Source organism: Muntiacus reevesi, chromosome 8, assembly GCF_963930625.1.
Source record: "Muntiacus reevesi chromosome 8, mMunRee1.1, whole genome shotgun sequence".
Lineage (NCBI taxonomy): Eukaryota > Metazoa > Chordata > Mammalia > Artiodactyla > Cervidae > Muntiacus > Muntiacus reevesi.
Window position 1 is genome coordinate 7,605,271 of NC_089256.1, and position 288,358 is coordinate 7,893,628.

Genomic DNA, 288,358 nt, shown 5'->3' on the forward strand with positions numbered 1-288,358 from the left:
CCTCAGTCTCAGACTTCGCAGTCTTAATGATGACATTTGTTTAGAAATGTATTGTGTGCCTAGTTCAGCAGAGGATACAATCGCATAGACCTCCCTGAGCTGACCTGTGTGGCATATTAATAATTTTAAGAGTTTATTTAAGCAAAAATCAATTCAGATGGGGCTGTACCAAACCAGAAGCGGTTTAAGATGGCTCTGCAGGTGGGAGCCGGGAAAGACTTTCATGTCAAGTGCAGAAGTGAAGAAAGGACATTGATTTGTGATCACTGAAAGCCTGGTTGGCTGTTTCTGATTCATTGTCCTTAGCATTGTCAGGTTGCTGAGGCATTTGCGGTCTTGGATTTTGGTTTGCTTATGTGGGTGCCACGGCACTGGAGTCACCTAAATATAACAGACTCCTCATTTGATTAACACCTTGGTGGTCTTTTCCTACCCCAGACTGTTTCATTTGTAAGTCAGCTGTTTCAACAATGCTTGCATGCATGCATGCTAAGTCGCTTCAGTCCTGTCCAACTCTGCGCCACCCTATGGACTGTAGCCCACCGGACTCCTCTGTCCATGGGATTCTCCAGGCAAGAGTACTGGAGGGGGTTGCCATTCCCTCCTCCAGGGGATCTTCCCAAGCCAGGGATCAAACCCGCATCTCCTGCATTGGTAGGTGGATTCTTTACCGCTGAGATACCTGGGAAGCCCATTAATTCCTTAAAGTATGACAGTACAAACATAGGGTCCAATAGGGTCTGTGCTGCTGGTTTGGTTCATAATCATGGCGCTTTGGGTGAGAGCTGGGAACATTCTGCCAGGAAAGGGCCATGAAGGAACTGAATTACTGACAATTAGTTGAGATCGTGGGTGTGTAGGAGGGACCCCAGGTGTTGCCTGGGTATTGAACTTGTAGAAAAACCTCAGGTGACTCTGCTCCCGTCTTTGACTTGATTGGAGGGCAGTATCCCAGGGGCTCCTGGGTTTAGCAGAGGGCTTAGTGCATAGCAAGGGCCCAATACTTTGTTCTTGAAAATACTTTTACATTTTATATATGTAGGGAAACCAAAACCCCGTGCAGTTATCTGACCAAGATCATGAAGGTTGTTTCCAGTTGACTCGTTGACTTTCTACCACAGCCCTTGCTTCTCCATCAGCCACGGAACGTCATTCATTCACAGAGTATGTATTCGGTCTTCCTCGTCTAAAGGGCAAGAAGCTGTGGGTACAATGGAGGTCCTCCCTATCCTTGGAATCACTGACCATCTAGTGAGGAAGATGCAATACATACATAAACTATGTGCTGTACTTACTAAGTGATTTGAATGGACTGGCTTTCAGCTCTTCCTAACATGAACACAGCTGACTCTCTGAAAAGCCAAGTAACAAACCCAGAAGCAAAGAGAGGGGGCCAGAGTGTGAGGTCTGCACCCACCACCCATTCAGCATGCTGCCGACTCCCAGCTGTTTCCTCGTTCCCCTCTGAGGGGGCCAGAGACTCCTGCTAGGGGGATTAGCTTTGCAAAACCTTTCCTTCAGCAAGTTCACGTTTGCTTGTTTTTTTCAAGTTCATGTTATAAAGCCTCCTTTTAACAGGATTCGTCGTACAGTCCCGTTTTGGGAGTCACCTGCGAGACCTGTCGCCCTGATGTGGCTTCAGCATCTTGTCAGCAGGGCAGCTTTCCTGGGCCACAGTCCCCACGTGTTCATCCGACCCAGAAAGTCTGACCCCCTGAGCCCTGTGGCTCTGCCTGGGCGCCCACTCCCCTCCTGCCTGGCCCCTCCTTCCCATGTCCACTGCAGGGTCACCGGGAGCTCCCACCAGCCTGGGGCAGGCTGTCCGTTCTGTCCTTGGGAGGCTTCCGTGGTGTCAAGTGGATGAAACAAGAGGTACCTGTGGGCCTCCCTCGTGTCTCACAGCCGCCAGGCCTCACCTATTGCCCTTGTTTATCCAGATAGGCCCAGGGGTGCTCAAGGCCTGCAGGATCTCCTGGTTCTCATCCCATCCCAGCACTACCCACAGGCGAGTCGCTAAGCGACCCTGTGCCGGCTGCACAGAGAGGCTGCTCGTTCACATGCCCCTCCGGCGTACGGGGCTCTCTTGGGCGGGCGTCTCCCAGGATATGGAGCTCCCCTGGGCCGGCACCCAGCTGCCCACGGGGCTCCAGTGGGCAGGCCCCTTCCAGAGGCGGGGACTCACCTGGGCAGCTCACGGGGCTCTTCTGGGCAGGCCCCTCCCAGGGCCCGGGGCCTGGGGCCCTCCTGGGTGGGCACCCCGGCCTGGGTGGGCTCAGAGGGACCGTGCCCAGAGCCCTTCTGCAGAGACCCCTAGTTGGTCAGCGCCAGCCCTAGGCAGCTCAGAGCAGGGCCCGAACTGAGAAGCAGCAGCTCCCGGCAGGTCTGTGACCCTGCGCTTCACTCTGGGCAGCCTCCCTCCGCCGGCTCTTCCAGAGGCTTTCACTGCCCTGGGGCACCAGGCCTCTGTCTCCACCCAGCCCCTTCCTCTCTTGACTCCTGGGATTCTCTGGCGAGGAGTGGGTATTCTGGAAGTTGCCTCCCACTTGTGGGCCAGGTAAAATGATTAGAAAACAAGCCAGAGCTGCAGCCCATGTTCATCCTGACCCTCAGAAACCCACACTCATTCCTTGGAGGAGGCCAGCACAGCAAAACCCATTTTCTGCAACCGTTAGCCCCTGATGGGTGAGAGTTGGCCAACTCGGGCAGCCTGACTGGACCGGCCAGCCCTGCCCAGGTGCGCCTCCCCAGGGCTGTGAACACTGCCTCCAAGGCAGCAAGAGCACCTCTGGGGGACTTCAAGCCGTACTTGCTGCCCCATCAGCCGTGGATGGGGTGGTGAGGGACCGTGACTGTGAGTGTGGCCTGTCTGAGAGGGCCTCTCAGGAGTTGCCCGGCTGCCACCTGCCAAGGAAGAGGATGTATCACCTGCACCTGCTGCTGGAAGTTCTCGACAGACAGAGGTGGGGAAAGAAAAAAGGCGGTGGGGGCGGGGGCCAAGGAAGGAGTGGTAGCCCAGACAGGTAAATGGAAAATTTCCAGGAGAACACCCAGGCCAGGACCATCCGTGTGGCCTGCGATTCAGCATGCGAGCTGTCACTGGTGTTGCTCCAAGCCCTTTTTCCTGCAGCCTTTAAGGTCCTTGCACATATTCGGGTGTTTTACCAGAAAGGGGGGATAAACTTCAGGAGCCACTAATTCGGGGGTCAGGTAATGTTTACTCAGGGATGCCTCCACAGAGTGCACTAGCTTTCCAATGAGGACGTTCTCTGTGGGGGGCTGCTGGCCGACGTGGGAGAAAGTACCAGACCTCTGACCAACTGCAGAATTCTTCTCCTCAGCATAGCAAGTATCCCAATTGGGTTTTCATCTGTGTAACTGCCTGCTTATTCTTCTAAAAAAATATTCATGCTGCACCAGGTCTTAGTTGTGGCATGCGGGATCTTTAATTGTGGCATGCAAACTCTTAGTGGTGGCATATGGGATCCAGTTCCCCAACCAGGGATTGAACAGGGTCCCCCTCATTGAGAACGTGGAGTCTCAGCTACTGGACCACCAGGGAAGTCCTGCCTGCTGCTTAATTAGTGATCTGAATGGTGACGCTGAAGGTTCTCGACCAGGAGACTGAAATGCTTCCAGAAGTCTATAGGGCAGGGTCTGTGTATGTGGCTATCCTGTGGTTTTTATGACAAGTGACAACAAGCTGGGGTTTTTAAAACAAAAGGAATTCATCCTCCCCCAGCTCTGGAGACCAGACATCTGAATCAAGGTGTGGGCAGGGCTGTGCTTTCTCAGGAGGCTCCAGGGGATGTTCCTTCTAGCCTCTACCAGATTCTGGGGGCTCTGGGCATCTCCGGACTTGTGGTGACCTCCCTCCCAACTCCATCTTCTTGTGGCTTCTCTCTCGGGCTCTCCTCTTCCGTCTCATATAAGGACACTGTCATTGGCTTTGGGCCACCCTCATCCAGGATGACCTCTTCTCAGCTTCTTCACTAAGTCTGCAATGACCCTTTGTTTCAGGTAAGGTCCCTTCATATGTTCTGGGGGACACACCTTTTGGGGCCACCATTCAACCCACTGCCTTTGTAATAAAAGAACCCTTGCACGTTAGGAGATGACTGAGGTCTGTATAAACTGGCATGGCAGCAGCCATGTAGGTGGGGCTCTGGGGAGAATAAGGACCCTGGAGACATGACAGGGTGCCAAGGCCTTGTGGGGTGAGTGGTCAGGCTACTTCCCAGCTCACCTGTGATTTTTTCACTTTGATGGTGGTGCAGTGTTGGCCTTGCTACTGGGCTTTGTTTGTTTTTAAGTGGTTGGATTATCAGTCTTTCTGCGTGGCTTTTCGATTTTTGACATATTTGAAAAAACCTTCCCTATTCTGATAAGATAAAAATTGTTATCCCTTGAGTTCTTCTATAATTGTTACGTTCTTAGTTTTTGGTTTCACATCTTTGAGCTGGAGGTCGAGCTGGAGTGTGTGAGTGTGTGTATGTGTGTGTGTGTGTGTGTGTGTGTGAATCACGTGTGAGATAGGAGACTTTTTTCCTAGACAATTACCTAATTTTCTCAATACCAGTCAGTGAAAGATCCCTCTTTACCCAACTATCTGCAATATTAATCTTTTACTAAAATCATGTATGTTTGGGGGTTTACATATGACGTTTTTATTGTTTTGTTTGTCTGAGAATCCATGAATCTAGATGGAGTTCAAAGACAGAATCAGCTTTATTTTTATTTTTGTTCATCTGAGAATCCATGTATCACAGCAATTCCAAAGCACATGTCTTTTCACACTGTGAGATCTTTGAGTCAGGAGACATCTAATAGGTCATAGATTAATTGGTTTGATATCAGAGAGTGAGTTTCCTCTAGCTGCTGGTGTCCTTTCTTAGGTTCCCTTAGCTGTTCAGAGTTCTCTGTGGTTCCATACAAATGTCAGGATTGCTGTTTGGTCTCTGTGAAAAATGCCATTGGAATTCTGTTAAGAATTGCATTGAATGTGTATATTCTTTTGGGTGGAATGGACATTTTAGCACTACTGATTCTTTTTCGTCCACAAACACAGGATATCATTCCATTTATTTGCATCCTCAATTTCTTCATCAACGTCAATATTTTCAGTGTGCAGGTATTTCAAGTCCTTGGTTAAATTTATTCCTTGGTATTTTGTTCTTTTTGATGCAGTTGCAAACTGATTTTCTTTCTCTTTCTGACGGTTTGTTATTGGTGTTTAGAAACACAGTTGATTTTTGTGTGTTGATTTGGTAACTTTACTGAATTCATATATTAGTTCTAATAGTTTGTTGTTGGAATAATGCAGAAAATTCAAAATGTTAGAGTTCACTCTTTCTATCACACCCTGGTCATCTGCAATATGGAAGACACAGTGCCTCCTCATATAACCTTCTCACAGTTCCTGTCAGTTACATGTGGACTCCTAGGAGAGTGGTGATGTTTCTTTGTGTGAACTGGAAGTGGGTAAAGCTTGGACTTTGTAGAGAAATGTTTTCCCCTATACCATGATGTTTTCTGTGTTTTCTGGTGTAGTACTTACATGGGGTTTTGGAATGTTACTGACTTTCCAATAATTTCAAACATAAAACTTGCATTAGCAAAAGAAAGTACTTTTATCTGCATGATTTACTTATTTTTAATGTGATTACAAATTCTTTATAAGACGTGTTTAGCAAATATTTTTCTCCCACTCTGAGGCTTATCTTTTGGTTTTTGAATTTGGTATCCCTAAGTAAAAATTTTTAGTTGTACAGTACATGTTATTAATTCCCCCCTCCATTTTCTGTGTGGGCTTTTCATGCTGTACATTAAAAGTCAAAGCTCCTAACCTATGTGACCAAACCCATGGCCATGTTTATTTTCTTCTATGTTTTCTTCTATAATGTTTATATTTTTAAATATGTCTGTGGACAATTTTGAGTGATTTTACATGTGAGTTGTAAAGTTTGTATGTACGTTCATTTCATTGTGTATGGTTTCTAATTGTTCTAGAACTCTTTGAGAAGTCGTGGGATATTGGCCTCCAACCCTTTGAATTCCCAAAATATAATAGATTCATCAGGACTGCCAGCAGGGATCTTGGCCTCCATGAAACTGTTGAGTGGGTGAGGCCTGCATTTCACAACTGACCAGCAGAGGGCGATAAGCCTGCCTCTCTTAGGCAGGACCTGCCTGACCTGCCCCCAGATTTGGCTCTGTGCACAGCAGACAGGAGGGCTTCCCAGGGGGCGCTAGTGGTAAAAAAAAAAAAACCCACCTGTCGATGCAGGAAACCTAAGAGAGGGAGTTCGCTTCTTGGGCCGGGAAGATCCCCTGGAGGAGGAAATGACAACCCACTCCAGTGTTCTTGCCTTGAGAATCCTGTGGACAGAGGAGCCTGGTGGGCTACAGTCCATGGGGTTGCAAAGAGTCAGACACAACTGAGATGACTTAGCACAGATGACAGGGCATACCAGGGATTTGGTTTCAGGACAATTCAGAGCTGGAACTACATTTAGTGGATCTCAGTTTCCTCAGGACCTGCTGTAAGGTTATGCTATGCCACGGGAGAAAAAGTGATGAAAAATTGGGGAGAACCTCCTGTGTGTGGCTGACTGCTGGGGGTCTGTCATCAGAGGACTCGGCAAAGGAAGGGCTTGATGTGCATAGCTGTGTGTTTAGTTTTGTGTGCGAAGCAGATGATGTGCAGTGTCCTTTAGCTTGTGGTGTTCCATTTTCCAAGCAATTTATTAAGGGACATATCCTTAGGGTGTGAGAGTTGGACCATAAAGCAAGCTGAGTGCTGAAGAATTGATATTTTTCAATTGTGGTGCTGGAGAGGACTCTGGAGAGTCCCTTGGACTGCAAGAGATCAAACTAGTCAATCCTAAAGGAAATCAACCCTGAATATTCATTGGAAGGACTGATATTGAAGCTCCAAAACTTTGGCCATCTGATGGAAGACCTAACTCACTGGAAAAGACCCTGATGCTGGGAAGGATTGAAGGCAAAAAGGGAAGGGGGCAGCAGAGAATGAGATGGTTAGACAGCATCACTGACTCAATGGACACGAGTTTGACCGAATTCCAGTAAGCCTGGCGAGCGGCAGTCCACGGAGTCGTGGACTTAGTGACCAACAGCGTCCTTTGGCTACTCTATGTCCTTTATGTGGCGGCTTTGTCATAAATTAACTGACCACGTATTGTGGGTTTATTCCTGGGCACTCTGGCCCGGGCATCTCTTGTTCCATTTCTACACTTATTTCTGTAGCTTCAGAGTATGAAGTCAAGGACAGAGTTTCCTCCAGCTGTGGTCTCCTTAGTCAGGCTCCCCTTTTCTGTTTGGGGTCCTCTGTGTTCCATATGAACCTTACATGATTCAGCCCAATCTCCAACTGCCTCCCATGCCTGTGAGCCTTCTCTCAGCCAGAGCAATCTGAAAAAGCCAAGTCCATCATGTCACTCCACTGCTCAAAACCCTCCCTCATTGCAGGATCTTACCAGTCCCTCTTACTCATTTTGTTCTGGCCGCACTCATCTCCTTGCTGTTTTTGAGGTGGGAGGATCTTTCCTTACATTTCTGTAAAGACTCCCTTTCCTCATCTTCCTCAGATCTTGGTTCAAATGTAACCTTTCTAGTGAGGGCTTGCTGGAGAATCTTAGTATTCTAAGTTTATTCTAAGCTTATTCTAAACTTAGAACAAACGTAAGTTTATTTTTTAAATATTTACTCATTTACTTATTTGGCTGTGCTGGGTCTTCGTTTTGGCACATGGGATCTTTGATCTTCATTGCGGCGTGTGGGGTCTTTCCTTGAGGGATGCAATCTCTTAGTGGGAGCATGTGGGATCTAGTTCTCTGAGCAGGGGTTGAACCCGTGTCCCTTGCATTGGGAAAGCAGAGTTTTAGCCACAAGACCACTAAGGAAGCCCCTAATTTTAAACTGTATCCCAGCCCTTCTAGTCCCATACACAGCACTGTCTCCCTTCCCTGCTTTACTTTGCTCCATAATACTTCTCACCATCTGACACATTTTACCTCTTCGTCTAATCTGCCTTCTCTCCTCAGAATGCAAGCTGCAAGGAGGCAATGGTTGTGGCTGTATTCTTACCTGACACCAACTTCTGATGTAGAGTTTAAGAGACTGGGGATCAGGATTTGGAATTCATGTTAGCCCATATTGCAGTTTCCCAAACTTAAAAAATGCCCCATGTTAACATAAATATCGCAGGCTCCATACTGCAAAGGGCCTCTGGATGAAAACTGTGGTCTCACCTATGCGTTTGTATGGGTCAAGATTTTGTTGAGATTTTTTTATATTCAGTATTCTTATTTATTCAGCAGCAGCTTATTGACCATCTACCATATGTAAGACACTGTTTCCTTTGCAGAGTTGAATGACAAGGGACTCTAGAAAAGAGAGTAAACACCATTAACAATACTGCAAGTCAGAATATGATGAGTCTCATGTGGGTGGTAAAAAGTATTATGTGAGTCCAGAGAAGGAATTAATTATGCTCAGCTGATTCAGGATTATAAAAGTCTTGATAGAAGACATAATATTTGACATTAAAAATATTTGACATGGGCTTTGATGGATAAGAAAGGCAATGGACCTTAAACATATTGACATGGGCCTTAAAGGATGAGAATGGCAAGTAAATGAGGAATAACATGAACAAAGGCATGGGGAAATGAAAGCATATGTATTCTGGAAAGAGCAAGAAGTACAGCTAAGCTGATCCATGGGGTCTCTGTGGTGCTACAGTCATCAGTAAAGTTGGAAGGATAGTTTGGGACAAGAATATAAAAGGCTTTGCATATATAACTAAACCAATAATTTGGGCTTCATTTCCTAGGTGTTCAACCATCACTTACTGTGCTCACTCAGTCACGTCTGATTCTTTGAGACACCATGGACTGCAGCCCACCAGGTTCCTCTGTCCATGGGATTTCCCAGGCAAGAATACTGGAGTGGGTTGCCATTTCCTCTTCCAGGGGATCTTCCTGACTCAGGGATCGAACCCATGTATCCTGCATTTGAGGGTAGATTCTTTACTATCTGAGTCACCAGGGAAACCCATCACTTACTGGATGAACATAAAATAAATAAAAGGAGGAGCATTCTTTCTTTTGGTAAAGGGGACTGAAATGATATGAGCGGTGCTTTAGAAAGATTGATCTGGAAACTAGGTATATGATGGGTTGGAAGGGCAGTTTGGTAATTGGTGGAGAAATCAGGGGAGGGCATTCAAGGCAGAAGCAACAACATGAACACACTGTAGAGAAAGAAACTAATAGTATATATTTACAAGATTAATCAATCCAATTTGAACATGAGGAGTTAACAGAAAATGAAGTTGGATAGGTGTTGAGATTTTTCTGTAGTATTAACTACAAAAAAGGTGTTTGCACTTGCAAGTGTACAAATTTTATTGACTATGCCTTTTCAAACTATGTCTGAGCCCTCTATCTCCTCAGGGAGATTCTGACATGCCTCTTGAAGCATCCCTCAGCCCACCCTGATCCCTCAGTCCGCCCTGCGCCAAGTCTGTCTAAAATGATGGGTGCTTTTTTAACAGTGCAGTGTGGCCTTCTCAGTTCTGGGTGGAGTTGAGAATATGTGTTAAATTTGGAAAATAATGTTGTCTACTCTAGACAGAACTTTTTTTGATGAGCAACAACTCCCATGTATCTAAGACCATGTCAAAAAGTAGATCAATACAAAGAAAGCACAAAGACTTTGATAGAATGAAATAAAGAGAATTTGACACAACGCAGAAAACTAAATGAATCCAAATAGGGCTTTAAGTAGGTTACACCTTCTCTGCTGTTAATGTAATACCTAGACATAAGCTTAAAACACGGCAGCAAATGGCTCACCGAACTAACATGTCACATGGCAAAATGACACGCCAAAGAGTGAGACTTTCAGCCACAAGAGACTAAACCTCAGGTGAGGATGTGAGTGAGGCATGAAGACCCACGGTCTCTGGACATGGGTCAGTTTATTTCTACAGTACGTCATGTACACCTAAGGCAGGTGTTCTCTGAAGACCACACTGGCCACTGAGACTCAGGCTAGTGGGGAAACTCACACCGGGACTGCAACAGGAGGGGACTCTGCTTGGCCTCAGGGGCTCTTATCTTGGAATCATGAAACTTGAAAAGGGGAACCCACCAAAAATATGGTCTCCTCTACCTGAAGAACTAGCTTGGTTCATGAATAAAACTTGCACAGAACCTCTTGATGTTTCTATTCTAACGTCGTTGAGTTCAACAGTGTCCTTGCCAATTTTTCTAAGGTCTGTTCTAATACATGGGCTCACATGCGAGTCTGGTATTTCAACAAAAATAAGATGCTTAGGAGATTCAGAACCCTAATCCTTCATCTTTACCAGCCTTCAATTCCTCTGGCGTTGCAGGGGCTAGGTCTTATCAAGGTCTGTTTAGAAATAATAAGAGGCTGCTGAGGGTAGTAATGGGGAAGATCCTGACTCCTTTCACGGGGGGCACAAGTCAGCTCTAAACTGTGGACTCAGATGCGTGGAATACACTCCCACACACTGGACATGCACGGCTCTCGGGAATGACAGGTCCTGCATAGTACCTGTACTTGGCAGGTCCTCAAGACAAGTCTGCTGAAGGAATAAACAAGGACCTCGGTCCAAACAACCAGCCCAGATAAATGCCGCAGATTTCTGCACCCTTATGGCTTGCTCTTCTGTTATTGGGACTCCTCACTTGCCATTCCCTTCCTAATAGGTGAGTTACGGTCATTCTAAATGAGCAGAAATTCTCACATCAGTGAGAAAGTGACGTCACACAGAGAGTGAACAGGCTTCTTGTAATTTATTTGTTATTTCCAAGCGACAGCTACAAAAGTTTTTAATTTTTATAATACTCTTGATAAGAAAATAAAATTTAAATAAAAATACATTCTCAACAATACAACATGGTTACACAAATTCACTACATTAAGTTTTGATAACTTACATTTTCCAACTGGACACTGTAAAAACCAATATTTACTAGCAACATATTAATTTCCAAGTTAATAAAAATGGAAGCAGATAATATCAATTGAGACTGGTAATTTAACTCTAGAATGAGTCCTGTAGTTTTCACATACTGTAAGGACACATAAAAGGCTTTGTAGCTTTTTGTCTTTACAGGATGTACCGTTAAAACAAATTAAAGGTGCTTTTACTTAAAATGACATCTGTCTTCTAAAACCTGGCATGAATAAGCCTTTCTGAAAACTGAATGAAATTAGGCTTCAGAAACAGAAACAAAAGCTACATCATTCATCACCCCCTTTTTTTTTGTACAATAAGCAAAGCCTTGTTTTGACACTTAAATCATTACCCGTGATATTATAAACATATTTCTTTGGCAAAGAAAATAGTTCAATTTGATAAATTATATTCCTGGGAGTGAAAAAATGTTGCTATTGCCCATTATCATATTAAATGAACATTAAAAAACAAAGCTAAACAAAGAAACAACAACAACAACAAAACAAGTGACACACCACAGTAATTTCAAATGATGGAAATGGTAAACTAAGAACCAAATTGGCGTTTATGGCAAGAGTTTCTCTGTATCTTTCTTCCTCGGGGTTTTCAGGGCTTTGGGGTAGAGTGAGCTGCCATGTATTTTTCCAAGTTTGGAAAAGGGAGAGAAAGCAGATCAGGGAGTAAAAATCAAAGTACTCGTAAGCAACAGTGGAGGAACGACGCCCTTGGAAGCAAGTGAAAGTACCTCGGTTATCTTTGGGTCCCACTGACATGGTCTCTTATTTCAGAAGACTTTCAAAGAAAATTTCATTTCACATTACTTCTTCTTAGGCTGTGCCAAGGTGGTTAATTCCAGTCAAACTGGCTGTTTAAGAGTGAAGAAAAGAACTAGTAACTGAATTCTTTTCAAATTCTGAGTTACATATTCAGACAGCCTTGGTCCCCTTGAGAACACTGTGATCTTTAAAAACAGTCATAACTTGGCATTATGTTACCAAGGGCTGATACTAGAATGTCAGAATATAAGTCAAGGAGCCACTAGAGAGCAGCGAGCGGAGCCTGGCAGAGCTCACCTGGCCTTTCCAGGCAGCCGGCAGAGACTCTGGGAAGGAAATTTCAACCTGAATAAAATTCAACAGTGAGAAACGGACTAAACGGTAAAATTCTGTCACACTGATCAATCAGTGGAGTTTATGGAATCTACAAGCTCATAAAATTTAAAAGACTTTTTCAAACTTGTCTTTAAAATGGGCCAGGAATAACTTAATGCAGACTAGGACTGATCCTTAAATAAAACTGATTTTTACAAGTCCTTAAGAGAAATACATTGCTTAGTTATAATCATTTATGGAACTTTAATTGTTTGCCAATGGTCTTTAAAAATAATTACCCAGTAACATTATAATTTAAAAACAATTACTCACCAATAACATAATTGGCAAAGTGTATCTTGAAATATAGCTTATGCTCAGGGAAACAAAAAAGCACTACTAGCTAGACTTACATTAATAAGTCACAGTTTTTAACAGAAACATGTAAAATACTCCAAGGTTCAAAGTACCACATTTAGAAAATGTTTTGGATTTAAAAACACATAATAAGAGTACCATGGTTTTTAATACTGACGAAGCACAGTGTATCCCTCTTAACTTCAAGGTGGCAACTTGCTTCGATTGCTTATTTACAGTTATGATTTTTAGGATAAAGGTAAATCATTAGGGAAAAACAGGATTCAAACAGTTGCTTGCCCAATTCCATTTGGCTAGCAGGCAATAAGGAAACAGCAGTGAAATATAAACATTTTCAAGAAAGCATTATTTCTAGACTTAAACACTGATCATTCAACTGATCATAAAGGTTAGATACCATGGAGTATCTGAAGTATAATCTGGGGTCGCCCAGATGAGTAAAGTGCGCCGAGTGACTGTCCTCGAGTTGGATCTCACCCTCACGTGGGGAGGAGGGCATCCCATGGTGGTGGCCCTTACAATAATGGAGTAACGAGTGAAGTCGAGTGATTGTACCACCACCTGTCCCCATTGTTTACTTCCTCTTCTTTTTCAGAAGTGAAGTCCTTAGAAGTCACAACAAACCTGAACTCTTAAATCAAAAATATGAGTACCTGATGTTTAAATGGTGAAAAAAAATTAGTGGTCTGGTTTTATTTCATCTGCCATCACTCATCCCACATGAAAACAAGATGCAGACAACAGTACATGTTCCCTGATTTCTCCTGTCTGAGCTCTGTTTGCATCTCTAAATAGGTAAAAGGGTCCACCAACTTTCAAGAATGCTGTGGTAGTTTTCTAAAGTTTGTCACTGTCCCTAATGTAACCTGTAATGACCGATGGACCAAAGGAAATCTTTTCTGTTTTGTTTTTTTTGAAGAGGAAAGGTCTAGATGAACTAAACGGAAAGCTCTGAATAGTCATGGATTGAAATTTTCTAGTAAAACACAATGTTGGCAGTATAGAGCAGGCACTAATGGTAGTGAAAAGTCCACAGAACATGGAGTGTTACAAGAAAAGATGATTTCTTGCTATGGAGGAGTTCTCCTTTTGTTATAAAGCTTCTTTAGGAAGAGTCTTTCTATTAAAAAGAAGTTGCAGAAACATGGCTTTCGACACATAAGATATGAAGCGAATCCTGGGTTTTAAATTCTCTAGTGAAACATCACACCAGAATTTCCAAACAGTTAGTTTCAATTATTAAATATTAAATACAATGTGAATGCAGATGACAGTGAAGCCGATGTTCATTCTTAAATACTATGAACAAAATACACGATGAATTGAGAAACTCCAATAAAAATATTTTCCAGTTCTTCTGAGTCAATTGGCCAAACTCTAAAATATTTTCCCGATTGGATTTTCCCTAGAAAACAATAAAAATAATTTTTCAAATGTTGAAAAAAATTGTAAAAAGTAACAAATATCTCATAGTATCCAGTGTCTGTAATTCTCTCCTGACAATCTCTCATGCCAAGTCCTATTTCACTGATTTAGCAAGCTTTTAGTAAGTAAATGTCAGGCACTATTTTAGAAACTATGGACACAGAGGTGAAGAAAAATGACAAAACCCCTGGCCCTGTGGAGCCTATATTCTGGTACAGATAAAATAAGATAAACAAATAAAATATTTAGCACAAGAAAGAGTGGTAGGTTTTAAGACAGAAAAATATAATTGGAAGGGGTATAGTGTGTGTGGGTATGGGGGGGGAGAATACTATTTAGGAAGGATGCCAAGCACTGGCTAGAACCTCATATGGAAACCTGCCATGGCTCCAAGAAAACTGGATTATTTTACTGTTGGAAGAGAACAAAATATACTAACGTAGAAAAGACAGTTACAGGATGCTTACAATAACCTTTTTAATGTACTGAGCCTTCCATCTAGGCAGAACACAAATACCTGTCAAACTGATTTTCATTGTTTATAAAACACAATTAAAATGATCAATCCACGTAAGTTAAAAAAAATACTTAAAATGGTTGGGGCCAAGATTCAAAGCCCCCTTATTAATCAGCTCTATGGCTCCCCTGATAGCTCAGTTGGTAAAGAATCTGCCTGCAATGTGGGAGAGCTGGGTTCAATCCCTGGGTTGGGAAAATCCCCTAGAGAAGAGAAAGGCAACCCACTCCAGTATTCTGGCCTGGAGAATTCCTTGGACTGTATAGTCCATGGGGTTGCAAAGAGTCAGATATGACTGAGCAATTAAAAAAAAAAAATGACCTTGGGCAAGGCACTTAACTTCCCTGGGCCTTAGCTTCTCTGGCTGTGAAATGGGAGTGTAACTGTGTTGGGCTGGTGTGAGGATCAATGAGAGGGTGTGCATCGTGGTAAACATTTATCTGCTGATCCAAGAACCACCCCTTCCTATCTACCTCTGTGCAAACAGAAGCCTGATTCTAGTGCAGGTGCTGTGCAGCCCCCACGGTTCAGGGGAACCTAGGGTAACTTTAGACAAAGTTGCTTTCCTTTTGAGGAAGAAACAGCTCTTTCTGCCTCTAGACACTATATTATAAACGTGAACTATTGCAGCCCAGCTGTGACCATAGGGGCAGCAGCCTCAGGAAGACAGAAATCATCTTGTTGAACGTGGCTGAGTGGCTGGATCGCCCTTGATGATAGAGTTGAGCTGAACTAGCTAAATGTAGAAATCGGGACTTTTAACTTGTGAGATTAAACATTTTCCTATTATTTAAGCCATTGGGATTTTCTGTTACTTGCTGTACAAAAAATCTAACTGATGGAATGTAAAGTACTTTGTACAGTGTCTAGTGGTAAGGAGGAACGTCCTTAATAAATATTAACTGTTGTTGCTGTTTCTATCAGTGTCCATCTGCCTCTGAGATGGATCCAAAGCATCAATTATAAAATACTTCTAGCACTTTCAAAGCTAACTTTTTTGGAATTAGGATGTAAAAAGGTACTGAGACAGATAAAGAAGAGGATCAGTAAAAATCAAAATAAGAAACTACTAAGTATTCAATTCAATGATTAAATTGAAATATAACATTGAAAATGAAGATAAAAGTACTGCCCCAACACAATGAAATGATGCTCGAATTGAAAAAGATCCCTGCAGGAGTGACTCAGAAGATTCCTGCACAAGAGAAAGGTTCTAAGTTGGTCTTGAGAGATGAAGGTAGGCAGGAGACCTGCACTTCAGGTGTGAGTAGAGGGTAGCAGAGGAAAGCTCAAACTATATTCAAAAATGTCTAAAGTATCTTAACAGTACTTACTTGCTGCCGTATTTTGCACTACTTGATCTTTTCTTCCTATACTTTTCATGAGGTTCATCTAGCTTCTCTATGACACTTTTTATTTGTTGAATTGTCTTGAAGGTTGTTACAGAATCCTCGATTACAAAGTTGGAATAGTCATCAGGCTCTTTCTGTGGTCCTTGATAGACTGCTATAGTTCCACAAGCCTCTACAAGAAGAAATGAAATCTCTGATCAGACAACTAAATCCATCAAGGATAATCTGTAATATAAATAAGAACTTTTCAAGATGGGCTCAAGCTGGGAAAAGCTCCCTTGGAAATGCATAGACAACCAAAATCCATGCATTTTATTAATTATGATAATTACATTTATGCAACAACAATACTTTTACTTAAAGAACTCCCTTTGGGAGTTTGTCAGCTTCCATCAGGTAACATTTTGATAAATCTATGAGTATCTTTTGACTTTAAAGTAATGCCACAGCAACACTTCAGGGACTGGTAGCAAAGGATCACGGTTATATGAAAGAATTTAAATATACAATTACCTTCCATTTTCTGCAGCTTAAGTAAACTGAGGGTAAAAAGGGAGTAAATTCTTTCTGTTTCTCTGTCTTCATCAATATCTATTTGGATGTCTGCAGGGACACCTCTATGTAAAAATGAAATAAAAGACGTTGGAAAAATATCATTTTGTTAACATGCTAAAGACTTCTGATGGTTTGAGACTGAAAACAGAAACACAGAATTTTGTAAAAGGAACCTTAGGAATCTAGTCTACCTTGATAATAACACAGAATGAGATCCTTAGGTTCGGTCATTATGTGACTATACTCAAAAGGAAGATGATTTTAAAGTGTAATCATTTTCATTACCTATGCTTCATCATATTACTTTATAAGTCTGTAAAGCTACCATGGCTGTTCCACACAATTAGAACAAGAATGCTAGGCCCTTCTTCCTCAATACCTTGCTCAAGTTTGCATATCTATTTAAACACTGCCCTCCTTTTTTTGACTTGTGAAACCACAATTTATTAAGAACATTTTCATCACCCCAAAAGAATCTCTGTATTCATTAAGTACTCCCCACTGCCCTCTCCCTCTAATCCTTCACAACTGCTAATCTACTCTGTCTCGATAAATTTACCTATTCTGGATACTTCATGTAAGTGTTACCCTAAAGTACATGGCCTTTGTGTCGGACTTCTTTTAGCATGTTTTTCTGGCTTCTTTTCAGCATGTTTCCAAGGTGCATCCATGCATGTATCAGGACATCATTCCGTTTTACGGATGAATAATATTCCATTGTATGAATACAGCACATTTAAGACACTGCCTTTTTAATCAAAAAGAAACTTACGCAGTACATGGCTTGCAGCCGAGTGCATTTTCACTGGTCTCCAGACAGCATAGCCAGCTTCCGTTTAGATATGCGGAAGGGTGGTAAGAGCTGAGTCTGTTCTGATTGCATCGGCTCACCCTGCAGAGCACCTCTATCCATTCATTAGCTTCTACACAATTATTTGCCTGGACATAGAGTGGTTTCTCCGTGTGTATCACTTGGAACATCTTAACAGACAATTAAGACAAAAAGTTAGTCTAAAAATCAAACACAGTGCAAAACACAAAAAGGTACATAACAGAAATATAGTTTGCATGGCTAGGTAACTGTAGCTCAGGTATACCATAAATTGTCATGTCCCCAGGACTGTTTGAGTTACATGGTACTAAACAGTATACAGAATATAATTTTTAGAAACCACACAAGTCCTGGGGAAGGGGCTTTCATACAAATAGGAATAAAGGGAGAGAATTTCAGATAGAGGAAAACCTATGGGTAGAGAGAGCAGTGGGAAAATAGAAACAAGGAAATCATTTTGGCTACTTGAGTGCACTGGTATCTATTGGTATGTACTGAAGGGCAGCAGAGGATTAGGCTGCATGGACAGGCTATATTCTGTTCACGTCTATATTCTGAAGGTCAAGCTGAAAAATCTGATAAAACTTAAGTATTGAGAGAAGTTGTTTAGTCACTCAGTTGTTTCCGACTCTTGTGACCCCATGGACTGCAGCCCACCAGGCTCCTCTGTCCATGGGATTTCTCAGGCAAGGATACTGGAGGTGGTTGCCATTCCCTTTTCCAGGGGATCTTCCCAACCCAGGGATCGAACCTGCATCTACGGCACTGGCAGGCGAATTCTTTACCACTGAGCACATTGAGTAAAGAATTCTTAACTGAAAAAAGTACCTTTCACTTAATAGGTGAGGTGGACTATACAAAGCATCAACAGTGATGGACAATTTTAAACAGAGTTCCAGCTACCAATGATAAGATATTAATAATTAAAAACAAACACTAAATCTCTTTTAAAATTTTCAGCTAATATATGCAGTTTAAAAAACTTTAAATTGTATAACTTACATTTTTCTTGTTGAAAGAGCTCTCTTCCAGTTTTTCCACTGCAAGAATGTTTTTCACTGGAATTGTGTAAATTGCATCTTTGCCTAAATTATAAAAGAATATAAAATTAAAATAACTTTCATCAGGATAAAGCGAAAGGTTAACTCTATATGGTTTAAGATCATTCTCTTGACAGTGGGTGTGTAAGTAACCTACAGATTTCCAAATGGTGCATAATAAATGGTGCATAATAAATGTTTTATGGACCAAATGAATTTTCATTGTTTTCCACGACGTGACTTCCCCTTTATTTAATTAAAATTAAAACATTTTCTTTGGACTGCAAGGAGATCCAACCAGTCCATCCTAAAAGAGATCAGTCCTGGGTGTTCATTGGAAGGACTGATGCCGAAGCTGAAACTCCAGTACTTTGGCCACCTCATGTGAAGAGTTGACTCATTGGAAAAGACCCTGATGCTGGGAGGGATTGGGGGCAGGAGGAGAAGGGGACGACAGAGGATGAGATGGCTGGATGGCATCACCGACTCGACAGGCACGAGTTTGAGTAAACTCCGGGAGTTGGTGATGGACAGGGAGGCCTTGTGGCATGCTGCGATTCATGGGGTTGCAAAGAGTCGGACACGACTGAGCGACTGAACTGAAAACATTTTCATGGAAAAATTAGGGAATAAATTTGATCTCTGTAGAAAATAAAAATTTATTGTATTTTGTAACATTAATTATATGGGGACTGAAAAAATACGTAATTAACAATAAAGGCCTACTCAAAACCTGCTGAGACATGGAATTTTCTTTCATGGAGTTATTACTTTTACAAAGAATCTGACTGTACCTAAGTGGATTTTTCTGCTTCTCCAATCTAATATTTAATTAAGGCACTAACCCTCAAAACAATTATTTGAAACTGAAAAATTGTTCATTTATATTGCATACTGTCTGGTCAGCTGACTAGAGCTACCAAATTTACTTTAAGAGGTACAGGGAATGAAAATAAAAATTTTATTTGATAGAGTGAATCATTAACCTAACTTAAGAATTTGGAAATTTGTTTGCTAAAGGGGCTCCATAATAGCATGAGGCTACGATGCATTTCAACTTAAAATTTACTTGAATAAACTTCATTCATATAGTCATAGAACTAAGTAAATATAATCATGAACTTTTCTGGTCATTTACATTATAAAATGTGGTTCTTAGAAAATGAAAGCTTTGCTTCCCTCCTCCCAACAAACTTCAGTTTAATGACTTGGGGGCTGAAGTGCTGAAGGTGAAGATCTTTTAAAATATTCATGGATTAATGTACAGCTTTTGGGTTAAAGACACTAAAAATGTTTTCTTTATTGAACAGAAAGATTAACAAAGAATACTTGCTAGCTTAGTTCCTGCTGTAAAATCTAAAATCTAAAATCTATCACATATTCAAGCAGATATGTGATATACATTTTAAAGTCACTTAATTTAGCTATCACGTTTATCCTATACCAGACACTGTCTTAACCACTTGATATAGAGCAGCGAATAAAACATATAAGGCCCCTAATGAAGTCTGCATTTAGGTCTGGAAAGACTGATGAAGGACAAATATTAGGTAGAGATAAATGCAATAAAGATAGCAACATAAAGTGAAGTGACAGGAAGTAATTGGGAAGTTACTTTAAGTCGGGCAGTTAGGGAAAACTTTTCTGAGGAAACGACATTTAAATTCAACAATTACAAATTATATATACATGGGAAAATAGGAAAAGACTATCAGCGGTCTCCTGGAAGCAGACAAGATCAAATTTATGAAGGGGTGAGGGGAGGCGAGGAGGGAGGAAACTCAAAGAAGCCACAGCCTGAGCCACATGGAGGAAAAGACACATTTGCAAAAGGAGGGCTGGTCAGAAGAGCTTCAAGCCAGAGTCACTGGACACAGGGAGCTGGGGGGTGAGGGGGGAGCATACTTAGATGTCTATCAGGATGACTATGTGGTAAGCTGCACTTGGAGCAGCTGAGTCAATTAGGTCCTCACATACTGCCCCCCTCAACCCACTTGTACTAAGCAGCAGTCCATAGAAGCACAGTCCCAGGTTGAAGCAGTGAAAATGCATACTGGCTGGAAAGCGGGACAGCCACAGGCTGCTGACAGTGCCCAGGCCAGGGGACGAGCACCAGCACCCCTGCCCGTCAGCAGCTCATCCTGTCCCTCCCTCAAAACCACTGGCCATGAGCTACTGGACCCTCAGGCAGGTGAGTGCACTGTAACACAAAAATGAGCAAACTGCCAAAAGAACCACTAAACAGATGAGGAAAATCAGCACTCTGAAGGAAACACGTACAACAGAGAGAATAACATCGGAGGAGATCAGGGGTGTAACAAATGAGGGGGCAGAGGAGACATGCCTTTGGATACGGACCTACATGGGGCACCACAGAGAGTCCAGAGAATTTAAAAATTGTGCAGGAAGTAGATTTTGTAGATTTTCAACAACTCTTTAGATTTGCTGAATACACAAAGCACGCTCATATCCTAGAATTGCTGTGTTTGTTCATTTCTGGACAAATTATATCACAGCATACAGAGAGAAAATGCATTGTTCCCAGGCACACATGATGTTATTTATTATTAGAGTTAACTGAAATTAACTGAAGTTGCTAATGTTAACTTGAATGAATTGTAAAGTGAATTAGTAAAATAGAAGATTGTACTGAGGACTCTCCATATATACAGTACAAAAGGACAAAGAAACAAAGTAAAGACATTAACAGCCATGATGGATGAATTTAGAAGTTTTCAGATCAGCTTTAAGAAGCATTCCAGAAACAACTGAGTTGTTCAGAAGAAAATGACCAATGAAAATGTCCAAGAATAAAGAGAAATCTTTAGACTGAAAGGACCCATCATGTGCTGATGAAAGAATGAAAGTGTAGGAAGAAAGAAAGGTAATACTCAGACACTGGGCAGTAGAATATTAAGAGCTTGAAGGTTAAAGAAAGTCCAGAGGGTTTCCAAGGAGAAGAATCAAGACTAAGAATTACATCAAAATCCTTACCACCAACAATGGAAACTAGTAAATCATGGAGAAATATCTTAAAAATCTTATAGGAAATGACTTTAAATCCAGTCTAACTTATCATTCAAGTGTATGGGTAAGATACTTTTTCTAATATGTAAGAACTCTGAAAATTTATCAGCCCTAAAGCTATATGGAATAATTCCTTGAGGACATAACTCCTGCAAAATAAGTAAGAATCCAGGAAAAAGACAAGTATGTTGATATAAGAAACAGTGTTGGGCAAAGACATCAGAAAAACTGACAAGAATGGTTAGAAAAGGGCTTCTCAGGTGGCACTAGTGGTAAACAACCTGCCTGTCAATGCAGGAGATGTAAGAGACACGGGTTCAATCCCTGGGTTGGGAATATTCCTTGGAGGAGGGCATGGCAACCCACTCCAGTATTCTTGCCATGGACCGAAGAGCCTGGTTGCAAATTCCATGGACAGCATGGTCCACAGGGTTTTTGCAAAGAGTTGGATACGACTGAAGCAACTTAGCATACATGCATGGTTAGAAAAAAATGATGAAAACATAAAAAGGTAAAAGAAACAGAACCTAGTACTAAAATTTAAGATGACTTCATTAGATAGTGTGAGGAAAAATAAATTTGAAAGCATGCTATGTTCCTTCTCAGGTTGAATGGAGATGGTGATTAACTCCAGACAATTAAGATGAACATGTAAATTTAAACCTATCTGTTAACAATTTAAAAGTAAAAACAAAATGCCCAAATTCTCTCACTAGATAAGACAGAGTGAATATATGTGGGACTGATTATTCCAATAAAAATGCAGGAAAAAAAAACAATCCCAATGAAAAGAAGAGCTTAATAAACAGAAAATACAAAACAAAATATTGGTTACAGTAATCACAATAAATGTGAGGGTATTAAGTTTCCTATTAAATGCCAAATCCAGTTTTATTTAAAAATCATCATCACCTTCTCAAAAAGTTAAACATAAAGTTAGTTACTATATGACTCACTGATTTCACTCCTAGATACAGACCCAAGAGAAGTGAAAATATATGTCCACACAAAAACGTGTATGTGGATGTTTACAGCAGCATTGTTCATAATAATAAAAAACTGGAAACAATTTAAAAGTACATCAACTGATAAACTGGTAAAATCTGGAGTATATCCAATGAAGTAATATTCAGCCATAAAGTACTGACTCATGCCATATCACAGATGAACTTTGAAAATATCATGCTAAGTGAAAGAAGGCAGTCACAAAAGGCTGCATGCTAGTATGCGCCAAGTCGCTTCAGTCATGTCTGACTCTGTATGCCTCTACCCACCAGGCTCCTCTGTCCACGGGATTCTCCAGGCAAGAATACTAGAGTGGGTTGCCATGCCCTCCTCCAGGGGATCTTTCCAACCCAGGGATCTAACCCACGTCTCTTACGTCTCCTGCGTTGGCAGAAAAGTTCTTTACCACTAAGGAGATGGGAAAGTCCAAAACCTTGGAAGCCCAAAAGGTTACTCTTTAAGTTCATTTACATGAAATGTCCAGAACAGGCAAATCCACAGAGACAAAAAGCAGATTTGTGTTTGCCAGGGGCTGGGAGAAGGAAGGACAGGGCAGTGACTGTTAATGGGTACAGGTTTTCTTTCTGGGGGGTGAAAATGTTCTGTAACCAGTGATGACTGCATAACTTTGTGAATATACGAAAATGAATTGTATACTTTCAATAGGTGAATTTTATGGCATGTGAATTCTATTTCCATTAAAAAAAAAATTACTACCCCAAGAAAAACAGAAGTCCAGCTAAGTCCTAAGGAACACAGCTGAAATAAAGTAACTGTGAATCTTTTTTTTGATAGTAGTATACTGAGGTTGAGTACTTCTATTCCTCAGAAAAAAAGTACAAGACTGGAAAAATTATTAAAAACAACCACTTCAGGGTGCTGGAAAATAACCAAACGCAAGTAAAAATCTGAGAAGTGTTTATCCATGAACAACTGCTATAGCATAGGTTAAAAACTGTGGATTTACTGTCTTCCAAGGAGGGGGTATTTCCGTAACTCCTCAGTTCAGTGAAAACTCACAGCTTTACTGGCTGAAGGTTACAGATTCAGCCTAAGGGTGAGATTTTAGAAACAATAGAGCTATAGAAAGGCTGAGATCATAAACACACCACATCCCTGGCTGACTGCTAAAGATGCCTGTATGTGGATCATCCCAGAGTCTGGCAAAAGTGGAAAGCTTGGGAAGACTTGTGAATTTGCTATGCCTTTGAATGTGTTCCGATTCAAAAATAGCACCGGTGATAAAAGGTAAAATACTTACTGACTTCAGGCATTTGAGCTCTATGTTCAAATCACTGGCTGACCACTAAGCTCAGAAAGCTCAGGTGAGACCCCTAGGGAGGCAGCTATGATTAGGGAATAAAACAAAATCTGAGTAAAGACAATAGCAGTTATACAGTGAGAGGGAGAGGATGAGAGACAGACAGACACACACACAAAACAGACACTGCAGTTTGAATCTAGAGAAGCCTTCAGAAGAACAAACAGAATCCAGACACACTATAGTTTATTACAAGCAACGCTCAGTTTTTAAACAAAAAAATTAGATGTGAAAAACAGAAAAGTGTGACCCATACTTGGGAAAGAAAGTAGCCAACAACCTGAGTCTGAGTGGGCTCAAATGCTGAATTTATTCTATTAGCAGGCAAAGCCATTATTATAAATGTTTAAATAATTTAAGGAAAATATGTTAATGAAGACTGAACAAATGTGGACTTTAAACAGAAGAACAGAAACTATAAAAAGAATCAAATTTTAGAGCTGAAAAGCACAATAAATGGAATGACAAATTCATCACATTTAGCTAAAAAGACTTGAGATGGTAAATAAATCAATGAATGTAAATAGAAATTATCCAAGCTAAAGAACAAAGATAAAGAATGAAGACAAATGAAGGGAGTCTCACAGAGACCTGTAACAGTCTCAAGCATGCCTGGATAAGTATAACCTGAGTCCTACGAAGGAGAGAAAATGGACAGAAATAAGTAAAAAAATTTTTTAGGCGGTGAAAACCTGCAGCTTATAGTTTAAAGAAACTCAAATCCCAACAACCTACTAAAAAGTTTCAACTGCCAAGCAATACATTTTATGCCTATTATTAGAACAAAAAAGAAAGGAGGAGCAATATGGAAGGGGAAATATGGAAAAGTCTTACCTTAATGAAGTTCAATTTATTTTAAAAAATGTTCAGTGCATTTAATAGCCTAAGAAATCATTGCATACTCCATGGTTGCAAAGATATTCTCTTACGCTTTCACTGATCCTCTTATCTTGAATTAAATTTTGTGTGTACTATGACATAAGATGAAGCTCACTTTCTGTGCTTACCCAGTTGTTCCTACAGCATTTGTTGAAAATACATTTCTTTCCCAATTGAACTGTCTTGACACTTCTGTCAAAACTAAATTGACCATATGTGTGTATGTCTTTCTGGACTCTTGCCTGTCTGTTCACCTCTAGCTTTTATGTCAAAATCTCAGACTTTTTGTTCATTTTTTTCAACACTGCTTCAGCCATTGTAAGTCCTCTGTTCCCCCAGTGACATCAATTTTAGAATCAATTTGTCAATTTTTACCAAAAAAACTTGTGATTTGCAGTGGGACTGTGTTAAAATCAAGATGAATTGGAGAAGTGAGTTCTTAAAAAATATCGAACCTTCAAATCCACAAACATGACATATTAAAGAAAAAAATACTCCAGAGCCCTGTGTATCAAAATGTGTGCTCAGTCCCTAAGTTGTGTCCAACTCTTTCATGACCCCATGGACTGTAGCCCACCAGACTCCTCTCTGTCCATGGGATTCTGCAGGCAAGAATATTGGAGAGGGTTGCCATTTCCTCCTCCAGGGGATCTTCCTGACCCAGGGATCGAACCTGCATGTCCTGCATTGGCAGGCGGATTCTTTACCACTGAGACATCTGGGAAGCCCCGTTTGTCAAGATGGGAGCAGGTAAAAACCAAGCATTGAGATTTATGTTTAAAACATCAAGAAAACTTCTTTTATATTGTCCATAGATTATATGAGCTAGAACACAGACAGCATATGGAAGTTGTGTAGGCTCTACATACATATCTGTGTATAAAAGGTCATCCCCAAGTAGACAAGATTTAATCAAGTTTGGAAAACACATATGGGATTTCAGAGATGAATTTGTTCATCATATACTATTAGTAAGCTTGGTGGAAATTTTAGAAAGTGGTTCTTAATTCAGAAAACAGCATATCTGGAAGACATGGTGTTCTCTGAAGAATACCATTTATTACAAATTAATAAATGCCTTAATGATAGTAGTAAAAACATGGTCCTCACCGACTGAGGATCGTAAAAGACTAAGGTGAAAGACATAAAAGTAATGACCACACAGCGTGACAGAAGCTATCACTAATATGCTAAAGAAATATAGTAAGAGAATATCCAACTGAGGTAGCTAGAGCTTTATGAAAATGACTTCCATAAAGAGCTGACATTTGATCTGAGGCTTCAAGGACAACAAATAACACAGGTAAGGAAGGAAAGAAAGAGATTTCTGGACAGAGCAAATGCAAAAGCATGAATGTAAAAGAGCACAAATGAAAGGAACTTCAAGAGTCAACCTGGCAAAGCGACATATGAACAATGCAAAAGATGAGGCTGCACCGATGAGATGGGAAAAGGCTGCAACATGGACACCATTTGATTACAACACAGAACTAGAAGAACTACCTGTAGAAGATGACCGCATCACAGTAGAGCAATATAAAACCATAACCACAGGCACACAGATCCTTAAAAACTGTCACAGTAATCACGGTGATAGCTGGGTGAATGCCCTATGATATGCATTTACCACATGCTAGTTTTGGGATGTTGAAGATTAGTTGCTTACTATTACTAAGTGGGCATCAAAATTTAACTTTTTTGAGAAAAACCCTTAAAACTGAGAAAATTCTAATTATTTTTCTAGTAAATTGGAAAAAGAATCTTATTATTTGATTCTAAGTGACAGAAATACTTCATTCAGAATACTAGTGTCCAGTAGGAGCAAACAGTGGAAGACTCAATGATTTAAAGCTATATTACAGAATATCTGGGAGGCACTCTTTGAAACACCAAAGTCATAAAGTGTAATAAGAAACTACCTAACTAGAAGTCTTAGCTATGCAGAAAAATGCAAGGAACCAGGAAGTAAGCAACACATTTGATGAGCAACCAAAGGGAGAATCCAAAGCCTATGTATTTTATTCACAGAGGAAAGTCCTGAAATGTTCAATCAAAGTCTTTTAATCATATGCATAATTTTAATAAACACAGTACCTATATCCTTACTCACAGTATATTAGCAGTAAAAATGGAATTGGGGGTATTAGATGGGAGTGAGATGTTACATTACCATTCACTGACAGCACAAGAAATTTAAGGTGACAGCTTGAACATAAAGGGGATAATGAAAAACTGTATAAAGCAAACACAGGAACACAAAAAAGCACAGCAGTCCAAGGCATGTAGCTGGGAAGTAAACAGCTGCACACATCCATAAGCAGCCCTGAAAACACCACTAAATCAGAGTACTAAATGATAATCAATACTATCAATAAGAGCCCCAAGTCATCTAGAAAATGTTAACTTACGTTCAATGAACTCTTTTTTAGAAGGCAGGGAGGCATGTAATACATTTTGGAAAAATCCAACAAAACAGTTAAAAACAAAAAGCATGGGTGCTTAAAACTGTAGGCTTTGGCAAATAATCTCGAAACTTCATGTAACAGAGCTCATTCCACCAATGCCATTCCAACATGTTAAACTTCTTAAGGCCTGAAAATAATGGAACTTCTAATGTGTCTATTCTATAGCTTAGACCAATCTAATCATTCTACAGAATTTTATCCTCATATGATCACTGGATAGAACAGAAGTTCCTGAGAACTGTGCACTGGCCTCTGGAATTATGAACTTCCTGAAATTATATGTGAGACTTTGAGTCTCTGTGTGTACGTGCACTTTTTTCTAGAGGAAAAGAGTCCGAAACTATCATCTGATTCCTAGTCTTAAAGCAAAGAAAACTTCAGGATATTGGTTTAGATTAGAAAATACTTTAAATGAGGAGAAAATAGCCAATTTATTCATAGAGAATGACTAACTTATAAAAACATAATCAGCATAGTATGCCAGCTATTATTAAAATGTTACTATATATGTGAGAGCATTTATATAGTATTCAACATAAACTATAACCACTAAAACTTTAAGAAACATGTGCAGCTTAAAGAATGCTGTCTGAGAATGCAGGGATGCAGCCTGTTGATCTTTAGTCATTAGAATATTCATATTCCACAACAAAATATCTAGGTGCCTAAAAATATAGTGCATCTGGCTTCATATGTCTTACTACTGTATTTGGACATATTCGGTCACTCTGGCTAAAGATTCTAAGGAATTATGAAGCAAAATTTCTTTTCACTTTCCTCCTTAACAATCTCCACTGAAGCACCCATACTTAACTGAAATGACATTCTCTTGAAAGTATCTTATGTCTGGTGTTTGTTTTATCATTTCAGAATTTATATCAGGCACTCTTTACCTAACAGATTTGACAGATTAACCAAGACTCCATTTCCTCTGTGAAACATTCTGAGTGATGCTCATGCAACACCAAATCCTTGTGGCTGCTAGGGTTCTACTAAGCTTGTACCCTTTGATTTCCACTGGTTAGGCTGTTTTGATTACAGTCTGCTAGGTTTGTTCCCAGACTTATTTATCCATTCTTCCATGCTGTAATTATAATCTACTTAACATTATGTAAAGTGACATGGTAAGTAAGTGACACAGTAAGTGTCACACAGGAAGTGACACCAAGAGGCATATATTTATCTGAAAATCAGGCACTCTGAAAAGCTTTTCAAAAAAGGAGACCAGCACTCACACAAATCAAGTTGATTTATATGGCTGTGAGACAGTGGCCAAAGCTTAGAGTAACTATCGTGACTCTAAAAGGACTCTATAATTGGATTACATTTCAAGTATTTATTAATAATTTCCAGCTTCACTTTGGAGAAATCAACCAAGAAAAGATCTTAGCTCTCTGTCAAAAGGCTGATAAACAAACATATAACTACTTAAGCTATGCATGCATCTTTTGTTGTTGTTGTTTTAAAGTGATTCTTGCTTTAACTGACCTTTTTGGCTAAGTGACGCTTTGGGTCCTGATCACTTCAAATAGAAGGGATTTTACTGTATGTTACCTATGATCAAGATACTAAATTCTTGCCAAGATATCAAGAGGCTAGTGGCCTTCTATGGATAATGCTTTACCCCAAAGGAATAAATTCAAGAGGCAGAGATGATAAGCATTATGTCAGTCCACTGAGGGACAAACTTTGCCTCTCTGAAACTCTCAAATCACACTATAGGAAGATGGCTTTCTTTACCCAGAAAAACAAGTTGTGCCTTTTCAGGAGGCAAATTACTAGAATTTTCATCTTAAGAGTTAGCCAGGCTAATATAAATGAAGGAATGTTTTAACTGAATAGGAAACACCATCTATGGTATAACTGTGGGAATTTCTGGCAAACTACTGAAACACTCATTTATTAGAAACTGATTCTCACCAATCTGATTCTGGAAGTTAAAGAAACCGCTAAGTTCTAAAATATCTAACTGTTGTTCCTTATATACTAATTAAAAAAAAAAAAAACGGATTTACCATGGATTCTTAGAAAACAGAGCATACTGTAGGAACATCATTTTTAGTTAACACAAGACAGTCAATGTAAGAGAAAAAAATGTTATTTACATGGTATCACTAGTCACATATTTACTATATTTTTAGTGTGTATGCATCACTGTGAGAAAGCATAAACTATGAACGTTAGTAAAAAGGTTCACTAGTCACATTAAGCAGCGGAAAAAGATATCTTCACTGGGAACCAGGAACAGACCTCGCAAAAGAGCGTAAACACAACTACCTGGCTGCTTGTGGTAGGTGAGCTCTCTGCTTGTTAAGCAGAACCACCGTTTCTTGAAGTTCTTTTTTCCAATCCGCGTTCTTCCCTGAGCCCTTTTATACATCTCACTGCCAAAACAACAGATGTAAAACATTTAGCTACAAATGTTAAGAGTTAATCCAAAACAACAAAAAAAATGGGCACAGTCATTTCCTCTTTTAATTTTATTTATTTTTCCTCTTTTAATTTTAAATGACATGAACAGTTATCAAAGACTGTATTAAATATATGAAACGTCTTTGCCATCTATAACTGCTACATTTATTTTGGCCATACTAAGGGAATAAAATCTTCAAATAATTTAATATTTACAACTGTACTACCCAGAACTAAAAAGGCCAAATGAGTAATTTTCCCCTTTAACTTCCAATGAAAACACTAACACTGAACAATGCTGTTACTTTTTTTCAAAGTGCTCTAACACCCACAGTCTCACTATTTTTGAAAACAACTCTCGCACTGTATGGAAAGTCATGTCCATATGGCATGAAGTTAATAGGATAGTGAGGGTGAATTACCTGACTGATGTCATGGGCAGTTTTAGCACAGAACAAAACCCCTTCTTCTTCACTTCTGCACCCATGCTCTCTGTACTTACTTGCTGTCTATACTGAAATACGACTTTAATATCTAATTTCATTAAATTACCCTTCTTTCAGGTGCACAGGCTCACTTGTACCACTGGATTCTTTCGTTTCAGTAGATGAAATTTCATCCAAGAACTAAACGAAGAAAGGGGCAAATGTTACACTTTGTGATAAGGTACATCATAAATTCAGTTTATCAGTGTCACAGATAGATAATATAGTGAAGTTCTTCATTAAGGAACAAAGCAAAACACATTATTTAATTGTAGAGGAAGTCCCCAAAATACATACAACAGGTATTCTAAAAAGCTTATCCTTAAAGTTACTTAAAACCCAGAATATGTGTCCCTATAGAAAAAACTCAACCCACAATCCCTTAACTGCAACTCTGAAACCTATAAAGTTCTGAGTACACAGACCTTTTTGCTTCTGATTTATAGTAAACTCACTTACAGTAACTTAATGTGAACTGGGGAAAGGCTATTTAAAGCCTGTATTTATTCTGCTCAGGGTGGATATTCACTCATATGCTATGTAAACATTCATGTGTTTGATTATGGGATGTTATCTTGTGACCCCCTATAATATATAGCATATACCTATTATCTTTCAAAACTCTGAAAAACTGAATTCTGAAATACTTCTGTTCCCAAAGATTTTTGATACAGGTTGTGAACCTATATTGTGGGTCAGGGAATCAAACCATCAAACTATAGAGTTCAGCAGGCCAAATTCAACTGGTTTTTGTAAGGCCCACAAGTTAAGAACATTTTTATCTTTCTGGCTTACTTCACTCTGTATGATGGGCTTCAGTTTCATCCATCTCATTAGAACTGATTCAAATGAATTCTTTTTAACGGCTGAGTAATATTCCATGGTGTATATGTACCACAGCTGCTGATGGGCATCTAGGTTGCTTCCATGTCCTGGCTATTATAAACAGTGCTGCGATGAACATTGGGGTGCACGTGTCTCTTTCAGATCTGCTTTCCTCGGTGTGTATGCCCAGAAGTGGGATTGCTGGGGCATATGGCAGTTCTAGTTCCAGTTTTTTAAGAAATCTCCACACTGTTCTCCATAACGGCTGTACTAGTTTGCATTCCCACCAACAGTGTAAGAGGGTTCCCTTTTCTCCACACCCTCTCCAGCATTTATTGCTTGTAGACTTTTGGATAGCAGCCATCCTGACTGGCGTGTAATGGTACCTCATTGTGGTTTTGATTTGCATTTCTCTGATAATGAGTGATGTTGAGCATCTTTTCATGTGTTTGTTAGCCATGTGTATGACTTCTTTGGAGAAATGTCTGTTTAGATCTTTGGCTCATTTTTTGATTGGGTCATTTATTTTTCTGGAATTGAGCTTCAGGAGTTGCTTGTATATTTTTGAGATTAATCCTTTGTCTGTTGCTTCGTTTGCTATTATTTTCTTGCATTCTGAAGGCTATCTTTTCACCTTGTTTATAGTTTCCTTTGTTGTGCAAAAGCTTTTAAGTTTAATTAGGTCCCATTTGTTTATTTTTGCTTTTATTTCCAATATTCTGGGAGGTGGGTCATAGAGGATCCTGCTGTGATTTATGTCGGAGAGTGTTTTGCCTATGTTCTCCTCTAGGAGTTTTATAGTTTCTGGTCTTACATTTAGATCTTTAATCCAATACAGTATACTAACACATATATATGGAATTTAGAAAGATGGTAAAAATGATAACCCTATATGCAAAACAGAAAAAGAGACACAGATGTACAGAACAGACTTTTGGACTCTGTGGGAGAAGGTGAGGGTGGGATGTTTCGAGAGAACAGCATCGAACCATGTATATTATCTAGGGTGAAATGGATGCATGAGACAAGTGCTCGGGCCTAGTGTACTGGGAAGACCCAGAGGAATTGGGTGGAGAGGGAAGTGGGAGAGGGGATCAGGATGGGGAATACATGTAAATCCATGACTGATTCATGTCAATGTATGACAAAAAACCACTACAATACTGTAAAGTAATTAGCCTTCAACTAATAAAAATAAATGGAAAAAAAAGAACATTTTTAAAATTTTTAAAGGGTTGTAAAATCATAGAAAAATATGCAGCAGTGCCTTTACATGGCCATCAGTCTGAAGTATTTACTCACTGGCCCTTTCAGAAAAGTTTGCTGACTTTTATTATACATAATTGACTTCAGCCCTCAGAGCTAATATTTCAGTTATGACTAAAGTATAATTTGGGTTCTCTGGAATAACCTGGAAATCTAATAACCATTTAGAAACCTCCTATGGAAAATGTGAGAATATGATGGCTCAAGAAAATCTGGAATACCCAAATCCAGCAATGGCAAACCACCCAATGATGAGCATTCAGCTTCATGAATATGTTACCTCAACTGGTCAAGAGATTCCTGACGTGTGGCCTTCTTTTTATAGGAGAGGAAATTTCAGGGTTCACGGACAATTCCTGTTCTTAGAAAAGACTCCTATATTGCCCCATAAGTGAACTATTTGTTTAGTCCTTGTTTTTTCCTTTATGTTTCTCTGTGTTGTCCCGCTTAGGGTTTAAAACAAAAACAAAGTACATTCCGGTAAGGATGACAGTGAATAATCCAAGGTAGAATTTGTGGGCACAGTCATTTTCCCCTAAGGCTGGCTACAGATTGCCCATGAGAATCTCCATTTATGGTATTTTCCAGTATAATGTTTACTTCAAGTTCAATGGAAGAAAACTTAGTAAGTGAAAGAACAAGGACAAAGTTTCTTTTGAATCTTATGTGGGTGACAAAGAACAAGTATTCAAGGGAACTAAAGAAGTGTCCTGTTACATCTTCAGTTCTCACAAATGGACCATCCACTAATGGAGTGAGAAAGAATTACTTGAATATTTTATTTCTTAGTGTTTGCCTGTGGGCAATAATTTTCTTATTTGACATTATTTAAAGTTATTAAATTTATTATTTATTTGTTATACTCTTAAGGAATATGAGGTAAACCTAGTTATATAAAGCGAAAGGAAACATAATAATTAAGATGGACTCTAGGCAGGGTGAATATAGGCCTCAATTTGCTCAGGGCCATTCTGTTTACAACTTTGGTCCTGGCATAATCAAAGTACTTCTTTTTATTCTTGAAAACTTTGTAGGTTTGGACACAAAATTATATGGTCAACCTGTTTATAGACCTATTCTGGTATTCCTCCTAGACTTTGTGGAAATTAAGTATAGGATTCAGAGTTATAAACTATTCTCTTCTGGAGCAGTGACCAATGTCACTAGTGAGCGCACTACTAATTAAATGAAAAATTGGGTTTCATAAGCTTTTGCAATTCCTAGTGCTGTACATATCTAGATTTAGCCAGTAAATAATAAAGAAAATTCATATGTTAAGGCAAAATATCCTATAGAAATCTGACAGAGGAGATGTATCACAGTGATAGTTCATGGGAACTTGAGTGGTTGATTGAGAGCAGATCAGGGGCAGACTAAATTCCTGGCACCCTTAAATACTTTCTCCACTGACATTACCCACTACATATATTCTGATGATTGTATCAGGAAAAAGAAATCAGATGCTGCCAGAGCCTAGGTCATGGAAATGGAAAAATAGCCCCTAAACAAAAGACAGTACATTATAATCTTGCCAACAGAAGTCTGCCTACACCGTCTCACAACTGTTTCAACAATGTCCTAAAAATGAAAAAGGCAGCTTGTTCTTTGCATATTCTTTTTTGAATGTTTTTTAGTGTGTGTTTTTTTTAAGGGGACATGTGAGTTATTTTTTTAAACATTGTTTTAATTGTTTACTTATTTTCCTTTTTGGATGTGCTGGGTCTTTACTGTGGCATGTGTGCTCTCTTTGGTTGTGGTGTGTGGCCTTCCCGAGGCAGTGACTCCTCTTGTGGCGGAGAACAGGCTCCAGGCACATGGGCGTTAGTAGCTACAGCACGCAGAAAAGCAGTCATGGCTTGTGGGCTATAGGGCGTGCAGGCGTCAGGAGTCGTGTCATGTGAGCTCAGTTGTTCCGCAGCACATGGAATTTTCCCAGACCAGGGATTGAACTTGTGTCCCCTACACTGGGAGGCGGATTCTCACCCACTGTACCACTCTGCATATTCTTTTCAAAGACTTCTTCCTCAAAAGCATTCAATCACTGCTTAAATTTTTTTTTTTTTTGGTTGAACTTACATTGTTATTCTAAATGAAAAAGTTCCAACTGGCTTTAATTTTTTAAATTGATCATCTTCATTGATGAGTCCTTGTAAGAATTTTTAAAGTGCACACACAAAAATACAAACAAAATGTGCTCTTCAACAAAACATACTCTTGACAGTCACCAGTGAACTACACTACAGAACTTGAATGCAATCTTTAAAATCTGACCTCTTTAGTTTGGATTCATTAAGTGAGAATTGTGAAAAAGAAGACAGTACTTTCTTCAAGCTAAGCTTAGATATACTTCAAAATAACTTTTCTTTACAAATTTTTAGGGTTTTATAACAATGCCATATTTTGTTTGGGATGACTCAGAACTAAAGACTCAAGAAACTAAAAATCTTCTCAAAACATTCTCAGCTTCTAAGTATAGCAATGGTTTGTTGTAGGCCTTTTCTTAGGATATCATATACTGAAGGCTTTCATACATATTAAATTAACTTTCCTCAGGTTACTAACCACAAGCCTATACTGTATATGAGATATTCAATAATTTATATATTTTTTCCCGTGTCAATTAAGTGCCCACTTTATACCAGGTACCATTAAGCCTTTCTCCCTAGACCAGAGATCCTCAATCAGAGGCAATTTTGTTCCTCAGGGGACTTTTGGCAGTGCTTACAGACAGACATTTTTAGTTGTAAAGACCGGGACTATGCTACTTGCATCTAATAGTAGAGGCCAGGCTGCTAAACACTTTATAATGCACAAAAAAGCCCCTCACAGTCAGGAATTACCCAACCAAATTGTCAACAGTGCTGCTGTTAATAAATCTTAACTCTAGATATTTATAATTTGTGTTACTAAAAACACTGGCAATAGTAGCTGTTGCTAAAATTTAGGTATTTCCATAGCTAGAAAACCAGTTATGTATGGAGGGAGAAAGGCAGAAAAAGATAGTCTTTTTATATTTGACAGATAGTTTAAATGTATTTTTCTAAACTGGGGATTGATTCCTAGGAACAATATAAAATGCTATTTCCCTAATGCTATTTAATAAGAAGTTAATATTTCCAGAGTAAAACAATCATTACCTTTTTAACTGCCATAATATATCCTTCTTCTTGAAACATTTTGAAAAATTCACACATGAATGTCTCTTTGAAACTTGACTAAAAAAAAAAAAACACACACACACAGAATTTATATATGTTAAGTAGAGAACTAAGAATACAGAATATAATGGGCTGTATTTTTAAGTTTAGGATTAGGGCCTAAAGGGGTTCAATCATATATTTCAAGAGAGTTATAGGGTTTGGAGCTGAAGATTTCTCTCAAGAGCTGCCGGATGATTATGGCACAAAAAGATAAAGACAAGATTCTTACATTTGTTAACTAGATTCTTTACCCCATCTTAGACACATTAGTTTAAACGAAACTGTCTTCTTTAACAGGTGACTAAGACAAGATGTTTAAAAGCCAACTATCCCATCTCTATCTCTATGTATATATAGTTTTTTGATTTTGCTTTGTTTTTAATTTGGAAGGGAGTGAGCAGTGAGGGAGCAGGGATCATAGGGTTTAACAACATTTACAAGTGTGAACACAAAGCAATACAAAGTAATACTCACCTTGCTTTTGGACAGACTCCCCCAGCTTCCCAAAGTCTGAATAGTTTTTGAGATGAGAGTTAATGTTCTGATTGTCTGTGGATCCTAAAGAACACAGAAAAGACAAAAAAAGTCTTGTTAGATTTTCAAGGAATAGAATTTGTGTAAAAAGTAGAACAGAGTGAATGGGCTACATTGCTCTAAAACAGTGACTCAAAAATGTTCATTCAAACCAGTTAAAACATAGCAAAAGATGGGCACAACTCACTGGACTAAGGAATTAAAAGACTAAAGAAGTCATATGTAATTGACAATCCCTCCTGAAGTAAATATATCTAATGACATGTTACTTTTGAAAATCATAATTTAATTAATATTATTTTTTAGGGAGGGGTACAGTATGGTTTTTCCAGCGGTCATGTATGGATGTGAGAGCTGGACTGTGAAGCAAGCTGAGCACCGAAAAACTTATGCTTATGAACTGTGGTGTTGGAGAAGACTCTTGAGAGTCCCTTGGACTGCAAGGAGATCCAGCCAGTCCATCCTAAAGGAGATCAGTCCTGAGTGTTCATTGGAAGGACTGATGCTGAAGCTGAAACTTCAGTACTTTGGCCACCTCATGCGAAGAGTTGACTCATTGGAAAAGACCCTGATGCTGGGAGGGACTGGGGGCAGGAGGAGAAGGGGACGACAGAGGATGAGATGGTTGGATGGCATCACTGACTCAAAGGACATGAGTGTGAGTAAACTCTGGGAGTTGGTGATAGACAGGGAGGCCTGGCGTGCTGCGATTCATGGGGTTGCAGAGTCGGACACAACTGAGCGACTGAACTGAACTGAACTGTATGGTAGATGGGACTACCTAAAAAAATTGTATTTACTTTTGGAATGTCAATGGCATCTACTTCTTTCTACTTTATGACTTAAAATGGTAATTTCCAAATTTTTTGTACTCAACCCACTTGTAAGCATATTCAATAATCTTATGGCTTCTGCAATCAATTGTTTTCACTACAGAAGCAAAGACCTAACTTCAGCTTAGGAAATGAGAAATCATTCAGTTCATGTAGGATTTTAGCAGAAAGTAACTATTTGAGTCTACAATCCAAGGTGTTTTTCAGGGCTGTCTGTAGAAAGAAGTAAATATAAATAAAACTGACCAAATAGTGTTCTCTAACAAATCTTTGCTGCTTTTTTTTTTTAAATTGAGGTATAATTTACATACTGTGAAATGAACAAATTTTAAATGTATATAGTCTGATGAGTTTTCACCCATCCATATATTTTGTATAACTAATTCATTTATCACTATATAAAACATCTTTTTTGTTCTGGAGATTCAGATAAACAATATCTGCCATCAAGACATATTCAAGAAAATTTAGATACAGAAATGCTTTAGTAAACTAAAGTGATTGACATTCCTTAATATTTTAGTATCATCACACTGAAAATAGACAGTGACTGTGAAGTGAAGAGATGGCTAAGGATGTAAGGCAATTCTGAAAAAGAAGGAATATCTGAGATATGATAGTTATGACACACTTATGAAACAGTTACACACCTTAATTATGGTTATTCAGAAAAGGTTTTAGCTACAACATCCGGGATTCCATTGTATCTATAAAAGGTCCCTCCAATTCTCTGCTTTTGAAGAATATATAATTCTCAACAATCTGCTAACAAGCTGAATTTGAAGTGAATTTCAACAAGACTTCCTGCTCAAGTTTGGGTAAAACTGCATTCATCTACTTATTCCTTAATCTTTTTCAATTGGATTTTCTTCTTTTCTCCTCTACTATAATTGGCTTCTCAAAATTCAAAGAACTTCTAAATGGCAGTTCTCCTCTTCAATCACTCTGTAACTTTCATTACTGGTCCTGACAATGTCATCACTCTCAGGTCACCCGGATTATTCCTTGCTCTCATTTTCTATAGTATGAACTGTCTGTACTGCTCAGCTGGTACTAATCAGGTGCTAGATTTATGTTTGCAGTTTTAGACTGTGTCTTATGTGTTTGCCTTATTTCCCCAATTAGAAGGAAAGGTTCATTTAAAAACAAGCAAAGTTATATGACAGTATGAAGCAGTCCTTCCGGCATACTGATTGGAAAGGTGACCTAAAATACAGAGTCTGTGATTAGAAGGATTTTACTGCAACCCATCTGTTACAGGGATGTGCAAATTCAAGCCTGAATACAAGGCAAGGTCACAAGTTCAGAGGTAGGAGTTCTGTTTATGTCCAGAATGATATCACGCTTTCGCTGCTCCAGAGCTCTGTACAGCTTCAGTAACAGAGCCACAGAAAAGACAGCCCTATAACGAAAGGACACTGGTCCACTGCAGCTACTCACAGATCATTTGTTCTTTGACAAGAAAAGGTGTGTTACTACCACAGCAGTGTGGTTTTTACTCAATTCTCAAGTTAAATGAGTGGCCAATGTGTAGTTGCGAAGAGGAGAGGTGGCCTTCAGAGTCAAGTTTAACTACAAAACCTATGTGTCTCCCCTACACTGTATTAGCAAGTTTCCTTAGGGGAAGGTGTGTCTTCCTCATCAATGCCTCTCCAGGGCTGAGCAGAGTATTGAATATACTGCAGGTGTTCACACACCTGACTGCTAAGAGGCAGTAAGGAACAGAAGTGAGCTCATAGTCTGGGAGGACTGAGTGGGTCAGAACTCTCATTTAATCCAGTTCAAACTGAGCGAGATCAAATCGTTAATATTTTAATTGTATGACACTAAAGAAGTTCTTGAATTGCGATTTTCTTATCTATAAAGGGGGCTTTCCTTGTGACTCAGCTGGTAAAAAATCCACCTGCAATGTGGGAGACCTAGGTTCGATCCCTGGGTTGGGAAGATCCCCTGGAGAAGGGAAAAGCTACTCACTCTAGTATTCTGGCCTGGAGAATTCCATGGACTGTATAGTCCATGGAGTCGCAAAGAGTCAAACATGACTAAGCAACTTTCACTTTATCTATAAATGAAGATTATAACAGAACCTACCTCATAAGGTTACTGGGAGAACTAAGTTAGAACATGTAAAGTACTTAGATCAAGGCATAGTGCAAAGCAAGCACTAAATAAATATTGGCTTTTATTATTACTACTTGCTACAAAAATCGGCAAAAAACCAATTAGATAAGATTATTAAATGTTTGGAATATAAAAGGCTACAGACTTAGCAAAAATATACTGTATGAGAAGGAAAAAGAAACAGCAAAAATAAGGAGTTTTAAATGTTAAGGATGGGGAACCTGGCGTGCTGCAATCCATGGGTCTGCAAAGAGCTGGACACGACTTAGCGACTAAACAACAACAAAATGTTAAGAAACATGTCAATCTACATGTTTCTGAATCTAGTGTAGATTCAGATTTAAGTAAATATGACTTTAGAACAAAAAGACTATAAGCCTTAAGTTTTAAATCTCATACATTTATAATATCTCAGGTGAATAAAAAGTAAATATGGAGACACCAAATTACATTCCCATGAAAGTTTCTATACCTTTCAGAAATGAGCCTCCTCAAAAATGCCTGTGAGATTTAAAGATAGCTGCAAGATTAAACCTACAACTAATGAAAGAAAAAAAAAGACAACCCTGTTGTAAAGAAATTTACAAATGTACACAACAGCAGAGGGAAAAGATGATGAACTCTCTTCCTACCCATCACCAAGCTGCAACCAGTACAAACATTTTATTACTCACTTGTATCTTTTAACAACAAAAATAATGGGACTTTCAGCCTTTTCTGAAAGAATGAAATGGCTAAGGAAAATAACCGGTTAAATTTAAGTACTGGTTATAAGAAAACACAGCCAAGTGCAACTGGCCTGTTATTTGTCTTTTCTTATTTTAATAAACAAAAATGGAACAAAGCTTTGAAAAGAACAACACTTACTGGATGATGAGGTCGCAAATGAAAAGTATGAGGTGATACTACTGCTACAGCAAAGAAACGAAGAAATACAAAGCTGCTCACTGCAGAATACTGAACATGAGGGTCATCTGCAGGAAAAAAATGGTGAAATGTCATGCACAAAACACTGAATTACAAAACGAAGATGACAAAAAGTATCGGAAAAAAGCATGCAAACTTAATAGGAGATAAATATAACCTGGCTAGTAAGAATTGAGTTGATGAAATGATAGTAATGGTTATGACCAAATTAAAGGGAAAAAATCCTATGACTAAAAAAATGAAACCTGAAAAAAAATAGTAAGAAATAACAAAGAAAATGAAAGGCAAAGCTGCTAGGTTGTGAGAAATACTTTAATTTGGAAAAATACCTCTTTCCTCATCTGTAAGAAGAGACTCCTGAAATTACAACAACAAAAATAAAAGTAGTATCTAATATTATCCAGTGGTAATACTGAATCCCCTAAGACTAGGACAGGAGATTGTTTTCAGTTTCAGGATATTGTTTCAGTTCTCCCTCAGAAATCTTGGTAATATCAAAGGTTGTATAACAAAAACAATTAGAAATCTTTACTTGTAAAAATCTGCCAATATGACCTATAAAAATGCAGATGAGCTGAAGACAACTTGTGGCTTTGATCACTCAGCTACAGCTTTTCTTTCAGACTGGAGTCAACACTTAACATAACAATCAATAAGATGGCAGAGAAGCAGGTGGTGAGGGAAACAATGTCTGCATTTGGTTTGAGTAACTCTTCTGAGCAACTCAGCGCGTAGCCACCAAGTCATTTACTGTGTAGTTCTTTATATAATAATATACTAATATACTTTATGGGCTTCCCTGGTGGCTCATTGGTAAAGAATTCACTTGCAATGCAGGAGACCTGGGTTTGATCCCTGGGTTGGGAAGATATCCCCTGAAGGAGGGCATGGCAACCCACTCCAGTACTCATGCCAGGAGAATCCCCAAGGACAGAGGAGCCTGGTGGGCTGCAGTCCATGGGGTCACAAAGAGTTGGACATGACTGAGTGACTAAGTACAATATACTTTATAGTAATATAATAACGTTTGCTTCAGTGACTGCTTCCTCCTCGCTCCCCACCCATCTTTCCAGGATAGTTAAGTACAAATGAGAAAATAATGCAAATACTTTATGAGAACAAAATTATCACTACTGGGGTCTACAGAGAATATGAAGACACATTAATATTTCAGGCCAACAAAGAGACAGTTAAGGAAATAAATTTATATTTATTAAAAAAATCATAAAATGTATTTTAGATTATCCATATAAACAAGAATTAAACAGCTAATGCACATTGAAGGTTAAAATCCCTGGGTAGACTACAGTGATTAGTAACACACTGGAGTGGGTTGGGCCCAGGTTTGAGACCCAGCATGACTGCCGGCCATGTCACAGGCCATTTGGCAAATCACTTGACTTCCCTAAACCTACATTTCATTAACTGATGAAGGAGAACATACCTGCCTCATGTGGTGGTGTGCAGGTGAGAGAGAGGAGCTAATTCAGGCTAGCTCTGTCCTGCTCACTAAGCCCTCAATAAGGTTATTATGGTCTAAAGCTCACTATTTAAAAATAAAATCTCAGCACTTCAGCCTTCTATATTTTAATGTCTCTGTCCCCCTCGCCCCCGATATTTGTTACAAAGTCTGGGTTTAGTATGCTTATTTCAAGTCAACTGTTTACAGCCTCACTGTAATTAGCAAAGACATCTAGGGCTGAATTTATCTACCTGTTAGGTAAAGAATTCAGGCTCACTTTAGCTTTAGATAATTTAGTGGAGGGGCAGATAACTGCAAATACCTGTGTGCACATGCACACTTGAAAAATATGATAAAGTAGCAAAATCTCTTCAGATGGTTACAGAAATAAACTTACAGTTTCACATAGCTGGGTAAGATAAGTCTTATCTGCCTTATCTCCTTTACCCTCCCCCCATTACAAGCAGATCAGGAAAGAGCCATAGTAAATAAGTTTATTTACTTATCAGAGATGCATATAAACAGAATAATTCCAAGTATTGACAACCAGAGGTAGCAACTATTAATTTTATGAAATGTTTCTAAGCAAAGCTTGGACACAGATGCTCTTGCAAAATTAAAGCAGGCCAGTTATTGATATATGTACCTCAAAATTCTAGGTATATTGCAACAGAGATGTTTCTAATGTCTAAAGTCATTTCTGTAAAACCCCTCACCAATAAAACCTTAGCATTCTCAAACTGTCAAATCTAGTCAGTTGTATGGAAGTAAAAATTCTCACTATTTTGAATGCATACAAGTGGAAAATACAGCTGGCACAAATGACAAAGGTGTTTTTATTTATCATATTTAATAGTCTTACAAGCACCCAGTATAAATGTTTACTTATATAATATGTAGTTTGAAATCTCTGCCTTTCTTAAAAACAGTGGTGATTTTGATTGGCATGTAAAAAGTTGCCATTAAATCATACATCTCATTAATAAGCTAGAACTATTTTTAATAACAAAAAAGACTGTACTTTAAACCTTAAACCTTTTACATAAACCAAATACATAAGTCTACAGAAAATCATACAGTAAAAGGAAGGGCATATTTTAGTAAAACAAGGCACTTACTAGGAAATCTTTGAGTAGCCATTTGCCTTAGAGAATAGAAGATATCACACATTACAGTGGGGCAGCTCATACTTGATTTGACAATTGTACTGAACAACTTGTCTACATAGTAGCGCAGATTCTCCTGCAGGGTTTAAAAAGGTGAAAATTAAGATTTTGACTTTTACACATCTTCAATACCCTTTATGGAAAAAAATGCAGTGAAAATGACATATACTAGTCTATTTAGTATTCTAAAGCTTTGCTTCCCTTCTCTAAATTCATTCATTGAAAAGACAATTTGCATCCTGACCTCATTTAATAACTTAGATTTAGACTAGTTAGATACAAGAGGTGAATGTATAGAAGAAAATTCACAGGAAGCAACAGAGAATAAAACGATACAAACAGAAATCAGGGAAAGAGCATTCTGAAAACTAGACAAAGGGAATGCTGCTAACAGTATGGGTATCATGTAAGTAAAAGCACTGCTTCCCTCCAAACAGCATTACTACAACGCAAGTGAGAGATAGACACACCATTAAGACCAATTTTAACACAGTTATAAAGATAGCAACGGCTTACCTTATTATTTTCTACATTATCTCCCTCTTTCAATTTAATAGGGTCAATTTCACAGGATTTTGAGGATTCACATATCTGGAAAATAGTTAAATTTTCATTTAATGCTCTTTTCTAATTAATTTGGAAAAATAAAAAATTCAGAGTGGCCAAAAAGTTTTTTTGGGTTTTCAATTAACAGCATAAGAAAACTTTCCAGCAAACCCAATAACTATTATTTTTCTGATCATACAAATTAATTATAAAAATTTAAACTGTAATCAAGTTTAAAACCCTCTTCCAGAGATAATATATACACCTAAAGAACTATATCAAAAAAACTTGCACATATTTGAAACTCTAGCTACAATAAATCCTGTAAGGAATAAATAATTATGTAGAGTACATTATAATGTGCATTCAATTAAAAATACATTAAAGGAAAAGTATATCATTTATTTTACTTTAGTGTTCAGCCTTATGTTTTCAGTAATGTATGAATGGATATGTCATTCATACCACCAGATCACTTGATGGAAGAGACACTATAATAATGACAAAATATTATTATCTGAGGCATATTCTGTACCTCATCTAGAATAGGTTTTAATGTTACTTTCAGGTAGTGCCCTCCCACTATTTTCATCATCTCATCCAGACATCGGGTAGCCAAGGAGTTTCCTCTAAAAATTGTGTTTGCATCTCTGAAATACAAACAGAAATAAGGTAAAACCAAGTGCAATAAACAAAGGCTGTAAAATCAATAACAAGGATTTGACTTTGATCATGTATACAATTTTAGTAATTTTTACCAACCATTTAAAAGTTTGCTACTCTAAGGATTTTCACACCTAGGAAAATCCCTTAACAAAAATATAAAAAAACAAGCTAAGAAGAAAAGCAACCTGTATTTGAACGACAAAAGTAGTGTGTGTCTCTAAAACAAGTGTTAGACTTGATAGGAACAGGAAGCCATCTGATTGCTTTTAATATCACATGTGCATATCAGGGTGATATATATATAATGGATAAGGGGAAAAAAACCTTCCATCCTGGTGTTTTATTTGTGACACGTGAACCATTACAACAACAAAGCAAAGCTTAGGAACAGGCAATTTTGACACTAAGTGGAAAAAAAAATCATTAATTGTTAACTTTACTGTTGGCGGACACTGCTTGTTAACTTAAAGAACTGCCTTTTATTACTTGCTATGTAGTCCTTTTAGACCTCTCTACAGAAAGGTTGGTCAATATAAAAGAACTGAGATTGTGAAAAATTTTGTTAAATTAAGGCCCAATTTCAGTGGTGCATAATTAACACTTTAACAAAAGAAAACTCTTACTGTGTTTCCTTCAAGTCTAATTCCGCCACTGCAGCGGCAAAAGGAACAAGTTTATCATGGTGGAGCAGCAGTCGTACAAGGGGCAAAACAGCATCATTTTTATCTCGACATATTTCACCCAAAATGTAAGCAGCTGAGGCAGATATTGGCTAGAATACAGAAAGATGAAAAACAAGCACAAATCAGAGAAGCATGATTAAATGTTCAATCACTATCCATTAAAAAGTAATTCAAATATGCTCATTAACTATAATAATCATATAGAATAATATTTAATTTTTAAACTTTTTTTAAAAAACCTTTTTATTTTGTATTGGGGTATAGCTGATTAACAAACAATGTTGTGATAGTGACAGGGGAATAGCAAAGGGACTCAGCCATACACATACATGTATCCATTCTCCCTCAAACTCCTCTCCCATCCAGGCTGGCACATAACATTGACCAAAATAATTTTCTAACTTTTTATCAGAGACAAAATTGGGAGCAGATATTGGTATAGAGTACTCTGGTTCAAATAAAACACACATAAACACACATACACATAGAGTATGTGCGTGTATATCTAGACACACATATCAGTTCAGTTCAGTTGCTCAGTTGTGTCCGACTCTGCAACCCCATGGACTGCAGCACACCAGGCCTCCCTGTCTATTACCAACTCCCGGAGTATACCCCAACTCATGTCCATTGAGTCGGTGATGCCATTCAACTATCTCATCCTCTGTCGTCCTGTTCTCCTCCTGCCTTCAATCAACTGACTCAATGAGTCAGTTCTTTGTAAAAGGTGGCCAAAGTATTGGAGTTTCAGTCCAATATAGTCCTTCCAATGAATACCCAGGACTGATCTCCTTTAGGATGGACTGGTTGGATCTCCCTGTTGTCCAAGGGACTCTCGAGAGTCTTCTCCAATACCACAGTTCAAAAGCATTGATTCTTTGGTGCTCAGCTTGCTTTATACATAGTCCAATTCTCATATCCATACAAGACTACTGGAAAAACCATACCTTTGAATAGATGGACCTTTGTTGGCAAAGTAATATCTCTGCTTTTTAATATGCTATCTAGGTTGGTCATAACTTTCCTTCCAAGGAGCAAGCATCTTTTAATATCATGGCTGTAGTCACCATCTGCAGTGATTTTGGAGCCTCCAAAAAATAAAGTCAGCCACTGTTTCCACTGTTTCCCCATCTATTTGCCATTAAGTGATGGGAACAGATGCCATGATCTTAGTTTTCTTAATGTTGACCTTTAAGCCAACTTTTTCACTCTCCTCTTTCACTTTCATCAAGAGGCTTTTTTTTAAGTTCTTCTTCACTTTCTGCTGGAAGGGTGGTGTCATCTGCATATCTGAGGTTATTGATATTTCTCCCGGCAATCTTGATTCCAGCTTGTGCTTCTTCCAGCCCAGCGTTTCTCATGATGTACTCTGCATATAAGTTAAATAAGCAGGGTGACAATATACAGCCTTGACATACTTCTTTTCCTACTTGGAACCAGTCTGTTGTTCCATGTCCAGTTCTAACTGTTGCTTCCTGACCTGCATACAGATTTCTCAAGAGGCAGGACAGGTGGTCTGGTATTCCCAACACTTACAAGAATTTTCCACAGCTTATTGTGATCCACACAGTCAAAGGCTTTGGCATAGTCAATAAACCAGAAGTAGATGTTTTTCTGGAACTCTCTTGCTTTTTCAATGATCCAGGGGATGTGGACAATTTGATCTCTGGTTCCTCTGCCTTTTCTAAAACCAGCTTGAACACCTGAAAGTTCATGGTTCATGTACTGTTGAAGCCTGGCTTGGAGAATTTTGAGCATTACTTTACTATCGTGTGAGATGAGTGCTATTGTGTGGTCGTTGGAACATTCTCTGGCATTGCCTTTCTTTGGGACTGGAATGAAAACTGACCCTTTTCCAGTCCTGCAGCCACTGCTGAGTTTTCCAAATTTGCTGGCATATTGAGTGCAGCACTTTCACAGCATCATCTATTAGGATTTAAAACAGCTCAACTGGAATTCCATCACCTGCACTAGCTTTGTTCGTAGTGATGCTTCCTAAGGCCCACTTGACTTCACATTCCTGGATGTCTGGCTCTAGATGAGTGATCATGCCATCATGATTATCTGGGTCATGAAGATCTTTTTTGTACAGTTCTTCTGTGTATTCTTGCCACCTCTTCTTAATATCTTCTGCTTCTGTTAGGTCCATACCATTTCTGTCCTTTATTGAGCCCATCTTTGCATGAAATGTTCCCTTGGTATCTCTAATTTTCTTGAAGAGATCTCTAATCCTTCCCATTCTATTGTTTTCCTCTATTTCTTTGCACTGATTGCTGAAGAAGGCTTTCTTATCTCACATATATATAGTTTTAATGAAATTTGATACTCTGAAATCTTTTCTTCATCATTTATAGAATTATTTTAGCCTTTTCATATTGGGCTTCACAGGAGGCTCAGCTGGTAAAGAATCTGCCTGCAATGTGGGAGACCTGGGTTTGTTCCCTGGTTTGGGAAGATCCCCTGGAGAATGGAATGGCTACCCACTCCAGTAATCTGGCCTGGAGAATTCCATGACCTCCCTATAGTCAAGTCCATGGGGTCACAAAGAGTTGGACACAACTGAGCGACTTTTACTTGACTATTAAGTAACACACAAGATTTTTAAAGTACCTGAACATCTGGTGATTTTAGCAGCAGTGTTTTCAAAGGACCATAGTACTCTGAAGGAAGCACATAGTCTTCTGTATAACATATATTTAAACGAAGGGACCCCAGGTCATCAGCTTTAGATGACTTGTTTCCATTGTCTCTTGGTTGTAGCAAGTACCTAAAGTAAAAGTACAATCAATTCTATGCAATGATAATGTGCATCAAAGCTAATGAGATAATTAAACAGCTAAGCTATAAAAAAAATTTTTTAAGTCAATATTTAATGTTAGGATTATTCATTAAGTAGCAGAGTATTAATTTTCAGAGGCTAAGTAGTGGCTGTGAAGAATACTAAAAATAGATTTTTATCCAGGAAACAAAAAAAGAATAGATAATACAAAAGTCAAGATCTCAAAAGGACTAAGAGTTTGATTAGCCTGCAGGTTAGGAAAAAAATTATAAAAGATTTAAAATCCAATTATTATCAAAAATAACTTTTTACTAACTAAATTTAAGAAAGATACATTTGGTTAAAATAGATAAGACAAACTATAAGAAGATGTAAGTGATCTCATTTTAAAGTGAATCCTATATTGTAAAAATTTGAACTTATTTTTTAAGAGTAAGTGGTTGGAGGTTTATAAAAAGTTTTTTATATTATTAAAGGATTAGCACTGCAACTATACTGAAAATGATTTCAGCTGCAAAAATCGGATTCATATGAATTTGTAGGACCAAAATGAGAAATCTAAGTTAATTTTAAAGACTGTCATGGAAATTTAAAAATTATACAAAAGTAAGAAGAGCAGAATACTGAACTTCCATGTACTCATCATCTAACATTACTGGTTATCAGTTCAAAGCCATTATTGTTTTAACCACATCTCTCCTCACTCCTCTCATCCCATTTATACATTATTTTAAAGCAATGTACAGGTGTTTTCTAATTTCATCTATAAATATTTCAGTATATGTAACTATATATATTAAAAACTTCTCAAATTTACCATTATCCAGTCAGTATTCAAATTCTCCCAAACTTACTGAACCGTTTTCTATAGTCTATTCAAATCCAAGTTCACAGATTGTAATTGGTTGATGTATTCAAACAATTAAAAAATCAGATAATTTATTTATAGAATTTTCCAGCCTTGGGACTATGTTAACTCTATCTCCATAGTATTATTTAACATATTCTTCTGTCTCCTCTTATTTCCTGTATACTGGAGTATACTGGATACTGGAGTATAACTAGGGGCTTGGTTAGATTGAGATTTGATATTCTGGTAGGAATACATTAATAGTATTGTGTATCTACACCAGGAGGCACTAATGTCACTGTTTTCTCCTTTTTGTGATATTTGCAATTATTGATGATCACTGCCAAGAGTCACTAATTTGCACAGGTTTCAAAATGATAACTATAATTCTATCATTCCTCCTTCAATCTTTAGCCAGAATGCTTTTAATAAAGAAGTCAGTAGTTCTGATATTTACTTCTGACATCTACCACTTATGTCCTCCCCTAATACACTAACTTGATTAAAAATAGAAGAGAGGTTTCAACAGAATACTAACTTTGAGAAAGATATGATAAAGATAAATGAGAACTAAAGAATTAACCAAGCAACATTTAAAAGATGAAGGAATGGTAATATAAGGAGAAGAAATTATATAGAAATTATAGCACTACCTACAAAAAAGGAATTCCTGTCTCAGAAAACCAAGCTTCAGAACTTCTACTCTCTGATTTGAGAAATAATGGTGTAAATAATTTGCCTATGGAAATAACTGGAAATAAGCCTGTTAGCAAAGATGACTCTGAAGTACCTCTAAGGGAAGTCTAGGTGGCCAATCCCCAGTCATCCTGACGTGGGCACCACTCTGGTCAATTTCCCACAGTGTGGTATGCATGTGTATATACACACACTACACACTGTAGTGTGGTATGTTCTGCACCTCTGAAAAGTGAGACACCTAGTTCAATCAGCACACCTAGAAGTGAATCCAAATCACAATGACGGAGCAGAGGCTAATATATTTAAAATAGGAGACCAATTACTAAATTTATGGAAAGAAATACGGCTGACACTCAAACAACATGGGTTTGAACTACACAATTCCTGGAATCAATCCCCCATGAATACAGAGACAAGACTGTAAGTAAGACTATATTGCAGTCGAGTGGCAAAGATACCTGTACTTTTTTGTGACTGATATATTTTATTATGGAAATGTTAATTCACAAAAGTAGGGAAAAGAATGATACTATTAGGAAGCAACACCCTCACCATCAACCCCATGCATTTATCACCTGGCTTAACTAGTATCACCATTTCCCACAGTGTTTCATCTAAATCTTTCCTTTCAACTAATACATTAAAAAAAATTTTTTTTTCATTTATTTTTATTAGTTAGAGGCTAATTACAATATTGTAGTGGTTTCAAGTAATACATTTTTTACCTGTTAATATATAGTTTTTTATGTTTGGTCAATACATTTTTTTACCTACTGGCAAGCTATTTGGAAAGCCAAATTATCTATCAGAAGGTGTATTGTGGTGAGTACAGGGACATAACACAGAGATTTATGGACTCTTAATCTCGCAGCTAAGACAACTTTGCCAAGGAAAGAACAATGCTTCTAGAACAGATTGCTCTTACCCCATGACTAGGCCTGAATGGGCAGTACTCACCCATGTCTGCCTCTTTGGGAGCCTTTTTTACTGTTCTAGATTAACTGCCCCTTCTATTCTAACTCCTGTTTTCCATATATGGTAGAATAAGATTACTTGTATTACAGTTAAAACCTGGTTCTGCCTCCCAGGGACTACACTTACCCACCCTAAACAATATCCCCACACTCTAGTCAGGTTTACAGACTCTGTTTTAGTTTGTTCTTTAGAAATTATCCTCAGAGTGTATTATTCCCTTATCTCCAAATTACTGGGAGAAGGAATGCCTTATTCCTCTGGTATTCTCATAAAACTACAAAATATCCGCAAAATAGGTCTACAGTCCTAACATGACACATTCTTTGCAGAGGGGTTCAGGCAGTGATATGCCAATTATTGACTTTTATGTATACACTGTTTTAGGGTGCTCAGGAACTCCAGAAGGGTTCTCTCCGGCCACTCTTTTTCAACTTGTCTCCTTGGGTTTCTTCGGCAGGAATGGGAAATTCCTATGGACAAAGTATTTCATCCATATCTACTGGAACAAAATATGGAGTTGCAAAATTGTCCCACCCATTCCTTGAAAAGATCTTTTTTTTTTAAATTTTTAATGAGAAGGGATCCCTCACTTGATTTTTTTTCAATAATATTAAAAGGGACACTCAAATATTTGCTGACAACTTAAAACAGACAATATTTCTGAGTCTTAAACATATTCAACAGCATTTAGGTGAAAAGTACTAACTTACTATAGTACACTGGTTAAGAGCACAAACTTTTGGTGTCAAAAGAATTTGGTCCAAATTCCAGCTCTGCAACCTTGGGCAAATTGCTCAATCTCTCTGTGCTTGTTTCCTTATCTGTTACATATGGGGTAAAAATAGTATCTAAATGACTAATCCTTATAAAAACCCTAAGGAGGTTATATAAGCGGAGCACTGAGAACAGTGCTTTGCACACAGTAAATGTGATTTATAAAACATTTATATACATATAACTGTTACCACTTAAAATATATTAAATAACTAAAGATGAAAAGTTATTTATATAATTATGTAAATGTGATTAGTTGTTTTAAAATATTGTTACAAAAAGCTCAATTTCGACCAGTTTTAAAATATTGTTACAAAAAGCTCAATTTCGACCATCTGAAGGATCCCTTGTGAATTAACCAATCTTGTATGAATCAGAGCTAAAGAGAAAAACCTCAAGATTTGTTACATCGAAGGTATCTGGTGTGTCTAAGGTCTAGGGATACAAAAAAAACTCAAGTATATTTTTCTTCAGTTTTTAAATGAACTCTCAGTTAGAAAGAATAAGGAACAGGAATTAAAAAGAAGTTATTAACTGAAAAGGGCACTCAGTTGCTCACATTTTTTTTTTTTTTTCAATTTATAGTTAGGCATAAAAGCAATTCTAATGATCTCAAGAGTCAGCCTCTTAAAAGAAAAAAAAAAGTCAGCATTTGAAAGTTTTAACAAGGTCTGTATAATTAAAATTGAGGTATGCAGACAAAGACTACCATTATTTGTGAATAATGCTGCCTAAGCTGGAAAATAACTGTTCAGAGGCAGCTTTTCCAATACTTGAATGTCACTTCTGGTTCCAGAAAGATAATCAGTGTCAATGGATTTTTACCAAAGACAGGTTCCAAAACTAGCAAATGAGAAAACCAATTCATCTTAAGTAAATATTAACCCAGTTTTAAATTTGTAGGAAGTGCTTATGTTGAAAAAAACCCCTCCGCCATGTGCTTTATTTCTATTCGAATTTTACTTTCAAAATTAAAAAATTGTAACATGAAAAGATCTTTGCATCAATTTTCTTTCTTTTTTTTTTTTTTTTAATTTTTCAGTGGGTTTTGTCATACATTGATATGAATCAGCCATAGAGTTACACGTATTCCCCATCCCGATCCCCCCTCCCACCTCCCTCTCCACCCGATTCCTCTGGGTCTTCCCAGCCCACCAGGCCCGAGCACTTGACTCATGCATCCCACCTGGGCTGGTGATCTGTTTCACCATAGATAATATACATGCTGTTCTTTCGAAACATCCCACCCTCACCTTCTCCCACAGAGTTCAAAAGTCTGTTCTGTACTTCTGTGTCTCTTTTTCTGTTTTGCATATAGGGTTATCATTACCATCTTTCTAAATTCCATATATATGTGTTAGTATGCTGTAATGTTCTTTATCTTTCTGGCTTACTTCACTCTGTATAATGGGCTCCAGTTTCATCCATCTCATTAGAACTGATTCAAATGAATTCTTTTTAACGGCTGAGTAATATTCCATGGTGTATATGTACCACATCTTCCTTATCCATTTGTCTGCTGATGGGCATCTAGGTTGCTTCCATGTCCTGGCTATTATAAACAGTGCTGCGATGAACACTGGGGTGCACGTGTCTCTTTCAGATCTGGATTCCTCAGTGTGTACGCCCAGAAGTGGTATTACTGGATCAATTTTCTTAATGTTTATTTTGGATCATCTAGGAGGAAATTATTGTACCAATATGTACAATCACACAAAGGTTTTGCACATATTAAGTTCTCTGACACCAGGTTACTGGTAAAATAAGACAGAACTATATTAGCCCTAAGGTTCTCTTCATTTATACCATTCCAAACCAGTGGAATACTGCTACCAAAGGAAAAAAAAAGATGCAAAAATTCTCTATGTATTGATGCAGAATAATGGTGATGACAGCAGCAATAACTATAATGATGAGTGTGAGAGATACCCATGGTCACAGCACTTATTTTATGTGAAACCAATTCATCCTCTAATGTTGGGAGGCAGGTATTAAGTGTACCATCCCCATTCCATAGCCAAAGAAAATAAAGGCATTCAGGTGGAACACCTGGTGTCTGGGATTACCCAGGTAGTTAATGACAGAGATGGGATTTGAACCACGGTAGTCTGGTTCTAGAGTCCATACTCTTAACCACTATAAGAAGTCAACAAACACTTAATGAAGTTCTACCAAACTGCTAAGTGAAAAAAAGGTATAGAACATGATACAACATGTGTTCATTCATGCAAAGAAGAGGAAAGATGGACATATCCATATTTGCCTATATTTACAGAAAATATTTCCAGGAACTCAAAACAGGGTTGCCTCAGAAAGGGTTAGCTGTGGGACAGGGGCAGGAGATAAGACCTTTATCTTCTGAACTGTGAACCATGTGAATGAGTTCTGTTATTTACATATGTGAAAGTTAAAACTAGCTAATAGCGACACTAACGAGCTAATCCTAACACTTTAACAGAAGTTTCCAAATAAAGAATACACACCATCACTAAGGAACTGAGTAGTTAACAAAGAAAATGGAAAATAACTGAATCATGTCACAATTTGAGAACAAAATTGGAACCACAAGAGATCAGTTTTCAGGGGACATCCCTGGTGGTCCAGTGGCTAAGACTCCATGTTCCCAATGCAGGAGGCCTGGGTTCCATACCTGGTCAGGGAACTAGAACCCACATGTCACAACCAAGATCCAGCCAAATAAATAAAAATAATTTAAAAAAATTTTTTAATCAGTTTTCAGGAAAAGACTCTAATAGTAAATGTTAAATAGAAATAATGTGGAAAGGGAAAGCAAACGAATATTTCTCAAATAATAGAATTCTATTACTGGTAATTATTCTCTTTCCTACTATTAAGATTAGAAAAAATATGCTTGAAATCCCAAAGGTAAAGCTTTTCTTGAGTTTTCATTTAGTCACTAACAACCCCACAAGGGGACGCTGCAGTTCTACAGCTGACAGAGGAGAATGTGTTTTAATTTGACTTAAAAGGAAATTGCATTCACATTTTTATATTTCCTCATGTATGGGGAAGTGTAAATGAATGAGCAGGATGTTTCTATTTCATGCTGTATAAATTTTAACACATACTTCTGGCAGGTTACCTTTAACATATTACTGGCAAAAAATAAATCTATAGAAATAAAATTAATTTGTTAGTGCTCATACATCCTGACTTGGTAGTTCGACAAACTGTTGCCAAATCTGGAGGGCCTGTTTGGAGAATCTTATTTAAAATACAGGCTATAATGGCACATTTCAAGTTCACTTGGAGGGGCCTTGGGAGGCACAACAATTTACATGTTATTTTGTACCAAGTAGCAAGCTATGGACTTCCCCAGTGGCTCAGTGGTTAAATCTGCAATGCAGGAGCCACAGAATCCCTAGGTCAGGAGATCCCCTGGAGGAGGGCATGGCAACCCACTCTAGTATTTTTGCCTGGAGAATCCCATGGACAGAGGAGCCTGGTGGGCTACAGTCCACAGGGTTGCACAGAGTTGGACACGAATGAAGCAACTTGTCACGCATGCACGCATTGTGTTATCACTTTAAAGACAATGAACTGAGTTCAGAAATTTTCATTTAAAAAATGTTTGCTGACTTTATGTAAGGTGGAAGAAGTCTGGCAGGAGGGAATGACAAGCCTCAAATGTTAATCAAAAAAAAATGACCAAGTTCCCCGCCCCCCCCCCCCATGGACACAGTTTGGAGAAGGAGATGGCAACCCACTCCAGTGTTCTTGCCTGGAGAATCCCAGGGATGGGGTCGCACAGAGTCAGACACGACTGAAGTGACTTAGCAGTAGTAGCAGCATGGACACATTTTGGAAGTTACAGCATATAAAACGCCATCATAAAGACTAATCTTAGATCTGCATTAGCAAGAGGTAAAAAATAAAATAAAAATTTTGAGACTACACAGACCAAAGTGAAGAATGCCTGATGGCACTCAGGAGAGGCAGGATCCTGCAGACAAATGAACTGCTGCCCACAGTAAGAAACATCGGAACACTTGGTTTCAAGTCCTCTTCCAGGCAGCTGAAACTGAGCACTAAAAAGGAGACTTACAGGGCAAATGAGAAAGGTGTGCTGTTTTATACTCAGCTGAAACCCAAGTTTAGCATGAGGGCTACTGGGCAGTCTACTGGAGGGGAGAGGACATACGCGCTTTTACGTGCTCTAGACAGGAAAACAACCAATAGTTTCACACTGATCTTGCCAAGGAAACCAACATCAGCTTAATGTCTGAACATTAATGTGAATTTAATGTCATTATAAGAAGTCAAGAAAAAGTTTAATATTGTAGCCAATACTGAGCCACCAGAACCTCTGAAAAGTTCATTAACTGAATCAGCTCAACATCTAGATCCCAGACATTAAGATAATAACACCAGAGTCACTCACAGTACATTTCAATAGGGTTTGGGGAAGAAAAATTACTGGTGAGATTTCATAACAGCTGAATCTCTACAATAAACCCTTTGCTTTCAAACATTCACAATTCCCATGCCTGTTAGTAAAGTTTCCAAACTACAGATGTTGATCTGTGATCAAACTTTCTCTCACAAGAGCAACTCTTACGTAATGTTCGAAAGGTTCTACATTTTTTCTTCAGAGTTAAGATTAAGTTTTTGAACAGGAAAATATTCCAGACAAGTCAGTTCTTTTATCTCAGTACCAGAGGGCAAGTCATAAAACAACAAAAAAAAATTGTACTTGTATTTCTGCAACAATAAATTATTGGCCAAATCAGTGTTAATGACTTTGGGCTTATCCATTCAAAACTTAAAATATGGGAGGCAGGAGCGGGGATCGGGACGGGGGACACATGTAAATCCATGGTTGATTCATGTCAATGTATGGCAAAAACCACTACAATACTGTAAAGTAATTAGCCTCCAACTAATAAAAATAAATGGAAAAAAATAAATTAATTAAAAAAAATTTTAAAATATGCTTAAAAGAACCATTTATTTGCATAGACAGTGCATGAAAGGGGTTGACCTACTGTGTAGTTCACTACAGTGTCTGTCTTCTTACCAGGCTTGATGAGAGGCATCATTTCTTAATACATTCACAGGAACCTTAATCTCACCAAGGAAAACATCTTGGACCAGGTTTCCATTGTTCCACAAGTCGATCCTGAAAATTTAAAAATTGGCTTGATTTTTTGCAAACAATGTGTAAGAGAACAAACATGACCAAACAGCTTCAAACTACTACATTTGTATTATAGCATTAATTTAAGGTTCTGAGTACTTCTGCCATAAGCATCTTTGCCACAGACATCTTTCCCTCAAGCATTTTTGCCACAAACATTTTCACCACATAACTAACTGGTTATAAGGCAATTCTGTTATAAAAAAGGTAAAATAAATAAATAAAAGAGAGACATTAAAAAAGACACAAACATAGAAAATAAAATTAAAATGACTTCATTGCAAAATACAAAATTTTAACACATTCAAAATGTATATAAATTCATGGCAATAATTCACGAATAACTGATTTTATTTTGTGGGCTGTACCTAAACACTTGTCTTCTAAGTCTTTTGTTCACAGTATTTGACACATTGTTTTTGTTTTTGCTTATTTGTCTCATTTGGCATTACACTTTTCTGCTAAAATTTTTTCCTTCGTTAAGAGAGGTATCTATTTCCAAACATGAGGATGCGTATTTGCTCCTGAGCTTTATACTGCATTGGGAAAGCCATCCACACTGTTGTTCGTTCCTGGCATAGTGTCCCATGTCTATTGACAGATGTTTCAAAGTTCTATGGGAAATGTGGGTTTAACCCTATGCCTCTGAGGCCCTCACATTCTCCTCCAATGTGGTGTGTTTCAAAATAAGAAACCAACTCCCGGGGCAAATCAGTGTCACCTGTCTGATCAATAAAGCTATCAATTATATCGATAACCAGAAGAAACACTAATGCAGTTCAACCAGTTGAAACCAAACTGTCAACCAGTTATTTTAATTTTCACAGCAAAGTTGACTTATCACCAATTAGTTATGTGGTGAAAATGTTTGTGGCAAAGATGTTTATGGTAAAGGTGCTTACGGCAAAGATGCTTATGGTGAAAGTACCAGACAAGTCATTTCACATGCTTAAAAATAAGAGACAGATGTTAGCACTGTCATACACCTCACTAGCTAAACTAAGAAAGCAGAATACTGCCGTAGTTTCACTTAAAAGTACAGAATGTAACTATCTTAAATAGTTTAAAAGAAAGTACTTAAGTTTCTTAGTTCCAAAATCTAGGTTTTATTTTAACCTGTAAAAATAAGAACTACAGAATTACATTTTTGAATTTGAGAAAAGAAACCAACACAAGACTACAGTTTCTTTCTCAAAACCAGTTAATATGTAAAGACAGGTGATTTTAAAAAATACATTACCTGATCATTCCAAACATGTGATTAATACACCCTTCAGATGAACACACTGTTAACACCACACCTATACATGCATTTACAAAACTTTCACCTCCCAAACAGCATAGATATTTAAGACCTAAGAAATAGCACAAACTTCAAACACATGCACCTGTTGGGTTATCTTACAAGACTTCTTACCTCACTGAAATTTCTGTTAGACAGCAGATATGTTAAGAAGAATAAAAAAATTATTTCTAAATTGGCTAGTATATAATTACTTTTCTATATATTCTTTGCATCCATTATGCTATGATTTAAATAGCAATTAAATTTGGGAAAAACTAAAAATATAAATAGGTAAAAATAAAATGGGTAAAAATTAGCTCATTTTTAAAATAAATACTCCTTGACTACTCCTGCAAAGAAATCAGATTTTGAGAAGATAATTTGGATTTAAACTAGAAGATAATTTAAATTTAAATGCACGTTCCTCTAAGTTTCACTGATGAGCTTGCTAAAGAGAATTCTGTTAAGCCTGAGTCACCTTTTTCAGTTAAATTTAGGATTTCTCTTTTGGCACAGAAAACAGCAATTCTGTAAAATCCAAGACACATACCTAATTTCCAGCTTTTCAATGTCCTCCTCTTCTACCTGGAACTGGGACTTTCTGGTGTAACTACTGGACCTCGTCACCTATAAACAAAAAATTTTAGTAAAAAAATTTTTATAATATCGTTTTCCTACACAAACTTTAAAAAACCATCCCTAAAGTGTTTGTGTTTATTATAAACAGAAGAAAATGCCTATGGAATATCTGACCCCGAATCTAAATACACAAACAGCTATGGAAGTAGCAGAGAGAGGTAAAGATAAGGTGGTAAATAAAACATCAAAATCAACTTTACCTCCACACCCCTCCTTACAGACTCAATATGTAGGAACACTGGGTTCTCTGGCTCATACGTATCTGTTGGTGACTCAGAGTAAAAGTGTTCTATTTCAGTGAAGCTGCATAAGCTAGGAACTGTTTGAAGACTTTCCCACATTTCTCAAGATAACAATGCCACCCTCACACTTCCTTCTCACATTTTTACTGAAAACATCAAGGCCATTGGCAGGAACTTCCTCAACTATTGTCCACCTGAACATGTCCATTCCCACAGAGGCCTGTTTACTGGATGACTTTTCTCATCCTTTTCTGAATCAAGAGGGTGAGATGATCCTCCTCTTTTCTGAGACAGCTCCACCTCCACATGGTATGCAGTAAACACGCAGTCAGCATTCGATCTATTTTAATTGCAGCTTTCTTGACCAGACTGTTCACCTCATTCAAGTCTAAAAAATATTCTCCCTTTAAATTATGGTCTTCCTATCTCTTTCCTTTCACAGACAAGTATCTCAAAACTGTTACCCATCCTTACAGCTTCCGCTTCCTCACCACCCACTCACTACAGTAACTCCTTATAATCTGGCTTCCTCATAGATCACCCTCCTAAAACCCCTCTCTTAATCATCAAGTCTGATGATGAAATTCTGAGTTTTCACCTTCCATGACCCCTTTATCTGAATGAGTGACCATACAAACATCCTCCATTTTCCCAGAGATATTCTTTTCTCTTGAGTTTACCCAGCACAATCCTGGCTACCTTCTGCTCTCCTTGCTTCTACCTCTGCCACTACTTCTTCCTCAGAACATACAAACATGGGTTTTCTCCAGGGTTTTATATCTTATTTTGCTCTAAGCTACACAGGGCTGTACAGTTAACGAAGTGCTTTCATATTCATTATCTCCTGTGTTCATCAGAACAGTGCTCTGAGGCAGGCTGGGCTAGATTTATTATCCTCATCTTGAAAATGAGGAAGCTCAAGTAAAGAAATTAAGAAACACGTTCAAACTCAAATATTTAATATGTGGCAGAACTTAGCTCGTTCACTTCTCTTCTTTCTTGCATACCTCTATGCCCTTGGCTTGCTTTTTTGACTCACTGTAAGCAATTCTTGATTCTTTATCTACAGTAATCACCCATCTTAGTCATGAACTTCTTATGGGAGGATTTTACATGTCAGAGCTCAAGCTCATTATGCCCCACACTGAACCACTTGTTTTCCTTCTTAACTTTTCCAGATTTGAAATCATGAGGACAACATCTGACTCCTCCTTTTATCTTTTCTTCTGTAACCAATTTGTTATCTTGCCATTTGTAGTTTCTCATCTTTCTCTTCCGCCCTGTTTCCATATTACTCTCTTGAGTCAGACCCTTCCCCCGCTTTTGCTTTTTCCTTTTTTAAAAAAAAAAAAACACCTAGACTGCAAGTCTCTTGATCTCTGTTCTCTCTCGCAGCCATCTGGCCCACAGATCATGGTTAACTCTTCTCAAAATACTTCATTACTCTTGTTACCTCTGGACTCAACAATATCCAATGTCCAATACTCCAACCTGCTCTCAAGGCCTTTCATTAGTTGGTCCTACTTTATCTTGCTAAGCTTAACTCCCTTTATTCCCTTTCAGTCAAATCACTACCTGCTGCTCTTTGGACATAACTTTCTGTTTCTATGTCTTTGTTCAAAAGATTCCATTTTTAATACTCTTTTCCTCTGGCTTAGCTCAGTGGCAGCAGAGCTCCCCAGCATCTACTACTGCATTTTACTGCTGCATGTCTGCATGCGTGTGCAAGCTTTGGGACTCTTACTGTAGCTACAGGACAGAGACTGAACTTTTATCTTTATAATCAACTCAACAAAAGGGCCCTTCGAATGAATGTTTTGAGGCTTGATATGCATGTTTGCATATACCAAACAGGTCAGGTCTTGACTTTCAAAGGACCATCTGCTTGTTGCTACAAGTTGCCCCTTCTTGGATTTTCTTCAGGCTAGATGTAATAGCCATTTTTAAATACAGAACAATTGAATTAAGTAAGTCCTTGGCTGGGAAATGAAAAAATCTCACACTGGTACATTTTCTTTTGTTTTTCTTTCTTCCTTGCTTCCACCCCCACAATTCTTCCTACTTCAATTCTGGCATTTCTTTAACTGTGTTCCTTTATTAAAAGCATAGTAATCAGGCATGGCTAGATGTGCCCTCATTCTCTTCACTTCAAAATATCAAAAAAACAAAAAAAAAAAACATTTAAAAAAAAGGAAAAGCACAAAATGTAATTTAAAAAAAAAAAAAAAAACACTTTCCTACATGCTATTTTCAACAATTGCAACATATCCTATGGGTAGAACACAATTTTTTAGAATAGAGCTTAATTATTTTTGTTTTTTCCTGTAGCTTTCTAATATGAAAAAGGATTTATTTAACAATGCTCCATAGGAAGGAACTTCAAAGCACTGTATTTTGGGCAACTTCAAGGCAATTGAAGTTCTCTATGAAAATAAGCACGTGTCCTTAGAGTGATTTAGCTAAAAAGAGGTTAATAACAAGGCCTTAATCATGTTGTACTTTAATATCTCAAAGCGTTTTCACATTTGAACCTCATAAAAACTCTATGACTTAGGTTGGGATGCTACTGTTCTCTCTTACAAAATTATCCTTTCACAGGAAATTTGAGTCTCTCATGTAGTGATCTGTCCAAACTCAACTGGGACTAGAACCCAGATCTAACAAGTGGATATTGTACTTATTTCACTAATGGCTTTCGAGTAGTATTCTGCCAAAGAGTCCTGGGGGGCTGGATAAGGTGGGGTTCTGTGAGAAGGGGGGTGTGATACCAAGGCTGACTGATGAATGAGTGTCGTCCTAGACCTCCCCCTCTTCAAATTAATCAAAGCTCTGCCAGTGCAGAGGCTCTGCACTAGGCCTCCACTGTGTCACACCATTGACCCACAGTTTTCAGGAAAGAAATGCTTAGTTGTATTAACATTTAAATAAAACAAAAAGTTACCTCAAAATAAAAGATTTCATTAAACTGCGGATTGCTTGTTTTCTTCTTTACTTTTGTCTTCTTTTGGTCATTCCTGTTCCAATGTGGTAGAGTTTTACCTTGTAGAACTTAACAGTACACAATTATAAAACATGCTATTTCCAACCAGGGAGCCAGGCCTCTTTCTGTTTAACTGTTAGGATGATTCAGGGAAAGCAGTAGCTTTAACTATTACTTGGGGGAAAAAACTGACATGTCTCTAAAAACTCAAATCAAAGAACACACAAATTTTGTATATATGATATATGCCAAGATTTTATTATTCCATGGCTATATTACATGGACTGTCAGGTGTCCTTCAGGGGTTTTTAAGTAACACATTCTATTATTTAAGGAACTCAAAATAAATGGTAGAAGGAAGACAATGAGATTCAAATACCTTATTCTATGTTGAAAAATACCCCAGGAACACATTTAACTCAGTTTACTTCTTGGACTTTGGCTACAATGTGGCTTTTTAAAAAAAACTTTTTACTTTGAAATAATTAGAGATGCAGAGGAGGTTGCAAAGAAATGCACAGGGAAGTCCCATGGAGCCTTTCACCAGCTCCCAACAGTAATATCCTCCACAACCACAGCACAGTATCAAAACCAACAGTGACTTTTTAAAACAAATTCATATGCTAAACAGTTTCTTTCTATACATTACTAAGTATTTACACTAAAGAATCTATTGGGTACTGATTATAAACAAGAAGAAAAACCAAGAACAATTCCGCTAAACACTTGAAACACGTAGAACTAAGTCCCTTTGACAGCATGAATGTTATAAGACTGAGTATCTGCTTTTAAATTTAAAACCATCTATACTAATAATAGGATACTACTGCTTGAGAACCCAGTAAGTACCAGGCATGGTGCTTTACATACCATAGGGACAAACACATTTTCCAAAGTGACTAACTGGTTATTTTCTTAAAAATAAGATACATAGTGAGCTTGGGGGAGGGAAGAAACAGTACATGTCTGTGTGTGTATATATATGTTTCTGTGTGGCACTATTATGCTCTTTGTTTCTTGATTCTAAGCGTTCAAGTTGTAGACAAATTTCAACTAGTCAGGCTCTGAAAGAAACCATAATGAAATTATAAAATAGAAAATACTAAAAATTGCTATGGATTTTCCATAAATTATCGTAAGTAATTTAAATCAATGATACAGTGTGCTTCACCATGTTCTGGTACTTTAGCAGTTTATCTGCAGCTTGGAATTCTCTCTGAACAGCACAGATGGCACAAGAAGGAAAGGTATTTTTAGCCCTGAGTTGCTTTCTAGATAAAAATATTGAAACTTCCTTGCTATTTTGAGCTAACATTTCTTAAAACAGGATTCTACCTGCAATAAAATCTAAGACATTTGAAAATAGGAAGGCTGATGATGAAAGAAGATCAAGTTCATGTTTTAAAGTACATTTTAAATACTATAAAACAGAGGTTGCTCCCCACAGCCTAAGAGTCTGGCAGATTTGAAATGGCACTTGTTTTCCTTCATAAAAGAAGAGTTGGCTATTTGCAAGTATATAATAGAACTGAAGATTTTTCTTTCAAAAAGCAATCATTAGTCTATATCATAAATAGATATTTAATATGTTCTCTCAGAACCTTAGTTTTGTAATTTTTAAACTTAAAAATCTAATACTAATTCAATAAACATTACCTGGAAGGGCCCACTAGAGAAACTGTTGCATAAGGGTCACAGCTTTGTCCATTTATGAGAGGCAACCCATGGCATGCCTTGACACTAAGGAAGAATAAGGAAAAATTAACATTATTATACTGAAGTTAAACAACATGAAACATTAGCTTTAAATACAAGTTAATAAAGTCAAAGGGTTAAAACTGTTTTCCACATGTCTGAAGTTGTATGCCTATATACCACCTACCCCAAACATATGTATGCACGCACTTATTTTTTTTTAGATATTTTTTGTAGTATATGTGCTTTACAATGTTGTGTTCGTTTCTGCTGTACAACAATATGAATCGGCTGTATGTATACATATATTCCCTCCCCCGTGAACCTACCAGCCTCCCAGCTACCACCCCTCTAGGTCATCACAAAGCACTGAGCTGAGCTCCCTGTACTCATTTACTTATGCTATACTTCCAAAATAGGACTAGACTACCAAGTAACATTTAGCACACAAAGCATATCCAACAAGGTACATGCTGTGGTTTGCTAGTACATTAAAATGACTGTGGCTTCTAAAAAGGAAAAGAAAGGGGTGTGAACCTTAAAGGAGAAACTACAAACCAAGTCAAATCTGTAGCATCATATCCTCTGCTAAAGCATGAATGAGAAACAAGGAAACAACTGTGGTTTCCACTTAAAATCTGATTCATAAATAAAGAGCAAGCCACATACAGTCCTGCAGCCTTTTATTCTAACTCTCAGCAACAGCTCCTGCCTCATTCTGTAGAAAATGTTTTAGACCATAAAAACCAAGATCTCATCTACCCCATGGATAATGGTCACTGGTATTTACAAAGAACACTGAATCTGACTTAATGACCTGCTCCTCAAATTTTCTCTTTACTGAGGTTCACAAATTCAGTTGACCATATAAGGGTGTACATTTCCCAGTTCCTACAAGAAACTCATGAGTGTTGGTGAAAAGCATTCTTGGTTGAAAGATGTGAGCTACTGAATGACATTCTAATTTCTCTCTACAACCCACAGATCATATATGTGGGTGAAGTGCAAATGGTATGCTGCCGAGTAAAGAAAGAAATGATAATATGACTCATTTCTATTAAATTGGGTATCAAAAATCAAATTTAAAAAATTTCTGAAACTAACTGAAGAAAAGTACAGACCAAGACAACAATTCTGGTTATTAATGTCAGGCTTGGGTACAGTCAAATTTTCCCACTGTACATAGATAGTGTTTGAAATGTACACTTCTTAGGCTAAATCTCAAAATGATACCTGACTTTTATATAATATTTGCAGTTTACTATTTATTTTCACAGAATGCACCTAATTCCCACAATTGCTTTTGAGAAAGGTATAATCATGTCATTTTAAAGAAGAAAGTAAGGCTAAAAAATTTATGTAAGAAAATAACAAAATAATGCTAAAGAGGTAATAAAACTTGTAAGAAGTGGGCTGAGACACAACTTCTACTTTCTTAACTCCATTTCTAAACTTCAAAGTCCTCCTATATTCCCACTGTGCTGGAATATACTGTATTTGGTTGGCCACAAAGTTCATTCGGGTTTTTCTGTAACATACTACGGAAAAACCCAAATGAACTTTGGGGCAACCCTTACTTTCTTCATAATACCAAATTTATCTGATGTAAACATTAATTACGAGAAATCTTAATTATAAAAAGTCACTATAATTTTATGAGGTATGAAAACAATGACAAAATGCTTTTCAGTACAGATTTCTATAAGAATACTCACAAATCAAAAAAACACTCATAACCCAAAAGCAAGAGTCTATAAAAACCATCAGAAGTACTCTTATATAATTTTAAAATATAAGTATAAAAATTAGGTTTTCTGACAAACTAGTAGTATTAAATACAGGTTATTTTATTTGCTACATGTATTATGAAATATTTTCCTAACTAACTACTCTTCTAATTGGTAAATCAAACAACTTCACATTGTAAACCATGAATGAGCTAAAAATGAAAGTTAAAATAATCTTACTACACCAAATTATCTTGTATTTTATTTATATATGACATATAAAGCATTAGATAATGACACATTTTCTAGAAATTACAAAGGAAAATAAGTTTAGTCCAAACTTGTTTATAATACAGAATGATTTGATTCTTTGCCTAGGATTTTTTTTTAAACTAAAAGACAAACATTAACTTCTACATATATTAAGAAGAGGTGGCAAGAATACACAGAAAAACTATACAAAAAAGATCTTCACAACCCAGATAATCATGATGGTGTGACCACCAACCTAGAGCCAGACATTCTGGAATGCGAAGTCAAGTGGGCCTTAAGAAGCATCACTATAAACAAAGCTAGTGGAGGTGATGAAAGTCCAGTTGAGCTGTTTCAAATCCTAAAAGATGATGCTGTGAAAGTGCTGCACTCAATATGCCAGCAAATTTGGAAAACTCAGCAGTGGCCACAGGACTGGAAAAGGTCAGTTTTCATTCCAATCCCAAAGAAAGGCAATGCCAGAGAATGTTCCAACGACCACACAATAGCACTCATCTCACACGATAGTAAAGTAATGCTCAAAATTCTCCAAGCCAGGCTTCAACAGTACGTGAACCATGAACTTTCAGGTGTTCAAGCTGGTTTTAGAAAAGGCAGAGGAACCAGAGATCAAATTGTCCACATCCCCTGGATCATTGAAAAAGCAAGAGAGTTCCAGAAAAACATCTACTTCTGCTCTGCTTTATTGACTACGCCAAAGCCTTTGACTATGTGAACTACAACAAACTGGAAAATTCTTCAAGTGATGGGAATAACAGACCACCTGGCCTGCCCCTTGAGAAATCTGTGTGCAGGTCAGGAAGCAACAGTTAGAACTGGACATGGAACAACAGACTGGTTCCAAATCAGGAAAGGAGTACATCAAGGCTGTATACTGTCACTCTGCTTATTTAACTTATATGCAGAGTACCTCATACAAAATTATGGGCTGGATGAAGCACATGCTGGAATCAAGACTGCTGGGAGAAATATCAATAACCTCAGATGTGCAGATGATACCACCTTTATGGCAGAAAGTGAAGAAAAACTAAAGATCCTCTTAATGAAAGTGAAAGAAGAGAGTGAAAAAGCTGGCTTAAAACTCAACATTCAGCAAACTAAGATCATGGCATCCAGTCCCATCACTTCATGGCAAATGATGGGGAAACAGTGAGAGACTTTATTTTGGGGGGCTCCAAAATCACTGCAGATGGTGATTGCAGCCACGAAATTAAAAGATGCTTACTCCGTGGAAGAAAAACTATGACCAACTTAGACAGCATATTAAAAACCAGAGACATTACTTTGCCAACAAAGATCTGTCTAGTCAAAGCTATGGCTTTTCCAGTAGTCATGTATGAATGTGAGAGCTGGACGATAAAGAAAGCTGAGGGCAGAAGAATTGATGCTTTTGAATTGTGGTGTTGGAGAAGACTCTTGAGAGTCCCTTGGACTGCAAGGAGATCCAACCAGTCCATCCTAAAGGAAATCAGTTTGGAGATTCCTTAAAAAAACTGGAAACAGAACTGCCATATGACCCAGTAATCCCACTCCTAGGCATACACACTGAAGAAACCAGATCTGAAAGAGACACGTGCACCCCAATGTTCATCGCAGCACTGTTTATAATAGCCAGGACATGGAAGCAACCTAGATGCCCATCAGCAGACAAATGGATAAGGAAGATGTGGTACATATACACTATGGAATATTACGCAGCCATTAAAAAGAATTCATTTGAATCAGTTCTAATGAGATGGATGAAACTGGAGCCCATTATACAGAGTGAAGTAAGCCAGAAAGATAAAGAACATTACAGCATACTAACACATATATATGGAATTTAGAAAGATGGTAACGATAACCCTATATGCAAAACAGAAAAAGAGACACAGAAGTACAGAACAGACTTTTGAACTCTGTGGGAGAAGGTGAGGGTGGGATGTTTCGAAAGAACAGCATGTATATTATCTATGGTGAAACAGATCACCAGCCCAGGTGGGATGCATGAGACAAGTGCTCGGGCCTGGTGGGCTGGGAAGACCCAGAGGAATCGGGTGGAGAGGGAGGTGGGAGGGGGGATCAGGATGGGGAATACATGTAAATCCATGGCTGATTCATGTCAATGTATGGCAAAAACCACTACAATACTGTAAAGTAATTAGCCTCCAACTAATAAAAATAAATGGAAAAAAAATTTAAAAATAAAATTTAAAAAAGAAAGAAAAAAAAACTACAGACTAATACCTTTCATGTAGAGAAGCAAAAATCCTTAACAAAATTTCAGCAAATCAAAGCCAGCAATATGCAACAATATTAACAGGACCAAGTGGATGCGATTTAACATTCAAAAATCAGTCAACAAAATTCACCATTTTAACAGATGAAAACAAAAAATAAGTGTTACGATCATCTGAATACCCATCTCTGATAAAAATTCTCAGCAAACTAGAAACAAAGGGAGAACTTTCTCAACCTGACGACAGATAGCTAACACTGTACTTGGTTGTAAAAAATTGAAAAATTATCCCCTAAGATAAGTAATAAGACAACAATGTTTGTTCTCACAACTTCTACTCAACACTGTACTGGAGTTTCTGGTGAGTACAATAAAGGAAGAAACAGACTGAAAAGGAAGAAGTAAAGTCATCTATTCACAGATGACGTAACTGTCTGTGAACAACACTGAATGGAATCTATTTTTAAAAAGCTAGTAGAACTAAGAAGTGAATGTAAAAAGGTTGCAGAATATAAAACAATTTTTTAAATTTCCATATACTAGCAACAACCATATATTCAATTTGTCTCAATTTTCTCTCCTAAAGTTCTTTACCTCAGTTTGTTTCTCTAAAATAAAAATTACTGCCTGGACCTCAAGTCACTTTCCACCTATCTAATTTTTCTGTTTTCTCTCCCAATTTCTTGACCTCCTATTCACTCCTTCCCCTACTGAAATCCATTTTTTTCTGTTTTTCATTCCATGGAAACTCTCCTCATTAAGGTCCCTTGAGTGTCAAATGCTATGCCTATTTTTCAGGGGTTTTCTCACTGGATTTCTTGGCGGCATGCAATATTCCTGATCACTCTCTCCTTGAAACTCTCTTCTCTCTTGGTTTCCTTCAACGTGACTTCCTTTGTAACACCTATCTGTATCATTCAGGTTTTTCGCACATGTTTTTCTAATTCTAACTGCTGGAAAAAACTGAAAGTGTTAATTGCTCAGTCGTGTCTGACTCTCTGTTACCCCATGAACTGCAGCCTGTCAGGCTTCTCTGTCTATGAGATTTCCCAGGCAAGAATACTGCAGTGAGTTGCCATTCCTTTCTCAAGATGATGGAGATCATCTCGACCCAGGGATTGAACCCAGGTCTCCTGCACTGGCATTGGCAAGTGGATTCTTTACCATCTGAACCACCAGGGAAGCCCTCTACTGCTGGATTTGCTAGCAACTGCTCTCTTTATGCTACATAACCTCCCTTAAGCCTACTACAATCTATCATATCTATTCTTATAGCCACAACTACTATCAACCATACACTTGTATATGAGATCTCACCACAGAGTTAAAGATTTCTGTATCTGAATGTCTGATGGAAATCCCTACAAAGATGTTCAAGAGTGGTTAAAACTCAACTCACTACCATTGATTAAAGCAGTTCCTCCTCCAGTATTTTCTCTTTGTTGTATATACCACCACCACCCCATAACACAGCTAGTAATCTAGTAGCCACATTGGAATAATTCCTCCTTCTTCCTCACTTTCTGTATCTAATCAATCAATAAGTTTTAGTGATTCTACTCTCTAAATATTAATTAATCTGGCCTCTTTTCTCATATCTGCAACTATTGTTCTGGCACAGAATTCACTCTCACTTGGATCTCACAAAGTAAATCCAATAACCCTTTATTGTTATTGTTCAGTCGCTAAGTTATGCTCAACTCTTTGTGACTCAATGGCCTCCTACAGCATGCCAGGCTCCTCTGTCCTCCACTATCTCCTGGAGTTTGCTCAAATTCCTATCTTCTGAGTTGGTGATGCTGTCTAACCATCTCATCCTCTACTGCTCCCTTCTCCTTTTGTCTTCAATCTTTCCCAGCATCAGGGTCTTTGCCAATGAGTCGGCTCTTCGCATCAGGTGGCTAAAGTATTGCAGCATCAGCTTCATGTTTTAAGGATTGATTTCCCTTAGGACTGACTGGTTGGTTTGATCTCTTTGCAGTCAAAGGGATTCTCAAGAGTCTTCTCCAGCATCAGCGTAATATCCTTCAAGTTCACCTCCTAGTTTCTATACGTACTGCTGTCACAAACCTGATCTTTCTAAAATGCAAATCTGGTGCTCACTTCGGCAGCACCAGATACAAATCTGTCCATTCTCTACCGTCTAAACCCTTCCAATAGTTCCATAAGCTCCTGAGTTTTATAAGTTCATATTGTATGTAAGAGCCCCTAAGAACTAGCTCCAGCCTATTTCACCAATTTCTGATCAATCTCTGACTCAATGTTCATATATCAGGCAACATCAAACTGCCACATACACACAATACCATGCTGCTTCCTGACTTCATATTTTTGTTTGTATTATTCTTTTCCTTTTGGAAAAAAACACTTTTTCTAGACAAGCTACTTTCTCTTCATCCATTAAGAAGACAAATGTTGCACTGGGACGACCCAGAGGGATGGGATAGGGAGGGAGGTGGGAGGGGGGTTCAGGACGGGGAACACATGTAAATCCATGGCTGATTCATGTCAATGTATGGCAAAAACCACTACAATATTGTAAAGTAATTTGCCTCCAACTAATAAAAATAAATGGGAAAAAAAAAGAAGACAAATGTTAACCTTTCTTCATTTATTTAGTGCCTAATTAAGTGCCAGATGCTGGGGCCATGAAGTGAGTAAGACAAACACAGCCTCTGCCTTCATGGAGCTTAGTCTACTTGAAGAAAGAGACAACAAGCAATAAATAAAAATAATAATAACTACAAATAGTGGCAAGTGCTATGGAAGACAAAGAATAGGGTACCCTATTTTAGGATAAGTGACATTTAAGTTGAAATTTAAAAAACAAGAATGAACTAACTAGAAGAATGGGCATAAGGACATTCCCGGCAAAAGGAAAGGCAGATGTAAATCTCTGAGCTAGAAGAGTAATGTCACACTCAAAGAACTGAGAGAAGGCCAACAAGCATATTTATAGGAAGTATGCAACAAAACAAAATCAAAGAGGCAGGAGAGGCCGCTGGATCTATGGGCCATAATAAGGAGCCTGAATTTTATTCTAAATAAATGCACTGCAAACTCAGTATTTGAGCAGGGGACTGCCATGATCTAGTTTATGTTCCAAAAGACTGGGCTGCTTACAAACAGAATGGATTGCTGACTGGAAAAAGAGTTAAAAGATTATTGAAATAGTCAAGGTAAGAAATGATTGGTGGTTTGAAATAAGATGTCAGTAGATGTTTATTAAAAATTAGAAAATTCAAGAAATTTTATAGAGCCAATGAGAACAATCCTATCTGTGGTGGGGTAGAGGAGAAAAGATTTTAAGTGACTCCAGATTTCTGGCTTGATCAGTCGGGTGGATGGTGGTACTATCTGCTAAGGCTGTGGGGAAGAGTTAGGTATTAACAGATATAAGAATCAATACTGCAGTTTTAAATGTGTTAAATTTGCAACGCTGTGAGACATCAAAGTAGAATAGCCAAAAAGGCAGGTGGACAATGAGTCTGGAGCTAGAAAAAAGATCTGGGTTGGATGCACAAGCTGTAGACAATTTTTAAAATTTTTTATTTTGAATTAATTTTTGACTTTCAAACAGCTGTTAAATATTTACAGTTCCTGTATACCCATCACCCATTGCTAACATTTTGTGTAATCAGAGTAGAATTATAGAAACAGAAAACAGTCATTGATATGATGTTAGTTAATAATAAAGTTAACTAATCTACAGACCTTACTTAAATTTCAACAATGTCCTTCTTCCTGGTGCATGATGCAACACGAGATCTCAAACTGCATTTAGTTGTCATGTCCTCTTAGTCTCCTCTATCCAAAATGGTTCTTTGCTCCATGATCTTGCCAGTACTGGCCAGTTATTTTGTAAAATACTCCTTAAATTGAATTTGTCTGATGTTTGCTTACGATTAGACTAAGGTTATGCATCTTGGTATCCTTCTTAATGCAACTTACAAGGAGGTACTGAATGTCTCATTATTGGTGACATTAGTTTTGATCACTCAGTTAAGATGGGGATTCCCAGATGGTGCAGTAGGAAAGAATCTGTCTGCCAAGCAGGAGACCTAAGAGATGCAGGTTTGATCCCTGGGTTGGGAAGATACCCTGGAGGAGGAAAAGGCAACCAGCTCCAATATTCTTGCCTGGACAATTCCATGGACAGAGGAGCCTGGGGTTGCAAAGTGTCAGACACAAGTGAGTACCACCACCAGTTAAGATGGTAGGGACCTATCAGACATCTTACAGGGTTGTTCTTTGAGACTATGCATATATGCTGTTTGTCATTACACTTATGCCCACTTATTTAGCATCTATAGATAATCTGTCCCTGCACTAATATTGTAGTACTTGCTAACAGTGATTTATTTCTATCATTTGTCCTATATTCACAAATAAAGTAAAGCAGTCCTTTTTCCACCATGTACTTAATTTGCTACATCGGCATTGGCTCACTGATATTTACTTTACAGCCTTTAATCTATTATTATCATTATTCATTTTGATGCTCAAATTGTCCCAGACTTGGTTATTTGGCACTCTTTCTAATTGACTTCAACATCTTTTCTACATGCCTTCATTATTTTTTGAGCAATTCCTTACTTTCTGACTCCATAGATGCTCTAGGCTCATCCTTTATATTTTTCTCTGTTTCAGTGACTCTCAAACAAGTCACTAGTTTAAAAAAAAAAATCCACCTTCTTTTTACTGGGGTGTGTCTAATAAGCAGCCAGTAGCCACATGTGGCTATTTAAATTTTAATTAATTACAATTAGACAAAACTTAAAATTTAGTTCTTCAGTTGCACTAGTCGTATTTCAAGTTTTCAATAAGCCACACAGCTACTGGCCACCAAAATGAATAATTAAGACAAAAAACATTTTCGTAATTCCAGAGAAATCTAGTGTACAATCCTGACTGGAGAATGTTATTTAGAAATCAAGTATATAGGAAGTAAGCGTATTCATTCCTACTGGAATGACACTGCCTACAGTGAATAGAGCTAGTATGCATGCATGCATGCACACGCATGCATGCACACATACACACATACATACACACACCCCTATTTCTATTAGACAATCTTACTTTGAGAAGTCTGCCTTCAAAGGAGAGCAGATAAACAGAGATGTTCGTGGGAGAGGGGACTGGAGACAAGGCCTGGGAACACATGCCTTTTAGAATGGGAGATCCTAGAACATGTTTATATGCTACTGAGAATAACCTAAAAGAGCAGGTAACACTGATGAAACAGAAGAAGGGATAAATGAAGGAGCAAAGTCCTTTAGTAGGATAAAGACAGAGAACCCAGAGCTCAAATGGAAAAATTCACTCACAACAAGAGAAGGGGCACCGCATCTACTAAGCGTTAAGGACAAAGAGATGGAGGCCAATCCAGGTTTCCAGATTTGGATTCAGGAAGCTGTGATCAATTTACAGTTTGTAGAGATGGAGACTCTCATAGATATAATAAGAAGCACAGAAAAACTCCACATTAATTGTTAAGTACCCATGTGAGGTTTGTGATCATGAATTTAAAGTAAAATTAGTCTGTGTGATTTTTCTCTAGCAATATTCAAGTGCACACTGAACACAAAGGAAGAGACTGAGTTCATTCATATTAAAGGGATGAAGAGAAGGCCAGGGGAGTTTAGGGAACCTGTAAGAAAATAACTATAGTGACAGATCATGGAAAAAGGCCTAGAAGAAAGTAAAATAGGAGAAGGTAAGAATGTGGTAAAGATCAGCAGATGGAAGTCTTACTGAAGTTCAAGAAATGCTACAATGGGGAGCTTCCCAGGCCTGGAGAGTAACGGCAACTACTGGGATATGAACCTTTCCACACACCTCTCCCCAGAACTGTTAAGTTCAGCAAGGAGCACAGAGAACACAGAAAGCCATGGCTTGAACATTCCTGAAAAAAAGAAAATACTACAAACTTCAAAACACCTCTAAAGCAGAGAAATCAGCAATAAACTCCACAAAGCTACTACTGGAGTTCCACTGTTCTATGGATGTTGAGTATGGACAGTGAAGGCTTAAGTGAAAAAGACAAGGAAGAAAAGAATGCAGATCAGTATATGTCCACACACAGACCTGTTTGTGAATATTTACAGCAGTTTTCTCTATAACAGCCTCAAATGGGAAACAATTCAAATATCCATTAACTGGTGAATGTGTAAACAAATTCCATACAAAGGAATACTATTCTTAAATAAAAAGAAAGGACCTAGCTTCCAATTCTAGGACAAGATGGAGTAGATGCTATCTCCCTCTTTAGAGAAAAGCCAGTTTTCTCTAGCCAGATTAGCAAGATAGAAGCCATTTTAAGACAATACACATCTATTCCAATTAAACACCATGAAAAATACTGGCTCTACCCTCACACCCCCATCAACAAAGGCCTAAAGTTGAGGTGAGAACCTAGACTTCAACCTCTGACGGGTTGTAATGAGCCCTTCTTCCCGTGGAGCCAGTAGAGACCACGTGAGGAGCCTGGATTTCCATCGCCGCCAAGTCTAACGATGAAACATTCCTCCCCCTTCACGTCAGGGTGGCGTCGGAGAAGGCTGAGTGGGAAGGTTAGACTTTCACCACTTTGTAGGTGTGATTAACTCCTCCCAACCAGGGTATCACTGGAGGCCACATGGAACAGTAATAAGGTACTCCTCCCTGTCCCAGTCAGAGTGGTAACAGGAGAAACAAAGGGGAGCTTGAACCAGCTCTCTCATTCAGCAGTTACAAGGACCTCTTCTCCTTCTTCCTCTGGGGTATCAACAGCAGTTGACTCAGGAACCTGGGCTTCTATTTCTACATGATAGTAATGAATGGGAACTCCTCTTCCCCTACTAGCAGAGAGTCAGAGTCTGGCTAAAACAGAAGATTTAAATAAGATTCAGAGTCTCATTAACATAACCCCCAAAATGTACAGGACAGAACTGAAAACCATACAATCTCCAGCTTAAACAAGAAAAGACAACCAGCAGGATGACAACACTGAGAAAACACGGATGTTGAACTTATCTGATAGAAAATGTGGAAGCAGGCATCATAAAAATGACTCAGTGAGCAATTATGAACACATTTGAAATAAATGAAAACACAGAAAGTTTCAGCAAGGAAAAAAAAAAAAAAGTAAGTCTTACCAAAGAAATACAGAAGAACCAAGGGGACATTTTAGGACTTAAAAATACCATAACCAAAATAAAAGTAACTCCACAGATGAGTCCAAGAGTAGAACACACAGAACAAGTGAGCTGAAGGAAAAAACAATGGAAATAATCTAATATGAACAACAGAGGGAAAAGAAACCAGAAAAAAATGGGAGGGGGCGGTGGGCAGAGCCTCAGGTATGTATGGGATAATAACACATCTAACATTCAAGCCACTGGAGTCTCAAAAGGACAAGGAGGAAATCTAGCAGGATTGATAAATGTAACAAGAAAAAATGGCTAAAAATTTCCTAATCTGGCAAAAGATATAAGCATGTAGGTTCAAGAAGATGAGCAGGATAAACCCAAACAAATCTACAGTCAAACTATAACACTTAGACAATGAAAGACAAAGAAAAAATCTTGGAAGTATCCAGAGAGAAACAGGAAAATCTGCATAGGAAAGACAATTTGAATGATAGTGGATTTCTCATCAAAAGTCATGGAGGCCAAAAGGAAACAGTACATTTTTCTGTACTACTTTTCCTCAGAAAATAGTACATTTTCTGAGGAAAAGAAAAGAACTATCAACCAAGAGTTCTATAGTCAGTGGAAATATCCTTTAGGAATGAAGAAAAAAATCAAGACATTTTCACATAATGAAAAACTAAAAGAAAGTGTAACCAGTAGACCTATCCTAAAAATAATGGTAAGAGAAAATTCTCTAAGCATAAAAGACAGTGATAAAAGAAGGGATCCTGATATGACAGGAAGGAAAAAATACAGAAAGAGCAAATATGTAACTAAATACAAGAGATTTAGAATTCTCTTCTTTTCTAAATTGTGCTAGATGGCTGAAAGACTGTAACACTGATGGAGGTTCTTACTGCTGTACAAGAAATACTTCACACAATTATATTACAAATGGTGGAGGATTAAAAGAAGGTAAGGTTTCCACATTTTATTCTCACTGATAAAATGTCAACACTAGTAGACTACAAGTTACACATGTACAATGTAAAACCTAAAGCAAACACTAAAAAAAAACTAAACAAAGAGATACAGTGTAGATTTAAAGAAAACACTATAGATAAGCTAAAATTAAATTCAAAAAAATGTTCAAGTAACTCACAGGAAAAAGAAAATAGGGGACAGAAAATAAAAAATAAAATGGTAGATTTAAGCACCAAAGAATTGATGCTTCTGAACTGTGGTGCTGGAGAAGACTCTTGAGAGTCCCTTGGACTGCAAGGAGATCCAACCAGTCCATCGTAAAGGAGATCAGTCCTGAATATCCACTGGAAGAACTGATGTTGAAGCTGAAACTCCAAAACTTCAGCCACCTGACGTGACGAACTGACTTATTGGAAAAGACCCTGATGCTGGGAAAGACTGAAGGTGGGAGGAGAAGGGAACGACAGAGGATGGCATCACCGATTCGATGGACATGAGTTTGGGTAAACTCTGGGAGTTGGTGATGGACAGGGAGGCCTGGTGTGCTACAGTCCGTGGCGTCACAAAGAGTCGGACACAACTGAGTGACTGAATTGAACAGAACTGAAGCCTAACATCAGTAATTATATTAAAAGTAAGTGGTATAAATTCACTAAATAAAAGACAGAAATTGGCAACAAATTTTAAAAACTGTGCACAAAAATTGGCTGGATCTGATTGGGAAAAAAGCAAACCTCAAAAGGTTACATATTATAAGAGTCCATTTACATAACATTTTTGAAATGATAAAATTTCAGATATGGAGACAGATTAGATGTTGCAAGATTAGGGATGGTGGCTGGGGAAGTGTGGGTGTGACTATAAAGGGCTGGCATAAGGGAGATATTTACAGTGATAAAATCATTTCGTATCTGGATTGTGGTGGTGGTTATACAAATCTACATATGATAAAATGATAAAATGTATACTCTGCAAAGTCAGCGTTCTGGTTTTACACTGTATTTATAGTTATGTAAGAGGAGAGCACGGAGGGAAACTAAGTGAAGGGCACCAAGGACCTCCCTGTACTTTGTAACTTCCTGTAATCTATGATTTATTTCAAAACTAAAAAAACCAGACTCCACTCTTCCTACATGAACTTGGACTTATTTAACCAATCTGTGCATTGTTTCATCACCTGTAAAACAAGGACAACAGTATCTACTAATGAGTTATGACAAGAAATAAAAATACCTTTAAAAAAGGATACTGATATATAATGTGGCTATATCTTAAAAGCAGTATACTAAGTAAAAGACACAAGAGATTATATATTATTATAAATCTGTCCACATGACATTCTGTAAAAGGCAAAAACTACAGGGAGAGAAATCAGATCATTGTTGCCTGAAAGTGAAAGTCACTCAGCCATGTCTGACTCTTTGCAACCCCATGGACTATACAGTTCATGGAATTCTCTACCATCTGAGCTACCAGAGGAGCCCATTGTCCATGGAATTCTCCAGGTCAGAATACCCACTGGAGTGGGTAGCCTTTTCTTTCTCCAGGGGATCTTCCCAACCCAGGGATCAAACCCAAGTCTCCAGCATTGCAGGTGGATTCTTTACCAACTGAGCTATCAGGGAAGCCCCTATGGTTGCCTAGAGTTGGATATAAGGAGAGGGGATTTAACACATCTCTGAGTAATGCCTTTTGGTATAGTTTTGACTTCTAAAGTCATCCAGATATTCTACATATTCAAAAAAAAAAAAGTAAAACAACATTAAATACAAACCAACCAAATCAATCCACTTAACTGTATTTCACGTGTACAACATAACCAAACTGAACAGAGTCGAGAGAATAGTGGAAGGGGGACTGATCCAAATACCTTCACTATATGCTCTCAGTCTAGAAGAAAAACTACAAGCAAACTTTAACTGTTTTCAGTAGGCAAATCCAAATTGAGGAATATCTAAAAAAAAATAACTGGCTTGTATCTTCAAAAATTTCAATACTATGAAAGCCAAAAAAAGCTAAAGACTACTTACTATAGGTTAAGGAGATTAGAGACATTACAACTAAATGTAACACATGATCTTAGACTGTATACTTTTTTGGAGAGAAAAAGATGTCTAAAGGACATTATTGGAACAGTTGACAAAAGTAAAATGTAGTAACTGTAAAGTACTGAAATATAAAAGCTAGAGATAATACTTTTATTGTAATAATGTTAAATTTCCTAAATTCAAAAACTGTAGTCAATTATATAAATATAATATTTATAATACTATCATTATTCTTAGAAAACACATACTGATATATTAAGGATCATGGTATATGCAACCTTCTTTAAAAGAGTTCAGAAGAAATTAACTAAGTAAGTAATATATATACTATTTTATGTGCGTGTATACATATATAAGCACATAATATATATTTATACAGAAAGAGAATACATCAAAGGGGCTGGGGTTTTTTTAGGAGAATATACTCTGGAGCAGCAGTATATGTGTGGCTCAGTCATGTCTGATTCTTTGCAACTTCATGGACTGTAGCCCACCAGGCTCCTCTGTCCATGGGATTTTCCAGGTAAGAATATCAGAATGGGTTGCCATTTCCCCCTCCAGGGTTTCTTCCTGACCAAGGGATGGAACGCAAGTCTCTTGCATGTCCTGCATTGGCTGGTAGATTCTTTACCACTGTGCCACCTGTGAAGCCCATTAGGAGCAGCAGTAGGATAGTATTATTGACCCAACTTCCTGGCTGCTAGAATACATAGCCTCAGACTGAGAAGACAAGAGGAATCAGAGATCAAATTGCCAACATCTGTTGGATCATTGAAAAGGCAAGAGAGTTCCAGAAAAACATCAACTCTGCTTTACTGACTATGCCAAAACCTTTTACGGTATGGATGACAACAAACTGTGGAAAATTCTTAAAGAGATGGGAATACCAGACCACCTGACCTGTCTCTTAAGAAATCTGTATAGAGGTCAAGGAGCAACAGTTAGAACTGGACATGGAACAACAGACTGGTTCCAAATAAGGAAAGAAGTATGTCAAGGTTGTATACTGTCACCCTGTTTATTTAACTTATATGCAGAATACATCAGGCAAAATGCTGGGCTGAATGAGACACAAGCTGGAATCAAGAATGCCGGGAGAAACAGCAATAACCTCAGATATGCAGATGACACCATCCTTATGGCAGAAAGTGAAGAACTAAAGAGCCTCTTAATGAAAGTGAAAGAAGAGTAAAAAAGCTGGCTTAAAACTCAACATTCGGAAAACTAAGATCATGGCATCCAGTCCCATCACTTCATGGCAAAGAGATGGGGAAACAATGGAAACAGTGAGAGACTTTATATTAGGGGGGCTCCAAAATCACTGCAGATGGTGACTACAAGCCATGAAATTAAAAGATGCTTGCTCCTTGGAAGGAAAGCTATGACCAACTTAGACAGCATATTAAAAACCAGAGACATTACTTTGCCAACAAAGGTTCATCTAGTCAAAGCCATGGTTTTTCCAGTAGTCATGTATGGATGTGAGAGTTGGACTATAAAGAAAGCTGAGCACCGAAGAATTGATGCTTTTGAACTATGGTGTTGGAGAAGGCTCTTGAGAGTCCCTTGGACTGCAAGGAGATCCAACCAGTCCATCCGAAAGGAAATTAGTCCTGAATATTCACTGGAAGGACTGATGCTGAAGCTGAAACTCCAACACTTTGGCCACCTGATGAGAAGAACTAACTCATTGGATAAGACCCTGATGCTGGGAAAGATTGAAGGTGAGAGGAGAAAGGGATGACAGAGGATGGATGGTTGGATGGCATCACCAACTCGATGGACATGAGTCTGAGTAAGCTTGGGGAGCTGGTGATGGACAGGGAAATCCGACATGCTGCAGTCCATGGGGTAGCAAAGAGTTAGGCACGACTGAGCAAATGAACTAAGAAGGCAGCAGAGGGAATGGTACTTCAGGGGATATTCACTACCTATCAGTTAAGGCACAGAGAAAACATTCAGAATTCAGGGATACTCAGTTGTTTATTGACAACCCAGAGGAAGGGTTTTGGACAGAGGGAAAAGGCTGGAACAGATTTACTGAAGAGTGAGAAGATTAGAGTATGGGTGATAAAAATGAGTTGAGAGCAAAAGTGTAAAAAAGAAATTCAAAGCAGGTGAGAATCAATACTGGTAATCTCAAGGTACACATTCAGTTTTAGCCGTAAGAGTCACCAGTGCCCTGCTGGGTTTTATCTATTGGAGTTTCTAGAGGCCATCTACTAGGAAACTTTTCCAACTCCTTCCTGCTAGGTGGCTATACATACATGTTTATATGTGATCCTATGAAAACACCCTACATCTATCATTTAATATACATTAAATAAATTGTTGGTTGAATCAATTAATGACTCATATATAACCTGAGTAGATTAGATGTGAGAAAATAAACTGGAAAACAAATTAATAAAGGGATAACATAGCAAAGTTCATCTCTTAAAAAAAGATTTTGAAGTATTTAAAATAAGGAGTTGCCTTAAGAGTCAAAGAATACAAAATGGAGAATTATTTCTAGTTGATTTTGGCAAAAGAAATATGCTTACTGTACAACAAGCTGCTGGCACACAGTTCCATTTTCTGTTATCAGTTCATTCAGTTTTAATTCAAGGTGAACTTTACCCTATAAAGACAAAAAAAAAAAATCACAAACTGAGAAGTCTATTTTACTGACAAAATATTAAGTAAAGGTATATTCTTTTTTTTTTTAACTTTTTATTTTGTATTGGTGTATAGCAGATGAACAGTGTTGTGACAGTGTCAGGGGAACAGCAAAGGGACTCAGCCATACATACACGTGTATCCATTCTCCCCTAAATCCCCTCCCATCCAGGCTGGCACATAACACTGAACAGAGTTCCATGTGCTATAACAGTATGTTCTTTTTCAAATGGCAGTCGTAATATTTAGTTATCCACTAACTAAATTTTACTGATCCTTAGCACATGGCTTTGTCTACATCAAGTACGTGTTAAATGACTTACAACCAACAATACAGATCAAAATGTGAGGGATAAGTAGTCAAATGCTTATATCAAACATGGTATTCAAATCTAAGAATTCTATGCCCTATTCAGCAAATACTTATTTATCTCAATTATCATGAATTAGAAAGATAACACACATTTTAGGAAAGTTTTAATTTAGCAAATTCAAGACACAGAATGCTTTTTCCAGAAAAGATAAGTATAAAGATAGTATCATACAAGTCTAAACAATAAAAGTAACTTAAAACTGGTAAGATTCAATTTGTCACACTTACTTTTCTCAAATAATTAAGATATATGGAATATTTACTATATTTTAGGAGATACTGTAGGAGTGGGTAGGAATCTACGTTAAGTATAAAACAAAGTCATTGGGAATTCCCTGTTAGGCCAGTGGTTAAGACTCTATGCTCTCTCTGTTCAGGGCCCAGGTTCAATCCCTGGTCAGGAACTAAGACCCCCAAAGCCATGTGGTGAGGGAAAAAAAAAAACAAGTAAAACAAAGTCACTGCTTGTAAGAACTTACAATCTAGTTGGATAGACAATAAACAGGCCAAGAACACTGATGAAGACATAGGATGCTGAGAATGAAAATAAAGGGCTACTTTCTTAAAAAGCCATTAATTAATGGACTTTTAAAAAATTTAGTAGTGTAAATTTAAAGCAAACTATCAACTTCTCAAGAAACAAAGGCTTAGGAACAATATAATCCAGGACTTGATTATTTCTACCCTGCTACCAGTGATGAGCAATTCTAAACTGGTTATAAGCAATTCAGAACTGGTTAAGAATTGGTACTAGATTACCTCCACCCAGCTGACATGACAAACTGTCACACTGCCAAGTGAAGATTTCAAGGGTGTGATATCTAGAGACTAATGACATAAGTAATTTCATCAGAGGATGGAAAGTTTATTATCTAATTACTATTCCTCTTTGAAACAAGCCTTTAGACATATGCAGAAATCTAACCTGAATCAGTCTATTTTTAATGGGCATATTTTATATAAGAGTGATTCTGAGGTTCACTAACTATAAAGCTCAAGGGATTGAGCAATAAGCACTGATGTATCTCAACATAAAAGTCTGCATAAGAAAGTTAAGCTCTAAAAAACAAAGGCACCAGTTGCCATAAAATTAGCAGTTAGGTGGAACTGGAACTAGATCTAGCAAACCTTCCACTAAAAACCTAGACACAAATTATTTATAAAATCATATGCAATTTGTAAAATAGGTCTTTTATTCATCAGGTATTTAATATTCACAACCCTACTACTCAAGAGTGACCTCGAGGAGGTCCATGATATGTAGTAATTTATGACTCAACTAAAATTCTGAATCCTGTGTGCTGTCGCACCAGCACCTGTGTCACCTGACTCATGAGTGAGTCTAGCCAACTGCATCAACATTTACATCTCAAAGCAGTTGTGCCATTTTAACATGTATGTATTTTATGGTAGAAACTGTATATTAACAAGGCACTCCCAAATGCTTCTCAGAAAATTTATTTTAAAAACAATAAAAACTATTAATAAAGAGTAGGAAAAAAGTATAATAATTTCACTGACAAAAATGTATCATGCACTGTATCAAATGTATTGAACACTGTATCAAGTCAAGACTAGAAATAAAAAAGATATTTAATGGGGTTCTACCAGGAATCATTGCCATTGAATCAGAGCCTAACTAATATGTTCATTACTTCCACTGTCTGTTAAACACAACATTCTTTTGGTATTAGTCAATAATAACATAATAACGTATTAACCTGGTCAAAAAAAGAGTGGAGAGAGAACAAGCAGACACAAGATACGTACTACTAGGGTGGAACACTAAAATTAAAAAAGCATTATGAGTTAAATTAAGATAACTAATTTCTAAACTGTAAGGTACTACCCTCATTATATACTTTAACATGGAAATATATATATATGATACTTAGTAAAAGAAACAAATCACAAAATAGGGTATATAATTCAAAGTTAATTTGTAAAAATAAAACATACTACATGTATTGCTATATAAAATTACTACAAAGCTCCCTACCAAAACACTGATCAAACTTTGGTTGGCAGGATTTCAAGTTTTTTTCTTTTCTGTTCACCTAGATTTTTAAAGTTTCTACTACCAAAGTGTTTAGCTTTCTAGTAAAAAAAAAAAGAACAAAAAGTTTTTTTTTTAATTTTTTTTTTTTATTAGTTGGAGGCTAATTACTTCACAACATTTCAGTGGGTTTTGTCATACATTGACATGAATCAGCCATAGAGTTACACGTATTCCCCATCCCGATCCCCCCTCCCACCTCCCTCTCCACCCGGCTCCTTGAGTTTTAAAAATTATTTGAAGGTCCTTTTTAGTGTTAGACACCCATATTTGAAATCACTTAAGAAAAATCTGGTATTCCCTACTATATTCACATGAAAGTTCAGTTTTACTTACACCTGTCACCATTTTATAAATCTGGAGAGTATTAAAACAAGTTTATTTGGGGCTGGGAGGGAGGAGGTTTCAGTAAAACATGAGTTCAGCAAAACAGTTCCCAGTTTCCCTTGAAGCCAGGGACAGTGGCTAAGGATAGCCATAAGATACAGTTCTGGTCCATGAGGTGTGTAGAGCAACCAAAGAAGCTGCTGCAAGGCTTCTAACTTCAGCAGTGGCCTGAGAGGCTAAAAAGCTTACTCAAAAACTTTCTATAATCTCATGCTGGAAATGATAAAAGTGGGAGCCCAGGGCCCAGCAAGATAGAGAGGCCCTTGTAAACACCCAGGCTTTCTGCTGGAATCTTTGAAGGCCTATGCTTGAGTAGGAAAGGTGAACAACATAGATCACCCTTACAATGAGCAAAATCTAGCCTAGAATCAGCCAAATCCCTAACTGGATTAAAGTGATCAGCCTCTAGTCTAACCACATGCCAAAAGCAAATCTTTCCTGGAGGGAGAAAAAAATATCCAGGGCTTCAAGTTATCTCTAAAATATTTTGTATTTCAATATCTAGCATTCCATCAAAAATTATGAAACATGCCATTAGACCAAACACCAACCCCCCCCTCCACGAAACCTAAAAAATCAAAACCTGACAAAGAGGATCACATTCATAGGAGACATAGACAATGGATTTAACTGACAGAGTTTGGTTTTGGGTTTTTTTGAGATAGAAAATGAAATGAAAAACTCAATACCGGAAATGATAAAATATGTCAAATGAAAAACTCAGAATTAAGCAATAAAATAACCAAAATGAACATGTATTTAACCACAGATTAGCCATAGCTGAAAAGTGAACTGGTGAAATAGATGATAGATTAGTTAGAGAGGGAGAGCATATAAGAGACATATGAGACATAGTAAAATGGTCTATTATTCATGTAACTGAAGTCCCAGAAGAGAAAGAACAAACAAGGAGGGGAAAAATGGAAAGAGATAACTGCCTGGAATTTTCCTAAACTGAAGACAGACATCAAGGCACAGTAACCAAGAGCCCCTAGGAACACCCAAGTAGGAGAGATATAAAGAAAACCACATGTAGGCAGGGCACAGTAAAACTGATGAAAACAGAAGATAATAAATCCTAAGGCGACTAAAAAAAACAGGGACGGTACTCACAAAGAAGTACCTGTAAGATGCTGACAAGGAACTATATCTGGTGATAAATGTGCAGTGTGATTTGATCCACAATAGCTTTCTTATTATCCATCCTCATAAGGAAGGTTCAATAACAAAATAATATACCCTTTATATGTGAGGAAATAATGGAAGATCAAATATCTGACCACCTTCTATATTCTCATTTAAAAATAAATCAAATTCTTAGAGGGCATACTTCTATATATATTTCAGAGCACTAATCATGGTAGGTTGATATAAACAACTATATCACATTAATATGTATAAGCAGCATACTTAGAAGCTTATATTACTCTGGTACTATCTGAGGGTTTATAGTCTAACTTTATTTCAGATATTATTATTAAAATTTCACATAGGAAAATCTAGGATTATTTTAATTTTATCGTACCATATAGTAGATATTATGTGAATTTTTGCATACAGTTTGGAAAAGTCAAATGAATACAGGTATTTGGGCAAACACAATACATGCACTTAAAAACTGCATGAGTCTAAATATTTTTTTAGTTTTCAATCACAAAACACTAAATTTTAACAATAATCTCACAGAACTCAGTAATTTTCAACTGATGAAAAATTTTCTTCATCTGAAGGAAACTTCTAGATTTCTGATCAATGTTCTTTTATATAATAATTAATTCTATAAATCATTTTGGACACAGCTGCCTATCTGATGAAAAAACAAAGGCTGTACTTAATTATCTTCTATTTATAGATGGATTTGTTTTCTCTTTAAAAATTATTTATTATGATCTATACGACTCATTCCTTTATTAGTCCATGTTTACAAATTTACAGATGCAGTTTAAAATACCTACTCATTATGTCTTAACTGGATATGTTTAAAGAAATCCTAATGTATGCATTATTCACTATAATCACTGTACTTTTAAATTTTTATTTTTTAAAATGTTTTCTATAAATTCATAACAAAAAACATACACATAGTTGTGTATAAGAATACACTGCTATTGTATTTTTTTTAATGCTTGCTTTAAATAGATAGGGCAGAAGCCATATTACTATCCCAACACACACCAAAAATAACTTACAAAACAATCAGTAACTTATGGCATGATCTAGAAATTCAAGATAAGCTTGTTGGTAAAGACTTATTAACTAAGCAATTACAGCAAAAGGATGTGACTGACACTGCATCTGGATTTACTGCTTGTACAAGCTGTGTTGAGACAAACACCCTTAATTAACGAGAACACCGATCTGGTTTAATCAGTCGTATCAATATAAAAACATACTTTTTAATCACAGTGTCTGAAAAATAAAGAAAGGAAAAATACTTAAAGAGTTTGTGGTGATTGTGTTTGTATTGATATGGCATTTTTTTAGCTTGTCAACAAGAAATTAGAGGGGGTTTATGGAGAGAAGCAGAAGGGAGAGATGTCATCAGACATATAAAAGGAATACAATGGAATCTCATCATTAAATAACTTTTTTCTCTTTTCCCTTCATTTGCAAAGTGAATAGTTATTAAAACTAGAGGGGAAATAGAAAATATTAACTATTCACTTTACAAAACAAAAGGGAAAGGAAAAAAAAAAACACTATTTAAACAATAAGCACTTATACTCAATGAGCACAATGAGCACCTGAGTAGGGAGAAATGCATCAGTTGGTTTCATTCCTGTGTCCCTTCTGCAGTACCTACTGCTGTATTGAGAGAAAGTCTATTTTTTATTTGCCATGGCACCAAATGCAAGCCAGCTATTTTATGCAGTGGTCAACCAAAAACTAATAAACCACCCAATATTTTAGTGTACTTTATGAGAAATTAAAAACAATATTTTCGTGTACTTTATGAGAAATCTCAAAAACAATTTTGACTATGTGAACTGTATCTGGTCTGTTATAGTAAGAACCTGCAGCTCCTTTGTAACTGCCTGACAACTTTCTAGCTCTCACTGATCATATTAAAGTTCCCATAATCATACTCCTAAGAGCTCCCTAGGAACTTTCTAACATCTTTCCCTTTTTAATTTGGTACACTTCTGTGCCTTATACTCAGATTTTCCTAAGTGATTCTCCTAATAATCTGTTGGAGTCTTTTTCTGACCAACAGTACAGAAAAGTGAAAGGCAGTAAAACAGTGTGGTTAGAAATTTAAGAATCAGATAAGCTCTTTATAGGAATCATGGCTCCATCACTTAGTAATTTTGTAACTTTGCAGACATCATTTAACCTCTATGAATCCATTTTCCACATCTCTAAAATGGACATAATGCTACTTACAACTCATAATGCTAATCTGAAGATTAAGTTAAATAATATATATTAAGTCCTTAGTACTGTGCATGGTATATGCTGTTCTAATTATTAACGGTAATTATTAGCTTAAATTTCTGCTGAACTCAACCTGTCTCATCACTTTCTCCTAAGGCTCCACCAATTGCTCTTATTTCCATGACATTTTTATTAAATTTTATAAAACTTATGCAAGAAACAAATTTATTAACAAAACAGAATTTGTATGAATCAGGCTGCTTTTTTATCTTTCTCAGACTTCACAAGGTTAATTTAACATTCCAAGATCTGTTTTGGGGTCAAACAATATTTCCAATGTGCACATTAATGTGATCAGTGTTACCCATCCCTCCCACCCACTGAAGGACTCTTCCTTCTAAAATTTATTTTGAATAGTGAGTGGATCTTACAAAGTAACTATCATTTAAGACAAAAGAACTGTAAAGGTTAATAACTCATGGTCATGAAAATAATTCATAGCAAACAAAACATATAACAATACCTAACAGTTAAATGCTATTTGCAGATTTTCATGTTTTGGACATACCATCAAATATACACCATCAAATAAAAAGTCTGTTTCCCAGTACTGATCTCTAATGGCATCTCCAATAATTATATAAAGAGTATTCTATAGAAATAACTAACTTTGGAGAGCTGGGTCCCTTAAATCTTTTAACAAATCACATTAGTCATAAGAAAAACACTGAACTTTAATAAACTACATTTTAAAATAATCCTCAAACTTCCTTTTAGACCAATTATCAAAGTCTTTTCCACATCTTTCTTTTTTGTTACAACTATTAAAGAGAAAAATAAGCACTTCAAAACTTTCATGTCTGCCTTCTGGTAAAGGCATATCAGGGAAATTAACACCTGACTGACTAGCGGTGAACAGACATTTTACATTTGTATAACTATTAACAGCTTTTGAAATACTCTTAAAGGTATTTCACTTAATTCTCACAATCATTTGAGTCAACATGGTAACTTTCATTCCCGTTTTACAGAAATAAAATTCAAGGTCAGTAAAATAACCACATATGAAAATTAGGACCTAAATTTTTAGACTTCAAGTTTAAAACCCTTTCCACATCATCACATTGCCTCTCACCTGGATCATTTACCAAATAGTATAATTGGGATAAGAATAAAAGTTATTGTCAAATGTAAAGAAAAGAACATTAAAATGGGATAGAGTGAGAAAAGGAGAAGTTTCAATTCTATTTTATACTTAAGAAGGGGTTTTGGCAAACAAATACTCAATTTTTTGAGAATTTAATCAAACAGAATGCTTGAGAGGTTATGAGGAAACAGAGACACAGGCACTTTATTTGCAAACATCTGTGGGTGTGCGTGCAGTACTTTTTTCTTCCCTTAAACTTCAGTTTGAGTCACAGTGGCAAATTATAACTTCTTTTAAGAGAGGAAGAATTCTGCTTGCAGTTATGCCCTTGGGAAACAATTTCACAATCCTTACCATATTTTATAAATAAGCAGGGTTACCAAAAGAAGAGAGAAAGGATTCCCTTTAGATAGAAATAACAATTTCGAAGAGCAGCTCACACTTTTCAGAAACAAATACAAAGTTAAGCTACACAGTTAAACATATTTCTTTACTCACACACAGAATCTTAAGATCTCTCATTTTGGCAAGAGGAAAGATCTCTTATTTAAAGCAAGAGCATTGAAATGAGTAATGATATCCTTTCAAATAAAAAGAAAGGTGAACAGGAAACATGGTGGGTATGAAGGTTCTCCATGGGGGGCTTAGGCACAGTTTGAATGAATAACACTGGCCCAAGTCTAGTTTATTCCAGAGTAAAGGGAGCATCCTGATCAGAACAGATGAAATCACACACTTCTAAGGATTCTCCTCTGAATTAATAAAAGATATCTTTTTCGATAAAACTTTTTCCTCATCTAAAAAAATTACTAATTTGCTACTGTGACTCAAAAAAAAGAACTAAGGCAGGGAAACAAATGTCCTCCTAATATAAACCCCCCAACATATACACTATTCTTGATTTCATGTAGCAAGGCATTTTCTTCCAGTTATATGTTACCCAGAGATGTATAATGCGTGGTGCCAGAATTTAAAGTAAGTATGACAAGCTCTCTCTGTGTGAACAAGTATAATCCGTTCATTTTTCACTCCTTTTCTGTGTGTGACAATCTCTTCCATCACCTATTCCTTAATATTTACCTGAACCTCTGAATTGGAATCAACAGGCTGTAGCGAAAACCAAGTTTCTTTGCCACTGTGGTTACACAAGTCTTCTTTTTTGATGGCTACTTTTCCTATAATAAATAAGTAAACAATGAGGAAACATATTTTCTATAATCATCAGCACCATTACATATAATACTTTTTAAAAAAACATTTTAAAATAATTTTTATCTGCTGATACCAAAATCCATTTTTATAAAGCAATTTTTATGTTTTAAAGAATGAAAAGGTGCCTCATTTTCCTCTACCGCTTGTCTGACCCTTCTCTGAGCCATTTTGAATTAGAGGATTAGACCAAAACCCAGTTGTATTTATATACAATTGCACTTTTTAGTACTTATTCAGATTCACATTTTTACCCAGAGTACATTCAGTATAAAAAGCAATGTACAATGATTGTACAATGATAGTGCAAACTAATCCTCCCAATCCTTTAATACTATGAATAAACCATGTGTTCTGTCTAAATACATATCTGCACTTAATAAGAGTTTATAAGCTCCAATTAAGAGAACAGAAAATAACAATATCATATGGTCATTAATAATTTTGAAAACTGACTTGAAATTATGAGATTAAAATAATTTTACTGAAAATTTGGTTTTATCAAAACACTGTAAACACTGACTATGTTGCTTCAATGCATTAAAAAAAAAAAAAAATCAAAGCAGTTCCCTAAAGAGTTTCTATGTCTCAGAAACAGACACAGAGCAATGAACAAAGTAATATGAGAGGAAGAAACAAATGTTCTTATTATAATGAAGTATTTGCCATGTTGGTTACAAAGCATTTCCTTCCTCAATTCAAGTTTTAAGAAGTAGATAGTTTTGCATATGACCGACAATTTATTCCAACATTCAACACAAAAACTTCAATAAAGGATGTACGTTAAAGTAAAAAATAGCTCACTTTCTTTGATTTTACCAAATAAAAATTTTCATTTTAAGAGCCCAAATTATACTTTATATCTTTTCACTTATGACCTAGGTTGGTCTTTCAGTTCAACATCTGAAAACTTATATGAAAAACAGTAAAAAAAAAAAAGAAGTTTTCTGTCAAGATATATCAATTTTAGTGTACCAAGTGGAAAGAAAAGATGTAACAAGAAAGCAAACACAGAAAAACTGTCTTTAAAATTTTATTTTGGAATTAGTAGTAATGGCTGCACAACTCTGTGAATATACTTAAAACCATGGCATGCATGCTTTAGAAGGGTAAGTTCTATGGCATGTATACAGCACATCAATAAAGCTATTAATTAAAAAGTAATCACATAGACCCTACTGACAATTTCCAGGATTTTTAGTTTTATACATAATTTACTAATATGTATGTAAGTGTACATATGTGTGCATGTACAATACATCCAAACATCACTAAAGCAAGCCCTCAACTTAAAAAAAACGTTTTTTAGGGGCTTCCCCAGTGGCTCAGCAGTAAAGAATCCACCTGCAATGCAGCAGCTGCAGGAAGACACAGGTTTGATCCCTAGATTGGGAAGATCCCCTGGAGGAGGGCACAGCAACCCACGCCCATTTAAAAAAAAAAAAAGTTTTTGGGAAATGTATTGGTTCCATGGATTCCTTTACTCATTCAACAAATTTAAATGGTAAGCTGATTTCCAGAATTCTTCAACCAAATTCTACTTAACCAATAATTTGTCTAAAAACTAGAGTCGAAATCTAAGAAATACCTGTTCTATTTATGACTGCACAACACAGATCACTGGAAACACATCTTTGTTACAAGTGCCTAACCAAAAGTTAGTTCAAAGGTTAAAAAAAAAAAGCCCAGAAGCAAGGACCCTCTTCTCTTACTTCATGTCTCAAGTGTCCATGGTATTCACTGTCACAAAAGAATTGAATGGTTCGTATCCTCTGTGAGAAAAACCCTTTTCTGACTAGCTGCATAAATAAGCCATTTGTTATTGAGAAAAACCTGCAATTTTATTGCCAGCTCTTACTCCTATCAAGTTCCTTGTAAGATATCAGTTTGTAAAATGTAAAGATTTGGTTGCAAGAGACTAGCCAGTCCAAAGAAGCAGGGAAGAGCACACGATCTCAAGAAGTCAAAGAAACTGACAAAGCACGACAGAGAAAAACAAAAAAAAATATTTGAAGTCATTAGGTATTAGGATACCAGCCAACACATTCAGCATTTTATTGGGCAATGTATCACTTGAAAAAGAAATGTCATCAGCCCTAGGGAATCAAACAGCATAGAGAGGAGTTATGAAGGGAAGGAGGGAGGGTAAATAAATAAATGAATGAATGAGAAAGGTTGGAGGGTAAAGAAGGAAACTCCGAGAAGGAAGAAAGGAACAGGGAGGGGAGGAAAAAGTTTCTGAAATACAAGTAAGACCCCAAAAATAGTTCCTCATTCTTGTTGTGAGCTATCCTTAGTTAAACAGGTCATATGGCAGCTATTAAATACAAAATGTAGGCAGCCTGATTATAGTGGAATGAGCACCGAACTGAAAAGAAAAGCCAAAATTTATTGAATATCTACCAGGGAGTAAACATTCTTACACGTTTTGTTTAATCTTCGTAACAATCTTGGGGGTAGACGGTATATTACAGATGAGGAAAGCTGAATGACACTAAAAACCTGCACACTAACGAGTGCTAGCGTCCGATTTCAAAACCAAGGCACTCCTGTTCAGGTTTCTTCCAACAGACACTAATTCTCAGCCGACTGTCAATTCTGTTACTTATTAGCTGTGTGATCCTGGGTGATTTATTTAAACTCTACATCTCATTTACCTCCTCTGTAACAACTTTCAGTTCCAATGATCTTAAAGACTTATTCTGTGCATCCTTATGGTCTCTAACAGTGTTTTAATGTTTACTATTTTAAACAAGTGAAGTGAAGTCGCTCAGTCGTGTCCAACTCTTTGCAACCTCATGGCCTGTAGCCTACCAGGCTTCTCTGTCCATGGAATTTTCCAGGCAAAAATACTGGAGTGGGTTACCATTTCCTTCTCCAGGAGATCTTCCCGACCCAGGGATTGAACCCGGGTCTCCTGCATTGTAGGCAAATGCTTTACCGTCTGAGCCAAAACAAAGGTAACTCATTATTTCACTAGCTATGAGATCAGCAACATCAAAAATAAACTAATAACCCCCAATGCTTCACACAAGATATGTCTGAAAACCATGTTTCTTGACACAACTTTGAGGAACTGGGCTCTTTGAAAATAACTTTTATCCAGCCCTATTCTCTTTCTGACAGCTAATTTATGTCTTTGGGAAACACTGTTTACTTAAGGAAGTATATGGTAAAATCATGTATAAATTATGCAGTAGTCATTTCAACAGTTTGCTTAAACTGGGGAAAATCTCTTAGGACTAGAACTTTTGATTAAACATTTGCTTGGCTCTAAAACTCAAAAAAATAAAATAAAAATAAACAAGTAAATAATTAACCGGTCAACCCAGGAACCAAATACCAAGCACATTATTTAAAGGTATTATTTCATTTCCCACTATACTGACAAACTCGTAGACAGAAAAAGTTTAGACCACATATACACACATATATATACCAGATGCTATATTAGTTCCTTAAAATCAAACAAGGAGAGGAAACACAAAAAGAAATGAAGGAACTGTGGACACAGAAACCATCTTAGTTGGTCTCTAAGTAAAAAAAAAATTATATATACTCTTAGCTTTCCAGTACCACTTCTAGGCAGCATTTTCTTACCATCCATAAAATCCGTGTTATACTAGGGCCCCATTTTTAGATACAACATATTCTTAAAAATTTCATCCTGATACAGATCACCAACTGGCAAAATCTTGATGGTCTTGTTCCTGCTTGATTACTAGTAGAAATGCTGAAAGGGTAGATAAATGTAAGGATAAGTGTGACTGCCTATATAAGATGAAAGAGAACCAGAGGACTGAACAAATTCTGGCAGTATCAATAACAGCAATTCAGTCAAAGGCAACACTTAGGTACCTTAGTGTACAGGGCTTAGAATGATTCCTTTTGGTCTCTGTGGCAGACTGGTATATTAATGGCTTTCAAAAAATCATACTTCCCCAGTCTATGCCATTGTGTAGTCTCCTCCAGCACTGACTCTGGGTTTGCCTATGCCACTTACTTTTGCCAATGGATACAAGCAAATGTAATCCAAGTAGTCTTATTAAGCATCTGCAGTAGGACTTGCCCTCAACATCATGTGGAGGGGGGAGCACATGGCCAGCACCAGCCATCAGACACATGGATCAGATCACTCAGCCCAGTCAATTTCCCAAGTAACTGCATATTAGTGACTCCAGATAAGACCAGCAGAAGAACCAGCCCACTGAGCGTGGCCCAAACTGATGATCTGCAGGAACATGAGCAAACAGAGGATTGCTAAATTAAGCCACTAAGTATTAGGGTGATTTGTTATGTAGCAATAGACAACTGATACAGTTCCTATGCAAACAAAAGTGTAGCCTTAAGCTATTTAAACAGTAGGGTTGACCTAAGAGCTAAGTAAGTGCCAGCAGAAATGACAATTCTAATGTTGAAAAACACATTAGCTGTCTTAAACCCAACCTCATTTTAAAGGTGAATGAGGCCTAAGAAGGTAGAGTGACTTGCTTAAGGTCACAAAGCCAGTGAACGATAGAGTCATAAATGGAATTCAGGTCTCTGATATCCTAGTGAAATTCTCTTCCAACAGTCTGAATCAAGAGGTATGATATACAAGTTAACCAGTCTACCATGGTTCAATTGTTTGGGTCTAGATCCCTCTGAAAACTAAAATAATTAGAAAATACACATTAGGAGGTAAAATGTATATGTTTAATATTACTAGGGTCCTTACTGGAAATGGAATTTTTTCTTAACAAAAAGTTGTTCTCTTCTCTTCTTCTCCCTTTTTAAGGGAAGAAGACACTATATCACAGGACAGTACCACACAGTAAGACTTTCAAAGCCTTACTTTTATAATTTCCTATCTTTTTGTAACATGGCTCCTAGGTCTCAAGTTTTCAACTAATCTATAATCAGTTTTCATCCTAACTGTTCTGCATATAAAGGTTTCTAATACAAAAAATTATGCCCCATATTAATAACAGTTATTACTTCCAGGAGGAGACTGGGGGGGTGTCAGTGACCAAAATTAATTGTCTGTGATACTATAACTAAAAATTCTCTTTTACAAAAAGAAAAATATTCTCTTTTTTTTTTTAAAGGAATAACAACTTTTCAGGAAGATGGCAGACTAGTATCTCAAAATAACATCTAATCAGGGTTTAGATGCCAGTTTCTTTTTTTTAGTTAATTAACTTATTTATTTATTTTTGGCTGCACTGGATCTTTTGCTGCACACAGGCTTTCTTTCACTTTAGTTGCAGCAAGCAGGGGCTACTCTCTAGTTATGGAGCACAGGCTTCTCAGTGCATTGGCTTCTGTAGTGGAGCTGGAGCACGGGCTATAGAGTCTGTGGGCTTGGCAGTTGTGGCACACATGCTTAGCTGCTCTGAGGCACGTGGGATCTTCCAGGACCAGGGATCGAACCCACGTCCCCTGCACTGGCAGGCGGGTTCTTAAACACTGGACCATCAGGAAAGTTCTCCATATATTATCCAACAATTAAAAATAAAAAACAAACAAGCTCTTAAAGCTATCCAACCAGTATACATTCTTAGATCTTCTTAAGTTTAAAAGATGGTTCTCTCATCTCTAGCTCAAATTTAATTCCCAGAAAATGCTATGGTACTGTTTAGCCTGCAACTGGGCAAAGACTTATAAAACAAGTGAAAATATCAAGATTACCTTCTAATTTTAAAGGCTACATATGTACTTTGTTTACTTTAATAAAAGAAAAAACAAAAATTTCTACATTTAGTAAAGATTTTTGTTTTACAGTTCCTACAGCAAGTTATGACCTTCTGATACCACTCCAAAAGGACTGATTTTTACTTTAAAAAATAAATAAATATATAAGCAATTTTTGGAAATAATTATAAACCTCAACTAAAGGCCTTTTCAAGAAATATATATGATGACTATGAGTAAATAGATAATGAAAATTACAAAACATTTTCTTAAAAAGTCACAGTAGTCAATCAAAGATACACTCTCTCTCAAGTATTGCTAATAATCACCAAAAGCCTCTATCAAATCTTGTCGTTCCATTAAGAGATCTCCTTGCTTTCCCTCCTCTCTCTCTTCCAATCTTCCTGATAACACTTTATCAATCTTCACTAAGGTTTCATTTCCCCTGTAAGCCTCCAGAAGTGCTCCTAGGGCAATTTCATTCATTCCAACAGAGGCTTCAAGTTTCACATAAGGTAAGATAAGATTCAATATCACATCTCCAAATATTAAATTCAGATCTTTTCTGTGAGCTTCAGATCTGTGTTTCCAACAATCAACAAACATGTCCACCAAGATGCTCCCCAGGTAATGCAAGTTTAACCTGTTTGTAACCAAAGTCATCCTCTCCCTTTCTCATCCTGAATGCTCTTTATCTCAGTTAATGACAGCTATTAAAACAAGATTATTTTTAACTCTTTCCTTTCTTATATCCCCCCTTTATCTCCTCAGTCCCTAAATCCCCTGTGAAGCTACCCCTGTGAAGGGCATTCCCTCATCTGCATTTCCACTGCCATTGCCCTCTTCATCTCATCTGATAACAGCCTCCTTGATGGCCTCCCTGCCTCTAATCTCTCTCTATTCTAAAACATAAACCATACATGATAATATTTAAAGCAGATTTTTCATACTTTAAAAATATGCGTATATACAGTCATATATATATGTACACACATTTTAAATATGTAATCTATGGACACTGAGTTTATTATTGCTCAGACCACAGGAAGTTGTTAAAATACACAAGTATATTCGTATATACAGTTACACATAATTTTTAAAAGGTTCCTGATTCTTAAAAGGTTAAACTGTCTACAGAGTAAAGTCCAAATTCCTTAGCACGGCTTTAAGTGTCCATCACAACTTGGTCCAATTTACATTCCCAGATTCACCTTCTACCAACTTTGGCCTAAGTAATTTATATATATCAGCAGATACACCACAAATGCAACTCACTTTTTCTTCTCTGCTTCTGCTAATCCCTATTATCTTGAAACTTCCTTTTCCTACCTAGGTAGTTTCTGTTAATTCTCCACCAAACAAAATTAACTCTTCTTTCCTCTATGCTTCCAAGTACTTTGTTCCTACCTCCAGCACAGACACTATTAAGTATATTAATATTAATCAGCCAGATAACCTGGGAGCAACTTGAAATTTATTCACCTTAATATTCCCACCTTCTGTACACCACATAGACAAGTGTATAAGGATGGAGCCTTGGGATAATCCATAATTAAGGGTTTGCTGGACAGAGAAAAGTCTACGTACCAGAAGCAGTCAGAAGGAAGATAATTAGGAAAATACAATGTTATTAAACTGCCTTTTCCTTGACTTTCAACAAGTCGAATAAGCAATCCAAATAGTCTAATGTGACACAGAGGCAGATAAGGGCTGAAAACTATGAAATGCCTTCTGCGACAGGGGAAAAGTATTTGCTATGCATATAGTTGACAAAAGTTAACATATTTATCAAATAAGGAGGCATAAGAGTAAATAAAATTCCACCCAAAAGAAAAATAAGCAAAAGAACTAATTCACAGAAGAAAAATGTAAAAGACCAATAAACATATAAAAATTCCTCAAATTCACTAGTAATCAGAAAATACAGGTTAAAAAAATCAAGTATTACTTTCACTGATCAAGTCAGAAAAAAAATTTTTCAATAATAATATCCAAGAACAACAAATTTTCCATGATAATTTCCAAGGTACAGTGAAATGATTATGCCCACATCATGTTTGAGGGAATGTAAATTAAGTGAAAGAGGAAAAAAAAACTGAATAAACAATACAGTGTAATAACATAAATGCATGAAGCAAAGAATGAGAAGACACAAATCATTAACTGTAGCTATTCTTAGGCAGAATCATTACCAGTCCCTTAAAACATGTAATAATTTTAGAATTAAGAAAAAATATTAGTTTTTAAAAAGGTATTTTTAAATGATTGTGGTAAACTTCAAAAAATGAAGTCAGATTACAGTGATTTAAAAAGAAATAAGTAGTAAGCAGAAAGATATAAATCACTTGTTCAGGAGTTCAACAGCAAAAGCAGAAACAAATTAGATGGTAGTCAAGAGGTCAAAGTAAAATAAAGCTTAATCATTTAAACTGCAGGTGATGAGCATATTTGAAACTGGAAAGGAGAGATGGAGATGATGAAATTCAGGACACTAAAGAGAGAGTAATGCATGTAAATTAAAGATCTCTACCTGTTAGGGGCTTCCCTGGTAGCTCAGACGGGAAAGCGTCTGCCTACAATGCAGGAGACCCGGGTTTGATCCCTGGATTGGGAAGATCCCCTAGAGAAGGAAATGGCAACCCACTCCAGTATTCTTGCCTGGAAAATCCCATGGACTGAGGGTCCTGGTAGGCTACAGTCCATGGGGTCGCAAAGAGTCGGACACAACTGAGCGACTTCACTGACTGACCTGTTATTCAAAGACAGTGGTGCAAAAGCCATAAATGTGACACATATGTGGTCAGTTAGTTTTGTCCGAGTTGATGCTCACAGATCGTACCTCAGGAAGTTATTTAAGAAACAGAGTTACTGGTCACCAATATAGCCAGAAAGAAAACATGTGATCAGATTAATGTGAATTATTACTTCTATTAGAAAAACTTCAAAAACAGATGTTCTTTGGTAGGGATCAAATACTGTGATCTTTGTATAAAAACGTTCTTTGAATCATTCAACAATTCTTGTACTGATCATTCACCAAATTTAAGGCACTCTGGGAGTGACAGTCTCTGCCTTCATAAACATATATATTCAACTAAAGCATCTAGACATTAAACAACAAACTGATGAACAAGTATAATGAATACTACAGAAAAGGGACCCATCAGGCACTATAGAAATATATTGCACCATGACTAGAGGGAAAATGGTCATGTCAATTCCCTGACGAAGTGTTGCCCAGGTTGAGCATACAATTTAAAAATCAGATCAGCAAATGAACGTGAAGTCTAGAGGGAAGGATTAGAAGTTTGAGAGTATATTATTCTGTTGTTTTCAATACTTTATACTTAAAAAAAGAATGGATATAAACACCAATGTTGTGATTAAAAGATAATTATGAATGGTACATACCTATACGAAGGTCTCTTTGTAAAACATTCTTATCATAAACATAGAAAGACAAATACTGGAAAGTTCTTGGAATCTCAAAATAAAATTCTTCACTAAAAAATGGGCTAGAGAGAAAAGAGGGAAAGCTCATTAAATTTAAACTCAACAGTGTCCTCATATAATATTTTCAATAAAATAAAATTGCAGATCAAACTATAAAGAAAAACTTCAAGAATTCCAAAATAATTCTCTATATTAAGTTTCAATTAAGCCCTGTACAAACTAAGCTGAATTTCTGAAAGGACCTTGACTGCCAGGCTGGGCTCGGAACCAACAGATTTGCTGGAGTCCTGTGGACAGTAGATCCAGTAATTGCCTGAGGTCATGCTCACCTTAAAGTGGACACAGTTGAGAGCTGAGGACAGTGTCATTCACACCATTATCTCAAAATATGTAAATCACAATAATATATAATACCTAAAATGAATATGGTTATGTAAAATGTTACTTAAAACATATTTTTAAAAACTAAATTAGGTTATTTTTAATCAGCTTTATTGAAGTATAAATCATATAACATCTAACTTAAAGTACAGAAGTTACTAACTTGTGATAAATTTACAAACCTGTGTGGCATCCATCCCAATCAAAATATAGGAACATTCCAACTCCCCACAAAGTTCCCTGTTGTTTCTCTGCAGTTACTCCACCATACCTGCCACAGGCAACCAGTGATCTGATTTCTGTCATTAAAGATCTACTGTAAGATTTTCTATAAATGGAATCAAATAATATGTACACTTGCGTCCAGCTTCTTTCACTCAGTTTAACACCTATGAGATTTTTTGCCATTTTGCTGCATATATCTTTAGTTCATTTCCTCTAACTGTTGGACAATAGAATATTGAATTGTTGAATAATGACTGTTGAATATTCCACAGTCTATTCTCCTAGTGATGTCATCTGAGTTGTTTCCAGTTCAGGCTATCAAAAATAAGGCGGCTATGAACATTTTTATAAAGCTCTTTAATGCTTTCAGTTCTTTTGGAGAGGTAACTAAAAATAGAATTGCTGAGTTAAAAGGTAGGTGAATTTTTAATTTACGAGAAACTGTCAGACTGTTTCCAATGTGGCTATACTATTTCACACTCCTACAAGCAATTATAACAGCTCCAGCTGTTCCACATCGTCAACTTTTGCTACTGGAAGTTTTTTAAATTAGCTACTCTACAACATTATAACTCAACTATACGTCAATTAAAAGTCATTTTGAAAAAAAAATTAGCTATTCCAGTGAATGACACAATAAATGCTTACACCTGTGTAATTTCTACCCTAATCAAGATAAAGAACATTTCCATCTCCCTAGAAAGTTCCCATGTGTACTCATTCCCTCCATACTGTCACAGGAACCAGTGATCTGATTTCCATCATGACACATTACGTTCAAGACTGTAGAGAGACAGAAATATACAAACTGTATTTCCCTTATGAATAAGGATGCTGAATATCTTTTCATGTGCTTCTTGCCCATTTGTGTATCTTATTTTACGAACTGTTGGAGTCTCTTCCACATGTTTTAAAAGGTTTGTCCATTTTCTGATCGGTTTTTTTTTTTTTTTAAATAAATTCTGGACACAAATCCTTTGTCAGAACATTTTCTACCAGGTGTGGCCTGCCATTTCATTTTCTTGACAGTATCTGTTAAAGGGAAGAAGGCTCTGATTTTGACAAAATCCAATTTATTATTTCTCCTCTTTTATGACTGATGCTTTTGGCACCTAAGTAAAGAAATCTTTGCCTTCCCCCAAGTTGCTAAGATTTTCTCCTACCAAGCAGTTTCTTATAAGTTCACTGTAAGAATGCTATTTTGATATTTAAATTCTCCTATAAAGACATGAGTCTCTGAAACATTAGTCAACATCCTTTCTTAAGAGTACCTCTTTCCTGGTAATGTTTAAAGAATTAAAAAGATATTTTTAAAATGTCACCATAAAATACAATCTCTTCAGGATGTCACAACTTAAAAGATGAAATGCAAACTAAATGTCTCTTGTGCTGTGCTGTGCTTGGTCGCTCAGTCGTGTCCGACTCTTTGCCACCCCATGGACTGTAGCCCGCCAGGCTCCTCTGTCCGTGGGGATTCTCCAGATAAGAATACTGGAGTGGGTTGCCATGCTCTCCTCCAGGGGATCTTCCCAACCCAGAATCAAACCAGAGTCTCTGGCATTGCAGGCAGATTCTTTACCAGCTGAGCTACCAGGGAAGCCCAAATGACTCTTAAAGAAGTCATTTCTGACCCTATCCAAGAAACAGCTGATTCAGCTTCTCAGTTATTATAAAACCTGTTCAACTTCTGTCAATATATTTTTCACTATAACTGCACTTCAAATTGTAACCAAAATAAACTTTTAAAAATTGGTCTGTCAAAACAGTCTTTTTAATTAGTCTCAACATAGAAATTAATATAAAACAACTGTTAGGCAAAGACGTGTAGGTCTTTTTCTCCTTTGCATCATTTTATAAAAAATTATAAAATTGAGAATTGTATTATGTATCAAATATTATTTTTAAACCACATTCTAAAGCAAAATAAGAAAAAGATGAAAATTATTCACTAAGTCACCTGTATCACTGTATCATCACAATCTCAACAACCTAATCCCCACATCTGGGTGCCCACATCTTTCTTTTATAAATAAGTAAGTTAACTAATCAATCCATTTGAGAAAAGTTTTCAACAAGGTTGCAATGACAAGACTTATACTCTACTGTTACCACGGATCTATGATCATGCATATCACTCCCGAGGAAATTCCTGGTGTGGGGAAGAAAAGCACAAGGTACAAGAAGTATTGCTACTCAGTTTGTTTATAGATCTCCTACTTCTCAAAAGGATTCAGACAGAGATTTAGGAGCTATGGATTCCATATGTGACTCCTACTTACCTGCTACGAAAATTCCATAACCAGACTACCTATAAAAACTGTAATATTCAGAACCCATAAAATCAGATCTAAATGATATCTACTGTCTTTTGACTTAACAGCTTATCACAACATTCAGAAAAGTAGAAACACTGAAATGAAAGCAAGGTGAGCAAGGGTTCACACTACAGATTCTTTCACCCTATTCCGCAAGAATGCTAGGAGGCACCTAGAATCCAAAAAACATCTAGCCTAATTGTATTGAAATGACCTAAGGTAACCACTGACAGCCTTAAAACAGCTTCCAAGTGGCTATGAATCTAGAAAAATAACTTAAGGTGGATAGGTAGCTCAGCTGGTAAAGAATTCGCCTGCAATGCCAGAGACCCCGGTATGATTTCTGGGTCGGGAAGATCCCCTGGCAAAGGGGCAGGCTACCCACTCCAGTATCCTTGAGCTTCCCTGGTGGCTCAGTCAGTAAAGAATCCACCTGCGATGCGGGAGACCTGGGTTCGATCTCTGGGTTGGGAAGATACCCTGGAGAAGGGCATGGCAACCTACTCCAGTACTCTTGCCTTGGAGAATCCCCATGGACAGAGGAGCCTGGTGGGCTACAGTCCATGGGGTGGCAAAGAGTTGGGCATGACTGAGCAAGTAAGCAGCAGCAGCAGCAAAAATAATTGGTTTTATCATTTCCCAACACAAACAGCTGGCAAGGCAAGGGTTTAAAACAAAAAGCAAGCTAATTTTAGCTTCTCATTTGAGAGGCTATGTAGTAGAAACTAAAGCGAGTATTCAACTTATTGAAAATTACTAGTTTTATATATCACTGATTTTTATGTGATATGTAATGAACATACATTAGGAAACAAACAGTTTCAGGTTCCAATCTCAGTTTTGCTTCTAACTTCCTTTATTAAGTGTGCAAATTATTCAGTCTCTTGGTGACTCAGTTTCATCATTTAGGTAAATAACAGAATTCCAATAAAACAGGGCAGGTGATTTATGATTAAAGATGTGAAGTATATTCAAATCTTCTTGGGCTACTAAATATTTCATCCAGCATATGTTCATTCCGACAACTCCTAATTCCCTTATTTTAACTTTTATCTCTGAACAAGACTGTATCCTTCCAGCACAGCTCTGCACTATAATTATATCCACAAACACTATTAAAGGGAGGATGTGGCACATTTCAATTTTATGAGTTAGAATTTACTATGATACTCCTGCAGAGTTACTACACTTCCAAAAAATGAGAAATCTACCTAAGAGCTTGTTCCCTTACAATGCACTACTTAAGTGACTTGTATAAACGTTAAGGGGTAATTTATTCTCAAGAGAAATAAAATTATGATGCACTTTGAGAAAAGTTCAAATAAGTGGGCAAAATTTAGCCTAGAGAAAAAACTGAGGTATTGGTGGTTGTTTTAAAAAACTTCAAAGACTATCATGTGAAAGATTGATTAAACTTGTTCCCCATATATCTAAGGGACAGAATTAGGAACAATTAAAAGGAAGATGCATTTTTGAGGCAATGAAAAGCCACATGAAACCAAGTACTGTGTCCATCTTGTTCTCGTGGCTGTATGAATAAATAGCGCCCAGCAAGTTCTTGGCATACAGTAGGTTTTCCTTTTGATAGACATTAATCAACTAAATCTAAGAGCTCTGCAAGAGTCAGAATAGTTGTAAGACCTAACAGGCTGCTTAGGAGGCAGTGAACTCCTTGGTCCCTGGAACAGTAAGCAAATGCCAGATGCCTACTTGTCAAGAATGACTGTCAGGAGGAACTAAGCAGCAGGGGCTCAGTGCAGCTTAGGGAACATCAGGGCTCCTGCAGACTCTGGGATTCTGTAATTCTAAAAGCACATTCAGAAACTACGAGCAAAGTAAAAGTTCCAGATGAAGAAAGACTTCCTGATGATAAGAGTCAGGAAAACATATAAAAGTTATCATTCAATATATATCATATTAGTGATAACTTACTAATTTTTTACAAACCTTAAAGATTTTTCAACAACTTGGGTACGATAAACTTCTTCCTGGTCCAAATTTATGGTGCAGAAACAATCTCTCATTTTGTTGGGTCCAAGATATGGCAATAAATTTTTCGCTTCACCTGTTGGCACAAAAATTAAAACTGGTGTTAAATATCATCAGCTGCTTCGTGCTAAACCTTATATGGGATGCATTAAATGAAAAAGAACATATAAGATACAGCACAGAAAATAATATTAGTGATTACAGAAAGATAATAAACTTGGTCGAAAATAGTCTGGTGAGATGGAAGGGAGGAGCTGTGTGTAAAAGGGGCACGTGAGATCATGTTGTACCACTGGATCCCTGGTCCCAGGAAAGAGCAATGCCCCCAGTGCTCTTATCCCATCCCACCGGCACCACCCCAAGGACTTGTCTCCACAACTAATCCCTCTTTCCTGTATCATTAATTGTCCTCTCTACTGGATCATTACCATCAGCTCATAAATAAACTCTGGTATTTCCCAATTGTAAAAACGGCACAAAAAAGAAAAAAAATCTCCTTTGATTCCACCTCCCCCCCATGACATCATTCCATTTCTAGACTCCCTTTCACAGCAAAACTTCTCAAAAGCAAACACCTACAGTCACTGTTTCTAATTCCGCACCTTCCATTCATTCTTCCATCCACGGAGCTTTTAACTCCATGATGACAATGAAGCTGCTCTAGGCAAGGTCACCAATGCCTTTCATATTGCCAAACCCAATGACATTTCTCTGTCCTCATCATATCTGATCTGGCAGCACTGTTTAATGTAAGTGAAGGCTAACATCTCTCCTTAAAACTCATTTTTTTCTTGGCTTCCACAACACAGTATTTCTGCCTTTCTTCCTACATCACTGGCCCTCTGCTGACTTCTTTCCCTCCTCACCTCTAAATGTTGCAGTGCTTCAAGGCTCAGCTCTGGGCCACCTTCTCTTCTTTCCCTAAGCAAATTCCTTCAGTATATGGTGTTAATGCCCATGCCTCTCAGAGGCCTGAGGTCATTTCCAGGCCTGATTTCTCCTCCTCAACACTAGATGTGGATATTCAACTGCCCCTTAGAATATCCAGTAGAGTTCTCAAACTTTATAAGTCCCAGACAAACAATCTGATTCCCCCCCCCCCCAAAAACCCACTGTTTTCCCCAGTCTACCACCATCTTCCTCTTTCTCTCACCCGTTCCCCATACTTCCCACTCCCACATCTAGTTCATCAGTAAATCCAGCAGAACTCCATAATAAATCCCAAATGAAACCACTTCTCCTTGCCTTCATCAGTATAATCCTACAATCCATTCTTCATCAAGGAGTATGATCTTTTAAACACAACATTCAGATCAATCACTCCCCTACTCCAATACCATTTGACTTCACTGGAGCTTCCTCAATGGCTCAGAGGGTAAAGAATCCACCAGCAATTCAGGAGATGCTGGTTTGCTCCCTGGGTTGGGAAGATCCCCTGGAGGAGGAAACAGCAACCCACACCAGCATTCTTGCCTGAAAAATCTTGTGGACAGGGTCACAAAGAATCAGATAGAGATTCTTTCTGAGCAACTAAACAGAGAACAGAAGTCAATCCATTTCTAAATTCCCTTGGTCTACCCAGCCCCACTCGACTGTCCTCTCTTTGACCTCTTCTCCTCCCACTCTCCCCAGTGTTCACCCTCTTCCCATTCATCAACCGTGTCAAGCTTGTGCAAGCTTAGGACCTCTGTCTGGAGTCCTCTGATCCATCTTCATATGGCTGTCTCTTCCTCTCATTCAGGTCTCAGTGCAAATGCCACTTCCTCAGAGAAATCCGTCTGTACTGTTCTATCTATAATAAATAATCCTGGTACTATATTCTATTTCTCTGTTTTCTTGATAGCATTTACAACTATCTGAAACTCTTCATTTTTATGTCTGATTCCCTCATTCTTAGGGAGTTCTTAGCTACCTCATTCAAGGCCTGAGAACTTAACTGATCTTCAGGATCTCAAATAGTGACTGTCAACTACTGAGAAATATGTGCTGAATGAATATTAAAGAATCAGTTAAGTCTAGTTTTGAAGTTCTTGTGAGAAGCGGGTGCTGAAATCAGACAGCAGTGTACTAAATTAAGAAAAAAGGTGGTAGGCATTAGGGAAAGAGCATTTCCCTGAGAATCATGAAACTAAGCTTTCGGTATTATCTTTGGTACTAAGTGGCCAAATGGCTTCAGATAAACCTAGGAAGAACAAGTTTTCCTGACAAAAGTCTGGGCTGGATAAACTCAGGTGTCTTTCTGCTTACCAACTTTAAAACCAAAGACCATCTGAACCAATTTATTTTAAAGAAGTCTATCAGAAACTTAAGTACCTGTGAAAAACTCAATACACAAATGATTTTTTAAAATTAAAATTAGAAAAATCAGGGGAAAGTCCCTCAGAGCTATCTGGGAGGCTGTCTCTCTGGCTTAAGTCCTGATTAAGTCCACTGAATAAAACACTAATTAAAAGTAAAATTAAGGAAAAATAGAAAAATCAATGGAAGAGCACCAGTAAGATACTGTTATTTAGTTCATCACTGAGAGATTAGAAAAAAATCAAGTTACCATGTCACAGAATAAACATATTCATTTCAAGTCAAAATGAAGGAATCTAATCTTTTAAATGACCCCTGAACTGCCTTTACAAATTCACTAGTTTCCTAACAGGCAAAAATAATGTATATCTGAATTTGTATCCATCCATTCTCCTCTTCCTCAAAAGATTACATGTCCATCCCTATTATCCACAGCTCATCCCTCTACCTGTGTTCTCTCTTCCCCGTTTCCTCCCTCTCACTCTAGGACACTGCCCCACAGTTTCACTTTCAACCTTCTCCTTTAAGTCTTTTCTTTTTTGCCATCTCCCCTCTGTACAATCCAGAGGGTTTGAGGGTACTTTTTTTTAGCAGAAAATCCACCTAGGTCGCTATAAAGGGCTTGCAATGTAAACAAATTTGGAATTAAATCATAATAAACATGCTCCATATCTAATGAGGGAATCTGGAATACTAAATCACTGCCCTTGAACATGTTGTTATTTCATTCACACAAGCGCAACTTGAGAAACTACACTGTATAAACGTACACATATTCCGCCACCCACATTTTTAAGAGGGAAACGGGATTATTTTCTCTACAGAATCCAAAGAAAGTGACATTATTAGATATTTACTTAGAATAAGTAAAAATTCAAATTCTACAGAATACATAAAATATAAAATGCACTCAACATCACTTCCTAGAAAAGTTGTTATAATCTTATCTGTCACTGCTGTTCAAAATAAAGTAAAATCATCTAATCAAGGCTAGATCACCAATCACGCTAATATGTTAAGTCAGCTTTCAAGTCTTTAAACTGTACCTCCAAACTACAGCAGTAACTAACTGGCACTAATCAAAATAATTAATTGCCACATTATTTTAAAAAATCAAAAGTGAAGTAACTAATGGTTAGAGAATTCACAAAAATAATGTAGCACTCCATATATGTCTAAACAAAGATTATTTTAACAGCACACTCTTTATACTAAGCTACACAAAAAGAAATGAGGAACTTGAGATTATACCTGTCCTGCATATGATATTTTCATAGGGCCTCACTAGTTCTAGTAAATTATTGTATATAAATAAGTAAGTGCATTGGCCAAAAAATAAACAAACAAAAAACTACTGCTCCTTAAAACACAAGCGTCTGGAAAACTTATTCTATAATCTCTGCTCCAATTCTTCCCTACTCACAAGCCTGATTCTGCCATTTGGCTTCTGAACCTATTTCTTTACTATAACTCCCAAGAACACTAATAATATTTGTTGTTGTTTAGTCACTAAATCATGTCCTACTCTTTGCCACTGAGCCACCTGGGAAGCTCTACTAATTACTGTGTATGTGGATGTGTGTGCTCAGTTGCTCAGTTGGGTCCAACTCTTTGTGACTCCATGGGCTGTAGCCTACCAGGCTCCTCTGTCCATGGGAGTTCCCAGGCAAGAATACTAGAGTGGGGTGCCATTTCCTCCCCCAGGGGATCTTCTTGACCCAGGGATTGAACCCACGACTCCCACATTGGCAGGCAGATTCTTTACCACTGAGCCAACTCTGTGGTAATAATGTCAGGAAACACTGGGCATACACAGACCATTAAATTCATCATACAGGTGGAAAACCAATTTCAGCTATTTTTTAATGTTTCATTATAAAACAATAAAAATATACTAAAATACAAACACTTATAAGCTTCTCAACATTGTTTTGTGGTATTACTTGCAATCTTTCTCAATTTATCTGCAGCCTATTTGGTGATGGCTGGCCTTCAGGAAAATCAGGGTCTGTATCTGTGGTAGACATGGTAGGTCAGTATGATTTCCTGTACTGCAGAGGCTAGAAAGCTAAAAACTACATTTCCCATTGTATATTCTTGCCTCCTTTGTCGAAGATTAGGTGGCCGTAGGTACATGGATTTATCTCTGGGCTTTCTATTTTGTTCCATTGATCTATATTTCTGTCTTTGTGCCAGTACCATACTGTCTTGATGACTGTGGCTTTGTAGTAGAGCCTGAAGTCAGGCAGGTTGATTCCTCCAGTTCCGTTCTTCTTAAGATTGCGCTAGCTAATCGAGGTTTTTTGTATTTCCATACAAATTGAGAAATTATTTGTTCTAGTTCTGTGAAAAATACCGTTGGGAGCTTGATAGGGATTGCATTGAATCTACAGATTGCTTTGGGTAGTATACTCATTTTCACAATATTGATTCTTCCAATCCATGAACACGGTATATTTCTCCATCTATTTGTGTCCTCTGATTTCTTCCATCAGTGTTTTATAGTTTTCTATGTATAGGTCTTTTGTTTCTTTAGGTAGATATACTCCTAAGTATTTTATTCTTTTTGTTGCAATGGTGAATGGTATTGTTTCCGTAATTTCTCTTTCTGTTTTCTCATTGTTAGTGTATAGGAAAGCAAGCCTCTCATGCAGTTAGGGTTGTGGCTATGATTTAAATTCCATCAGTTAGATGCACTCTGGAAATTTGGAGGACAAAAGAGAATGGAGGTGGCATTTGGGTTGCTTCTTCTAGTAAGCACCATCATGGAGATGCCTAGGTTTTCTACAGCAGCACTTGCTGCAGTCCTGGTATCCAGTCACAGGTTTCACAGATATCAGGAAGAATATAAAGTATCCATTCTGACACACAGGTTGTGTGCGTGACAGCAGCAGCATGAGCCAGCAGCAGTGACATCCGTTTACTTGTTGCTGGCTATTTCCTAACAGTGGCAGATTTCTGATCATGGCACAGGTGACAAGGTTCTAAAGACTAGCAGCTAAGAGTTACAATTTCCTAATTTTTCAGGCACCTTTCTGATCCAAAAAGAGGAACTCCCTTCATGGCCCTGATGCAATGTGACTTTTGAATATTATTTTTGAAAGTTTAAGGGCTTCCCAGATGGTGCTCATGGCAACCTACTTGTCAATGCAGGCGACCTAAGAGATATGGGTTCGATACCTGGGTTGGGAAGATCCCCTGGAGAAAGAAATGACAACCCACTCCACTATTCTTGTCTAGAGAGTCCCACGGACAGAGAAGCCTGGCAGGCTACAGTCCTTAGGGTCGCAAAGAGTCGGACACAACTAAAGTGACTGAGCACTAAAAAGTTTGACTAAAGTCTGTTCCTTCAATCTTTCCAACAATTCTATATAAGTCACTTAAAATCTTTTATTAAATCTCTTTCTGCTTACACTAGCTAGAGTTGATTCTGTAACCTAATCCTGACTAACTTTTTTCTTATCCTTTCTACCTTTCCTAACAAATCTAAAAATCCCATTTCACATTAAGGGTCATCAGAGCTTGGTAAATCTTTCAGCTATTAATACATGTGGCTATCTGGATCAAACATGAACTCAGAAATTATAAAGTAATACCTCACTGACAACGACTTCTGTGTTCCATGAGACAGTGAGTTGAACAGCACAGCACACCCAAAAGGTGAAAGTGTCAACTTGGGAACGGGAGAAAGATAGATCCTGACTCTGCATGGTTGTTACTATCTGCTTTCAGAAAACACTTCTGCATTTCCTATTGTAGCATTTAAATGTAGTTTTTAAACAGTATGTACTAGCACAAAAATAGAAATATATATCAGTGGAACAGGACAGAAAACCCAGAAATAAGCCCATGCACCTACCGCCAATTAACCTCTGACAAAGGAGGCAAGACTACCCAATGTTGGAAAGACAGTTTCTTCAACAAATGGTGCTAGGAAAACTGGACTGCCAAATGTAAAGAAGTGAAATTAAATCATTCCTTATCTCTATACACAAAAATAAGCTCAAAATGGATTAAAGACGTAAAGGACACTATAAAACTCCTTGAGAAAAACATAGGCAGGACACTGTATGACATAAATCACAGCAATATCTTTTTCAATCCATCTCTCAGAATAATGGAAATAAAAACAAAAATAAACAAATGGGACCTACTTAAGCTCAAAAGCTTTTACACAGCAAAGGCAACAATAAACAAAGCGAAAAGACATCCTACAGACTGGGAGAAAATATGTGCAAAAGATGTGATTGATAAGGAATCGGTCTCCAAAATTTACAAACAGCTTATGATGCTTAACAGTATCAAAACAAACAGCCCACTCAAAAAGTGGGCAGAAAACCTGAAGACACATTTCTCCAAAGAGGACATACAAATGGTCAAAAGGCACATGAAAAGATGTTCAACATTGCTAGTTATTAGAGAAATGCAAATCAAATATTTGCATTTGATTTGTGCAAACTGATGTGAGGTAATACCTCACAATGGTAATACCTCAGAATGGCTATCAGCAAAAAATCCACAAACAATAAATGCTGGAGAGGGTGTGGAGAGAAGGAAACCCTCCTATACTGTTGGTGGGAATGTAAATTACTACCTCCACTACGGAGAACAGTATGGAGGTTCCTTAAAAAACTAAAAATAGAGCTACCATATGACCATATGCAATCCCACTCCTGGGCATATATCCAGACAAAAGCATGATCCGAAAGGATACATGCATCCCAATGTTCACTGCATCACTGTTTGTAACAGACAAGACATGGAAGCAACCTAAATGTCCATAAACAGAAGAAAGGATAAAGAAGATGTGGTACATATATACAATGGCATATTCCTCAACCATTAAAAAGAATGAAACAATGCCATTTGCAGCAACATGGATGGACCTAGACAGTCATACTGAGTGAAGTCAGTCAGAAAGAAAAGGAGAAATATCGTATGACATCCCTTATATTTGGAATCTAAAAAGAAATGATACAAATGAACTTATTTACAAAACAGAGAAAAAGACTCACAGACTTAGGAAATGAACTTATGGCTGCCTGGGGAGAAAGGATAGCTGGGAGGTCTGGGAAGGTCATGTACACACTGCTATGTTCAAAATGGATAACCAACAAGGACCTATTTTATAGCACATGGAACTATACCCAGTATTATGCGCTGGCATGGATGGGAGGGGGGATTCGGGGGAGAATGGATACACGTATATGTATGCCTGAGCCCCTTTGCTGTTCACCTAAAACTACCACAACATTGTTAATCAGCTATATCCCAATACAAAATAAAAAGTTTAAAGTTTGAAAAAAATGTGATTTTTAAAACATGCTTGATAATACGATATCATGTCTCCATGAATTTGGGACTCCCAAATTCTCAATATCTAAGCCATGTGCACTACTTTGTATATCTCCATCTTAACCTTAAATTTACACATTTAATCTTTGAATTTTAAATCTTTAATCTTTAAATTTACATCTTTAAATTTTAACTCTATTAAGATTAAAGTGTTAAAGATATTCAATAAATTGCTAAGATACAACACTTGAGCAAGATAGCTGAAATAATGGAAATAATTTTTACCTGCATTTGAATGAAAGTAGGAGATGTTTTCAGCTTAGTCTTCATTTTAAATATTTTGTGCATACGCAATGGTAGGAACTTGCCCTATAAAGGCAGATGTATTATTGGCCTCACAGCAAACAGTATAGATCTGATTACATTTAGAAGTGTAGCTATTTCCTTCAACAAAGAATCAATTATCAGGAAGCATATTACTGACAAAACAACTGTTCCTCTATGAAGAAAGGAGACTGGCCTTCAAGTACAACATCTTTTATTCTGTAACAAGACCATTTCTTGTTGAATTCATAACTGGTACTCTTCTTAAGAGGGCTTTCCTGGTGGCTCAGTGGTAAAGAACTGTCCTGCTAATACAGGAGATGACAGTTTGATCTTTGGTCGGGCAGATCCCCTAGAGAAGGAAATGGTTACCCACTCCAGTATTCCTGCCTGGGAAATTCCATGGACAGAAGGAGTTTTGTGGGCTACACTCAGTCCATGGGGTCACAAAAGAGTAGGACATGCTTAGCAACTGAACAACAACAACAGCTCTTTAAGAACTTTTCTAGTCTACATGCCTTACAATGTAATTGTTAACCAAATTAAAAAAAAAAAAAAAAAAAACCTCTCCTAAAGCAAGGGTTTTAGAGATGAACTAATTCTCCACTGGGCATTTACTACTTCTCCCTCACAGATGGGCTGCAAGTATGCCCATAATTTAATGAAATTTAAAAAAAAAAAAAAAAAAACCCTCCTAAAGCAAGGGTTTTAGAGATGTAATTCTCCACTGGGCATTTACTTCTTCTCCCTCACAGATGGGCTGCAAGTATGCCAAGAACACCGTCACATGACAGATACAGCACTGGTTTTGTCCAACCATAAAATGAAATAATGCCTGCCCATTCATGTGATAGTAATTGTTTCTCTGCATCATTCAAATCTTATAACATCAAATACAGAGTATACAATAAAATGGTATATTGGATCCCCATCCTTCACACTGTTGCTAGTTCCTTTTTGTAAATATGTAAATATGTTACACAGCACTCCTGCTCAACTCTTCAGTGGTTCCACACTACCTACCACTGCCCGCCTTGCAGGATAAAATCTAAAATTCCTTAGTTGGGCATAAAATGCTTCATGATCTGGCGCCATCTACTATTTAATCATAACCCCACAAGTTATGCTCCAGCAGTACTGCACTTTTAGTTTCTTGAAAACACTGTATTCTCTCATGCCTCTGTACATTTACAATGCTATTTTCACTGCATGGGATGCTCTCACCTGATCTTTTTCCCCACAAAGCTCTGCTTAAGGCATCTTTGTACAATCTTCCTCAGCTCCTAGGTAGTCATGTCACCTTTTCCTCTCTTTCCTACTGCACTGTATCTGTACTTCTACTATAAGGATCATATTGTATTGCACCTGTTCTGTTTCATTTAACAAGTATTTATTAAGTGCCTACAGGATGCCAGGCACCTTTCTAAATACTAGGAATATAACAATGAATAAAAAATATAGGTCTCTGCCCACATGGAACCACTGTACAATCTAGACAGTGGAAACAAACATCATAAACTCTTAACCAAGTATATAATATTTATTGCTATGGAAGAAAATAAACATAAGAGACTTTGGGAGTGCCACGCCCAGAGGGTAGAGAGAGGGAGGACAGCACTGCTACTTTATACAGGGAATCGAAGAAGGCCTTTATATGGAGATATTTGAGGAGATATTTGAAGGAGGTCAATGAGGGAATGAGTCACACAGCTACCTAGGGAAAGACACAAGCAGAAACAATAAAATATGCAAAGGCCCTGACAGAGGAAAATTTGGGATACTGAAGGAATAGCAAGGAGACCAGTACAGCTGTAAAACAATAAACAAGGTAGGAAAAGGGAGGAAACAGTAAGAGATGAAAGGAGTGGGGAAGGAAGCAGGTTAAATAGGGTCTTATGGCCAATGGAAAGTCTTAGGCTTTTCTGAATGAGATGGGAAGCTATTGAAGGATTATGGGCAGAAGAATGGCATGATTTAACTTTGTTCTAAAGAATCATGGCAGAAGGAAAAGGGTGGAAGCCGGAAGCTCGACAGGAGGCTATTGTAATAATTTCCATTACAGTTAACTTAGACCAGACAGGCAGCCTTGGCATGGAAAGAAGTGGTCAGTTGGGCATATAATTTGAAGATAAAGCCAACAGGATTATTGATATTTTGGATGTGGGTGTAAGAGGAAAGGCGGTCAAGGATCACTTCTTAAAGAGTTTCAGCCAGAGCAGCGGGATGAAGAGAGATGCCACTTCCAGAGGAAAGAGCTTCTTGTTGGGAAAGAGAGTATGCTAAGTCTGATACGTCTTTAAATATCCAAGTGCATATGTACAGCAGGCAAGGAAGTGCTGGCTAGAGATAGAACCTGAGAATCATTAGCAAGTACATAGTATTTCTCAAACTATAAGATTATCCAGTAAATATGTAAGAACAGTAAGAACAGTAAATATGGAAAAAAGAAAAGAGATTTGACAACTGAGTCTCAGAGTTCTCCATCATTTTGCATTAGTAGAGTTAAGGAATCAGCAAATGAGACTGCTGTATGTCTCTTCACTGAATATAAACTGACCGAACCAATTCTTAGCACCATGCTTAGCTTATGATAGATAATGAAATATCTACTAAGTATGTATATGTTTATAACTTTAGCATGGGCAAAGAAGAGGTTCTAACATCACATCACAAATTATAAAATTGCAAATAAACTTGTTTTTATAAGTTTGATATCAGTTGATCCATGTCGATTGCTCCAAAGGTTTAAGAAAATGTCTCCTGTATACAGTTACCAAAAACACTAAATTGAAAAATATCCATAGTGCTAAAACAGAGACATCGTATTCGAAATACACAAAATAGTCCTGAGATGCACACATTCATTTACTGAGTGCCTCATAAGATAGTAAGGATACATGAGTGTGAAAAACACACAAAAACCATGTCCACACTGAGCTAACGCAGATGGACAGATAACAAACAAATAAAATGGTATGTCAGTATTAAGCAGGAACAGGTACCACATGAAATGGGCAGAGGGAGGGGTATCAAGGAAGGCTCCACCCACAAGGTAACTTCTGCATAAATATCTGAAGAAAAAGGGAAGCCAAGTATTTTATAGAAAATAGCTTTTAGTCATTGGCAAAAAGTAAACAATTTAAACCAAGAAAATAAACACCACTGGAAATCAAAACTGATAACCTAGATTAACAGAAATAGAAAGATGGCCAACTCTGTGTACAAGATAGGTGATTCTATGCAAACATCAAAGGGCATAAATCTAGATCCTACCATATAATTTTACCTAGAACTAGAATTCCAGATATCAGGGTACTGGGAGAGATTCCAGTGTATATGCTTCTGGGCATGAATGAAAGTATGCACATATGTGTTTATGTGTATGTTCTGCAGGGACTATGTGCATGCATTTATATCTGTAGGTTTGTATGTGTGCTTCTGTGTCCTAGGGGGAGACATTATTGCGGTAAGTAAGAATAGAAGACAAATATTTCTCAAGTAGTTGCATGCTCCGAGACAATGCTAAACATTTTCTAAAATATCCCATTCAGTTGGTACAATGACCTTTGACATAAGCATTACTGTTCTCTTTCATAAATTGAAAAAAAAATAGTTACTCTGGCAGTACAGTGAATTGACAAAAATAAAACTTCAAAGCCTAGTCTTTCCATTCCTATTCATGTCTTTCTGAACAAAGAAGTGCCTAGAGGAACAGACAGCTATTTCTTTCTGAAACTATCCTAAGAGATCCTGTAGGATCTCCAATCTATTTCAAAGCATACCTTAAGCACAGAAATAAGAGCCAATGCAGATTCAGAGTGTGAATAGCTCCCAAGAGAAACTGCCAAGGGCTAGGGTCCTGGACAAGATGATCCTAAGAGAAAGATTATCTGTAGTGGGAGGAAAGCTGAATCATAATAATAGTTTCCATTTAAGAAATACTTACATTACACACACAGAGCAGATGTTTTTTAGGGACTTCACATGTATGTCACTTAATCTTCACAATAACCTCTTCCAAGGAATTTTTTTTTAAATAGAGAAATTGGGGACGGAGGGATAACACTGCAGGGGTAAGGCATAATAGGAACAAGTTCAGGAGGTGGAAACAAAGGAAGCACCTTTAAGAAAGCAGTTAATAGTACAAAGTGACTCAAGCAGAGAGAGATGAAAGGGGAGTAAAAAGGATGCAGCTATAAAAGAAAGGTGGCACTGCACAGAACCTGTGATGTCAAGCCAAAGAGTTTTAATTTCATTCAGCAAGCAACAGGGTCACTTGAAGTTTCCGTGTGATCAAATCTATGCTTCAGGAAAATCACTGAGAGTTACAAGGGCCTAAACTAAGGTAACAAAGGGTAATGGAGGAAAAGAAATATGGAAGAGGTACTACAGAGGGAAAATTCAGAACTTGGCCAGACTCAGGATATGATGTTCTAATAACTGGAGTATCAACCTAAACAGACGATTAGAACTTTAGATGGGAGGAAGATATGAAAAAATGTAAACATTATCATGTATGTACTCAACCAAAAAAGGGAGTGAAGGAGAAAGAATCAAATGTACGCTTAAAAACATAAGTTTCAGTGTACACAAGCTTAGAATAAAACACTATTATACCATGTAGTTATAGATATATAAGACAATCCTATATAATTTTTTTTCTTTTGGGCCACACCATACAGGATATGAGATCTTAGTTCCCCAACCAGGGAACAAACCTGTGCCTCCTGCAGTGGAAGCACAGTCCTAACCAATGGACTGCAGGGATGTCCCAAGACAATCCTATGTAATGTTAACATATAAGGTCTTTCAAATTTTCACATAAAGTTTAATTTTAACTTTTCCAGTAAGACAAAAGTTGAAAATAATTCTGAAAACATCTACAGTACTGGCATAGTACAGCAAGTTAAACAAATTCATTTTGGAGACAGGAGTTTCAGCGTGAGTTTTGTACTTAATACTCTACATGTCCTAGTCTCAACCTCCTGTGTAAAAAGAAGTCATTATAATGCTTCAAGGGCTACTGTGGCCATCAGCTGAGGTAAGTGAAGTGAAGTGAAGTGAAAGTCACTCAGTCGTGTCCAACTCTTTGTGACCCCATGGACTATACAGTCCATGGAATTCTCCAGACCAGAATACTGGCGTGGGAAGTCATTCTTTTCTCCAGGGGATCTTCCCAAACCAGGGACCAATCCCAGGTCTCCTGCACTGCAGGCGGATTTTTTGCCAGCTGAGCCACAGGGAAGCCCAGCTGAGGTAAAGCACTTACCATAACGCCGAGAACAAAATGAGCACTCGGTAAACAGTAACTAGTAGTGCCCTTCCATGGTTACAGGCTCCTGAGAAACAGCATCTGCACACAAGTCCCTTCACTCAAGCTATTAGGTCTGACCAAAGATAGACACACCAGAGGAGCTCACTGTTTTAATGAAACTTTTATTACAGAAACAATACATTTCTATTGGAGGAAACAGATGCAAAAACTCCCGGCCTTTCTATAGCTCAAGCTCCAAATCTCTAAAATGAGATGCCTGAATTCTTTCAGATGGAGGGGGAGGACAAAAATTGGGGGTCAGCCAGCCAGAGATTTGTTTGGCTTGTACAGTGTTAGGAAAAATGTAGCCAACATCTAGAACTGGAAGAGTTAATAATAAATAAGTCCACATTTCTGGTTTCTCTTTAACACTGAGAGTCCTGGCAATGAGGTTCTGAATGGAAACTGTAGACAGACACTCTTTTGAAATCCTAACAATCCCCACCTGGCTTTCCTTCACTATGCCTGGTGGTCTCTTGTAGACTGGAGTTTGCAACCCCTTAACTAGTTAATCTTCTAAGTCCCCCTAGCTCTAACTTCCTGAAAAGTTGTAAAAAGAGCACATAGCAACACTGATTTCAAATGTTTTTAGATATTGCTGCCTATGACCAATTTAACCTGATAAACACTACAAGAACTAGATACACATTTATATTAAATAAATTGTTCATCAAGAAAACTATAAATGTAAATTTTACCAATTATCACTTCTGCTCACATTACAGCCAGCTCTTAACTGAGCACAATGTGCTAGGCGGTATGCCAAGTCATCCAATCTTTTCATAACCACTCTGTAAGATTAGAATAACTACTACCTCCAATTTATACAAAAGGAAGCTGAAGCTCAGAGAGGTTAGGTGATTACTAGAAAAGTAGCAGAAAATTCATGCTTTCAACATGACACATTTTCATTTATCATTCAACCAATTTCTATATACCTAATCTAATAAATACTTTCTACAGAATAAAGAAATCTGACACGAGAGCTCTCTCATTCACTTCTCTTTACAACTTTCAAAGGAGAACAGAAGAGAAAAACCGCCAAAAAAGACCTTTTGAATGGTTTCACAGTCACCCTCTTCAGAGTATGTCAGATTGCCCCAGGAGTACAGTAGCAAAAAAGGAGGTGGGGTGTCCAAGAACTGCTGCTGTTGTTTAGTCGCTAAGTTGTGTCCAACACTTGCGACCCCATGGACTGTAGCCCGCCAGGCCCCTCTGTCCATGGGATTCTCCAGGCAAGAACACTGGAGTGGACTGACATTTCCTTCTCCAGGGGATATTCCCAAGCTTGGGATTGAACTCAAGTCTCCTGCGTTGGCAGGTGGGTTTTTTTTTTACGACTGAGCCACCTTGGAAGCTCACTTAAGAACTACTGAAGAGAGACAAAGTTACATGGGCTATTACTTCCCTCACCTTGAGTTGTCATTTTAAAAGCACCACTGAAAAGACAGACATTTATATTTGTGATATTATTCAGGCAGAGAATGAGTCACTAATAGGCATATGGAGACTGCTGGAATATCTAGTAAGTAGGGTTTCTAGTGTATAAATTAACATGATCAGAGAACTGGATTGTCAAGCAGCTTTTCTCACTCCCAGTAAATGAAAAGTTACTTAAAAAAAAAAATGTCATCTGAGATTCTATAATCCCATTCGATGGGCAACCTTAAAAAATCAACACATTACATAATTATTATCAGAAATCTGATTCTACCTAAGAATGGCCATTATTTGATATTAACCTGGGACCTGGAGGTTAAATAAATAGAGAATAATAAAGTGTCACCAATACTGCACTCCTGCTCCATCATGAAAATAAGGTACTGTGCAATTACTAGTAAAACACAAACAAGGTAACAGCACTGAGCAAGCACTTGAGTAGGCAAAGGACTCCCAGAATCCAGCACAGTTCAGGTGGTGAGCCAAGAACTGCTCGGTGGTTTTAGTACCTGAACAATTCTTGACAAGGCAGAAAGCCAAGGTTAAAGCATGAATTCCACGGAAGCTCCTCAAAAATGTCCTACGAGGTAAGATGCAGCTCTTCAGTGTGAAAATCTACAGAATGTAATTAGAGTCCGATTGTTTTACACAAGTCATGTGCATAATAATCATACACTTATCTATACTGCTATCATATTAATCACCTCTGACTGAAGCTCAGTTCAGAACAAACTACTGCACATGAAAAGACAAGTTTCGCAAGGTACTGCCAGGAAATGTCCATGGGTTATAGAGAGACGTCACCAAGTTGCAGGCAGGATCTTCCTGTGGTTTGCCTTGCCCACTTCTGGTTTCACTTGTGAACGTGTGCTGATCCCGAAGCTTCCTGCAGCCCCCTTCTCGAGTAGCAAACCAAACTCTGAAGCACATATGGCAGAAAGCTCTCCAAGGATAGACCAGTGGTCCCTACGGCAACATGAATCTTTAGAGGCTTTTGAGCTGACCAAGAGAGCCTCCTGGCAAGCAAATAAAGACCATAGCCAGGTGGTGGCAGAACTAAGGGCTACCTGGACAAGTCATACATGGGATAAGGCTACTATTTCTAGTAACAGCATTCAGGAAGCTAAAACGGGATTCAGTCGTGACCTAGTGTTTTTTTGTTTTGTTTTTTTAAATAAAAGATATGAAGAAGTTGTACCACACAGGTGCATGTATGTGAGTGTTGTGTTCTAAGGGAACAATTAACATGCAGAAACTCACATGAGCATGTCAAGCCGATAGAAGAGTAACATTTTTTTGTGAATCCTCAAAACAGAACTAAAAATAAATTTTTATAGCATTTCAATTTTATTGACTATCCATTATTTTAGACAGAACCAATCTAGGGATAATTATCAACTTCTTGACAAAAGAAATGTCATCAGCTCTTCCCAATATGCCACGACAGGCAACCTGACAGAGAAAAAGACATGAACTTTGATGTCTTAAAGACCTTCTGAATACCTGGCTCTGCCCCATTGAACCCTAAGCAAATAACCTTTCTGTGTGCTCCTTTGCTAAAACTGGAATTAATCACAAATTTCTTCATGAAATTTAATTAAATGAAATAATTTACAAAATATCCTGGAAAGTGTCTGGAAAAGAGTAAATGATAAATATTAGTCCACTTCCCCCATTCACTAGGAAAATTTTTTAATAAAGTAAAACTGTCCAAATTCAAAATGAAAAGGTTCTGTACCACTCACACACATGTTAAAGTATTTTAAAGGATTGGAATTATTCTTTTTACTGCATTCCTCTGAAACACTGAACTTTTTTAAAGTCAACTTTCTGAATGCAAAGAACTGTTGAAAACAGGCAGAGCAAATTGGAATTCACTATATTATTCTTACAGTTTTGTGGGTGTGAAGTTATATCAGTTACCCAAAAACTTCAGAGAAAAACTGTCTTTATGTGCACTCAAAATGTTATCCAACCTAACCTGTGGTTACTGTTTTTGCAGACAGAATACTCTTCAACAGTTAAAGAAAGAGAGGCTCTTACAGCGTAAGACTAATACTGGACCAAATTCATTTATACAAATAGTCATTTTTTCGATAACATAGCTCATACATAAATATACTTCCTAGAAAAGTAAATCATTATAAGGCCAATTCCCTTTGTCCACCACTGACAACTAATGTTGTTATTCTTTTCAAACATCTTTCTGTCTATTTTTCCATACACATATAAAGAAGATAAGATATATATAAACTATACATACCACCTTAATGAGGCTTCTTTTTTCCATAATAATACTTCTTGAAGTTCTTTCCTTTCACACTATAGATACATCTCATTCTTTTTAGCTGTTATAAAATACATATATATGAATATACTATTTAGTCATTTTCCTACTGATGGACACTTAAGTTGCCTCTGTTTTGTTTTACCAACAAGGTAACAATAAACGTCTTAGTATACACCTCTTCTGCAAATGTGTAAGTGTTTCTGTAGGGCAGATATGTAGAAGTAGAAATGATCAGGGTGTGCTGTGCTGTACTTAGTTGCTCAGTCATGTCTAACTTTGTGAACCCACAGACTGTAGCCCTCCACGCTCCTCTGTCCATGAGGATTCTCCAGGCAATAATACTGGAGTGGGTTGCATGCCCTCCTCCAGAGGGTGGGAGGAGGATCGAACCCAATGCAGGTCTCCTACATTGCAGGTGGATTCTTTACCATCTAAGTCACCAAGAAAGCCCAAGAATACTGGAGTGGGTAGCCTATCCCTTCTCCAGTGGATCTTCCTGACCCAGGAATCAAACCAGGGTCTCCTGCATTGCAGGCAGATTCTTTACCAGCTGAGCTACCAGGGAAGCCCAATATATATTTAAATTTTTAACAGATATTGGAAAAATGCTCTCCAATATTGCTTTCCAATTTAAACCCAAGCAACAGAAAGAAAGAAAAACTTTCACCAAATACTGAAATTAATGAGCTTTTGTTTTTTCACAAACTGATGACTTTTTAAAATTTTATTTCCCTGATTAATTTTTGTCAAACTTTTCCAGTATTTTTTTATGTTTATGGCCTTTTGTATCTTTTCCGTGGAATGCCTACTTATATCCTTTATTTTTCTAATGGCCTTTTCCTTTTAAAAATTTGGATGAACTTTTTATATATTCTGGATATGAACAAATAGGGAGTATAGATAGTAGGTTAAGAGTAACAGAGCCAGTCTGCCTAGGGCTCACTAGCTGACAGATCTTGGCAAGTTACTTAGTTTAGCTATTCCATGCCTCAGTTTCCTCATCTGTAAAAATGGGGATAATAACTGTACTTACAGTCACCATGAGGGTTAAGTTAGCTGAAATACTTAAAGTGCTTTAAAATAGTGCTTGGTACACAGTTTAAGTGTTATATAAGAGTTTTCTTTTTGTCTGTAAAATTTGCTGCAAATATCTTCTCCCAATCTATTGTTTGTTTTAGTACCTGTTTATAGTAATTCTTCACTTACTTTTCCTCAAACAGTTCTTTCTCCATCTCTATTCTAATACCAAAAATTATTTAAGTAGACGAAACCAACAAGACTCCCCTCATTGGCTCTCACAACCAACTCTCCTCAAGAATACAAGCAGACATCAGTCAAAACATCTAAATTAAAAAAATTTTTCCGTTAAAAAAAACTAACTTCCTTACTGCATAATTCCCACAAATTAGTAAGAAGACTGATAATTCAGCAGGAAAAAAGGCAAACCAAATCAACACCAAAAAATGGAAATAAAAATAACTCTTAAAAATATGAAGAGATTCTCAACTTTGTTTTAGAAGTGCAAATTAAAACTAAAAATTAGTGTTCCTTTTCATCTTACAGACAAGTAAAGATCAAGAAGTTTTAAAATACACAGTATGGGGGTATAAAGAAATAGGCATTCATACATTGCTGATGGGAGCATAAATTGTTAGAGTTTCTATGAAAAGCAATTTGGCACTGTCTTTCCAAAGTAAAAATGCACACACCACTCAATTCATCAACTTAATATCAGGGAATTTATCCTACAGACACATGCAATCATATTAAAAATAACATATTTATTTATATATTAATAAACTTTAATATTTTTAAAAATATTAAAAATAACATACCTATTTATTTACTCAGTAAAGTTTGTAATAGCAAAGATCAGAAAAAATCTAAATGTCCATCAATAGGGGACTGGCTATATAAACCATGGTGTATTGAGATGATGAAATTTTATGCAGCTATTAAAAACTGAGGTAGTTTCCCTCACACCCCCCCCCCATCACCTGTGTGTGTGTGTGTATGAGAGATATATATCTCACATATATGTGGGGCTTCCCAGGTGACTCAGTAGTAAAGAACTTGCTTGCTAATGTAGAAGACATAAGAGACGCAGATTCGATTCCTGGGTCGGGAAGATCCGCTAGAGCAGAAATTCTTACAGTATTCTTGTCTGGGAAATCTCAAGTTCAGAGGAGCATGGCGGGCTACAGTCAATGGGTCACAAAGAGTGGGACAGGACTGAGCGCACAGGCAAAGCAAATCATATATATGTATACATATATATATACACACACACACTTATTTGTGAAAAATCTTCAGATTACCATTAAGTATAAAAAAGCAAGATGCAAACCATGTGTATATTTTGTTGTGATGTGTATATTGGTGAGAAAGATACTAATACTCATACATTTAAGTGTAAGTGCCTAAATAAACTCTGTACAGATACACAAGAAACTGGTAACGCTTGCTTCTGGGAAGGGAATGACTAGAGGATAAAAGAAGTGAAAAGAGTTAACTTCTTAATAGATACCATTACTTACCTTTTGAATATGGTACCAAGTATTTGTACTATCTAATCAAATGAAGGGAAAACATTTAAAAACAATCAAATGAAAACCTCCCTGTGATCACACTGAAATTTCTACTGGTATCTTTTAAATGGTCATGCACAGCAGGTTGCTATCATTCAGGTAGTAGGTGGCTAGTCTGTTCAATAGGTAAAAGCAGAGGCTCACCATTCTAGCTGCCCACCCCTGCAGAATGTTTTAAACCTACAGGTGTCCAAGTACCACCCAGAGATTCTGAGTTAGTAGGTCTGGAGTAAAGCCTGCACATCAGGATTTTTCTAAGTTCACAGGTGACACTGATGGACAGTCAGGTCTGAAAACAACTGAGTTAAGAGCATGACACAAACAGGTAAACATCCAGGCTCAATCTCTACTTAAATTACAAACACAGCTCCACTGCTAACGCTAACCACTTCACACAGTTCTTAAAAAGGAACAGATGAGAGTGTGTAGATGGTACACCGAAAATCTATTACTACTTCTGGATATTATCATTAGATAGGCAGTGTAATCTTCATACACTAAACACAGTACCTTTGCAACACTCATACTAATGAATTCATCCTATGTAGCATTTTAGCAAAAACTGATAGCAGTGGACTAACACCCAGCAAGCCATTAATGGAGTTTCTGAGTGTCAACTTCTTCATTTGTAAAGTGAGAGGACTGAACAAGATGTGTTCTCTACCTCCCCCACGTAACCCTCTATAATTTTCTAAGAATACAGGTGCCTAAAAGAAACTATCGCTTTAGGATAACGTAGTAAGAACCTTTTTTCATCTCATTCACTGCTCAGGCCCATTTCATAGTCTAGTAGGCTAGAGTCCTCAAAGAAACTCAGATATGCATTGAGTACTGCTGAGTAAAGTAACAGTCACAGAAAAAAAAAAAAATTGCTGGAATTCAAACAATCTTATTTAGTAAATCTTAAATAAGTTTTTAAAAATACTACATATCATACACAGTAAGTATACTAAATACATTTAAGCACTAAAATAAAAGCACCTGATGTGCTACGTTAAACTAACTGGTTCAAGTTAAAACGCAACAATCAAAGACTCAGTGCTGGAAAGAACGTGAAAGACCACATCCAGACCTCTCAATTTACAAGTAAGAAAACAGAAGCTCAGCAAAGTTAAAGAATTTGCCCAAACTCATTCTGTCATTAATGATATTCTTAGAACTAAGTTCACAGTAACAAATTTATCAAGTACTTTACACTCTTGTTTGCATGAGTTGTACTAGTATAACCTTATGCTGCTGCTGCTGCTGCTAAGTCACTTCAGTCGTGTCCGACTCTGTGTGACCCCATAGACAGTAGCCCACCAGGCTCCTCTGTCCCTGGGATTCTCCAGGCAAGAATACTGGAGTGGATTGCCATTTCCTTCTCTCAGTATAACCTTATAAAGTGTATTATTTTAGCTAGGGATTTTTGGTGACTATGACATACAAAACTAAAGATTACCACAGAAATTTCTTAATATACATAAAAGTTTCTTAATTTACATTAAGTCATTACAACAAAACTGTTAGCAGCTCTCAAAAGCACACAGAATTTCATTAGTAGGGCAGGTAAAACATAATCTGCTATTATAGTCAAATAATTTCATAAAGCACATTAACAAGAAATAGGATTAGCATCTACGATTAAAGGATAAAGCAATAGTTTTATTTTAGCTACATTAGTTCCACAGTCTCTTAAGAGTCTATTCAAAGAGTCCTAAAAAAATTCTATGAACTCATTGAGGTTTACCTCCTGTCTTCCTCAGAGCAAATGATTAGCAGACTGCGCTGTGAACTTTTACAAAGAACCCTTTTCTCTCATTTCTATCCATCTGAAAGATGGATTCTTCCTCCATCGTAAATAACTCATCATCTCATTTCAAATTTCTGACAATAATGAGTTCTTGGCATGAACAAACCCTTTTTAACCTCTCTCTACTAACTTATTAAATAACTCATCTCATTTCAAATATCTGATAATAATAAATTCTCAGCATGAATATACTCTTTTTAATCTCTCCTCAATTCTACTGTATGGTCAACAAATTGTCTTAGTTTTGTATTTTATTACCAAAAAAATTAAACCTGCCATGACAAAAACATCTAATGTGTAAGGTGGGATTAGGAGATTTTTCTTTTACAGGCTCAGGACCAATTAGTTACAATATTCATGGAATACAGTCAGGTAACAATATTCAATCCCCTAATAACAAGCAATCTGAGCATTTAGAAAAATTTAATACTTTTCCTAATGAGGTTACTTTGGCAACAATTCAAACCTATGGTCACCTGGCACTGTGATTTTGAAAGGGATGAACTTCCTGTCACAGGTCCAGGTAGTTTTCTTTCAATAATCTTCTAGTTTGCTTAGCTGTGAAATTTACAGAACACTTCCATGTCTAGCATGTATCTAAAATCTCCCTCAGGATAATATAGAGAAGTAAGGCATTTTCTAAAGGCCGATTTTGTTGTAGGCACCATGCTGACACCTGGATATTTAAAAAAAAAAAAAAAAAAAGAACATGAACAAGGATGAATTCTATCTTGGAAGAATTCGCAGTATAATAAATAATTTCTATAAAATGTGCTGCAATAAGGAAATCAACAGCAAACTGTGATCCCCCAGCAGCACAAAGGCCTAACAGTCTCTCCAGGAATGAAGGTACCAATGCTCCCCCAAAAGGCTCTGGTTAGGAGATCACATGGAGAAAGCTTTTGAAAGATGAACAGGGGTTCCCTGACATAAGTATGGGGTGGAGGAAAGGAGAAGGCACTCCCAAGCAAAAGGAACAACAAGTAAAAATGCCTAGTGATGAGGCATTTATTCCCATTTTAAAGATGACAAAGGTAAGTGAGCTGCCCAAAGTCACATGAATAATAATTAACAATGTATGAAACAGAATTCAGGACTATTGATTTTAATCAGCTTTGTACACCAGGAAATGCCAGCACATGTTGGACAAGAACATAAACATTAGTTTTTATTTACTACTTTACTCCTTCCTAAGAGATGGTCCAAGTCTGATTCATCTCCTTGGGAGGAGAAAGAGAAATAATCAGAGAAGGGGTTTTATTTAATCCTCAAATCAATCCTGTGAGATAGAGGTGTTTTATTACCCCCACTTTACACACAAGAATACAGAGACACACAGAGCTAACAAAAGTCAGAAATTAAGTGAAGAATCAAATCTAGGCGACTCACCTGACCAAGAGAACTCAAGCACTTAACCAGACCCTACACATCCTACTTTGTCAAACAGTCTTGGTCATTCTTCATCTGAAGATACCAGGGAGAACATGTAAGTTCTGGGACACATCACGGTCCCACAGATCTCATACTGTACCACACATCTCAACATTCACACAAATCCTCATTGGCTCCCTTATCAATCTGGTCTCCCTTGAACAGGTAAATCCATGTATAAGGCAGCATGGTCTCTTTGAGCAACGTTTTTACGTGATTTAACTGGATCAGAGCAACTTAACCAAAAAGGAGAACATCACACAATAAGAGCATGAAACCTGAGAGTATAAAGGAGAAAGCCCTAATCCCTATCTTTCACTTATGTATGCTGTTTTTAGAGGGCTGGGGCCAAAGTGGTTCTAGAAGTCTAACATACTAGTACACTCACTGCACAGAGTTCAGATCAAAGGATGGAGTATGGAGTACAACCTTAACTTTCCTGTATCAAAGGTTCATACGACAACTGGGACATCCAACAACCAAACCTGCCCCCTGATTATTAATATTTGGAGCTGCCATGGTTTCCTACTGCACTAATATGACCTCAGGGAACTGGGGATCAGCATATAAGCTCAAATACTATAGCAACCCTCGATTTGCAAATAAAAGTTGACTGTTGGGGAGTGACCACAAAATGTCATTTCACCTTGAGGAATATGTGGGAAATGTATGTGAAAATTATATGGGATGTGGGGAAATTAATAAATACTGGAATGAAATGTCTAAAGATCCATGGAATTTTCCAGGCAAGAATAATGGAGTAGGTTACCATGCCCTCCTCCAGGGGATCTTCCTGACCTAGGGATGGAACCAGCATCTCCTGAATTGCAGGAGCAATTCACAGGAATTGCTGAGCCACTGGGGAAGCCCCATAAATATATACATACGTGTGTGTGTGTGTGTGTGTGTGTGTGTGTGTGTGTGTGCGCGCCACTGGGGAAGCCCCATAAATATATACATACGTGTGTGTGTGTGTGTGTGTGTGTGCGCGCGCGCGCCACTGGGGAAGCCCCATAAATATATACATACGTGTGTGTGTATGTATGTGTGTGTATATATATATATGTGTGTGTATATATATATAAAAACCCATTCCTCCTCACTTTATGCTGGCACAATTTGGAGTTGAAGGGTCCAAGTCCAGGAAACAGGACATTTCCTCTCAGGCTCACTTTCAGACCTATGAATCTCTAATTCCCCAAGTCAGAGGCTCTCAATCAGCAGTTTGCAATCTGCCAGCACATCTCCAGGCCAGTGGCTCCAAGGTCTCTCAGCACTGTGAAGAGGAGAGCTGACAAGCTCGCCCCCACCCCCAAGCCGCTTAATATCTGCATTGTCAGAACCACTACCATCCCATTTCTGTGACTTTAGCACCTGCTAATAATGACTCTTCCAGCCCCCCAGCGCCCAACCTGCAAAACCCACATGTCAGTTTCAGGGAAACAGAAAACTGCATCTCTTCACAGGTTCTGAAGGTCAACTGACCAGCTAAAAGGAGGGCAAAGAAAACAGAGAGGGAAACAAAGAGAACCTTCCTAAATAAGTATCCTAATACCTTTTTCAGACATTCCATGACCTGAGCTCTAAGCTGAGCAATTCAAAAAGCAAGAAACTGACTTGAGATAACAGATGTAATACTTTAACTATGGCTAAAGAGGTAATAGCATTCTGGGCAATAAGATGTTCAATCTCCAAGTCTGGGGAGTGGAGCTGCTCTCTCCCATAGAAACAAAGTTGTGATTTTTCATTTGTAGGTTAGAGTTTCACTCACAATGTTATCACTTACTGTGCTACCTTTGCCATGGAGGAGGTGAGAATGTGGTGTGGGGCAGCTAACTCCTGGAAAAGGGCCCAGCTCTCTCAACTTCAAGACATGTGTATATGTAGTTCCACAGTATAACCTGCAGCTATATAAATCAGCAAGGTTCCAACAGATGTTGCCTAACATTGAGTGCCACTAAAATATAAAGCAGTGAAAATCTGAAAAACTAGATCGAGAGGTGCTCTACTCATTCACTTATAGTTTTCCCAAATATTAGATTTATGAAATATTAAGCATAATACTTAATTTGAATACTGAAGACATTTTATATCCTAGAAGGTTATGTTGGGAACTCGGATACTGACAAGATCTTCTCTGCTGTCATTTTTTCCAGGTTTTAAGAACTGTACTCTCTTAAGAAACCCAGGACTACTTGTGGAAATAAAAAGGTGAGAGAATTTAAGATGTCTGCTTCTGAGGTTTAATAAAATCCCAAATTCTTGAAAGGGGGAGCAACTTGAAAAAAGGAAAGTGGGGTAATTTAAATTCAATTAATAGTATCACTATTAGGAAAGAGGAAAATTTTACACCCTGTGCAAGAAAGAGCGTTGTTAACCATATTAAAGCAATTTGATTTTCTTCAAGGTAAAAAGTACTTATGACTAAGGGCTATTTACATGAAATATGAAGCATGTTTCCAATCTGAGGATACAGAATCAAGGAAGCAAAGCTAATTATCGACCAAAGCAAAAATAAGCTGTATTTGATATAAATTACAAATAGCGCCCCCCCAAAAGCGTTTCTTCTGAATAATAGTAGTATTATTTCATAGTAGTCTATTAAAAAAAAACTGGCAATCGAAAGTCGAAGGGTCATTTTTTTAAAAAAAAATAAATGTCCAAATGACTGAACTCAAATAAGTCTGTCTATAGAAATACTCGGGGCCTCTGAGTAAAAATGTGAAGGCAAGTAGGTTGGCTTACTCACAAACAATTAAATGCATGAGAAAGAAAGGAATTAAGTGGGTTAAGTGCGGGCTGGATGACTGTGTTTTGAGACCTGCTCACAGGAAGCCACTACATCCTGCCTCAAGTCCCTGTCAGTCACGCTGTCTCTCGATTCAAGTCCCCGCCGCAGCGAGGTGGGGCGAGTACAGGTGTCCGGCCCCAGCCCCTCCCGGCGCGCTCACTCTCGAGCACCCGTGCGGCCACTCGAGTCCCGGGGCGTCTCTCTTCCTCCAGCTCTGGGCGCCTTCTCCAACCTCGAGAACCCAGAAAAACAGGCAGCCCCCTCCCCTCGGGCCAGCCCCCCTTCCACGCCCTCCTCCTCCGGCCGCGCCCCCCGGTAATTACGGCCCGGCTCCCACCACGGTGGGCTCCCGACGCCCTCAGCCGCCTGGAGGCCTGCGTCGGAGGACAGCCGGAAGCTCCTCACGCCCCCGGCCCGCGCCCCCGGCCGCACCCCGGGCGGGGGCGTCCCCTTGTCCAGGCCGCGCCCCAAAGCCAAGCCCCTCGCGCGGGCGCTGCCCCCAGCAGCCCCCCTCCATCCCCGTCCCCGGCAAATTCCCCGCACAGGGGCAGCCTCAGCCCACGCCGCCCCGTCTGAGCGACGCCTCCCTCCAACACACCCTCACTTCCAGACTCGTGCCGGCCCTTCCCGCGCGCCTCGGACGGCGCCGGCCAGGCCCCTCTCGGCCCCGCGGTCCCGGCGCCGCCACCCCCGCGCGCCCGCCGCCCCCTCAGCCCCGCGGCCGCCGTCGCAGCCGGGTGGGTTCCCTCACCCCGGCCCCCGCTTACAGATCTTGCCCCGCAGGCTCTGCAGCACTCGGACCTCACGACTGTCCTCGCCCCCGGCCTCTGGCTCTGCCGTCGCAGTCGGAGCCGGCGCCTCGGAAAGACCCGCAGGAGCATCAGGCGCCGCCGCCGCCATGGTGCCGCCCGGCCTGTGCCGCAGCCCCGCCGCCTGCGTAGCCCGGCGAGGCGGAGCCCAGCCCGCGGCCTCCGCGAGGGCGAGCCGCGCGCCTGGCTCCGCCCCGGACCTCGGCCTGGCTAGCCCCGCCCCGCCCCGCCCCGCCCCACCCGCGGCCCCGCAGTCACCGCCCCCGCTCCGCCGAGCCCCGACAGCCCGGCGCGAACCCACCGCGTGCGTTTCCCCGACTTAGCCTTGTAGAAGCCCACACTCTAGCCAAGTGTGGCTCCAAGTCTGGCTGTGAGCAACCTTAAACCCTACTGAGAAAACCCCAGCCCTCCCGAGATTCCCCAAACCCTTCTGGGAATTAGTTTCCGTACCCCGCCCCCCCCTCCGCCCCATCAGCGGATTTATACAGCTAACGCTCAAGGGAACTCCCTGCGGGAAGAACACAATGGAATTTGACAGTTGCCAGTGGACCTCAAAGCTACCTTTTTCAAAAGGAGCCGAGGTGCCCTAGAGACTCCCCCACTTCCCCAGTGATATCCACATGCCCTCAACCTCAAGCTAGACTACACAGAGAGAAATTCTTGCTTTTAAGTTTGCTCTGCGAAAACTGGTTCAAAAACAGGTCCATACTCCCAATCACAACCTGAGTGCAGCGCCTGAGACCCTTCCAAAGAGGAATTTTGAAGAGCCTCTACCACCACTTGAAAACAAAGAAGGGTTCCATTCCCCACACCCCAGCCCAGAAGTGATCTGTTTGAAAAGTTGATTGACACTAGGAAGCTCGTAAATCTTTGACTAGTTGTTAGCTTTTTTTTCAAGGGAACTCTTATGCAGTGAGTAAACTGCATGAATAATAGCCTGGTATGTGAGGAGGAAGACGATTTCCTAGTCTTGAGGTTAACTGCACTGTCCTAAGAAGGAAGAAACTGTGACTTAACAGGGCAGGGTAGGGTTGTTTTCTAGGGCAACAATAGCAATCAGTCAGGCTGCCAACTAATATTTTTTGAGGGTCAGACTTTAACAATAGACACCTTCAGAGACTGCACAATGTCCAGGTGAAGACAGCCCCAGCCCTCCAGCTGCTCATTCTGGGAGGAGACACAGAAAAGGGCAGAGGCACTGGGAGAAAAGAATTAAGATGATTAAACTGGGAAGTCAGGGAAGGCTGTCCTGGGAAATGGGCTGAGCGATGAACTGAAGACAGGGAGAGGCAGAAAGCTGCCAAAGAGCAGAGGCCACCTGTGCAAGGGCTGGACAGCCAGAGAGAATGGCCTTGGTATGCGTCTGTGGCCTAGGAGTGACACTTTAAATTCTGCGTGGGTTCGCAGTGGCCTCTATGTGATTTTTACACATGTTGGAGAAAATGAACCTGCCTCCTCTTGTATGAATGTTTTTCTGTCATTTCAAACAATAGACCCTAAACTTAATTCCCTATCTTCATTTGCAGATCTGAGTTCACAGCCATATTGTGTTATCTGGACTGGAAACTTAGACTCTTTTTTGACTCCCTTGTCCCCATACAGTTTGCAGTTGCCACATACTTCTGACTCTGCTGAAATCTCTTCTCTCTTCCTTCCTTTCCATTCCCTGTCATTGTCCTTATTAAAACCATCCTGTCCTCATTTGAGTAGTGTCCGTGTGTTGTAGAGTTTGTGTGTGTTTTCAAAAAGGAGCTTATGAGACAAACTTGGGTTGGAGACTACTTCTATCACTTTTACATGAGCGACATTTGGAAAGTTATGCAACCTTTCTGAACCTGTTTTTTAACAGTAAAATGGGAATTTCTATACTTACTCTTCCTTCTTCAAAGGGTGTTTCTCAGGATTAAATCATTATTGAGAATGTGTGTGTGAAGCATCTAATGGAATGCTGGGCACGAAGTAGGATTAACTCGGTAAACTTTTAGAATTGATCTCCCATCCTTCTCCTCCCTCCTACACACCTCTTAATCTTTTTAAAACAAAAATTGGAGTTTGTCACATGTCTGCTCAAAAAAGCATCAGTGGCTTTATTCATCCCTTCAGCCTGCAGCAAGCTACACTACAGGTCATAAAGTGTACTAGAAATGACGAAGAGTAAAGTTCAAATTCCTTGGGCAAGTCTTCAGGGTTGGTCCTGGACCTGGCCTATCTGACTCTGCATCTCTCACCACACTGAGCCACTTTTCCAACCAGCCTGACTCTTTTAGTATGGTTCTTCCCCCTCCCTGATCAAATGCTGCCCCATCCATCTCCTTTTTTCTCTCAGAAAGAGGTTCTCTTGGACAGAGGTTCTGATTTGTACCTGTTTGTGGCATTGATCGTTTTCGACCTGGTGTTTTGTTACCTGTGTACTTGTTTATCTCTTCTAGGTTCATTTTTTTTAACTCTCCCAATAAATATCTTTTGAATGAATGATTTGAATCATATTAGCTCACTTATTCCTCCACTCTGCAGACTTGAAATGTTCCTGTTTGGGAAATTCTGATTTGTATTTATTATTCCTTTTCATATCTGTCCAAATAGTTAAAAATGGGACACCTTAATAACAACCTGTAATTTTAAATTGAAGGCTAGTTTTTCAAGGTTCTTCTTTTCTTTAAAATATTATCTGTACAGATTCTCTTAATTTTCTGTCTTTTCACTAGTTTAACCCCAAGTGCATAGCTCTATCACTAAACTGTTTGAAAACAATTTTACATAAAGTGTACAATTACCCTCTTTCCCTCCCAGGCACACTTCCTGTTGCAGATTTCAGAATTATCATACTATTTCACTAAAACTTAGAAACTCCATTTTTTTTCTCCATCTGAAAGTATTCCTAAATTACTCTATTTCTGAATAAACATTTAAGGACTTTAATATTCTTTTGCTAGCACTGGTCTGCTTTGCAGAGATTTTTAGCAGAGTCAGTGTTTCCTTAATGTAAAATATTTGGGAAATAAGGTTCTGTCAAGACTCAAAAGATTTACTCACTATGACAAGAAGCCTGTTGTATCCCCCTCCCTTAATGGCCCTTGCATTGTGTTTTAAATTCAACTACAGTTCCTCTCATTTCTTCATGATGTTTAGTAACTGGAACAATATTGCATCATACACAAACTTGCCCTTCACTTCCTTCCTCAAATTATTAATGAATGTGTTTAAAGGCCCTCACTCCTATCTCTACCCCCTCCATTCACTACTCTGCCCTTTCCTATTTCTTCACAAGTTTTTAACCCATTCAGTCATTTCGCCATAAGTTGACTGGCATTATGGTGGCTAAAGTAGGGGAACTCATTAAGAATATGCCCTGCAGCTAGGAACTAATCCCCTAATAGAGGAATGTTTTGAGTCAGCACCCACCAACCCATAACAGCAATATAAGGGCTACCTGCTGGCCCTGAGTTATTTATTTGCATTCTTTCTGGTGAGTCATGGGGAAGAGAAGTGTGCTTGTTTTTAATATTGAAATGTAGATCATTTCCATAGGGCTGTACACTCATGAGGCAGAATTAGTGGAGAGGCAAATTCCTTTGGTCATTGATGACTTCCTTTACTATTCATCTCACTTGTATCTCAAGTATTATGCACTCGGTTACATTGTACAACTTGCCTCTAAATGCAACTGGCCTTTTTCTTTTTGATAAGTTACAGTGGTGAAAGGTGAAGCAATACCTTTAACATTTCAGAATATTTTGCAGAATATTCAAAACATACTTTTAACTGTTTACCTCAAGATCAAACAGGGCCATAACAGGGATGAGTTCAAAAACACATGCCAATTTTTATCCCAGAGCCCCTGGCTCCTCCATTAAAAATATTCTCGTGTTTGCCCAGCTTCCGGAACAGGACCTTGAAGGCAAGAATGTTGGAGCATGGCACAGTCTATGCCCTTAAGCCTGCCTGACTTCAGTCATTTCTTAGCCTCCTTCCTTTTAAACTGTGATGGTATATCCACTTCGCCTCAACTGCGGACAGTGGCTTTTCTTGTCATTTTATCTTTTACAAAGTCTTTACTGAATTTTTTACAGTATCTTCTTTTTATTTTTAATGTTTTGGGTTTTGTGGCCAGGAGGCATGTGGGATCTTAACTTCCCAACAAGGATCGAACCTGAGTCCCCGGCATTGGAAGGCCAAGTCTTAAACATGGGACCGCCAGGGAAGTCCCTTCCTGTCATTTTAGACTGATAGAATAATGGGTCTCAAAAGAAGACTGGAAAGTTGGACAATCATGTACTTGTCTCATCTCCTTACTCTGTACTCAAGAAATTTCTATATTTGTCTGGGTGTATTTGTCCATTCAATCTGAACACTGGAAGCATGCTCTATTCCGTTGACAGGAACCAGAGCAGGGCCCAGCTGATTTTCATGCTCTGAAGACATAGCTAAGGTTTTCTGAGGCCAAGAACTTTGTCACTTGCCTGCTTGGTACACATTTGAGTTTGTACCTCCAGTGGTCATCAAAGAAGGATAGGACTTTTCCGCCCACTCTGCCGCTGCCCCCCATCTCACTCCAGTGTTTCTCCAGCAGCGCTGCGCTAGCTCTGAGCTCTGTGCTCCTACTAAGCTAGCACCACCGATGTGTCCCTCCAGTTGCTACCATGACAATCTACCAGGACCTCATCAGCCATGACGAAATGTTTTCCAGACATCTACAAGATCTGGGAAGTCGTGGACAGGCTGTGCCTGGAGGGGTGGGGAAGATGGTCAGTAGGACAGAGGGTAACATTGATGACTCGCTCATTGGTGGAAATGCCTCTGCTGAAGGCCCAGAGGGCAACGAAACCAAAAGTACAGTAAGTAATCATTGTTGTCGATGAGTGTCATGAACCATCACTTCTAGGAAACCAGCTTCTAGGAAGCCTACAAGAAGGCCATCAAAGATTACATGAAGTCAATCAAAGGGAAATTTGAAGAACAGAGACCAGAAGGAGTAAAACCTTTTATGACAAGGACTGCAGAACAAATCAAGCACATCCTTTCTGATTTCAAACACTATCAGTTCTTTATTGATGAAAATGATCCAGATGGCAGGGTTGCTCTGATGGACTACCCTGGGGATGCTGTGACCCCGTAGATGATTTTCTTTAAAAATGGCTTAGAAGTGGAAAATGTTAACAAATTTGACAGTGACTTTGGATCTCCCACCGTGATCATAACTGGCTGACTGCTGCTTTTCATCCGCATAACACCAGGACTTAGACAAAGGAGACTAATGTCATCTTAAGCTCTTCATTTGTTTTGAAAGTTGATTTATTTGGAGAGGAGGCACTGTTTTTGAAGGGAAAAAAATCATATCATGTAGGTTGTTTAAAAATAAAATGCATTTAAACTCAAAAAAAGAAAAAAAATAAATAAAAGGACGGGGCTGGAGACGCACCGGGTTCTACTCATGGCAGGCTAAAGATCGACATGTCACCTGCTGGCTCATCCCTCCCCAGGGCTGTGGGAGAATAATGCAGTGGGGCTTGGATACATGATACGCTTGAGTTCTTCCAAACCTTGAGAAAGGAGAAAAGGGAGACTTGGGTGGCAGTAGAAAGGAGCTGTGGAGAAGAGCCTGGCAACCCACTCCAGTATTCTTGCCTGGAGAATCCCCATGGACCGAGGAGCCTGGTGGGCTATAGTCCACGGGATCACTAAGAGTCGGGCATGACTGGAGCAACTAAGCACGCATGCCCAGAAAGGAGCTGGCTACAGAACTGGCCCAAAGCTTCCTCTGACAGCAAAGCTCGGTGGTGGAGAGATTCAATAACAAAGGAACTCTTCTGAAAAATATCTCTATCTTCTGGCAAAACACAGGAACTAATAGATCCCTGTAGTGAGCCAGACGCTTCATATGAACCCACACAGGTTGATATGATTGTTGCTTATCATTGCTTTTGTAGTTGTAGTTATTCTGCATCTCTCAGCACAGAATGGTTTAAAAAGTCCCGCAGGTCAGACAGCTAGTAAATAGGATACCTGGGGCAGGAACTGATGCAGCTCTGATCACAGTGCGCGTTCCCAGTCACACCACTCCAGGGCCATCCACGGAAGATACATCTCCCACTGGGCAGTTTTCTCAGTGGTGAAAGTTTGAGAGACCCTGGTTCTGAAAGGCAGTCAGTCACTCCTGATGGTGAGAGTAACTTGTGAGCAGCTTCCATGGTGTTTTGGAGGTGAAAAAGCTATTTGGGCGTTTAATCCCAAAGCAGCAACGCCAGCTCCAGAAAAGAACCCTTAGGAGAATCTTATCTGACCAAAGAAGGGAACAGGAGACAAAAATGACTCCAGAAAGAAAGGACTTGACTGGAGGAGTGCATGCATGCTAAGTTGCTTTAGTCGTTTCCAACTCTGTGTGACCCTATGGGCCATAGCCCACCAGACTCTCTTGTCCATGGGATTCTCCAAGCAAGAATATTGGAGTGGGTTGCCATGCCCTTTTCCAGAGGATTTTCCCAACCCAGGGAAAGAACCTGCGTCTCATATCTTTTGCATCGGCAGGCAGGTTCTTTAGCACTAGCGCCACCTGGGAAGCCCGGCTGCAAGAATGTGATATAATGTGATGTGACGTCGCTCAGTCGTGTCCAACTCTTTGAGACCCCAAGGACTGTAGCCCACCAGGCTTCTCCGTCCATGGGATTTTCCAGACAAGAGTACTGGAGTGGGTTGCCATTTCCTTCTCCAGACTGGAGGAATAAGAGCTAGCAATTCCTGCCTGCACTGACCATTTTATTGCATAAGCTGACTCCTGTGCGTACAAAACAATTTTATTTCTGATTTCAAGTGCTTTTTCTCCCTGCTCTGGTCTCCTTCTCTTTCAGCCCTGGGTGAAGTGTCATACAGGTTCTGTTGCTTGTCTAGTCACTTTAAGTGACCCAAAATGTCTCATGACAGTAATTTAAGTGTTTAGTTCAAACTAATAATCAAAACTTCTCACTTCAGTATCAAACCTTCTCCTCTGCCTTGATTTAGACCTGTCCCATGCTGGATGTGAAGAGTGGACTCACTGGAAAAGACCCAGATGCTGGGAAAGATTGAAGGCAAAAGGAGAAGGGGGCAACAGAGGATGAGTTGATTAGGTAACATCACAGACTCAATGGACATGAATTTGAGCAAACTCTGGGAGATGGTGGAGGACAAAAGAGTCTGGTGTGCTACAGTCTACAAGGTGGCAAAGAGTTGGCCTAGTGACTGAATGACAACAGGCTAGAATGTTGTCAAGAGGAGGGAGGATGAGTTTGAGTTCTTGCCTTTTTCCTGAGCTCCTTCTGCACTCAGTGTGGTTGCTGACTCCTTAGGGATAGGCAGGGTTCAGGGGAAGGGGGATGGAGAAGGACACGGTCTTAGATGACCTGTCCTGACGTGATGTGACATTGTGGCTCTCTGAGCCTGATGATGCTCAAAGCAGCCTCTTTCTTTCATGGACCACTTAGATGACTTTCTTGGAGATTCTGTTCTGAATCTCAACTCTGGCCATGTCTCCTCCAGCCAACAGCTGACAACTCCAAACATTTGGCCCCTAGATTTCCTCATTCCCCCTCTCTGCTGGGTCAATCCCTCTGGCACCCCCCACCTTGGATGAATCCCTTAAGAGATGTCTCCAGTCAATCTCTCCTGGGAATCGTGTGCCCTCTCAGTAGACAGAAGCTCCCTCCCACTGCACCTCATCCCAGTTCCCTCCTTCTTTCTCACTCTGCGACCTTAGAGCAGTAGCCTCAGCCTCTTGACTTTATATTTCTCAGATCTGTCACATTGCATCCCCCAGGTGCAATAAGGCATCACTTGGAGGTCACTTTCCCTTGTCTTAATAAGAAATGCCCTCCTTATCTTTGCCTCCAAGAAGGGCATGGAGAAATGCCATAGGCCAGAAATAACTCTTTCTGGTAGACTTTTCCAGCCTCTTGCTGTTATAGGCCAGAATGTGGAGACAGCCAAAGCCTGCCCACAGAATGAATGGGTCTCCTAGACGCTTGTGGATCCTGCACAGATCTGGCCTCTCATATAAGGGTGTGAGGAGGCACCCATAGTATTGCCCTGTCACACCAGGAAAGTGAGACAAGAGAGACTAGTCATGCCACTCATCACCCCCAAGGCCCAAAAGAAAGTGATGGGCCTTTAAGGGGGCTGGCTGGGGAAGGTCTCCCAGTTCTTGGGAGGGAGTGGTCCAGAGACTCTCTCTGACTTCTTATGAGGAGGATAGTCTGAAAGGATGGGACACAGGGATGATTAGCTTGATGAGGCTGGAACTCTGAGACTGACCCAGGAGGACAGCAGGTGAAGGATGCTCCCTCCAGAAGGCTGTAGGTCCGGGGGACTCTCAACCCGAGGGCACATGGAGTTTCAGAATCTGAATGACTGGCTGTTCCCGAGGAAAGCAGAGTGAAGGCCTGAGATTGTGTATCTTCCAGGGAGACTGCAAAGGGGCATGGGGGGAGAAGGATAGATGACGTGAACCCAGGAGGTGAAGGTTTGCTAAGGGCTCACTCTCCAGGAATGAAGGATGCTTACTCAGTAAAAAATGCACAAAACTCTGAACTGCAAGCACCTACATCTAATTTGTTGAGTCAAAAAATGTATTCTTTTAAAACACTTTGTCTTTAGATATCATTTTAGACTCATAGATGAAAGTGAGGGTGAAAGTTATTCAGTCATGTCCGACTCTTTGTGACCACATGGACTGTGGCCCACCAGGCTCCCCTGTCCATGGAATTCTCCAGGCAAGAATACTGGAGTGGGTAGTCATTCTCTTCTCCAGGGGGTCTTTCCGACCCAGGGATTGAACCTGTGTCTCCTGCCTGCCTCTCCTTCATTGGCAACAGGATTCTTTACTACTTGAGCCACCTGGGCATACATCCAAATGTTAATTCAGTTAATATTAATACAGGCCAGCTATTTTAAAATATATGCTTTTTGGCTTTGCCATTCTCTCTGAATCTCTCTCTCCCCACCTCTCTTCTATCCCTCCCTCCCTCTTCCCCATCCCTTGCAACCATTTTGGAGTATGTGTAGTGCCTCTACCCCTAAATATTTGCATGTATATACCCTAAAACACAAGGGTTCTCTTATATGAGTTAGTGCAATGATCAAAGTCAGGAAATTAACAATACCACACACACACACACACACACACACACACACACACACATATATAAGTTATTGGAGGAGGAAATAGCAACCCACTCCAGTATTCTTGCTTGGAGAATTCCAAGGACATAGGAGCCTGGTGGGCTAAAGTCCATGGGGTCACAAAGAGTCGGACACGACTGAGTGACTAACGCATTCAAATTTCACCAACTGTCCCAATGATGATCTTTATAGAAAAAGAAAATCCTGGATCACAAGTTGCATTCAACTGTTACATGTCTTTAATCTGGGAATGTTCTTTGATTTTACTTTGTCTCTCACAACCTTGACATTTTTTATTAATACCTGCCAGTCAGTTACTTTACAGACTATTCCCCCGGTTTGTGTTATGCATTTTTGGCAGGAATGCTACATAAGCAATGCTGAGTTCTTTTCAGTACATCTTTTTGGGAAGCTCCTGGTGACTACCCATCCCACTGCTGGTGACATTAACTTTTTGATCTCTTGGTTAAGGTGGTGTCTGCCAGATTTGTCCTCTGTGAGACACTCTGTTTCCGTGTCATGAATAAGTATCTTGTGGGTTGATACTTGAGATTCAATAAAAGTGAATTTCTTTTTCTCCCCACAAGTATTCCTCCTTACATATTCTGCTTGGATGAATTACATCTTCACTTGGCCAACTGCCCAAGCTAGAAACTAGACAGTCATCACTTTCTTCTTCCTTGTCTTTTGTATTCAGTAACCAGATTCTGTAGAAGCTGCCCCTTTAATTACTTTCAAATTGGTAGTCTTCTCCATTTCCACTGCCACTGTTTAGCTCAGCTTCTCATCATCTTTCCCTTCAGTTACTGAGACACTCCAAAGGAGGCTCTTTACTTCCTATCCCTCTCCCATCCTACCTGCTTTACTACCAGAGCTGTCTTTCAAAAATGCCAATTTGCATTTTCCTACTTAAAAATCCTCAATGAAGTACTTGCAAACTGGAGGTTTTCAGGCATTGATGGGAACCATGTGACACATGTTCTGCAGCTCTGTACCATAACAAAATACCACAGACTGGGTGGCTTAAATAGCACAAATTTATTTTCTCACAGTTCTGGAGGCCAGAAGTTCAAGATCAAGATTGTGGTCAACTCTATTTCTGTCAAGAGCACTCTTCCTGGCTTTCAGATGGTGCCTTCTTGCTCTGTCCTCACATAGCCTTTCTTTGATGCTTGCAAATGGAGAAAGAGAATGAGCTTTCTGGTGTCCCTTCTTGTTAGAAGTCACAAATCCTATTGGATCAGGACCCTTTTCTTATGACCTCATTTGACCTTAATTACTTCCTTAAAGGCCCCATCTCCAAACATAGCCACACACCATCATATATATGTTAGGGCTTCAATATGAATTTCAGGGAGACACAGATGTTCCATCCATATGTGCATGTGTGTGCTCAATTGTGTCTGACTCTTTGCAACCCCATAGACTGTAGCCCACTGGGCTCCTCTGTCCATGGGATTTTCCAAGCAAAAGTATTGGAGTGGGTTGCCATTTCCTTCTCTAGAGGATCTTCCTGACCCAGGGACCGAATCTGCATCTCTTGCGTCTCCTGAATTGGCAGGCAGATTCTTTACCACTGTGCCATCTGGGAAACTCTCAGTCCATAATAAGCTCCCATATTTCCCTTTCTCATACCCATGGCATACTCATTCAGAGCACTCTTTCCTATAGAATTTGGTGTTTTGGTTTTTTTGTTTTGTTGGTTGAGGGTTATTTTGCCTGCCCTGTGGGACCTGTGGGATTGTAATTCCCCCGCCAGGGGTCAAACCTGTGCTCCCTGAGGTAGAAGTGTGGAGTCTTAACCACTGGCCCACCAGGGAAGTCCCTCTTTCCTACTGAATTTGAATGAGTCTCGGAATATTGTGTCCCACCTTCTCAAAGTCAAAGTCTCCTTTGAAACTGGGATGCAGTTTCTCCCAGGAAGCTTTAGCCATGTGTGTTAGTCATTTAGTCTTGTCCAACCCTCTTTGTGACGCCATGGACTGTAGCCTGCCAGGTTCCTCTGTCCATGGAATTCCCCAGGCAAGAATACTGGAGTGGGTTGCCATTTCCTTCTCCAAGCTTTAGCCATGAGAGAATTTAATTCAGAGGAGAGAAATATGAGGAAGAAGAGGACATTGCTGATGAAGGTGGCAAAAGACCTCAGGCAGTAAAGGTAGAAGCCTGGGTTACTGCATCCTGTGCAAACCACAGTGCCTGTGTGTGTTTACCAGATGTGTGACTTGGGGATTGTGATTACTTGGGTATTGAGTGATTAGTTGAAAGGCTTTCCAACTTGACTCTTTGACCCTGCAGGAGATTCTTAGTTACCAGGTACTTTCAATGCATTTGTTTCCTGCTTAAAGTAGCTAGGGTGGGCTCTGTTTTTTTCTACAACAAATAAAACTGACACATTCCTGCACTTTATGTGCTGTTATGTCAAACTCTTTGCCATTTCCTAAATGTGCCAGGTGGTTCTGTACAGATCTGCTGTACTCAACTGCACTCTTTGTCCAATATTGCCTCCCTCCTTCCATCAGACTAAGTAGGAGGTGTTTGGCTGCAAGTAACAGAAAAACTGTCAGAAAATGGCTTAAACAATTACAGGTTATTTTATCCATGAAAAAGGAGTCCTATGGGTCCTCAAAAATTTTAAAAGAGAATTACTACATGATCCAGCAATTCCACTTCTGGATATATACCCCCAAAGAACTGAAAGCAGAGTCTCAAAGAGATTTGTATACCCGTGTTCATGGCAACATTAGTCACAATAGTGAAAAGGTGGAAGCAACCTAAATGTCTGCTGATGAATGGACATTTGGTGAATGAATAAGCAAAATGTGGTATATACAGATAGTGGAATACTATTCAGTCTTAAAAAGGAAGATAAATCTGACATGTTACAACATGGCTGAAACTTGAGGCTGTTATGTGAAGTGAAATAAGTTGGACATAAGAATACACAAACTGTATGATTCCACTTTTATGTGGAACCAAGAGTAGTCAAAATCCTAGAGACGTAAAGTAGAATGGTGGTTGCCAAGGACTGAGGGGAGAGAGATATGGAGAGTCATTGTTTGATGGGTACAGAGTTTCAGTTTTGCAAGGTGAAAGGAGTTCAGGAGATGGATAGAGGTGACGGTTGCACATCAGTGTGACTATACTTAAAGCACTGAATTGTACAATCAAATCTATGGTAAAGTTTATGTTATGTGTATTTTACTACAATAAAAATTGGGGTGGGGGATAGTCAGGTACACAGCCCTGGGATGATTAATTTATCAACACAACAATGTCAAGGTTCTGAGTTATCTTCTTTGCCTTTTTCTTACTTTCAGCTCATGGGCACAAGATGACTGCGGCAGCCCCAGATAATCTCATAACCAATGACAGGAATGAGCATTTTCTCCTAAAGTGTAATTTTTACTTTTTATTAGAGGGGAAAACCCTTCCTAGATTTTTTTTTGTTTTTGAAAGTCATCCCCACCATACTCCCTCAGACCCTGACCAGGTTTCTTCTCTCAGCATCTCATGATGAATATATAACTGTCTTAGTCTAGTCAACAGTAATATCCCTGAATCTAGAGATGGATTCTCCTTCCCGAAGTTCATTTCTGCCCGAGACCCGAGACCTAAACAAAATCAGTGTTGTGACAAAAAAAGGAGGAGAAATAGGCTCAGAACAGGCAGCCAGTTCTGTGCATCATACCAAAAAACCTACTTATCTTTCAATAATAGGTTCAACTGAAAATATTTCTATAATACATAGACACCTGGGATCCATCTGGCTTGCCCTGTAGAACTGGCCTCTTCTTTCTTGGTTCCACTGTAGAACACTGTGTGTACATTCACTGTAACGCCCAAAACACATTGACCTTTCCTATTTGTTCACCTCTATGTAAGATTCTCAAAGACTTGTGTTACCACATCTAAGTTTGTGTGTGTGTGTTACCACATCTAAGTTTGGGGCAAGGAATAGCAACTTAATTCAGAAAGCCAGCAGACAGAATACGGTGGACTAGTGTCCCAAAGAATCACATTACTGGAGTTTGAATTCAGGCTTCTTTTATGCTAAGAGGGGAGGAGGTGTAGTTGGTTGTTGCAAACTTTTTGGTGTCAGTCTCCTTTGTTCTTGCAGCTGTTCACCAGAGGTTAGGCTAGGATGTGCCTGTAAACCTGCAACAACACAAAGGTGATTCTCTGCTCTGCAACCTTTCATCTCTGTATGAATAGAAAGATGTTACACTGTTAAAGGTCAGAGCCTTGACTATAGGCTATCCTGTATATTTCAGACTATAAGAACACAGAATGAAAAGGTTAAAGAAACTGTTCCAATATTGAGTCAGATTTGTTTTTTCCTATTAAGACTGGACAATATTTCATTTGTCTTTGCCTCTTTTAAGCATAGAAAACATGGGACAACACCGAAGGCAGTTATTCAATGATTGTTGAATGATGAATGAATGAATGAACGAGCAAATGAATGAGATAGTCTTTTCAGAGAAGCTGTTAACAAATGAGCTTAAAATTCTGAATTTAAAGCCCACAAAGGAAACCAATCAGACCACATAACCATGCTGGGCTGAACAGCTTTGCAGAAAACTTAGGTACAAAGAAAAGGCAACATCTCAGAAGTCAGATGAGGAAGGCAGAAGGGAAGGAGGTAGGGTCTGGGGTTTGCAATCCTTCCCCTGAGCTGAGGCTGTGTATTTCACAAGCAGCTAACTTTTTCATTTTTGGTAGAAGTAGCAGAGGAGAGCAGAAGCTCATGGGTAGTGAACTGTTGTCTAGTAGTGGGCTAGATCTAACCATCTTCTATTTTTTGTGGATTGTTGAAGAAGCTGGAAAATTAATTTCAAAGTTTCAAGTTGTTTTCATACTTGGTTACTATGGTCAGATCTCCAGAAGGCTTTATCAGCTTGTGATTTCCTCCTTACCCCCAATAATCCATTTTAATAGATGTCTTATCCGCAATGACATAAAATAAATTTATTAGGATCTCTGTGAGTGTCCAGAGGGGAGGGATGGGAGAATAGCTAGATTCTGAGGATTCAATTTTGTTTTTTTTCAGTCACTAAATCATGTCTGACTGTGACCTCATGGACTATAGCATGCCAGGCTCCTCTGTCCTCCACTATCTCCCAGAGTTTGCTCAAATTCAGGTTCATTGAATAGTGATGCTGTCTAACCATCTCATCCTCTGCCACCCCCTTCTCCTTTTGCTTTCAGTCTTTCCCAGCATCAGACAGATTTCCAATGAATTGGCTCTTCCCATCAGGTGGCCAAAGTATTGGAGTTTCAGCTTCAGCAATAGTCCTTCCAGTGAATATTCAGGGTTGATTTCCTTTAGGATTCACTAGTAGTGAGCAAAAGATGGAGAGTAACCATGACTACTCATATTGATCACATGTAAAATGTGATAGTTGTTTAATCTGGTGTGCTAGTTTTATATTTTTATATAAAAAATAAAATATGTATAAAGACTTTTCATGAACTTTCTAGAAACCTTTATATTCAACTGTATTTTTTCATAGGGTGTGAAATTCTTCAGTGGACCCTCTCCCATCCTAAAGGTTTCATAAATCTGAATTCTATGATTTGGCTGGTATAACTGTGAGTAAATAGTGAATTTTAATAATTAATGTCACTAAATGTTTAAAATGAAAAAGAAAAGCTGTCTTTCACTTGGTCTTTGGGAAGAGAAGAGGAAAGGAAACAATGGCCCCTTTCCTCCATTTTTCTGTATTGGGTTTTTTCAGCTGTGACTCTATTGACATTTTGGCTCAGAGCATTTTTTGCTGGGGGAGGGGGGCATTGTCCTGCACATTGTAGGATGTTTAATGGCATGTGTGGCTAGATGCCACTAGCATCTTCTCAGCTGTGACTGTCAAAAATGTCTTCAGACGTCATCAAATGTCATTTGGGAGGCAAAATCATCCTCTGCTCTATATTAATGCATCTTTTATATAGTAGCAGGGTCACTGTGTGTGTAAGTCAGAGACCTGTCAAAACTGAGATCCACATGGTCTAGGCCCTAAGTAGGTGGGGTTCCAAGAAGCAAAGTCCTGATAGGATTTACACATTTCATCTCAAGGAACATATATATTTATAAGTCCTGGTGGCTCAGACAGTAAAGAATCTGCTTGCAGTGCAGGAGACCTGGGTTTGATCCCTTGGTTGGGAAGATTCCCTGGAGGAAGGCACGGCAACCCACTCCAGTATTCTTGCCTGGAAAATCCCCATGTATAGAGGAGACTGGCAGGCTGCAGTCCATGGGGTTGCAAAGAGTGGGAGACAACTGAGCGACTAAGCAATACATATATATATATATATATATATATATATATATATATATATATATATAAAATATACACATATTCATATTTATGGCTGTGTGAGGTCAATTGTGGCACGCAGTTTTCTCATTGCTGTGGCTTATCTTGTTGCCCAGCAAGAGCTCTAGGGCACCAAGCCTTCAGTAGGTGCAGTGTGTGAGCTCTGTAGTTGCAGCCCCCTGGCTTTAGAGTGTGGGCTCAGTACTTGAGGCACACGGGCTTAGTTTCTCCACAGCATGTGTTATCTTCCCCAATCAGGGATCAAATCTGTGTCTCCTGTATTGGCAGGTGGATGCTTATCCACTGTCCCACCAAGGAGGCCCCTATCACAAGGAATATAAATGAGGCCCCAGTATGGAATCTAGAGCAGTTTTATTAAAATATCTTTCTTTTTCTCTAATATCCAACTCTCCATTCCTCACTGTCTCTCCCCAGATTAGCAGCTGTCACCCACCCATTCTCTCTCTACGTCTGCCTGCGGCCCCCGCCCACTTCCACTCGCTGCTTCTGATAAACAGTCACGTCCCCACTCTCCATCCCCCCTTAGAATCTACCCCTGTGACTTGTACTCTGTCCCTCTGCCTTTCCCCTGATTCTCTAATGATCTAATCCGGACCTTCCCAGCTCGTCTCCACAGTTGGATGTGGGTGGATGGGAGGGACTGAGCGGCTCAGGCTGTACCAAATTTAGCAGCCAGGAGGAGAGGGAGAGCTGGCTGGATGCACACGTGTGAAGAGTTGCAGAGTTTTTCACCCTACTCACAAATGTGCAAAGAAGACGTAGCATTTCATTTCTCCAAAATTGTTCTCATCTTTCCTACGAGCTTCCAACCACTAAATAGAAGGAGAAATATTCTGGCACAATTTAAATTGACATTTTAGGTACATGGTATTTACCTACAGGTATTATCATCTTTTTAGGTATTAAAAAATGCCATGTCTCTCAGGCAACTGCATCTTCCTTTTTCTCTTTTTGAGATGGTGTCTGGGTTTTGGGTAGAATTATGGCTGACAACCCTGGAGAGACAGAGAGAAGAACATGGGAACCTCAGACCCATGTAGCATCTTCTGCTTCCTTGCTGATTTCCGTTGTGGGGGGCAGGGGTCTGGACGTTCCTGGGTTGTATCTAACCCATCCCTGGGAGTTTGGTGAGGACTTGCTGCTGAGGCTGTGTTTACAGTAGCGGTGGTCTGAATCCTCCTGGCTTGGAAGCTCACTGATGACTCTGTCTCTGCTCTGGCTGCTGCTGCAGCAGACCCCTCATCCTCCACCTGGCTCTTGCTGAGAATGTTCACCCTGGGTCTTGCTGCTGACTCACCTTCCCTTCATGAGGGTTGAGGTGTAGTCTCTTGGCTCTCAACTCAGTTACTCCCCAGGCCTCTTCCCTGGACCAGATGGAAGCTCCTTCACCCAATTTATTCCCGGGGGCAGCCCAGGAAATTAGATTCTGCCTCTCTCCCTGCAGAATCATGCCATGCTCCTGAGTTCAGTTGGGATGTAGCCTCTCCCAGGTTGGTGCCAGCCAACCTGCAAGGTGAACCCCTCCCAGGGCCCCAAAGAGGAAGACTTCAGATGCCCCCAGGCTTTCCCCCACCTACTTAACAAACCTGCCCACTTTGGGTGAAATCAGGGAAAGGGAGATTAGAGTAATCTCTGACGACCTAGTACTGATGGGGTGGAGGGTGGGGAAGTAGGGGTTCCTCTTTCTTTTCCTTCTCTACTTCGCCGAGTAAAGCTCTATGATCAAGTTGACTTTTGCTTTTGTTTTGTTTTATTTAATTTATTTTAATGAAGTATAAGTTGATTTACAATGTTGTGTTAGTTTCTGTTACATAGTAAAGTGACTCAGTTTTACATATATATATATTTTTTCTTTTTCATATTCTTTTCCATTATGGTTTATCATAGGGTATTGAATATAGTTCCCTGTGGGACCTTGTTTATCCATTCTATATGTAATAGTTTGCATCTGCTAATTCCCAACTCCTAATCTGTCCCTATCTATCCCTCCCCCATCTCCCTCCCCCTTGACAACCACAAGTCTATTTTTTTTTTTAAGCTGGTAGACAAAAACATATCTTTATGGTATCAGTCACTTACAGATTCAAAACTCCAGGAGAAAATGTGCTAAAGGAATAAGCCACCATGTCACTAGAGGAAATATGCAAAGTACAAAAAAGTTGGGCATGTAATGTGTGAAACATCAGAGCACATTTTTTCTGTGCCTATTCCTATTTATTTGACCAATTTGATTTTGTATGATCTTATAGGGAATGAGGCATGTCCCCTTTAATTTTCTTTGTTTTTTTTTTTTATTGGAGTATAGTTGTTTTACACTGTTGTGTCAGTTTCTGACTCACAGCAGTGAATCAGCTATGCATATGCATGTATCACCTTTTTTTGTTCCTTCCCATTTAGGCCACCACAGAGCAGCAAGCAGAGTTCCCTGTGCTCCACAGTAGGTTCTCACTGGTTATCTGGTCTAAATATGTGTGTGTGCTCAGTTGTGTCTGATTCTTTTTGACCCCGTGTAGCCCACCAGGCTCCTCTGCCCATGGAATTTTCCAGACTAGAATACTGGAGTGGATTGCTGTTTGCCATTCTAGGGAATCTTCGTGACCTAGGGATCAAACCCGTGTCTTCTGCATCTCCCGCATTGGCAGGCAGATTCTTTACCACTCACCACCTGGGAATCCCCATAGTAGTATATATGTCGATTCCAATCTCCCAATTTATTCCCCCCACACTTTCCCACTTGGTATCCATAAGTTTGTTCTCTACCTCTGTGTCTCTATTTCTGCTTTGCAAATAAGATCATCTTTACCATTTTTCTAGATTCCACATTTTTCTAGATTTCTAGATAAATACATTAGTCATGCATTGAAAAGTGGAAATGAAAGTGAAAGTTGCTCAGTTGTGTCTGACTCTTTGTGACTCTCCATGGATTTCTCCAGGCCAGAATATTAGAATGAGTAGCCTTTCCCTTCTCCAGGGGATCTTCCCAACCCAGGGACTGAAACCAGGTCTCTCACATTGCAGGTGGATTCTTTACCTGCTGAGCCACAAGGGAAGCCCAAGAATATGGAAGTGGGTAGCCAATCTCTTCTCCAGCAGATCTTCCCGAACCAGGAATCGAACTGGGGTCTCCTGCATTGCAGGCAGATTCTTTACCAACTGAGTTAATACCTGATTATTTGTTTTTCTCTTTCTGACTTACTTTACTCTGTATGACAGTCTCTAGGTCCATCCATTTCTCTGCAAATGACACAATTTTGTCCCTTTTTATGGCTAAGTAATGTTCCATTGTATATATGCACCACATCTTCTTTATCCATTCCTTTGTTAATGGACATTTTGGTTGCCTCCATGTCCTGGCTGTTGTAAATGGTGCTGCAATAAACATTGGGGTGCATGTATCTTTTTGAATTATTGTTTACTCTGGGCTTCCCTCATAGCTCAGTTGGTAAAGAATCTGCCTGCAATGCAGATGACCTGGGTTCAATCCCAGGATTTGGAAGATCCCCTGGAAAAGGGAAAGGCTATCCACTCCAGTATTCTGGCCTGGAGAATTCCATGGACTATTCAGTCTATGGGGTCGCATAGAGTCGGACACGATTGAGTGACTTTCACTTTCACTTTCACTGGGCATATATTCAGTAGTGGAATTGTTGGGTCATATGGTAGCTCTATTTTTAGTTTTTTAAGGAACCTCCATACTGTTCTCCATAGTGACTGTATCAATTTACATTCCCATCAACAGTGTAAGAGGGTTCCCTTTTCTCCACACCCTTTCCAGTATTTATTGTTTGTAGATTTTTTTATAATGGCCATTCTGACTGGGGTGAGGTAATACCTCATTATAGTTTTGATTTGCATTTCTTTGGTAATTAGTGATGTTGAGGATCTTTTCCTATGTTCATTGGCCATCTGTATGAATTTTTTGGACAAGTGTTTATTTAGGTCTTCCACCCATTTTTGATTAGGTTATTTGTTTCTTTGATATCAAGCTGCATGGACTGTTTGTATATTTTGGAGACTAACCTTTTATCAGTGATTTTGTTTGCAAATATTTCCCCCCATTCTGAGAATTGTCTTATATTGTTTATGGTTTCTTTTGCTGTGCAAAAGTTTTTAAGTTTAATTAGGTCCCATTTGTTTATTTTTGTTTTTGTATTCATTAGTCTAGAAAGTGGGTAAAAAGGGATCTTGCTGCAATGTATGTTAAAGAGTGTTCTGCCTATGTTTTCCTTTAAGGGTTTTATAGTGTCTGGCCTTACATTTAGCTCTTTAATCCATTTCAAGTTTATTTTTGTGTATGGTGTTAGGGAGTGTTCTAATTTCATTCTTTTACATGTAGCTATCCAGTTTTCCCAATGCCTCTTAATGAAGAGACTGTCTTTTCTCCATTGTATATTCTTGCCTCCTTTGTGATAGACTAGGTGCCCATAGGTGAGCAGGTTCATCTCAGAACTTTCTATCCTGCTTCATTGATCTATATTTCTATATTTGTGCCAGTACCATACTGTCTTGATTACTGTAGCTTTTTAGTATATTTGGAAGCCAGGGAACTTGTTTCCTCCAGCTCCATTTTTCTTTCTCAAGATTGCTTTGGCTATTCAGGGTCTTTTGTGTTTTCATACAAATTGTATAATTTTTATTCTAACTTTGTGAAAAATGCCATTGGTAATTTGTTAGGGATTGCATTGAGTCTGTAGATTGCTTTTGGTAATATAGTCATTTTCACAATATTGATTCTTCCAATCCAAGAACATGGTATATCTCTCCATCTGTTTGTGTTGTCTTTATTTTCTTTCATCAGCAGCTTATAGTTTTCTGCATACGGGTCTTTTTCCTCAGACAGGTTTATTCCTAGGTATTTTATCGTTTTGTTGCAATGGTAGATGAGATTGTTTCCTTAATTTCTCTTTCTGGTCTTTTGTTGTTAGTGCATAAGGATGCAAGAGATTCCTGTATATTAATTTTGTATCCTGAAACTTTACTAAATTCATCGATTAGTTTTCTGGTGGCCTCTTTAGGATTTTCAATGTATAGTATCATGTCATCTGAAAACAGTGACAGCTCTACTTCTTTTCCAATTTGGATTCCTTTTATTTCTTTTTCTTCTCTGGTTACCATGGCAAGGACTTCCAAAACTATGTTGAATTATAGTGCTAAGAGAGGACACTCCTGTCTTGCTCCTGATCTTAGAGTAAATGCTTTCAGTTTTTCACCATTGAAAATGATATTTGCTGTAGGTTTGTCATATATGACCTTTATTATACTCTGTGCCCATTTTTTGGAGAGGGTTTTTTTTTTTTTTTTTTTAACCATAAATGGGTGTTGAATTTTGTTAAAAGCTTTTCTGCATCTACTGAGATGATCATACGGTTTTTTAAACAGATACACTTAAAAAAATTATTTACCTTATATTTTTGGCCGTGCTGGGTCTTAGTTGCTGTGTAGGCTTTTCTCTAGTTGGAGTTAGAGGAGGCTACTCTCTAACTGGGGTATGTGGGTTTCTCATTTCAGTGACCTCTCTTTTGCAGGGCATGGGCTCCACACGGCCTTCAGTAGTTGTGGCTTCTGGGCTTTAGAGCACAGGCTCAGTAGTTGTGGTACCTGGGCTTGGTTGCTTCATGGCATGTGGGATCTTCCTGGACCAGTGATTGAACCCATGTCCCCTGCACTGGCAGGTGGATTCTCTACCACTGAACCACCAGGGAAGACCCAATCATATGGTTTTTATTCTTCAACTTGTTGATGTGTTCTATCACATTGACTGATTTGCGTGTATTGAAGAATCCTGGCATAAATCCTGGGATAAATCCCACTTGATTATAATCCTTTTAAGGTATTGCTGGATTCAGTTTGCTGGTATTTTGTTGAGGATATTTGTGTCTATTTTCATCAGTGATATTGGCTGTAATTTTCTCTTTTTGTGGTATCGTTGTTTGGTTTTGATATCAAGGTGATTGTAGCCTCTTAAGATAAGCTTGGAAGTGTTCCTCCTTCTGCAGGTTTTTGGAAGAACTTGAGAAGGATAGGTGTTCGCTCTTCACTAAATGTTTGATAGACTTCAACTGTGAAGCCATTTGGTCCTGGACTTTTGTTTGATGGGAGTTTTGTATTTCAGTTTCATTTCTTTGATCGGTCTCTTCATGTTTTCTGTTTCATCTTGGTTCAATATTGGAAGTTTGTGCTTTTCTGAGTCTGTACTTCCAGGTTTTCCATTTTATTGGCATATAGTTGTAGTAGTTTCTTATGATCCTTTGTATTTCTGCAATGTCTGTTGTAACTTCTTTTTAATTTTATTGATTTGAATCATCTTCCTTCTTTCCTTGATGAATCTGGCTAAAGGTCTATCAATTTTAGTTTCTCGAAGAACCAACTTTTAGTTTCACTGATCTTTGCTATTGTTTTCTTTGTTTCTATTTCATTTATTTCTGCTCTGATGTTTATGAGTTCTTTCCTCCTACTAACTTTGGCGTTTTCTTTGTTCTTTCTCTATTTGCTTTAGGTGTAAGATGAGGTTATTTGTTTGAGATTTTTCTTGTTTCTTAAGGTAGGATTCTATTGCTATAAAGTTCCCTTTTAGAACTGCTTTTGCTGCATCCCATAGGTTTTTGGTCATTGTGTTTTCATTGTCATTTGTCTCTAGCTTTTTAAAAAATTTCCATGTTGATTTCTTCAGTAATCAGTTGGTTATATAATAGCATATTTTTTAGCCTCCATGTGTTTGTGGGGTTTTTTTACAGTTTTTTTCCCCTGTAACTGATGTCTAACCTCTTAGCATTGTGGTCAGAAAAGATGTTTGATATAATTTTAATTTTCTTAAATTTATCAAGGTTTGATTTGTGACCAAAGATGTGATCTACCCTGGAGAATGTTCTATGTACACTTGAGGAGAAAGTGTATTCTGTTGCTTTCAGATGGAGTATCCTATAAATATTAATTAAGTCTCTCTAGTTCAATGTGTCATTTAAGGCTTGTGTTTCCTTATTAATTTTCTGTTTTGATTATTTATACATTGGTATAAGTGGAGTGTTATTGTGTTACTATCGATTTCCCCTTTTACAGGTGTTAGCATTTACCTTACATATTCAGGTGCTCCTATGTTGCGTGCATAAATATTTACAATTGTTGTGTCTTCTTCTTGGATTGATCCCTTGATCATTATGTTGTGTCCTTCTTTGTCTCTTGTTTATTTTAAGTCTATTTTGTCTGATGTAATTATTGCTGCTCCAGCTTTATTTTGATTTACATCTGCATGAAGTATCTTTTCCCATCCCCTCATTTTCAGTCTGTATGTGTCCTAGGTAGGCAGCATATGTAAGCTATTGTTTTTGTATCCATTCAGTTAGTCTATGTCTTTTGGTTGGAACAGTCAATCCATTTACATTTAAGGTAACTATTGATATGTTATGTCTTATTACCAGTTTAATTGTTTTGAGTTTGTTTTTTTACTTCTTTTTCTTCTCTTGTGCTTCCTGCCTAGAAAAATTCCCTTTGCATTTGTTGTAAAGTTGATTTGGTGATGCTGAATTCTCTCAGCTTTTGCTTTTCTGGAAGGCTTTTGATTTATCTGTCAAATCTGAATGAGATCCTTGCAAGAGTCATCTTGGTTGTAGGTTTCCCCCTTTCATCATTTTAAATATATCCTGCCACTTCCTTCTGGCATGCAGAGTTTCTGCTGAAAAATCAGCAGATAACCTTATGGGGATTCCCTTTTATATTATTTGTTGCTTTTCGCTTTGTTTTTTTAATATTTTTCTTTGTATTCAGTTTTTGTTAGTTTGATTAACATGTGTCTTGGCATGCTTCTTCTTGTGTGTATCCTGTATGGGACTCTGAACTTCCTGGATTTGGTTGACTATTTCCTTTCCCATATTAGGGGAATTTTCGACTATAATCTCTTCAAATTTTTTCTCAGACCCCTTCCTCTTGCTCTCCTTCTGCTTCTGGGACCTCTGTAATTTGAGCATTGGTACCATTAATGTTGCCCCAGACGTCTCTGGGGTTGTCCTCTTTTTTTTTTTTTTTTTTTTTAATTCTTTTCCCTTTATTCTGCTCCACAGCATTTATTTCCACCATTCTATCTTTTAGCTCACTTATCCATTCTTCTGCCTCTGTTATTCCGCTGTTGGTTTCTTCTAGGGTGTTTTTCAGTCCAGTTAGTGTGCTGTCCATCACTTCTTGTTTGTTCTTTAGTTCTTCCATGTCCTTGTTACACATTTCTTGTATCTTCTCAGTCTATGCCTCCATTCTATTTCCAAGATCTTGGATCATCTTTACTAACATTACTCTGAATTATTTTCAGGTAGTTTGGCCTATTTGCTTTTCATTTGGTCTTGTGTGTTTTGTTTTTTTTTTCACCTTGCTCCTTCATCTGCAGCAAAGTTCTTTCATCTCATTTTGTCTAATTTACTGTGCTTATGATCTGCTTTCCCCAGGCTGCAGGAACTATGGTTCCTCTTGTTTTGTCGTCTGTCCCCCGTGAGTGAATGTGGTCCAGGGGTTTGCGTAGGATTTCTGGTGAGAGGGACTGGTGCCTGTGCGCTGGTGGGTAGAGCTGAGTCTTCCTTCTGATGGGCAGGACTGTGTCAGATGGGGTATTTTGGGGTGTCTGTGAGCTTAGTATGACTTTAGGCAACCTGTGTGCTGGTGAGTGGGGCTGTATTCCTATCTTGCTAGTTGTTTGGTATGAGATGTCCAGCATTGGAGCCTGTAGTCAGTTTGGAGGAGCCAGTTCTTGGTGCTGAGATGAATACCTCCAGGAATGTGCACATCAGTTAATATTCCCTGGATCTAGGAGTTCTCTGGCAGTCCAATGTCCTGGACTTGGCACTCCCCTTCCAGTGGCCCAGGCCTGACCTCTTTCTGGCTGGGGAATCAAGAGCCTACACAGTGCAACCAGAGAAAAAAGGAAAAAAGAGGGAAAAAACCCAAACAAATAAAACCCAAGACAAATAGCAAAAACAATAAACAACAAAAACACACAAAGAAAATTTAAAAAAGGAAAAACACTAGAACAAAGAATTAAAAAAATGGAAATAATCAATAAGGACTAAACTAATAAAAACACAAAAATGAAAAAGAGAACAAAAGCAGAAAGCAAACCAAAAAAAAAAAAAAACAAAAACAAACAAACCATAAGACAAACTCATAAAAATAATAATAAAAAGTGCAAAAGCAAGAATAAAAACAAAAAACAACCATAAAGTAAAGTTAAAATAGAAAAATAAAAAATATTTTAAAAGTAAAAGCAAAATAATAAAAACAACACTAACAATTGAACAAAGCACAGCAAAACAAAACAAAAAGAATTGTAATAAGAGTATTTTCCTGGGGCCTCTGCTATCAGTGTCCATGCTCCCACAGTGAGTCACAGCCAACCCCTGCCTCCTCAGAAGACTCTCAAGGTAGGTATCTGGACCTGATGTGGGCACTGTGGGGCCAGATCAGACTCTGAGCTGGTCCAACTCCTGTGTGTACTTGCTCCCAAAGTCCACTCCTGCTGAAGCTAGACCATTCTCAGTTGTGGGAATGCTTGCTGTCTGTTCAGATATTCCAGACGCAGGGCTTAGCGTGCTGATGGCGGGGATTTAATCCACGGTGTGTGCAGCTGCACAGAGAGATTTCCATTCCTCTTCCCTAGTTGCACCGCCCCTGGGGCTCAGCTCTGGTTTCAACCCCACTTCTGTGTGTGTGCCACCCTCAGGCATCTGTTCTCTGCCCAGGCGAGAGGGAGTAAGAGAAGTGGCCGACTGGGACACACTTGCTCACTCGGGCCAGGGAGGGGTACGGTGGCCACACTGGGGTCTGCACAAAGCGCCTGTGGCAGCAGAGAGCTGCAGACAGTTGCAGCAAACTGGGGCTTGCTTGCTCTGGTGGGAGTCCCCTTCCAGAACCTGTGGAGGCAAGGTCTGGTGTGTAGGGGTGGTGGTGGCCCCACCCCTTGTGCGTCACTCAGCACTGGGACCTCATTTCCTCGGCAGACCATGCTTCCTCTAGGGGTATTCCTGGCCATGGAGCCCCTCACTCCTGTCTCCTCTGTGCTATCTGAACAGCCAACAGTGGTCATTTCCTCAGATCTGCTCTCAACCTGAGGGTTTTAGCACTGTCTACACCAGCACAGATCTGTTCTCTTTACCTGAGAGCTTCAACACTCAGCCTCCACCAGCACTGGCAAATTCCCATCTCAGGCAGGGGGGCCCAGGGCTGATTCCCAAGAAGGCTTTGGGATAGGTGGCTCTCAGGACCCCAGAGCCTACTCGGACAGAGGAGGCCTTGCAAGTTATGCCAACAAGAGAAATCAAGGAATCTAGAACCTCTTTTCTTTCTCTTATGAAACCTAGCTTTCAAGATTATCTGGTGGAAAATCCTAAAATCCTATTTGGAAGCTGATACTTAACTTTTTTTTTTTCTCTCTCTTTCTCTTTGTTCCCTCCTGTAACAACCCTGTACCTCCCTAAGGCAAGTACAAACCACTGGCAATATGAGGCAGGAGGAAGGGCAGTGTAAGGAAATTTAAAAAAAAGAATCAGTATATTTGGATATTTCAAAATGGAATTATCACCATTATGAACTTGATAATTTTTTCTATCACATGTCATGTTCTAATGTGGTTGTTCCATAGAGGCCTGCAAGGCCAAGACCGCAGCCTGTGGGTAGACCGCGTCTGTCCAGTGAGTGGCTGGGAGATGTAGGTCCTCAGACAGGAAACCAGAACTCTGAGGGCAAATCTTAACAGAAAGGAGATCTGTTTACCATCCGTAAGTTCTCCTGGCCTGGAATCACAGGGCCTCAGGACTAGGACAGTTCTCCCACGTGTGAGATAATTTTCTCTCCCAAATGAAATCGGGCCAGAGCCTGCCAAGGGAGACTTCTTTATAGGGCTGTGCTTCCCAGACTCTACAATTCAAAAGATCAGTGTAATAAAATATTTTTAATGAGAGGATTAGCATAGAGTTACCAATTAAAAAAATATATTTGTTGAAATATAGTTGATTTATTATGTTGGGTTAATTTCTACTGTATAGCAAAGTGACTCAGGTATACATATATACACATTCTTTTTCAAGTTCTTTTCCATTATTGTTTATCACAGGATATTGAATATAGTTCCCTGTGTTATACAATAGGACCTTGTCGTTTAGCCATCTTGAATATAAAAATTTACATCTGCTAACCCCAAACTTGCAATCCATCCCTTTCCTCTCTGCCTCCATAATTTGGAGGCAACCATAATTCTGTTCTTTATATCTGTAAGTTTGTTTCTGTTTTATAGATAGGTTTGTTTGTGTCATATTTAGATTCCAATGTGAGTTATCAACTTGTTCTTTGCCAAGCAAGTATGTTTAAAACAAACCCCCTATTCCTATCATCATGCTTCCTTCTTTCTTTTTGTGTGTGTGTGTTCAAGATTTTGTATTAAGTTATAATATTTTGAGAAAGATCTTTATTTGCTTTACACAACAGTAAAAATTATTTATTGTACATTGTGTGCTTGCCAAGTTGTGTTTGACTCTGTGACCCCATGGACTGTAGCCCACCAGGCTCTTTTGTCCATGTAATTTTTCAAGCAAGAATATTGGAGTGGGTTGCCATTTTCTACTCCAATGTCTATTTATTTCTTTTTAAAAAGAACTTTCAGCACCTAAAAAGCTGGTGGTTTTATTTTAAGGAAGACATCATCTATCGATAAGAAAGAAAACTACAGAGATGCCTGGAATGGTATGGAGCAAAGGCATGGAACAGAAGTGGGGGACAGAGAGAGGCAATGTCTATTCCACAGTGGTAGGTATACTAAGAAATGCCCACAAGATTTGTAGAGGGACCAATGGGAAGCAGACCAATGGGAAGTTAGAGAATGTCATGGAGATCCTTCTGTGAAGTGATGAGAAACTGGAATGTCAGCTTTGAGGGAGTCAGAGCTTTTGAATCTTTCATGAGAAGAGAACCAATATTAAGAAAACCATGTTGGGGAAATTTAAGTTGTAGGTTATGAGTAGCCTCTGATGGAATTACTATATTTAAAGGGAGAGAAGCTAGAGGAAGGAAAGCCATTTAGGAGAGAACATATGGAACTCATGAGAAACGCTGAGCTGGAGGAAGCACAAGCTGGAATCAAGATTGCTGGGAGAAATATCAATAACCTCAGATATGCAGATGATACCACCCTTATGGCAGAAGGTGAAGAAGAACTAAAGAGCCTCTTGATGAAAGTGAAAGAGGAGAATGAAAAAATTGGCTTAAAGCTCAACACTCAGAAAACTAAGATCATGGCATCTGGTCCCATCACTTTATGGCAAATAGATGGGGAAACAGTGGAAACAGCGGCTGACTTTATTTTTCTGGGCTCCAAAATCACTGCAGTTGGTGATTGCAGCAATGAAATTAAAAGACACTTACTCCTTGGAAGGAAAGTTATGACCAACCTAGACAGCATATTAAAAAGCAGAGACATTACTTTGCCAACTAAGGTCCATCTAGTCAAGGCTATGGTTTTTCCAGTGGTCATGTATGGATGTGAGAGTTGGACTATAAAGAAAGCTGAGCGCTGAGGAATTGATGCTTTTGAACTGTGGTGCTGGAGAAGACTCTTGAGAGTCCCTTGGACTGCAAGGAGATCCAACCAATCCATCCTAAAGGAGATCAGTCCTGGGTGTTCATTGGTAGGACTGATGCTGAAGCTGAAATTCCAATACTTTGGCCACCTGATGTGAAGAGCTAACTCATTTGAAAAGACTCTGATGCTGGGAAAGATTGAGGGCAGGAGGAGAAGGGGACAACAGAGGATGAGATGGTTGGATGGCATCACTGACTCATTGGACATGGGTTTGGGTGGACTTGGGGAGTTTGTGATGGACAGGGAGGCCTGGGGTGCTGTGGTTCATGGGGTTGTAAAGAGTCAGACACGACTGACCGACTGAACTGATACTGATATGGAACTATCCCAGACTTTGGCTGAAGTGCAGTCTTTGGTGGGAGATGAACAGGACAGTTTTCTGTGCCTGTTGGTTATTGTGTCTACTGGTTACCATGGCAAGGGTGGTGGATGATTCTGAAGAGTGCTATTTATACTCATATAACTTAATAGCTCATCACAGGATAGATTTGAACTTTTTAAACAATTCCTGTTTCATTCTGTACAGAGTTTCATCCATATTTGTGCAGCCTTTCTGCCTTAATTCAACTTATTCTGGTGTCTGTACTGTTATATGACTTGTACTTTTCCTTTGGATCACTTATCATAATTTGTGATGATTTCATTAAAGTGAGCATCTCAGTAATGTCTGTGTCCTCCACGAAACCATAGGAATAGGGTCCATGTATTTTCTTCATAATTATATCTCCAGCCCTAAGCCTAGGGCCCACCTGATATTTGAGAGGCACATGATAAATATTTATTGACTATGTAAATGAGTGAACAAATCAGTGAATTTAGGAAGAATGATTGGAATCATCCTCCACAAATGCACAAATACACTTACGAAGTGCCTTTCTATGTGTGGGCCTGTGCTAGGTTATGCTTTATGGCAGAAGGAGGTTCTTGAGGGCCACAGTCAGGCGTAAAGAATGGATCCCATGATCGCGCTACAGGAACTGGCCTTGGTGGTTTCTGGCGGCCTTTCCCCAGCCGGCGTTCAGGCGGCAGGGTGCTAGAGCAGCGCCACCTGTCGGAGAAAACAAAAAGTCTAGTTTTCTGCTCAATCATTTTATTTCTTTAAAATAAACTACATTGAAGTCTCATCTCATTATTGCTGATTGAGGATCTTCTCTGTCATTTACATTTTCCTCTTATACATTTAAGAAATTTGGCTTCATTTCTTCAGCAAAACTTACCATTTTTAACTCTTTCTCTATTAAATAGTAGCTTTGTTTAATTCCATCCACCACATTTCAGAGAAAGAAATCTTCTATGGTAAATAGTAAAATTTCCACTACACATAAGGAGTGTATAGTAGAAAAAACAGTGCATGCATTAGTGACTTTAAGACACAGATATCTGTGATAGCAATACATTCTACAACAATGGTGTGACAGCACTTTTGTTGATGAAGGATTATTGAAAGGAAACTTCAAGAACATGCAGTGCCTTGGTCATTATTATAAACACCTGTTATTAAACTGGAACAGCACAAACATAATAGTTAATGGAATTCCAAACAAAGATGTAACTAATTGTACTTTACAGGGACACATATATTTTCAAACATTATATGTCAAACACACGTGCACATCTTGGCCTATTTGTCCGTTTTAGGGGAAATGTGTGACTTAAATGATGCTGAGTTCCCAGGGTCTCCTGTCAGTGGTTTTATTACGTCAATGTTGACGAGGAAATGTTCACTTGCCAGTCTGGACAGATATCCTAACTCTCTTTTAAAGTCCAGTGTTTTGGTATTTGATATTTTATTTTTTTCTTTTGCTTTTTCATACTTTTCACAGGGTTCTCAAGGGAAGAATGCTGAAATGTTTTGCCATTCCCTTCTCCCATGGACCGAGCACAAACTGGAATCAAACTTGTGGGGAGAAAATCAATAACCTCAGGTATGCAGATGACATCACACTTATGGCAGAAACTAAAGAGGAATTAAAGAGCCTCTTGATGAAGGTGAAAGAGGAGAGTGAAAAAGCTTGCTTAAAACTCAACATTCAAAAAACAAAGATCATGACATCTGGTCCCATCACTTCATGGCAAATAGATGGGGAAACAATAGAAACAGTGACAGACTTTATTTTCCTGGGCTCCAAAACCACTGTGGATGATGACTGAAGCCGTGAAATCAAAAGATGCTCCTTGGAAGGAAAGCAATGTATTAGACATTGTGTTAGTGTATTAAACCTAGACAGTGTATTAAAAAGCAGAGACATTACTTTTCCTACAAAAGTCTGTCTAGTCAAAGTTTTTCCAGTAGTCATGTATGGATGTGAGAGCTGGACAATAAAAGAGGCTGAGCACCAAAGAAGTGACGCCTTCGAACTGGTGCTGGAGAAGACTCTTGAGAGTCCCTTGGTCTGCAAGGAGATCAAATCAGTCAATTCTAAAGAAAATCAACCCTGATATTCACTGGGAAGACTGATGCTGAAGTTAAAGCTCCAATACTTTGGCCCTCTGATGTGAAGAGCTGACTCATTGGAAAAGACCCCTGATGCCAGGAAAGATCGAAGGCAGGAGGAGAAGGGGTAACAGAGGATGAGATGGTTGAATGGCATCACCACCTCAGTGGACATGAGTTTGAGCAAGCTCCGGGAGTTGGTGGTGGACAGAGAAGCTTGGCATGCTGCAGTCTGTGGGGATGCCAAAAGTCAGACATGACTGAGCAACTGAACAACAACCTTTTATCTTTTATTTGCTTTCCTGATTCCAGGTTCCGTATCAGACATGGAACCTCTTTATGATTCTTTTGTTTGGGGAGGTGGGAGGAGAAGCATGTTTTCTTCTCACTGATTTCTAGAAAATAGTTATATACAACAGATCTGAACTATGTATACAAGAGAACTGTGGAGTCCTATCCCAAGGTCACAGGTGTGAGCCCTTGTACCAAGGCCACAGATGCAGAGCCCAGTCACCTCTGGCACTGATTGAGCCCCATTGTAAGTGTGGCCAAAAGCCCCTCAACCCTTACCAGCCAGTTTCCTGACCCTAAATTGGGCAAGAATGCCCACCCAGGTACTCACCATACAGCACCCTAACCACTCACCTGATGCCATCCTTTCAGCAGTAATTTTCTTTGTCTGGAGGCTATAAAAATTGGCTACAAACACACAAAAGGAGATAGCTCTCCCTTCAGCCAGCCTGCTGTTTTAATGGTTGGCTCTCCCTGGCCTATCAGGAGGTCAGCCCGCTGCATTTGCAGTACCCTCATTATCTCTGCTCCCTGCTCTTAATAAACTCACCCCTTTCTGAAATACTCTGTGTCTGGAAATTCTTTTCCAACCAATGCTTGGACCGCCACGATACGAACCGTTTATATGTATATGTGATGTGCTGCTATTTTCTCCTAGTCTGTGTGTGTGTGTTTGTGTGTATGAGTGCGTGTATAGCCTTCTCTGTAATATTTTCACAGAAATTGTCAATTTTTATGGATCCAAATTCAATCTTTTCCTTTGTGATAATTTTTATCACCACTTTTGTGCTCAGAATATCTTTTCTGTCCAGAGACTAGATATATATGCATTTAGTTTTTTTTTCTGATTTTATTTATTTTTTAAAATTTTTATTTATTTATTTCCGATTGTGCTGGGTTGTCGTTGCTGTGCGCAGGTTTTCTCTAGTTGCAGCGAGCAGGGGCTACTCACTAGTTGCGGTGTGCGGGCTTCTGATTGCAGTGGCTTCTCTTGTTGTGGACCACAGGCTCTAGGGCATGCAGACTTCAGTAGTGGTGGCACATGGGCTTAGTTGCTCCATGGCATATGGGGTCTTCCTGGACCAAGAATCAAACCCATGTCTCCTGCATCGGCAGGCAGATTCTTTACCACTGAGCCACCAGGGATGCCCTGTTTTTTCTGATTTTATGTTTTCCATTGCACTCCTTAATTCATTTGACATTGAGTGTATCGTTTGAGCCAAGTTTTACATATTTCTTCCAAATAGACAGTAATCTCAACACCATTTGTTTAACAGACCAAATTCTTTTCATTGGTTTCTGTTCCTTCTTTTATTATAAACTGCATAATCTTATAGGTAAAAATCAGTTTGTGACTTATTTCTGTTTCTTCAAGCAGTTTGTCAATTATTATGTCAATACCACACATATTTAACTCCCAATAACTAATAACTTTCAACATCTAAATCTTCTTTATTACTATTCCCTGTAGAATTGTGATTACCTATTCTTATTTTCTCTTCCGAATGAACTATTCAAATGATCTTGCTCTTTCCCCAAATACAACTTTAGAACTTTGATTCACCCCTTTCCATCTTATTCAACAAGCATTTATTGAGCATTGATATGAAGGAACTGATACATATTGGTGAAATAACAATGGCATCAACATTTGAGTGTACTTCCTTATGTTTGCAAGATGCTTTAAATATTTTAACGGGTATCTCCTTTCATATTATTCATCAAGGTCTTTCAGAATACTTGAACACAAGACAATTAAGACAGCTGTAAAGAGGGGAAAATCTTTTCACTGATTATTTAAAATGTGTTACTACTTATAATTCTCTTTTTAGTAACAGTGAAATTCACACATCATACCATTCATTCATTGAAAGTGTACATCTCAATGGTTTTTAATATATTCACAGACTCATACAGCCATCATCACAATTAATTTTACCATGTTTTCCTCACCCCAAAAAGAAGCTCCAAGCCTACGAGGAGTCACTCTCCACTTCCTTCCAGCCAGCCCTCGGTGATTATGGATAAACTACATCTTTATAGATTTGCCTATTCTGGAAATTTTATATAAATGGAGTCATGTAGCATGGGATCTTCTGTGGCTGAATTTTTTTAAACTTATTAGTATGTTTTTAAGGTTCATACATGTTGTAGTATGTATTAGTACTTCATTCCTCCTTATGGCCAAATAATATTCCACAGTGTGGATATACCACATTTTAGTTATCCTTTCTTCAGTTGATGGGTATTTAGGTTGTTTATACCTTGTGGACATTATGAATGGCCAGATGCTGCTATGAACACTCGTGTACAAGTCTATGTAGACATATACTTTCATTTCTTTTTTTTTTTTTTAAATATTATTTTATTAGTTGGAGGCCAATCACTTCACACCATTTCAGTGGGTTTTGTCATACATTGACATGAATCAGCCATAGAGTTACACGTATTCCCCATCCCGATCCCCCCTCCCACCTCCCTCTCCACCCGACTCCTCAGGGTCCTCCCAGTGCACCAGGCCCGAGCACCTGACTCATGCATCCCACCTGGGCTGGTGGTCTGCCTCACCATAGATAATATACATGCTGTTCTTTCAAAACATCCCACCCTCACCTTCTCCCCCAGAGTTCAAAAGTCTGTTCTGTACTTCTGTGTCTCTTTTTCTGTTTTGCATATAGGGTTATCATTACCATCTTTCTAAATTCCATATATATGTGTTAGTATACTGTAATGGTCTTTATCTTCCTGGCTTACTTCACTCTGTATAATGGGCTCCAGCTTCATCCATCTCATTAGAACTGATTCAAATGAATTCTTTTTAACGGCTGAGTAATATTCCATGGTGTATATGTACCACAGCTTCCTTATCCATTCATCTGCTGATGGGCATCTAGGTTGCTTCCATGTCCTGGCTATTATAAACAGTGCTGCGATGAACATTGGGGTGCACGTGTCTCTTTCAGATCTGGTTTCCTCAGTGTGTATGCCCAGAAGTGGGATTGCTGGGTCATATGGCAGTTCTATTTCCAGTTTTTGAAGAAATCTCCACACTGTTTTCCATAGTGGCTGTACTAGTTTGCATTCCCACCAACAGTGTAAGAGTGTTCCCTTTTCTCCACACCCTCTCCAGCATTTATTGCTTGTAGACTTTTGGATAGCAGCCATCCTGACTGGCGTGTAATGGTACCTCATTGTGGTTTTGATTTGCATTTCTCTGATGATGAGTGATGTTGAGCATCTTTTCATGTGTTTGTTAGCCATCTGTATGTCTTCTTTGGAGAAATGTCTGTTTAGTTCTTTGGCCCATTTTTTGATTGGGTCGTTTATTTTTCTGGAATTGAGCTTCAGGAGTTGCTTGTATATTTTTGAGATTAATCCTTTGTCTGTTTCCTCATTTGTTATGATTTTCTCCCAATCTGAGGGCTGTCTTTTCACCTTACTTATAGTTTCCTTTGTTGTGCAAAAGCTTTTAATTTTCATTAGGTCCCATTTGTTTATTTTTGCTTTTATTTCCAATATTCTGGGAGGTGGGTCATAGAAGATCTTGCTGTGATTTATGTCGGAGAGTGTTTTGCCTATGTTCTCCTCTAGGAGTTTTATAGTTTCTGGTCTTACATTTACATATACTTTCATTTCTTTGGGTACATACCTAGGAGTGGAATTACTGGGTTATATAGTAATTCTGTTTAATCTTTTGAGGAATTGCCAGATTGCTTTCAAAGAGGCTGCAACATTTCACACTGTCACAAACTGTGTATGGGGGTTCCAGTTTCTCATCCTTCTTCCTAACACTTGCTGTTATCTTTCTTTCTTTATAATAGCTACTCTACTGGGTGTGAAGTACTGTATTGTGGTTTTGATTTGCATTTCCCTGATGATTAATGGTATTGAGCATCTTTTCATGTACTTGCCAGCCATTTGTGTGCCTTCTTTGAGAAAATGTCTATTTAGATCACTTTCCTATTTTTAAATTGGGTTATTTATCTTTTTATTATTGAGTTATCATTGTATTTTATATATTCTGGATATAAGTCTGTTATCAGATAAATGATTTTGAAATATTTTCTACCATTTTGAGGGGTGTATTTCATTTTCAAATGATGTCTTTTGAAGCAAAAAGCTTTTCATTTTGATAATGTCCAATTTATCTATTTTTCTCCTTTGTTGCTTTTGCTCTCATATTTAAGATATAGTTCATTTTAAAAAGTTATCATGATATGAAAATAGATGTTAGTTTTGTATGTTTGTGTACAGTAATTTAAATACTTTAAGCTTATATGCACATTCTTAGTGACTGGAGGTCCAGAAAACTAGATGTGACCCTAGGTTCAAATTCCATTGAAGAAGATAGGCATTTTCTCTCCTTTGTCTCTTTCTTGTTTTTGTTTTTTTTTTTAAAGGCTGAGCCACGAGGCTTATGGGATCTTATTTCCCTGACCAGGGATTGAACCCAGGCCCCAGGACCACGACAGTGGAAGAGTCCTTACTGGACTGCCAGGGAACACCCAAGAGGCATTTTCTATCTGAGACATTTGTCCTAAAAGCGGGAGGACGATGAAGTGGGACTGAGGAGATGGCAATACTCATTAGAATAAGAACACTAAATGTGGGAAACATTTTTGAGCTTCTGTGATATGAAAATATTTTTCATCTGGGAAAGTATTAAGTCCAGGAAGCACCATGAAAACGTTTTCCAAGATTAGGGCAGGGTAGGGGAAAAACAGTTTATAAAACTGACTAGGTGAATTGTTTAAACCAAAAATCAGTTGAAATTTGTTTTTTCTTAGGATTGGACAGTAGATGTCTCAGTTACATTGAGTCTGTAACAAGAAAAGAAGAATTATTAAAAAGAATGGCACAGAAATGTGAGCTATGTAATCTTGTATATTAAGTAGCTTCTTATTTGGGGTACTAAAATTTTTTTTTGGCCACATGTCATGTGGGATCTTAGTTCCCACGACCAGGGATTGAACCCATGCCCTCGGCAATGGAAGTGCGGAGCAGTAACCACTGAACCACCAGGGAAGCCTCTAGGGTACTGAAATTTAATTTCAGTTAAACTTTCTTTGAAAGACTATGTTGCTATTGTTTAGTTGCTAAGTCCTGTCCAACTCTTGTGACCCCATAGACTGTAGCCCTCCAGGCTCCTCTGTCCATGGCATTTCCCAGGCAAGAATACTAGAGTGGGCTGCCATTGCCTTCTCCAGGGGATCTTCCCAACCCAGGGATCGAACTCATGTCTCCTGCTTAGCAGGCAGATTCTTTGCTATTGGCCACCAGAGAAGCCCTTGAAAGACTACAGTCATTGCCTTTAAAATTCTTAACTAAACACTCATTGAAACATCAGAAATGGCCTATGATTTCCTAGATACAGAAATAAAAAGAAAGATATTTAGAGGTTTATTAAAAGACTTAGATGAAAGTAGAATTAGAAATCAGGGTACACTTGTGTACGAGTACGTAGGGTATAGATCTCTTCTCTCTTAGCAATGGTGAGTAACAGGTGTAAGCTGTGCCTGTGGGCAAATGAGGCTTGTATTTTGCACATTTTATAAAAACTTGAGAGATTAAAAAAAAAAAGAAATCAGGGTACAATCAAAAAATTATCAACTCCCTATATTGTTTCCTAAAAAGCAGGTATTTCCATTGAGTAATTTACAGGAGGATTTTTGTTAATGTACAAAGAGAAAGTGCTCCAGATGAGACATATGTGTAATAGGAATATGATGTGGAGGAGCCCGAAGACTTGATTTTTTAATACTGAAATCACTACTTTTATTTCCAAGATGCCATCCATTCAAATTCCCTCCATCCAGGTCTCATTTTCCTCTAGCACTACGGGGAGTTCAACATTCTTTTCCTGAAGGAATAATTCAAGAACCAAAGGAAATCTCATGACCACTATACAACTCACAATTTTTTTTTTTTAGTAAAAAGTTTTAGTTTTTACTTTGCCGACAGAGGCCCATCTAGTCAAAGCTATGGTTTTTCCAGTAGTCATGTATGGATGTGAGAGTTGGACCATAAAGAAAGCTGAGTGCTGAAGAACTGAGGTGCTGGAGAAGACTCTGGAGAGTCCCTTGGACTGCAAGGAGATCAAACCAATCGATCCTAAAGAAAATCAGTCCTGGGTGTTCATTGGAAGGACTGATGCTGAAGCTGAAGCTCCAATACATTGGCCACCTGATGCAAAGAACTGACTCTTTGGAAAAGACCCTGATGCTGGGAAAGATTGAAGGCAGGAGGAGAAGGGGATGACAGATAAGATGGTTGGATGGCATCATCAACTCGATGGACATGAGTTTGAGCAAACTCTGGGAGTTGGTGATGGACTGGGAAGCCTGGCATCGTGAAGAGTCAGACATGAATGAGCAACTGAACTGACTGAAAACGTTTTACAAATGCATGTCTATTAAACCACAAAATGTTCACTTATCCTGAAATAATCTTGGGTGCCTCTAGTGGTTATATCCTGTTTTTGGAGGAAGTGGGCTCCTGACTTCTGCAGCCATGTCTAGAAACAAGGAGAAAGGATGAGAGTAGAAGCAGGAAGTGGACGAAGTTTAAAAAGAGGCACAGAGAGCACACGAGAATGATCCACGATCCTGCATGTACCTGTTCTTCTGCCCAGATGATCTCATGGGCTCCTCCCAACCCTGGGAAGCGGGATAAAGTGTGGTACCCTGTGGACCCAGGGTGATCCCAGTGGGTGGGGTGGGTTAATTACAACAGGTGCCACTTGCTCTCTGGCCCTCTGGTCCTGCTTACCTCCCTCCCACTCACACACACATACCCAGCTCCTGATCTCTAAGACACACACACACACACACACACACACACACACACACACACACTGCAGTCAGAGTAGCCTTGGTCCTGCCTCCATAACTGCAGAGAAACGGTGGAAATAAAAGGCGAATTGTTATTACATGAGCCTCTTAGGTGACATTTTGGGTACTTCCCGGGAAATCACCCCTTGCCCTCAACCTCTGGCCCTCCCAGGGTCATTGCCCACCCCACCCCCATGCCTCCTTCATGGGGCCATTTATCCCGGCTCCTGTGGGTGTGCTCTTGAGGCAGAGCTCGCCAGGGAAGTTGAAGGGCGCTCCGCTCTGTTCCCAGGCTGCTGAGTTTCACTGAGAAGGAACAAATGATGACTGTTCTGTGAGGCCATACAATGAGCGGCTTTCTCCCAGAGCTGTGACCTTTACCCAGGAAGAGGCCAAGCACACTTACTGAGTCTCTGCATTTGCTGGAGATGATCTGTGGTAAACAGAGCAAGAAGGCCCTCATTGTCACTGAAGGCCTTCAGAAGCCACCAGGGCATTTTGCACAGAGCCCTTGGCTGCCTGGTTCATTGGCTGTCATCCAATTTTACTATGGAAATGGATTATTTAAAGTTAAAAAATAATTTATTTAGTTCTATTTGGCTTGATCTGGATGATCGCCAACAACTGCCCATGTGGCTGTGCTATGGCAAACAGGTTGGTTGCTCACTCATAACTCATTTCTTCTCCTTCTGTGCTCAAAGAGCTCAGGTTTCCTGCAGCCATTTGGTGACCATGAGCCCAGTTTGCAGGATAACACTTATCACAACCATCTGTTTCCTCTTTACCAAGGATTAGTCTAACTTGTGGACTACTGAGAGACTTGGAAGAAGGGAGAAAGGCCCTGTCACGCTGCCCTTTCTTCTGGCTCTTGGTGTAAGGGCCCGATGCTTGCCCTGGCTTTGGCCATCTTCTCTCTGTGAGGGTACACACTACAGTGCTGACAGATGTGAATCAAGGCCTGAGTCCTTGTTGACACAACCAAGTTTCAGAATTTCTTGTTAAGTTGGTTTTTCTGTAGATAGCTTTCCAAAGCATCTTAACTGACATATATCCCCCCACCACAAGGGAGCCAACATTATTAGGCATAAAGCAAACCCTTCAGCAAACAATTTATAAACACTCTGGTTTCATTATGGCTTAAAGCAAGATGCTGGACTCCAGAGAATTTCCAGGGAGTTTGATTGCACAGTTACAAACTGCAGAGGGACTGGAAATTGATTTGAAAATAAACATCAGGTGAGATGGCTAGGGAATCCCTTTCCTATCAAGACAACAGCCTGCTTACCTCAGGATGGTCTTCTTTGTTTAGTCCTTTTCCTCTCCCTGAAGGATTTGGAACAGAGATTCATCCATCCACCTGGTAATTATCTACTAAATTTGTGTGTGAGCATTTGCTAGCATGGCTGTGACAGGGGTGCCTGGCCCCCTTTAGCCAGGCGCTGTGTGCACTAGGACAAGTGTGGCAGTCCTATGGGCCAAGGGCTTTTTGGTCAACAGGCTCCTGCTCCCGAAGCTGGGCTCTTCTGGAGGGAGTGTCAAGGTGGCTCTTGGGGGGACCTCACCCTAACAGAGATTTATCTGGGGCCAATCACACAGGGCCCCTGCGTCAGGTGTGGGGTGAAAGATGTACTGCCATCAAGATAGAGGTGCTGTTGCAGGGAGAATGGGTGTCACCGGCTTGGAAGAGGTCTCCGAGGAGAGACTTAGGAAATACTCCCTCACTTTCTTGGTAGAAGAGGACACAGACCAAGAGAGGAGGAGTTGCTTGTTTTACATGCTAAATCTTCATCAAGCTACTGTACACTTGAAATTTGCACTTTAGTTTGTGTATGTTTTTTCTTAAAAAAAGAAAAAAAGCAGAAAAGAACAGAAGAAAAAAATGACCCTCCATATGTATTTTTTTAAACCACCACTCAAAGATAGGGATAAAGGCAGAATTTTGAATAAAGGGAAAACCAGAGACTTTGCCGCACACATTTTTAAAAATGTGTGAGACTTTCCACATTTAAATTAGTAATCATGGGAGTGAGCCAATTAATTTATCATTTGTCTCCAGCTGGAAGCTTTTCTAAATCTTGAGCTGAAGTTTCCATTTCAGTTTCAGTGAGATGCTTCTAAATATATGCTGTTTTCTGTGGGAGATACTCAATAGAAATGCTGGTATCTTGGTGTTGATCTTAGAGTTCAAATTCATACCTTGAAGTTGTTGGCTCCCACTCTGGGGTCAGGGATATTGATCAAGATTGAGAATGGCATGGATGTTTGTAAGAGAACAACTTCCGGTGACTTTTCGAGCCTGAACAGCTTGCCTCAGCCGCCTGGATTTATCTCAGTACCACCTGCATATCAGGAATCCTTAGATGTCTGAACTTGCTCAGAGAACACCCGTCTCCTCTTTCCCACACCAGGAGAAACAGGAGTGCAGTCCTAATGGGTACAAGGGGAGTTTATTGCCTCGCTGGAAACCCAGGAGTAGCACTGACTTCAGGTGTGGCTAGACTCAGGGCTCAAACAATGTCATCAGGGCTCAATTTCCCTCCATCTTGAGGTTCTTCCATTGAGACAGTCATGATAGGAGCTCAAGGTGGCCACGCTCAGCTCCAGGCCAGGAGGAGGCAGTATCTCCAGATTCTATCTCCTCGGCTCCAAGCCCAGTCAGGAGAGAATCACCTCTTCTCATTTACGGCATTTCCAGGAGTCACTAAGTCTCATTGGCTCTGAGTGGGTCGTGTGCACATTGCTGATCCAATCACTGTGACCATGAAAATGCAATGCATTGATTGGCGTAGGCCTAGCTCATGTGCTTCTTCCTTTGAACTTTTTCCAAATGGACAGCTTCCTCCCATTCCCTTAAGGCTTCCTACTGCCACAGGTACCTCTATATTTCCTTCTGGCTTCATGGGACCATCACACATCGATTGCCCAGTGACTGTGAGGTGTAATTACCAGACTGCCTGCATGGGAAACAGACCACATATCCTAATGGCTTACAAAGTTGGTATTCTTACCTGGCCTCAGAGGCTGGCAGCATCTTACCCTTGGCCAGTATGCAACGTGCATGTCTGATTCTTCGTGACTCTATGGACCATAGGAGGCCAGGCTCCTCTGTCCATTGGATTCTCCAGGCAAGAATACTGGAGTGGGTTGCTATGCTTTCTTCCAGGATATCTTCCTGACCCAGGGATTGAACTTGCATCTCTTACATTGTCTGCATTGGCAGGCAGTGTTCTTTAACTCTAGTGCCACCTGGGAAGCCCAGTATGCAAAGTAGGTTCTACCGTTTAGCAATTCAGTGGTTTTCAGGTGCTACATTCCTTCCTCCCCGATCCTGCAAATGCAGTTTCTTCCTTTCCACCCTTTATGGGTAGATGAACCTTGGTAGCATCTCTTTGTTCTATTGATGGCCACTTAAGAATGCAGGCAAGCTGGTCCACGGTCTGTAGCAACTGTCCATGGCTAGCTTTTGGCCCACATGTGGCTCACAGATGCTTCTCATTCTTTGCAGGCCATCCACAAACACCTCTCTTTTTACCCTCTGGGAGTACCATGCCATACCACACCATGGCGTCTAGCCTTGCTATAGGGGTTTTTGCATGTAACCTCACCCTGTGTGTGTGTATGTCTCTGTGTGTGTGTGTGTGTGTCTGCATGTGCATGTGTGCGGTGGGGTCACCTTCCAGTATTCCAGGTAAGAAGTAAGTATAACTTGTTTCTAGAATGGGAAACACTTGGTCAAGTACAACCCAAGGTTGAAGCGGAACCTGACATCCTGTTCTTGTTTGTCTCATTCTGCCAGGCTCCTCTGTCCCTGGGATTCTCCAGGCAACAGTACTGGTGTGGGTTGCCATTTCCTTCTCCAGGGGATCTTCCTGACTCAGATATCGAACCTGCATCTCTTGCATCTTCTGCATTGGCAGGTGAATTCTTTACCACTGCACCACCTGGGAAGCAGACTGTATTAATGTTAATCTAAAACCTCTGAGGTTCAGGATATCAAGGGAGGTACTACTGAGAAAAGTTGCTGTTAGCATGCACACACTTGGGGCACACCAGCGACATTTATTCCCTTCAATAGACTAAGCAGGGAGCAGGTTAATGGACAGGGGCTGTAGGAGTGGCAGGCACAGCATTATTGGAGTGTGCTGTCCTGCCGAGTCGCAGCTGGAGCATCAGTGACCTCTGCTGGTAGGATTTTCCCCTCTGGTCCTCACGGTGTTAGCATCTCCTTCAGGTCTGTGTGTCTGGTTCAGTGTTCAAAGAGATGCTGCAAGATTGATCTTAGAGTGGGTAGGGTAGACTGGGCTTTCGTGCTAAAACTTTTACTAGTGGGTCGGAGGTGACACAGTCAGGAATTTAAACACAGATCCTATTCTTGCCTCCATCAACTTTCTCTGATGAGGTTGGCTTATTTACACAACTCATTTTCCAGATATAAGCATGTTTTCTTTTTTTAAAATACTTTCCCCCACTCCAGTATTCTTTTCTGGAGAGTCTCAGGGACAGTGGAGTCTGGCAGGCTGTATAGTCCATGGGGTCACAAAGAGTCAGATGTGACTGAGAATGCATACACAGGTATTATAAGTAATCTAGAGATTTAAAGTATACGGGAGGATATGCATAGGTTATATGCAAAACCATACCATTTTACATAAGGGACTTGAGCATCCACAGATTTTGGTATCCTAGAGGTGGAGCAGGCGAAATCTTGGAACCAATCCCCCATGTATAATGAGGGACAGCTGTACATTCAAGGTGCATTATTCAATGATTATGCTATTTGCAAAACATTCAAATTGGTGCAGTTTCATTCACCATACACATGCATTACTAATGCAGTCTTGATTGTCTAAATATTTTGGTGTAGCATACATATTTATTGATTGACAAATAAAAGATGTGTTAAGTGTTTAAAAGAATACCTTCCCCCAAAACAACCTATTAAACACAAGTTCCACATTAAAAACTGTAGAAAATGTCTTAAGAATAACATGTTTGCATTTGACAAAGTGAGGTGAAAACACTCTGTCAAAATAAGTTCACTTTTTTAGCTAAAGAAAGGCGTCTTTTACAAACACCTCCATCAAATCCCACACTTCACCTTGCCATGTGTCATCTCACCCACAAAGACCTGTGAAATGCTACTGCTGGATGAGCCTGAGCCTACCTCTAGCCAGGCTGACATTTTAATAACTGTATATCTATATTGGGAGACTGGAGTAGAGAGCTGGGCAGCAAACTCACAAGAACTCATACTTGAGAGTAGAAGGACTTCTCTGGTGGCCCAGGGGTTAAGAATGTGCCTCATGATGCAGGGGATCTGATCTCTGATCTCTGGTCAGGGAACTAAAATCTCACATGCTGCGGAGCAACTAAGCCTGCATGCTAAAACTACCGAGTCTGCGCTCTCCAGAGCCCTCGAGCTCCAGAGCCCGAGCACCACAACTAGAGAATCCGCTCCACAACAGAAGATCCAAAGCAATAACGAGCCTGTGTGCTGCATGCTAAGACCCGATGCAGCCTCATAAATTAGCATAAAAAACAGAGTAGAATGGGTTCACCAGGGATTGGGATGGTAGTAAGTGGGGAGATGTTGTTTAGAGTACAAACTTTCAACTAATAGATAAGTTCTGGAGATTTAATGCACAGTATAATGATTATATCAACAATTCTGAATTAGAAACCTCAAAGTTGCCAAGACAGTAGGTCTTAGTTGTTCTCACCACAAAAAATAAATACAATAATATAATAGAGGTGTTAGCTAATGCTACAGTGATGATCATATTGCAGTACATAAATGTATCAAATTAACACATTGTATACCTTAAGCATATACAATCTTACACAGGAATTATATCTCAACAAAAAAATTGTTAGCCAAAAAAAAAGCTGGGCAGCAAAGTTGAAGCAATCATGACAGTTTTTTTTTAAAAATTATTATTTATTTATTTGGCTGCACTGGGTCTTAGTTGTGGCATTCAGGGTCTAGTTCCCTGACCAAGGATTGAACCCAGGCCACTTACACTGGGGCCTCGGAGTCTTAGCCTCTGGACCACCAAGGAGGTCCCCATGATACGTTTTTATGAGATACACTGATGCAGTGATGGACTAAGCAGCTCTTGTCCCCTTGGGACATGCTGGGCACTTGAGGGCCCCTCCCAGTCAACCCACTTTCTCTGACTATGGACCATGGCTTGCTCTCAGGGTTGGGCCTCTGCAGCCATCTTCTAATAGAACTCCATCCCTTTAACCAGAGTTCATTCCATCAAAAGTTAACTGAGGAGGTGAACCAAACCCTTCAGTGGGGAGCAGGGGAGGGCTGGAATCAGATTTCCATTTCCAGAAATTGGCAATTAGAACACAGGCACAGCAGACAGTCTCTGATGGAGAATCTGCCTGTCCTGCATAGATGGCCAGCATCTTCCACTGCAGGCAGGGAGAGGCAGAGAAGGCCAGTCAGCTCAGAGAGGACTTAATAAAGGTGAATTGAAGCAGGCACAGATATAGGGCGACAAGCAGAGAGAGAAGCCTTCTACTTCCTGATTACAGTTTTCATCCATCCTCCCTTCAATTCTGTCTTATACCTTTGTCTTCCTCCCACGTACCATTTTGTTTAAACAACAAAAGATCTGTAAGACACGTGCACTTCTGCTTAATTTGCAATCAATTCAGAGCAAAATAATTCTGAAAACTTTTGCTTGAGAGCCTGGAATTTGAATTATGTTGATTCAAACTAGCAGGAACCCTTAGGACAGAATGAGGTCTCTTATTAATTGGATTTTCCAGGTAAATGAGAGGTAAGCAAAAACTCCTTTTCTGTGTGTCTCCAACCTTTGTTATAAAAATCTGCCTAAAATGCATGTATAAAGAAAAGATTGGAAACAACTTAAATGTCTATCAGAAGACTGATTAGAGATTCATGTAGGGGAAGAGTATCATGCAGGCCTTAAAAGAATAAGACAGACCCGTATGTCCCACCATGGAAGTTTCTCCATGAGAGATATATATATATCTTTATATATATATATATAAATATCTTCTCTTTTTTTTAGTAATTTTATTTACTTATTTATTTATTTATGGCTGGCCTGGGTTTTTCTTGCTGTGCAGCCTTTTCTCTGATTGTGGCAAGCGGGGGCTACTCTCGAGGTGCGGTGCGTCAGCATTCATTGTGGTAGCTTCTCTTGGTTTCAAAGCAGGAATTTCCAGTATCATGGCTGACACTCAATCTCTACTAGTGGAGACTACGCACCTCCTTCTAGGACATATTGTAGAAGAGTCAGTCAAAAGGACCATGAAACACACAGCGTTCAGCGAAGACTGAGCTGGTGACTGTGCCACATGCTTTCGTCTCTATTCCTCAGAAGAAGCTGAAAAGAAGGTATTGTTTTCATCGTTTAATAGATGCAAAAGGTCCAAGTCCAAAGCTGTCACCAAAATCTCTGCAGACAGTGATTGCAGCAATGAAATTAAAAGACACTTACTCCTTGGAAGGAAAGTTATGACCAACCTAGACAGCATATTAAAAAGCAGAGACATTACTTTGCCAACTAAGGTCCATCTAGTCAAGGCTATGGTTTTTCCAGTGGTCACGTATGGATGTGAAAGTTGGACTATAAAGAAAGCTGAGCACCAAAGAATTGGTGCTTTTGAACTGTGGTGTTGGAGAAGGCTCTTGAGAGTCCCTTGGACTGCAAGGAGATCCAACCAGTCCATCCTAAAGGAGATCAGTCCTGGGTGTTCATTGAAAGGACTGATGCTGAAGCTTAAACTCCAAAACTTTGGCCACCTCACGAGAAGAAATGACTCATTTGAAAAGACCCTGATGCTGGGAAAGATTGAGGGCAGGAGGAGAAGGGGACAACAGAGGATCAGATGGTTGGATGGCATCACTGACTCGATGGACATGGGTATGGGTGGACTCCAGAAGTTGGTGATGGACAGGGAGGCCTGGAGTGCTGCGGTTCATGGGGTCGCAAAGAGTCAGACACAGCTGAGTGACTGAACTGAATTGAAAAGTCCAAGTCCAAAGCTGTCACCTCTCTGAGTGATGAGAATCCACACAGAACATGAGAACCCAGATTGCTGGCAGTTCCTGGAGCTTCGATGGATATCAACTTGCTGGTACTCAAAACGATTCCAGCACCTTCCCTCTCCCCTCAATGCCTTTGTTCTTTTTGAAGACTTTTTTATGGGGAGGAAAACCTTATTCCATTCATCATGGACATCTTTGCCATTAATCACAGAGAACCAGCCTGAGACTAAAGTCAGAGGAAGGCAGAGCAGAGAGAAAAGGGTGAAACAGAGGAAAGAGTGAGAGGAGTGGAAGAGCAAGAATATCATTTCGCTTGAGCCCTTGGATCCAGTTTTGCTTAAAGCCAAGTATTCTGTCTATGGCAATTGAGAAAATCCAACTGGCAATTGGATAGGGCAGTTGACTCAGTTTTCTTGTTCTCATGTTGAGATATAGAAATACAGTGTGCCTGCATGCCAAGTCGCTCAGTCATGTCCAACTCTTTGAGACCCTATAGACTACTGTAGCCCACCAGGCTCCTCTGTCCATGGGCTTCTCCAGGCAAGAATACTGGAGTGGGTTGCCATGCCCTTCTCCAGGGGATCTTCCTGACCCAGTGGCTGAGTGCACATCTCTTTCGTCTCCTGCATTGGCAGGCAGGTTCTTTACCATCAGTACCACCTGGGAAGTCCAGAAATACAGTGTGCCAGAAACCTTGTGTTTCCCACCCATCCAGGCCATGCCCCCCCACCCCAACCCCATCCCACTCCCATGGTCTGAAGGCAGGATTGAGGAATGAGGGATTAAGGGGTGGTTTCTAAAGGAAATTCAGATGCTTTAACTCTAAAAACAGAAAGAACTCAGCAGGAAAGGTCATCCACCACACTTGAAGGACAGATGTGGGATGGGGATTGGGGGCGGGGAGAGGGCTGGGAAAACTCAGTCAGACTCTCACGGCTTCCTAGAGTGGACTCTATGAAATGCCTTGTGAGGGCATCTGGAAGCTGCATGATGAGCTGGTCTTCCCCAGAAGGTCCTTCAGAGAAACCAGAGACTCAAGGGGGTCTTTGTGAAATAATTAAAGGAGGTCCACATATCAAAATATTTAAAAGTTATAAATCAACCTAACAAGCACTTAATTAAATACACTCTATTCTCTTCTCTTGACAAACACACTCTCCTAACAACCTGAAAGGTCGGGTTTGAATTTGCAGTTCCTGTTTCTTTATTGTTTCAGGCTGGAACAAGACAGCAGAAGAAGGACTGGGCCCTGGTCTTCCTCCCATTGCTTCCCACCCTCAATTCTGCTCCTTACCACAAGGCTGGGGACCTCATGTGGACCCTGAAACGACATCCCAGCTCTGTCCACATGCCCTGCAGACAGCTGCCCCTTACTGGTCCCTGGGGTCTGGGTGCGTGATACTGGCAGAGAACAGGCCTGAGCAGATCATGGGAGGGGACAGGGAAACTTAGGTCCTGCGTGTTCAGAGTGTGGTCTGGGGGATGCCTCAGACTATGGGCTTGCACATCTCTGCTGGCCCTTCAGACTCTTTGCCCCAAGGGGAGGGAGCCTCTTGCCTGGTATAAGATCAATGCTGAGTGGATGGTGAGCACTTTCCAGTGGCTGGAGTGTTGTCATATCAGCCTGAACAACAGCAGAGGAGGAGCTGTGCTGGTTCCCACTGTGATGAGAGATGACAGAAACTGTGACCCGGAATTCTCACCTTTGGTCTTTGGGAGGAAAAATACCAGAAAACGCCTAAGAAATGGCCCACTGCTTTTCCCACTCACCACGGGTATACAGGAACCGAGCATGTCCCTGTCAATGTGTACGACCCGGTTTTTGGTTTTTTAATTTTTACTTTTTGGCTGTGCTGTGCACTATATGGGATCTTAGTTCCCCGACCAGGGATTGAACCCTGCATTGGAATCACAGAAGTTTAACCAGTGGATCGCCAGGGAAGTCTCAGACTTAGCCTTATGACCAAGTAAAACTGAAAGTGAAGTCGCTTCAGTTGTGTCTGACTCTTTGTGACCCCATGGACTGTAGCCTGCCAGGCTTCTGCAGGGCTTCTCCGTCCATGGGATTCTCCAGGCAGGAATATTGGAGTGGGTTGCCATTTCCTTCTCCATCTGAGTAAAACTGAGAAGCTAAAAATTAATAGGATGGACCTAAACAATACATTCTCTCAGGTTGTCAGAGCTGGGGAGACGGGCTACTTGGGAACGAATCAGCTTCTCTCTGGCAACATCCCACTGCTCCAGCGAAATGAGTAAGCTTTTTGAAGTAGAGATGTCACTTCCTTGTCCTTCCATAGAGGGGCCACGACCTACCTACAGTAAGCAATGAGGCAGATTTTCAGGGCTACGTCATTGTACAGCAGGGGGCGCTGAAGGAGCTCGGGAAGCCTTCCTGAAGCGCTCTACTGTGTGTGCGAGCTCAGCTGTGTCCGACTCTTTGGACCCCATGGACTGTGGCCACCAGGCTCCTCTGTCCATGGGATTTCCCAGGCACGAATACCGGAGTGGGTTACCATTTCCTCCTCCAGGGGATCTTCCTGACCCAGGATTGAATCTGGGTCTCTCGTGTCTCCTGCATTGGCTGCTCTACACCTCAATTCTAACTCTCTGGTCCCAGCTGTAGGCTCCCTTTATGTCTGATTCTTTTGAGTTGATATCTAACATTTTTAGATTTCAACTACTTATAGGGAAAAACACCACACACACATTTCCATTTCCTGACTGGAGGGAGACAAGCAGAAGTATGAAATCCTTCATTTGCCTTGGGCCACGCAAGACCGTATTTTCACCCCCAACATAAAAAGAGCCTTGAAATTTGACTCAATTTGTACTCTCATTTCTTTCCATTCATAGTATTTTTAGAATTTCTTCTCTCCCAAATTCCTGAGAGAGAACCCCAGGAACTCTCTGGTTCTACCATGGATGACTCTGTGCTCTTGACCACCGCAGCTTTTTTTGTGAGAGGTGGTGCTGTGTTCTTGGGCCCCTTTTGCCTCTTCTAGCAGGCTCTGGAGTTCAGCTGCCTGGGACTAACTGTCTCTCCACAGCTGGTAAGCTGTACGACCTTGACTAAGTGATCTAACTTCTCTGTGCCTCGGTTTTCTCACTGGGAATGACCCCTTACAGTAGCTTGTCTCTAAAGACACCTGCCATCAATTCCTTCCCTCCCTGTACGTGACTGCCACTTCCCTATTGAGAACTGGAGTCCAGTCCCCCACCCTCTTGGATCTGGGATGGGCTGTGACTTCTTTGATGCCCACTGAGGTCAAGCCCTTAGCTGACTCCACCCTACCACCATCTGATTACAACTGCATGGGAGGTCTGTTCAGCTGACCCCAGTCAAACTACAGAACATGTTAAACATTAATAAGTGGTTGTTTTTTAAATTGAAGTATACTTGATTTACAATATTGTGTTAGTTTCAGGTATATAGCAAAGTGATTCAGTAATATTTCTTCAGATTATTATCCACTATAGGTTATTGCAAGATACTGAATATTATTCCCTGTGTTATATAATAAATACTTGTTGCTTATCTATTTTATATATAGTGTGTGTGTGCATGCTAAGTCACTTCAGTCATGTCTGACTTTTATGGACTATAACCCTCCAGGCTCCTCTCTCCATGCGATTCTCCAGGCAAGAATACTGGAGTGGGTTGCCATGCCCTCCTTGAGGAGATCTTACTGACGCAGAGATCAAACCTGCATCTCATGTCTCCTGCATTGGCAGGCAGGTTTTTTATCTAGTGCCACCTTGGAAACCCATTATGTATAGTAGTTTGTATCTATTAATCCCGTACTCCTAATTTATCCCTTCCTTTCCCCTTTGGTAACCATAGGTTTGTTTTCTATGCGAATCTGTTTCTATTTTGTATATAGTTTTGTTTTGTGTTGTTTTTTTAGAGTCCACATGTAAGTGATATCATATAATATTTGTCTTTCTCTCTCTGACCTACTTCACTTAGTATGATAATCTCTAGGTCCATCCATGGTGCTGCAAATGGCCATATTTAATTCTTTTTTATGGCTGAGTAATAAGCCATTGTATATGTACCACATGCTCTTTATTTGTTCATCTGTTGATGGGATTTGGGTTGTCTCCACTGGCTATAATAAATGGTTGTTTTAAGCCACTGAGTTTGGTGACACTGTGCAGTGAAAAGTGACTACACTAAACATTAATGGAGATAATAACAATTACATCTACCTCACAGGATGGATATTAGGATTAGATGTGCTAATATTTGTTAGAGGCTCAGAATAGTGCCTGCCAACACTAATTGCCATATAAGAACATACTGAATGAAAAAGTGAATGACATAGGACCCTGAAGAAATGTATTATAGCCTCATGCTAACAAACACCGTTTTGAGGAAAGCACAATAGTTACCATTCCAGTCCTTGGTCTTCCAAAAAATACCTTAGTCAGTGTAAATCTGTTGATGGTGTGAACAATATCTTAAAAGCCCAAAGGCTCAGTGTTTGTCCTGTCTCCCTGAGCCTGAACAAGTGCTGGCTTTCCCTATGCCTCTGCAGCCACAGCTTTTAAATGAAGACAGTGATCACAGCTACCACAATAGGACTGATATGAGGACATATATGAAAATGGTTGTGAAAGAGTTTTGAACAACATAGATTTTTTGCTGTTGTTCAACAAATATTTATTAAACATTGTTATTTGCTATAAACTCTGTTCTTTTTTAAAATTAACTTATTTCATCATCTTCAGCTAGTGGTTCCCACAGCTTCCTTAATTTAGGGCTTCCCTGGTGGCTCAGATGGTAAACAATCTGCATGCAATGCAGGAGACCCAGGTTCGATCCCTGGGTCGGGAAAATCCACTGGAGGAGGAAATGGCAACCCACTCCAGTATTCTTGCCTGGAGAATTCCATGGACAGAGGAACCTGACGGGCTACAGTCCATGGGGTCACAAAGAGTCAGACACGACTGAGTGACTAACACTGTCACCTTCTATTTTAAACTGAGGTACAACATTGTACTAATTTCAGGTGTACAACATAACTATTAGATATTTATATTAATAGGAAGGGGGAATCCCCCCCCCCACCTCTCTTGAGTTCTTGTGGCAGGACTGATAATAAAATTGACCTAAGAAAGATTAGTAGGAGAAAAAGAAACAAATTTCAATTCATCTGCGCAGAGGCCTCATAGAAATAGGACCAGAGAAATGGCCAAAATGGGCAGCTTTTATACTTTTTACATACAGGACAAAGAAACTTGGGCTTTGGGTTCTCAGTTAGTGAAGAATCTAAATGGAGTTCGAGCTTGGAGAAGGGAATTTAAGAAGTGACAAGGTTTGCTTACACACAGGCTTCGAGGATGGAGTTCCTGTCTCCACCAAGAAGGTTGTCCTTTTACCTCCAGACACAAGGGGGTGCACCTCTCACTTGAGAGATTTATTTCCTGCTTCCAGGCAGACAGAGAGAAGGGTCAGCATGTCCTGCTTGCTTTGGCTGTTTCTTAAGTAAGTTTAATTCTAAATAATCAACATGTCATTGTGGCATATTTTGGGATGGCCTGTCCTGCACCTAACAGGACATATTGCAAAATGATCATCACAACAAATATAGTTACCATTCATCTCCATGCACAGTTAATTTTTTTCTCATGATGAGAACGTTAAAGATCTATTCTTGGGACTTCATGGTAGTCCAGTGGTTAAGACTTCACCTTTCATTGCAGAGGGGTGAAGTTTCAATCCCTGGTTGGGGAGCTGAGACCTCACATACTTCACAGTCAAAAAACCAAAACATAAAACAGAAACAATGTTGTAATAAATTCAATAAAGACTTTAAATGGTCCACATGAAAAAAATTCTTAAAAAAAAGATCTACTGTCTTAGACCATGTCCAAAGCACTGGAGACATAGCAGTGAAAAAAAACAGAGAAAACACCTAGAAAAATATTAGAACCTGGAAACTTACAATCCTAAGCATTTGTTAAGTAGAACACAGATTCTTTAACCTTTCCTGAGACACCTTGTGTCGGACTCTGTATTTGTGTTTATCAGACACTGAGGTCTGTATTTCTTTAGATTAAACCCCGGCTCCATAGTTCCTAAGCTTCCCTGGTGGCTCAGTGTTAAAGAATCCACCTGTAACTGGAAATAGAACTGCCATATGACCCAGCAATACCACTCCTGGGCATACACACTGAGGAATCCAGATCTGAAAGAGACACGTGCACCCCAATGTTCATCGCAGCCCTGTTTATAATAGCCAGGACATGGAAGCAACCTAGATGCCCATCAGCAGATGAATGGATAAGGAAGCTGTGGTACATATACACCATGGAATATTACTCAGCTGTTAAAAAGAATTCATTTGAATCAGTTCTAATGAGATGGATGAAACTGGAGCCCATTATACAGAGTGAAGTAAGCCAGAAAGATAAAGACCATTACAGCATACTAACACATATATATGGAATTTAGAAGGATGGTAACGATGGCCCTGTATGCAAGATAGAAAAAGAGACACAGAAGTACAGAACAGACTTTTGAACTCTGTGGGAGAAGGTGCGGGTGGGATGTTTCGAAAGAACAGCATATATATTATCTATAGTGAAACAGATCACCAGCCCAGGTGGGATGCATGAGACAAGTGCTCGAGCCTGGTGCACTGGGAGGACCCAGAGGTATCGGGTGGAGAGGGAGGTGGGATCGGGATGGGGAATACGTGTAACTCTATGGCTGATTCATGTCAATGTATGACAAAACCCACTGAAATGTTGTGAAGTAATTAGCCTCCAACTAATAAAAAAAAAATTAAAAATAAAATAAAATAAAATGGCATGTAAACCATGAAAAAAAAAATCCAAAAAAAAAAAAAAAAGAGTCCACCTGTCATTGCAGGAATTGCTGGTTTGATCCCTGGGTTGGGAAGATGCCTTGGAGAAGGAAATGTCATTCTTGCCGCTCTGCTATTCTTGCCTGGGAAATCCCATGGCATGCTATCGTCCATGCTATCGTCCCAAAAGAGTCAAACACGACTTATCAATTAAATAAGACCCACCACCATTCTTCTTGGCTATAACAAGTCTCTCACCAGTCCCTTCAACTCCCTTGCCTCCTCATCCTCTGTTCCACCCTGTTCTACTCAGGTGGAGTCTCAACCTCCAAATCTTAGTTGCCTTTGCCTGTCTTTCTTCTCCCCTTCAGAGCTAAGCATCCTGACAGAACAGCCTCACTCAGTGTCTGCACCCCCATTCCTCCATCCACCCCTCATTCCTGCCTGTACCACCACATGGAGTCACTCATGTCAAGATCACCAGTTGAGACGACCCTAGGCAGGCTCACGCCTGCCACCAGTGACATCATATTGGTGGCTTAAAATCATCCACTGTGGGCGTATTTACACCACAGAAATTGACACATAAATCCAGTGTTCCCCACTAAAGAGCTGGGGCTAGCCATTTACTAGCACATCCCTGCCAGTCCCCTTCATGTTGCTGAGGGTGAAAGCGCACTTCCCAGACTTTCCCTACTTGGCTTTATACTCGTTCGACACAACTGACTATGCTCTCCTTTCTTAGAGGTTCTTCATCTCTGGCTTCCTAGCTGCCACTCCCCTCAGTTTTCCTCTGACTTCTCTGACACCATCTTTGCCTCAGCCTCTTAAAATAGGCTCTACTTAACTCACCTTTCAAATATTGGTGTTTTCTGAGATTCTGTATTTTTTTATAGAAGCTGTATAGAGTACATCATATATTCCCATAGTTTCAACAATTATGAATTCAAAAGGTTAGCCTTATCCCCTCGTAGCCCTCTCCCCCAGACCATTCCAACAAGTCCTGCTGATTCTGTCACCTAAATGCAAGTGTGAGTTGCTTAGTTGTGTCCGACTCTTTGAGACCCCATGGACTGTAGCCTGCCAGGCTCCTCAGTCCATGGGATTTCCCAGGCAAGAATACTGGAGTGAGCAGCCACTCCCTTCTCCTCGAGATCTTCCCAACCCAGGGATCAAACCTGGGTTTCCTGCATTGCAGGCAGATTCCTTACCACCTGAGCCACTAGGGAAGTCCCTAAATCCTCCCCTCAAATCCTCAAATCCTCCCCTTTCCTATCTTTACTGTCTGTATGCAATCCATGCCATCATCTCCATCTTGGACCACCGCAATAGCGTCCTAACTGCTCTATTCCTGCTTACTACCATCCTCCAGTGCTCTACATTTCAGTGACAGTGACTTTTTCACAATACAAAACTGATGACAATACCTCTTTGTGTCCCAATCTGCTGGAAATAGGTCAGTGGTTTCCTGCTGCTCTGAGTGTAAGATCAAAGTCCTTAGTGTGACCTGGGAAGTCCACATGGCATGGCTTCTGTCCTCCAGTCTCATCTCAGATCCATCTCTCTTGTCTTCTGGCCACCACTGGTTCCAGGGCACCCTGTTCGCTCTAGAAGCAGACTTTTGTATTGTATTCCACCTGGAAACTCTCTCCCACTTCAACTCTCATTCATCCCTTAGAGCTCAGCTCAGAAATTACTTCCTCGAGGATGACTTCTCTTGAACTCCCAGACTTGGTTAGGTCCCCCCATTAAATGTCCCCATAACACTATGTATCTATTCTTCACAGCACTTATTGCAGTTGTAATTATTTAACTTTTTATGTTTTTCACTAGATCACAAACTCCAGGGACCATTAGTTTTGCCCACTCTTGGATTCCCTTACTTGGCTCAAAAATGTTTTAAATGAATGAAACATACCTGAAGACTGTCCTCTGCTATGAACTTCTGATTCGTGTATCTAGTTGTCTGTCGGCAACTCCATCCTTCCAATTGCTAGACCCAAAGCTCAGAGTCATTCTTGACTGTTCTGTTTTCCTCATCCACTAGGACTTAAATCACTTGCAAATCCTATCTTCAGTACATCCCTAAGCTCAGCTGGACCAAACAAACCTACTGATGGAAGAATATAACACAGTCTAGGAAGTTGTCTTGCTGCTTCACAGGTAGTGAGAAACTCTTTAGGATCTAATTTCCTCAAAAATAAATTTCAGGGACTTTCCTTATGGTTCAGTGTTTAAGAATTCATCTTGCAACGCAGGCAACTCAGGTTTGATCCTTGGTTGGGGAACTAGGATCCCACATGCTGCAGAGCAACTCAGCTTGAGTACCAGAACTAAGACCCAATGCAACCAAATAAATGTTAAAAATAAATAAATTGCAAAGGGGGGAAAAGTGATGGGGGAACCAAAGATTAAAAGATACTTAGCTATATCAACCAATTGGAATGTGGGACCTTATTTGGATGCTGATTCAACTTGTAAAAATGATTATGACAATTACAAGATAGTCAGAAATTTTAATGAATTTGATAATATTTAGGAATATTATTTTTGAAGGTGTGATAATGATATGGTTATATAAGAAATGCTTATTTTTTAAAAAAAGATATATTCTGAAATATTTACAGACAAAATAGTATGATGTCTGCGATATGCTTCAAAACAATACAGTACAGAGGGGAAGTAGGTGAAGGTATAGGTAGAACAAAATTGGCTGTGAATGGTAGGTTGTTGGAGTTGGATGATGGGTAGGTACACTGGAGTCCACCATACTAATCTACTTCTGCATGTTTGAAATTTTTAAATTAAAGATTAAAAAATGTCTATCCAGAATGTGACCTAGTCTGTTTTCATTGCTCCCATTCTTGTCCAGGCTACTGTCACCTCTCCTGTATGCTGTCTCAACCTCTCATCTGATTTCCCCACCCCCACCCCCGTGCTGTGGTCTGTTCACTGCACTGCAGGGAGAGTGAGCCTTTAAACACATCAGATGGTTTCCTCTCTGCTTAAGCCCTGCAAAGGCTTCTCATCTTGCTTGGATCTGTGGTTCATCTCTCTGACCTCATCTCCTAGCACTCAGCCCCTCATGGACTCCTCCAACCCCCACCATAGCCCTTCTGCTTTCAGATAGAAAAAAAAACAAACTCTGACCAGACCCATGAGGCCCTAGTGATGTGCCCTTAGCATGCCTCTCTTGACTCACCACCACAAACCCCAGGCTTTTGGGGCAATATACATTCACTCCTAGCTCTTTTTAATCAATTCTACTTGGGCCTGCCCACACTAGGAAGCCCAGGCTCTGTCAGCCCCAGCTCAGTGCCAACACTCCCTGCTTTGGTTCTGAGTCCCTAGGAGCTCAGGGCTTATTTTGTAATCATCTATTGCCTCCTTTCCTGGCTTCATATTCCTTGAAGTCACAAGTTACCTCTTATATCTCCGTAGCTGTAACCTTGACAAAATGCTGGACACTGAAAATTAAACTTATTTTTAATAAATGAAATAAAATTCTTCATAAGTTAGTCTGTTACAGCTTTTAAATATAACAAAGTGTCTTGCAACTGGAATAAAATACTACTATGATTCCCAGGTGGTGCTAGTGGTAAAGAATCTTGCCAATGCTGGAGATGTAGGTTTGATCCCTGGGGGGAAGATACCCTGGAGAAGGGAGTGGCAATTCACTTCAGTATTCTTGCCTGGAAAATTCCATGGACCGAGGAGCCTGGTGGGCTATAGCTCATGGGGCCACAGTTGGACATGACTTGGGCATATAATTACACAGAAAGTCATCACCTTAAAAATTATTGAAAAAGATGCTCTTGACTTCTCAGTAAAACATACTAAATAGAATTAGTTGGTATCTCAGATGTCAAGAAGGAAATAATAAAAACATAATCCCATTTTTGCTACAGTTTTTCCAGATGTAAATTTGGAGTGTTTAGTTAAAAACTGCACACCAACTCATCTGCTCACTTGCTTGAATAATCAGGACCAAAGGGTGCAAACTGGGGAGGGAAGAGGAAAAGGAGGAGCTAAAGGGGGTTAGATTAACAGGCCACAACGCGGGTGTGAGCTGAGGAGTTCTCCGATACAAAGAACTTGAAATGGGGAGAACTGTTGTCCCCGCAAAGAGGAATAGATGGGAACAGGGGGTGGAGTAAAATCAATCAATCGGAGATAAGAAAGAGGAAAGTGAGCAATAAGGATAAAAAGACCTGAAGTCATTAAAAGGATATGTAGAGGGGCTTCCCTGCCAGTTCAGTGGTAAGACTTCACCTTCCAAAGCAGGGCATGTGAGTTCGATCCCTGGTCGCGGAGCTAAGATCTCACATGCCTCGATGCAAAAAAAACAAAACTACCCAAAACATAAAACAGAAGCAATACTGTAACAAATTCAATACAGGTTTTTAAAAAATGGTACATGTCAAGAAAAATCTTAAAAAGAATATGTACAAACAGGACTGCTTTGTGTGATTTGTTTTTATGGTTTTAATCTAGTTTCTCAACTGTTACAAATTCAATATTAATTCTGCTGTTTTGACAGACAGTTCCTTTTAGCAGATAGTGGTTATAGAATTTTTGGAGAATCTGGTTTGGGTTGCCCTTCAAACACAAAATTGATGCTGTGGACCAGCAATCAGGGCTGGACACTTGAGCTATTTTCCCTGTGCTGCTGATGGGCTGTATTGCCTGAGCCTCTGACTCTCCTGTCACATTACCCATTGTGAGTAATTGCCTGTATTTGCAGATAAGCAGCTAAGGTTGGGACTACGATCTGTGATGACAGGACAGATTTTTTTCTTTATGTGAAAAATGGCTAGTTTACAACAGCATTAAATCATAATTTCACTCCACATTAAAAAAAGTTTACAAACTTTTACAAACTGACTTCATAGAGCAATATCCTCAAATGTAAGAGCGACCAAATGCCCAAAGTATTGAGGCCTCAGTAAGCAATCAGAGCTGAGTCCAGGGAGCTGACCCTGCTACGGCCTCCTCACTGTGACGGCTACCATCACAAGCTGCAGTCCTTGGTCAGGCCTCTTCCTCACTCTCTATTCCGTTTACATTAAGCACTTCCCTCTAAGATGCAGAGAAGGACAAAAACGTGGGCTGTGGAGTCAGGCAGACAAGGGTTAGGATCCTGGCTGGCTGGCTGTGGGATCTTCTCAAAGTCACTTATAAAATGCAGATAAAGAAGTCTATTTCCTAGGGTCCTTGGGAAAAGACTGAATGAGATAGACCGTGGCAAGAACGTTGCCAAATATCTGGTAGTTAATAAGTGAAATCTGTTCTCTGTGGATGACTGGAGCAGAATACTTCCAACACTCAGGTTTATCATAATATCAGGTCTATCGAAAGCACTAAATGATAACAAGATTTCAGTCTCTTTTATTCTGCTTTTTTTAATGTCATATTCCATTTGAGTCCTAAGCATGTAAGCAGGTACCATGGAATGTAAACAAGTAAGGAAACAGAAATATACTGAATGAATCATATGTGAAACAACGCTGTGACTCATACAAATGAAATTGCTGCTTGGCTGCACAAAAGAATTAACACTAAGATGTTTAAAAAGAGACAACATAAGAATAAGCTATTTTAATCAAGCAAAAACAAATTTATATCCATTAGTTCTAAAAATAAAATTAGACTTTTCCAACCCTTAACATCTGCATTTAATAATATCTCCTAACCAAAATACAGATGCTAAAACAGCAAATTACAATATATCTTGTACAGCATACAGTATGTTTCACTGTTCACACTTACTTTAACTCTAGTTGGTCATTATGTACTCAATGCATAAACATCACTTCGAATAAAATTTTCACAATTAACAAAAAATGTGACAAGGCTGTCTTAAAACGGCTCTGCTATAAATTGTATAGAATATACAGAATTACAAAGTCAAGTATTTTTTATCAAAATATACACCCCTCCCTGAAACTAACACAAGCTATCAACATTTTAAACGAATAATACAATTATAGAAAATATTTGCAAAATTATTTTTTCATGTATAAATATTCTGCCATATTTACTTTGGTCTAGAATTATTAGCATACAAGTCCACTTAAAAAATATCCACATGGAAGGGCTGGGAGACATCATTACATGTAATCATTTTGTATTTAGAGTTACTTCAAATCAAAATGACTGAAATACACAGTAATTCTTGATTCATAATCCTGATTGAGATAAAACAAATTGGTAGATCACAAGATTGCTTATTCAGTTTTCTAATTATCAATTCAAAATGATTTGCATAAGCCCTTTGTGACTATCTCTTTAACAAAACCCAAATGAACGGTTCAGGTGTACATATATACAATGTATAAAATAAAGTTGAACTCATTTGCATTTTTCCATTTTCCTCTATTACATAATACTGTTTGTAAGTGAAAGTAGATGAACAAAAGATAAATGCAAATACAATATTAGGGTTATTTAACAGCAAAGTACTACAGTATAAAAAGATCAGCTTTGATTATGTCCTTTTCTGGGTGTTTAGATGCTTTCTGGTCCACCCCAATTCATATGAAGTCTTCTTTGTGGAGACATCCCAACACTTGAAGAGAGAACCCGGAGTCCTTCAAGCCATTTCTTCACAATGGTATCCTTGCAGCCTTGGGTAATCTTGGGTTTCCAGCTGCCAAATCCTGTGAACACGAATGGCTGCAGGTCATCCTTGAACTGGGTTCCAGATTCTGCTCATACTGGTGTTCTGGTGATCAAATGGGTAAGAATGTTTTCTCTCTCCCTCCTATTCTGGCAGCTTAAAAAGTTAAAGAATCATGACTTTCAGCTTCCCAGGAACCTAGTCCATGTGACGGAATATCCTATAGGGTGGTTAGATTTTGAGGGCCGTGTTGATGGTGCAGGTCAAAGAAAAAGAACATTAAACATGGAAGTGGGTTTTTAGCAAGGGGGCTGAAAGTGGCTCAGTCATGTCCAACTCTGCAACCCCATGGACTATACAGTCCATGGAATTCTCCAGGCCAGAATACTGGGGTGGGTAGCCTTTCCCTTCTCCAGGGGATCTTCCCAACCCAGGGATCGAACCCAGGTCTCCTGCATTGCAGGTGGATTCTTTACCAGCTGAGCCACAAGGGAAGCACAAGAATACTGGAATGGGTAGCCTATCCCTTCTCCAGCAAATCTTCCCAACCCAGGTATCGAACCAGGGTCTCAGCTGTCTGCAAACATGAAGACAAGGCATCTGACTTGTGAATATATTCTATATGTTTTTGAAGCATGTAAGTCAAGTCATGGAACCTTGTCACCCCACATTCTATCTCTCCACCCTCCAAAGACAAAGCTCCATTTGAGGCAAGGAAGGTCATCACTTCCTACCCACTCAAGTCATTATTGGGTGGGGCAGGGGTGTGTGTGTTTCTGTTGTCTTTTATTTATTTTTTAAATAGTATATGCTCGTGGGCTGCATGATTTCCAAGAAGGCTGACAATTGTAGGGATTAGGCTTTCTGTCACTTTTAAGTGCCTGGGAATTCACCGCCATACATGTGCCTTGCACTTAATTTCCAAGACACTCCTTCAGTGGCACAGGAGATGCCAGGTTTTACTTGAACCCTCGAGAATGATTAAATCTATCTGGAAAGACCTCCACGTCCATGGCCTTGTGATGGATGGAAGACTTCAGGGAGTTTCAGAAGACTTTGACCTTTTCTCATTTCTGAAGTGAGGCCACTAGAAAGTAATACACAGCACAGTACAGGTAATCACAAGTAACTTCTGGGAAGGTTCTCCCCCATGGATAAGGCATGACCTATGTTTTTTGGGACTTGAGAAGACCGGTTCTAGTAACAGCTCAGCCATAACTTCAAGAGAACAGCATTCCATCTAAAAGCATACACATGCTCTGAAGTCGTACTCAAAATGCTTCCTACTGATTTTTACATCAGTTCTCATTATTTGCAGATCTATTGCTCATCATTATAATTCACTACAGGGGACATGGACAGTTAAAAGTTATAGTGCTCTGTACCTGTATTTTACAAGGTTTGTGTTGCAGAAAAGTAGTTCTAGATAACATATGAATGTCCTACTTGGGTTACTCATTTCACACGTATTTTCAGCTATACTATTATTTCATATGAACCCATTAATTTAAACAATTTTTAATAGTGCAGAAGCTGGATGAGAATAATGACTGTCACAGCTCATTTCCTTTTAACATATTTATGAAGGTGACATTTTCATGATATCTGACCCTTATATCTCCAGTTACTAAAGACAGTTGAGCAGCCAGCTCCTATGAGCACTCACCAGAAAGTTTTAAATCACGCTAAAATTAAACTCTTTTTTCCTCCCACTGGCAAAAATATCACAACTGAGAACTTCATAAACTTTCACAAGACACTTGGGATATTGGAAGATTCGGCTATTTTGTTTTTGCATACTTTGCATGAAGTTAATGCTAAAACCCAAAGTGGATATTAGGATCCTTCTTCTGGAATTTGAACAAAAGAGATTTTCTTTGTTACATTTCACTCCTTCATAACTGTTAAGTGAACAAAACTAAACAGAAACAAAAGAAACAGCTAACTAAAAAAAAAAAAAAAAAAACCCACCAACTTGTATTCTCAAAGGTTTTTTTTCCCCTAAGTATCTCCATTCAAAGGACATTATCAACAACGGTTTGTACATTATCCTTTTGGTCAGTGCCTTCTGAATCAATGAAATGTGGATTCTCCGGGGGATTGGAGTTTTCGTGGCCTGTGTCACCTTCTGCTTTCTCCTGCTGACTGGGGCTTTTGAACAAGTGTTTCTTCTGGTGCATTCCCAGGGCAGCAGCTGTTTTGCAAATCTTGGGGCACTGGAAGCAGGCATAGCCCTTCCCATTATGCTCCCTGATATGCCTCTGCTCGTGATTCCTTTTCGTGGACAGATACAAAAAGCTCTGAAAGCAGAACTGACAGTGGTACCGCTTCTCCCCCGTGTGGATCCTTTCGTGGATCTTGAGGGTCTCGTTCAGCGTGAAGGCCTTGCTGCAGTACTGGCAGACGAACTCCTTCACGCCCAGGTGGATGCGCTCGTGCTTCTGGAGGTTGCCGTGCACGGAGAAGCACCGGCCACACGTCTTGCACTGGTATGGCTTCTCCCCCGTGTGACACCGCATGTGCATTTTGAGGGTGGACGGGCTCTGGAACTGCTTGGCGCAGAGCTCGCACGCGTAAGGCCGGGCCGTGAGATGCCGGTGGGGCCTCCCTTGGCTCCCGGCCCCCGAGGCTTTGTCTCCGTCGTCGCAGAGTTCACACTGCAGCTTAGGCATCTCCTTGTTTTCCTCCTCCTCGAAGGCCTTCTCCTGCGGAGCCTTGCCCACCGCACAGTCCAGGTCGGCCGGGTATCTACACTTACGGCTCGGGCTCCTGTTTTCGTGCTCCTTCCTCCAGGTGGCCTTCCTCATTTTCCTCAACTGTCTGGATTTCTTCTTGGGTTTGTAGTTGTAGTACGGGCGCCACGGTTTGTCCGTGGAATCCTGGTCACTGGCATCGTCGAACATCTCATTCATCTCCATGCACTCGGACTGGCAGAGCCCGAGAGGGTTGTCTCCGCTGGCTTCCTGGTCGCTCTCCTGGGGCAGCGTCTCCTCCTGCGTTTGGTATTTGGGTCTCCGCCCTCTCTTATAGAACAGCTTAGAGCCGAGGATGTGCCTCTTCACAATGGCCTCATTCCCGATTTTCACCGTTATTTGACAAAGGGGCGCGACGTTGCTGTTTGTGGAGGTTCCTGGGAGAGCAGGCTTTGCGATGTAGGTTTCGATTTTACTCGTTTCTTCCATGGTATTTGGAGTTTTGCCCAGTGAGCCTCCAGGATCAGCAGTGAATTTGGACTCCTCTGGTACTTCTCCCCTGGTCCATGGGCCAGCTTTCTTCTTCTCCTTCATGCTCTTGGGTCTGCTGACGGCCCTCCCAGCTTTGTCTGGCTCAGTGGGCTTGCCGTCCTCTTTTGGGGTCTGGCTGACAGTCTGGTCTGAAGGGGCTCCTCTGGGGCTGCGGCTGGTCATGGCAGCAACGGCATTGCTGTGCATTATCACCGATGAAAACTGGCTGCTGTGCACGATGACCGAGGGGGCTGGGCCACTGTAGCTGATGACAGAAGTGGAGTTCTCACTGCCGCTGCTCACAGCCAAAACAGGCACATCCCCTGCCCGGGGGTCCGAACCGACAGCATTTTCAGTGGAAGAACCCGACGCCTCTGTGGAATAAAACTTATTGTCCAGATCCACTTTCAACTCTCCCCTCTCGCCCCATTTGGTACCCTCTGTGTTTTGTATACTGGCCGAAGTGGGCACGTCCTGACGTGCTGGTGTTTCCAGTGGGATGGCTGGACTGTTGGTCAAGGTGTTTACACTGTCCTGGAAATTCAGAGTAGGCAATTCAGAGCTGTGTGGATTCTGAATAACATAGGGACCAGGTGCAGGCTCACTCAGCTGACTGTTTTCTCGAGCATTTTCATAGGAAGAATGTCGGTAGCTCTTGTAAGGAGCCCTCTTGCATTTCATGGGCAGGAGCCTGTAAAGTTTATACGGATAGACACTAGGCTTCAAGCCTCCGTTTGCCGTTTTTTTACTGATGGAAAGTCTGTGATCGATGGCATGGAAAGACTTCTGGTGGTTTTTGAGTATATAGTAGGTCATGAACGTCTCCAGACAGAAAATGCACTGATACCGCCTTTCCCCTGTGTGCCAAATCTCATGTCTTGTCCTGTACTCAGCCAAAGCAAACACTTTGTTGCAGTAATGGCAAGGATATGTTCTCCTCCAGGAGTGAACATTTGCATGTCTTCGGAGGCTGGATAAAGTCACATAACTGCGTTTGCACACCACGCAGCTATAGAGCATCTGCCCATTAACAAATTTAACCATGTGTTCTGTTTCTGGCAGCGTGCTCCCGGGACTGGAAAAGTCACCAATCCTGTTCTCAGCTAGTAAAGGTTCTGGAGCTGTGAAGGAACTTCCATTCTGCCCAATGGTGGGATAGTTTTCTAGGAAGCGCTGGTCGCCTCCAGGAGCGGGCATGTGGCTGGACCTCATGCAGATCTGCTCGTGCCGGTCCAGCCTGTTGGGGGTGCTGAACTGCTTGTTGCAGTGCTTGCACACCAAGGGCTCCTGGGTGGGCTTGTGCAGCTGCATGTGGGCGCTGAGCAAAGTGCTGCTCTCAAAAGATTTGGAACAACAGCTGCAGTTGTAAACGAGCGGCGGCACCTCAGCGGCTGGCGGCCCGGGGACATCAGAGGATTTGTTTTCCTCCGCCCTGGGAAACTGGACCTCTCCTTCGTTGTGGCTGGGAGATTTTGAAAGGGAGAGAACGGCAGCTGGCTGTGGAGTTTCTTCTTGAGGCACCTCCAAGTTGCTTGCTGGAGGGGCTGGTATATTTTCTGGAGTGGCATCTGACTCCTGGGGTACGGAGGGTGTCTTTGGCTTTCGGCATGTTTTCGGTTTTGCTGCAACAGCGTCGGCGTTCTCCTTCCCTGTTTTTGCAGGTGAACTGCTGTCCTGGTCCCGGGCAGGCTGACTTCTGTAAGCCTCAGCCACGGAAGACACGGCAGACACGGCGTAGGAGTGCTCGGCGAGGGTGCGCACGGGCTCCACCTCGTGGCAGACGTCAGTCCTCTCCAGGCAGAGGCTGGTGTTTCTCATGGAGTCGGAGACCTTTTTGAAACTTGCTCTCAAGTCCAGCGGAGAGAACATGTTATTACTGTTCTCTGTTTCAATGATGGAAAATGCATTTGTGATCCGTGGCCCGTTAGTGATGGCTGGTTCTTCATGCCTTTTTTCATTTTTTTCTTCCTTGACCACTCCCTTTTCGGTAATGCAGAATACATAGGGACCCGGGGAACTGGAGAAGTTGCGATCAGTGAGATCTTCCAAGAAGGATATTCCCAGCTTTTTCCCAGCAGCTGCGAGATCAGTGACAGTTTCCTGTCTCTTGACGACGACTGTGGAGCTGTAGATATAATTGAGAATTTCTGTAAACACTTCAGCTTTGAGATCATCCAGCTCCAGGACGTGGCTGGAAATACAGATGGTATGGCTCCAAAAGATGTTTTTGAAATAAAGGCTTGACGCAGCCAGGACATTGCTGTGGGCTTTAAACTTGGTGTCCTCCACAATGATGGTGACATCACACAAAATGCCCCGAATGCGCTGCTCATTGAGGATGGAAAGCACCGTGTCGCTGTGTAAGCTGTCCTTGAGGTCCCTGGAAAGGGACATGACTGTCATCTAAAAGAAGAGGAGAGAAGGGGTCAGACATAAAGGTCCTTCCACGAGGAGCTCTTTGGCTTATAGGCTATTCTTGATTCCTTTGAAAAACTAATTTTTTGCATGAAAATACAGGGTTTTGTGGTCTTTGTTTCTTTTTAATCTCATCTTGTTGTTGCTCCAAAGACTTGGAGTCAACCTTAGAAGCTTAATCTTTCTCTTGCCCCAGCCTGTTTCTCATACCATTGCTCATAGTTGTTATAGTTGGAAATCCTCCCAGAACTTTTTCTCTGACTTTCTTCAAAGTTGTAGGCTACATATACATGTCCAAATTTGGGGGGAGAAGGTTCCCCGATAAATGTTAAGGGTCTCATCATCACTCAGGGCTGCTGTGTTGAATTCTTAGAATCAGGCAATATCACGGTCCCATCACAAAACTCCTGTCTATTTCTGATGATACACCCTAATGATTTGATCCAAACATAGCCTGCAATGCAGGAGACCTGGGTTCTATCCCTGTGTTGGGAAGATCCCCTAGAGAAGGGAAAGGCTACCGATTCCAGTATTCCAGCCTGGAGAATTCCATAGACTATGTAGTCCATGGGGTCACAAAGAATCGGACACGACTGAGTGAGTGACTTTCATTTTCAATTTAGTTCATGAAGCAAGAAAATTATTTTTTAAAAGTTTTCCTTAACTAAGCAGTGTGTGTGTGTGTGTGTGCATTCAGTCGTGTCTGACTCTTTGACCCCAAGGACTGTAGCCCACCATGCTCCTCTGTCCATGGGATTTCCCAGGCAAGAATACTGGAGTGGGTTGCACTTTTCTGCTCCAGAGGATCTTCCCCACCCAGAGTCTCCTGCATTGCAGGTGGAGGCTTTACTGCTGAGCCACTGGGGAAGCCAAAGCAAGCAGTATCTGTAACTAAAGTTATCGGCTGCTCAGGGAAGAAGAAAGAACTGGAGGAATCGTTCCTCATTTGTGGCTCTGAAGGGTCTCTCAGAGAAGTCTTGGTCTGCATGACTGAGTCTGACCACCAGGGGCCCCCTGCCCTCTGCACTACTGGCCCATATGGGGACTCATCTCATTCCTCTGATTTCCCTTTTATCATAGCCATAGTAGACTGGGGTGTTCAAAAATAACTCTGCAAGGTACTAAAGGCAACCAAAATGGAAACAAAACACAAAACCAGGGAAGTATGTCTCTGAGTTTATAATACTGTCTAGTCACAGGTTCTTAAATTAGCACAATTTAAAGGCATGGTGGCTCTTGCTCTGGTCTGAGGATCCCACTCCTGTTGTACTCAGATCTTATTATTCTCTATGTTCTATAATAAGCCTGGGTTGGCCAGAGCCTACTCACTACTATTCTAGTGAGGGACAGTCCAAAGCACCAGCTTTCATAGCTACACACAGTAAAAAATACACGGTGCATAGGGACTCGAGACAAAAGTGAAACTAAAACCTTCCCTTTAGAGGTGTGATGCTGTCTGTCCTGTTCTATTATCTTTCACTTAAAAAATGCTAACAGCAACTCACCAAACTAATTTTACTATATACTAAGAGATCACTCCTGCACTTAACTGTAGTGCCCTGGCCAAAATACCCGCTCTGGTCTAAAAGACATACTACTCAGCTGCTGTTCATCAAGTCTCTCTGATCAAGTGATGTCCAGAAAGCCCACACAGCTTGGCGCTCTTTAGCTCCCAGTGGCCATGTCCTCCTAGCACTGGAGTATAACATTTAGCTCATGGCACTCATTCAGTCGGAAAGACCAGATGGCCACATAAAGCCTCTCTTTTTACCTTTTTGTAAAGCAATTATGAGCTGTGCCTATTATGTTAGTGTCCTTTATACAAGAATCCATTTGATAACTTCTTTTATTTCATTCAGCCACTGGAAAAAGTGCATTTCTACTAACAAATTCTCCATTATCCAGATAATGAGAACAATGCACTCACCACGTTTCTCTCTTAATTCTAGAAATGAAGAAGCTTAGAACTAACGTTTACCGTCGACTGTTGTAGCCACCGTGAGCCTGGGTTTCTGGTGTGACCACTGTCTCACTTTATTTAGTGATAGCTCTTCTACTCTTGTTTTACCTGCCTTTACCTGTAACGTTCCAGGAATCTTTTCCAGGGATGTGGGGAACTAAGTCTTTAAATAAAATAAAATAAAAAGGAATCTTTATGGCCCCCTCTGCACCCCTAAAGAGAGAAAGGGTCATCCCTGAATGGATTGCCAGAGTCTATCCTTCACTGGTTTACAGATCAATGACCTACCTACTTCACAGGTGGCTCTTTGGTCTTCCGTGAGGTCCCTCTTTTTTAGGCCCCTGGGAGATCTACTTTCTCTCCCTTCTCATATCTTTTTCTCCTGTTTGGAAAGGTTGTGTGTGCTCAGTCGCTCAGTCATGTCTGACTCTTTTCGGCCCTATGGATTGCAGCCCGCTGGCCTCCTCTGTCCATTGGATTTTTCAGGCAAGAATACTGGAGTGGGTTGCTATTTCCTCCTCCAGGGGATCTTCCCGACCCAGGACTCGAACCCTGTGTCTCCTGCGTTGGCAGGTGGATTTTTTACCACTAGCACCACCTGGGAAGCTTGAAACGGTCAGACCAGATCATAACAGGCTCTAGTGGACTCCCCCCAGCAAGTTTTATATTGTAAGTACCAGTTATCATTAAAAGTTATCATCAGATTTGAGTTAAATCACTCAGGATCACTGAGGCTTCCGCACATGGAGATGATTAGAGGGAGGCCAACTGGTTGCAAACCAGCTAGTCAGACCATCCGCTAGTCCAGGTAAGAATTAATCCATCTACCCCAGACAGTGTAAGAACCTGGGAAGTAGATGGCCTCAGCCCCACCTAAGAAGGTGAGATGGGGAGAGTTAGTATGTGAATTCAGAATTTACTCTCTTGACCATTATTTCTTGAATATTGGCTGAGTGCTATAGGAAGACAAGAGTTCATTTCTCCTTGGAACAGAGATTTACTGAATACCTACTTTATGCTTTGGGATAGAAGTTCTCGAACCTGGCTATACATCTGAATCACCTGGGAAGCTTTAATATAGTACAGAATTTATAGAGTCCCCCTACTTCGCCCCTGCTGAGATTCTCATTTGGAACAGCTGGGGTAAGACCCTGGAACCTATATATATTTTTGTACCTTATTTAGCGAATAAGGAACATCCTATTTGTCCCTGTGATAACAAATTTGAAAGGCACACGAGTAAACACTGGAAAATCGTCTCAGAGGATATTCACATGGTTTTTATCAACCAACCAGAACCAGGTCTGGGAACTGACACTAAAATCCAGCACCGTTACAGAAACAAAAATTCTGCCCCCAAAGGTCTGCAGCATAGCAGGGAAGGTAAGGCGTGTTCACATGATGCTGTAAAGCCAAGATTCCCAGCGAAGGTGCAGGATCGGGAGTGCTGGGACAAAGAGAGGGGGGAGTGGCCCTGGGACAGGGGTGAGGGAAGGCAGGAAAGCCTCGCCAAACCCCCTTTCGGGGACAGGTGACACTGACTTCAGCTCTGCCTGCTGAAGGAGACAAAGCTGAGGAACATGAAGTTCAGTCAGAATGAGACACAGTTGAGTTTCATGCCCTCAAGAAGCTTGTAATCAAGGAGCCCACGTCACAGTTTAGAACAAAGCATCCAAATCCATAAATGCAAGGTGAAAAGGCAGTGACAGTTGTCGAAGATGCAATTTCAAATCATATTCTACATGTCCAATGTGCAACTGAGTCTGAAGTCTGAAGACCAGAGGGGATCCACTGGTCCCCACGTGGCATCTGGACCATGTTTTTGGGGGGAAAAAAAAAAAAAGCTGATGTCAAAGAACAGTAAGATTTAACATAAAAATCAGTGTATCTTCTCTTGAGAGACAGGAAGACTGGACAACAGTGGGGCTGCTGCCTGCCTGGCGACCGAGCAGCTGCGTCCCTGCGTCCCTGTCACCTTCCTTCCCCCCCCCACCTTTCCAAGCACTCCCTGCCAAGTGGCTTCCCTCAGCACCGAGCCCAGCCTGGCCCCGTCAGCTGGTCTGGTTGGTGATTGGACCCGGAGTTTTGAACAGTCATCCTTACTTTAAGGATATCCCTAAAATTAGAATTCAGACTTAAATGAGTTCAGGGGGGAGGCAGTCATTCCCACCAAAAATAGTATTCTTTGACTTAAAAAAAAAAAAAAAAAAAGTGATCTCCTCCGCTATATTCCTTCATCGAGAGTAAGTGAAAACAGAAGTCTTTAGGAGTTCTTGCCAATGGAAAGCCCAGAACAGACTTCAGAAAAAGAAATAGAAGCTGGAAAGCAGATGAGATTACATTTATATGTAATATTCTGAAACATGTACTAAAAAGCAAGTTTCGTATAATATATCCATTATTTTCAGCAGTATCACCGGAATGGAATAAATAAGCATGAAAAATGTTATTGCTACAAAATTTTTGGTGAACCAATATTTTAAACCAATAAATCAATCTGTAATTAGATAACTGTGATCATCTGATTTATGTTACTATTTTCCTGAGTTTGTTTTTTAGCCGTAAAGCTTTTAACATACACCTTATAAACACACAAATACACATACATGTATACCCACATGCACATACCAATAGATTTACAATTATATGAACATATGAATAGGTGCTAGTGGAGACAGATTTTATAAGCACAATAAATATGGTGAATGTATAATTCGGCATCTAAAACACCAAGACACTTGAGAGACAGAAGGGGGTACAACTAACAACTGTGCCAGATAAACAGGTATACATGGGGACGATATCCTGGGAAATGAGGATGAAGGGTCCTCCTCTATTTATATATTTTAAAAAATATACATATCTATATAAACGAAATATAAAATTCTACATTATAGTTATAATTACATGTGTACACTGAGATAAAGTATACTTCATAAGGATTTAAACTGCTTTTAAGAATGTTATAAATATATGATAAACATACTTAATAATTATACTTCATAGCAGGGCCATTGGGAAATTCTACCTAATTAGCGTATGTAGAATCTGCTGCTGCCTTTGTCTCCGGCATTATTCCAACCTTGTATGATACATTCATATTACGTGAGGATGGGCGCTTAGAGGCTTTTGATGATTGATAATGACTTTTCTTTTTAGAAATTAATTTTTACTGGAGCATGGTCGTTTTACAGTGCTGTGCTAGCTGCTACTATTCAGCAAAGTGAGCCAGCTGTATGTTTACATTTATCCCCTCTTTTCTGGATTTCCTTCCTCTTCAGGTCACCACAGAGCACTGAGTTCTCTGGGCTGTGCAGTAGGTTCTCATCAGTTACCTATATATTATACATAATGTCAACAGTGTAAATCTATTAATTCTAATCTCTCAATTCATCCCACTCCACCTAAAATGACTTCTTCACTTACTTTTAGAGTTAACTAGTATTAAAAAATTTAAAAAAAAATCTATGTTGATGGTAAAATATGCAAACAGTACAGAAGTGGATTAAGGTACAAAGCAGAAGGCCCCTCACCGACGCTGGGCTCCTCAACTCCACTCCACTATATGCACAACACACACAATTCACGCACTCCCTACATGAGTCCTCTTCTCATAACTCAGAAAGACTTCTACATTCTGCCTGTAGGAAGCTTTAGAAGAAAAACTGCATTTTCTCTTGAGGCTCTTCTGTCTTCACCCTTAGCTCCTCTGCCTGGCAATTCCTATAATGTACTCATCTCAGGTGACATCTCCTTTGGTCAGCCTCCCTCCTCATCAATTTCTAGTCTGGGGTTCCAATCTTTTTTTTTTTTTTTGGGGGGGTTCCAATCTTTATTGTCGCATGCAATATTGTGCATTTGTCCACATTTCTATCTTTCCTATTTGCTCTGTGAGTTTAGGGACAGTCTTGGTACCAATGCATTGTTGATTCTGACAGTAAGTGAGCACAGAGGCATTGGCTCCTCAGGCCCCGAGCAGCAAATGGCTTAAATAACATATTGTTCTTAGAAAGCTACCTAATTTAAAGCTTTAAAAATCAGACCTGGGTGAACCCAAATTCTACTCGAGAGAAAGCAAAATTACTAGGAAAATAAAAATAAATTCCTGTTCTTTTTTTTTTTCCCTAGCTTCCTTGTAACCTGGAGGGTTCTCAAAGTATATTTCATTTATCTCTGGGTCTCCCAAGACCCTTTCAGCAAGTTCTTGAGGTCAAAACTATTTTCATAACCACACTAAGATGTCATGTGTCTTTTTTACCGTGTGAACATGCGCACTAACAGTACACAACCAAAGATGGGGAAAACTTCCATAACACTTGGATTAAGGAGTAATTAATCATTTTATTAAATCTGGACCCTTGAATATACATCTTTCTACTACTGTGTGTAAAATCGGAAGGACACACAAAACACTTCTGCTGCATGATGAAAAATGATGGCTGCCTTGAGAAAAAGCATTGGTGTTTCCTAGAGCTCTGAGTCAAACTTACCAATTTTTTTTTTCATGGAACATCATTTTTACTTGAAAAAAATTACTGATAAGATAAACCATAGCTATTCAGATATGGGTACTCAGGCAAACATTTTCTTGAAAATGAAATAAGTGAGTCTGTCATTTCAAGGAAGCAGCCATCTTGTTGCCAGTAATAAAATCAGACTGGAGCAAAAAACAGAATTTTGGAAAACTTGTATCTACCACAATGAGCTCAACACTCCTCAATACATAATGACTTTTCTCATGATGTTGGTGGTGACGTCAACGAAAATGATTTTTGGATACTGAGTAATGAATTTGGAAGATATACATGGCTCAGTAACCAATATTTTCCAAATGACCAATGCATATTACCAAAAAAAATCATGCATGAGCTAAAAGGTATAAGAGAGAGCCATGTATTTACATGTAAAAAACTACAGAAAGTTCACTGATATGGATTCCATGTTGCAATTAACCTATAAGAAGGTCCTACTGGTAGATACTGGAGTAGTATCAAAGAATATCCACAATTAACTAAAAAGGTTATTTAAGAAAAAAAAAAAACTTCCCTTTTCCAATTACCTAGCTGTGTGAGGCTGGATTTTTTTCATATAGTTCAACTAAAACAACATATTGCAGCTGAATCCAGAAGCAGATTTGAAAATCCAGCTATCTTTCTATTAAGTCAGGTAGTAAAGATATAGTATACCTTTGAATAGTACAGGTTTGAACTGCTTAGATCCACTTGTACACAGATTTTCTTCACTAAATATGTACTACAGTGCTACATGATCCATGGTTGGCTGAACCCACAGATGCAGAACTGGAGGAAGGGATATGGAGGAAGGGAGATTTTGTGGACTTTTGACCCAGTGCAGAGTCTGTGTTCTATCTAACTCCTGTGTTGTTCAAGGGTCAACCATATTTGCAAAAAATAACACCACTCTTCTCACTAATTTTTGCTTTAGAAAATAGTTATTTTAAAAATAAAAACGTATCATTTTACATATAATTGGGTTTACCATAGTCAATTTTTGCAAGTTAAGAAATAGTTTTTAAATTCTCATTTAAAATTTTGAATGTAACTCAGATAAACAAAAGCTCTTTGGGTCTTTAAAGATTTATAAGAATGTAAGGGGGTCCTGGGAATAAAATGTTTGAGAACCACTGCTTTAAGCAGTAAGAAAATATTCAAAATCATACTTAAATAGACGACTCAGAAATTATTTCACTCAATAAAATGAATCACATGTAAGACTAAATGATTCAAAGTGTGCTAAAATACAAAGCATAAATACCCAGGAGTCAGGAGAAGCCAAGGCACAGAGAAACAGATAGACACACCCACGGTCACACAGATACACACGCTCTACAGCTGTCTTTAATTTTCCAAGCCTGAAGTGACTGCTACCTATCACTTGAGTGTGAGCATGGCTGTAAAACCAGTTGGGCCAATAGTCCCTTCACACTACACTCAGGTAAAAACTACTCCTCGATTTGCTGCCTATATTGTTTGCACAACCTATAATTGCTTGAATCTTTGCCTTCAAGTCTCAAAGGCTGGCTTGGTCATACCATTCTGTTTGCCCTTAGAGTTTATTCAAATTCATCTACTAAATTAGCCCCCTCCCATTATATCCTGGATACCTGTTCTGGGTTTGAACTTGAAAACAATTCTTGGCAATGATCTGAGCAGCTAATTCCTAGTATTTCCAGGAATTAAATCTTCCCTTCCTCAAGTAGACAAGGCAACTTTACTAAAGCACAGAGAAGTCAAAAACTTAAAATGAGAGTTTCCATAAAAATTTTAACTCTCCCAACATAAACCAAAAAAAAAAAAAAATCTTGAAAAACCTCTTTAAATTGTTTAACCAGTGTAACTATTATGTAACTTTATAGAGCTTGTTAATAAAATCTGGTATACTTTTATTAGCAAGTCTTTTTAAGACATCACAGATGGAGAGTGAAGTAATCCTGTCCAGTCTGCATTCTTAGTGAGAACTTGAAGTCACTTACTCAAGGCCACACTCCAGGGCCAGACTGAATCCCATTTTTCTGTATCTTCTGATCAGAGGAAAAGGCCAGGAGCCCTCTCGCAGCACCTTGGCCACTCAATTCTCAACGTACATAGTAATGAAACTAAATCAACGGAGCAACTTTCTCCTCTTTCTACTGCCGTGCTTCTATAAAAAGACACTTAGAAATAAAACCGAACTAAAAAAAGAACACACTGTATTAGGATACTGATCTGGAATCACGCACAAGTCAAATTCACAGTCTATTTGGGGCCAGCGCAAGGCCCATATTGAAGTAGAATCTACTGCGTGGACCTGCTATTCTCTGCGGAAAGTGTTCTGACAAAGGACACCACTTCGGTGATCCGGGTCCACATCCCACACACATCTTTGCAGTGCCTTTTCTCACAGTCACGTTGGGTGACTATGTCAGACCTCCTCACGTGACGGGGTCTTGGAAACACATGCATCAGATCTCGGAAACAGATTACAAAACAGAAGCCCTTTATGGAGTTCAGCTACGTCTAAGAAAAGGAAAGTCCTCTCACGTTGCCTTCTAAATGCAGCCCAAAAGGAGCAGAGAAGAGTGACATTTATCAGACTTTCATGCATTTAAGCTATCAGATTCAAGAAGGTGTAGCATGACAAGGGAGGTCTGTTTTTCATCTGAAATTCAGGTGGTTGGAAAAGGTAACATCAGGAAATTGCTGGAGTCCACTCAACAGGAAGGAAGCTTGGCTTGAGCCACCTTTCTTGAATATATTGTTGTGAAAAGGTAAACATTTGGTCTCCAGACTTGTAGTTGCGTGCATATAGATTGTGAGAACAAGTATTATCAGATTCACAAGTGATGCAATGTGCCTGGTTAAATATTTCAGGTTGCTTGTTTGGAAAGATGAAAGGGGGAAAAGGTCCTTTGTTTCTTTTTTTTTTTATCCTTTTTGAAACACAGCAGTGTTTAGAGTGGGTAGCCCTTGGGTTCATCTCACGATTGAGCTTGCCCGGATACCCGCTTGCTTAAGAAAGCTGGCAAATGTACTTGGAGACTCTTATCTCTAAAGCCCTGAAGTGCTATGTCCGTTTCTTGTCCTACCAAATTCCACTGACATTCAGAGGTGCTAATGTGAAAAGCAATTTTAAAATTCTGAATGCTGTGAGAACTGAGTTACCAGAATGACCAGGACAGGGGTCCCACCCCTGGAACTTCTCATTTTATGGGTGAGCGTATGATCTAGAGTTGGTTTCAAAAGCCAAATACCATTTTCTTAAAGGCCTACCTGATTGAATAGCCCCGTTCCTCTCGGTTGACTGTGACCTGTCAGGGAGGATGGAGGGAAGAACTATTATGCATTCTGGCTTCTGAGCAAAAATGAGCTTCCTGCTCATTGCAAGATGGGTTATCCTAAAAAAAAGGACAGAGACCGACTGTTGCATGGTGTTAAAACTATCTAAATCCACCTGCCATTTCACCCTTGTTCTCCACCCCTAGCTCCCTGCACCCCAGCTTTCTAGGGACTCCTGCAAGACAATGAATCACAGTTTGCATGGACTCTTCCTGGATGAACCAGGTAATGCACATGAAAAGCACCACACACAGCGCTCAGCACACGGCAGGGCTTCAAAGAACACGGGTGAGAATCAGCTTGAGGACTGACTCCCAGTTCTGCTGGGACGTCCTGTCCTGCACACCTGTGACTATGAACAGAACCACTTAGGCATGCAATGCGTAGGGTGGTCTTTTAACTGCACAAAGGAGATCAAGTCAGGCCCTGCCTAGAGCCCTTCAGTGGCTGTCCCCAGATGTTCGGGTGGAATGAAGATCCCTCGCTGTGGCCTGTGAGGCCCTGCACTGTCCACGGGTCCCACTCTCTGCTCACACGCAGTCCTCCCTTCACTGCCACTCTCCCGGTCCAATTCCAGTCCTGCCCAGGGGGCTGGCTCACCCCTGCTTTAGGCTCAACTCAAATGGCAACTCTGAGGGCCCACCCCATCTCTCTATCTGCTCCTGCCTCTACTTGCCCTCACATCACCTTCACGCTACATACTTCAACCTACAATTATCACAAGTATTTGCCTGCTTGTTTGCTGTCCACTGTGTCTGCCAGAAAGTAAACTCCAGGAGGGAAAGGACCTTATTCGTCCCGTTCACGGCTGTGTCTCCAGGCCACAGGGCACGGCGGACACTTGGAAACTATTTGAAAGCAGAGACTCGCCCTGATGAAAGAGCCACCTACACTCCTGGCCCCACTTATCTGCTCTGCTTTTTCTTTTCCACATCACTCACAGCATCCCCATACACTGCAGAATTTACTCATTATTGACTGTCCATCTGCCTGCTAGAAATTTAAGCATCATAAGGACAGAAATCTCTGATTCTCTGCACTGATGTATCTTAGGCACCTAAAACAGTGCCTGATACATCACAAGTCCTCAAAATATTCATGTACTAAATGAATGATCTGTACTATAAACAGTTACACAGCCCTAAATCAGCATTAGGTATGGATAGGCACTGTATATACTTCGAATTACAAGGTTCATCTACGTGAATTTCCCCAACCAATTTTGAATAAAACTGCTTTCATCTGATACATTTCAGGTTGTAAAACACTTCACATATTAATCTATCTAGTCCCCTTCATAATCCCGTGAGGCAGACACACAAAATGGAGACACCACTAGCAACTCAGGGCTAAATGCATGAACAGAGTCAGGGCTCACCACACGGAAGCTGCCAATCTCAGGCCCACGGTACAGATGTGGAAACGGAACCCAGGGCTCTGCCTTGCTCACAGCAGAGTGGTAACTGCCGATGCGCGCGGTGCCCAGCCCCCTGCAGGCTACCGCATCGCGCAGGGCACAGCGCAGGAGGGAAGTCGGAGCAGCTGACTCGCCATCTCCGAGCACAGGATGGCTCTGCACCAAGTCCAAGCTGCAGGCGGGAGGTGCAGGCTCACCCCTGAAAAACCCGAGGCAGGGAGCAGAGCCGGGTGGACTCCAAGAGCTAGGGCTGGCCGGGGGGTAGCCTGGGCCCCACACCCAGAAGTCACTGAAAAACGCAGCCTGACATGAAGCAGAGTGTGCCACAGGGGTCCCCTGAAAACCCAGCTGAGGACTGGAGCTCAGCAAGCCGACCCGTGACCATGGATGGTAGTTACCAGGGCAACCCGCGCATTGCCAGAGGATGAGCCTCAGGCCTGGGACCTGTCACGGCTTCCCCGGGTGTACTGTAACGGGACACGAGGCAATTTCAAGGTGCCAGCGGAACACACAGTCAGTCAGTGTCTGCCCCCCAGCCCAGAATTTACTAAACAGCCAAGGCTTTTACACTACACTCACAGGTAGCCAACTTAAGATTTTTAGTATTAAAAAAAAAAGTCGATTTTTAAAAGTTTGTTGCCAATTCAGTCCAAGGATGTGGACTGAATCCATCAGGAAGATGAGATTTCATGTGCCTCCCGCCACCCCCCACTTGAGTATTTAGACTTTTCCTTTCATTACAGACCTGTGGATGATACAATCTCAGGGATCATGAGACTCAGGCTGGGGACCTATCAGTCGGGATAAAGCATGAGACCCAAGGCGATGAAGCACCAGGGGAGGGTTAGGAGAAGAGAAGCTGTGGGATGGGGCCGCCTTTGGGAGGGAGCCTTTCCATGACAGTGAAAAGAATCTCCTGGCCAACATGGAGCTGAGACACAGTTAGTGAGGCTCCTTAGAACCCTGAACCCAAATTCCAGTATCTTTACTAAGGCTTAGAAGGTCTCTGTGATTTTACCTCATTTCCTGCCACTCTAACCCTCACCAGCCCTCCTTCTGTTCCTTGAATATGCCGAGGATCTTCCCATCTTGGGGCCTTTGCACATGTGGCTTCTGAAGCCAAGAATCCCTTTTCAGCCCAGGCAGCAGCCTATCCTGGTCTCCATCCAATAACCCATTACCCCTCAATCAGGTTTACCTGTGCTATATTCTTCAGCATACTCTTCTTTCAGAGTATATACTATGGTTATAAGCTTCCCAGGTGGAGCTAGTGGTAAAGAACCGTCCTGCAACGCAGGAAACACGTTCTTGATCCCTGGGTAGGGAAGATCCCCTGGAGGATGGCATGGCAACCCACTCCCATATTCTTGGGAGAATCCCATGGACAGAGGAGCCTGGAGGGCTACAGTACATAGGCTCACCAAGAATCAGACACAGCTGAAACGACTTAGCATGCACACACGCACTATGGTTGTACTTATGTATTATTTGATAAATGTGTGCTTTACCACAAGAGTATGAATTCTGTGAAGGCTGAAACTATTTACCACTATCTACCACAGCTTCCTCTAGCTCTCAGCACCACATTTAGCACATAACACACTGATAAACTTTTATGAAGTAAATGAAAAAACAAAAAACACCCAGACAATAAGCTCTCTAGAGCCCATCATACCTGGCACTGTTAACCAGGCTTTCTGGATCCAGAGTTAGGTCGACACGAACTGCCCTACTACTTGTCACCGATACTAAAAGGTTGAACATTAAAAAATCAAAAAGTCTGACACTGTAAAAGGAAAAACAAAACACACACACACAAAATCAACTCTGCTGGTCTAAAACTGGAGCTGGATAGACAAGCGAGGGCTGTCCACTGCCACAGTTATTACTGCTCACACAAGTTAAAACAATGAAACACTGCTCTGAAGCACCAAAAAATTGCTTACTATTATTGCTTTGGCTCAAAGAAAGGAAAAGAGTATTTCTTTAAGCTCTAATGACATGCCTTGTTCTGTTAAAGACAAAACAACAGGCCCAAAATGGAGCTGCTTATGCCATGCCCCATGTCATCAAACTGGAACTTACTTAAGAGTTTTGGCTCTCTCTGCAATGCAATCCTAAACTAGATATCAGCTTAAATCTGGAATAGACTGATAAGCATTAGTTAGGTAATCTGCCTGACAATCCCTGTCACGCCCTATAAGGAAAGGAACCTTGTAATAATCAACCCACCTTTTTGCCTAGTATAATTTCCTTGTTCTGTTCCCTTCTGCCAATAAAACCTCTCACCTTGTGTAACTCTTTGGAGCTCCATTCTGTCTGCTAAATTGGATGCTGCCTGACTCATGAATCACTAAATAAAGCCACTAAGATCTTTAAAATGTACTCAGTTGAATTTTGTCTTTAAGCCCTAAGCATTTGACCTTTGTCTCCTGAGTGCTTGGACAAACTAGCAACAAACTTTTAAAAGTGAACTTAAAAAAAAAAAAAAGCTAAAAATTGAAAGTTATCAACACGGGGGTGCACATAAAGTTCCAGCGTTGGGTGTTTATAAAGACTCCATTTCCATATCTCTGCTCCCTGCAAGCACTCCCAGGGGTGTCCACTTTCTGTAACCACTTTTCAGTTCCTTCCAAGGTCGTTTCCCTCACTCAGCCTTCTCTCATGATATGCTGATCAGAAGAAGGGTCTGGGCTAAGTGAAGCACAGCTGAGTCTGTGGCCTGCTTCTGGGTCCTATAACCGTGGCTGATTGTGTTTCCTGGCACCTATCTGTGACCCACCCCCAAAAGCATACACAAGCCCTCTCTGCCCATCAGGCAACCAGCAGTAAGATGGAAGGGGCATTATAATGTGAGCTTACAGTGGTGGTCCTCTGCAGAACTGTCCATCGGACTCACCTGTGGAATCTCAAAAAGAACAGGAGCCAGGTGACACTGCTGACACTGAATCTGTTTCGGGAACAGGATCTGGGTAGGCGGGTGTGTTGCATCCTGCTGAAAGTTACCCAGGTGTGCTGTGCACACAAGCTGGCCCACGACTTCTAACTACCCTCTGAAGAATCAGGTCACTGTCTCCTGTGTGTGTTGGAGGCCCTCTGGGCAGCCTCCCTGAGAGCTGCTTTAAAGCGACACTGACATCCCAGCGCACGTGCGTCAGCGTCCCCCACTCATTCATGGGACAGGAGGAAGCTCGCCTAGACACGCCAGCCGCATGCTGTGCCCCACGCCACACGGGCACGTCCCTGGGCCCAGCAGTGCTCTACACACTCCGTACACACCGTCCTGATGCAGCCTCACGGCAACCTTATTTCGAAAATGAGACAACTGAGACGAGAGAGGCTGTGTAATTTGACCAAGGTCATTTAGTCAGTGAGCAGCAAAGCTGGGATTAAAACCTGAGCAGGATGACTCAAAAACTACACTCTCCACTCTACGTTTGGAGCACCAAAAAATGAAGCACTTAGCTTTTCCTGGTATCAGAAGTTCTTTGCTGGTATCAAAAGCTCCTATGCTCATGACCCCAGCCTACCAACCACTGTGTGGGCGCTTAGCAATCGGTAGCCTGGATGTGAGCGGGGCATCACCCACAAGGGGACAGGTTATGCCCTATGGGATGCTGTGGGGTGGGGGTCTTGGGGGGCTCATAGCCTGCCCACAGTTTGCTTGGCCCCAGGCAGGTACCCTACTAAGGGCTGCATCCCCCTGCCAGAGGGGCTGTATCCCCCATATGCACAATGATTCTATACAGATTATCAGATGGCCCTGGAGTGAACACTTCAGGTAATTCAGAAATTTCCATAAATTTCTACTTTTAATTTATTCTCTTTAAAAAATGTAAGCTTCAGGGGCTTCCCTGGTGGTCCAGTGGCTCAGACCGCATGCTCCCAATGCAGGGGGCCCAGGCTTGATCCCGGTTTGGGGAAATAGATCCCACATGCTGCAACTAAGAGTTCAAATGCTGCCACAAAGATCAAAGACCCTGCATGTCACAACTAAGACCTGGGGCAGCTAAATAAATAAGTAGTTTTTAAAATTTTTTTTAGTTTTTTTTTTTAAATGTCATTTTAAAAAAGTCATCAAAGTAATAGATGACACTATTAAATAAACATTATCATTTTGGTACACTTCCATTTCAAGGTAATATTTATCAAATGTCTACCACCCTCCAGTTATTGGGTATAACACAAGCGGCTACCACAAGAAGTGGGCACAGAAGGGGCATAGGGGGGCAGTTAAAGCTACTGACTAAGAGAGCTGAGGGACCCCTGGGCACTGTATTAGTCCACTCATGAAGCAGGGCTCTTCTGAAAAATAATGTGGGATACCGCAGACCATGTCCAGTCTGGCAATGTGGCTAAGAACCTGAACTCTGGTGTCAAGTCTGGCTCTCATCACGTTCTGGATATGACCTTGGGCAAGCTTCTTACTCTGCACCTCAGCTTCTTCATGTGCAACGTGGAGCTAATAATAGCATCTTATCAGGTTAAAATGAAGATTAAATGACAGTAACCATGAAGTGGTTGGCTTAATGTCTGGCAGAAAGTCAAGCTTAATAAACAATAGCTATTATTAGTATAACTATTACCAATTAATTATTATTAGTGGTAAATACCAGTAGGAGCAAGTATTACCAAGTCTTGACCACAGGCCCCAAATACAGGGAACGTGAAATTCTTCAATGGTCGGGGCAAATACTCTACTTCATTGTGTACCCGGAGTTCCTCAGTCCTCCTCACAGTGTTTACCACCCGAGAGGGGCTCATCAACTAATCATCTTCCTAATGCCAAAAGCAGCTATTACATCTGAGCCTTAGCCCATATGTGGGTGTTGAGTTGCAAGTATCATCAAAATGATTTTCTTTTCTTTAGTTGCATCATATGTTAGCACTTCTAAACCTATGGAAGAAAGCATTGGGATCTTAAATAAAAATTATTTAAGTTGGCTGTTAGCAATTTTTTTTAGCAATTAGTAAAAGCTCGATAGGAAGGAAACTAAAATAATGTGTTTAAGACAAATAATCTATACATTTATTTTGTGTGCACTTGTCTTTTTAAGTCAGAAGGTCCCTAAACTTTTGGTTATAAAAACAAGGCCTGGTACTGGTCGTTTATTGGATCATGTGCTTGTTTTATTTTTATTTTTTGGCCATTTGGCACATAGGATCTAAGTTCTTCAACCAGGGATTGAACCCACATCCCCTGCAGTGGAAGCATGGAGTTTTAACCACTGGACTGTAGGGGAAGTCCCATGTGCTTGTTTTATATGGTGAGATGCTTTTATTTCATAAGAAAGCCTTCCTTCCCTGTGTTCTGCTTCATCATCTCTCCTATCTCTTTAGTCTCTTGGCAGACCACACTTGCTCCTCTGCCCTCACACCGAGGGGATTTTTGCAAGGGTAAAGTCTTAAGACCTCCTCTCTCTCACTTTAAACTAGGAACCTAATAACAGCAGTTTGGTTATGATTTATTTTAGAGAACACTTTGATGTTCTGGATTTTTCATTTAAAAGTCTTTTTAGTTTATGTCTCAGTTTAATGGATTCATTAGGTTGTGGCTGATTCAGTGAAATTTTTTTTGAAAATCTGGGTTTGATCTGGGGTTTTGCACATTTATGTGCTGATTCTGGATTTTGGTTCAAGCTGCTATTGAATTCCCTGATTAAAATTTTTGACAACTGTCAGAACGAGCCAGTTGTTCCAAGCTTTCTTTTTCTCGGTCCCCGAGCTGTCCTTTCTTCCCCTGTGGAGTCATCTTTATCCTCAGAGGGCAGAGCAGAGCCCCTGCTTACACACTCCTGGGCTCAAACTCCAGTCCTGCCACTTAGTAGCTGTATGAATTTAAACAAGTTAATTAGCATTTCAAGACTTGGGCTTTTTTTTTTTTAATCTATAAAATGGATAAAATAGTGCAACTTAGTTCTTAATAGGATTAGAAGGGACAATCCAGATAAACCGTAGTATCTCAGTCTATTGCTCTTTTACACCCTGATAATTTTCCATGAAAATTCCAGAAAACAAAACAGTCCCAGCAACTCTTTTCTTTAGCTCATCTCATTATGATAATAGCAACCAATTTAACGCCTGTTGGTTGAAAGGGTGTTGGAAGCAGGGGGTCATTTTGTAAGTGGGGATTTCCCTGGGGCTGAAGTGGAGCAATGAGTGGCCTGGAGAGTCCCTGGCTTCAAGGGCTTCCAGGGAGCCTGGGCAACTTAGCTCTGGCGGGCTGGACAGGCAGGAGTTATGGGACTCAGGTCAGGCTGACCCCAAAAGAAGGGAAGTTAGAAAAACATACTTGTGGAAAGGAAGTACAAAAATAAATACTCAGCAAAATAAGGGACTGTGGGTAACATATTGTGTGTTAGTCGCTCAGTCTTGTCCAACTCTTTGTGACCCCATGGACTGTAGCCCACCAGGCTCCTCTGTTCATGGAATTCTCCAGGCAAGAATACTGGAGTGGGTTGCCATTTCCTTCTCCAGGGGATCTTCCTGACCTAGGGATAGAACCTGGGTCTCCTGAATTACAGGCAGATTCTTTACTGTCTGAGCCACCAGGGAAGTCTGTTAATATGGGTATAGTAATGTAATTAAAAGAACACTTTGAAAGAACAGGTACATGTATCATAATATAGTATCAATAAAGCCAGTAACTATGTGTTAACAGGTGCAAAATCAGTGATTCTATTATTTGGGGGAGCCCTACATGCCTATTACACATATTTCTACCAACCCAGCTATGAAGAATAAGCAGAGAAAAAGAGGGTGGGTTCTCAACAACCGGGGACAGCTGCTACCCCCCGAGTGGCCTCTTTTAGGGCCACAGGTCGCTCTTTTCAGCCTGGTAAAGGCATTGAGCAACACTGCTCTCAACCGTCATCTTAGCTCTGAATAAGACTATCACTCAGTTTCTTCACATACAGCAATACCAAGAACAACCAGATGGCTAGTCTCACCATTATTAGGAGTCAGGGCTGGGGAAGGCAAAGCATTTTTCAGCCCCAGTGCTCCGTTCCCTATACACCTTCAATCTGTTCCATCCTCAACTTGTGGAGAAGGGGGCCTTGAAGCACAACAGGGCAAGTGATGCTCTGAGTGGCAATCAAGGCCAGCAAGAAGGAGAGGGGACAAAGCAGAGTCCTGGAGCAGGAGAGGTGGGGCTGGACACAGGATATGGGAGAGGGAGGCCAGAGGGAAGGGGCCTGGGGCTCCTTCCTGAGGCCTCTGTACTGATGCCTCCTACCCTGCTAGGAAATAGGACCCCAGGAGCTGTACCACAACACCTTGGAAGGTCTGGCTTACTGTGTCACTGAACCTGCCCACTCTACTCTCCCAGGTGTCAAGGGCATAGTAACAGGGTTAGAGACATAAAAGTAAATTCCCCAAGGCAGACCCTCATGCTGAGAGCAGGCAGTTTGTCTAAGGGATCAGTCCCTCATGACCCGTGAGGAGCCTTTCCCAAGGCAGCAACTGTTTCATGATTGTGTCCTGAAGTTCTTTTCCACTTGATGACGAGTACATTCCCAGTTCCCAGTACCAGGTCCACAAGATGGTGCTGAGTCCACTCCAAGAGATGCTCTTAGGTCCTAAGTCACTGGGGATCCAGTCCCCAAAACCTTTCTCAAAATGGGCAGATGAAAGAATTTCATTTCAAAATAAATAGACCTTGGGTGTTTTAGATAACAAAAAGCAGAGAACAAGCTTCTTAGTGGAGTCTGCCTTCTAACTCCTTCTTCATTTGCTCCAGATGGATTCTCAAGATTCTTCAGACGAGGGGTGGGGACCACCCCCCCCCCAGTGTGGGGATTTCCTCCTTAGAGGAGCAGTCCTCACACGAAACCCTCAACTGTGACCTCTGCATGCGGCAGCCCTTGGACGGTTTGCACGTCCCCTCCCAGAGCTAAACATCTCCAGCTCCTTCAACTGGGCCCCAGCAAAGAGAATTTTATAGACACGGAACTTTAGACAGTTTGGTCCAACCCTCTCATTTTAGATATGAGAAAATAGAGGCACAGAGAAGTAGAATGACTTGCGTAAGGTCTCATGGTATCACTAAAACAGGTTTCCAGATTTCTGGCTCCATACACCTTAAGCATATCACCATACTCCTCAACTGGCAGCAGCCAGACCTGCTCACTGACACAGGACCTTAGCGTGTACTTGACTTCCCTCAGCCTCAGTCTCTTCACATATTAACTGGAGCAAATCATACAGACCTCGTGGGCTGCTGGGGGGATTCAATGAGAGTACCAGGTGGTGCTAGTGGTGAAGAACCCACTTGCCAACGCAGGAGATGTAAGAGATGCGAGTTTGATCCCTGAGTTGGAAAGATCCCCTGGAGAAGGAAATGGCAACCCACTCTAGTACTCTTGCCTGGAGAACCCCATGGACAGAGGAGCCTGGTGGGCTACAGTCCACGGGGTTGCAAAGAGTCAGCTGTGACTGAAGCAACTTCACACACACACACACACACACACACACACGGGCACCCAGCCAGGGCAAGTACATAGCAAATAGTAAGTGTGTGATAATTGATTTTATTTATAACATTCAGACTCTCTTTTTGGCATGGAGTTCTCCTTTCTGCCTTTGTGTTCTTCTTCTTCCTCGGCTTCCCAACTTCCAAGGCTGAATTTTTAAACTGATCCTCAAAAATTCACGTAGGCTTTCCATGTAGCTCAGCTGGTAAAGAATCTACCTACAATGCGGGAGACCTGAGTTCTACTCCTGGGTCAGGAAGATCCCCTGGAGAAGGAAGTGGCAACCCACTCCAGTATTCTTGCCTGGAGAATCCCCTGGACAGAGGAGCCTGGCGGGCTACAGTTCATGGGGTTGCAAGAGTCAGATACGACTTAGCATTATCTTTCTTTCTTTTCTTTCAAAAATTCACTCATTCTCGTGAAATGTAGTTGTGTTCCTTTGGTCCATATTTCTAGTCTGTTGGAATATTTCAGAAAGACAATGCTATCTGAAAATATACCTACTGATTCCTTAAACACGATATGCTGACTCCTCCTTCAGAAACTTCCAGGTAAGTCTAGGGTGGTAAAGTCGTGAAAAAAGGCGCTCTCCTCTGCTCTCCTCCAAAGGCTGGCAGAATGTGATCATTCTTTTTACCCACTCAGACTTAATTTTAACATCAGGACTATTATACTGAGGAAGACTTAGAAAATATTCTTCAATTTATTAGAATTAAAAAAGATAAAGCTCAGTTTCATCTAAAGGAGGAAGGAAGGCTACAGCCGCGCTATCAGGAAGCGACCCTGACTCTGCGGAGAGAAGCTCCGGTGTGTTAACACCCTAATATGTTTGGAGGGAGACACTGGCACCTCAGGGTAACTGAGCTTTTACCCTGAGACCGTAAAACTCCAGGGTTGCTGGGGGTAAAGTTGTTGGGAACAGACTATGAGCTAAAGAACACGATGGCAAGGCCCTGGAGCTGATCTGTGGTTCCCGGCTGGTCCTTGGTTATAGGCATTCTCTCAGCTCCATTGCTGGAGAAAGCACTGGCACCCCACTCCAGTACTCTTGTCTGGAAAATCCCATGGACGGAGGAGCCTGGTAGCCTGCAGTCCATGGGGTCGCTAAGAGTCAGACGCAACTGAGTGACTTCACTCTCTCTTTTCCCTTTCATGCATTGGAGAAGGAAATGACAACCCACTCCAGTGTTCTTGCCTGGAGAACCCCAGGGATGGGAGAGCCTGGTGGGCTGCCGTCTATGGGGTCGCACAGAGCCGGACACGACTGAAGCGACTTGGCAGCAGCAGCAGCAGCAGCTCCATTGTATCAACAAGCACAGCAAGACTAATTTTCCAAACATTCTTTTCATTCCCTCATCCCGACTAGCTCAGGCCACTTGTTTTTCAGGGGCTCCCATCCCAGCATCCTCGGATCCTGTTGCTTCGGAGAATATAGCCAGCCTGTAATTGTTGCAGTGTCCGTATCTGCTCACCCGGAAAAACACTGCCTTCCCCATCCTGCGTCTTTCCAAATGCCAACTTTCTGGAAACTTTCTTGATCAACAAACACAGAACAAAAAGAAAGAACACCTCATCTTAGTCCTGTTTAGCCCTCTACCATTTACAAAGTGGGCTTCCCTGGTGGCTCAGTGGTAAAGAATCTGCCTGCCAAGCAGGAGACATGGGCTGGATCCCTGGGTCAGGAAGATCCCCTGGAGAAGGAAATGGCAACCCACTCCAGTATTCTTGCCTGGAGAATCCCATAAACAGAGGAGTCTGGCGGGGCTACAGTCTATAGGGTTGCAAAGAGTCAGACACGACTTAGCAACTAAACAACAATGACTTTTACTAAGCACTTCTGCACACATCTGATCTCCTTTCTCACAACACCCCTGTGGACTGTGAAATAATATTTCCATTTCAAAGATGATGATGCTAAAGCTCAGAAAAATTAAACCAAAATCACAACACCACATGGCTTATAGTTGACAAGGTTGGGTTTTTCAACCCTGATTGTGGGACTCCGGATCAAATTCCCTCTAGCATACTTAAAAGGAAGACTGTATTTATGTGATTCTAAATATTAGTAAATATAAACCACCATCTCATCTTCTGATTGATATGTTTAGTAGCTGTGTATCTCTGTAGGCCAAATTCAGTGTCAAATGTGTAGTTGCCATTCAAAAAAACTACACATCATTAGCTATTTTTACCAAAAAAAATGGGTTTTTCCTGTTCAGCCTATATATACCACAGACATACTGCTGACTAGCTGATCATTTATGCATTTTACTTCATATTCTCTGCCATTCTGCATGACTTGACCACATAGTGCTTTATTTAATTCATTCTATAAAATAGGAATGATGCCTGAGATGATTATCCTGATAGTTAAATGAGGCAACGATTACAGAGACCTCAGCTAGCAGGTGTTCACTTCAGTTCAGTTCAGTCACTCAGTCGTGTCCAACTCTTTGCAACCCCATGGACTGTAGCAGGCCAAGCTTCCCTGTCCATCACCAACTCCTGAAGCTTACTCAAACTCATGTCCATCAAGTCGGTGATGTCATCCAACCATCTCATCCTCTGTCGTCCCCTTCTCTGATTGCCTTCAACCATTCCCAACATCAGGGTCTCTTCCAATGAGTCAGTTCTTCACATTAGGTGGGCAAAATATTGAAGTTTCAGCTTCAGCATCAGTTCTTCCAAAAAATATTCAAGACTAATTTCCTTTAGGATTGACTGGTTTGATCTCCTCACAGTCCAAGGGACACTCAAGAGTCTTCTGCAACACCACAGTTTGTAAGTATCAATTCTTCGGCACTCATCCTTCCTTATGGTCCAACTCTCAGATCCATACATGGCTACTGGAAAAACCATAGTTTTGACTAGATTTGACTAGCCTTTACTAGGTTTTCACTTAATGGTATTATATACTACTGCTTCTACTGCTACAACTTCATTATATTCACTAAAACCAAGTAGAGTTTTGTTTTTTTTTTTTAATATTTATTTGGTTGCACCAGGACTATGCACTAGGGATCTTCTACCTTTTTTGTGGCACATAGGGTTTTTTCAGTTGTGGCATGTGAACTCTCAGTTGCTGAATGTGGGATCTAGTTTCCTAACCAGGGATCAAACTTGGGCCCCCTGCTCTGGGAGTGTGGTTTGAGCCACTGAACCACCAGGGAAGTCCCTTAAGTAGACTTTTGTTTTCTAAAAAGTGCCTGATGTACCATAACGCAGTGTGGAGACCATGATTCAGAGAAGCAGAAGAATGATTTCATCTCCTGGGCCTTATTTAATCATTTATTTCTTTTCAGGAAGCTCCTGGAGCCCACAGTCCAATGGAGGACACAGACATGCAGACAAACAGCTCCTCCGTGATGATGGAAGTGCTCTAATGAGCATGCCCAGGGCTTTGAAGGAGGCAGCTTTACACTGAGTTTGGGGAAAGATAGTCAGGGAAGACGAGGTGGAACCGAGTCTTGAGAGACAGGGAGACTTTCTCTGGGATCCAAGAAGAAAAAACACATGCTATTCTAATAAGAGGTCAGGCAAAGGCAAAGGAGCAGGAAACAGAATGACACATTTGGAGAATGGCAAAGAGGTGGGGTTTCCCACACGGCTCAGTGTTAACGAATCTGCCTGCCAATGCAGGAGATGCAAGAGACACGGGCTGGATCCCTGGATTGGAAAGATCCCCTGCAGAAGCGCATGGCAACCCACTCCAGTATTCTTGCCTGGGAAATCCCATGGCCAGAGAGCCTGGCGGGCTACAGTCTGCGGGTTGCAAAGGGACAGACACGACTTAGTGACGAAGCACACAAAGAGGTGGGACGTCTGCTCCACAGACGCTGGGCAGGGCCGGATGGCGGACGGAGACAGAGAGACTGGCAGGGACCTGGTCATGAAGAAGGCATCGGGAGGGCCTTGGATCTGACCCTCTAGCCTGGTAGAGAAACCTTACCTGCATACTGGAATCACCTATGGGAACTTGAGAACACAAACACTCAGGCTCCATCTCAAGATTCTAATTCATTTGGTCTTGGGTAAAAAGGAAAAACTCTCCAGGTGATTCTAATGTGCACCCAGGACAATGGTGAGTCCTTTAAAAGATCTGAAGCAGGAATCATTTAGACAAATATGCAGACAGGTCATTCTGGGAGTAGTTTGATGAGAAGGATGTCTGGAGGGGGCTGGAAAGAAGGCAAGGAGACAGCTGGGGATGGCAAAGAGAGAAATAAGTAAAAGCTATTTGAATGGAAGAATCAACTAGTTATAAACTCAAGGAGAGAGAAAGGGGGAACCAGACCAGAGGGACGGTCTGGCAGAAGAAGAATTAAGTCAGTGTGCTCTCTGAGGAGCCTGTGGGAGACGCAGCTGGCACTTTCAAGCAGGACGCCTCCACAGTGGACTTTGATCCACAATGGACTTTGATGCTAAGAGGAAGCCGGGCTGAAGATGCAGCCATGCATCGCATTGACATACAAGCTGGCTGCACACATGAGCATGGATGATGCCCAAGGAAAGCAGATGAGAGAGATGAAAAAGAAATAGGGCAGAAGAAGGAACTTGATCAATACCAATACTGAGAGGTGACTGGATGTGTCAGGATCACCTGGTGGCTCTTAACTAAAAATTTAGTTTCTTGGTGCTACCCCAGACTGAATCAGAACAGCCAGGGGGTAAGACCCCAGGAACTGATTTTTCCTAAGTTCCCAGGCACTTCTGAATCAAGGTTAGGCTGGACACTGTTACCAGTTTGCTAACACTGCCATAATAAACTACCACAAACTTGGTGACTTAAAACAACAGAGATTTATTCTCTCACAGCTACAGAGGCCAGAGGTCCAAAACCATGATGTAGGCAGGGCCGTGCCCTCTCTGAAGCCTCCAGGGGGAGAATCCTTCCTGCCTCTTCCAGCTTGTGATGGTTCTGTGGTCCCTTGGCCTGTGGCTGCATAACTCCAATCTCTGCCTTCATCTTCACACGGCCCTCCCCTCTTTCTGCATCTCTCTTCTGTGTGTCTCTTATAAGGACACTTGTCATTGGATTCAGGGTCCACCTGAAAATCCAGGATGAATTCATCTCAATATCCTTAAAAATTTACATCTGCAAAGACCCATTTTTTTCCCTAAAAAAAGATCACATTCACAGTTTTGGGGATGTAGAAACATCATGTAGCAGGCTACCAGACACCGTGACAATAACTCAACTGGGTGGATGAGGGAGGGGACTGGAGTCCAGAACTCCAAGCTCAGTTCTCCAACAGTGGCAGGAAAAGGTGGGGAAAAAAAAAACCAACAACCCAAGAGAGAGTCATCGTTAAGTATACAGCTCCACTTCTGAGTCTCCTGCAGCCCTAGGAATCCCAGGCCACTAGGTATCCAGGGCTCCAACTGAAAGTACTTTAGAAAACAGAAAAAAGCACCACAATCACCAATTGATAAAATACTAGACCACGTTACCCTCAAAATAGAGGTGAGCGCTTTGAAGGGCTGAAAAGGCTTTTATTTAATTCACTTTCTAAACTAAATGAATTTGATACGAAGCTAGGATTTCATCTCTAAGATGCTGTGGCCATTTTCTCCTCACCACCTTAGTAACTTCCAGTCCAAACAATAAGCCACCATGGGAGCATGGCATCAGTTTTTCCATTTTCTGAAATATTTCCTAGGAGAGATTTCCCTGGCAGTCAGGGGGTACGGGTTTGATCCTCGGTCGGGGAGCTAAGATCCCATATGCTTTGTGGCCAAAAACCTGAAAAACATTTTAAAAAAATCCACAGAAGCAATAATGTAACAAACTCAATACAGACCTTAAAAAACAGTGCGCATCAAAAAAATCTTAAAAAGAAAAAAGTGTTTCCAAGGAGCAGGCAATACTCAGTCAACAACAGTGAAGAAGGTTTGGTTATCCCTCCCTTCTCATCACCTACCAGTGTCCCCAAATCTTCACAGACTGCCCTCATTTTTATATCTATACACGCCCTACCTTCAAAGCTCTACATTATTACTATTTGCATGGGCTCCCTGATGCACAAAAGCTGTCTGCGCTCTAACAAGGGATTCCCCTTCTCAGCAACAGGGTTCGCATGACCAGACGGTCGATGGTGAGTGGTGGGGGTGGGTGAATAAGGAGTCCAGTACTTGGCTGGAGTTAAAGTCGCAGCCAGGGGACAAAGCCTTCAGGATCAGATTCTCAGTGTGGTCAAAACCACCCCATCATACAACCACCCCATCATAATGTGAAAAGGCACACCTCTCCATAGCCTCCACCCAGAGACTGTCCCAAAGTACTGCTGAGCTAGCAAGTCCACAAGGATTTGCTGTCTCTGTGCTTCACTGCGGTGTCTAGAGTGGTTCTCCCGGACAGTAACACACAGGAGTCAGCTGAGGACCGTGTGAAGTGCAAGGTCTGACACAGTGGGTTATCTATGTGTGGGCCATTTTCCTTTACGTCAGGGTGGGGATGGTGGAGGTACACAACCAAGTGTAAGGTTCAAGGAAACCAAGTTTCCATATCTGCTGGGGAGATGACAAGTTATCATGGTGATGATGATGGTGCCAATGACGATGAAAACTAGTATTTACTGAGCACTTTCTACATGCCGGTCCCTGTGCTGAGTATTTGCAGACATTATGACCCACTTAGCACCAAGAGAGCTGATGAAAAGGAGAGTGATTAAAAGATGTTTAGAAAAAAGGGAAGGCATTATAAATTCCAGGATGTTCAGAAAGTCAATAGAGTGTCAACAGAAAAAGGGAGGACAACTCTCACACTGTCCCAGCCTAGGATGAGTTAGGAAGTAGCTAACTGCCTGATATTTCAGAAAGCATCCTTGGGCCAAGGAGGTCAATATCATAGACCAGGTATATCAAGATATGACTGCTGTCCCCTGTTTTCACCCCATTGCCCAAGACCATCCAGATCAACCTTGGCATTTAGCTGCCTTGGGAGTGACAAGGCCAGATAAGATGGGGGTTCCTTTGGTGGGTTCTTCCTGTTGCATCCTGAAATGGGCACTCTGAGCACAGAGCGGCTTAATCAAGGCTGCTTTGTCTGATGCCTCTCCAGAAGTCCTTGGACACAAAAGCTGTGTTCTCCCAACGAATCACTTTGCCTATATGAGATGGACACACTTCACAGCCAAAGTAGCTCCTTTCTTTGCTGTGACATGGAGAAGGCTCAACGGCCATGAAATTTTCTTGGGCTGGGCCTTGGAGAGCTCCAAGCCCAACGCTCTGCAGGAAAAGACTGGGCAGGTTGCCAGTGAGGAAATCCAGCCTGGTGGATTGAGTCAGATGGTGAAGCTCTACAACTGCCGAGCAGAGCAGTAGTCCAGAGGCTGAATCGGCCTGCAGACCTGGTTCATTCAGCCCTACAGTACTTTAGAAGTTTTCATGTCCTCCAGTTTGCCATGATCTAACCATTCTATCTTCTTAAATCCAGCCTACACTGAACATTCGTATCACCTTCCTGTCCCTGTATATATCAGCATTTTAGACCCTAACTACAATGACATAGAGACACATCACTTAGACCTGTAACGTATCAGTGATTCCTACAGTGATTCACAGGCCTCCTAAAATTTAGATGGTGAGATACCAGTATTCAAGCTTTCAAAACGACAGAAGTACTCCATTTTAATGAAGAAGAGGTGGTCAGAAGCCTTAACATGGAATATATTTGGGTCACATAATATTTCTTCAGGTTCCCTCTAGTTTGTTCACTCCCATGTGAAAAATCTCCTACTATATGAGTCCTGGGAGACAAAGAGAGTGGATATCAAATTCTCCACTTTGTTTCAAATTGTTTTATTTATTTTTAAATTTTTATTTATTTTTGGCTGTACTGCAAAGCTTGCAGGCTCTTAGTTCCTTCACCAGGGATTGAACCTGGGTCCCAGCAGTGAAAGGACAGAGTAATAACCACTGGACCATGATCCCTAAAGTAATTTTAACGATACGGTCTGCTCAAGCTCTGAGAAAGGGATGATAACTCCTCATCAGACCTCCACACAATCAGACTCACACTCTCAGAGGCATCCATTTTTAGAGAGGGTTCCAGGGGGTTCCCTGGAGGTCCAGTGGTTAAGACTCCATGCTTCCACTGCAGGGGGTGCAGGTCTGATCCTCTGTTGGGAAACTAAGATCCTGCATCCCATGCAGCATGGCCAAAAAAATTTTTTTAACTAAAAAAATAAATTCAGGAAAAGAGGGTTCCATATTCACCATTAGCAGGTGATGTGACAAGGGAAGCAGTAACTACAGAGGATGCACAGCTCCTTACTCAGTAAGGGCATTTTGAATTGATATCATGCTCCATCACTGCATTACCAAGACAACAACAATATTAGAAACTAGATCAGAGAAGCACAGCCTGGATGTCAAACAATAGGGTCAACACAATAAAGCCTAACCAGCAAGACCCTTGGGGAATCTCAGAGGAGTTCTCAGTGGAACAGTGGCCATCTCTTCAGGGAAGCAACCCTACCTGGTATAGAGACTTTGGGGGTGCTGGTGCAGAGCGAATCCCTTGGTCGGGAGACCAATCTAAGCATCCAAATGCCAGTGTACAGAAGTGATTTTTATGGCCCTGGGCCGTCAGCTATTTATGTGAGTCCACGCAGATACTTTCCTTGTACACACGCCTTCTCTTGTTTTTCCACAATCTCTCCCCCCAGTGTTTTCATTCATTTCTCTTCCACCTTCCATTTTTCCAGTTTGAAGCCACCACTGGCAATACCGCAATCTCTGGAAAGAGGCCAGGCATGACACAGACCTTGCGGAACTGTCACCTCACCCTGCGGCTCAGGACGTGCGGGTGACTAGAGGGACCGTCAAACAAGCCCACCAGCTGGGCTGACGCATGACCAGAGGCCCAGAAGCTTTTCTGTACTGCGGAAATGCTACCAAAACTCTGGCCAGACACACACATGGATGCACAATGGTTCAGACAAAGGAAACTGGGAAAAACTGTGGGGCGGGGGGAGGGCAAAGTACTAAAGGCACTAAATTCCTGTTTGCGTCTGCCAAGTTAACCCTCAAAATAAATCTGATCAAAACTAAATGAAGGTTTCTGGCAGTGGGTATCCAAACAGTTCCCCCTGCTCACCTGTTTTAGAGTGAAACGATCTGGGGGCGAAGGGAACAGGGAGCAATTACATCAATAAATATGTTGTCTGCATTAAAAAAAAAAAATGTAAAATTCCCCAGACAAACCTAAACTCAGTGTAGATAAAAGCCCACAATAAACTGTTTAGAAAAATTATGCTTTAAATACACTGATTAAAAAAAAAAAATCTAAAAATAGGCAGTTCTGTAGAACAGCTCGAGTCTCTGCCTGTGCTTTCATTTTAGAAAACAAATGCTCATGGACTCCTCAGGGGGAGGGGTTTAGCAGAGGGATTCAAACGCACAGAAAATGGCCTCCGGGTTTCAGAAACCTGAACGCAACAACCAGGGGCACCCAGGGGACCTTCTGGAAACACAGGGTACTTACCTTTCACGAGAGTCAGTGCTAGAGACAGATATAACCTGGTTTTTTTTGCCCCACCAGCGACATGATTTACATGGCCTCCAAAGTGTTTGTTTGCTGAACGCCACAATGACTAATCACCCGACTTTTGTTTTTCTCCCTGAACCAGAGAACCTCACAGGAGGGAAACAGGTCATTTTTAATGTAAGGGAGCTGCCAGGATTGGAGGTAAGATTCCTGTTTAAGCTTCATACATGAAAAAGAGAAGTTAAAGACCTCGAAAAGTATTTCCTAAAATAGGAACGCGCAGTCTTCTTATCAGACATGCCAATCATTCAATAGAAAAGAAAGTCTTAAAATAGATCATTCAAACATGGTACAAAGCTCTTGAGTGATTTCCTGAAACTTGTCAAAAAACAAAAATGAATATTCAGACTTAAATAAACAACCAAACAAGGTCAGAACTCACTTTGCAGTGTATATTCATTTACAGGGAAGAAAACAAAACATTCTCCCAGGTAATTTACAATGGTTCTGTGCAAAAAAAGTCAACTTGCAGGGTAGAGTGGCTAAAGAAAACTCCAGAATTGCTAGACCTTGACAGGAAAAAATCTTAAAGGTCAGGCTTTTTTTTTTTTTTTTTTCAAACCCGATTTAGCACAGCACCCGGGGTAGGCCAGTTCTCTAATGTCTGAGTAAAACCCCACTTGGGGCTTCATTTCACTGCCACGTCATCCCTTTTTCCGTCTATCCCTGTGCCTTCGACTTGCTCAAAGTGGTCCTCCCACCCCTTCCCGTTTTAAAGCAAAGATGGAACATGCATTAGTCTGAGGGAAAGGGTGAAATAGGCAACAGAAGAAATTTGCAGCAGGGACCCGGGATGCAGTAAGACTGGCCACAGCCTCCCCTACGAGTACCAAGGACCACCCGACCTTGGCATCCCTGCTCTGAGTTTGGGTCAAGGACTATAGGACCAGAATAGACGGGTCTACACAGGGACAGACCAGAATGCTGAGTAGATTCTGAGACCAAAAAAATCCTCCCTTTGGTCTAGAAGTGCATCGGCGTTCTATTAGAGCTAATCAGAAATCTCCATGCCTGCGTGAAAGTGCTTACGCGTTTGCGGAGACGGATTCTGAACGCCTCTGTCTTCTGCCTGGCGAGATAATAAATTCAGCTCTGTTTTTACTGAATCGCTGGTCTTATTATCTAGTGATAATCAACTCTGCAAATAATCACAAGTGTTCTAACACACAAACAGGAAAAATGACACAAACAGAACGGGACCTAGAAACAACATCCCATGCACAAAGCAGGAAGTGGCAGCTTGTATCTGTTCTCACCTGGCACAAAGCCGGCCTTCAGGGGGTGGCCGAAAGAACCCCAGGATGCTCCTCTAGCACTTGAACAGCCACTGGATTCCTCAGGACCACGGGGCGATGAGGACCATGCGCACAAGTGTGACCAGCAACATGGTCTGTGCGAGCCGGGTCTTCCTCTTTATACTCCTAGAGAAAACGCTACATTCCTCTCAAAACTAAATTATTGGAGACCTTAGTAATTTTCACTTAAATGAGAGAGGAAAAATGCTTTAAAAAATAGGAGACAGCCTTCTGCCTCTCTTAGATTAAAAGGAAATTTTCTTGACTCTCTTAATTGACAAGAATCCAAGAGCTTCGATGGAACAGGAAGTTTGCATTGTGGTGTCTCTCTGGTGACGTCTGTAAGAAGCCCAGCAGGCATGGCGGGCTGCTCTCGTCAACAGAACAGTTGGAGAGAGTCAGTGCTTCCTTAGGCTTGGCTTGCTGACTGCCCGTTCCTGCTCTCCTGATAATCCACCTTAGGACAGGACCTACCTGTTTCTGCAGCAAACTGGACAGGCAAGGGACACTAGCTTCTGTTCCCTGCCTGCCACAATTGGTATGACCCTGAGCAAATCCTACGTCTTCCCTGCACTTCCATTCTCTTATCTGGAACAGGAAGAGGCTGGGCTAGTTTATTTCTCAGGTTCTTTTCAGCCATACAGTTTCAAAACATGATTCCTTACCTCCCATTTTGTCACCTGCTGATTGATTCCCCAACCAGCAGAAACAAATCCTCATTTCCTCCAAGGCAGACCATCTCTCCCACCTTAAACCCATGCACTCTCCTCAAGTGTATGGGTAAAGGCCCGACCCAAGGTCTGGCCAGTCCAAGTACCCCTCGGAGGACAGGGGGAGGGAGCTTCGCAACTGGGATCTCTGGCCAACCTCAGACGTGGAGTTACCATCTGCTTGCTTTTCTACCAGGGAAGAAGTAGAATTACTGCTGGAAGGAGCCTTTTCCATCACTGAACCAAACTTCCTCAGGTTACAGGTGAGGAAATCAAGCCAGCACAGTTCTGTGCCTTTCCTTCCCAAGGCAGCAGAGTGGGTCACGGGAACCAGCCCAAGGCCTCCAGTCTGATCTTTTACACGACGGTCTCTGACCTCCCCCTCAAAACCCCACGGCAGGGTTCTGAGTTCTTACCCCTGGAGACTTCCTTAGGGCCTCAGGGCAATCCCCTGAGGAACTGTTTTAAACTTTCAAAGTGACAGAGCAACTCTGGGAACATAAAACCCCACACAGGGACAGGGACAGCTATAAAGTGAAAGTGAAAGTGAAGTCGCTCAGTCGTGTCTTGACTCTTTGCGCCCCCATGGATTGTAGCTCGCCAGGCTCCTCCATCCATGGGATTTTCCAGGCAAGAGTACTGGAGTGGGTTGCCATTTCCTTCTCCAGATGATCTTCCCAACCCAGGGATCAAACCTGGGTCTCCTGCATTATAGGCAGATGCTTTACCGTCTGAGCCACCAGGGAAGCCTAATGACAGCTACAGCAAGACACAAATCTTTGACCGCATCAGTGCAGCAATCCACTGGTGTCTTCTCTCTAAAAGACAAGCCTGCAGCAGCACGTGGATGATAGGTGAGAACAGGTGAGAAAGACAGGCAGGCCCTGAAGGCAGGGTCTTGATCTGATGATACCTAGCACCGAGCTCACATTTGTTGAATGAATTCAAGTTTGCACATTACCTCTGTCCATTCGCTTCTTGTCAAAAATTCTGAGACTACTGGAATACCAGGGGCAAGGGTCTCTAAGCCACAATCAGGAACGATGAGCTATTTCATGCTCTCAGTATGTGGCTGGGGAAACTACGTGGGGTGTGGAGACAGAAGGCTGGACTTTGGAGCTACATAAGAGCCCAGAGTGTGAAAAACTCATGTCTACAACATCAGACCGAACCTCTCAGACTCAATTTCTGCCACACCAGTTATTTGGAGATTCCAGTAAGATGGCTGAGATAATGCACGTAAGGGGCAGAATGGTCTTCATGAAATTCAGTTCAGTCTTCTCCCCTCAGGGCCTATGGGTTTAGACATAGAAGCCCTGATTCTAAGCAAGGTTCCAGGACACTGGCATCCTGTTCTAAAAGAAGTGAACCGTCAGCGGAATGCCAACAACAGCTATAAAATTACTCAATAGAGTTTTAATAAACATATCCCCATTGAGTCACCTGACTTTTAAATTACATACAAAGAATGTAAAGTGCAACTTAATAAACACGAGTCAAATATGTTTTATATTCTCCATAAATAGCTTAACACCAAACATGTATGTATGTCTCAATCCTTTCCTGTGAATAAATAAAGAGAGCTGGGAAGAGGAGGAGAAAAAAGGATAAATTATTCTCTCACCTATAAAATGAGGTTGGAAACAATGTGAACTAGTCTAAAAAGTATATGATTATAAGATGTGAAGAAAAAGGAAATATAATGACACAGATGTTTATCAACCAGGAGACAGAGTCAGATAGACAAACGCATCAAACTATTTTAATGGTGTGCTTGTGCACTGTTACGGCCATTAAATATATTATTGGTAACAACATTTAAAGTTGTACTGGTTTTGCAAACTCTGGGCATAGGAACAGGGTGTTACCACAGGAAAAGAAGTTGATATGAGGGCTGTGTCACCCAGCACTGCTATGGATACACCGCAGATGGCGACAGTGGGGTGTGATAAGACTACCGTTCCTTTACTATCTGGGATCTATGTGTCTTTATCTTATTACAAAATAATTCGCAAACATGAATAACACAAAACTTTTGAGCACAGGCACGTCTTTATGGATTTGAAATCAGCCTAACAAGTCTCAGATTTATCTCCTTTCTCTGCTTCCTAAAAACTGGCATTTGCTAATCTTCATCACTGCAGTACTTGTTTAAAATGAAGATTCTCAGGAATCTGCCTGAAATTTACTGAATTTGAGTCTCTGTGCCAAGGACCTGAGAACCTACATTTTAGTCAATCCATCAGGTGTAATCTTTTATAAAAAAAAATTTTTTTTTGAGTGTGGACCATTTTTGAAGTCTTTATTGTATTTATTACAATATTGCTTCTATTCAGTGTTCTGGTTTTTTGGCCATGAGGTGTGTCGGATCTTCTCTCCTACCACAGATTGAACCCACACCCTCTGCACTGAAAAGTGAAGTCTTAACCACTGAACCACCAGGGAACTCCTTCCCATGTAGATTCTTATCCATACTAAATTGCAGATCATTTGAACTCTCACAGGATAGACTAGCTATCGTGGAAGGTATGCGCTTGCCATGACAAAATGAACATGCTAAAATAAGTCATAAAAATAAGCCTTTAGGTATAGACAGATATTAGACAAAAATACATATACCTAAAAAATTGTAAGGGGAATGGAATTAGCATTTATTAATTGTTTACTATGGCATGATCCTGACCAAGTTATATATTACTCAATCTCCAAAATAATCCTATTTGAGTTATGGATGGAAAAAGTTAGGCTTAGAGAATAACTTTTCTGAAGTCACAAATCTGGAAAATGGCCCAGCTAGGTTATGAAACTAGATTTATCTGACCCCAGCCTTCTCATTCCATTGTACTAAGCTCATACGCCCATGAAAACACATACATACACGTGTGCACGTGTGCACACACACACACACACTCTCTCTCCTGTCACACAACAGTCATATGGCAAAAGGCAAAATACAAACCTGATTACTGTTAGAAACCTTTGCATCAACAGAAATGTAGTTTTTAAGAACTTTCTATCAACGGATATTCTTTGGTCGTCTGTTGACAACAGAATAAAGAAGATGACATCTATCAAAACCACATTTAACATCTTGAAATTTTAGTAGTCAGAAGTGTGTTTGGGGGCTTGCTAGGACAAAATTTTTGCGGTGAGTCTTCACATTTTTTTTTGGAAATGAAACCACTTGATATCCACTCTGCAAATCACAGCATGTTACAAAGGAAAACAACAAATAAGGGATCTAGCACTTGTCAATCCAATGGCCATCTTGGGCCTCATATCCCCTGTCTCCTTCATCTGGGCTTCCCTGGTGGCCAAGTGGTAAAGAATCTGCCTGCAATGCAGGAGACCCGGGTTCGCCCCCTGAGTGGGGAAGACCCCCTGGAGGAGGGCATGACAACCGACTCTAGTACTCTTGCCTGGGAACCGTGACGGAAGCGACCAAGCAGAAGCCCGACACTCCACACTCTCTCCTCTGGGAAACCCTCTACTGCTAGCCAAAGCCCTGTTCTCTCATTCTTCCTTGCTCTCTTGTCAGACTTTTTGCTAGGCCCTCCAGAGCTCCTTCTTTTCTCAGAAGGTTCCCTCCTCAAGCTTTGCCTCTCTACGGTTTTTCACTGGAAAATTTGTTCTCTCATCTCTTAACTTTTTTTATATCAGTGATTCTAAACTAGCCCTGGCCTCCCTCTGGGGTGCAAAACCACTGATCATCTGGGGGACATCATACTTCATACTTCAACACTTCAAACTCAGGCCCTCGAAAATGCAGTGCCTCACCCTTCTCCAAGTTGTCTTCATGGGTACCACTGCTCTGAAAATCTCAGTGTCAGCTTTAGCTGTTTTTTCTCTACTCAGATGTCAGATTGGGTCAGTTTTTCCCTTTGCGTCTGTTCCTTTCCCATTTCACTGCTATCATCCATTTCCAGCCTTCCCCAGGTTCCTCCCACCCTGCCTTTTCCTTGGTGGATTGTGGTGCCCTTCTAACTGGTCTCCCTATCTCTGGTTTCTGCCCTGCCTTTTCTTCTGATTTCAAAGTAGGTACTCGATAAATATTTGCTGTGACATTTATAGAACTTCTAGAAGTTTGCAAAGCACATTCACACTCAACATCTCATTTGTTCCATTTGGAGCTTAAGTTTATTACAAGTAGCATTCCAGGCTTACAATCTGATTTCTGTTACTTAAGGCAACCACTGGAGCTACTTCTAACTTTGAACCTTGTAAATTAAAGCATCTCTTAAATTGCTTTACTTTTGAAGATTCAGTGTCTTGTGTGGCCTACAAGCTAAAAGAGCAGAGCATTTCAAGTCAAAGAGAGCCCCCTTGCCAAAATACTTTTTTCTCTGCTGATAAAGGTGATGGTGACAGCAAAATCAAAATTTAAAAGAAACTCCTTTCTGAAGATTTTTAAAAACGGTTTTTCCTATTTATCCAGTTGGTATCCTATTTACAAGTCAATCTCCAACATCCTTGGAAGCTGATATCCTGGCATGGTAACAGAAAAATTCTAACAGTTGAGCAATAATTTCTCACTAAGAGAATGAACATGACCATTATCATGACTGTAAAAACAGAGTAATATGTTTGGTCTTAAATACCCAAATAAGTGCCTTAAATACCCAAATAAGAGCTCAATAAACATTTGTGGAATGAATAAATGAATTTAGAGCCGGCCTTACTATTGTTTATAAATTGAAAGCATCAGTTTCCACAGATGGATGGAAAAGTACGTTAAACTTGAAAAAACAAAAACAAAAACACTTGCATTGAGGGGCCAGAACTGTGATACATCAACTACCCCGGTCTCTTCTGGGTACACTCCAACTGCTGCAGAAGTAGGCGGAGGAGACGGGGGCTACTGGCAGGCACTGTCCTCTTGACTCGGCCTCTCTGGAGTTAAGGTTTCAAGCTCCTGGAGGGCAAGCACTCTACCTTGAACTTCGTGGTCCTAGCCCTGTGCTCTGTGCATACCAAATGTGCATCATAAACGTGGTCTGAGAGGCAAAGTCCTCCATGACCTGCCTGCATTTTCACCTTTCAATCCTTCACATCTATTCTTCCTTACTTCGCAGAGGTACTGTGAGGAGTAAGTTAAAACACAGCACCTAAAGCATTTAACACACTGCCTTGCACTCACACACAAAAGCGCTTGGTCAAGGGCAGTTGTTATCACCATCATCTGGGGCTCGGTCTATGTTTCAAAGGTGGAGCTTAGTGTGCTGGGCTGTCAATACATGTCGGTGCAAACAGTGTGCCTCCTGGGGGTGGACTCTTCACATGTGTACCCTCAGAGCCTAGCACGGTGCTCCCCCTGTAGCAGGCCCAGAAGCTGACTGCATGAATGAGCAATCGAGATGCAAGCTCCAGGCCTGCCCCAACCCAGCCCACTGGGTCTCCCTGAAGAGTCATTTAAACTCTCTGCGCCTTGGTGACATCTGTGGGTCCTTCCGGCCTGAAGAAGCCAGAAGATGAGACTCACAGAAGCTCTCAAAACAGTCACTGGCAGAACTGGAACTAGAAGGCTTTCATTCCCCCTTCATCACCAGGCACCTCACACATCAAGCCTACTTAGTAACCGCTTGCCTAAATGTCACTGTCACTTTGTAATCCCCAAACCTGGTGGATTGCTGGCCACAAAGCATAAGCTCCTTGGGAGCGGTTTAGTCCTCAGAAAAAAACATTGCCTATTTCAAGTAGAGTATAAAAGTTGCAAATTTGATTACCTCAGTTAGAACAGACCAGCTTTAACAGAGTTAGTGTCTTGAGCTTTGGAAGAAATCACTTGGAAATCCTTGGTTCGGAGTCCTCCATTTCCTCCACATCTAGATCTAAAAAGAAGTAAAACAAAAAGAATAACGTCTCATGACTAGGTGCCAGAACTGAACGTATCAGAAACAAAAGTGACTTCCATAAGCATGTAGACTGAACACCTACTGTCAGTCCAGCACTGGGTAAAGCAATTGACATAGGTGATCTCATAGAGTCCTCAAAACACAGGAGGCATCCCCCCATTGTACAGCTGCATCAAAAGAGGCTCTGAAAGGTCACAGAATCTGTTCAAGGTCACAAAATCTGTTCAAGGTCTATGTTAGACCCGGGACTTAAACACGGGTTCACTCCAGATTCCAAATCCTGGGTTATTAACCTGTAAGTCAGGGTTTAAAAACTTTTTTTGACAGTGACCCACCATTTTTAAAAATCATATTACATAAACTGAAAGTCCAAAGCCCGAAAACAACGCTTACTCTTATTATATGCAATGCACTCTGATATTTTCTAGTCTATTCTTTTTTATATTGCATTATATATTCTATATCTTAAAAAAAAAATCTGGTAGCAACCCACTAAACTGATTTCACGATCCTCTAATGGGTCTCTATTCTTGCTGGAAAAACACTACCCTCAGAGATAGTACCTCACTAGAAGTTTCTCAGAAACCGCGGACCTAATCCTCCTATGCTTTTTAACCATGAGAACCTGAGCGAGTAGTTGAGCTTCATAATTAGAAAAGTTTCTAACCTTTAAAATATGTCTAAGAACCAAAATACGTATCATCCATTATGGATCCTTAGAAGAGATATTTAATTTGGGCCAAAGTCCAGAATGGAATTAGTCACTTACCTATAGGAGAGGAGTTATAAAGTGGCACCGCGGACAGACTAAAACCTCAGGTGATTTTTAATATATCCTGCAAAGTGGCTAACAGCGGGCGGTCATGTTGTACCAACAGAGGAGACCTAACTACGGCCGAAGTAAGAGGCTGAGATTGCAAAGCCCTGGGGGCAGGGCCCTGCCTTCGCACTTCCCATTCAATTCCAGGGGCTTTGGTGCTCAACCAAGGAAATCCTCAGGTCCCGGGTGGGTCAGGATGGGGGTCCCAGTCGCGGTCCGAGGGAGGGGAGAGGCGACTGTCAGCGCCGTTCCCGAGCCTGCTGGACCGGAGCCCGTCACGTCCCCCGCCCTTGGGTACGCGTTGGTCCCCGGACCCCCGCCCTCCAGCATAGCCTTGCAGATGGGCCACGGCTGCGGCGCAACGTGCCCGACTCCGCGGTTGGACCCCGACTCCCAGGGCGCGGGCCCGGGAGTCCGGGCACCTGCGGGCGCCGGGTCCCCGCAACACCTCGGCTTTCCAGAGTCCGCGGAGCTCCCAGTCCCGCGCGAGCGTCCCCCGGCCGGGTTTTGAGGCTCCTTCCCGGGAGAGCAGGGGTCGGGCCGGCCTCGCCTCGCCCGCCCACCCCGCACACGGCCCCTGCGCTGGCACTTACAGGGCTCGGCCGCTGCCCCGCGAGCGCGTTCCCCGGGGGTCCATGGCGCTTCCGGACCCGCGATTCAGGCCGCGGCGTCTCGCAGCACCGCCCAGAAAATGGACGCCGGCGGCTCGGCTCGGCCGGCCCGGCCCGCCCCCGGCGCGGGGTTGGGGACGCCACCCGGCCGGCAAGAGGGCTCCTCGGCCTCAGCCGCGGGCCGGGCTCCGGGGCTCCAGCGAGCGAGCCCAGGACCAGGCCTCGGCAGGGCAGGGGCAGGCCCGGGACGTGGGGGATGGGGTGGGGACACACCTCGGCCCCGCAAGACCCCAAACCCAACCTGGGCGCGACGGGGAGAGGTGGGGGGCCCACAAGGGCCCCAGATGCCACCAAGGGAGCTGCGGCCTCAGCCTCTCTCCTCTCGGGAGATCCCAGAACCCGCCCCAGGGGCAACCAGTTAGGGGTCTACGGCCACAAAGCCCAGTCCGTACCAGAACCTGGCCTGGGTTTGCAGACGGGTCCCCAGGTTCGCGTCCAGATCCCAGACAGCATCCAACCCCTGCCCGTTTAAGGGAGGCAGATTTCAGAGAAAGTCAGCTGCAGTTTTCATTTATCAGGAATCGAGTGTCACCTGCGCTTTCCCATGGCTGACAGGAGATACCTAGATAGACTTTCCCACCGTGCTGCGAAAGCTAGTTCGCGCAAAAGACCCAGGCCTCCTCCTGAAATAAAGCGCACTGACTGCCTGCTATGCTAGACCTTTCCTCCAAAGATTCAGGGACTGCTCATTGAAAAAGTATTTACTGAGGCCTGCCACAAACTCGCCTTTTGGAGGAGCTAACAGCCTGGTTAGCTATATTGTACAGGTTTTGTTTGCTTGTTTTCTACAAAACCATCCACCTTGTCTGCGTTTTGGTGGTACGAGTCTTATTGTTTTAATTTTCTTTTGAAGAGATGCATTCCCAAGTTACAGTTTAAAAAGATAAGTCTGTTCTTTGCATGACTTAACATCCTGTTTTTAGTTTGGAATACAGCGCTCTGCAGCCTAGTTCCTGATCACGTTTTAAGATTGTGAGCTTTCTTAACGGAAAACGTACAGTTACCAAAGGACAAACATGGGGTGGGGGCGGCAGGGATAAATCGGGAGCTTGGGATGAATATACACACATTACTGTAAGACAGATAAGCAACAATGGACCTACTGTATAGCACAGAGACCCTACTCAATATTCTGTGAGAACTCTAAGAGAAGACAATTGGGAAAAGAATGAGTATATGTATAACTAAATTGCTTTGCTGTATCCCTGAAACTAATACAACATTGTAAATCAACTATACTACAATAAATTTTAAAAAAAATCACTCCCAATGCAAAAAGAAGAAAAGATTGTGATGATTCTGATGAATAAAGTAGAATCCAAAATTACATACAAAGTTGGTAAAACATTTTAACAATCAAGGAGAAATATACTGACTTAAAGTCAAGTTAAAGCATCATGTAATTTAAAAAATAAAGACAGGGTTTTGAAGGCCAATAGGCTGGGCAACGTGCACACCCATGTACACTAGCAATTCCTAACTTCCTCAAAGCCAAGCGTCCTTTATTCTTTCTCTGTGGGTCACGTTCAAAAAGAGCTATTCCACTAAATTGCATTTATTAACTAATGGTTCATCTTCCCACTTAAAAAAAAACAACAACCCTGGAATGTTTTTGTGTATGTCATTGCTCATCAGAACTTCAAAACCTGAGCGAACCCATTGTTAATCATGGACTCCAAACTAAAGAAATCTCTGGTCTGATTGCAACTTTATGTGTCTCCATTGATGCTTTTGGGAAAACTAGGCATGGGGATTAGGAACCTCAGGTTGGAAAGTGCCAGTATGAGGTACTGCTCTCCATGCTGCCCTCCTGGGATTGGAAGGTGGGAGGGTGGCACAGGGCAGTTTGGCCTTTGGATTCAGTTTGGCCTGCCTGGGTTTAAAGCCTACCTTTGTCACTTACAAGGCTACTCGCTGACTTTAGGCAAGTCACTTAACCTCCCTGAGCCTCAGCTTGCTCATCTGTAAAATGGCACTGATTTTAATATTACACTTAACTCATAGGGCTTTTTGATAGTTAAATGGGATCATATGTGTGAAGCATCTGCATTATGGTTATTGGTGCTGGAAGTCAAGTATTCACAGTTGTAAGTTTCTACCATCCAAGCAGTAAGAATCTTAGTTCCCATGTGGTAAGCAACTTCTATAACCTAGAAAATTTCTGTGGGTAAGCTGCCAGGGTCACATGCTGAGTGACATAAAGGGATTTAAATACAGGTCTGACTGTACCGTCCACTTTCTGTGCTGCTAACATGTTTCCCATGGTACCTTGATCAGATGCTGTCAACAGCTTGTTAAGGGTGAAATCAGCTCTGGCTTTCCTAAGAGGCTTAGCAAGTGAATGGCTCCTTACATCTACTTGTGAATTCACAAACAGTGGCATTTCTTTCTCATTAGGGCCAAATGTTTCTCCAGAAGCGAGTAGATTTCCCCCAAATTGTTATTAATAACTAAAATATCACAGCAACAGTTTTAAACACTGCAGCCTAAAACTTACATAATCATCCTGTCCTTCAAAATTTTCCACCCTTCCTCATAACCAGTTACATATTCTCTCTCTTAATCATTCTTCTGAGTATGGGGAACTATCTGGAAATTTCCAAGAACGTCCCAACTTGTTATAATATTTATTCTTTTCTATAAAGATTTATTCCTTTCAAAGCAACTAAGCATGATATATTTTTATATCCTTATAATACTTTTCATTTCAGTGCATTTGCAAATAAAAAAATATCCTATGACTTTTAATCTTAAAAGTCTTAAATTTCTACTCTTAGTAGTTCTTCAGTATCTCCCCAGCATGGCTCCTGATCCTTTTCTAGTGACCTTTTGTAGGAAGCTTTCCTTGTTTTCTACCTCATTTTGTTTAATCCCTGCATGATTTCTATTTTGCTATGACTGCCTGTTTGAGCTTTCTGATTTAAGGTTCTTGGCCAATTTACTGCCCCCCCTTCTTTCTCTTTTTTAAGGTTTCCATAGTCTCATCATATATAAAAAGTCTAAAGCATGTCTCATAAACCCACTTGCTTCCTTTGTTTTCCATCATGGGTTAGGAATCTGGAAGTCATTCCGCTTCCCATTCTTCCTCTACTCTGTTAATTTATTGTTTTATTTCTCTCTTCCCCTCATCCTGGGCACTCACCAGGTTCTGTCACTTGGCTTCCTCTTCTATAGCTACTTATCTCTTTCCCTTCAAAAATTTTCTGAAAGTCCCTGTCCAAATCTTCTATAATCCCCGCCACATTTCTGAGAGGCCTCTTGTGATGTCATGTTGAGAAGTCTACCAAAATCCTTGCAGAGGTAGGGTGTAGACAGGGGTGGCAGCTCCCCACCCCTGAGAGCCAGGCAGGAAGTAGTAGGAACTGGGGCCTAGAGGGTCATACATGTCCCACCTAAGTGGGGAATGGGGGTGTCACTCCCCAGTCCCAGACTCATTGTTGTCAGATGAGAATGCCAGATCTGCAGAATTTTCCAATGGAGCCCAAATCAGGATTTTTATATAAAATATATAAAATGTTGACCACATTAAAAAAAGAAAATGAATTTGTATCTTATCAAGCCTTTAGCTGTAACTCTAATTTATAGAAAATCTCTGAGACAGAGGAACATGTAAAACAGCATGAAGGAATGCAATCTCAAATTTCTGACTGTGGGAAACTATGAGTCAGACAAATTTTATCTTCAACAAAATTTTTATGATGATAGCAAGGATGACAGGAAGAGAGGGAAGGAAACCTATTGATTAAATAAAATTTAAGGAAGTATTAATTGTACTGTATGAACCTTATTTGGAATTGTGCTTTGAACACTTTTTTTTAATGACCTAACTGGACAGGTTTGAATACTGACTGTGATATTTGATATTAGTAAAGAATTATTGCTATTTGTTGATATGATAATGATACTGTGGTTATTTTTCTTTTTTACTAGTTGACATTTTTCATGTTTTTTTTAGTATTCCACATTTTAAAAACTTTTCATTTAGAACTGTTTCAAAGTTATGGAAGACTTGCTAGAGCAGTACAAAAAACCCTATGAATACCACACCTGTATCTACCTTTTTATCTGTTTTTTTTTCTTGAATCATTTGTAAGTTGCAAATATTATTCTCTTCTATACCTAAATACTTTAGCATTTATTTCCTTTAAAAAAGTGTTCTCTCTTAGTATCTTTATCTTTTAGAGACTCATACTAAAATATTTAGAGATAAAGCAATGTGATCTGGGATTTGCTTTAAAGTAATACAGATGAGGATTTCCATGAAACAAGATTGGCCAGTTATCGAGAATTGTTGAAACTGAGCCATGACTATACAGGGTTTCATTGAAGTAGTTTTTCCATGTTGTACACGTGTTTAAGATTTTCATAATAAAGTTTAAAAAGATTATGTTAATGAAAGACTTTAAAGTGATATGCAATGCTTATGGTATAGTAAGTAAATAGAAAGATACAAAATTGTCTATAAAAATATTATCTCAACTATTAAAATAATCACTGGGCATACATAAAGGACTGAAAGAATGCATGTCAAAATGGTAACATTCCAAATTATTTCAAGGTAAGTATATATTACTTTTATAATTAGAAGAAAAAGAGTAATATTGTTAAGCAGAAAACAAAGTTGGCAATGGATTCAATTAAAACTATTGTTAGAAGTCAAACAAAGCACATATGTGGGTTGGACTGACCAGTGGGCCTCCAGTTTGCAGCTTTTGACTTAGAAAATGAGTCCACAAACTCTATTTTACAGGCCAATTTCACCTGCCAACTGTTTCTGTATAACCTACAAGCTAAGGATTGTTTTGACATCTTTAAATGATTGAGAAAAAAACGAAAAACAATATTTCATGACATGAAAAGTTACATGAAAATCAAATTTCATTGCCCATAAGTGAAATTTTATTGGGACACAGCCATTCATTTTTGTATCTATGACAGTATATACATTATATATAATTCATATTATATATTAGTATATTTTTAATTTCATCAATAGTTTGTGAAAAATTGTTTTCTTTGTTGTTAGATAAATATGCAGATAACATCCTCAGTTTTGTGTCCACTCACAGAGCTAAAATATTTACTATCTGGCCCTTTACAGAAAAAAGTCTGCCAACCTCTAGTTTAGAAGCGGGTTTCCCATGTGACCTAAAAGCATCTTGATTTAGCAGAAAGAGCACTGGACTAGGAGTTAAGCGAGGCCACTTAACTCTCTGAGTGACCTAAAGAAGTCACAACTTCTCTGGGCCACAGTTCTCTCAATATGACAGAATAAAGTGAACATACCATTCCCAGAGCAACTGAAGTCTGGGGTTCATGTTCCCATAAAAGCTGAGCAAGAAGTACAGGATGATGGCAGCTCTACGTGCTGACGTGCCAGCCATGGGCAGTGCTTCTGGAGACCATGGGACTCAAACAATCAGAATCCACTGCGGATGGCTTAATGGGCACTCAGAGCAGGGCGTGGATAGGCAGGTGAAAAGCAAGGAAAGACAGGCTTTGTGAGCTTCAAAAGCTGAGCTGCATGCCTGCTGAGGGCAACATGATTTGGGCAAAAGAGTTTCTAAAATTTTCCATGCATCTATGGCCATGGAATTCTCCAGGCAAGAATCCTGGAGTGGATAGCCTTTCCCTTCTCCAGGGGATCTTCCTGACCCCAAGGTTCAAAGTTGAGTCTCCCACATTTCAGGTAGATTCTTTACCATCTGAGCCACCAGGGAAGCCACCTAAAACACATATTTTGGGTCTATTTCCAGGCTGAGCTTTGTGGAAAACGAAAAGCAATTGGTCACAGCACATGTAAAAATCTGCCCATTTAAAATTTAGTCCAGATCCAGCCAAGTGACAGCAGCAGGGCTAGGGGTGGTCCCAGTATGAAAATAGGAGCCTTGGGACAGAGACTTCCTAGACCCTGGGATAAATCATCCTAGGGAGGCCAATCTGTAGGCTCTTCGTCATAGCCACGGTGGGACAGTGGAGTCCCAAGGTCAACATCATGACTGAAGCCAGACAGAACATGGGAGCACCCAGCCTGTACACAGCCTGCATCTCAGGGGCTCTCCCAGCCTCTTTTTATTCCTTGCCACCCCTCCTCTCTTTCTCCCCCGTTCCCGGCAACCCCAGCTTCAGGGTGCGGCACAGCAGCCTGCCTCCTGACTGCCCACTTTGTTCCCTCTTCCTGATTTCCTGCACCCCCTCCCCACCTCCTTGCTGCCCTCTCAGTCCGCAGTCGTCCCATCTCCCCACGTTGCTGGCCAGATGACCATCCCACTCGCTTTCACATCGTTTCCCCAATATCTTGCATTTTCTAATCTTTCAGTGTAACCCCTCTGTTTCCCTACTACAGGTCCCCGACTTCCCTTCCACAGCTCAAGAAACAAGAGAAAAGGGGGGAAAAAAATTACAAGGGCACTGCCCTTCTGGGATTTAACCACATTCTCAGCTGGTGGCTTTTGTTTTCTGTCTCACTGGCTTGTAAGGCCCTCGGGGCAGGGACACCACGTCGCGCTCGGCACTGGGGAAGATGGGCAGGACTGTGAGGCCTTAATTAGAGCAAGGCCTCAGACAGGGTAGAAGATTTCAGCAGGCCAAAAAAAAAAAAAAAGGAATTTCAAAATATCTATTTGGCAGCAATGACCACAGGGTAAGGAAGAGGTTTATTTAATCATATAAAGAAAATCATGAGAGACTTCACAGCTTTTTATGAACACAGAAAAAAAATATTTATACCGGCTTTTAAAAAACAAAATTGAACCAGAAAACAAACTTCCTCCACAGGCCAAATATAGTGACTATAGACACAAACGCTAGTCTCAAACCCTGAACTGGAACAGCTGCAGAAGCAAGAAAACCATTAAAAGAAAAGATGCAAAATGAATCACAAGATCAAAAGAGCCATTTTCTGGTCAATGAGATGTTTGGGGCATGGCAGTATCATGCTGGGCTCACCTAACAAAGACAAGGGCTTTGGCAACTAGTCTTTGATTTACCTGCTTCCCACAGAAGCAGAACAGGGCCACAGGGAGACCCCCCACGACCTGTCAGGGAAGGTAGAAAAAGCAGAAGCATCTTGCCTGCATCACAAATTCAATTTTTTGCATTCAAAGGCTTCTTAACTTAACATCTGCTCATGAATGCGAAAGAGTGGCAGCCCTTATGGAGGTCACCTGGCAAGGCAGGCAGACCAGCTTGGAGCAGGGCAGTCAGACATACGGTGGCTTATTAGGAGCCAAGACATTTTGAGGTCACCGAGAATAAGACACAGAGTCCCGGGGAAGAACCATCCTTGCCATCGGTTGCAATCCCCCAAACTGAAGGCTGACCTTCAGGAAACAGTGTAAAAAGCCACTAAGAGAATAGCATGCCATTCATTTCTTTCTGAAACAGAGAGGACATACAATTGTACCTGTCCACACAATGCCCTAGCTTTGTACACGAACCTGGACATGAGCTTCATAAGGAGTTTTATGTCACATTTCCATTCTGCTTGGGTGGCAGTGGTCTCTGTCACACAGGAGATACTCAACAAGTATTTGAAGAAGTGAACTGACTTGGTGAAGCCCCCTCCCACCCATCCCCACCCCCACTGACAAACAATAGTCTACTCCAAAGGGCTAGAACATTCTTCAATGCAGTGAAATGTTTCATGACTGGTCAAATCCAAGCAAAGTGGACTGAGTCAGGCCACTTCTAACTTCTGATAAGCAAAGCCCAATAAATTGTGAATCAATTTTAGAAGGGGCTTTTGAAACATTCAGAAGACTTTGAAGGGCCTTATTATTTCTAACTTGTAGAGCAAACCTATCCCTTTGTTCTTGGACCTTCTTTAGCAGATGAACCTAAAAGGCACAAAAGATTTCTGGTTCTGAAGAATTTTCTTAGCGTTATTTGTTCAAATAGAGAAAGATCAGTCCAAGCAGTGAAGTCTTTAGAAAGCCACCAACAAACAGGCAAAGAGTTCTGCAGAAGCGTTTGAGGCGTTAGAGGACAAAGGCAATTTACTGGCAAGATGGGACAGACCCTTCCACTTCTTGCCTTTGAAAAAAAAGTTAAAGGAAGTGGCTCTCTCAATGTTTTGCCATGAGTCAAAGTTCTGGAGTTCTTAAGAAAAACAAAGCAAGAGGCTTCCCAGAAATTTCCTCGCTCTAGGATTCCTTTCTTTTGTGGATTTCTTGGGTTAAACTGAACCTGGGCCTGAATTTCAACAACACCTAGGACTGCAATGTTCAGAGCTTCACTGCATCTTTGGAGCAGTTCTGGGGTGAGGCTGGGTCAAACGCAATGCCTCTGATGGCAGCAAGTTCTGGGAATTTGGGGGTCTGGACCACTGTCTCACTGCAGGGGCAGCTTACCTAAGCCAGGCTCAACCCATGAAGTCTCAGACCTGACTCTGATACAATGGCAGTAACTCATTAGGAAGGAAAGTCTGCGGTCTGAGTATTAACACCTCTCTGCCTGGTAATGCTCTTCATCAGATCTTCACCTGTCTGGATCCATCTCACCATCTAGGTCTCCACCTTAAATACCACTCCTACAAGGCTTTGCCTGGCCAACCCTTCTCAAGTGGCTCTTCTCCTCCCAAAAAGACACCCTCGCTTTTATAAATTTTATCTTCTCTTTCTTACTTGCACTTGTCTTCTATAATTATTTGTTTACATATTTATTTTTGTGCCCCTGGCCCCCCACCCCTTCACCACACTAGGGGTGGGTCTATGAGAGGCAGGCCCTGATCTCTCTTGCTCATTACTCTATTTCTAGCCTCTGGAATATGACTGGTACGTAGTAGGTACTCAATATGTGTGTTGAATGTTTAATTACCAAAAAAGCTGTGAAGGATAGCATTTCCCATGTAAGGGAGCTGCTAGAATGAACTATATGGTACCAGGAACTCAAAGGCTTCGTCTATCAAAGAGAAAAGTGCTAGATCACTTTCTAGATTCATCTCCCCACATCAACCAGCCCTAAGATGTGGTTGGGTACCCAGGCCCTCTGGAGGGGAATCCATGGAAATCATTGACCTAGATCAACATCACTCTAGTAGCAAGAGATGCAATCTTGGTATTCTCACTGAGTTAAGGCTTGGGAAAAAAATCCTATTCTCTAAAATAATATTATCATTATTATTTAATAATAATAATATATTATTTGATAATAATAATTATCAAATCTTATTATTATTATAAGATTTGAGAATTGTAGACTCCAAATCATTCAGGTAGAAAACCAAAGATTCATCCATTTTGTTTTGGTGGGAGCCAGGCAGTTGTTTGTACGTTCTTTCTGTCGCACCTGCCTTGGCCTGCCCAGTGTAAACACCTTAGCCAAAAAGTGTAAATGGGTGAAGCACTGCCTTTTCAACAATGAGCAGGAATAAGTGCAATTCTCTACAGTTGGCAGGAAGTGTTTTTGGCTAATTTAGAAAATCCAATGATAATTGTAAATGGGTAAATTTAGAAAAGCTTTGTGTCTGGTAAACATTTCTGTGAAATATGAAGGCAAAGCATTAAGGCAAAACACACAAAGTAATAAATAATAATTATTCTCCCATTCACTGGTCTATTTATTACAATGACAATGATACAATATACTTCCCATCAGTCTTATTTGGCTTTCAAGCTCCTTAACTTGTGTTTCAAATTCTTTTAGGAGAGACCAAGAGCAAAACAATGAAAAATGCCAGAAAAAAAATCATGAGGTATGAAAATCTACAAGATGACGCAACTGTGCTTGAGATAAAAACAAAAGGATCGACATTTTACAGAGAAGCAATACACTGTTGAATCTCTCTGGCATTCAATTGGAGGGTAAAACAATTCCATTGAATCCATCTAATCTTGTGATTAAGATTCAAATGGTTTCAAAATGATTAATTTGTACCAGCCTATCAAAATAGAAGACATTGAGTTGTAATCTTTCTGAACAGCAATAGTGTTTTAATTACAAATGCCAGGCTCATTATTTTCTCAAGAGTGAATGACAATTAGCCTGGTCCTACTGCAACTGTTAATGCTACTGATGCTAAAATAAATAGGCAATATGGAATCAGGGCTCTGACATTTCCCTTCAGTTTACGATTTTCTGATTGATGCTATATGCAAAATGTACTTAGTCATTTTAAGTCACGGGCAAGCAGGAAAATGGCTCCCAAACAGCAAAAAAAAAAAAAAAAAAGAAAAAGAAAAAGAGGGGAAGAAAAGGTGTTACAGGAAGGATATTTCATGGCAAGCCCACAGAACGAAATCACTGTGAGCTGAATCACGTTCTAATACAATTGAACCCTAGAAAAGCTCCAAGCAAGATATTTAAGTTGGCCTCAAAACAACAACAACACAACAACAACAAATCTTTAGTCTATTAGAGGTTTGAATTTACAGACAGTGCTTTGGGATATTAGACAAACTGCTAGGATAAAGCTACTATTTACACAGATGGTTGTGCATCTCAATGTTCTACACGCTGGAGCAAACCTCAGGGAGGTTTTGGGTTTAGCAGCATCTTCCTCCTAACACACCTACAAAGACATTTCTCACAGAGACTCGGTAAGCACTTATTGTGGGGGTGGGCTCGGGTTTGGATCGTCTCTACCGATAGCTCAGAGGTTACCGATGGAGGGATCAGGCAGAACAAGAGCATAAGCATTTTCTGATTCTGAGAATTTCTGAGTTACCTTTTGTTTCAGTGGCGCTGGTGAACTCGTGATAATGAAACTACACCTTTGCACACAAGCCTTGACCAGCATTCTGTAGCACATTACAAAGAAAAAACCTTAATTTTGAAAGTACTGAGCACAAAGGAAGAAAGAAAAAGCTCTTACTGTGCAAGGTTCCTCTCTATGTACAGAATTATGGCTTAATTTTTAAGGCTTGAAGACCGCATTTAAAAACGTCTAAAACCAGTTCAGACTCTCCAAGAGAGAAAAAGAACTGCAAAATTTTCATGAAACATTTGGTTTTTCTTAAGACAATCTTTTGCATATCTGTTACTGCATTTTTAAATAAGATGTGGTTACTAAGGAAACAAGTTCTGGCCCAGTGTTAATTTGAAACCAAAATATATTTGAGAAGTTAAACTCAAAGGAAAGAACCCATGAAATAATTTTGAAAAGTGCCAGAATTTGGTACTTACAGAACCACAGCTGTATGGTCTGCAATGAACCATTCTAGGGACTCTTTTATTCAGTGAAGCTCTCTTTCTTCTAACAGAGTCATCTATATTTAATAATTCCCCCTTTAAAAATTTTAATTCCTTGTCTCCCCAAATAACAGATATATAAATAATGAACTTATTCTTGTGTATCATTTAAAATTGACTTTAGAAGCATCTAGGTTTTATTTTCATCATTCATGTAACACGTTTAAAGACCGCTTTTAAAGTTTAAATATTTTAAATGTTTCTTATTAAGCTTGTTTGCGCTGTTCAAAATTATCTCCAGAAACCCATTTATTTTTAGTTTCAAGCTAACATGGAGCTGAATCCACAGACTTTTCAAAAAATTCTTTTGTTGTCTGATGGCGCCACACCTATCATATATATGATTTTTTAAAAGGAATCATCTCACTTTTATAGCAGAATCATCTTAGAAGTTTATAAAAGTTATACATTTATATAGAATCTGAACAGGAAAGGCCATCCAAGTGAATACCCCCACCCCACAATTACAACTGTCTTATTTAATTTTTGTTTTAAAAGTCATATTTTAATCTAATGTTCTTGCTACATGGCTCAAAAAAAATCTATAAAACATGCAAATTTCAACCTACCTGTATTGTATCACTTAATGCAGTGCTAGCATGACAAGACACTCAGCCATTTTTATGTAAAGCGATGGAGACCAACTGATTTCACCGTCTTCTTGCTCTCAAGTTTTAGATGCAATTGTCACACACACACAAAACCATACGCAGAACAGCTTGAATGTACTGTGATCACGAGAACTGAATTTATCAACAGGAAAACAGGTTTGAAAAAACAAGTTTCTCATCCAAGGTTTCTCTGAGGCTGCAACCAAGAAGGTAGTGTGTTGAATTTTTTTCCCTTCCTCCTCTGAGAGTTCAAAGCCCGGAGCTGACCACTGCAAAGGCCACTGTCATATTTGCTGAAAATCAAACCACTGATACCAGCACTGAAAATACGAATTCAAGAACCAAGTTGCTTGCACATCATGGAGTGCATCAGAGTTAAAAATAGATTCCACCTTGCCTCCTACCTGCATAATAAACATGTAAGTTTCAAGTGTTTAATTTGATATTCACATTAATTAACAATACAACATACATTATTTAAAAGACAGCAAATGCAAGAAGAAAGGGGAGACACCATCTGGTAGCAGAGTTTAGTTGTTGTTTTTTGTTTTTAGGGTCTTTTTTTTTTTTTGGCTTTGTTAAAAAAAAAAAAAAAGGTAAAAATCTATTTTGAATGTGATGAAAAGCAAACATCCAGAAGCAAATGAATCGGAACTGAAAGGTGATGCTGAAATAGCTAAGGCTGTAATGAGGCAAAAACAAGTCTTCGCTACCAGATGATATGGCATCCCGAGCATTTACATACTCACATCTGAAATACTAGGCAACGTGTAATGAATTCTCTACACAGCATGCACACAGCACAGGCACGGCTAATCCTGCCTGCCATCTTAGGCTCACAGAAGCCAGATACGCACTGCATGCAGCACACGAGCTCTGGGGAAGGAGGAGGCAGGGGACAGCTCACCTTAAATGCGGTGTCTGATTAATGTTGTACGTGACATTGCCTATCAGCCTCAGAGTCTTGGTTCAACTGAGTAGGAGGGAACAAAGAAAAATGTCATCAACTGGTGATGCAAGATGAGCCCAATCACTAAACACTGTTTAGCAAACTCCAAATTCTGCAACCAGGCAGTAGAAGGCATTTCATACAGTTCAGCAGAGCTGCTGCACAATGACTGGGTCCTTCTGCTTCTGAGAATCAAACGGTCCTTTTTGCTAAGGAAGAAAATAAGCTGGAACGAACACTGTCATATCTTCTTCTTGAAGAAAGCTTTCAATACAGTATGTATCTGGCTCGGGATGCATTTTATAGACTGTTGATTTCATAGAATTGCTAGCAAACAACAACAACAAAAACAAACCTTTTAAAGCTATTACAAAGTAAAGAGTCGTATTATAAAGGGTGTAGCATTTCTAGACTATTTTTCAGAATCCTAGCTGGTGCCGGCAGGCTTGTAGAAGAATGCATGATCAGCTGTCTGTATCCGTGCTATAACCTCTAACCACAAGTCGTGTAAATGTATTCTGCTAAATGTATCTGCAGTACAGAACAGCAGATACCTCTTCATTGGAATGGTGTGAAAATGTGAATGAATTTGCTTAAACTTAGAAGCAGAATAAAAGCAGTTACAGAAAGATAAATTAATGCTGAGTTCCTTTGGATGTCTAGCTGACCATCACGAACAATAAAATCTGTTCTTAGGACACTGACCTAAATAACGTTAAGTCTTGCAACAGCATACTGTACTTGCTCAGAACCTGGGAAATGCAAAATGATTTTTCTCCTTTTTCCCCCCTCCAAAAGCTAAATTGTTAAGTAAAAAGTCATTCACAGGAATGCCAAGAGGCTTTGTGTGTATGTATCATGCAAACTATATGGGAAGAAATGGTGTTGAGCTGACACGGGATGTTTCTTTGTTTTACTTTGAGGCTTATCTTAGCTAGCTCCCACGATGACATTGACATCATGGAGGTCAGAGCTGACACTGGGGTGCTATCCGTTTTATGAGTGAGATGTTTTCCGAAAATTAAATCTCATCTACTCAAACACCGAATTTCATGTCTTCTTCAATATCCCCTCCCTAACCCCGCTGCTCAAGATTGATGGGCTTTACTTTGGCTGTATGTAATAAATTGGAATCACCTTCCGTAGAGGCTCCGATACATAATCGTAGGAATTAAATTTTTAAAGAAAAAACCTTCAAGAATCCTTAGGCATCCCCTTTCAGTCTTTCATATCAACACACACACACACAATTGAAGCTCAAATTGCAGTGAAATGTTTAACATGTGGAACAAAAAATGTGGAAAGAGCTGCTTATTCAGGATTTTGAAGAAATGCCTAATAAGCAAAGACTGTTTTGCTACAAAACCAGTGTCACCATGTTCCCAAAGAGAGGAAAACAGCATAGCCTGCTAGAAAAATTTCCTCCAGATCCTGCCGGCAGGTAAAAAATCAGAAAAGCATTTCATTTATCATGCTGTAAAAAACATGAAGTCTTTTATTTTTAAGGAAATAGACCAGATTCTTTTCTACTCTTTCTTCAGCTACAAAGAAACCATACCCACCCCCACCCTTAGATCCTGGATGTAAGCCAACATTTTCATAAAATGCTATGAGACTGATTTTGAGTATATAATACTATGTTTTTCTTTCTCATATTTCTCCAGAAGTCTTTAATTGCCTATTGCATCACTAAATATGCTAACGCTCATTAATTTCAACATGTACAAAAATGAATCCATCTTTTCTGGGGTTGCCTCTATTTTCTGTAAGGACTGACTGCAAATAATCAGATCAGCAAAACATTCCAGTTCCCCGTAATTTTTTTAAAGGAGAAAATGTATTTGAACATCTTAACCTAGGTACTAGGTTTCACAACCGGATCCTTTGTTTCTAACACTCATTCTGTCTCCTTCCACAGCACCCAAGCGATTTTTAGCTCAATGTATGGAAAGTGCCCAACCTACCTCTAACCTGTACTCTTTAAAGTCTCTGAGTTGGGGTGGCCAGATGGTCGGTCATACCTGAACCACACTGCGTCCTCTTCTCTTTGGAGCACATTTCTCTCCCACAACTATTCCAGAAATAAACGTGGCTTTAACGGAAACAGTAGCTTCTGGTCTAATACCAATGATGGAGCCATCTTCCCCACCCCCACCGCATTGCTCTATGAGCTCTGGTTAGCACTGACAGCGACAGAAAATTAGAATGGAGTGTCCTTAGGCTAATTCCTTCTTTACTATGGCAGTTGAGAATTAGAAAGACTATAGCGCTCAGTTACAAGCTACCAGTTTAATGTATGGTCATCTATAAAGCAGAGTCCTGGGAGTGGGGTTGGAGGAGGTTGAAGCGAAAACCTAGGCATCTGATGCTCTTGGTGTCTGTCCAGATATTCCTCAGCAATAACTCAGACATTCACATTAAAATACTCACAAATTATCATGGAAGTTAAATACACACGATATGGAATCTACTCTGGACACACAAAATGAAGTCGCTGCCTCCTCTGTCTGAGATAATAAATGACAGTGACAAGGACAATAATCCATATCAGGTCCCACAAGGTGAGTGCACACCGTTATATCCACTTTGTAGGGGCAGGGTGGTGAAGATGGGCAGGTCCCTGACTACTGCTCGGAAGCCAGGTGCCTGGTCTATTTCCAAACCTCCCTGTGGGGTTCTCTGTCTAGTCTTCTGTCAAAACGAGTCTAAAAGCCATGTATTGGTTTATTTTGTGAAGTTCCAAACTTTCAACGAACAAATGTGGCTCGTTTACCAAACTTGCTTGTATTAAACAAATCTGAACTGTAGTTGAGAGCACCTAGATGGATGAGCTTGTTTAGACAGACATTCTCGACTTGTAAATCCTGTTTTGCACTTTAAAAAAAAAAAAACAAGCTCATGCCCAAATTACTTAAGCTTTGTCATGATTACAAGTGGCAAGGGTATGCGCTCACTTATGATTTTTAAAAATTGCCTACTTGTCAACCTCCTCGGGGCATAGGCACAAATGTTCATTTATCAGGCAAATGCCTTTTCCATGATGAAAATTTTAACCTGTTTTTGCCACTTTGATGAGTCAAGCACAAGGAACCCAAAGTAATCCGGCAGGAGCAGGCTGGAGAAGGACAGAGCTAACAGTAAGGGGTGCCTCTTTTATTTTGATTAATGCTCTTACTTGCTTACAGTCTCCTTCTTCAGTCTGAGTTCATTTTATTTTCAGTCCTGTGGGTTCAAGTCAAATTGCATGACTTATGCAAAGTACATAATTCAAGTATGAACAAAGTTTGACTCTCTGTTTAAAAAAAAACAAAACATAAACTCAGGGCACTGAGTCCCAGAGGAATCCTTGGTTTATAAACATTTGGATTGGTTTGCACATTTCTTTGCTCCATTCACTGCATTGAAAACTACAGCTGGTTTCCGTTTATACCTACTATAGATATTCAACATTTGTGGGTAAATTTGTTACCAGGTTCAGCTATTCTAATCTCAATTTTTAAAAATAAAATGTTTACCAGATGTAACATTTCTGCTTAAGTTCTTAGAATTTAAACATTTTTATGAGGTTGCTTTTTACTTTTGTTTGTAGGATGTTCACAGAAGCAACATGGTGACAATTTACCGATGACTAAACATGCCTTTGGATGATATTTTAGCCTAAATTCTTAGGAAAGTCCAGTGCTACTTTAAACATCTACATTTTGCCTAAAGATGTAGGCGGGAACTTCTGCTTTCTACTTTGATCAGAGCTAAGTCTACAGTAGCTACCATTTATTGAAAACCTACAACGTACTCAATATTTTAGCTATCTCTGGTAGCTCAGCTGGTAAATAACCCACCTACAATGCAGGAGACCCTGGTTCTATTCCTGGGTCGGGAAGATCCCCTGGAGAAGGGATAGGCTACTCACTCCAGTATTCTTGCCTGGAGAATCCCCATGGACAGAGGAGTCTGGCGGGCTACAGTCCATGGGGTGGCAAAGAGTCAAACATGACTGAGCAACTAAGCACAGCACATATTATTTAATTCTCAACCAATAATCCTGCCAGATGAGTATTAGTTATCATCACCTTTAGGTGAGGAACTAATTGAGATTACCAGTCACACACAGCAGAGTTAGGATTCAAACCAAGTCCAGTTGATTCCAAAGTCTGGGTCTTTCCACCAATCTAAAGAGGATAAAACCTGCTTCATCCACACTCTGCCCTGATGTAAGAATCTTGTTAATGCACAGACTTGTGGTAGAGAAGACTTCTGCTCCCTGGAACCAGGATCATCCCTGTTTAGATGAAACAGTTTCAACTCTCCAGGCTCTGGGAACCATGGGTACCAACTGCAGACAGTTTGGACCAGCAAGTGGAAAAGAATAAGAGAAGAGGAATTAACTAGACCATGTTGGAAAGTTAAGGGTAGAAACCAGGATAACAATTTTGGTCAGAGATTTGTCATCATTTGGAAATGTTTTATCAGGCGAAATCAGTGGAAAAGCTTATGTATCCATCTGAACAAACTACTTCACATAATGAAGTCCTGTCTTTCTGTGGTACAGATGAGGAAACCAAGTTATGAGAGATATGGTCATTGGCCCAAGATCACACACTTAATAAGTGAGTTTACTCATTCCCTGTATTAAAATTTTTCTACAAGCCTGCATTTGTGGGTAAATCTGTTATCTGGTTGTTAGATGGTCCTAATCTAAATTATCAAAGAAAAATCAGTATAACAATCAAGATGGACCTGGTTTCTACTCACAAATAGTATTTCTGTCCTAAACAGATAACTTAAGTCTGTATGATGAGATCCTTCCCCCACAATTTTTTATTTTTTAATTTTTAAAAGATTTTTTTTTAATGCAGACTATTTTTAAAGCCCTTATTGAATTTGTTACAATATTGCTCCCATTTTATGTTTTGGTTTTTCAACTGTGTGGCATGTGGGATCTTAACCCCTGGCCAGGGATTGAACTTGCACCCCCTGCATCAGAAGGTGAAGTCCCAATCACTGGACCACCAGGGAAGTTCCCCTAACACATTTTTAAAATGAACTTTTGAAAAGTCTAACTTTTGAATGGGAAATTTTCCTCAACCAAGTTTAGTGTTTCAAGTGCGTCATTTTAACGATTAATTCTTTATGTGGACATCTGCTTTTGCCCCCATTTAACATCCCTTCCAGCTCTGAAGGTTTGGGATTCTAAAAAATCCAGCCTAGCTTGCTTCCTAGGTTGGTTAGGCCAAGAGCTGCACTCTGAGCCTTCTGCTTTCAAGTTATGTGGCCAGTTGACTGTCTCGCTCACTGGCAGTAATTCTAGATGGCAACCAGAGAGCTTGCGAAGGGGGCTTTCTAATCAACTCTATGAGCTCTAGCCTGCTCAGGATAGAAATATAAGAGGAGGATTATCTCTCTTGACGCTCTGAAGGCAGTAGAACAAAGGGTTAGATAAATGGACGAGCATGAGGAGTTTGAGCTCCAAGAAGCCTGCTCCAGTTCTTTTGTTGCTATTGTTGAGTCACTCAGTCGTGTTTCACTCTTTGTGATGCCATGTCGGCAGCACGCTAGGCTTCCCTGTCCTTAAGCATCTCCCGGAGTTTGCTCAAGACACGAGCTTTCTCACTTTCATCCATCAGCTTTTGTATAAGATGTGAGCAAGGAGCACACATTTGATGGCAAGGACTGGGCAGCAAGCCCTGGGGACCAAACTGAGGTTACCCTCAAGGAAAGGGCTGCAGGGAGAAGGGAATGTGAGCCATGGGGTTTTCAACTGAGACAAAGTGGTGACTTTGTGTTTCCAGGGAGACTGTGGTAGACAACATCCCACTTCACCCTCATCCAGCCCAGACTCTCCTGTGGGAATACTGTCCGCATGGCTCACCATCATTTTCAATATCACGACCTCAGCTCTAGCAGGAGATTGCCCCTGCTTTCACTCTGCAGTGTATTGGAAACGTGGCACTAAAAAGGATTTTGCCTGCCCACCGAGGCCAAAAGCATTCCTGCATCCTTAGTCACACATTTGTTTGTAGTCATCACTGTTTGCCACTCCCCAGATGGAGAGCAAATGGAACAACAGGGTCTTCTAGATCCTGAACTGACCAAAGACATTCAGCAAGAAGGCTGAATATCTTCTTTCTAGAGAGACTGACAACTAAGTTGAAGAGGGAAGGTGGGGATATAAATGAAGATAGAGAAGGAAGAAATCTTACAGATGGGGAAAATCTATCCTTATATGAGAGGATAATCCTCTCCTTGTATCTATGTGCATCCTGGGCAACAAATATTCCACGACAACCTGGGAACAAAGTCATTTGCTTTTTTTTCTCTCAGATAAATGACTTTGTATTTCAGAAAGGTCATGACCATCAACTTCTTCTCACCAGAGCAGCTTAACAAACCTCAGTGAATCTTTACTTCCTTTGCACTAAAGATAAAAGCACAGTACGTTTTTGTTGTATTGAACTATCTGCCTTTACTCATGTCTCTCTCCCACAGCAAATAGAGTATTGCCTAATGCGATGGAGGGACTTCTACGGGTAGGCTCTGAATTGACCAAATTAGGGGTCCTTTCTCTGCTCCTAACACTCCCAGTGGAATCCTCAGCTTTGTCTCCTGAAACCACTTCCTAAAATGAGAAAACTTCTTCCATGAGTTAAGGAACGGATCTGGGGACTAAAAATACCTGTGGAAGTCTTTCAAGTTCTTAATTACTTGTTTACCAAGGTGGGGGGTGAGTACAAGTTGTCTGGTGAGCAGACCACAGGCTATGTTTACATCTGTCCCTCCTAGAATAGGGAAAGGGGAGACAGAAACTAAGAGTGGCCTGATGATAACACCACGGCCTCCAAAATGTGCCTCAACATTTCCCCGCGCTGTCAGTGGCAGAGCCTGTTACACAGAATTACAGGATGGGCATGGCACTTGGGAAGATGTCATCTAAACCCTTTCTTGAAGGGAGGAGAAAATCAGACTCAGGGAGTGTGATATCTGAAGACCTCAGCAACCAGGATAAAAGCCAGATTCCTAAATTACGAGTATTCTGCTCTTTGTAGTTCAACACACTGGCTCAACTAATTAAAAAAAAAAATCCACCTTTCACTTAAACAGATGCCTCAAAATAAGTGAGTTAACAAATAGATTGTAGTATAGACGGTTTGTAACTTCTTTCCCAGTTCCTCCCAGAAGAAAATGTTTAGCTATTTAACTTTTTTAAAGCTCAACAAAACATAATTTTAAGCAACAATAGTAAATTTTAGGCAAAAATATCACCTGGGACCCAGTATCATTTGAGAAGTATCAGAGAAGCAGACTTGATTGCTATATTAAGTCAATCAGATTAAGTTCAGCCAGCTGAAGGAGCCTTTATCCTATTTGGTTTGCAAAGAAAAAAAAAAAATCTCATGAGTTAGCATTAGCAGCTAAAAATAAGTTGCAGGTTTCATTTTCCGTTGTTCAGTACGGTTTTGAAACCAAAAGGTGCAAAACTAGAAGATTCACCAACGCCTACTGAAGATCAACAACTCAAATAGTCAGTCCCCTTTCGGGCAGGGCGTCCTGATTACAACTCACAGCCAGGGCCGAGACACGTACACTTAGGCCCCTCTCCCCATGGTCTCTTGAGATGACTGCCCCTAATAAATAAGATGCGGCAGGAAATTAGGGGCTGAGGCCAGTCCTGGGGGGACAGTGGCTTGTGTGTGTTTCTTGTCATATCCGGATAGGAGGCCACGTAAACAGCGGCCCCATAGGCACAGCTTTGATCTCAGATGGTGCTGGGGACCCCTCCACAAAACAAGTGAGTAAATAATGCTAGAATTTCGCTCAGATGAGGCCCTGAAGGGAATGAGCACAGCGGGGAGCCATTGACCTAAATGCCCCAGGGACTTCTGCAATTCCCTACTGCGAACTCCGGCAGCTCACGATAAATTTAATTTCAAAACTGTCTTCCCAGGGCCAAGTCTGGCAAAAAGGTGTTTGACAGAGGCGCAAATGCTTCAGAGGGAAGGCAGCCATCTCAGGCTGGGGCGTTCAGCTGTGGCACGAGGCCCGGAGAGAGCGGGGCTGGTGAGAGAAAGCCCTCTGCTGAATGAGACGGGTGGGAGGGGGGCGCAGAGAAGGGTTAATCTCCTTCCATTAGAGGAGGGGCCCTTTGGTGAAGGTGAAGAGAATAATCTGTATGAAGAGCAGGGAAGACAAAGAGCCATTCCAGAGAAGAAATTACTGTGCTGGGGCTGGAAGCATGATTCGTCCTAGATTTTCACTGTGAGGCCGTTTCTTAGATCTGAGTCTTCATCTCGCTTTGAAGTTACAGCCTCTGGGTGGGGGAAGGGGGGATCTTCACATGTAGCCCTGCAAGACTTGAGCTTCGACTGCATCTGAGATGGGCCAACTCTGATTGACTCAGAGATGCAGAGGGTGAGGCCAAAGCCACTAGGAGGGCGCCTTAGAAGCTGAACCATAAATTAGCAATAAACAATAGGAGTTGCTCAAAAGAGAAGCCAGTGGCTGAATCCCCCTTTTTTGGGGGTGAGGAACAACCTCCCTCTTTAATTAAGCAAATTTTTAAAAAGTTGTTTTTAATAGTTTGGGGGGAACTAGTTTACGATTCACAAGAAGTTGCAAAAACAGTACAGTAGCTGTATGATGTCACCTATCTTCTCAGAATGATATTATCTTGTATCAATACTACTGTAATACATTCTCTAAACCAAGAAAGTAATACTAATACTGGTACGACATTGCTAACTTAGGTACAGACTACTACTTCAGATTTTAGCAGTTTTTACATGCACTTGTGTGTCTAGAGTTCCATGAAATTTTATCACATGTGAAGATTGGAGTCGCTATCAACACAATCCTGATACAAAACTACACCATCACCACAAAGAAACCCCCTGCACTACCCCACCATGGTCACACCTTCCCCCAAGCCTAGCCCCTGGCACTGATCTGTTCTCAGCACTGTAATTTTGCCCCTTTGATAAAGTTATATAAATGGAATCTTGCAGTTTGTGACCCTTTAGGACTTTCTCTCACCCAGCAGAACTCCCTTATGAGCCATTCAAGTTGGATGGGAAGATGTGACTTTTTATTGCTGAATAGTATTCCATGATATGAATATATCACAGTTTGTTATCCATTCACCCACTAAAGGACATTTGGCGGGTATTCAATTTTAAGCTAGAACAGATAAAACAGCTATGAATATTCATTTTACTGCTAAGTCGCTTCAGTGAAGTCCAATTCTTTGTGACCCTATGGCGCCTCTGTCAATTGAATTCTCCAGACAAGAATACTGGAGTGGGTTGCCATGCCCTCCTCCAGGGGACCTTCCTGACCCAGGGATCGAACCCAGGTCTCATGTCTCCTGCATTGGCAGGCAGGTTCTTGACCATTAGTGCCACCTGGAAGCCCCATTTTTGAAGGTACTTAGGCTCATTTGTGTAAACCTACTGACTCGATGGACATGGGTTTGGGTGAACTCCGGGAGTTGGTGATAGACAGGGAGGCCTGGCGTGCTGTGATTCATGGGGTCGCAAAGAGTCGGACACAACTGAGCGACTGAACTGAACTGAACAGAACTGAAGTTATCATTTCTCTTCTGTAAATATCCAAGAGTGGGAACATATGGTATGTGTATGCTAACCTTTATTAAAAACTATCAAACTCTTTCAGAGCAGTGCACCATTTATACTCCTACCAGCAATGTATGAGTGATCCTCTACACCTTCGCCAGCATTTGGTAACATCAGTATTTTTTTTTTATTTTAGCCATCCTGATAGATTCATCGGGGCTCATTTTGATGGTCCCCAACCAAGATGGCAGTCACTTGTGGGGCCTTCAGAGCTTGACTGGTGTGGCTTCAGGTCTCTCTCACTGTTCTAGCTTTCCAAATACTGTCTACATAGTAGTGTGTGCTGTTCGGCATTTTGATGATGGAAAATGAGGCTCTTGATACCTGAGGGTGAGGCCTCAGGTTTGTCCAGTTGCTCCTGACATCAGTAGTAGGACTTCACCATCTGGGAGTGTTGGGTTTCTTTAAGGCAGTATTTCTTGGCCCAGCAGGCAGACTTGATACCAGTGACGTTCACTCCCATGGAGTAATATGAAGGCCATGATATAACAGCCATGGGGCGGGGACAGGCTTTGCCTGGGCTGGGGTCTTTAGCCAGAGACTGTGTAAGTGCTTTTTACTCCTAGAGTCAGTACCTTATTAACATGGGGTGGTGGGGTGGTGGTGGGACACAGAGTCAGCACAGACAGGGAAAGACAGGACCACCAGTGGCATTTGTTGGATGTCAGAGGCCCCGCTGAACACTTCTTGCCCTTGGACCTCCTACTCTGTTGACTGCTCAGGACTCTCCTGCAGCATGTGGACACCTTGTCTGGATGTCATGGACCTCTGATTTCCACCTCCCGGGAGTTAGATTTGAGGCAGTGCTGTCACCACCACAGGGAGCTTCCCAACCTAGGGATCCAGGTCCTGCCAGCAAGTAGAATTCCATCTGAGTAGCAGAAGGTGCCTCAGCCAAGGAAGGTGTTCAGATGACCAGGGAAATGGGCTTTGAAAAGGGCCAGCCCCATAGGGATGACTCAAACTGCCCCAGCCATGTCTGGAAAGTCAGCCTCCATCTGTTGTACCCCTGATTTAAGGGAGGTTGTGGGCCTTCCCAGAAACCATACTCATCAAGATCCTGCTTCCACACATTTGGCCAGGAGATCAAGAATCAGGACAGAAGTGATCCTCCATGAGGACAGCCAAAAGATAATGGAGACCCTGCACAGAAGCAGGGAAGCTTGGTGATCCTAGGTGGATTCCCTCATGCTTCTGTATGGAGGACGGATGCTGTGAAGGTGCGCCTCTGGGTTCTGGCTCTTGTGCTTCATCTGGTGCATTCACAGGAGATGCATGTGAACTTGGGCATCTAGATGGAATCTAGATGGTGTCTTACAGAACCTAATCATGAACTGGGGACTGTTAGGGGCTGAGCAGTCTGTGGAGGCTGAACTTGAGGCTGAACCTGAAAGCCAAATGATGGCAGTCTGATGACTTTGAGAATAGTTATGCAGATGGGATGGATAGCCACACTTCCTCTTCAAGGTGGTGAGAATTTTAGAATTTGGTGGTTGTTTGTTCACTATGTTCTCTGGTGTAACAGAACATTTTCCAGGTTTCCATTCTTAGGGACCTCTTCTCTGAATCATCGCTCCATTTGGTCATGTGCTCTTACTTACCTCCCATCAGAAGGCAGCCAAGCACATAGCACCTTTCAGATACAATGAGGTGGGTGGAGATGGGGGCAGTACTTTGCCTTACCATGAATTTGGGTAGTGAGACTCCATCCTTAAGGCTGAACCACGGCAGCGCCCCTCAGCTCTGGCTTTGTTTTTCCACTCATGCCTCCTGTGACCTAACATTCGCCCACAGTGTGAATCTTGCTCTGTCCCTGCTCTGTTCTCTTGGCTTCTGACTGTGGAACCCACCTCCTACTTGGCTCTTGTGGCTTGGATCCACATGGCTGCCCTACATCTTCCTCGGACTAAGTGTTATCATCTCGGTGCTCAGGGCACACGTTAGCCTCTTATGGTGTCCCTCACAGGGTCTGGGCTGCCCACACGTGTCCTGAGATATGCCCTGCCTATCAGAAGGCAGATAAACATTCTCTGGTAGAACCAGGGGCTCACTCTAGGAGTCAGTCTTCTCACAGTGCCTTGTCTCTACTACTGTAACAGAGAAGAACAAATCTGACTCCATATTGAAGCTATTCCTCCAGCTCGAACACTTGCACCCTGTCGCCTGTGCCTAGGCATGCTGGCTCAGCACTTTGTGAAAAAGAATGCTGCCAGCAGTCCAAAATGTACATGATATCCCGTTCTCAAGACTGTGACCTTTAAAAGTATAACACTTCTCCATTCATATAGAGATAAAAGGTTGCATAATAGAGAATAACATTTGTCTTGCTGGAGGTTTATAGGAACATTGTGACCAGATCTATGTGGACGGCTGCAAGAACAAAGGATTCCAACATCGAGATGTTTGCAGCAACCAGTCAAATCTGTTCCTGTTTTAGTATAAAAGAAGCCTGAACTCTAACTTGGGTAAGATGGTTGCTGGCTTTCTGAATAAAGTTGGTATTCTTTGACCCAACAACTTATCTCTCTTATTATTGTCCTGTTGTGCAGTAAGCAGTATAAGCTAGGACTTGGTAATGCTACCCAGGGGTTGGGTGGATCCAGGCCCTTTGTCACTCAAGTTCTAGTTGTTCCTCTGCCACTAGATCTCTGGGTAACAACCACAAGGGAGTAAATGAACTATTCTGTGGCTCTGTTTTCTTATATTTACAGTAAAGTTTCCAAACTCCCTAGCTGATAAACTTTCAACTGGATCATATCATGATTAAGGAGAAATCTAAAATTCAGAAGCCAAAAAACACCTTTAAGTAAATTCTAGTTTGGATGTACTAGCTTACAGTTCCTTGACTTTTTTCTGTCTAGCAAGTGTTGCTGAAAAATGAGTGTCTATTAAATTGAACACAGTATTATCAGTAGTCCTCAGGCCTTAATGTGCATACGGACTGGGAAGGTATATTAAAATACATATTCATAGGCCCCCTCTTCAGAGCTTTCCATGCCACCGGGGCCTGGGAACATGCATTTTAACATGAGAAACTGAAGGGGATTTACATTTTGAAATAGACATTGGTAACTTTTCAGGGGTTGATTTATGCATCAGGAACTTTAAAAATAGGCCATTTGACCTACTGATTCAATTCTAGGAATTTTCCCCCAGATGTCCACCAAGATTTATTTATAAGAATGTTTTTACGTTTATAATAGCAGAACACTAGAGGCAATAAAAATGTACATAAAAAAGAATGGATAAATTAAGACATATCCATGCAATGGAAACACAGCCATTAAAAATAAAAATTTCACAAGATCATTTAGTGACTTGGAAAAATGTTTACAACATAATGTTAAGTGGGGTGAAATCATTCAGTGACTTGGAAAAATATTTATAACATATATAAAATTTAAAAAGAGGCATATAAAATAGCATTTCAATAATGTTCAAAAGAAGAAAAGAATATATATGAAAAAACTGACAAGAAATACATCAACATGTTAATATTGAATTGTTGCTTGGTTGTTGGATTACTGGAGATTGTTTGTCTCTTCTTGATACTTTTCTTTATGTTCCAGATTTTGTATAGTGACTAGTTATGGCTCTTTTTATTTGAAAAACAGTGCTAATTTTTTTTTAAAGTAAAGAAAAAGAGTTTGATTCATGAGGAATGAAAAGAGAGGGAAGAGAGATCTCTTAGGAGCCTGGTCCAGCCATGGCCTTACTGCTGCAAGAGGACTTGGAAGACAGACTGAGTCTGGTGCTGGGGTGAATTTTAAGCTACATTCTCTTTTGCAAAGTACCTTGGTACAGTCAATGCCCAGGAATTTGGGTCAACGAGAAAATCCTTTTCACTAGATACTACTTTCTTGCTACATTTGAAGATAACAGACTATAGGAACAGGGACGTGGAAGGGAATTCAGTTTGAACATCTTTACAGTAAACATCTTTACAGTACAGTAAAGTGAACATCTTTACTTTACTACTCTTGAGTTGATCTCATGCTTGTTGCCTCTGTGTATAATTCCTGTGGCCTCACCCCAGAACACCACGCAGACTGACTGCACTCTGCTTAGGGGCTTCTGGACAGATGATTGGCTTCATTCCAGCTTGGGAGACTCCACCCAGGGCCAGAGCTTCCATGGAGCCTCCAGCCTCCTTCCATGGAGACTTCCAAAGCCTCCTCTGGCCAATGCACTGGGAGCCCCATTGAATGCCAGGATGCATCTTTTTTTGGCAGACAGATGGCTCAACTCTACTTTCTCTCATGGATCTCAGTGAATCCCAGGTCAAACCTGAGGAAGAGTTGAAGCTTCATGGTTAGGCCCCTGGCCTAGGGGGCCTAACCTTTCCAAATGTCCTTGAAATTTTTACACCACATGCTTTGGCTAGTTAGGAAATGGTGCTAAGGATTTCAGGTGCAAGTCAATTTAGAAAGACCAATAAATAAATAAATAAAATGATACTTGCAGTATTATTAGCAATATCAAAATTCAAACACCAATACTGATCATAAAGACAGTAATTGTTTTCATCAACCTAACTTGCCACATATTTTCCTAAGTTGTCCAAACCATTTCACATATATTACCTTACTTATTCTGACAGAACCTCAGCTTTACACTTTTAAAAATACCATTTCGGAGGTGGGAGGAAGCTATAAAGTTCTGATGAAAACCAGAGGCTTGAGTTAAAAACAAAACCCTGAAGTCTTCAGTGTGGTGTTTTCCAACTGCGTTCTTGACAAGAAGTCAGGGGATTTCAGCATGAGAAAGCATGAAGCCCCATTACCATGAATGCTCAGCTTTGGTGACTGTGACGTAGCCTGATTGCAAAATCTTCCAAAGGGAGTAACAGAACATTCATAATGCTGACCCAGGGCAAGAGGGGGGCCTGTACTTCTATGCCCTGAAAAGTATAATACTTTTAACCTGGGGTTAAAAATAATCAACTGGTCTAAGCACTGCCTGCATCAGCCAACTGTGCCCAGACCCCATCTGAATCAATAGGCATGACCTAAACTCTGAAAAGACTATATAGCCTCACATTGAATTGTACCCCTCATATGAATTTGAGAATGGGAAAAAAACAAACAAACGTATTATGTATATATTAAACTGAATCACCTTGCTATACACCAGAAACTAACACAACATTGCATAAATCAACTATACTTTATGGCAACCCACTCCAGTACTCTTGCCTAGAAAATTCCATGGATGGAGGAGCCAGGTGGGCTACAGTCCATGAGGTCACAAAGAGTCAGACATGCCTGAGTGACTTCACTCACTTCAACAAAAATTTTTAACTAAAATAAAATATAAAATTATAAGTTAAGGAAGCTTGAGAAAGTCTAACTTTTCCCATAATATCTACTTTGACGCATTTTTTAAAACGTTGAAGATCAAAGTATTTACAGTGTGCTCGTTACCCCTGCTTCACTGGTGGGTCTGTAGTGTTAACCTAGCATGCTGTACCAACCCTGTGGAGGGGTTATGTTGACGGCAGTGAAATTTTGATTTGGTGGTGGCACACCTCTCTCTGCCACACTAGGCAGCTAGACATTAAAAATCAAGTTGACCCCAGCTCACTCCCTCACTCCTATGTCAATTCCTACATCCTAGGAGGAGTCATTCTCACATGGCAGTTGAAATTAACAACCTGTGACTAACAGTCTCCCCAGTGAATAGACCCTGACTCCTTTTCCTTCTTGACCATGGTCTTGGCCCCACCCATCCTGGCAGACTCCTTTAGGCTTAGACATGTAGCAACAGATCATTCCCACTCTACTCCAGCTTTTGAAACCTGGTACTTGTTCTCAGCTTACTCCTTGTGGCTGCTCTCTAGTTGCAGGTCCTGGGTTCTCCCAGTCAACCTGGTCTTATCTTTAATTTTCTCCTCTGACCCAGCCAGGTCTCCACTCAGTAGGTTCTTTTGGGACCCACCAAACCAAGGAAATGGACTTTCAAAGGTTGAAGCATTTTTGCAACAAATCAACTCATTCTTCTATCCCACTCCTCCTGATGTGAGGGGACTGGGCGGGGGCGAGGCAGCAGTAATAGGAGATGAGGCCAGGCTTTGAGAGCTGTGTTAAGTCAGTCAGTAGCTGGCCTTCCCACACAATGGACAATGTGTATTCTTCAGGGTGTGGGTGTGAGTGCCAGAAATGTCAAGTCCAGGAGTAAAATATAATCCAAAACCAGAGTGTCTAGCCAGATATTGACAATGAAACTAGAGGAGTAGGTACCAGGCAGCTCAGGCAAGGACTGAGTATGTGTGCTGCTAAAGTGAGCACATGCAGCCTGTTTTTATTGGAGATCTTTATGATGCCTTGTGGCCATCATAAAGGCACCACCATATGGTTTCTGATATTTTCCAGCAAGGGGGATACTGCACCAAGACCAACAATGATGAAAAGACTACATAACATATAAAATTAGATCAGGGTTCTTCAAACAGGGCTTATAACCTTACCACTCATGATTGCAGTAAATGTTTTGCAACTTTTCCTGAAAAGAAAAAGCTAGAACTATACATCAAATCCTTTGGGTAGCATTAATATCCTCAGCTGGAGCCTTTTTTAGTCTACTTTCCCATGTTTCTCTTATAACTTTGGTTTCAGGATCCCATCTTGTCAGGAATTCTCCCCTCTACCTCCCAATATTAAAAATTATGCCAAGATCTGGAGCATGGTAGCTTCCCAAAGCCCCCAGGAGCAAACAGAACTGTGAGCTAAAAAAAAAAAAAAACACAACCCACAAAGAGCTTTCTTAGTGACCACTAGGAGAACAGAATTCTATTGGATAATTCCTACAAGCATGACAGAGCCAGAAAGGTCTTAAATCAAAAGGACCCTGGAGGGGGAAAAAGTCTGGGGAAGAATGCCCTTTGTGGTTCACTGGCCACTGGTGGCCTAGTGGTGCCTATGTAAAGGCTCAGCATTGGAACAGACAGAGGCATCTTGAAAAATCTGCTCCTTGCCCACTCTTTATCAAAAAGTGTCAGTTATATTCATATAATTCTAAATATCTGATCTCTTTTTACTTCCCCCACTGCTTCATTCTGCTATCCTATCTTTGAGCATCTCTAAGTTCCTCATTATGCCTTGCAGAGAGGACAATCTCTTCTTCAGAAACACTCCAGAGGTGTTACTGGGAAGTGGCTGCCCGCATCCAGGGACTACATTTCCCAGACCCCTTTGCAGTTAGATGTGGTCACGTGACTAGCATTTTAGCCAATAGAGTGTGAGTAGATGTGTCCTGGCCACTTCTAGGCAGGGGCCATAAAAATCTCTATGTGCACTTTTTCACACTCTTTTTCCTCCTCCACTGGGAAGTGGAAACAATCCCAGGTGACCTTTAAAACAACATATAGCAGAAGGTGGAGCCTCTCTCAACCTATGTCTCTGAATGAATGTGTGACCTCTACTGTTCCATGACCAAGAAATAAACTTCTATTGTGTTTGAGTGATTATACCTTTTTCAGTCTATTATAGCAATTAGCCTATCTTAACTATTACTATTATCCTCTTTGATACAGCTGTTATCGTTGTGTGCAGAAGTCCCTGTGCCTTCTTCCTTTTCCCTGTACCTTACAACAAAATAAAAGAATAGATTTAGCCAACTAAATTCAAGCAGCCGTTAGGGACAAACGACACTCACCAAATCAATGGTCACGGCGTTCAGATCTTATAGCCAGGAGAAGAGTGGTTTAGCAGAGCCTCACTTCAAGACAACCTGATATATTAAGATAAAACAAAAATTAAAATATAAGATCTACAAAGCAGATGTATTAGCATGCAATGGTTAATCTTCAAAGGGTGTTGTCAGTTTACAAATGAATCTGCCGCTCTTTTCCAGTAAGCGACAAGCTTCTCAATTACATTTATAACATAAGATACATTTTAACATAGCCTTACCTCATCGTTATAAAACAGAATTTATAAAGAACAATTCTACTTGGCTAAGTAAGCTATACAAAGACTAGATAAAGACTCAGGAGATGACTTTGGATGCCAGGAGGACTGGGTATGAGTTCTATGTCTGTGTGCTCTGCAATTCTTACGAACATGTTAAAACTTTTCTCGTGGGAACTTAACTTTCTTGGGTAGAAACTTCCAGAGCTTGTAAAATTATAGGTTACACAAAGACTTAAGCTTGTTTCAGTGAAATTAAAACAGACACCAAAGATACATTATCATCAGTCTCTGTGTTTCGTATCATCCCAGATGCAAATGGCACAGGCAGGAATGAAAACAAGCTCTCTGAAAACAGGGAGATGACACAGTGGAGGCGCACCGACTGGAACAACCACAGACAACCTGAAACACGCTGGGTATGGATGGCAGGTTGCGGTCATTTTCTTACCAGAGCTGCCAACTTTTAGCAGGTTAGGTGCAAAATTACCGCTTGACAGCACAGGGCACATATTTGCCTAGAATGGGGTTTATTTTTGTTTCTGATGACTTGGTATAAGATCCAGGAAACAAACATTTCAGAACTCTGAACAAACATGCTGGCCGTCCAAAACAGAGCACTAGCGGGGAAGGACGAAGGGGAAACAGAACAAGAGGGGTGACGGGGAAAGGCATGATGTGGGCCCTTTCCACCAGAATTTGGCCTTACTCTGTGTGTGTGTGTGTGTGTGTGTGTGTGTGTGTGTGTGTGTCTTTTTTTTTTTTTTTAGAGGAAATGCGTCCTGGTCTGGGCCTGTGGAGAAGAGAAAGATCAGAGAGGTCCCCTCGGTGCCGTTTGGAGGGTCTCCCAGATGCAGCCCCCACACCCTCCCCCTGGGCTGGGCCTGCCAGGTTGCAGGTGTCAGGGAACAAGATGGCGCCCCACAGTGAAGGGCGCGGTGTGAGGGGGTCTGGGGGCAGCCTTCACTTACTCCGAGGCGCTGGCTCCTCTGAAACCCAGACGCTGCCAATTCCCTGGGCTCAGGAGTTCTAACCGCCTTCTTGCTCTGGGTTCTTCACTTCTGGTCGAGATCAGCTTCACATATTTTTCTGATGATGTCACCCATTCTGACTTCCTACATTCTGAAAGTTGATCTATAAGTAAAACCTTCCGTGAGGCTTCAAAACAAAACAAAACAAAACAAAAGCAGCAGCATAAAAGAAAAGCAAGGTGTGCTGTGGGGCGATGGAGAGGAGGAGGAGAGAGGCAGTTGCCTCCTTATTTTGAGATTTGCTGCAGCCTGCGAGTGCCACTCCCCAGCCAGTTTCCTGGCTGCAGAGGGAGGCCAGTGGCCGGGCGTGGGTGACGTCAGGGCCAGGCCTGAGTCATCGCCAGCGGCCGGTCTGCCCTGCCACTCGGAGGGGGACAAAAGGAACCTTTGATGTCCAGAGGCCCTCCTCTCGGGACACTCGCCTGTACGAGCAGCAGGCCAGAACATTCCTGCCGCCTCCCCACCCCCGGCCGCCCTTCCTACTTCCGGAACCGTCCCAGGCAGATTCAGCAAGGCCTCCTCAGGGGACATCGCCCTCCTGCATGGCAGAGGCAAGGCCGCTCTCTGCCAAAGAAGAAGCAGGGGAGGGGGTTCCTCTGGGGATTTCTCACTGCATCCTTCGGCATCCCCCACCTCCCACTCCCCTCTGGTGCCACCGTACCCAGGGAATCGCAGAGGTTCGAAAGGAGTGCGGGAAAGGTGGAAGGTGCCTGTCACCCTCCCTGGACCGCACACAGTGCTCGGTGCCTCTTCTCTGCCTTTGTGCCCTGACTCTGCGCCTCTGCACCCTGACCTCTGGGTGCCAGCGTGAGTTTGTGCTGCCTGATTCAAGGGGACTCCTCTCTTTAAGAGGGGGATTTATATTCCAGTGCCTGCCACAGGGTGCAGTAAATGCACGGTGAATACATGAATGATAGTTTTAAAATAAAATAGTAGAGGACATATATTGTGTACTTGTAGTGAATGTTGGCGCTCTGGGCTAAGTGCTTTTACAAAGCTTATTTCATTTATGGTTTTCATGACAAAACTATGAGGCAGGTACTGTTATTATTCCCAGCTCTACAAATGAGGTGCTCAGAGAGATTAAGACACTTCTCTGAAGACTCACAGCTAGTTAGTGGCAGAGTCTAGATTGTCTGATCTCAAACCCTGTGTTCTCAAGCATGATGCTGAGTGGCTGAGCAAATGAAGGAATATAGACCAAGAGCAGCCTGTCCAGGTGAGGGGAAATGGGAGTAATGATGGGGTTGAAACCTAATCCTACAGGGAAACAGTGGAACAATTAGGTACCATCTGTCTGCGGTAGGAGGCCTCAGGCTCTTCTGATGGGTCAACACCACTTCTGAGGCTTGGTGGGATACCCAGCGTGGCCAGGGGGGTAAGTTCAGTCAGGTCCAAGTGGCAGTGAGGAGCCAGGAGGTTGGGTGGCACGTGGTGATTGCAGGATCTGAGATCACAGTGGACAGGAGCCGAGCCCTAGACTTGTCTTAATAGCCCTGTGGCCTCATGGGTGTAGGAGGGAGGGTGAGTGCAGCTCAAGGCACGAGCCTGGGGAAGACGTCAGGACAGGGAAGGGCTTTCCCTGGTGGTCCAGTGGCTAAGACCCTGTGCTCCCAATGCAGGGGTCCAGGTTCAATCTCTGGTCAGGGAACTAGATCCTACGTTTCGCAACTTTTGCATGCTGCAACTAAAGATCCTGCGTGCCACAACTAACACCCAGTGCATCCAAATTAAAAAAAGAAAAGGGAAGACATGAGAGCATTCTCAAAGACCGCAAGACTTGGAGAACGTGTTGGAACTGCCATCTGGTTTCAAAGCACCAGGAGATGGGAGTGACAGGAGCCAGAACTGGATCTGACAGGGGCAGTCACAGCCCTGAGCACTGCCCTGCCAGGAATCAGCCGCCCTTCTGAGATGGAGTGAGAGTCCCGTTGGGAGCTGTGCTGGGCAAGGGCGAGGAGGGCTGGCAAGAGGAGGACATCCGATGATGGGGCTATCCGGGCCCTGGATAAGAATGACCTTGGAGGTCCCTTCTCCCGCTGTGGCTCATTATGCTGTGGTTTGTACTTATCCGTTATTCCAAGAGGAAGACAAAAGCCAGGACTTTTCAGCCCAGTGGGCAGTGGGCAGGGAGATGCTGGTGGCCTCAGTAAAGCCACTCCGTGGCTCTTCCTTCCACCGTGGGGCAGGGCATTCAGTCACGGGATCTCTCTCCTGGGCTCAGGAAATCGATGCCTCTGTTCGATGGGGACGTTGTGTTGTTACTTTGTTCCTGGAACCACTGCCAGTTGCCACTCTGAGGAATTACACCTGTGCTTCGGGGTCTGACTCCCCAGGCAGGTGGAATTCGCAGAAGTGAGTTTCAGAAGGGAGAAAGCCACATGCTTTGGATGGAGGGAATAGCAACAATGGACCGGGATCACTGTCAGCATCCGCACAGAGCCTGACCTTGGGCCGAGGAAAGCGCTGGAAGTTCCAGTCATTTTTTGGCACAGGCTTGCTGATTCTTTTCTTCTCTACAGAAAATGTCTCTGGGCACCTCCCTGTTGTTTCCCCAAAGGCTCAGTGGCCATGCTTGATTCACATACACGGGTGTTTATGTCTCTAATTAGATGAACAGAGACTGATTATTTTTTCAGTCTACCTTGTGGGATCAAGAAAATGTAAAGAGAAAGATAAAGCAAAGACGGAGAAACGATGAGTAGGCACCAAGTGAAATGCCGCTCCTTGCATTGTTTGCTGTGGGGGTTGATTCTAACAGTGAGGATTAAATCAGAGAATTGGGCCAAACATCTATTTGGGGACACAGAGGTGTAAGTACAGTGACACCACTAACCTCTATCCCATCTGGAGAGCCCTCCTCTTCAGTGCAATAAATACAGCTATATACTGGGAATTCAAAAACAAAAGCAAAGACTTAGAAGACTTATCTATACTTACTGCCTCCAATTTCTCTCATCTCAATACCTTTTTAAAAACATTTTTTTATGATTACAGTATAATTTTTATGTCAAAAAGTTAACCCACTTACAGTGTACACATCAATAGATTTTAGTCTATTCACAGAAGTGTGTGATCCATAACCTCGTTTTTAAACCTCGTTTTATTTATTTACTTAATTTACTTGGCTGTGCTGGGTCTTAGTTGCAGCATGTGGGACCTAGTTTCCTTACCAGAGATCAAACCTGGGCCCCCTGCAATGGAAGCATGGCGTCTCAGCCACTGGACCACCAGGGAAGTCCACATAACCTCACCTGAGAACATTTTTATCATCCCCAAAAGAACACTTGTGCCCAGTAGCAGTCATAACTCATCTGCCTCAAATCCCAGCACCGGGCAAACACTAACCTTCTGTCTCTATAGATGTGCCTCTTCTGGACATTTTGTACACATGGAATCATGCAATATGTGACCTTTTGTGTTTGGCATCTTTCATTCAGCATAGTGTTCTTGAGGTTCGCCCATATTGTGGACTATGTCAGTACTCCATTCCTTTTCACGCCCAAATAATATTCCATTGTGTGATTATACTATGTTTTGTTTATCCATACACCAGCTTATGAACACATTTTGAGTTGTTACAAATAGTGTTGCCAAGAACATCTGAGTACAAGTTTTCATGTGGATATGTGTTTCCATGTCTCTTGGGTGCATACCAAAGAGTAGAATTCCTGGGTCATAAGATAACTCTATGTTTAACATTTTGAGGAACAGTTAAAGTGTTTCCCAAAGAGCTGTACCATTTAACATTCCCATCAGTGATGTGTGAGAACTCTGCTACTCCACATCCACACCAAAAATCTTATTGTCTGTCTTTTTGGATTTTAGCCATCCTACTAGGTATGATGTAGTATATCATTTCGGTTTTGATTTGTATTACCCTAATAACAGAGTTTTGCCAAGGGAACGCACTCATCATAGCAAACACCCTCTTCCAACAATACAAGAGGAGACTCTACACATGGACATCACTAGGTGGTCAGTACTGAAATCACATTGATTATATTCTTTGCAGCCAAAGATGGAGAAGCTCTATACAGTCAGCAAAAATAAGACTGGGAGCAGACTGTGGCTCAGATCATGAACTCCTTATTGCCAAATTCAGACTTAAATTGAAGAAAATATGGAAAACCAGGTATGACCTAAATCAAATCCCTTACGATTATACAGTGAAAGTGACAAATATATTCAAGGGACTAGATCTGATAGAGTGCCTGAAGAACTATGGATGGAGGTTCATGACATTGTACAGGAGGCAGTGATCAAGACCATCCCCAAGAAAAAGAAATGCAAAAAGGCAAAATGGTTGTCTGAGGAGGCCTTACAAATAGCTGAGAAAAGAAGAGAAGCTAAAGGCAAAGGAAAAAAGGAAAGATATACCCATTTGAATGCAGAGTTCCAAAGAACAGCAAGGAGAGACAATAAAGCCTTCCTCAGTGATCAATGCAAAGAAATAGAGGAAAATAATAGAATGGGAAAGACTAGAGATCTCTTCAAGAAAATTAGAGATACCAAGGGAACATTTCATGCAAAATGGGCACAATAAAGGACAGAAATGGTATGGACCTAACAGAAGCAGAAGATGTTAAGAAGACGTGGCAAGAATACACAGAAGAATTATACAAGAAAAGATCTTCATGGCCCAGATAACCATGATAGTGTGATCAATCACCTAGAGTCAGATATCCTGGAATGTGAGGTCAAGTGGGCCTTAGGAAGCATCACTACGAACAAAGCTAGTGGAGATGATGGAATTCCAGTTGAGCTATTTCAAATCTTAAAAGATGATGCTGTGAAAGTGTTGCACTCAATATGTCAGCAAATTTGGAAAACCCAGCAGAGGCCACAGTACAGGAAAAGGTCACTTTTCATTCCAATCCCAAAGAAAGGCAAGGCCAAAGTATATTCAAACTACCGCACAATTGCACTCATTTCACATGATAGCAAAGTAATGCTCAAAATTCTCCAAGCCAGTCTTCAAGAGTATGTGAACTGTGAACTTCCAGATGTTCAAGTTGGATTTAGAAAAGGCAGAAGAACCAGAGATCAAATTACCAACATCTGTTGGATCATCAAAAAAGCAAGAGAGTTCCAAAAAAAATCTACTTCTTCTATATTGATTACACCAAAGCCTTTGACTGTGTGGATCACAACAAACTGTGGGAAATTCTTAAAGAGATGAGAATACCAGACCACCTTACCTGCCTCCTGAGAAATCTGTGTGCAGGTCAAGAAGCAACAGTTAGAACTGTATATGGAACAACAGACTGGTTCCAAATTGGGAAAGGAGTACGTCAAGGCTGTATACTGTCACCCTGCTTATTTAACTTATATGCAGAGTACATCATGCGAAATGCTGGGCTGGATGAAGCACAAACTGGAATCAAGATTGATGGGAGAAATATCAACAACCTCAGATATGCAGATGATACCACCCTATGGCAGAAAGCAAAGAAGAACTAAAAAGCCTCTTCATGAAAGTGAAAGAAGAGAGTGAAAAACCTGGCTTAAAGCTCAACATTTAGAAAACAAAGATTATGACATCCGGTCCCATCACTTCATGGCAGATAGATGGGGAAACAAGGGAAACAGTGACAAACTTTATTTTTTTGGGCCCCAAAATCACTGCAGATGGTGACTGCAGCCATGAAATTAATAGATGCTTGCTCCTTGGAAGAAAAGCTATGACCAACCTAGACAGCATATTAAAAAGCAGAGACATCACTTTGCCAACAAAGGTCCATCTAGTCAAGGCTATGGTTTTTCCAGTGGTCATGTATGGATGTGAGAGTTTGACTGTATAGAAAGCTGAGCACCAAAGAATTGATGCTTTAGGAATGTGGTATTGGAGAAGATTCTTGAGAGTCCCTTGGACAGCAAGGAGATCCAACCAGTCAGTCCTAAAGGAAATCAATCCTGAATATTCATTGGAAGGACTAATGCTGAAGCTGAAACTTCAATACTTCGGCCACCTGATTTGAAGAACTGACTCACTGGAAAAGACCCTGATGCTTGAAAAGATTGAAGGCAGGAGGAGAAGGGGACAACAGAGGATGAGATGGTTGGATGGCATCACTGACTAGATGGACATGATTTTGAGCAAGCTCCGGGAGTTGGTGATGGACTGGGAAGCCTGGCGTGCTGCAGTCCATGAAGTTGCAAAGAATCAGACATGACTGAGTCACTGGACTGACTGACTCACCCTAATAACTAATAATGTTGAGCATCTTTTCATGAATTTCTTGGCCATTTGTATAACTTCTTTGAAGAATTGTCTATACAAATATTTTATTTATTTTTAAATTAAATTATTTGTCTTTTTAATTAATATTTTATGTATAGGGATTCTTAATATATTCTGGATACAAAATTTTTATCAGACATATGTTCTACAAATACATATCCATGTCTGTAGTTATTTCTTTTTCTTTATGGTCTTTGAAGGAGAAAAATATTTTAACTTTGATGAAATCTAACTTATCTACTCTTTTATCATTTGTGCTTTTGATGTCATACCTGAGAAACTATTGTCTAACCTAAGGTCATGAAGATTTACACCTGAGTTTTCTAAGAGTTTTAGTTCTTACCTCTGGGTCTATGTGCACATGCCTGTGCTTGGTCGCCTCAGTCATGTCCAGCTCTTTGCGACCCTATGGACAGTAGCCCGCCAGGGTCCTCTGTCCATGGGATTCTCCAGCAAGAATATTGGAGTGTGTTGCCATGCTGTCCTCCAGGGAATCTTCCAGACGTAGGGATGGAACCCACATCTCCTGCGTCTCCTGCATTGGAGGGCAGATTCTTCACTGCTGAGCCGCCAGTGAAGCCCTCTAGATCTATGATTCACTTTATTTTTTATGTAAGGTAGAGATCCAAATTCATTCTTTTCACATGGATGTATGTCTATTTGTTCCAGAACCATTTGTTGAAAATACTACTATCACCAGAATTCTGCACACTAAAACTGATCTAAAATTCTAAAAAGTGATTTTTAAAAATAGTCTATTCTTTCCCCCATTGAATTTTCTTGACCTTTGTCAAAAATCAACTGACCATAAGTATTAATCTCTGGACTCTTCATTCTAGTCCATGGATCTAGATGTGTGTTCTTACACTAGCAGCACACTGTTTTATTTACTGTAGCTTCATAAAAAGTTTGGAAATTAGTAAGTGTGAGTCTACAACTTTGCTCTTTTTCATGATGATTTTGGCTATTCTGAATCTTTGGCATTTCCATATGATTTTCAGGATTATCTTCTCAATTTCTGGAAAATATCCAGCTGGGATTTTGATGGAGATTGTATTCCACCTATAGATCAATTTGGGGAGTATTTGTCCAAATTTATTAGCTGCATGCCTTTAAGTTTACTTAGCCTATATCAGCCTCCTTTTCTAATCTGAAAAAAAAAAATCTCATGTGTCTTTAATGAAGATTAAAAGAGATAATGCTTATGCAACCCTACTGAAACCATTACCTATCTGGGCCAGTCTCAGGATGATGTTAGAGTCTGAGATATCCAGACTAGTCACCACAAAGAAATTGAGATTAATTTATATTCAATACTTGCATTTCTCTAACAGCATACAGAGCCCCCTGAAATTCTTCTTAATATCCTTTTTCTCCTTGTATCCAAGCCCCTTATACCACACAGCTTCAGCCTCCCCTTCTCTCTCCCAAGCTCCATACAAAGCTTTTTCTCCAGCCCTAACCAACATTCCTCCAGTCCCTCTACTTCTGTCCAGTTCTCTTTCTGATGGGGCTGGAAAAGAAACTGGACAGGCAAAGCCAGAACTCTTTTTAGTGAGTGGAAAGAAAGGAAAATCAGTGAGCACTAAGCTTAATTTATGTCCCACCATTCATATGAAGTGCTTGGCGCAAAGTGTAATCTATCAGAAGGGCTCAATAAATGTAAGGTTTTTACTTTTTGTTGTGGTGGAGGTTACATCATGCCCACCTATACTTTATGATGATGGTGCAGGATTTCGATCAGGACCTCTGAGAATCCAGCCTGGACTCTATGGACCAGGGCCCATCCTCACTCATGGAGGTGAATTTGAAATTGTTGCTCATTTTTTCTTCCTCCTCAAAGAATCAGCCCCTAGGAGAATGCAAAAAGTTCACCTTTGAGGCTCCCTGAGTCATGTTTGGGAGTCATCTCTCTGTTTCCTCCCTCCCCTAGCACCAGGACCCTCTGTTTCCTCCCCTCCTCCCATGAAAACTTCTGGTATAATATTTCTAAAACTGTAAGTCAGGACGCATTATCTACTGTGTCACAACTAGCATTGGTCTCAAGTGACAGAATAAAAGAAAACAGAAAATTTCCAAGTGTATCACACATCAGAATTTTGTTTCAGTTTTATAATGTGTGTGAGTTCGGTCACTCTGTGAAATGTATTTCTTATTGTGGTTCAGGTTTTTTTTAAAGTTTAAAACAGTATTGGAGTAAGATCTTTCACTTTCATGAAGGTATTTATTGTCTCCTAAGAGCATAAAGTAGCACCCTTCCAAGTAGCCTGTCCATTTTGACGGGGGATTGTAACCCTATGTTCCATCAGCAGTAAAGGATTTGGAGACACTGAAGCCTTTTCCTGTAACTTATGACACTTCGGTGGAGGAGCATCTTCAGTAGCCTCTGTGACCTGCTCTCACCTGGCTCCTTCCCTGCAACCAGCCACCTCCCCAGCAGGCCACCTCTTGGCCATCACCGCTTCTCACTCCCACAGTATGGGCAAATCCGCACCCTGAACTTGCATGGGGGTTTCTATTTTCAAACCTCTTTCATTTACTCCATCTCATTTGATTCTTACAACCATCCCATGAAGTTGGCAGGTCAGAGCCAATCCATACTTGACCTTAGTACGGAACCTAAAGCAAGTAACTTCTCAGCCTATCTCCTCAGCTTTCTTACATACAACCAGAAAGGTTAAGAGGCTTGGCCAACATCACACAGCCTGGAAGTGGCAGGACCAGGAAGAGAACTAGATCTTTCACCTCTTAGACTCTTTGTCCCATAGCCTCTCCTCACCGAGACACATAATTTCTTTTTAGTGATGTGATTCATCTAACTGCCTCACAAACAACGTGGGGAAAGCAAAGAACATTTTGCACTCTTCCACCATATCTAACAACACGGCTTTTATCGCACAAAGGACAAGACAAATAGCTCGCCATGCCTCGTGGTTAAGGGTTATCACTCTCGACATCAAAGGCTATTTGTTGAGGACTGGCGCGTTGAGAACGGACACAGCCAAGTCCTCCGCGGGGAAATCAAGTTTCCCTGGGTGCTCTGTTTTGTCCTTTGAGTTGCAGAGTGCTCCCTCTAGTGGCGCTGGAGAAAACAGCTTCTGGAAAGCATATTTATAGATTCCACTTTGTGGTGATTAGAGAATGCTGGTGCTTAGTGGGAGCATGGACAGCACTTGTTTCAAGGTCTCCCCTCAATGATGAGAAATTGAGGACTAGAGCAGTGGTTCTCAACTGGGGTGATTCTGCCCCCAGGAAACATTCGGCAGCGTCTGTAGACGTTTTTGGCTGTCTTTTGTTTGGGGTTAGGGGGATGCTACTGTCATGGATATGTAGAAGCCAGGGATGCTGCTAAAAATCCTATAATACACAGGACAGCTCCCCACCTCCCCCACCAAAGAATTATCTAGTCCCAAATGTCAGTAGTGCTGAGGTGGATCAGAGATATGGTGTGACCCTCCCAAGAACTTGCAGCTTCCCCCACCCCCGCTTTATTAAGATATAATTGACACGTAAACAAAGACTTGTAGTTTATTCACAGTTTTCAGCAGCTTAGGCTAATTGCTCTCTTTCATTTTTTTTTTAAGGTATTTTTTAAATTAGAATAGAGAGAAATACAAGAGCAATACATGCTTATAATTAAAAGCAAAGTAAATATAAAAGACTTTCCATCATTCTTTCACATAATCAATGTTAACATCCTTGGTGGTTTATTAGGAGGGACGATATTAAAATGCCAACTTCAGATCACTTCTGATTTACAAAAATGGCAATGTCCTATGGTAATACTTAATATTCATTCACTTCTCCATGTGCTCATCAAGACAAGCCTCAATCCACATATGGAGGATTCTTTTAAATCTGCTTATTGTATACAAAAGCTGGGTTGCTTCACAACTTGCTTTTGTAATTTAGTAAATTCTGAATCTCTTTTCAGATCAAAAATAAGGATCTCCTGGAGACTTCCCTGGTCATCCAATGGTTAAGACTCCTCTCTTCCACTGCAAGGGGCACAGGTTCAATCCCTGGTTGGGGAACTAAGATGCTGTATGCCACGTGGCACACCACAAAAATAAGTAAATGGAAATAATCTATTTATAATATATTATTGTATATGTCATATTATATGTATTATAATAATCTTCTGTTTGTTTCCAGAAGTTGGGGATGCTGAGTAACCACGGACTCCAAGAAACTTGAAGTGAAGTAAAGTGAAAGTTGCTCAGTTGTGTCTGACTCGTTGCAACCCCATGGACTATACAGTCCATGGAATTCTCCAGGCCAGAATATTGGAGTGGGTAGCCTTTTCCTTTTCCAGGAGATCTTCCCAACCCAGGGATTGGGAAGGAGAACCCAGGTCTCCTGCATTGCAGCGAATTCTTTACCGGCTGAGCCACAAGAGAAGCCTGAGAATACTGAAGTGGGTAACCTATCCCTTCTCCAATGGATCTTCCCGACTCAGGAATCGAACCAGGATCTCCTGCATTGAAGGCCGATTCTTTACCAACTGGGCTATCAGAGAAATCCCATTCAAGTAATTTAGATGGCCTGTAACAGAGGATGAGATGGTTGGATGGCATTACCGATGCAATGGGCAAACTCCAAGAGATGATGGTAAGAGACAGGGAGCCTGGCATGCAGCAGTCCATGGAGTCACAAAGAGTTGGATTCTACTGGGTGACTGGACACAACAACAAAAATTACCCTGCCTCACATGGCAGGGCTTTAATTCTCTCTCTGATGGTAGCAAGTTCACTCTTGTGGAGTCTGGTTCAGGATTAGGATCTTCTGTAACATGCTATCTAACTAGAAATAAATAACATCCTTTTGTTGTTGTATTAATTATTACAGATACTTTCTAGTTATAGCAGGTAATACTGGTTTTCAATTGATTGTGGTGCAATAAAACTTTATTTCCTAGCAAATTCCAAAATGTACTGGTCAGTTTTATATGCCAACTTGACTGAATCACAGGGTGCCCAGATATCTGGCTAAACAATATTTCCGAGTGTGTCTGCGGGTATGTTTTAGATGAGATTAGCATTTCAGTTGGTAGACTGAGTGAAGTAGATGGACTTCCCTGGTGTGGTTCATGGGCGGTGTGATTGAGTGTCAATCAGTTGAGGGCGTGACTGCTACATCAGGGTGGAGACAGGGAGAATCTGGCCTCTCTCCGTCTTTCTGCTTGAGTTGAGCCATCAGTATTCTCCTGCCCTTGGACTGAGATGTACATTAGGGGCTCTCCTTGTTCTCAGGACTATGCCACTGGCTTTCCTGGCGCTACACCTTAAAGATGGTGTAGGGGACTTCTTGGCCCCTGTAATTGTGTGACCAATTCCTTATAATAAATCCTCTCTGTCTCTGTCTCTTTCTGTCTCTCTGTTTATATATGTGTACATATGTATATATATATACACATGTGTGTGTGTGTGTGTATATATATATATATACACACATATATATCTCCTATTAGTTCTATTTTTCTGGAGCCAACTCAAACAAGATTGTTTTAATGAGAGACTTCTCTGGTGGTTCACAGGAATCCACCTTGCAATGCAGGACTTGGGTTCGATCCCTGGTGAGGGAGGTAAAATCCCACATACCATGGAGGAACTAAGCCAGTGCATGGCACCCGAGTCTGTGAACTACAATGAAAGATCAGCATGATGCAATGAGGGTGCCACAACTAAGACCCCACGCGGCCAAATAAATAAATAAATTTTTTTTTTTAAAGAGTGTTTTAATGGCACGAGGTGCATTCAAGCTTGGGAAGGCGTAATCTAACTCACTCTTGGTATGGGCAATCACATGTTGCTCAGTCATTCTGGGACACTGAGCTTTCCCCAGGTATTTCTGTTTGTTTTGCCACTAGAGCAATGCTGCAATAAATATCCTTCCATTTATACTGTCATACTTTTACTCCTGTGGAATAGGTTGTCCAAATGAGATTGTTGACTCAAATGTTTTGTGTGTATTTTTAAGTTTAATAGATATTTACAGATTGTTTTTTAAAAAGCTGAAACAAGTCATACTCCTACCAGCAACATATGAGATGAAATATCCTCTCACGCCTTTGCCATCATTGGGTATTATCACACTTTTTAGGTTTTACCCATCTGATGGGTAAAATTTGGCATCTTGTTTTTGTTTTAATTCGCGTTTTCTTGACTCTAAGTATAGTTGTTAAGAGCACAGAGTCTGAAGCCAAAATGCTGACACTTAATGGCTGTATTTCCTTAACTAAGATTCTTAATTCTTTTCACATTTGTCAAACGGAGATAAAGTACCCGTCACAGGGTTGCTATGAAGATTACATAAGTAACTAGATGTAAAGCTCTATGAACAGTGACTGGATTATAGTGATAACTAAATAGGTATTAGTATTATGGGTGAGTGTGAATACCTTTTAGTAATTTTATTGATCATTTGTATGTCTCCTTAGTGAATTGCCTTTCTGTATCCTTTGCCTATTTTTCTGTTGATTTGTTCTTTTCTTATCAATTTGCAGGTGCTCTTTTATAGCAGGTATTTTAGGCACATAGTAGCTGTATGTTGCAAATACATACTTTACTTTATCGTTGACCTTTTGATGCTATGTGTAGTATATTTTAACATGTCCAACACATTTAAATCTGTCACCAAACGCTTTCTCTTATGGCTTTTGTGCTTTTTGTCTTCTCTAAAATCTCTTTGATTTTTAATGTTAAGCAAATGCAGTCCTGGGCTTCCCTGGTGGCTCAGTGGTAAAGAATCTGCCTGCCAATGCAGTAGACACGGGTTCCATCTCTGATCCAGGAAGATCCCACACGCAGTGGAGAAAGTAAGCCCATGCGCCACAACTCCTGAGCCTGTGCTGTGGAGCCCGTGCTCCCCAAGAGAAGCCACGGCAACGAGAGGCCCTCGCATCAAGACTGGAGGGCAGCCCCCACTCGCCGCAACCAGAGAAAAGCCCGTGCATGGCAACAAAGACCCAGCACAGCCAGAAATAAATTAAAAAAATTAGAAACAAACAAACAGAAAAACAAATGCACTCCTAATTTTGGAATATATTTTCAATTATTTTTACTCCATTATTTAAATCTCCACGATTATGACCTATGGTAGTGAGAACAAAAACCACAAATGAATATCTGATAAGTTATCCTGCTATCCACAAGAGTCTTTGCGTCTTGAAGAACACTTTTCATTTGATCTTGTTGCCCAATCTCTCTCCTGCTTTCTGTTTAAAAGGTTTTGTACTTTTTCTTTTGTTATTTTTTTACCATCTATCTCTTTTCTCAAAGCTCTGCAATCTACTACCTTCTTCTGACCTCTTTCTAGAAGATGATAATTAAAGATATACAACATAATTAAGGGCTTCTCTGGTTGCTCAGCTGGTAAAGAATCTACCTGCAATGCAGGAGACCCCAGTTTGATCCCTAGGTCAAAAAGATTCCCTGGAGAAGGGATAGGGATAGGCTACCCACTCCAGTGTTCTTGCCTGGAGAATTCCGTGGACAGAGGAACCCAGCAGGCTACAGTCCATGGGGTTGCAAAGAGTTGGACACAACTAAGCGACTTTCACTTTCACTTTTTCACTTTCAGTAACCAAGAACCAATGCCATCACCTTTTTCTTGGTCTTCATCCTTCTTGACCTCACTGTGCCACTCGACTGTCCTGGTCACTGCTATCTCCAGGAAAGACTGTCCTTTGTTGGACTAAGAATGCTGCTCCATCCTGAGTCTTCTTTGGCCCTTGTAGCAATCATTGTTGTTTGCCTGCCCCAAAGTATCCCCCTCTCTCTTCCTTCTTGATGGCAGAGACCACCACCCATCATAGAAGATGACAATGTCAGACAAGCACATTTTCGGCGTACCCAAGCTGAGGCATGGATATGTGCTATGGTCCTGACAGTGGTCCTTGAGTGAAAGTCTGTGGGGTAGGCTACAGGGGAAAAGTTTGCTCTCTTTAAAAACCAAAATGCATGCTTCTGTAAGCAACTATATGAAGAAGTGATAGCTTGAAAAGCAACAAGATGTCCTGCAACAATGAGGAGAAAAGTCAGAGCATAAAAGCTACTATTCTAAAATGATAGAGAGAAAGATAGAAGAATGTGGGTCCTTGGCAACACTGGTAAGCCATGAACCAATCTAGAAACGCCCATCTCCAGATTTCCTGTGAGTAAGATAAATGTCCCTGTTATTTAAGTGGTTTATAGCTCCATGTCTTCTGCTTGAAGCTAAAATTTCCTTATTGAGTGCTCACATTACCCAGAAACAGCTACTCATTCAATTGGCTCTCCTTGACCTTCCAGCTCCTTTCCACTATCTGCATCTAGAACATTCTCTCTAAAGAGCCACTTTGATAGGAGAATTCTGTGGCTCAAACCATCAATGGTAATATTATGCCAAGCAGAAAAAGCCAGTTACTGAAGACCACATATTATATGATTCCTTTCATATGAAATGTCCAGAACAGGGATTAGTGGCTTTTTAGGCCTGAAATGGGGATGGAGTGTTAAGAGGTGACAGGCAAAGAGTATGATGTTTCTTCTTTTTTCTTTTCTTTTTTCTTGCTGCATTGCAAGATTTGTGGGGTCTTGATTCCCTGACCAAGGTTCAATCCTGTGCCTCTTGCATTGGAAGTGTGAAGCCTTAACCACTGGACCACCAGGGAAGTCCCTAAGGTTTCTTTCTGAAGTGATGCAAATGTTTTAAATCGACTGTGATGCTGGCTAGACATATCCATGAATGTATTGAAAACCACTGAATTATACATTTTTAAATAGATGAATTGTATGGTATATGAATTGTATCTCAATAAAGCTATTAGAAAAAAAAACAAAACAAAACAGCCGTTAGTGGTGATCCATTACTTAGAGAGTATAAAGCACAAATTCGTTACCCTAGCATTCCAGGCCCTTCACCCTGCAGGCTCAAACTACAGTCTAACTTAATCCTTTGCCACTTTCATATAAGCTAGACTATTAAACAGATCATGACTGGTTCCTGAAAAGCCACCCGTGCTTTTCTGCTTCTCTGTCTTTGCTCCTATGTTCCTTTGGCCTAGAACGGCCTTTCTCAGCACCATGGTCTCTTAAAGTTTAACTTGCTTTCAAGGTCCAGTTCAAATGTTTTCCCTCATTTTCCCAGGCAGAAATGCCCCTTGCTCCTCCGAATTCACAGAATTCAGTATACTTCATGTGGTGTTTATCTGTCTCATTTGCAGGCTTATGGACACACAACCTCACTGACTGTATTAGCACCACAGTTTCCAAATCAAAAGTTGGGTGGAAATACTCTCTTAGTAAGAAAGTGTACTGCGGGCTTCCCTGGTGGCTCAGTGGTAAAGAACCCGCCTGCCAGTGCAGGAGACGTGGGTTTGATCCCTGGCCTAGGAAGAGCCCACAGCTAAACCCATAGGCCATAACTACTGAGCCTGTGCTCTAGAGCCTGGGACCCACAACTCCTGGAGCCTGGGCGCTCTGGAGCCCCATGCCCCGTGACAAGAGAAGTCACGGCAATGAAAAGTCAAGCACAGCAACCAGAGAGCAGCCCCAGCTCATCATGACTAAAGAAAAGCCCGAGGAGCAACAAAGATCCAGCACAGCCAAATCAATCAATACTACCTTTTTTTTTTTTTTTTATAAAAAATAAATAAAGACTCTTTAAAAAAAAGAAAGAAAGAATATTGCAAATCAGGACCATTTTAGGAAGTTTAAATTATGGGATTGCCATAATAGTCTTCCCACTAGAGTGGATGATCTTTGCTGGACATAGACGCTGCTCATCCTTTCCCCCCTTAGCAGAGTGGATGTCTCTCAGGTGGATGAGCGAGCTTGGTTTCCCTTTTGCTTCACGATGCACAGAAAAATGGAGTTAGGCGCTTATAATGAGTTGTCTGTGTCAAAGAATGGTCTGGTGATCAGTGACCCCTATGTTATATGCCAAATAAATAAAAGCTAGATACAAACATTTTTAAAGACTATGAAAGTAGAAAAAATTTAAAAAATTAAAAAAATATTTTTATAAACCCTATGATGCAGGTGGTGGTGGTGGTAGTCACACAATCGTGTCCGAGTCTTTGTGACCCTGTGGACTGAAGCCCGCCAGGCGCCTCTGTCCATGGGATTCTCCAGGTAAGAATATTGGAGTGGGCTGCCATTCCCTTCTCCATAAGATGCAGGAGACCTTTCTAAATAAATCATAAAATCCCAGATACCATGAAGAAAGTCAGTGATGACTTTCTCTCTGTGAAAACCCAAGCCTTCGGGATAGCAAAAGACACCATAAAAAGTTAGACAAATGACAGACCCTGAGAAGATATTTTCAAGAGCTATACTAGTTAAAATATGTATATCAGTACTAGCTAAAAAAAAAATGCATGAAAAAAGGGCAGAGAATATGAACAAATGATTTATAGAAAAGAGAGAAGTAGCAAATAGAATATGAAATATGCTTAACATCATTAGCATCAGGGAAATGGAGACAATGCATGAGGGTCATTTGCCTGTCAGATGGACCAACTTGGAAAAGATTGAGACCACCCAAAACTGTCAGGTGTACAGAGAAAAGATCAAACATAGAGAAGTGTTGCATACATATATTTTAATACATATAATTTTTAAAGAGCAATTTGGTAGGATCTAATTATTTCTGCCCTGAACAGGTATTATTCATAATTCCACAATCAACTTTTAAAAAGTCATTCTTGATGACTAATGAAGGGAATCTCAGATCCTTCCTATCCCAGTTTCCTCATTCTAAGAGGCTTATAGAGAACTTTTTTTTTTTAAATGTGAACCATTTTTAAAGTCTTTGTCAAATTTGCTACATTGTTTCTGGTTTTTTTTTTGGTTTTTTTTTGTTTTGACCAGGAGGCATGTGGGATCTTAACTTCCTGACCAAGGATCAAACTCATTCCTCCTGAACTGGAAGCAAATCTTAACCATCCGATTGCCAGGGAAGTCCCCTAGAGCACACTTTTAAAGATAATTTTCTGTTGCTTACAACTGAATAAGGAACCCTGACAGTGATTACTGTCTTTAAAAGCCCTACTCTATCTCTTTAAGTGAGAATCTAATTTTAAAATTCTCCTTTGTTTGCCTGGACTGATACTAGCCATATTCCCTGGTTATTTCTTAACATGGTGCAGGACCAACTGACTGACTCTACGAGCAGGGGCAAGGACTGGTGCGGGGGATGGGGGGTAGATGGGGGGCAGGGAGTGAAGGAGAAAGGGAGGGGTGGATGGGGGGAGCAACTATGTCCTGATTCCCTTCCGCTTGGCCTCCCTTGATCAAGGGTCAGTTGAATGAATGCTTTTCATTTTTCTGCTGTTGGTTTCCCTGCTTTAATACAATGTTGGGTCTCGGGTTAGAGTTTTATAATCTTGGTTGTTATTTAGTTGCTAAATTGTGACCGACTCTGCGATCCCATGGACTGTAGCCCTCTAGGCTCCTCTGTCCATGGGATTCTCCAGGCAAGAATACTGGAGTGGGTTGCTATTTCCTTCTCCAGGGGATCTTCCTGACCCAGGGATCAAACTATCTCCTGCATTGGCAGGCAGATTCTTTACCACTGAGCCACCCTTATAATCTTTACAGTCTATCAAGTATGCACATTTTTCCCAAGCCTCGTATATTCCCTTATCCCCTGTCCTCCCTAAATAGGGTCCTATCAGTCTTATAACCCAGGGGTCCCCAACCTCTGAGATCTAATACCTGATGATCTGAGGTGGAGCTGATGTAATAATAATAGAAATAAAGTGCACAATAAATGTAATGAGCTTGAATTATCCTGAAACCATCCCCCACCCCACCCAGTCTGTGGAAAGATTGTCTTCCACAAAACCGATCCCTGGTGCCTAAAAGGTTGGGGACCACAGATTTGATGAGTTAGAAAAAGGTGTCCCTTCAGATACAGCACCCCCACCAGGATTCAGGGTTCTGTGAGTGGAGCAAGAGGGGTCTTCAGACCCTCCTGAATCCTGAGCCACTATACAATCAGCCCTGCTCCTCACACCAGCCCTAGACCAATGACTGCACAGGAAGTCTTTGCAAATTGCCGTTTCCTCATTTCACATGGTCACAGGACACAGTGGCACCTGCTACAGTTAATGCTGCAGACACGTGGCTTGGGTTTCTTTCCTCGGCTTCTCCTGCTAAGCTGCCCTTTGAGATTTCATCAGGGGTGAAAGTCTCCTGTGTTAATGTTTTTAGCCACCAACTCCCCACCCCCACCACACACACAAACACACACCCCACAGCTCAGTGTTCACCCAAGAAAGAGTGAGTGACGGGAGAAATTAATCGGTGTCTTATCCTTTTTTTTTTTTTTTTTACTGCTGCACCCTTATCAGCAAAAAAGAATGATAAGATAATTTTCTTCTTGGCCTTGAGTTTTAAGTTCTGGGCTTCCTTTCCTCAGGGGAAAAGAAATAGCCCTTTGTGCTTCGGAGTCTTAAACAGAGAAGTTTCTAGGCCCCGGGTTAAGGCCCCTTGACTCAGGTCTTTGGTTGGAAACTAATACATATTAAGAATTATTCAGGATGGCGGAGAAGGTGCTGCTTTTGTAAAGAGAGGATATTTAGCCCAGCCTTATCGGCGGCTTCCCTGAGGTGGAGAAGTCTGTGTGTGCTTGTATGTGAATGGGGTAGGGGGCAGGTATGTGTATGTGTATGTCTACCACCCCGGCAGACACTCAGATGAGGGGTTACCTGAAAGCCAGGGGGTACTGCACACCACACACTCCTGCTTCGAGAGCCTGGGTGGGGGTTCTCACGGATAACTGCGGTCAGTGGAAAGAGGAATGTAGCATCAAGAAGCCTCTCTGTGGTCCCTCAAGACCAAAAAGTGCAGCACATCGCATAGCAGAAGCAGAGGTATAACCATGGCACCCACCATGGCCTATGCATCAGGATATTCCTCTTTCCTGGGCCTGTGAGACCCTGAGAGACCCAATAATGATGATTATTGGGTCTCTTCCACAACCTTGGAGAGTGAGAAATCTAAAGCCACACTTAATTTGATTTTAGAGAAACAGAGAACATAACACACCTAGGTATGCCGGAGCAGTTCTTCCCTGTCAACTCCAATTCTTACCTGTTACATTTCTCTCTACAATGTAATCCATAGAATTCCCCTTTGGAATGAGAGGGGCTCCTGCATTTTGACAGAGCTTCCTTATGTCCATCCTCTCATCATAATCTTTACCTTTTAGAAATCGCCTCTTCTCTAAACAATATGCATAGTTTCATCCATAGTATGTATATATTAATTTGGTGGAAACATGAGTTCTCATGAGTCTCCCACGTGCTCTACTCTCCATTTTCAAAAAAGATAGAGGAGACTTTCCTGGTGGCTCAGTGGAACGCAGGAGACAAAGGTTTGATCCCTGGTCTGGGAAGACCCCACAGGCTTCGGGGCAACAAACGCCATGTGTCACAGCTACTGACCCTGTGCTCTAGAGCCTGGGAGCCCTAAGTACCGAAGCCCTCACACCCTAGAGCCTGTGCTCCACCACGTGAGAAACCACGGCAGGGAGAAGTCCGTGCGCAGCAACTAGAGACACTCGCCCCAACCAGAGAAAAGCCAAAGAGCAATGAAAACCCAGTGCAGCCTAAAAAGGCATTCTTACTTTTTTTTATTTTTATTTTTTCCATTTATTTTTATTAGTTGGAGGCTAATTACTTTACAATATTGTAGTGGTTTTTGCCATACATTGACATGAATCAGCCATGGATAAAAAGGCATTATTTCTTAAAAAAAAAAAAATTTTAAAAAGGATTTGTATCCACTAAGGCACTATGGAATGCACAGACTCCACCAATGAGTAACAAGGTTTCTACAATCCACTGAGAGAGACAGAAGTGCACAGGAATTAGGCAGCTCAAAGCCATGGTTCTCTCTCCTTCACCCAGCCCCCTCCCCACCACCCCCACCTGCTGGAAAACTGAAATAGCTGTTGTATTGGTAGGTGATTGGTTCTCACCATGAGATCGGTTTCCTCCATGAGCTCCAATGCCAACTCTTGCTTTCTGTTTAGTGACATAAGTGAAGACATTCATCAAGAAATTTCTAGAATTCCTTCCTTCTAAGGGCTCTGAGTTGGAGGATAGGCCTTTGGCTTGTCTGAGCTGAGGTAAGGGATGCACAATGGCACAGGCTAGAGAAGGGGGTCACCCTTGGGTGAAAGAGGTCAGAGCCCCCAGGAAGAAGACAGGATTAGGATCAGGTTGGGGATGGGGGTTGACTTGGAGAGAAAAAAAGGGGGAGGCCAGAGGGAGGAGGAGAAACAGTAAAGGAGATGGAGACAGAGAGTTTGGTGGAGAGAGGAAGAGACAAGGTCTGAGTGGTCCCGGTGAGCGAGCAGAGGGTTGGCAGAAAGGAACTGTTTTCTCTTTGGAGGAAGGTTTGCTGTGCATTTTACTGTGCTAGGGTCTTCCCAGGTGACACTAGTGATAAAGAAGCCGCTTGCCAGTCCAAGAGATAAAAGAGATGTGGGTTCCATTCCAGAGTTGGGAAGATTCCCTTGCAGGAGGGCATGGCAGTCCACTCCAGTATTCTTGCCTGGAGCATCCCATGGACAGAGAGGAGCCTGGTGGGATAGGCTTGCAGAGTTGGACACAACTGAAGTGACAGCACACACATACATGCCGTGTTAGGCTCCCACCCGGGCCTGCACTAGGCTACTTTTCAAGGTTTTTGGATGGGGAGAGGAGGCTTTTTGCTTGTTTGGCTGGGTTTTTGAGTGGAAATCAGCTCTAAGACCAACGGCAGTTTATTGTTATTTGGGGTTGTTCCTGCTTCAATTTTGTGGTCAATTTTCCTCAGCCTTCTGTATCTGGGCATGTGTGGTTTCTGAGCGCATTGGCCTCTGGGCCCATAATGTTTACATATATGACCTTTAAGGCTGCAGCATGGTTTGAAGTTCTTCCCCAGTTCCCTGACCCTGCAACACTGCTATTTCTGCCATTTTCTTAGCCCTTCCCATGGCCCAGTCTAGCCAGCCCTCCCTGTTGAATGCTTCTTCCACTGTTTCTTTCTTCATTTTTCTTTAAACTTGAAGCTCTTTCACTGGCCTTCTTCTCATCTTTACTCTACAACATACTTTGAATCCTAGGATTCCTTTAAATTTGGATTCTGAGAGTTCAGATGATCACCTGGGTCTTTCATAACCTGTACACACCTTGAGGACAGAAAGACAGACGTGTATGTGTGTCGACAGAAGCAGGCAAGGGGCTGAATGGTTCTCCTTCCCCAAGATCTGCCCAAGATAACCACATAGCTCCCTCCCTCACTGCCTTGTCTGGAATAGCAACCCTCTTGCACACTCCTTAACTCCTTTTCCTGCCTTATTGTATGATATATTGTACATTTATTTATTAAATTATTGGATATCTATCTCCCCTGCTCCCCTGGAATGTAAGCTCTATGAGGCAAATACCTCATCTCAGGCCCAGAACCAGGCTGGCATAAATGCTTACGTATGTATGAATTCCTGGTAGTTTCAAGTACTCAGTCAAGGAAGAACTGAATTAAAGAATTGGGATTCTATGTCTAGAAATACAGCCTCATACAATAAGGCTTTCACTTTGTGTTGAAGTCTTCAGTAACCTGAGGATCAAACTGAATCTTCTCTTTCTCTTCCATAAAGATTTTTTAAATCCTCAAAAAATACCAGCTTAACTCAGATAAAAATAATATATTGTTAGATGACTAGTAACAGACAAAGGATTAATCTCAAAAATATACAAGCAACTCCTGAAGCTCAATTCCAGAAAAATAAACGACCCAATCAAAAAATGGGCCAAAGAACTAAACAGACATTTCTCCAAAGAAGACATACAGATGGCTAACAAACACATGAAAAGATGCTCAACATCACTCATCATCAGAGAAATGCAAATCAAAACCACAATGAGGTACCATTACACGCCAGTCAGGATGGCTGCTATCCAAAAGTCTACAAGCAATAAATGCTGGAGAGGGTGTGGAGAAAAGGGAACCCTCTTACACTGTTGGTGGGAATGCAAACTAGTACAGCCACTATGGAAAACAGTGTGGAGATTTCTTAAAAAACTGGAAATAGAACTGCCATATGACCCAGCAATACCACTTCTGGGCATACACACTGAGGAATCCAGATCTGAAAGAGACACGTGCACCCCAATGTTCATCGCAGCACTGTTTATAATAGCCAGGACATGGAAGCAACCTAGATGCCCATCAGCAGATGAATGGATAAGGAAGCTGTGGTACATATACACCATGGAATATTACTCAGCCGTTAAAAAGAATTCATTTGAATCAGTTCTAATGAGATGGATGAAACTGGAGCCCATTATACAGAGTGAAGTAAGTCAGAAAGATAAAGAACATTACAGCATACTAACACATATATACGGAATTTAGATAGATGGTGGCGATAACCCTATATGCAAAACAGAAAAAGAGACACAGAAATACAGAACAGACTTTTGAACTCTGGGGGAGAACGTGAGGGTGGGATGTTTTGAAAGAACAGCATGTATATTATCTATGGTGAAACGGACCACCAGCCCAGGTGGGATACATGAGTCAGGTGCTCGGGCCTGGTGCACTGGGAGGACCCTGAGGAGTCGGGTGGGGAGGGAGGTGGGAGGGGGGATCGGGATGGGGAATACATGTAACTATATGGCTGATTCATGTCAATGTATGACAAAACCCACTGAAATGTTGTAAAGTGATTGGCCTCCAACTAATAAAATAATATTAAAAAAAAAAAAAAAAAAAAATAAAAAAAGAATTTACAGTATGAAAAAAAAAAAAAAAAAAAAAAAAAAAAAAAAAATAATATATTGTTAGATGAGGACTGCACTTAATATTTTCAGTTTATTGAATCTGAAAGAAGCAAAAAGGAAAGATATAGATATTTATAATTTTTTCTTTGTAAGACAATTCTGTTTTGTATATTGGACTTGGACTATGAATTTGAATTGGCCTTTGGAATACAAGTTTGTCATCTGTCTTTTAAAAAAAAATTGTGTCTCAGTTATCAAAATTCATGAAACACATGACTTCCCTGGTGGTACAGTGGATAAGAATCCGCCTGCCAATGCAGGGGGACACGGGTTCAATATCCCTGGTTAGGGAAGGCTCCACATGCCCTGGAGTAACTAAACCCATGAACTGCAACAACTGAAGCCACAGCCATGAGAAGCCTGCGCTCCACAACAAAGAGTAGCCTCCGTGCACCACAACTAGAGAAAGCCCACAGCAGCAACAAAGACCCAACGCCACCAAAAATAAATAATAAATAATTTTAAAAAGAATTTATGAAACATGCAAGTATAAACATAAAGCTGAGACTTCATACTTGTAAAGGATAAGTATGAGCCAAGCAACTGGTTAATTGTTCTCAAGCCAAATATTACTAGCAGTGAGGTGAGTTCTTAGCAGCTCCCAGCACCCCCTCCCTGAGTCCTGAGCACAGTTGTCTCCCTGACCCAGAAGCAGCACCATCCTGACTTGTGTGATCATCTTTCACTTGCTTTTCTTTGGAGTTTTGCAACCCATGTTTTATTGTTTTTAAAGCTTTGTCAAAATAATTGTGCACTTTGTGAAGATAAAATAAAAGCAGTGGTTTTCTGACTTCCTCCATCCCATTCTGCAGAGGCAACCACTTCTGACCTTCCAAGACATTTCTTCTGGTGGGTACCTCCACGTCCATGCATGGGTTGCTTCAGTTGTGTCCAACTCTTTGCAACCCTATGGACTGTAGCTTGCCAGGCTCCTCTGTCCATGGGATTCTCCAGGCAAGGATACTGGAGGGGGTGGCCATGCCCTCTTCCAGGGGATCTTCCCAACCTAGGGATTGACTCCCCGTCTCATGTCTCCTGCATTAGGTGGCAGGTTCTTTACCACTAGCACCACCTGGAAAGCCCAGATACCCCCATACATTCTTTTTAATAATATGCTTATGTTGATATTGCATGATGAGTTCATTTTAAGAGGGTTGGGGTGGGGGGAGTAGAGGAGAGAAGTGAGCTTACCAACAGAACAAGAATTTGAATTATATCTGACGTGTCATTAACAACACTGTATGCTAAAAGGCATTGGAGCAATTTTTCAACATTCCAAGAAAAAAATGATTTCAATGTAAAATTCTCCTCCTAGCCAAGGTATTAAATGTGAAAATTGAATACAAGGTGGAGGAAAATTGATTGCTTGCACATGCTTCCTAAAGAAGTTACTTAATGATCTGGTTTCAGTAAACCAAGGGAGTAAAACCAAAAAGAACAAGATGTGAGATTTGGGAAATAATCGAATACAGGGAAGATGCTGAGTGATTCTGGTGCAGGAGCCTGGAGAGCAAACTGTCCAAACTGGAGAGTCTCAGCGGCAAAGAGGGCTTCCCAGATGGCGCCAGTGGTAAAGAACCTGCCTGCCAATGCAGGAGACATGAGATGAGGGCTCGATCCCTGGGTCAGGAAGAGCCCTTGGAGGAGGTCAGGGCAACCCACTCCAGTATTCTTGCCTAGAGAATCCCATGGACAGAGGAGCCAGGTGGGTTACGGTCCATGAGGTCGCAAAGAGTTGGACACGACTGAAACAGCCTAGCACGCACGGGGGCAATGAAGGAGATTTGAGAGACTGCTTGATCAGATAAGGAGATTAGGTAGACTTGAGAATAAAATAATGGTAAAGATTCCCACAAAGGCAAATACAAACTCCAGGGGGAAAAAGCCAAAAAGCTATACAGGAAAAGACATGTAATCAGAGTGATTACTAGCCCAACGGCACACAGTATTTTCAGTCACAATAATGTAGACTCTGTTATTCATTTTCAATGCCGAGACTATTGAGAGAACACAAAAAACTCAGTTTCGTTCTCAGAACAGACTATAATCATGACCTCTTTGACATCCTTGATGTGTAAATTTTATAAGCCTAGGAGACTCTTAGCTTTCACCTCTGGGAAACAATCTATATTTCACATTATCTAATTTTTCTTTCTGTAAATTCTGTTGATCAGATGTAGGACATCCTAGATTAGCCTCTAAGACTTTTTTCTCTTACAATTTCCATCTCTTTGTCCTTTCTCTGGGAGACTTCCTTGAATTTATATTCTAATGCTTCTGTTAAAATTTTCATATAAATGTGTTTTTTAACCTACAGGGGCTATTTATACTTCTCTGATTATTTCTTTTTCATTGTATTATGTTGTTTTACAATGAAATATCTTTTCAAATTTCTCTGAGGACAGTAGCAGGAGATTTCTTTCTTCCTTTCTGTTTCATGTCTTTATTCTTTCCTCTGGGTCACTCTTGTGTTTGGGTCCATCTATCTTTATGTTGTGACCATTCTTCACAACATCCTCAGCTGTCTTTGCTTCAGAACGAGGCAATGAAATACTAATTTTTTTTTTTTT

The 288,358-nt window shown here is 40.6% G+C and overlaps 2 protein-coding genes, 1 non-coding gene and 1 pseudogene across 14 annotated transcripts in view; 1 reads left to right on the forward strand and 3 right to left on the reverse strand.

The window, feature by feature from the left end:
• Nucleotides 1–10,835: 10,835 nt before the first annotated feature.
• RASA2 (RAS p21 protein activator 2) lies at nt 10,836–128,216 on the reverse strand. Of its 3 annotated transcripts, none has more exons than XM_065943027.1 (24): nt 128,037–128,216; nt 101,665–101,782; nt 96,755–96,858; nt 87,542–87,636; nt 79,009–79,085; nt 62,062–62,145; nt 60,367–60,439; nt 57,095–57,171; nt 55,140–55,241; nt 46,635–46,791; nt 43,965–44,113; nt 43,211–43,325; nt 42,646–42,720; nt 42,082–42,205; nt 39,442–39,548; nt 35,561–35,644; nt 35,024–35,101; nt 29,863–29,936; nt 29,176–29,282; nt 18,164–18,246; nt 17,102–17,310; nt 16,288–16,391; nt 15,757–15,946; nt 10,836–13,885 (listed from the first exon to the last, which is right to left on the reverse strand). In XM_065943027.1, the coding sequence occupies exons 1-24, from the start codon at nt 128,167–128,169 to the stop codon at nt 13,858–13,860; spliced, it is 2,547 nt and encodes an 848-aa protein (XP_065799099.1). In that variant the 5' UTR covers nt 128,170–128,216; the 3' UTR covers nt 10,836–13,857. The 3 variants fall into 3 exon arrangements, with proteins under 3 accessions (XP_065799099.1, XP_065799098.1, XP_065799100.1); XM_065943026.1 differs by having other exon boundaries at nt 29,173–29,282; XM_065943028.1 differs by having other exon boundaries at nt 29,173–29,282; nt 128,071–128,207.
• Nucleotides 128,217–132,718: 4,502 nt separating this feature from the next.
• Nucleotides 132,719–133,284, forward strand: LOC136173560 (translationally-controlled tumor protein pseudogene; annotated as a pseudogene).
• A 52,667-nt stretch (nt 133,285–185,951) lies between these two features.
• The window catches only part of ZBTB38 (zinc finger and BTB domain containing 38), a 132,043-nt gene continuing 29,636 nt past the window's right edge, over nt 185,952–288,358 (reverse strand). The window contains exons 1-5 of one of the 10 annotated variants that reach the window (XM_065942233.1): nt 262,666–263,065; nt 261,441–261,515; nt 229,792–229,896; nt 202,557–202,594; nt 185,952–192,815 (exon numbers count right to left, since the gene is read on the reverse strand). In XM_065942233.1, coding sequence (XP_065798305.1) covers nt 189,204–192,815 — 3,612 coding nt within the window. In that variant the 5' untranslated portion in view covers nt 202,557–202,594; nt 229,792–229,896; nt 261,441–261,515; nt 262,666–263,065 and the 3' untranslated portion in view covers nt 185,952–189,203. Of the gene's footprint in view, nt 192,816–202,556; nt 202,682–229,791; nt 229,897–230,689; nt 231,036–231,333; nt 231,496–231,803; nt 232,016–244,119; nt 244,186–261,440; nt 261,516–262,665; nt 263,066–288,358 lie in introns of those variants that run through there. The other 9 variants (XM_065942234.1, XM_065942230.1, XM_065942231.1 and 6 more) reach the window with 9 other exon arrangements.
• TRNAY-AUA (transfer RNA tyrosine (anticodon AUA)) lies at nt 224,743–224,814 on the reverse strand. The gene has a single exon. It is a non-coding gene; the product is annotated as a tRNA-Tyr (tRNA).

Bases quoted from the DNA above. Each gene is read 5' to 3' on its own strand.
- RASA2 (XM_065943026.1), bottom strand. From the start codon at position 128,169: ATGGCGGCGGCGGCGCCTGATGCTCCTGCGGGTCTTTCCGAGGCGCCG. The intron at 96,859-101,664 runs GTTTGTAAAAAA...TTTTCTCTCTAG, and splicing joins GTTGTTGAAAAATCTTTAAG to CCCATTTTTTAGTGAAGAAT. The intron at 79,086-87,541 runs GTAAATATTAAG...TTGTCTTTATAG, and splicing joins ATTCCAATTCAGAGGTTCAG to GGTAAAGTTCACCTTGAATT.